Below are 288,358 nucleotides of genomic sequence, written 5' to 3'. Positions count from 1 at the left end.
TGGCCAAAACAACCTGCAGTTTCATAAGAGTTTATATTTAAAGCAGATGATTAAATGAGCAAATTAAATGAATTTGGATATGCAGAAGATATTCAAAAGTAAATTTCAAGAACCGCAGAAAGAGGGGGAAGGAAGTCAAGCTTCAAAATCTTAAAATGATCGTAAAATTAATGAAACGTATAAACCTGAGAAGCATAAATAAAAATAAATACACCGAAAAACACACCTATATTTCCAGGTGTGCATCTGAATGCCTCCCTTAAAATACTGACAGTCTGGAGACAACCTATATCTTAAATTCCAGAGAACGAGAGGGGTGGCGGTGGGGGCGGGGGCGGGGAGGAGAGCACCACTTCAAGAATCCATCTATTGAAACCACAAGTTTCCTCTTCTCCATATGGAACAGGTGACACCCCTAGACTCTCTACACAAGAAATCCAATTCCCCTGCTTTGATCACCTGCTCTGCCTTTTGCACTTTGATGGGGCTTGATCAGCCTGCCTGGCAACCCCTCACATCTCTCTGCTGCAACTGCCCCAATTTGGGGTTTTGGGTGCTTAGCAGAGCCTTTCATCTCTTTCCTTCCTTAATCAGAACGGCTGTTCTGTCGATCACACGCACAGAAATAAAAGAGAACAAAAGAGGAGCAGTAAAGCGAGCCCCGTCCTAAATGCCTGCTTCGAGTTGCCAACTATTCAACTAGCCTCTGCAGCTGTGCCTTGAGTACCAGCTTGATGTAACAGATCTCAGCTGGCAATAACGGCTACGGCATAGACTCTGCCGCAATGAGCTTTGCCTGCTGATTCCCACAGACCAAGCTGCCGTCAAAAGGCACAAGAGCACGCAGCGTGCTTTTCTGCTTTGTGGTCAGTTGGCAACGTTATGTCAGCAAGAGGACGGAAGCGCAGGCCCGTAGCAGTTCGAGTTACCGACTCTTGCTAATTTGCCGCATGGCAAATTCACTGAAACGTATGCAAATTTTCCTGTGGTTTTTTTAAAACCGCTCACCTTCTCCTAAAAACGAGACAGGCAAACCAGAGAGCGAAAACACCGCTATGCTGGCCACGCATCAAAAGAAAGGTCAAACCAATTTAACATTGGCCAGGTAACAATCATTAACTCCAATAGGAAGAGAAAGGGGGGGGGGGAGGCAGGCAGGAAGCGCTGCAGCCAAACAACCCAGCCGTTGTTAAATCAACAGCTTTTGCAAAATGCAAAAGGGGGCTCTGTGTGTTTGGGTAAGAGAGAATCACAAACAGGTGCCCGTCCATGCAAAATCTGGATGCAGTTATCCTGGACCTGCTACCTTATTGTAAACAGATTCCGGAGAACATACAAATGTGTGTTTCCTTCCAAAGCACGTCTCCCATCTGCTGAACTAGCTGCGTCTCTTGATGCAAATGGAGCTGTACCTCTGCACCGAAGGCCACTGTCTACCAAAGTGAACCATTGCTTCGAAGGAGACCTAGGTTGGGCCATGGGAATCTGTGCTTTTCAATAGGTGCACAGCAGTCTTCAACAGGGGCTCACCCAGTGCCGTAGTGTAGGGGGCCTGGGGGGGCCATGACCCCGGGTGCAAATTTCTGAGGAGGTGCAACCGGGCATCCCCGCGGCAGGGTCCCTCAATGAGGCCAGAGTCACAGGGAGGCAAGCTGCGCCAGGGCCGGGTTTTTGAACCTGCGGTTGTGGCAGCACCTCTTTCTCCTCCTGGCCAGTAAAGGGACATCTGGGCCATCTGTTGCCCACTAAGGAGGGAGGGAGGAAGAGGAAGGTGGGAAAGCACTGCCGGAGGCACATGCGTGGCTTTGTGTTTCTCTGCCTTATCTCTGCTCCTAGGTTGGGGCCAGCTTGCAAAGTGCTATAAGAAAAACTGCTCCCTTTCCCTTATGGGGTATTCCAGAGCCCATATAGAGTCCTTAGCAGTAGGAGAAAGTAACAGGCCAACCAGAGTATACAGTGGTAGAAGAGTTTGGATTTGATATCCTGCTTTATCACAACCCGAAGGAGTCTCAAAGCGGCTAACATTCTCCTTTCCCTTCCTCCCCCACAACAAATACTGTGAGGTGAGTGGGGCTGAGAGACTTCAAGAAAGTGTGACTAGCCCAAGGTCACCCAGCAGCTGCAGGTGGAGGCGCAGAGACGCGAACCCGGTTCCCCAGATTACGAGTCCACCACTCTTAACCACTACACCACATTGGCTCTCACTGGTACCTTGGGTTAAGTACTTAACTCGTTCCGGAGGTCCGTTCTTAACCTGAAACTGTTCTTAACCTGAAGCACCACTTTAGCTAATGGGGCCTCCCACTGCTGCCGTGTCACTGGAGCCCGATTTCTGTTCTCATCCTGAAGCAAAGTTCTTAACCCGAGGTACTATTTTTGGGTTAGCAAAGTCTGTAACCTGAAGCATATGTAACCCGAGGTACCACGGTATTGAGAAGCAAAGCGGCTAGTAAGCCTGATCTTTATTCAAGGAACTGTTGCCACAGGGTCCCCACTCACCGCATGCAGGAGGGAGGAGAACCCTGAACAATGGTGCGTATGCCCTTATATAGACTTTGCCCACCCTGTAGCCCAAGACAACCCCCCAAAACATCATACATACAGTGGTACCTTGGCTTACAGACGCTTCAGGTTACAGACTCCGCTAACACAGAAATAGTACCTCGGGTTAAGAACTTTGCTTCAGGATGAGAACAGAAATTGTGTGGCAGCAGCGCGGTGGCAGTGGGAGGCCCCATTAGCTAAAGTGGTACCTCAGGTTAAGAACAGTTTCAGGTTAAGAACGGACCTCCGGAACAAATTAAGTTCTTCACCTGAGGTACCACTGTACATCACAGAAGGAGGCGGTCTACAGCAGAAGTCCTGTCTGCCAGGATACCTGACAATGGTCGCTGATTGCATTACCCGGGCAGCCTGGCCATTCTTTTGTGATGGTTAATACTTTAGTTCCTGAATCCAGGTCACAGGCTCACCCTATTCATACACAAATACGCCCTTAAGACAGGATTTTCAAGCAAAAAGACAATGGGAAGGCTCTCCTCATATGCCTCCCTTATTGCAGAGGAATATTTGAAGTAATTAGGAGAGTCAAAATGGCTTCTTGATTGCTCTCCCATACTATTTCAGACACATGGTTCATATATTTAGAAATGTGTGCATTTATGAATATTTATCCTATATTTGAGACCTTAAAATTCTTATAACAAAGGAGAGACTTCCCTGATTAGATGCTGGCTGGCGAAGGGACTGATCACTGCCCAGTCCACCGGGCGCCGGCAACCCATGCTATGTCCCTGGGCACAGCACAATCAAACATGGCACAACATAAGCCAGAAATATAAAATATTGGGGTCCAGGAGGATGTCTTTGGGCAGGCCAGGAACTTGTCCACCTTCCCCATTTTTTTCCAATTCGGGCTGTTAGTGGCTTCCTGGGATCTGAGACAGAGGAAGATCTTTCCCATAACCTGCTCCTCAACCCTTTAGCTGGAGAGGCCAAGGCTTGAACCTAGGAATTTCTGGATGCCTAGCATGTGCCCCTCCTCCACTGTCCTACAGCCCTTCCCCAGGAAAACAGCTGTTAAGGGTCCAGAGGGCCACGCTGGGAGGAGTCAAGTGGGATGGGAACGAGTCTTTCTCCCCATGTTGCAAATGCAAGACCTGCTTCCAGGTCTCTTCCATTTGCACCTAAAACTCCACACCATTCTCAATATCATGAGGGTGGGTTGGGAGAATTTGTGGGAAAAGGGAATCAAATTTACAGCTTGTAATGTATTAAGAGGTGGCTGGAGGATGGATGGTGGCTAATGGACTGAGGTTGAATCCTGACAAGACAGAAATACTGTTTTGGGGGGGACAGGGGGCGGGCTGGTGTGGAGGACTCCCTGGTCCTGAATGGGGTAACTGTGCCCATGAAGGACCAGGTGCACAGCCTGGGAGTCATTTTGGACTCACAGCTGTGCATGGAGGCACAGGTCAAATCCATGTCCAGGGCAGCTGTCTACCAGCTCCATCTGGTACGCAGGCTGAGACCCTACCTGCCCGCGGACTGTCTCACCAGAGTGGTGCATGCTCTAGTTATCTCCCGCTTGGACTACTGCAATGTGCTCTACATGGGGCTACCTTTGAAGATGACCTGGAAACTACAACTAATCCAGAATGCGGCAGCTAGACTGGTGACTGGGAGTGGATGCCGAGACCACATAACACTGGTCTTGAAAGACCTACATTGGCTCCCAGTACGTTTCCAAGCACAATTCAAAGTGTTGGTGTTGACCTTTAATTTTTTTTTTTTTTTAATAATTTTTATTAACCGGCCAATCAAATCAAATTAAATCACATCACATAAATTCCGGATTACAAAACCGAATTTTAAATTTTTAAATTTTTAAATTTTTGTTGAAAGACCTACATTGGCTCCCAGTACGTTTCCAAGCACAATTCAAACTGTTGGTGTTGACCTTTAAAGCCCTAAACGGCCTCGGCCCAGTATACCTGAAGGAGCGTCTCCACCCCCGTCCTTCTGCCCGGACACTGAGGTCCAGCGCCGAGGGCCTTCTGGGGGTTCCCTCATTGCGAGAAGCAAAGCTACAGGGAACCAGGCAGAGGGCCTTCTCGGTAGTGGTGCCCGCCCTGTGGAACGCCCTCCGATCGGATGTCAAAGAGATAAACAACTACCTGACATTCAGAAGACATCTGAAGGCAGCCCTGTTCAGGGAAGTTTTTAATGTGTGACATTTTAGTGTATTTTTGGTCTTTGTGGAAGCCGCCCAGAGTGGCTGGGGAAACCCAGCCAGATGGGCAGGGTACAAATAATAAATTATTATTATTATTAAGAGAAAAATTGATGAAAATGATGTACAGATGATATTTAACACCAGTGAAGTTAGCAAAAATGTATCATACTCATGATAATAAATGCTGGAATTGTAGAGAAAAAGAAGGAACCTTTTACCACATGTGGTGAACGTGCCCCAAGGTAAAAGACTTCTGGGAAAGGATTTATAATGAATTGAAAAAAGTGTTGAAAAACACATTTATTAAAAAACCAGAAGCCTTTTTACTTGGTATAGTGGGGGGTGAAATCCCCAAAAACAATGTTACTTTTTTTCTGTATGCCACAACAGCTGCGAGAATATTGTTAGCGAAGAATTGGAAGAAACAGGATTTACCAACTATCGAAGAATGGCAGATGAAGATGATGGACTATATGGAACTTGCAGAACTGACCGGAAGACTCCGAGACCAGAGAGAAGAGATGGTGGAGGAAGACTGGAAGAAGTTTAAGGAATATTTGAAAAAATATGTTAATATTTAAATCTTAGAATAGCTTTGGAAGTGGATATAGGCTGTAGGGTTAGAAGTAGAAGATAGGGTATTTTAAAATAGTATTACTTGTAAGTGATAAAATGTGAAGTTATTTTAAGTGTGATTTTAAAAAGAAGACGGTTAGAAATTATGATATATGTAAACTGCTAAAGATGAAGTAAAATGAAAATCAGATAGATGGGACTTGGGGAAGCCCACTTAACAATGTTTAGAAAAAATAAGGATATGACAAGAATTTGTTTGTATTGTTTGTCTTTTCTGTTTATGTTTTTTATTTGTGTTATAAAATGAATTTAAAAAATTTGGGGGGGGGGGGAAGACTCCACACCATTCTTAGCCCCCCACCTCCTTTGGTACTAGACAACCTGATGCAGAAATCTTCTTCGGTGCTCCATCGTCCCCCATCGCCCCTCTGTGGAATATTAGTCGATTAATTAATTAATCTCGTGCCAGCTGCGTGGCCTCCACTTGCTCCTGCCGGGGGGAAATGAGGCTCCAGCCTCCAGTCCCAGTTGCAGCAGCTGCTTCCAGTGGGTCCTGCCAGCCTTGGCCATCTGGGAAATCAAGCGGCCCCTCTTTCCTGAGGTGTAATTGCATTTCCTCGCCTTGTGCGCGGCTGCGGCGTTGACATGCTGTTTAATTGGTGTTGCTCTAATTTGCCGCCGGCCACGCTAATTGATGGTAGCAGTAAAAAACTGTGCTGACAGGAGGAAACAGGGCAAGAAAACACTGTCGAGATGCAACGGCAGGGTTCCCCACGACCTGTGTCTGAAAGAGCTGTTTGTCTGCGGCCTTTTTCAGAACCACCTTGGCTGGCTCTAGATCTGGGTTCTTCAACCTCACCTATATTGCCGGACTACAACTCCCATCATCCCCCCAACCATTGGCAAAACTGTCTGGGGGGTGATGGGAGGTGTAGCCCAACAACATTGAGGACCCCATGGCTGACGGATCCCGATCGGGAGGTTAAAGGTAAAGGTACCCCTGCCCGTACAGGCCAGTCTTGCCAGACTCTAGGGTTGTGCGCCCATCTCACTCAAGAGGCCGGGAGCCAGCGCTGTCCGGAGACACTTCCGGGTCACGTGGCCAGCGTGACAAACTGCATCTGGCGAGCCAGCGCAGCACACGGAACACCGTTTACCTTCCCGCTAGTAAGTGGTCCCTGTTTATCTACTTGCACCCGGGGGTGCTTTCGAACTGCTAGGTTGGCAGGCGCTGGGACCGAACAACGGGAGCGCACCCCGCTGCGGGGATTCGAACCGCCGACCATGCGATCGGCAAGTCCTAGGCGCTGAGGTTTTACCCACAGCGCCACCCGCGTCCCACAATCGGGAGGTTGGGTGCTCACAAATAGCTACCATTTATCAAGAGTTGGCTCTAGTTATCTCCTGCTTGGACTATTGCAATGCGCTCTACGTGGGGCTACCTTTAAAGGTGACCTGGAAACTACAACTAATCCAGAATGCGGCAGCTAGACTGGTGACTGGGAGCGGCCACCGAGACCACATGAGCCAGTGTGGTGTAGTGGTTAAGAGCGGTGGACTCGTAATCTGGTGAACCGGGTTCGCTTCCCCACTCCTCCACATGCAGCTGCTGGGTGACCTTGGGCTAGTCACACTTCTCTGAAGTCTCTCAGCCTCACTCACCTCACAGAGTGTTTGTTGTGGGGGAAGAAGGGAAAGGAGAATGTTAGCCGCTTTGAGACTCCTTCGGGTAGTGATAAAGCGGGATATCAAATCCAAAACTCTTCACAGACCTACTTGAAAGACCTACATTGGCTCCCAGTACGTTTCCAAGCACAATTCAAACTGTTGGTGCTGACCTTTAAAGCCCTAACCGGCCTCGGCCCAGTATATCTGAAGGAGCGTCTCCACCCCCACTGAGGTCCAGCTCCGAGGGCCTCCTGTCGGTTCCCTCACTGCAAGAAATGAGATTACAGGGAACCAGGCAGAGGGCCTTCTTGGTAATGGCAGCCGCCCTCCCATCAGATGTCAAGGAAATAAACAACTATCTGACTTTCAGAAGACATCTGAAGGCAGCCCTGTATCGGGAAATTTTTAATGTTTGATATTTTATTGTGTTTTTAATATTCTGTTGGGAACCGCCCAGAGTGGTGAGGTATAAATAACAAAAATTGTTGTTGTTGTTGTCATTATCATTATATCAGAAGCCAGGATGGCTTTCATAATTCCGTGACTGTACTTGGAAAAACAGGAGACTTGGAGTGTATAATTATTGTAAGCCGCACAATGGGACTACTGATGCATTCGTCCCGAAGTCACAAATCCCTTTGCGTTTCCCAAAAGCGACTCTTTGACCTATGGTGGTTGTTATGAGGAACTGTTAGAAGTGAACACAAAAACACACTGCTTTTTGGAAAAGGGGAGACATCTTTGCGGTAACATCTTGCTCCTGAAGTGAAATCTCTTTTCCCCCCTTTGCCTCGTCTGCTACCGCTATCATCCACACACACAAAAATCCAAAGCAGTGCCTCAGGCAGCATAAACAGATTTGTGGGGAATAAAAGGTGACAGAGCAATTATGGGGCTGCTGGAGGCAAGGAATTCATAAAGCAAAGATTTGAGGATCCTGGTCCAAATCAGGCTCTGGTCTCAAGGCCACATGGCAAGGAAACACTTCTGTGATGAGTGAAACATTTTTGGAAGGGTTATAGCTCAGCGGAAGAGCATGTTGCTTTGCATACAAAAAGTCCAGAGATCAGACTTTGTCACTTTCAAGTGTGGCGGGGGCAAACTCCTGCCAGAAACTTTGGAGAGCCGCCACTATGTCTCTGTGGGGCACATGGTACCCTGCAGATGCTCTCAACCTGGTGCCCTTCAGATGTTTGATTATTTGCCGATTTAAACATTTATAACCCACACTTCCCTAAACTATATCAAGACAGCTTACAACATACAATAAAATCAGTCTAGGGCTATCCATAGAACGCAATTTTAAAGCATAAATAAAACATCAGAAGATACTGGGTGGTTAAAAATAGAAATTGGTATTGTGATGCCTGGGAGGGACAGCAATTGCAGTTTGACATAGTGGCTAGAAAAACTGTTTTAAACTTTTTTAAAAAAAATAAGTGTCTAATTGCATACCCTGCAGGTGTCCCAGAAAAAACAGGACATCCTGTGAGAGTACGGCGGTCATTTTTGTGGCCATGATTTTGCATGATTTCATGCTGATATCTTGCCCTGAAAAAAGCACTTTTGGGGGGCCTGTGATCTCACTCAGCACCGAAAAATGCATTTTTGGGTCTGCATGAAGGCACGCCCCCCCCCCAAAAAAAGTGAGTCTTTTTAACTCTGTGACCTTGCAAGTGTCACATGACTTGCGCAGAAGCATGTATGGGAAGATGCATGCCCCAGTTTTTGGACTCAACATGTTGTTCCTGTTGTTGTTGTTGCTGCTCCTGCTGCTGCTGCTGCTAGATTTGTATACCACCCTTCATCAAAAGATCTCAGGGCAGTTGGTATATAACTCTGGCAATAACTCACTCCACCTCACCCAGACCGCCTCACTCTGCAGAAGGATCCCCTTGATCAGGCATCCCCAACCTTTGGCCCTCCAGATGTTTTGGACTACAATTCCCATCATCCCTGACCACTGGTCCTGTTAGCTAGGGATCATGGGAGTTGTAGGCCAAAACATCTGGAAGACCGCAGGTTGGGGATGGCTGCCCTTGACCCTTCCTAATAGCAAGGTGAGTCTGGGAGGAGCAACACAAGGGGGCAGTAAAGAGCATTGGCTGGGGGTGGGGTGGCCAACCAGGCAGCCAAGCTAATAATGAGGCAAAGGTGGGGGGAATTCTGCATCCCTGCAGTTGCCACCTAACACAAGTGTCTTGTTCTCCCTCATTCTTGGGCTGCCCTGACACGATTTTTATGCATGCTACGTTTCTTTTTTTTTAAGGGACGTGGGTGGCGCTGTGGGTTAAACCACAGAGCCTAGGACTTGCCGATCAGAAGGTCGGCGGTTCGATTCCCCGCGACGGGGTGAGCTCCCGTTGATCGGTCCCTGCTCCTGCCAACCTAGCAGTTCGAAAGCACATCAAAGTGCAAGTAGATAAATAGGTACCGCTCCGGCGGGAAGGTAAACGGCATTTCCGTGCGCTGCTCTGGTTCGCCAGAAGCGGCTTAGTCATGCTGGCCACATGACCCGGAAGCTGTACGCCGGCTCCCTCAGCCAATAAAGTGAGATGAGCCCCACAACCCCAGAGTCGGTCACGAGTCAGGGGTCCCTTTACCCTTTACCTACCCGCTGGCCCTGAAAAAAAATCTCCCTAAATGGCAAAACAGGTGGCGATGCTTAAAAAAACAGGGACAGCCAGGAACATTCTTCTCCCATATGTTCCTGGCTGTCCCTGTTTTTTTAAGCAGACATGGGAAGGGTGGAAAGAGGTTGTGGGGATGGCAAAAGTGTGGTTCACCAGGGGACTGGCAGGAAAAAAATAATGCTGCTCTGAGCGGCACAGGTTTCTCTCTTGAGATGCAATTGGCCTTTGCTCTCTGCAGCCCGTGCTTTGTCACCTCCAGCGCTGCAGTATTTAATTACTGACACAGCCACCCTCTCATGAAATCCAGTCCTCAGGGCAAGCTGGCATTTAATGGTGCTCAGGCCGCTCCATACATGTGATGAGGCTGGGGAGAGTAGGAGAAAGTGGCCCGTCCTTCCCAGAGGGACCAAGCCGTGAAAGAGATCATTTATTCTAATGAATTGCACTTACTTGAGACCAGCTTGAATAATTCACCAGCGCTGTGCAGCCCCAAGCTTGGAAGGCAGTCATGTTCGCTGGGTTAGGGCCCTCTGGCCTTCTTCCTTCATTCCTCTCTCAATCGCTCACGTGCGCACACACACCTTGCCTCATAAACAGTGGCCTCCGGTCCCGTCCCCTGCTTTTCCTCAAATGTACTCTGCTCCACATTTCTGCTGTTGAATGCATCGTGGAGTTGCACTGTTGCTCAGAGGGCCTGGGCTTGGTCCAAGGTTTTGGCTTCACAGATGCTGGACAATGCAACCCACTTCACTGGATTTCTAATGCCAAAGGAGCTCACTGGAAGGACAGATCCTGAAGCTGAGGCTCCAATACTTTGGCCACCTCACGAGAAGAGAAGACTACCTGGAAAAGAACCTGATGTTGGGAAAGATGGAGGGCACAAGGAGAAGGGGACAACAGAGGGTGAGATGGTTGGACAGTGTTCTTGAAGCTACCAGCATGAGTTTGACCAAACTGCGGGAGGCAGTGGAAGACAGGAGTGCCTGGCGTGCTCTGGTCCATGGGGTCACGAAGAGTCGGACACAACTAAACGACTAAACAACAACAATGCGAAAGGAAACTCCAGCAAAGCTGCACTAATGGCCCGCTTGCTGGGGAAAACAGGATTTGATTCTTCATCGTGCGCTTGAGAAACTATATTCCATACACTACTCCACACAGTAACATAGTTAGGGCAGCACAACTCTTTCCACCACACTGGACACTGAGCCTAGGGGGCGCCGCAAGACCTTGCAACTATTATAGTGAATTGAGCAGAACAGAAGGCAAGAGGCGGGGGCGTTACATGGGGCGCCACTGAAATCTGAAAAACCCAAGTCCACCCCTGTTTCTAGTGGTTTCCACAAGGCTATGTTGAAGCAAGAGTAGCGAAAATGCAGCTAAGAAGCTCAAACCATATACAGTGGTACCTCGGGTTACATATACTTCAGGTTACATACGCTTCAGGTTACACACTCCGCTAACCCAGAAATAGTGCTTCAGGTTAAGAACTTTGCTTCAGGATAAGAACAGAAATTGGGCTCCGGCGGTGTGATGGCAGCAGGAGGCCCCATTAGCTAAAGTGGTGCTTCAGGTTAAGAACAGTTTCAGGTTAAGTACGGACCTCCGGAACGAATTAAGTACTTAACCCAAGGTACCACTGTATATGACCGACAGCCTTCTTTGGAAATCAAACCAATGTCTTGGCATTTAACATTCAAAAACTTTGCATGCAGAAACTCATAGTTATAGATGAATTAAAACATAATATTTACAGGAACATGCTTATCTCTTCTTCTAACTTCCAAATAACTGTATTTTCCTCCCTTTCCAGAGCTCATCACTCAGCCTTCTGTATCTCAATGAGGCCATGCCTTGCAGCTCCCATGAGAGATTTCCTCTTTTGCCTTCTCCTGCAGCTTTGCTCTCTTTCTCCCAAGTGGAGAAGCAGCACTCCGACACTCGATTCAACTTAGCAGTGTTCACAGTGGATTCTAAAACACAGCCATCTTGCTTCACATAAAATGAGGTCTCTCCTTCACTAGATACCTCCCATGTGACCAAAGTTAGCCAATCCCATGAGAGCTGCTAGAGAACTCTCTAAAATTCAGTTGGCAACCAATCAACATAGTAATGCATACAAGCACTAATAATAATAATAATAATAATAATAATAATAATAATAATAATTTTTATTTATACCCCACCCACCCCAGCCAAGACCGGGCTCAGGGCAGCTAACACCAGGTATAAAAACAATTGATTAAAATACAACTTAAAAACAAGATTAAAATACAACATTAAAATGCAGCCTCATTTCAGTAGAAGCTCAAATCAAAAACTTTTTTGGGGATGAAAAGGTCAAATCTTCACCAAGGCCAACTATCCAGATTGGTCCTACATGGGCCAGAAAAAAGCCAGGGAAGTCCCCAAAGAGGAGTTCCATCACAGAAGGAGAAAGGAAAAAGGAAAGAGGGGGACGGGATCAAGTTGATTCCAAGCCAAAGGCCCTGCGGAAAGAAATCAGATCCTGCAGGGCCCTGGTCTCATGAGACACAGCGTTCCACCAGGCCGGAGCCAGTGTTGAACAGGCCCTGGCTCTGGTTGAGGCTAATCTAACTTCCTTAGGGCCCGGGACCGCTAGGGTGTTGCTATTTATGGACCTTAAGGTCCTCCATGGGGCATATCGGGAGAGGCGGTCCCGTAGGTATGAGGGTCCTAGGCCTACAATTTTAGTGAATTATAAAGCCTCAACAGGCTGGAGGTGATGACTTAGAGGCCAGCCCAAAACACTGGTCAGCCATGGTAGGGCTTGGTGGAGCGACTGGTGCTTCTGTAGTCCAGGCCTTCAGGGGCTCCCTGTGGTTCTTCACCAACCACAGACATGCCTGGATGGCAAAACACATCCAAACCTTCTCCAGCACTGGAGCTTGGATTGCTCTGTAATCCATAATTATTGGGATCCATCCCTTGAGGTTTTATTCCACTTCGGCAGAGGTTACGTGTACCTCATTGCTGACATGAACGTCAGTCACCCGAAAAGGTCTGCCTCCTTTTATAGATGGCCTATTGTAATTAATCCAGGAAAAGGCTGCTTTCTGCCACATTTGCCTCTGCAGAGTTAGCTAGTTCCCTTTTTATTAGGTCCTTCGGTATCATACGACACTTAAGTCCAACTGCCATAAACCTACAGCAGGCTTTATTAAGGAAATTGTGTCAGGATTGCGTGAGAATAGCCTAGAGGAAATATTGGCTATGCAGAGACAGCGGGAGGAGATGGAGTTTTCGAGCCAGACGTTCACCATGTCTAAAATCCTGTCCTGGTGTCTGGGATGCAAAATTCAGGCTATGTTGCGCAGTTGAAATGTTCAGCTTCGATGGGCTGTAAGTTGTGAAAGCCTCTATAGCTCAGGAGCTGGGAAGAGATGCGATGCCTGGGAGGTCTTCCCCATTGATCACATATCACACCATTCTTCTAAAGGGCTCAGGGCGGTGTACCTGGGAATTGCTGCGTATCATCCTTGCAACAACTCTGTAAGATGGATGGAGGTGGCAAGGTAAGGATTGGCCTGAAACCCACCAATAAGATTCATGGCTGAGCCAAGATCTGAAATCTGCCACCCACCCAATGAATTACAGCTTGCCGGGTACTTGACGGTCCCCCTGTTATTGCAGACCTGGAACAAATAGCCAAATCAGGAAGTTTATGGAGCCCTCTAGTGGGCTGTCAACAGGGATGGGGGGGATAAATGCGATTCAGTTTGCATTTAAAGACAAATCTGTCCAATTTCACACTTCCTGAAACATGAGGACCAAAGCACAGCCATCTCTTGAAATTAGCAATTCTGTGATTCAGTTCTAACTGACTGAACAGTGTTTACAAAAATGCATATAATTGCATGAATATAAATATATTAGAGGAAATAGCATACAAAAGGCATTGCAGGAAATTGCTTGCTTGGAATGCGTGCATTAGCCAAAACTGAATTTAAGCATGTTTATTGGGAGAAAGTCACACTGAAATGTGATGACTTTCCATGGGGATCTTTTTAAAAAAATGCAAATTGGTGCAGAACTGAATTTAAAATTTAAAACAGGGTAAATGGAGAGAACTAAAACGGACAGATCCTTGCCATCCTCAGCTGGTGGAATATGTTCGGCTTCTGGGATTCTGAGTAGTGCAGGCCTCCTGCAAAGAAAAACATGGGCAGGGTCAGCAAAATATTTGGAAGCGATTCAGTCCTTGCCAACACCTTTAGTTAAAAGGATCAGGTGACAGGTGCAGACCCTCCAAGTGTCCCTATTTTCCAGGGACAGTCCCAGATTTACAGAGAAAAGCCACCCTGGTTTCTGATTTGATCCTGGAATGTCCCACCTTTTCCTTAAAGGTAAAGGTAAAGGGACCCCTGACCATTAGGTCCAGTCGTGGCCGACTCTGGGGTTGCAGCGCTCATCTCGCTTTACTGGCCAAGGGAGCTGGCGTACAGCTTCCGGGTCATGTGGCCAGCAGGACTAAGCCACTTCTGGCGAACCAGAGCAGCGCGTGGAAACGCCGTTTACCTTCCCGCCAGAACGGTACCTATTGATCTACTTGCACTTTGACGTGCTTTCGAACTGCTTGGTTGGCAGGAGCAGGGACCGAGCAACGGGAGCTCACCCCGTCGCAGGGATTCGAACCACTGACCTTCTGATTGGGAAGCCTTAGGCTCTGTGGTTTGTCCAACAGCGCCACCCGCGTCCCTACTTTTTCCTTAGGATGTCCCTATTTTCTTTGGAGAAATGGTGGAGGGTATGGAGTTATGCAACCCTGGGCCTAAGCGAAGGAGATAAGTAACTATATAACCTTTACATCTGAAGACATCCCTGTATATGGAAGTTTTCTAATGTTTAATGTTTTATCATCATTTTATGTGTGTTGGAAGCCATCCAGAGTGGCTGTGGCAACCCAGTCAGATAGGTGGGATATTATTATTATTGAATAGGACATCCCTATTTTCATCAGAGAAATGTGTGTGTGCGCACACACACAGATTATTTCCCGATTTAACCTAAATTCTGTGCTGAGAAATCCTGGCCTTTGTGCATTGTGTAAATCATGTACATTTGCATATATTTGCTTGCTTTGCGTCACTGATCCTGCTAAACATGGGAAGGAACAAGATACTGAGCAGGGGCTGAAAGCCACCGCTCCTCCACCCATATCTTATTGAATTCTCCAGCCTGCTGCTGCCCACACAATTCAAGCCTATCCTCATCGCCGATGCTGTGTACAAGCTATGCATATCCATAGATGCTGCCAGCCCTAATAAGCTACTGCATTTAAAATCACAATCTGAAAAGGACACTGGCTGGTTGGCAGAAGTACAGCCACAGCATTGTCACTTTCAGTTTTTCTGAGACATTTCCGGCTAAAAGTCCCCTTTTTGCAAAGGTGCACAGCTCCTGCTTTACAGAATGGAGGAAAATGAGCAAAAAATGACAACTTTCCTGAGCAACTAGAGGTTGGATCGTTTCGGTGTAATATTTAAGTCACCTCATAAAGGGCTAAGTGTAACCTCTGTGGGGTTCAGAGTTCAGCTACAACCTGGCAATTAATAATAATAATAATAATAATAATAATAATAATAATAGTAATAGTAATAATTATCGGATGGGTTTCCCCAGCCACTCTGGGAAGCTCCCAAAAGAACACTAAAAACAGAATAAAACATCAAACATTAAAAATTTCCCAATACAGGGCTGCCTTCAGATGTCTTCTAAAAGTCAGATCATTGTTTATTTCCTTGACATCTGATGGGAGCGTGTTCCACAGGGCGGGCGCCACTACCGAGAAGGCCCTCTGCCTGGTTCCCTGTAACCTCACTTCTCGCAGGGAGGGAACTGCCAGAAGGCCCTCAGAGCTGGACCTCCGTCTCCGAGCTGAACGATGGTGGTGGAGATGCTCCTTCAGGTATACTAGGCCGAGGCCGTTTAGGGCTTTATACTTCCCTGGGCAACCAGCTGGGAGCTGCTTACAGCCTCTTGACACCATCACATGTGTCATGCCTGGCAGTTTGGGCATCTTTCCGCAGGGCCTGCAAGATGGAGCTGTTCCACAAGGCCTTTGGCCAAGGCACAGCCTGACCCCCTCCTTTGGTAATCCTCACAGAACTCTAGCCCAATGGTTGCCATTAATTTGATTTAAACTGATTTTATAATGAATTGATTTTAGAATGCTGTATTATTTTACTGTTGTTAGCCACTCTGAGCCCAGCTTCGGCTGGGGAGGGCGGGATATAAATAAAATATTATTACTATTATTGTTGTTGTTGTTGTTATTGTTATCTTTGCCCCGCTCTCATTTTCTGCAGAAAACAATCCAACAAACAGCACTGGAACATCAGTGGTTGTACAGGAGATATATGCACTCAAGATGCTGGGATCTCTGCATTAACCACAGCACATGTCTGCAGGCTTGGGAAGTGTGTGTGTGTGAGAGAGAAAACTATAGGTGGGCCCTGATGGATAAAGTCAACTGGAGATTCCCAAAACTCCAGTGATACCCAGACATAGGACTGCAGCATGAAACAATCAGGCATTTAGGTTCTCCCCTTTGGTGATTGAAGTCCAAACATTTCTCTCTCTCTCTCTCTCCTTGGTGCTGAATCCTGGCACAGGATTGCTGGTCTAGCAGTGGGTCCTCTTCCTCCCCCCCCCCCCACGCACCCATCCATCCATACGGTTAATGCATCTGCTATTGCTTTATTATGCACTATTATTTAATATCAGCGCTCCAACAGGGGCTTGAAATCCCTTTATAGCTTGTGTAAATATTTTATACTTGTTACTGTAAATAGAAGAAGCTTAAGAAGTGGCACAGAGGAGGGGACGGGGGAGCCGGGCTCCAGGATTTCAGCGTGAAGAGCACATCCAGAGGATGCTGATAATTCAATCCGCTTGCTCCAGCTGCTTAATGCTCCCACTACAGGGGAGGAGAAGGAAGCGGGTGTCGCCGGCAGATCCCTCCTGCCAGGTGCCGAGATGAGAGGTGAGGAGGAAGAGGACGGAACCATCGCATTTGCCCAAAGGGAAGCATTAAATATATTGCATTCAAAAAACAAAAAACCAGCAATCCACCAACATTTCATCCAGGAAAGCATCCATTCTCCAATTTAAACTACACAACAATCCTGCGAGGTAGGTTAGGCTGAGCGATGCTGACTTGCTCAGTGTCACCTGTGAGCCTCATGGCAGAGTGGGGATTGGAACCTTCGTCTGCACAGTCTAAATCAGGGATGGGGAATCCTGTGGCCTTCCACATGTTTTTCGGACTGCATCTGCTGGCTGGATGTCAGGCTTCTGGCAGTAAATAAGCAGATCAAACGAAAGGAGCATTCTTACCAGATACTGTATTTTTCGCTCTATAAGATGCACCAGACCACAAGACGCACTTAGTTTTTGGAGGAGGAAAACAAGACAAAAAATATTCTGAATCCCAGAAGACAGAACAGCAAGAGGGATCGCTGCACAGCGAAAGCAGCGATCCCTCTTGCTGTTCTGGCTTCTGGGATAGCTGTGCAGCCTGCAATAGCTCCATAAGACGCACACACATTTCCCCTTACTTTTTAGGAGGGAAAAAGTGAGTCTTATAGAGCAAAAAATACGGTACGTTCTTTAATTATCACAGCGAGAGACATATCTCTCTAAAAAATGGTGTCGCTCCCAAAAAAAGGTTTACCCCCTCCGTCCCCATTAATCTACATCACTCCTAGGTCAGGTAATCTGAGTTTATTGCCGCTGTGCTCTCTGTTCTATCACTTTCCAAGCCCATCTAATCTTAGGCGAAAGGGGGGGTCAGGAGTGCTGTCCAAGGACACTGAATTACCAGCTCTCTCTCTCCTGGTGTTTCCTCTTCTAGCTGTTCCTCACCCAGTATTTCCCAGCTTTCCCCCTCTGGGCTATGCCCCTCTGCAAACCACTGTTCTGAATCAATACTGTCCTCCTGCCCTTGGGAAGGTTCAGGGAGTGCAGCTCACACCATTCCTCCTCAGTCCAGCCCCTGAAACTGGACTTGGGAGTCCAGCAGCATCAGGAGAGACACAAGTCATAGCAACCAACTTTTCCCTTTTCTTGTGAGGAATTCTATTCAGAATAAGGGAATTTCCCTTAAAAAGGGGGAAACGTTGACAGCTATGACACAGGCTCCCCACTCCACAATCTGTATTCATTATACCGCTCTGAAATCTCCCCCTTTTTCTCCACTACAAATATGCATCAGCCTATAGAGATGCATGGGACGCGGGTGGCGCTGTGGTCTAAACCACTGAGCCTCTTGGACTTGCCAATCAGAAGGTCAGCGGTTTGAGTCCCCGCAACGGGGTGAGCTCCCGTTGCTCGGTCCCAGCTCCTGCCAACCTAGCAGTTCAAAAGCACACCAGTGCAAGTAGATAAATAGGTACCGCTCCGGCGGGAAGGTAAAGTGCGCCAGAAGCGGCTTAGTCATGCTGGACACATGACCCGGAAAAACTGTCTGCAGACAAACGCCGGCTCCCTCGGCCTGTAAAGTGAGATGAGCGCCGCAACCCCAGAGTCATCTGCGACTGGACGTAACTGTCAGGGGTCCTTTACCTTTACCTTTTTATACAGATGCATAAGCTGTTGCTGCCTACTAGCTAGGTAAGGTCAGCATCCAAGGTACAGGTGTATGCATTTATCTATTTAAGGTGTTTACATCCTGCTTTTCCTCCAGGGTGCTCAAAGTGGCATGCATGGTTTTCTCCCCACCCACCCATTTAATTATCACAACAACCCTGCAAAATAGATTAGGGACTCAGCTATATTAGTAAAGAAACAGCATTTTGAATGCGTTATAAACCTGCAACACCAGATGGAGCTGGAGAGTAAGAAAAAATTTCCCCAGGATTTTCCATAGCGGTTTTTTTCTTTTGTTATAACGATTTAATTTCTAGTGTTGTTTTCCTGTGTGTAGATCCACCCTATATTGAGCGGTAGTAACTAGTCCAAAGTCACTCAGTGAGCTTCATGGCTAAGTGACATTTTTTTTAAAAAAAATTTAAAATAATTTTTATTGAATGATTTTATGTTACAAAAAACAATACAGCCATACTACCACTAAATATAATTAAGAAATAAAAATTACATACATCAATATTTAGTTTGTTATTTGTTATTTACCGTCTTATTTCCTCCCAAACATTGCATACAACAACACACATATGTGCAGACACCCGGACACAAAATGATAATAATGAAAGTAAATATTTCCCCTCCCCTTTTATCTTCCAAAATCTTTTCTTCAACTTTGACTTCCTGTCAAGTCCCTTTGCATATATTTTCTCTTACATTTGAATGTACACAAAACAATAAACCTTTCTATATAATTTTTCCAATACATTCTGAAAACATAATAAATCCTTAATCATTGTCCACCTTCTTTTAGTTCCTTTATCACTCGAATGCTAGCACGGAGTCAAAACTATTGCCGCTGATTGCTCTCGGATGCTCATCTCGGGAGTTCCGAGGGGTGAGCACTCACCGAAGGGGTGAAAGAGGGGGTTGCTGGACTTCACAACCCCCAAAAGCGGAAGTCCCCGGCTAAGTGACAATTTTAATGTGGATCTCCTCCAGTCCTAATCTTACCATTACACTACATTGGCTCTATCGCTGGGGTATTCCGAGTTGACCCCATGTCTAATGCAAAGTCTAGATTCCCATTCAGCTTCTCCTATCCCAAGCGCAGCGGTGCTCAGGAAATGTCCTTAAAATGAGCAAAGCCTTCGGTGAAAGGAAACCCAAATCCACAAATTGTACAAATCAACACAGCGAGCGGATGCAATTATTTTTTGCATTCCCGTTACCGGAGGTTTTGCAGAAAAATTGGAGTGCTGGATAAACGAGAGAAGGGCAGGAGGATCAAATTGGTAGGGGAATATGAGTAGAAAAAGATACAGAAGCAATTGCTTTTCCAAGAATGCTGCTTTGTGAGGTGAGTGTCTGCCGAAAGGCTGCCGACTATCCATCACCATAAAAACACACAAAAAGTTCTATTTTCACAGACGTCACTTTTTCCAGATGTCTTTTGCTTCTCGATCAGCGATGGAGGGGCCAGGTCAGAGGGCGCTTCTCCTTATGGGCCTGAGTTTCGCATCAAGGCCTCTGGTTACTGGCTCTGACCGACCACAGACCTTAGAAAACATTGTCAGAAAACATTGTTACATACAGCCGTACCTTGGTTGACAAACACCTTGAGACTCGAACGTTTTGGCACTCACGCAGAAGTGAGTGTTTCGGTTTGCAAACGTTCTTTGGAACCTGAACGTCTGACACGACTTCTGATTGGTTCACTGTCCCTCAGACCTTGGGGGGGCAGACTATATTGGGGGGGGATGAACAAATTCCTATGCCCCACAATTAACCCAGAGATGCATTTTAAATAAAAGGACACATCTACTCATGTAAAAACATGCTGATTCCCAGACTGTCCGCGGACCGGATTGAGAAGGCGATTGGGCCGTATTCGGCCCACAGGCCTTAGGTTGCCTACCCTTGGGCTAGAAACCTGTAAGGAAAGCAAATACAGTGGTACCTCAGGTTACATACGCTTCAGGTTACATACGCTTCAGTTTACAGACTCCGCTAACCCAGAAATAGTGCTTCAGGTTAAGAACTTTGCTTCAGGATGAGAATGGAAATCGTGCGCGTCGGCAACAGGAGGCCCCATTAGCTAAAGTGGTGCTTCAGGTTAAGAACAGTTTCAGGTTAAGAACAGACCTCCGGAACGAATTAAGTACTTAACCTGAGGTACCACTGTATGTAATAAAAGGGAGGGAGAAAGCAGATTTGAAAGCAGCAACAGTCATGCAAACTGTGTCCTAGACACCATATTGCAAGGGGGAAATTCTTCATGTGTAATTGTTTTTGTGTTCAGTTCAATCAATCAATTTATTAACAATTTGACAGTCTGTCTGAGAAGCGAGTTGTTCCTTGGCCTTGATTTGGAAGCATGAAGGAGAGATTCCCACCCCCTCCCCAACCAGCCCCTTGTGCCAATGGGTAATCGCTTATTGTTGCTAAAAATTATGCCTTGCTTCCCTTCTGAATTCGCCTCGCCGGCGCCCCGAATGAGTACATGCGAGTGGCAGCCCTTTCCGTCTTTTGCGTGGGAACTGGGGCCGTGAAGTGGAGGGGAAAACCTCATCACACAGCACAAGCAAACATTCGGCCCCAGGGCCCTATTATGCGTATGTTTGCAAAGCGGAGTAGGCTGTGTCGCTGCCGGGGTCTTTAGCATATTAAACACCCGACTTCACGGCCTATAAACAAGAGCAGGGATTTTGTGCGTGCGCAAGTGTGGGATGACAGTGGTGGCTGCTGAAATCCTGCAAATGAGATCAAGCCCACAGCTGAGGCTCCAAAAATGTCTCCTTCCCCACACACGTACGCAGCCTAGTTGGCAAGGAATGAAAGCACGGGAAACTTAGCATTCTGGGAGACAGATGGCATCTTTTGAAAAGGGCATGTGCCGCTCTTCCTCCTCCCACAAAGCAAGAATGGGACAGGTTCACCTGCAAGGATGGAGCTGGTCTCAGACTGCCAACGGCCCACTTAACCACAAAACGAAACATGCCCCTCTTCTGTGCCCTTTCAAAGCAGCTTGAAATATGGAACTCTTTTCATAGCTTACAGAGAAAAAGTGGTGCAGAAAGCATCTACTGTTCCATTTGTATTTTCTTCCAAACAGAATCACAGAATTGCAGACCTTCCAAGTGTACCTTTTTCCCAGACAGATCCCGGATTTACAGAAGCCATCCTGGTTTTGGATTTGATCCCGGAATGTCCCGCTTTTCCTTCGGACGTCCCTACGTTCATCGGAGAAATGTTGGAGGGTGGGGAGTTATGTGAGCCCTGAGGCAAGGAGATAAGTCTACTAAAGAACCTTTAGAAGACACCTGAAGGCAGCCCTGTATAGGGAAGGTTTTTTTTAATGTTTAATGTTTTATTATGTTTTCATATATGTTGGGAGCCACCCAGAGTGGACAACCCAGTCTGACGGACGGGTTACAAATAATATTGTTGTTGCTGTTGTTGTTATGAGAATTATAAGGTCTCAGATATAAAATAAATGTACCAAGCAAACAAATACACACACACACACACATACACATATATATATATATATGAGAAACAGTACAGGGGAAAAGTCCTGAAACCATTTTGTCTCTCCCAAATTGACCTCAAATGTTTCTCTGCAAATAGGGAAGAAATGGGGGAAACCTCCCCATTGTCTCTTTGCTCACAAATCCTGCCTTAAGGGCATATATAAGATATGAATAGGGTGAGCCTGTGACCTGGACTCAAGAATTAAGTATTTATCATCACAAAAGAATGACCAGGCTCTCCAGGTAAACCCATTAACAGCCAGGTAAACCCATCAATGGGACACGGGTGGCGCTGTGGGTAAAACCTCAGTGCCTAGGACTTGCCGATCGTATGGTCGGCGGTTCGAATCCCCGCGGCGGGGTGAGCTCCCATCGTTCGGTCCCAGCTCCTGCCCACCTAGCAGTTCGAAAGCACTCTTAAGTGCAAGTAGATAAATAGGGACCGCTTTATAGCGGGAAGGTAAACGGCGTTTCCGTGTGCTGCGCTGGTGCTGGCTCGCCAGAGCAGCTTCGTCACGCTGGCCACGTGACCCAGAAGTGTCTTCTGACGGCGCCGGCTCACGGCCTCTAGAGCGAGATGAGCACGCAACCCTAGAGTCGGACACGACTGGCCCGTACGGGCAGGGGTACCTTTACCTTTAAACCCATCAACAAGTTTCCTGCCAGACAGGATTCTGTTGTAGACTGCCCCTTCTGTGATGTATGTATGCTATATTGGGGGGGTGGTCTTGGGCTACACAGAGGGACGCTGGTGGCACTGTGGTCTAAACCACAAAGCCTAGGGCTTGCCGATCAGAAGGTCGGCGGTTCGAATCCCCGCGACGGGGTGAGCTCCCGTTGCTCAGTCCCAGCTCCTCCCAACCTAGCAGTTCGAAAGCACGTCAAAGTGCAAGTAGATAAATAGATACCGCTCCGGCGGTAAGGTAAATGGTGTTTCCGTGTGCTGCTCTGGTTCTCCAGAAGCGGCTTAGTCATGTTGGCACATGACCCGGAAGCTGTACGCCGGCTCCCTTGGCCAATAAAGCAAGATGAGCGCCACAACCCCAGAGTCGTCCGTGACTGGACCTAATGGTCAGGGGTCCCTTTACCTTGGGCTACACAACTTCTGTGGTCTATGTATGATGTATTGGGGGGTGGTCTTAGGCTGCAGGGTGGCAATTTATAGTCTATATAAGGCCTTACACACCATTGTTCAGGGTTCTCCTCCCTCCTACATGTGGTGAGTGGGGATCCTGTTGCAACAGTTTAATAAAGATCAGTCTTGCTAGCTGCTTTTCTTCTCAATATTCTCTGGTTGGTCTCCTACTGAACCTACAAAAGGACTCTATATTTGCTCTTGGGTACCCCATAAGGGAAAAGGAGCAGTTTTTTTCTTATAACAGTTGTTGAATAGGATGTCCCTCTTTTCATCAGAGAAATGTTGGAGGGTATGGAATTGTAGAGTTGGGACCCTGAGGATCATCTAACCCAGTGTTTCCCAAACTTGGGTCTCCAGCTGTTTGGGGACTACAATTCCCATCATCCCTGACCACTGCTAGCTAAGGATGAAGGGAACTGTAGTCCAAAAACAGCTGGCGCAATTCGGAGCATGCTGATGTTGCGTGCAAATGCCCCATGGTTTGCCTGCATAGCCGCCATAGAATTTTGAGGGGGGCCACCCCCCTCCTTGAAAAATCGGGGGGCCCTCAGCCCCCCCACCCCCTAAATGGTGCACCTGCTAGTAGCCATTGATAGGCTTCTCATCCATGAATCTTCTTTTAAAGATATCCTGGTTGGTGGCCATTGCTGTCTCCTGTGTCAAGGAGTTCCATAGTTTAACTGTGTGAAGGCGTGCTTTCTCTTATTTCCCTTTTCATCTGCTTCACGCTGTGGCCTTACTTCGCGTACCGAACTTACTCAGAGCGCAGGCTCTGAGTATCTATAATGCTTCCTAGGCACTCCCATCCCCCTCTCTGAGTTTATGAGATTTAACCAACCATGCTGCGAAATAGCCATTGTCTCCAGGCCATTAGAGCAGAAGCTGCTTTCATGTAATTGAGTTTATTTCTGTAAATTAATACAATCTTAAGTGTGGCTGGTAAACTCTCTGATCCCACAGGCTTTGGAGGCCAGTTTCTCTGAGGAAAGGGGGGGGGCGAAGAGGGATGTAATCTTGATGCATCAAAATGCAGCTGATTGCAGGTTGGCGTGTATATAAATGAGGCTCCATCCAGGCAGAATTAAAAATATCTTTCACCATATCGCATCTGACGTATTCACAAAGAGCAGAGAAGTCTTTGCCTCCTATCCAATTTAGCCTCCTTCTTACTAAACAGTATATGCAATGAAGGCTGCAGTCCTGTGCACACCTGGCAGTCTTCAGGTTACCTCTGAATACACACCTGAGTTGGATCATGACACAAGTCCCTCTGCGGTTTATGGAAATGACTTTGCCTGACGCCACCACTTCCCAGCGTATTTTGATTATTTTTATTCCAGGCCTGGTCTGGTCTGGTATGCCCTTTCAATAGGATACAAAGCAGGGAGCCTTTAGAGGTGTGCTGTTCTGTGGAATATTCTTATTCTTATTCTTATTCTTATTCTTATTCTTATTCTTATTCTTATTCTTATTGCATTGCATTATGATATGCAAAATGAACCATGGAAAGAGAAGAAGGGAAGTCATTTATATCTTAAGGATGCAAAACGAGCATCTTAAATTGTAAAACAGAAAACTTAATAAAAATTATATACAGTGGTACCTCAGGTTACATACGCTTCAGGTTATAGACTCCATTAACCCAGAAATATTACCGTATTTTTTGCTCTATAAGACTCACTTTTTCCCTCCTTAAAAGTAAGGGGAAATATGTGTGTGTCTTATGGAGCGAATGCAGGCTGCACAGCTATCCCAGAAGCCAGAACAGCAAGAGGGATTGCTGCTTTCACTGGGCAGCGATCCCTCTTGCTGTTCTGGCTTCTGGGATTCAGAATTTTTTTTCTTGTTTTCCTTCTCCAAAAACTAGGTGCGTCTTATGGTCTGGTGCATCTTATAGAGCGAAAAATACGGTGCCTTGCATTAAGAACTTTGCTTCAGGATGAGAACAGAAATCATGCAGCGGCGGCGCAGCAGCAGCAGGAGGCCCCATTAGCTAAAGTGGTGCTTCAGGTTAAGAACAGTTTCAGATTAAGTATGGACCTCCGGAATGAATTAAGTACTTAACCCGAGGTACCACTGTACAAAAGAAAGAAAGAAAGAAAGAAAGAAAGAAAGAAAGAAAGAAAGAAAGAAAGAAAGAAACCAGGACGGCTACTGTATACCTGGGACTGTCCCTGGAAAATCGGGACACTTTTGAGGGGCTGGGATTCCTATCTCCTTGTGTTCAGAGGATGCTTTGTAGTAAGAGAGGAATTTCGAAGAGGAGAGAGTGGGAGCGCTGTTGGAGAGAGAAGGGACCCAGTTTTTTTACAGTGCCACAAAGAATAAAAATAAAAAAATAAAAGAGCAAGCACAGTGCAAGGATAAGAGAGAAATCCAAGCAAAGTTATAGCCCCTCGCAAAGAATCTATCAAAGTCAGGAATACAAGTGATGGGATCAATGTTGGTTTGCGTGTCGGAAGCCATGGGCTGTAAACTGCCAGCCGATTGCAAATACTGAACCCGTTTTACAGCAGAGGAGGCCCCACTGGCTGCAATCCGAAAATGACCACTCCATAGAAAAGCCAGGATTGGAGCCATAAAATTATGACAGCCTTGTAATGCCTATTGCAGCGAGGCCCGTGGGGGCTCTTTTTAATGCACATAGCTTTTCATAATAAATTCCACTTCGGGGCATCACTGACCCGAGTGATTCTCACCCATCATGTCTCCAGCCTGTGGAGCTTCCTGGCTCGCTCTCGCTTAAATGTTAAATAAATAACTAGCCTTAAGCTCTAATCACAGGGACTGTTTAGCATTTAGATGGCAAGGAAGTGGCTGAACGCTCAGGGCACCAAACGGCCAGGAGAGGAGACATCTGAGAGGTTGTAGGCTCGCACAGCTCTGGAGACAGCCATCCTAACTCAATAGTCAGAAAACAGGAGCCACGTCCCAGGAAACAAGGCAGAAAAGGGGTCGCTAGTGGAGCCCTAAGTTTATCGGCTTTCTCATTGCTCCTGTGACTGTCTTTTGTTTTAAACTGTCCCATATTCCAATTGAAATAAAAAATTTAAGGTCATATGTGTGTGTGTGTGTGTGTGTGTGTGTGTGTGTATGTACCATATTTTTCGCTCTATAAGATGCACCAGACCACAAGACGCACCTAGTTTTAGGAGGAGGAAAACAAGGGAAAAAATATTCTGAATCTCAGAAGCCAGAACAGCAAGAGGGATCGCTGTGCAGTGAAAGCAGCAATCCCTCTTGCTGTTCTGGCTTCTGGGATAGCTGTGCAGCCTGCATTCGCTCCATAAGACGCACAAACATTTCCCCTTACTTTTTAGGAGGGAAAAAGTGAGTCTTATAGAGCAAAAAATACGGTATATGTATATATATATATATATATATATATATATATATATATGTGTGTGTGTGTGTGTGTGTGTGTGTATATATACACACAGTGGTACCTCGGGTTACATACGCTTCAAGTTACATACGCTTCAGGTTACAGACTCTGCTAACCCAGAAATAGTGCTTCAGGTTAAGAACTTTGCTTCAGGATGAGAACAGAAATCGTGCTCCGGCGGCACAGCAGCAGCAGGAGGCCCCATTAGCTAACGTGGTGCTTCAGGTTAAGAACAGCTTCAGGTTAAGAACGGACCTCCGGAACGAATTAAGTACTTAACCCGAGGTACCACTGTGTATATATACACACAGTGGTACCTCGGGATCCAAACAGGATCCATTCTGGAGCCCCATTCGCATCCTGAACAGAACGTAAGACACGACAGCACGTCTGCGCAAGCGCGGGTCACATTTTGATGCAATAGCGCATGCGCATGACATCATTTTGACCATCTGCGCATGCGCGAGCGGCAAAACCTGGAAGTAACGTGCTCTGTTACTTCCAGGTCGCTGCGGTGCGCAACCCAAAAATACTTATCCTGAAGCGTATTTATCCCGAGATATGACTGTATAAAAGATAAATGTTCATAACTGCATATATAAACCACATGTCTGAATCCCCACAGAAAAAGTCCTGAAACCATTTTGTCCCTCCCACATTGACGTCAAATATTTCTCTGCAAGGTCGAAGGGAATTGGAGAAGCGTCCCCCATTGCCTTTTTGTTCACAAATCCTGTCTTAAGGGTATGTCTGTGCATGATTGGGTGAGCCTGTGACCTGGCTCAGAACAAAAACTGGCCAGGCTCCCCAGGGTATCCAATCAAGTGACCATTAACAGGTAAACTGCCAGACAGGAGATAAACAACGCACTCAGATTTCTGTTGTAAGCATACAAACATACATTTCATACAATCCTTAAAAGTGTTCAAACATACCTACACTCAATCCCACAGATTACTCTTACTTTCTTGAGCTCCATGATCACTGCAGATGGTGACAGCAGCCATGAAATTAAAAGACACCTGCTTCTTGGGAGAAAAGCATTGACAAACCTAGACAGCATCTTAAAAAGCAGAGACATCACCTTGCCAACAAAGGTCCGTATAGCTAAAGCTATGGTTTTCCCAGTAGTGATGTATGGAAGTGAGAGCTGGACCATAAAGAAGGCTGATCGCCGAAGAATGGATGCTTTTGAATTATAGTGCTGGAGGAGACTCTTGAGAGTCCCATGGACTGCAAGAAGATCAAACCTCTCCATTCTTAAGGAAATCAGCCCTGAGTGCTCACTGGAAGGACAGATCCTGAAGCTGAGGCTCCAGTACTTTGGCCACCTCATGAGAAGAGAAGACTTCCTGGAAAAGACCCTGGTGTTGGGAAAGATGGAGGGCACAAGGAGAAGGGGATGGCAGAGGATGAGATGGTTGGACAGTGTTCTTGAAGCTACCAGCATGAGTTTGACCAAACTGCGGGAGGCAGTGGAAGACAGGAGTGCCTGGCATGCTCTGCTCCATGGGGTCACAGAGAGTCAGACACGACTAAACGACTAAACAACAACAACAACAAGGATGGCCTTTGAATATCAAGATGCGTTTGCCAGGCTGTGGGAAAATATGCTATTAGAATTTAATATTTCAAGAAGACTTGGGTGGAGCATGCTACCAGATCCACTGAAAACTGTCATTTGAGATTTGCTTCCTGCTACCCAAGGAGCCACTTTCCCCCTTCAGTTTTGCCTTTGCTTTGAAAATGGGTGGAAGGTGTGGGTTACCCAGAACCCCAAAGGGCACTGGAGAGATCCCAGCACTGTCTTCCTGCTGTCAACACAGCCACCCTCTTTTCCCAATGAGGCATGTGAACCCTTCCTCCCCTGGAACGAAGCGAAGAAATCATACTTGGCCTCCAGGCTGCTCCATCCCAGCAGCTTCAGAATCTTGCGCTTGTCACAGCAATTGGTGGGATGATCTGTGACCACGGAAAGAGCCTTGACTGCAACGGCAGAGAGAAAGCAAAAAAGAGGCATGTACGCATGATACTCACATATGTAACCACAGTGGCTGGTACTGTGATATGTGACCAAAACACACACAGAGAGGGAGGGAGGGAGTGCAACATACATAAAGGTAAAGGACCCCTGACAATTAAGTCCAGTCGCAAACGACTCTGGGGTTGCGGCGCTCATCTCGCTTTACTGGCCGAGGGAGCCAGCGTACAGCTTCCAGGTCATGTGGCTAGCATGACTAAGCCGCTTCTGGCAAAATCAGAGCAGTGCACGGAAACGCCATTTGCCTTCCCGCCAGAGTGGTACCTATTTATCTACTTGCAGTTTGATGTGCTTTCGAACTGATAGGTTGGCAGAAGCAGGGACCGAGCAACGGGAGCTCACCCCGTCATGGGGATTCAAACCACCAACCTTCTGATTGGCAAGCCCAAGAGGCTCAGTGGCTTAGACCACAGCACCACCCACATCCCATGCATCTCTAAAGGCTGGTGCATATTTGTAGTGGGGGGAAAGGGGGAGATTTCAGAGCGGTTTGTCCGCAGACAGTTTTTCTGGGTCATGTGGCCAGCATGACTAATCCGCTTCAGGCAAAATCAGAACAGTGCACGGAAACGCCATTTACCTTCCTGCCAGAGTGGTACCTATTTATCTACTTGCAGTTTGACATGCTTTCAAACTGCTAGGCTAACAGGAGCAGGGACCGAGCAACGGGTGCTCACCCCGTTGTGGGAATTCAAACAGCCGACCTTCCTATTGGCAAGCCCAGAGGCTCAGTGGTTTACACCACAGTGCCACCCGCCACATACATACATCACAGCAATGTCTGATAACAGACCCTCCAAGTGTCCCTCTTTTCCAGGGACATCCCAGATTTACAGAAGCCATCCCAGATTTTTATTTTATCCCGGAAAGTAAATATGCAACCTTTCGAAGACATTTGAAGGCAGCCCTGTATAGTTTTACTATGTTTTTTATATGTGTTAGAAACCACCCAGAGTGGCTGGGGCAACAAAGTCAGATGGGTATGGTGTAAATAGTATTATTATTATTATTATTATTATTATTATTATTGAATAGGATGCCCCCATTTTCATCAGAGAAATGTTGGAGGATATGTGATGAATGTATTTGAATGTGGTTTTTGGAGAGATCCAGAGTATCCTTAAGAAAAAGGGTGAAATCCTGGAAAAAGAAGAGATCACAACAACAAGCTTTTTATAAAATAATGGAAATGGTTTCTTGAATATGCATAAATAAAATGTAAACAGATAAGGACATTGGCAGGATCATTGTAATAACCTGCAGTTTCATAAGAGTAAATAGTTAAAGTAGATTCATAAAAGAATAAATTAAGCTAATTCAGAATATGCAGGAAATGATAAATTTAAATTTAAGGAACCGCAGAAAGAGGAAGAAGGAAGTCGAGTTTTGAAATGTTAAAATGACTGTAGAACTATTGAAATGTATATAACTGAAAATTACATTTTTTTTAAGGGCCCGTCCAGACATCCTTTTTATTGTACATTGACGGTCATTTGTGTTCATGTTGATATTGGGGCATTTATTCTCAATCCTGCTTTCAAAATCCTGCCTGTCTGCAAATGTTTTGGGGCGGTCATACCGCTTTGTTTCTAATTGGTGTATGTCCAGTAACTTCCTGCTGAAATCCTATAATTTTTGCACTGCAAATGTTCCAGTGTGTGTGTGCGTGTGCAGGAGGGGGCAGTTCTCCCACTTCCGTTGCACTATAGTGGAAAAGGGCCTTCTAGGTGGCAATAATGTGACAACACCGGGGAAGCATTGCAGAACAACTACTAAAGCAGAATGATGCGCAGACAGTCCTGTATAAACCCAGCACGAATGCACTTGTATTGCATCAATGGTATATAGAAGAATACACCCCTCCACACACATACAAAAACAGTTTGGAGGGACCCCAATTTAGAGGAGGTGCAAATGGGGTCCAGCCTCTCTCTTTGCAAGATTCACAAAAGGACAGAGGGCACAGTTTCTCTCCTGATACAAGTGGACCAAACTTGGAGCCATAGAGTGCATCAGGATGGCGACTATTTAATTCAGACTCCAGACAGGTACTGGTAAATCTTCCCCCCCCCCCAACCTATCCCCACCCCGCATTTCATTCTCATAAAATAAAATAACACAACTTCTCTATTTAAAAAAAGATGGGAGGAAAGCATTAATTAACCTCCCCCGCCCCTGCGGGAACAGAAACTGACAATAAGATGCAATTAAGAGACTCTGCAAAGGGCAATTGACTTCAGGAATCATGCTGAGCACAAGGAGAAGCAATGAAAGGGGCACAGCCTGTGAGCAAGAAGCTTTTAATTAACACTAGGAAGGGTCTAGCAACTTACGTCTGAGTAAACATGACAGCCAAAGTGGGAAGGGCATTCCTGGATAATATAGGACTGTATTAAGAGCTGTGTGGACCTCCCAGTGCTTGAATTACGGAGGGGAGAGGCAAGGGGTAAAATGAAATCTGTAAGTCCCACTCTTCTGACTCTCCAAATTTAATCAAAGCATGCCTTCTAAAAACAGTAGCTAAAGGTAAGGTGGACCACCTCTGGGCTTCCTATAATTTGCTTCTAATTTACTCTTGCTTTCAGCTAATTGCCAAAAAGCAATATCTGCAAGGCACTGAAGGGCTCTTATGTGGAGCAACCCTAGACTTGACTCACAAGTCGCCATTCTCTTCTAATCCTATTGGGCTCCTTTCCCAAAATCAAAATCCTTCCTCTCTCTGTCTTTCCCCAAAGAGGTGTTAACATTCTCAGAAGTTAAGCAAAGCATCAGACGTACTATGCAGGGTAATCGATCTCCTTTTCCATCAGTCTAGAAAGAACTTTGCCACTTTCAACAGGAAGCATTCATCTCAAAACATGGGACCCACCTCACCTATCAAACAGAATAGTAACCCGTTGTCATTCTAACTAGGTAAACGAAGATATTAAAGTGGGTGCAGGTAGCCATGCCTACATCATAGCTGTCAACTTTCCCCTTTTCTTGCGAGGAATCCTATTCAGAATAAGGGAATTTCCCTTTCAAAAAGGGAAACGTTGACAGCTATGGCCTAAATCCTTCCAGATTACATTTCGAGCAGCAGTCCTTCTTGCAGGTAGGGCACATGCCGCCCAGCCGCACACATGTGCAGGCGGACCCACACACTATATTTTGTTTCCAAAAGACACACAATGTGTACTTGTCATAGAGGGCAGTGCTTTGGTCTGCCATCACTCAGAAGCTGGATTATGTAGAAAGGAGAGAGCGAGAAAGAGAATCAGGGCAGTAGGAAACTTGAAGATTCTCCCACACCTCCATACACAGTGAGTCATATACATGCAGATTATAGATATAGATATAGATATAGATATAGATATAGATATAGATATAGATATAGATATAGATATAGATATAGAGTGGTACCTCAGGTTAAGTACTTAATTCGTTCCGGAGGTCCGTACTTAACCTGAAACTGTTCTTAACCTGAAGCACCACTTTAGCTAATGGGGCCTCCCGCTGCTGCCACACCGCCAGAGCACGATTTCTGTTCTCATCCTGAAGCAAGGTTCTTAACATGAAGCACTATTTATGGGTTAGTGGAGTCTGTAACCTGAAGCGTATGTAACCCGAGGTACCACTGTATAGATATAGATATGATATTGTTTAGTAAAGGTAAAGGGACCCCTGACCATTAGGTCCAGTCGCGGACAACTCTGAGGTTGCGGCGCTCATCTTGCTTTATTGGCTGAGCATGTGGCCAGCATGAGTAAGCTGCTTCTGGCGAACCAGAGCAGCACATGGAAACGCTGTTTACCTTCCCACCAGAGTGGTACCTATTTATCTGCTTGCACTTTGACGTGCTTTCGAACTGCTAGGTTGGCAGGAGCAGGGACCGAGCAACGGGGGCTCACCCCGTCGCAGGGATTCAAACCACCGACCTTCTGAGCGGCAAGTCCTAGGCTCTGTGGTTTAACCCACAGCGCCACCCGCGTCCCATGGTATTGTTTATATATACATAAACAGAGATTTCCCACACCAGCTTTCATCCTTACTGCTTTCTGCAGTAATAAACTACATGCTTGCTCTAACATTTATTTGCCATTTGCTCTGACATTTATTTGCCCAAATTTGCCATTTAGCCTCATGAAAAATTCCTTTGGAGGGTTGTCACTGATAATGCTTTACCATCATGGAGTGACCCTTACATTATCATCATCATCATCGTCACCACCACCACCACCATCATCATCATATATTTATACCCCGCCCATCTGGCTGGATTTCCCCAGCCACTCTGTGCGGCTTCCAACTGAATATTAAAAACATAATACAGCATCAAACATTAAAAACTTCCCTAAACAGGGCCGCCGTCAGATGTCTTTTAAAAGTAAGGTAGTTGCTTATTGCCTTGACATCTGCTGGGAGGACGTTCCACAGGGCAGGAGCCACTACCGAGAAGGCCCTCTGCCTGGTTCTCTGTAACCTCACTTCTTGCAATGAGGGAACTGCCAGAAAGCCCTCGGCGCTGGACCTCAGTGTCCCTCCTCCCCGAACTAGAAGGAGAAATCACTACTGAAGCTGTTAGGCTGATGCTGTAAACATAGCCTAATCCTTCACTTCTAATCTATAACATTTTAAAAATCACTGGACCAATATTCCAGAGACTAGACATTGCGTTTCAAGCCTCTGTCTTCAACATTTTCTGTACGGACCTGCCCAGTTACTAAGGTTATCGTTGCAAGGCTGCCCACACCTGAGATAAGCAAGGAAAGGAATGGGAAATTCATGGTGGTAGCAGCATAGCAATAGATTGCTTTCTCCTGCTCCGTTCTTCTAATGCTGAGTCTATTGACACTTAGGCACCAGGTAAGAAGAATAAGATTTTGTCTTCCTAAGTTTTTAATAGCTTTTAAGTGGTGTCTTGTGACTAGCTCTTGAGAGGGCTCCGTTGCTGCTGTCATTCAGGGTTTATTTAAGGGGGAAAATCTGCTTTGTTTTATTGTTAGATATTTAAAACTTTGCAGTGGAAGCTTTCTTGGAACTGTTATAGGAAAAGGCTGGAAATAAATTGTTGTTGTTGTTGTTTAGTCATTTAGTCGTGTCCGACTCTTCGTGACCCCCTGGACCAGAGCACGCCAGGCACTCCTGTCTTCCACTGCCTCCCGCAATTTGGTCAAACTCATGCTGGTAGCTTCAAGAACACTGTCCAACCATCTCGTCCTCTGTCGTCCCCTTCTCCTTGTGCCCTCCATCTTTCCCGACATCAGGGTCTTTTCCAGGGAGTCTTCTCTTCTCATGATGTGGCCAAAGTATTGGAGCCTCAGCTTCAGGATCTGTCCTTCCAGTGAGCACTCAGGGCTGATTTCCTTCAGAATGGATAGGTTTGATCTTCTTGCAGTCCATGGGACTCTCAAGAGTCTCCTCCAGCACCATAATTCAAAAGCATCAATTCTTTGGCGATCGGCCTTCTTTATAGTCCAGCTTTCACTTCCATACATCACTACCGGGAAAACCAGAGCTTTTACTATAGGGACCTTTGTTGGCAAGGTGATGTCTCTACTTTTGAAGATGCTGTCTAGGTTTGTCATTGCTTTTCTCCCAAGAAATAAATACTAAACTACAAAATACTAAACTACAAAATAAATACTAAACTACAAAATCTTAAAAGTCATTGGACTGAACTGTTTTCAGATAACTGGGGGATGGGGCCTCCTTGCACCCCTTGTATTGCCTTTAAAGACAGCCTCTTTATCTATTGTTTTATAAAGGGCAGTGGAGGACATGATTTGACTATAATGCAGGAGGAGGGTGTCATGGGGCTGTTGTGGATTTCATTAAGAACCTCCTGCATAACCCATAATTTGAACACAGGGTCTGTATGAAATGGCCCCGGTGGGTCTTAATTTCCAGAGGAATAGTGTTGTCATAGAAAAGCACTAGTTTCCTGCTATACACAACAGGAAATGAAGTGCTTTTCTATGAGAAGCTATCCCTCTGGAAATTAAGATGAGAGAGTTGGGATGACTGCCCTTTGCATTGAGGAAACAAGTCATTTGTATTGCAACTTCCCCGCCCATCCCTTCATTCTCCCACATCAAGGGCCCATTGCTCACCTCCAACAGAATAATTATCCAACTTTGTGCTGGGGAGATCAGGGGGAGGGAAACAGCCCTTGCAATGGCAAAGTCCCCACCCATTCCAAGGCTCCCCATCTTGGCATGATTTAGAGCTCCAGCCATGCCTCCTTCCATTCGACCTCTTCCAGGGATTCATAACTCTGCTCCATCTCTGCATTGGGCAGAACTGGGTGATTCAATCATTCCTGATGCCGAAACACAGCTCCATTGTCTGCTTTCAGAGGAGGGTGCTTATTGTGTCTCTATGTCAGTCAGATCTCTGGGCTTCCTTCCTTCCAAACAGCCACCAGCAGCAGCAGAAACCTTCTCAGCAGATGTGACCTGATCATGGTAATGACACCGGCCTTGAACAATAGCCAAGGCTCAAAGATGGAGGAAGAGAACTCTGTCAAGTTCACCATTGCAGCTAGGTTCCTGATATCAAAACTGTGGCTGGTGGTTATGAACCCACAGACCCTAAACAAGGACCCTCATGGATGTACCTCCTTCTCCACAGCTCCTGATCAACACCAAGTGGAGAAGCCACTGCGAAGAGACGCAGCTGCCTCCAAAACAAGGAAATGACCATTTAGGAAGCCACACTCCCCAGCATAAGTGGGATTATCTGAACTGAGAGTGTTCCAAATCCACAGTCAACTTCCAGCTTTTGTCGGAGCAAGTACTGGGAGCTGTCCAAGGTGATAAACAATCATTCAGTCTCTCCTGATGCAGAGAAAAGGCTGCCAATAGGGTATCTATGTGAGTAAATGCTCTGAGCTGGCCTCATTCCAATGAGTAGATATATCTATAGGTCTGTGATTCATGCAGAAGCACCTGGGACAGGCTCCTCGGAAGGTGGATATTCCTCATTCTTAAACCGCTTTTGGGGATAAGAGGTAATAGTACAAGTGTGTGTTCCACTTTTAATTTGGAGAAAAGTCTCCTAGCTATAAGGTGTTTAAGAAGTGCTGCTCCAATCCATTGGAAGAATCTTTTCCTCGCAGGGGTGTATTAGGGGCTGAAAATAATGATTATTCAAAAGCTGTAATGGGGTAAAGCTTGCAGACAATTAGCAACTCCCCAAACCTGTAAGTGGGAGGATCAGGAGGCACCTCAGCTGGACCAGAGAAATACACACAGTCGTCTTCTTCTTCTTTGGAGATCACTCGTAGTCGAGTAAGATTGTCTTCCATAAACACGGTCTTCACAGTGATCCCGTAAGTGACTGTGGAGGTCAATTCTGGATCCACACCTCCTTCCACAATGGTGACATAGGTTTCCAGGCAGGAGTTGATCACAGCAAGGGTTTGCCAAGCATGTCTTCCTCTTAGCATGTTTCTCCCTTTCGTCCTGAGTTTGAGCGTCTTCAAAGCCCATGACACCTTTGGTAAAGGCTGTTCTCCAATTGGAACGCTCACAAGCCAGTGTTTATACTACTTATTTTTTAAAGATTTGCCTTGAGAGAGTCTTTGAACCTCTTTTGTTGACCACCAGCATTACGCTTTCCACTTTTAAGTTTGGAATAGAGTAGTCACTTCGGAAGACAGTAATCAGGCGTCCGCACAACATGACCAGTCCAACGAAGTTGATGTTGAAGAATCGTTGCTTCGACACTGGTGATCTTTGCTTCTTCCAGGACACTGGCATTAGTTCGCCTGTCTTCCCAAGTGATGTATAAACAACACACAGGTAGTTAAATGATGATTGGACACTTTATTTACTAGTCAGAGTGATAACTAAATTCTTTCCTGCCCTGTCAGGCAGAAGGAGGATTATATTCACAAGATTTTAAGCAAAGTAGAAAGGTTTATTCTCCACATATGAAAGGCTCTGTGGTCTACAAGAGTGGCAGGGAGTCTGCTTTGATGTTTCAAAAGTGGCCCTCATCTCAGGGTGCTTGACCTCTTAATACCCTCATTATCACACCAAATATCATCACTGCTACTTATATTAACTGGATTGACTCAGCAATTTCTCCCACCCCCGGCCACATCATGAATTCTACTCATTTCTGATAAGAATGCAGTTATTTGCCTTGTGCCTTTGCACACCGATCTTAATCAGTCAGCCAGACATTCTGTGGCTTTTCTTGGCCACAGGTCTCACTCAAACCAGTTGACTTCTCCCTTTCAGACCACGGGTGTCTAGACCGCTGGCCTTTTGTCATACTCTGTGACTTCTGTTATAGTAAATGTTTGCTGCTTTCTGCCTTTTTACAGTAATATGCCACCTGAGGCCTTAATGAGGTTACGGATCCTGAAGCAAAGTGCTTAAAACAGAGGTTTTAAGACTGAAAACAGGCTCTATAGCCACTAGAAGTCTATTGCCAATATATGTGCATATGTTGAAGCAGATTTCCACAAAATTGGTAAATTTAAAACTCAAAATTGGTAAATTTAAAACAGATGGTCTTAGCTCCCAGTGGCCTTAATGAATTACTTCATAATAAATAATAGTAAGGATTTTATTATTTGTACCCAGCCCATCTGACTGGGTTGCCCTAGCCACTCTGGGCAGCTTCCAACATATACAAAAACATAACAAAACATAAAACATTAAAAACGTCCCTTTATGGGACTGCCTTCAGATGTCTTCTAAAAGTTGTATAGTTACTTACAGTGGTGCCTCGCAAGACGAAATTAATCCGTTCCGCGAGAGTCTTCGTCTAGTGGTTTTTTCGTCTTGCGAAGCAACCCTATTAGCGGCTTAACGGATTAGCGCTATTAGCGGTTTAGCGGCTATTAAAGGCTTAAAGGCTTAGGGGATTAGCTGCTAAAAGGCTATTAAAGGCTATTAAAGGCTTAGCAGATTAGATAAAGGGGGGGAAAGCGAAAAAAAAATCTCTAGACTCGCAAGACATTTTCGTCTTGCGAAGCAAGCCCATAGGGAAATTCGTCCTGCGAAGCAACTCAAAAACGGAAAACCCTTTCGTCTAGCGGGTTTTCCGTCTTGCGAGGCATTCGTCTTGCGGGGCACCACTGTATCTCCTTGACATCTTTATATATTTAGATTGATATATACATACATATATACAGTTTTTTAAATCTCCAAAGATATTTCAAAACACTTATCATTCTGACATACATAACTTCTTCTTGACTTCCCACCACTCGTTTCCTGATGTTTATTTTTATTACTCCTTTTTATTAGCTATTTTAAAACACATACGTTTTTATTACCTAAGCCTTAATATCATTAATTATTTCAATAACCTGCTGCTTATATTTCAAATCCTGACTGCGACTTGATGTATGAGTGATAGTTTGATAGACAATCCATCAAAGGTTTGCATTCTTCCTTAGTTGTATAGTTACTTATCTCCTTGACATCTGATGGGAGGGTGTTCCACAGGGCCACTACCGAGAAGGCCCTCTGCCTGGTTCCCTGTATCTTCACGTCTCACAGTGAACAAACTGCCAGAAGACACTCAATGCTGGATCTCAGTGTCCGGGCTGAGTGATGGGGTTGGAGACACTCCTTCAAGTATACTGGACCGAGGCCGTTTAGGGCTTTAAAGGTCAGCACCAACACTGAATTGTGCTGGGAAATGTACTGGGAGCTTCCTGCAGTTGAACTTTCTTTCTTTCACCAAATCATTTTTATTGATTTCCCAAATTTTAACAAATCAACCGCAAATTAAAGCTACTTTAATACAGTTTCCCCCAAAATTGGTTTCCCACACTCCATTCTTGATGTGTCCATGGCTTCCACTTGTTGTCTCATAGTTTTCCCAGTTATTTCTTATTCACATTCCATTCCTTGCAATTAACCACAATACAATAATTTTCTTTGTTTCTGACTTATTATCCTTAACCGTCAGCTACCCACTTGCCAGTTCCTGCACGTATAATATTTTGACATTTCCAATATCTACAAGTGAGATGCAGTTGGACTTTCTCAGATCATGGCAAGAGTGAAGCGTGAGAGAATTTTCCCCCAAAAAAATCTTATTTGAAGCCTTTGGACCTAGTGAATTTGGCCTGTAGGCAATACTGAGCTAAATGGACCAATGATCTAACAGAGGAGGAGAGTCCACCACTGTCTAAGGCAGTCTCTTCCACTAATGAACAGCTTACATCATCGGGAAGTTTTTCCTACTGTTTAGTTGAAATCATAGAATTGTGGAGCTGGAAGGGACCACAAGGATTATTGAAATATACTCAGAGTCAAGTGTGGATTTCATGCTCTTTATTCAGCTCATAGTAGTGAGGAATGGATGTTCCCCCGAAATGTCTGCTTTATATACATTATTTACACAATGGGCCCCACGTGATTGGCTAATTCAGGGATTCTCCTGTAGGCCAATCAGGTTGCGGATTCACTTCCTTTTTATATATATATATTATATTTTTATTAGTTTTCAAATACAAAAACAAATTTATACATTCCATACATCTTAATTACATCATACTTCTCTTTTTTGACTTCCCTCAATTTGTCTGCCATTCCTTCCTATTGTTACTTTTTACACATTTCTGCCCTTTTAACCCTTTCCCCTCACAGAGCTTCCTTAAAGTTTACAAACGTAATTTTATTATCACTCAGTTTTTGCATATATTGGATAAACTTTTCCCAATCTTCTGTAAATCTTTGATCTCGTCGATTCCGGATCCTTCCTGTCATTCTGTCCAGTTCTGCATAATCCATCATTTTAGTTCTCCATTCGTCTATCGTAGGTAATTCCTCCTGTTTCCATTTCTGGGCCATCAATATTCTTGCTGCTGTCACTGCATATAAAAATAACTTCTTTTCTTTCTTATTTATCTCATTACCTGTAATGCCAAGTAAAAATGCTTCTGGTTTCTTAACAAATGTATATTTCAACATTTTCTTCAATTCATTATAAATCATCTCCCAAAAGCATTTTACCTTTTTACATTCCCACCACATATGAAAAAAGGTACCTTCTTTTTCTTTACATTTCCAACATTTGTTACTTATCTTCGGATTCACTTCCACCTGGAGTTGGATTGGGTGGCTCCTGTGGACCAATCAGACTGCTGCATTCTATATCTTATTGTTCTAGGACCAATCAGACTGCTGCATTCTGAATCCTATTGTTCTAGGACCAATCAGACTGCTGCATTTTGGATCCTATTCAACTCAGTACATAACAGTTATCTAGTCTAACACCCTGCAATCTTTCACCCAATGTGGGGCTCGAACCCACAACTCTGAGATTAAGAGTCTCATGCTCTACCAACTGAGCTATCTGACTCAGTAGAAAGCTTCTGTCAGGCAGCAGAGGAACCAACCCCCACGGCAGGTAGCCAGGAACATATAAGACAAGGAAAAGTCCTTATCATCTCCTTTTTATTCAATATTTACAGAGAGAGGCTTGGGAATGCAGCCTCTAGGAATAATGGTGTTGTACCGCGTAAATCTCCACGCCCCTTCTCTCCCACTTCCTCATTCATCAACAGCAACATCACCCATACGGTTGCTGCTCAGGGCCATCTGTCTCCAAGCTTTTTGCTCTCCTACTTTTAGGGCTCGCCGGGTTCTGGAATGCTTTCTAGTGAAAATGTGTCAGCCAGCTGCTCCTGCTCTGCCGCCTCCTCTCCCATTATGTCCCAACTTTCCCCCTCATCTTCCTCTGAGCTGTGACCTCCCTCAACCCCCTGTTGTAATTCTGAACTCTCTTCTTCTCTGGAAGGGTCAGGCTGGGGAGACGGTCTCCCCAGGGGTTGGCAAGGCTTACCGTGCATGGACTGGATCACTCCCATGGAGATTCTCCGTGGGCCGAGCCGGCGCAGCGCAACACCGGAAATCACATCTGCGCATGTCTGTGGCGCAGGAAATCGCTTCTGCGCATGCCCAGATGACGAAAATCACGCCTGCGCAGACACAATTTCTGGCATCTGGGCATGCGCAGAAGCTATTTCCGGTGCCGCGGAAGAGAGTCCCCGCGCCACGCTGTGCCGGTTTAGCACAGTGCGCAGGGACTCGCCAAGCGGGTGGCTCAGTTGGGGGGCGGCTCGTGGGCCAGTTAAATGGCCTCCGTGGGCCACCTCTGGCCCATGGGCCTTAGGTTGCCAACCCCTGGTCTCCGCCATTCCTCCTCTGCCCAGTCCCTGACAGCTGCTTCCTAGGTTCCTATGTTCCTATGCCTATATAAGTCTTTGGTTTGCTCCAGCAGGGCTCTACTTGGGTCCTTCTGGTTCATATGCCACAAAGGCTGTGCATCTGTCCCCACAGCCACTGAACAGCAAAGACCTGCCTTGCCTGCTGCTGAGCTGCTGTTTAAGTGCCTCCCTTTCCCCCCACCTCCTCCTGCATCCTCCCCATCTGGCCTCAGGTGATCATCGGGGTCAGGCGATTTACGGGACACTTCAGAAAGCGTCTCAGGCTGTTAACATGGAAAACAGCACCGTAAAAATGAGAGCTATTCCCATTTCCCAAGGACTGGCGCAGCCACATGGCGCGGCGTCACCCAAGCACCTCCAGCGACTGCAGCGCTTAATAGACCCATACGAATTAAATTGCCTCCCATACAACAGATGGACTGTGGCTCCAGATAAAGAAGCAATTTGCAAGCAGGGGGCTGCACATTCGGAGAGAATGATCAAAGGGGAATAAAGAAGAAAAAGGAGTGCGAGACTTAGAGGCTGCGAGGAAAAACTTTGCCTCCCCTCTGGGACAAGGAGTGGGTGCTTTTCAGCCACCAAGTCTTCCTCATTTGGACTGGGCACATGCAGTATGGTGTCATAGGGCCAGGACCGGCCCTGACATTGGGCATGGTGAAGCAGCTAGTTTCAGGTGTTATGGAAAGGCAGCAAATTGCTAGTTATTATTATTATTACTATTGATAATAATAATAATAGTAATAATAATAATAATAATAATAATAATATAAAATTTTATTTATATCCCGCCCTCCCCAGCCAAAACCAGGCTCAGAGCGGCTAACAACAGTAAAAATAGCACAATTTACATAAAATCACAGAATTGATTTACATAAATTTACATAAAATCACAGAATTGAAATACATTCTAAAATCAGTTCAGAATCAAATTAATGGCATCCATTGGGCTAGCGTGCTATGGAGATTACAGAAAGAGAGAGAGGGTCAGGCTGTGCCTTGGCCAAAGGCCTGGTGGAACAGCTCTGTCTTGCAGGACCTGCAGAAAGATGTCAAGTCCCACAGGGCCCTAGTCTCTTTTGATAGAGCGTTCCACCAGATCAGGGCCATGACCAAAAAAGCCCTGGCTCTGGTTGAGGCCAGCCTAACCTCCCTGTGGCCCGGGATCTCCAAGATGTTTTTATTTGAAGACTGTAAGGTCCTCCGTGGGACATACCAGGAGAGGCAGTCCCGTAGGTATTATTATTTACATTTTTACTGGCAGGGAGGGAGAGAGGTGCTTGCGGGATTTCCTGCTTCCGGTCGTCGAAATAATTTGGCTGCCTTGGACTTGATGGGACTTGAGGGAAGGTGTGACATTTTCTGCTTTGCCTCAAGCAGCATAACGGCTTAGGTCAGCGCAGGGCTAGGCTGGCCTTGCAGTGTTATGGGGCTGCTTTCTAGAAAGGCAGAGGAATCCCGATTAAAACTGAAACAGAGCAAACCATAATGGGGGAGTCGAGAAGGCGGAGAGGGAGGGGACTCCTCTGCTCTCTGTACAAAGGGAGGCTGATGGGTCCAGGCTTTCAAAGGTCAGTGCCTCTGTGTGAGGGGCTATTAAAAGGAACATATTCCTGGCTGTCTTACAAAGACTTCGTATGAGGAGACTTGTATATCTCCTCTTAAAATGGCCGGGAAGATTTCCATTCAGATGACGTTATCGCAGACCAGCGATTATTATTTTACACACATATGTATCTTGTTTTCTCTATAGCCTAGGACTGGAATGATGGTGAAAAAGACGGTTCTGGTTAATGGTTTCTTAGGGACAGTGGCTGGCAGATTTGAGGGGCCATTAAAGGGCAGTGATAATCAATTATATTAATTTATTGTAATAACTTTTAGAGCACAGAGGTGTCACTTTCAATTTTCTGCCTCAGGTGCCAACATTTCTTGAGCCAGCTGTTTGTACAGTTTGAGTGTGGCCAGAAGAAAAGGAAGAAAATTGTAGGAAGGGGGTGGTTTTGATATTTGGAGCTGGCGTAGAAAAGATCTGCTAAAACATAAAACAAGATTGTCTTTCTGGGTCAAACCAATGGCACATGTAGACTGGAAACCTGTTTCCAACAGTGACCAGCCAAGATATCTCTGCAAGGTGGTAACTAACATCCGGGCATGAGGACGTCGGCCATTTCCTGTTGTTTATGCCAGTCAGAGCGAGAGGTTGCAGACTGGCCAAGCCATTTTGTGGGGTAATGGCATCATACTGCTGAGGGACTAGGCACCAGCCAATGTTCCCTCTTGCATGACACTTGTTCAACTTGTATACAGTGGTACCTCGGGTTACATACGCTTCAGGTTACATACGCTTCAGGTTACAGAATCCGCTAACCCAGAAATATTACCTCAGGTTAAGAACTTTGCTTCAGGATGAGAGCAGAAATCGTGCTCCGGCAGCGCGGCAGCAGCAGGAGTCCCCATTAGCTAAAGTGGTGCTTCAGGTTAAGAACAGTTTCAAGTTAAGAACAGACCTCCAGAATGAATTAAGTTCTTAACCTGAGGTACCACTGTATTGGTAAATGAATTAACACAGTGGTACCTCGGGTTATATATGCTTCAGGTTACATACGCTTCAGGTTACAGACTCCGCTAACCCAGAAATAGTACCTCAGGTTAAGAACTTTGCTTCAGGATGAGAACAGAAATCGTGCTCTGGTGGCGTGGCAGCAGCAGGAGGCCCCATTAGCTAAAGTGGTGCTTCAGGTTAAGAACAGTTTCAGGTTAAGAACGGACCTCCGGAATGAATTAAGTACTTAACCCGAGGTACCCCTGTATTACAGAACACTGTTTACATCTGTGACATTTTTTATTTCTGCTCCGGTTCTGTTGCTCTGGGAACTGGGGAGAAGGCAATAATAAATGTTCTCCTAAGGCATGGGAGTGTCAGGGACCATGCTGAGGAGGTTTGCACTGAGGAAGAATGGTGGGAGGCACCCCCTCCCCACATCCTGATCCTGAATCTTCCCAGGAGCAGGAGGACAGTATAGATTTGGAACAGTGGTTTGCAGAGGGGCATTGACTACTCCCATGTGGCTCTCCCTGCCTAGAGAGGAACCTACTGTCTCCTTTTATCTCCTCCATGGTCTGCTTAAGACCTCTGTGCCACAACCAAACCACAGTGGTGTAAACAGGCTGAGTCAAGACCTTCCACCTCTCCTGCCCTGTCATTGGGCCACCCATTGAGCGGTGCTGCATTAAAAATAAAAAACAATGTCTATCCAAGGGATAATGGTGATTGTTCAATGGTTCCAAGTTCTCTAGGGATGCCCAGATAATCTTCACATATGTTGATGAGTCTGATTGCCCTGACAGGCTGTCGGTTCAGTTGGCCCTGAAAGCTCTTCTTCCTCTTCACTTCACCCCCAACCTCACTTCTCAGTCTCCCCCTCACTCCCTGACAGCTTCCTTCTGGTCTGGCTCTTGCTATTTCCTTCTCTGTTTCCATCCCACACCCACAGTGTTGGCCTTAGCAGGAGTCAAGCGGGAACATAGCTGTCAACCGTCCCTTATTTGGCGGGAAACTCCCTTATCCCAGCGCCGTGTCCCGCTGCTGTCCCTTATTGATGATGTCCCTTAAATTTTCCGGGTTTCAAAGGAAGCAGCTCCTCTCCCTCCCTCCCTGCCGGCCAGGGAGGAGGGAGGCTCCAACTGTGTTGCTTGGCTGCGTTGCTCACCCAATAAGGAGTCTAAGAACGACTAGGGAGTGGAGCTTGTGCCGATCAAATTGGCCGCGTTGCCTGGGGACTCGCCTTTGCTCAACGCTTCCCAGCGGAGAGATGACGGTGGTTTTCCTTGCTGCATCCCCTTTGCTGGGTTGCTGCACTGTGGGAACCACCGCTTGAGGCTTCGTTTGGCTGCTGGCTGGGCTTTCTGCCTTTGGCTCGGAGGGGCTCAGAAGTTGAACATACCTGTGCTTGGAAAATCCCTTATTTTGGCTGCTGATCCCTTATTTTCGAGACTTCTGGTCCCTTTTTTTCAAATCTGTAAGTTGACAGCTATGAGTGGGAAGCAATATCTTCTGGCATTGGATGCCAAAGGAAAACCATTAAGTTGATGCTAACAGTTGCCAGGTGGAGCATTTGTAAAGGCAAGGATGTGATTAAGTCCTCACTCCAGGCCAGCTCTATCATTAGGCAGAGTGATAGAAACATTAATACTAGGAATATAGGATGAGGATAAGTTTTTACTGCTAAAGAGGAAAAGTTACTTGCAGGATTTTCTACTGAAGGAACTTGGTAGGACTTGCGTCCTATGCACTGGGACTTGTGGTAGGAGAGTCATAGAATCGTAGAATTGTAGAGTTGGAAATTTCCAACCCCATGCAATTCAGGTATCTCAACTAAAGCATCCATGACAGATGGCCAACCAACCTCTGCTTAAAAACCTCCATGGAAGGAGAGTCCACCACCTCTTGTGGGAATTCCTTCCACTGTCACACAGCACTTACTGGCAGAAAGTTCTTCCTGGTGTTTACTTGAAATCTCCTTCCGTTTAACTTGAATCCATTGGTTTGGGTCCTCCTAGCCTCCAGAGCAGAAAACAAGCTTGCTCCATCTTCCATGAGACAGCCCTTTAGATATCTGAAGGTGGCTATCATAGCTCCTCTTTTCTAGGCTAAACATACCCAACTGCTTCAACCATTCCTCATAAGGCTGAGTTTCCAGACCCTTGATCATCTTGGTTGCCCTCCTCTGTGCACATTCCAGCTTGTCAACCTCCTTCTTAAACTATGGTGCCCAGAATCGGACACAGTATTCCAGGTGTCAACTGACCAAGGCAGAATAGTGTGTTACTATTACCTGATCTGAACACTTTACTTCTGTTGACGCAGCCTAGTACAGCATCAGACTCTTAGATCCTTTCCCCGTGTACTATGGCAAGCCAGGTGTCCCCCATCTTATATTTGTGCAGCTGGTTCTTCCTGCTGAAGTGTAGAAGTTGACATTTGCCCCTATTGAAATTTATTTCGTTAGTTTTGGCCCAATTCTCCAATCTGTTAAGGTCATCATTAATCCCGATTCTGTCTTCAGCAGAATTGGCTACCCTTCCCAGTCATTTGCTGCACTGCCTCAGGCAGCAATATGAATTGGACCAGCCCTGGTCCAACTGAGGCGATATTCTGAAGCAGTGCAGGAGACTCTGGTAGGAATCTATTGAGAAGCAATGGAAAAGAGGAGACTGAGAGGAGATATGATTGCCATCTTCAAATATCTCAAGGGCTGTCACATGGAAGAGGGAACAAGCTTGTTTTCTCCTGCCCTGGACTCGAACCAATGGTTTCAAGTTACAGCACAGGAGATTCAATTTCGGACTAAACATCAGGAAGTACTTTCTGACAACAGGAGCTGTTTGACAGTGGAACGGTCTCCGACAGGAGGTGGTGGACTCTCCTTCCCTGGAGGTTTTTAAGCAGAGGTTCGATGGTCATCTGCCATGGATGCTTTAGCTGAGATTCCTGCATTGCAGGGGGTTGGACTAGATGACCCTCAGGGTCCCTTCCAACTCACAATGCCCAACCATGTAATTATTATTATTATTATTATTATTATTATTAATAATACCCTGCCCACCTGGCTGGGTTTCCCCAGAATATTTAAAATGTGATAAAACAATTGGCTTGATGATGACGATGATCACAACAACAACAACAACAAAGCCAGTGAATTAATTCATCTGGGATGGGAAACCTGTGGCCTCCAACTATTATTTATTTATTTATTTATACCCCGCCCATCTGGCTGGGTTTCCCCAGCCACTCTGGGCGGCTCCCAACAGAATATTAAAAGCATGATAAAACCTCAAACATGAATATTAAAAGCATGATAAAACACCTACAGAGGTGTGCCTGCCTTCTTCAATATACATCTTTTGGTAAATGTTGAAGACACACCTCTTTACCCGATTCTTGTGTCTGTGTTAATATAATAATGATAATGATACTAATGTATTATTTATACCCCGCCCATCTGGCTTGGTATCCCAGTCACTCTGGGTGGCCCCTAACAGAATATTAAAAGCACGATAAAACACCAAACATTAAAAAATTCCCTAAACAGGGCTGCCTTAAGATGTCTTCTAAAAGTCAAATAGTTGTTTATTTCCATGACATCTGATGGGAGGGCGTTCCCCAGGGAGGGCGCCACCACCGAGAAGGCCCTCTGCCTGGTTAAACAGGCAATGTGGTGTAGTGATTAGATCACTGGATCAGGCAGTGCTGTGCAGTGATTAGATCAGGCAACCCAGGTTTAAATCCCTACGTGATTCAAACCACCACCTTTTACAACTATTTGTTTTTTAAAAAATAAATAAATTACCTTCTCAATCTCTCCTGCCTTCCCAGTGCATCTCAGTTGCTGTTCTCTCCCTTCCTCTCCCTCTCCCAACTACTTATCCCACAATCCTCCCCACCCTTGACCCTAATGCAAACAGACTGTTGCTGAATGAACTGGACATGGTGAGCCTCTGCAGGCCCCTCCAACACCTCCCTAAGGAAACCTCTCTCCCATGTTGGCAGCACATCTGGACAGCTTGCTTGCATTGCTACCCGGCAGGGCTGAGATGCTATGCTGCAGGGCCAAAGGATCTGTGAACTTCCTGCCCAGTCCTGGTCCTGCCTCTAACTGTTTGGAAACTGAAACCACCAGGGAGGGCATTTTGGACTGACGCTCTGGACTTGAGACATCTTTTTAAAAAAAAAAATAGTATTTATTAAAGTTTTAAGTTCACAGAAAGACAAAAGAAATAACACCAAATTAAACAATAACAAAACCAACACATCACAATAAAAAACAGAAAAATAGAGACAATTAAAAACAAAAGAAAAAAGAAAAAAACAAAAAAAAAACAAATCGAACCTTCCCATAACTTATATTTCATTTGCTTGTTTCCCTGACCTCCTCACACCTCCCTTTTTTGTATTCTAAGTCAATTATCCATTTCAGCAAATCCTTTCCCTCTCTTCAAAATTTTTATCCTGAAAATTTATCTTGATCTTGATATAAGTTTACTTTCCCTCTTTTCACCAATTAACAGTCTATTTTTCTTAAATTTTTGATACATTTTTGCTAAAATCACCTAGATTCATTCCAACATCATTCTAACATTCATTAATTTTACAATGTTTCTGTAAATAGTCTTTAAATTTCTTCCAATCTTCCTCCACCAACTCTTCTCCCTGGTCTCAGATTCTGCCAGTCAAAAAGAGACATCTAGGCTGCTTTAAACCACAGAGCTAGTCTCAAAGTTCAGGGAAAGAAGCCATTAGATGTTCACCTATTGCATGAAGTGCCCTGGCTACAGGCTTGGGAGAACAGGGTATTCCCCAGTTCCTATAGTGGGTAACTCACTCCTGCTTCCAGTATGTTTCATTTCTGAAACCAATGGAGTCCAGATTCAACGGCTGAATTCAATATTTCCTGTACCTGCATGTTGAGGAACAACATTGTATCATGGCACCACTACTATAAAAGCCCTATACGGCCTAGGACCCTCGTACCTACGGGACCGCCTCTCCTGGTATGTCCCACGGAGGACCTTACGGTCTTCAAACAAAAACATCTTGGAGGTCCCGGGCCACAGGAAGGTTAGGCTGGCCTCAACTAGAGCCAGGGCTTTTCAGCCGTGGCCCCGATCTTGTGGAACGCTCTGTCACAAGAGACTAGGGCCCTGCAGGACTTGACACCTTTCCGCAGGGCCTGCAAGACAGAGCTGTTCCACCAGGCCTTTGGCCAAGGCACAGAGTCCTTTGGTAATCCTCACAGAACTCTAGCCCAATGGTTGCCATTAATTTGATTTGAACTGATTTTATAATGAACTGATTTTAGAATGCTGTATTATTTTACTGTTGTTAGCCGCTCTGAGCCTGGCTTCAGCTGGGGAGGGTGGGATATAAATAAAAAATTTTTATTATTATTATTATTACTACTGTTTCTGCCACCTTTTGGCATCTATCTGTCTCGAGAGACAATGGAGTACACATCCAAGGAGGTGAAGTCAAACCATTGCGTTAGCAACACCAAAGTGACCTCCCCAGGACACAGATCTGGGCAGTGTGTATGGAGATCCTGGGCTGCCCCTTCTCTTGGCCTTGCTGACATGGTCCAAAGGAGAGCAGAGCAACACATTTGGCCCCAGCTTGGCTGCAGGAGTTGCCGGAAGGAGGCTCACAAGGCTCCATCCAACCGTCTTAGGGACCCTACTCTGGATTTGTATAGGGTTTATTCCTTAGCTTCTTCTCTCCCTGAAGATATCCTGCAACGCAGAGGAGGTTCGGCGTTTTCCTTCTCCCTTCCCAGGTTGACGAGCCCCATCTGCCCCTCTCTTCCATCTGCAGCAAAGTTTCCCAAACTTAGGTCTTCAGCTATTTTTGGACTACAGTTCCTATCATTCCTGACCACTGGTCCTGCTAGATAGGGATGATGGGAGTTGTAGTACCAAAACAGCTGGAGACCCAAGTTTGGGAAACTAATCTGTAGCATGTGCAGAAACTACCTTCTTGACCGTTAGACCTTGTATGGGTCTCGTCTGCTCAATCTGCCAGAGTCTGCTACCATTACTACTAATAATATCATAATTATCTACCTACCCACCTACTTATTGTTGCATTTGTAGCCCACCTTCCCTCCAAGAAGCTCAATGTGACTTTCATGGTTCTCTCCATCAGGATTTATCCACATAGCAACCCTGTGAGGTAGGTTCGGCTGATAGGCAGCAACTGGTGCAAGGGTCACCCAATGTGCTTCAGTGCTGAGCCGGGACTTGAACTCAGGTCTCCCAAATCCTAGTCCAACTCTCTAGCCACTACACCACACTGGCTTTCATCATCACCACCACCACTATTCTGATTGATATTTTAAACATTTCACACTAGGTTGTATTAGATCCACTGAAAAACATACATATTTTAGAAGGGAGGGGAAATGGGACAACATACAGGAAATTGGCAGTACATTGTAGTTGTTCATCTGTTTATTTATCTATCAAAGATATGTACACACTGCTCTTCATCAAAAATTGATTCCAGGGTGGTTCGCAATAAAAATGCAATTAAGACTACGGTCCCAATAAAATCAAAGCACAGAGATGAAAGCTCACCAGTATGTCTTACTTACAATTCCTGTAAATACACCAGTAAGGTACTTGCAGTTGCAACACTCCTAGAACAACCTGGAAAATAAAACTGAAGATTAGAGGGGAAATGCAACACACACACACACACAGAGAGAGAGAGAGAGAGAGAGAGAGAGAGAGAGAGAGAGAATGTGGCCATCCAAAGATCTGATCTCAATGGCAGGATTCCCCAGGAATGTTTGAGTAGAGGCAGGTCTTAAATTATTTCACACTTCACACTTCCCAGGCCTGCAGTAGAGAGTTCTTGCAGCAGTGTTTTACAGCGTCAGTTTCCGTGTGAGGACAGAATGCCAGAGACTTACAGTTCCTTTTGCAATGCAATGTTTAGTTACAAAAGTACACATGTGAGCATGGACGAGCAGACAGAGCGTGCTAAATTCCAAAGCAAAAGCATAACACTGGAGACCCTCAAGGCTCCTGCTTGCCAGGTAACTTGCAAAATTCAGGCTACGTTGGTAGAATGGTGGTACAAACCTGCTTCTGGATGGCCCCACTTTGGATGACTGGTGGGAGAATCGCCAAGGTTGAATCGAAAGCTTCCCAAGAAAAAGAAAATCCCCACACATACAAAGCGAGCATAACAGGGAGAAAGAGGGGTTAGTATACGTAAGGTAAAAAGGTAAAGGACCCCTGGACAGTTAAGCCCAGTCAAAGGAGACTATGGGACAGAGCAATGGGAGCTCACCTGGGTGGCGCTGTGGTCTAAACCACTGAGCCTCTTGGGCTTGCCGATCGGAAGGTTGGCGGTTTGAATCCCAGAAATGGGGTGAGCTCCCGTTGCTCTGTCCCAACTCCTGCCAACCTAGCAGTTTGAAAGCACACCAGTACAAGTAGATAAATAGGTACCGCTGCAATGGGAAGGTAAATGGTGTTTCCGTGCGCTCTGGTTTCCATCACAGTGTTCTGTGGTGCCAGAAGCGGTTTAGCCATGCTGGCCACATGACCCAGAAAGCTATCTGTGGACAAACTCAAGCTCCCTCGGCCTGAAAACGAGATGAGTGCCACAACCCCATAGTCGCCTTTGGCTGGACTTAACCATCCAGGGGTCATTTACCTTTACCTAGTACACATCTCAGAGACATTGAGTTTTTCATGTCCAGGGAGTATTCTTCATGGAGAATCATTTGATCATGTGATTCCTGACCTGGCCCACAGTCAAAGTCATACAGACCAGAAACAGATTTGTACCACCTCCATCTGCCAGTAGCTACCATCCATCAAAGGCCATTAAACAAGCACCTTCAAGCAATGAAGTATTCAGAATCATCGAGGACAGGTCATTTTGTATATCCAACAAGGACACATGCAACAGTGTGTCACACAGAAGCAGGAAAAGAAGCAGAGACAAGGGAGATTTGTGCTTGTGTGGCAGTGTGGCATGGGACTCACCAGTGATGGCTTGAAACCAATGGAGCTGCTGCGACTGTGGACAGCTAATGGGAGGCGGAGCCAGGGGTCACCGAAGGCGGAGTCATCTTACTCTGGTTTCCCCAACCTGCATGCGAGAATGCAGTGGGTTTTTAGGCAGTTCTCTGACACAAGAAAAGTTGGACAACAGTTCTAGCAGCTGACATCAAATACAGTGGTACCTTGGTTTACGAACTTAATCCGTTCCGGAAGTCCGTTCTTAAACCAAAGTGTTCTTAAACCAAGGTGCGCTTTCCCATAGCAGTGGGGGACTCAATTTACAAATGGAACACACTCAACAGGAAGCGGAACATGTTCTCCTTCCAAGGCAAAGTTCACAAATCAAAACACCTACTTCTGGGTTTGCAGCTTCTTAATCCAAATTGTTCATGAACTAAGCTGTTCTTAAACCAAGGTACCACTGTCCCTAAGTGTACCTGTGGTTTTTCAGTTTATACCAAGAGAGAAGAATAGAAAAAACTCCAAGGAGTCTCTGAATGTCAAGAAATGTATGAAAATGGCTCTGCAGAATGCTGGACTGCTGCGTTCTAGCACTGTATTTTAGGGTACAGAAAAATAATAATGGTAGATCTCTGCCCTATCTTCCTTAGTGACCAGCCTCCCCTTTGCATGTGACTCAGACATCAACAAAGAAGCAGCGCTGGGTCAGTTCCAGAGGACTGCAGAGTCAGATATTTGCATCCTATCCCAACACGCTGAAACTGGCAAAGAGCAGCCCCTCCAAGTGCCCCTATTTTCCAGGGACAGTCCCAGATTCACAGAAGCCATCCTGGTTTCTGATTTGATCCTGGAATGTCCCACTTTCCCTTAGGAAGTCCCTGTTTTCATCAGAGAAATGTTGGAGGGTATGGCGTTATGCAGCCCCCAAGCCAAGGAGATAAGTTAACTATACAACCTTTAGAAGACCTCTGAAGGCAGCCCTGTACAGGGAGGTTTTTTTAAACGTTAAATGTTTTTTAATGTTTTTATAAACGTATGTTGGAAGCTGCCCAGAGCGGCTAGGGCAACCCAGTCAGATGGGTGGGGTATAAATAGAAAACCATTCTGAAGATGGAATAAAGGTAAAGGTAAAGGTAAAGGTACCCCTGCCCGTACGGGCCAGTCATGACCGACTCTGGGGTTGCGTGCTCATCTCGCTTAAGAGGCCGGGAGCCAGCGCTGTCCGAAGACACTTCCGGGTCACGTGGCCAGCGTGACGAAGCTGCTCTGGCGAGCCAGCACCAGCGCAGCGCACAGAAATGCCATTTACCTTCCCGCTATAAAGTGGTACCTATTTATCTACTTGCACTTAAGGGTGCTTTCGAACTGCTAGGTGGGCAGGAGCTGGGACCGAAAGACGGGAGCTCACCCCACCGCGGGGATTCGAACCGCCAACCATACGATTGACAAGTCCTAGGTGCTGAGGTTTTACCCACAGCGCCACCCGCGTCCCTTGATGATGGAATAGGATGTCCCTATTGTCATCGAGGAATGTTGGAGGGTAGGAAAGAGTAATCCTGCAATTCTCCATTATATAGAGTTCAAACAGGGGTCAGCAACCTTTTTCAGCCATGGGCCGGTCCACCGTCCCTCAGACCATGTGGTGGGCCGGACTATATTTTTTTGGGGGGGGGGGATGAATGAATTCCTACGACCCACAAATAACCCAGCAATGCATCTGAAATAAAAGCACACATTCTACTCATGTAAAAACACCAGGCAGGCCCCACAAATAACCCAGATATGCATTTTAAATAAAAGGGAACATTCTATTCATGTAAAAACATGCTGATTCCCGGACCGTCCGTGGGCCGGATTTAGAAGGCGATTGGGCAGCATCCAGCCCCTGGGCCTTAGGTTGCCTACCCCTGGTTCAAAGGGCGGCACAATTCCCATTTTGCATATCTCACTTCTTTCAGACTAAGGGGACCCACAAAGGATGCTTCACCCAGGGCTTCCTGAAACTGGCACTGACAACATGGATGGGCATCTTGCACCCAGAGTATTGGAACCCTGTCTCCTGAGATGAACAGACCCTGGTGTAAGAGAACCTTAATCAAACACACAATGGCGCTTACAAAATAAATAAATATGCTTAGAATCGGGGTCCCAGAAGTCACCTTGTCCTCCCCGCTGCTAGGCTAGGATACTGGTTCCAGCCTAACCCATCTTTGTTCTTTTCCCATTGTCTATAAGAGCAGAACAGGAGAGCTTGGACCTCACTTCGTCAAAGGGCCTTCGCTTCGCCTTGTCTCTTTTGCAGAGCTGTTCTTGGCTCGTTCCCACCTTGGCTTGTTCCCAGAATGAAAGAGGCCGAACAGGATGGGAAGAGCGGAGGCTGCAAGACGCCACTTCCAGGGAGTCCATTTGCCAGTTCCTTAATGCCTCGCCTTTGGTCTATAAATCTACAGCCTGAATGCCAGGCGGTGCTGACCATAAAAGAAAACCCACCCTTTTCTTCTTCAAATGTCTCTAATCAACAAGCTGGCAGTGACAGGTCTTGGCAAATGAGGCTCATTAAGTGCATCATTTGTGGGAAGTGTTTATACTTTTGTTCCTGAAAGCAAAATTAAAACAAAACAAAACACCAAAAACACCAGAGCCAGCACTTTAGCAGTGATAGAAGTTGGATGACGGACACTGGGGAGGTGGAGATGATTGGCAGACTGCAACTGCGTACACATACCCTCCAGCGTTTCTCTGATGAAAAATAGGGACGCCCCATTCCATAATGATAATTTTACTATTTATACCCCACACGTCTCACTGGGTTGCCCCAGCCACACTGGACAGCTTCCAACATATATAAAAACATAATAAAACATTTTAAACAAAACTTCACTATACAAGATTGCCTTCAGACGGCTCAGGGGTCGGATAACTCCATATCCTCCAACATTTCTCCAGGGACATCCTAAGGAAAAGTGGGACATTCTGGGATCAAATAATAAACCGGGACGGCTTCTCAAAATCAGGGACGTCCCTGGAAATTAGGTACACTTGGAGGGTCTGCGTACACCAAATATTTAAATCGCTTTCAAATCACCACACCGAAAAAGGGATCTTGTAAGTCGTAGTTTGTTAAGGGTACTATGAAGGCTGAACTAAAATTCTCATGACTCCTTTGTGGGGGGACGTGCTTTAAACGTACAGGGTGGTATTCAACTAAGTTCTACTCAGGCTGGACCCATTGAAATGAACGGGCCTAACTTAGCGTATAAGCTAAACAAGCTATAGCTTAGGGCCCCGCTCTCTTGGGGGGCCCAAAAAAAAAAATTAAAGGGAAAAAAACAACTGGATGTACATTTCCCAAATATAAGATAAAAAACAAATAAAAGAAAACCTACATATAGCAACAGTGTTTTGTGTTCTGTAGGCTCCTATGATGTAAATAATGGGCCCCGCCTGCTAGCCTGCTCCCTAAAATATCGCTGGTTAGAGACCTATTAGGTCCATAAATTACCATATAGCATATATTCAAAACAAAAAACAGCAACAATTTGTTGTGGACAAAGGATAGCTGCACATATAAAGGGCCCCATTACCTTCAGTAGCTTAGGGCCTCATCAAACCTAAATCCGGCCCTGGTTGGAATCCTTGTTCCAGCATGAACTCGCTAAGCATCCCTGTGGAAATGGTGTCGTCCTCATCCCAGGCAATGGAATTCCCTCCCCACAGAAGCCCACCAGGAACCTTCACTGTACAGCTCTCCTTGTATGCTAAAGGTGCCCCTCTTTTGACCCACACCTGATGTAGACCTACCCGAACCTTCTGAATGTAAATTGCTTTGGCGAATTGTAACCTAGCATAGTATTGTAAACCGCCTTGGGACTTTATGGGGAACAGCAGGTAAAAAGTCCAATAAATAATTATCAGCAGCAAGGAAACACGTGCAGAGCTGGTGGAATGGGCACGTTGCTTGCTAAAGGAGCTTCAAATTCTGAGCCAATTCCATGCCAATAAAAGCCACCAAGTGGAAGATGATGGACTACATGGAACTTGCCGAACTGACCGGGAGACTCCGAGACCAGAGAGAAGAGACAGCGGAAGAAGATTGGAAGAAGTTTAAGGAATATTTGAAAAAATATGTTCATATTTAAATCTTAGAATAGCTTTGGAAGTGGATATAGGCTGTAGGGTTAGAAACAGAAGATAGGGTATTTTAAAATAGTATTATTTGTAAGTGATAAACTGTGAAGTTATTTTAAGTGTGATTAAAAAAATATGGTTAGAAATTATGATATATGTAAACTGCTAAAGATGAAGTAAAATGAAAATCAGATAGGTGGGCCTTGGGGAAGCCCCCTTAACAATGTTTAGAAAAATAAGGATATGACAAGAATTTGTTCGTATTGTTTGTCTTTTCTGTTTGTGTTTTTTATTTGTGTTATAAAATTAATTGAAAAAATTGAAAAAAGAAAGAAAAAAAGAAAAACCACCAAGTCAGCAGGTTCTGCGAATTAAACACATCCAAACCAAGTTGCTTGTTTTGTATCACTCATTGGCTTCTGATGGTCATAGGAAGGTGCAGAGAAAGATCATAGATGCTAAGCAGTTTGTGCCTTGACTTCTCTGGCTATCCTAGGATCTGCTTAGCCCTCTGTCACCAGCTGTGAAGAGTTTGCCAGGACATTTCCTACAGGAATTCAAGCTTAAGAGCTACTTGATGGCATCTGTCTCAAGAGACAATGGAGGGCACCAGCAGAGGAGCAAGCCTAGCCAGTGGGTATGGAGGTCCTGGGCTGCCCAGACGATGAGACCCCCCCTCTTGGCCTCGCTGATGTGGTCCAAAGGAAAGCAGAGCAATACGTTTGGCACCAGCTTGGGCTGCTGGAGTTGCCGGAAGGAGGCGTACAAGGCACCATCCAACCATCTTAGGGACTCCACTAAGAATCCCTAAGAGCTAGTAACATTAACAATGAATGCTTAAATGCATAGGATACTGGCTCCTGGGCATGATGTCAGATTTGGAGCTATTTCCACAGTGCGGTCAGGGAATGACAAGACATACGCAGTGCTGTGTAAGCATGACCGGGGTTTGGCGTATAGTCAGTTTAGAATGTAGGGTCCCAGTAGCGAGAGATTTGGGGCAAGCAAATCAGTGCGTAGTTAGCATGTGGAATTCACTGCCACTGTCAGGATGCTGTCAGCAGCTCCCGGCTGGTCGCCCAGGAAAGTATAAAGACAAGGAAAAGTTGCTTACAGTCCTTTTTCATTTCAGTCTTTACAGAGGAGGAGGAGGAGGAGGAGGAGAAGAAGAAGAAGAGGAGGAGGAGGAGGAGGAGGAGGAGGAGAAGGAGGAGTTTGGATTTGATATCCCGCTTTATCACTACCCAAAGGAGTCTCAAAGCGGCTAACATTCTCCTTTCTCTTCCTCCCCCACAACAAACACTCTGTGAGGTGAGTGGGGCTGAGAGACTTCAAGGAAGTGTGACCAGCCCAAGGTCACCCAGCAGCTGCATGTGGAGGAGCGGAGACACGAACCCGGTTCCCCAGATTACGAGTCCACCACTCTTAACCACTAAAGCCAGCCTCTTGGAGAATGGCGTTGTCCCAAGTGAATCTCCACGCCCCGTCTCTCCCCACTTCCTCGTTCACTACTTCTACAGGTGCTGCTACATGCTCTCTGTCTTTGAGCTCTTTGCTCTCCTACTTTCAAGGCTCGCTGGGTTCTGGGAGATGGAGGGTCTGGAATGGTTTCTAATGGTGTCTGATGGGTATTGTTCTGGCTCTCCCATGAGTTCCCAACTTTTCTCCTTATCTGCCTCTGAGCTGCAACCTCCCTCATACTCCTATTGTAAATCTGTACTGTCTTCCTCTTCCTCCTCCCTGGAAGGGTCAGGATGGGGAGGCGGTCTCCACCATTCCTCCTCTGTCCAGTCCCTGACAGCCACAAGATGTGGTGATGGTCACTAGTTTAGGGGTCTTTAAAACCGGATTAGACAAATTCAGGAAGGATAGATCAATCGACGGCTGCTACTCCTGATGGCTGAATGCTACCTTCACTCTGAATACTATTGGGAGAAGGCCATTGGTCCCATAGCCTCCTTGTGGCCTCTCCAGATGTACCTGGATAGTCAGTGGGTGGGACATGATGCTAGGCTAGAAAAGCCTTTGGTATGATCCAGCACGACTCTTATGCTTTTATAGCTTCCCAGTATAGCAATCTTTTTGTAGCTTGATGACTACTGCAGTCTTAGGGTCCTTTTTAGGACTGGGCAATATATCAAGATATTGTCCCAAACTGGTTTGAAGAATATATTTGTGATATCAGTTTCATAGCCTTTGACCTGGCAATATATCACAAATCATGATGTGTGTTAGGGCTGGGCGATATGTCGTCCAAAACTGGTTTCAAGTCCATCTCATGATATTGGTTTCATAATTTTTGACCTGGCAATATATTGCGAATCATGGTGTGTGTGTGTGCACGCACACTATGCAAAAATCACAATGTGGGGAAAATTTTGAAGCCAACCAATGCCTCTACATAGCTCCATTCTTATTTCAGACATTGTGATATATCACAATGTTGAAAACCAGATATCGCCCAGCCCTACTGTTTGCCTCTACATAGTTCCATCCTTATTTCGGACATTGTGATATATTGGTACATCACAATGTTTAGCCGGTGATATATCACAATGTTGAAAACCAGATATCGCCCAACCCTAGTGCTTTTACACCAAGCTGGCCAGCATGTTTGACACAGGATTTTTTGGGGTCTGAAGTACCCATTTCAGCTAGGATCACTTTACACTTCCTCAGTTATGCAGCCACGTTTCAGCCAATCAAAACATTTGGGAGGTGTGACAACCTGACAGTTCATCAGGCTTTTGACGCGCCCAGGGCTTTCTTCCATTCAGCCGATCATCTGTAGTCTGAAGATGACAGAGGTGATTGCTCCAAGCACCTCTTTAGCACTGAGTGCTCTGGTTTCGCAATGCCTGCTCTGATCAGCTGTTTGGCGCTGACAGTTTCAATCAGCCGTTCAGGACCAAACAGCTCCTATCACTTGCCTTCCATTTAACAGTCCTGTTTTACAGTAACTGCTGATCAGGCCCGAAACAGTTAGCCCCACGAAATCAGGGTCCACATGCTTTTTTTGGGGGGGGGGTCAACAGCAACAGAGGTTCATGATTCTGCTTTGCAACCTGCCAGCGATGATCTGTTCTGGCCCTCCGCCATCCATCTCTGTGTTGTCACTGTCTGCCACACTCACATAATTTTAGCCAAGTTTACGATGCTGCAGGAGGACCCAGCAACTGCAGTTTCTTGCAGCTTGTCTGCTTCCATCATTTCCTACACTGCACTAAGGCTCCTAGGCACCCCTGCTTAGGCAAACTGGCTTTAGATGATAAACTGGGATATTCCCCCACCCTCAAAAAAAGAAAGTATGGGAAGCAAGAAGAGCAAGTGAATTTTAGTGGACAACTATTTTGGAGAGGGAGGGAGGGAGGGAGGGAGGGAGGGAGGGAATCTTTGAAAATTGCACAGAGAAGGAACATCTTCTTGACTTATTCTTTCCATCCCTTGAAAGATTTGTTTTTAAAAAGGAAGTTCAAGTTCCAAAAGTCCAAAGTTCTAGTTCTTGTTTGTCTCTTTGCAGAACGAGCCAGTTCAGCTCATGTTCAGTTCACAGTTCAAGTTCATTCAAACGATCCTCATAGTTCTTCCCCCCCCCTTCAGAATGTTACAAACTGCTGTGCTGCAGTATAAAACATACCGTACTTTTTGCTCTATAAGACTCACTTTTTCCCTCCTAAAAAGTAAGGGGAAATGTGTGTGTGTCTTATGGAGCGATGCAGGCTGTGCAGCTATCCCAGAAGCCAGAACAGCAAGAGGGATTGCTGCTTTCACTGCGCAGCGATCCCTCTTGCTGTTCTGGCTTTTGAGATTCAGAATTTTTTTTTTCTTGTTTTCCTCCTCCAAAAACTAGGTGCGTCTTGTGGTCTGGTGCGTCTTATAGAGCGAAAAATACGGTACTTAAGAAGACTAAGGAAACATAGAGAGCAAAACACATTGTGGAATGAGAATTGTTTTGTTTATTTTTCCTAACGATTATGAACTTTAAGCTGAAAGCCCCAAAGAGTCTAAAGAATAAAAAAAAGAAAAACATGTAGGAGAATGAACTTGCAAGATGAACTAGAAATTATCCCAGCAATGATGGGAATTACTTTCTGGTGTAGTTCAGAGATTTTTGAACAAATTCAGCAAATTTCATTAAACTGAACTAGCTCATTCCAACCACTGATTGTTTTCGGTTTCGAAGTGTCTAAGGACAGCTCTGAGAACATTATAATGGAGTTAATAGTGAGAGTTGATGGACTTTCATTGCCTACACAACCCTCTGTTCTAACATTTCCCACGTCCTCCCTTATCATCCAAGTACCCAGGAATCTGTAATGTCATCGTATTTTGTTTAAAAATCACCAAAGGGTGTAGATTAAGCATGCCCGGTCTGCACAATGTTCTCCAGATGCAATAACCAATTCTTCAGATTATGAGTTTTCTAAATCTTTCATAAATCTGTTCTAAACACAACCAATACCTTACATTTAATCCTTGTCTACATATTTCCATTGATTAGAATATTTGTGTGAGATTGTATAGGAAAAATACGGAATAACAGATACAATCTTGCTTAAAATGTATATAGGAAGTGCAGTGTAAGTGATGGAAGTCAATCAATAAAGTTTTATTATTATTTGCATATTGGGATATTTGTAGAATAAACTTGGAAGAAATTCTTCCAACTTTTCTTCTTCTTCTTTTCTCTTTATTTTTTCTTCTTCTTTTTTCTTTTCTTCTCTTTTGTTCCTTTTTTCATATATATGTGCTTATTTGAAATATGTATGTATGTATGTATGTATTTGCAATATTTTGCAATGATTATGTTAAATAAATTAAAAATTAAATAAAAAAATTCTTCAGGTTATGGAATATGCCATTTTTACACATAGAACGTATGTTGAGAGCCAGTGTGGTGTAGTGGTTAAGAACGGTAGTCTCGTAATCTGGGGAACCGGGTTCGCGTCTCCGCTCCTCCACATGCAGCTGCTGGGTGGCCTTGGGCTAGTCACACTTCTCTGAAGTCTCTCAGCCTCACTCACCTCACAGAGTGTTTGTTGTGGGGGAGGAAGGGAAAGGAGAATGTTAGCCGCTTTGAGACTACTGAAGGGGAGTGAAAGGCGGGATATCAAATCCAAACTCTTCTTCTTCTGCTGCTTCCTGGTTTCTGGGTGATTGTCCACGTAGCATGAAGGACCACCACCAGAAGTACATGGAGATGTCAGTTGTGCAACCATGATATTTTTCTTTACGGTGCTGCGACCATGAAAATTATGCAAGCCTCGTATCCATCCTCCCTTAGATGTTTGTGAAGGGAGTGGTAATTAACCCACAGGAACATAGTTTATACTGCTAGATCAATTAAGCTAATGTACTGAGATAGTTCACAATGTTTCCCAAGTTTAGCATAGCTGGCGAGTCATGCAGGAGTCGTCGCTGCAAGACAAGGATCTGCTGGAATTATCTGTTGTTGTTTTGCTGTTTTAAGAAAAATTCATTGGGTTTTCAAGAATAAGTAAATACATAAGTAGGGGAAGTTATCTGCTCATTAAAGCAAGTTGAGACAATTGCATCACACCATTATGCTTCCCTCACTCAGTAAACAAATGTCCACAGAACCAATATAACAAAACCAATTGAAACAAAACTGTATCTCCTCCCCACCACCCGCCAACCAACTAACCCTTTGGTTTCAACTTGTTTCGTAAGAATAAAGAATGCCTCATTACTCTTCAGCAGGTAAATGTAGCAAAAGAAACCATTTATTTGCAAATCACAATACAGTCATACCCCGGGATAAATACACTTCAGGATAAGTATTTTCGGGTTGCGCTCCGTGGCGACGGTCAAAATGACATCATGCGCATGCGGGCAAGCGGCAAAACGCAACCCGCACACGCGCAGGCGTGTCTTACGTTCTGTTCAGGATGCAAACAGGGCTCCGGAACAGATCCCATTCTCATCATGAGGTACCACTGTACATGCCAAAATATATTAAATTTCTCAAGAAAGCAGTTCACTTCAGGACATCCAAACACTCATGTAACATGAAGGAGAAGATAAATCATTAGTTTTATAATTCGTGAAGGTTTTTTGGAGTTACCTGTTGACTCTCATGGTGCTTCCTCTCTCCTTCCTTGGAGGTTTTTAAGCAGAGACTGGAACTGGATGCTTTAGCTGAGATTCCTGCATTTCAGGGGCTTGGACCAGATGGGCCTTGGGTCCTTTCCAAATCTGCAATTCTATGATTCTGTGAAGGGTGGTGTGAACACAACTACTTGAAAGTGTAGAGACAGATCCTCATCTCAGCCATAGTGATGCTTGCATCATTCCACAATAAGTGATTGACTAAGCTAGCTAAGGGATGCGGGTGGTGCTGTGGGTTAAACCACAGAGCCTAGGACTTGCCGATCAGAAGGTCAGCAGTTCGAATCCCCGCAACAGGGTGAGCTCCTGTTGCTTGCTCCCTGTTCCTGCCAACCTAGCAGTTCGAAAGCACCTCAAAGTGCAAGTAGATAAATAGGTACCGCTCTGGTGGGAAGGTAAACGGCGTTTCCGTGCGCTGCTCTGGTTCGACAGAAGCGGCTTAGTCATGCTGGCCACATGACCCGGAAGCTGTCTGTGGACAAACGCCGGCTCCCTCGGCCTATAGAGCAAGATGAGCGCTGCAACCCCAGAGTCGTCTGCGACTGGACCTAACGGTGCCCCATTCACACCCAATCAGATGTCATGGTAACTAGTCTTTTACGTTGCCTGCACGACACCCTCTTTGGCATTGAAAGAGATTTCAGAAAGTATCTGCATCAAACTGGGCATTAAACTTTAAAGGAGTTCCAAAACAAATAGCATGTGTCCCTGCCCTATCCGTATCTGTGGATGGTGGATATACACAGAGGTCAAGGTTGGCAAACTCTGCCCCCAATCTGCATGTGCTAATTCTGTACAGATATATAGATATATAATTTTTCTGTTTTAGAATTTAGAATATTCATTTAAACAACCTTAAAATATCTGCTAAAGAAGGAGGTGGACCTGCCCTGCCAGACCTTTAAACTTCGTGTGAATCATCTGCCTTTTGCTGGTTGAGAGAATGGTTGCTTCTTGAAAACACCGAAGTGTTGGATAATGGTAGACGAAGTAGATGGACTATAGGGAATTAGTGGAAATGACTGGCAAGATCTGAGACCAGGGTGAAGAGTCGGTGGAAGAAGATTGGAAAAAGTTTAAAGACTATTTATAGAAATACTGTAAATTTAAGGATTGTTAGAAAAATGTTGGAATGAAATTACATGGCTTTAGTTGAAATGTCATAAGGAATTAAGTATAAATAGATTAATAGAAAATGAAAGAAAAAGTATGGCAAGAATGTGTTAAGATAATTATAGAACAGAAAACAGAGTAAGATGGAAAGGAATTACTGAAACAAATAATAGAAGTAGAATACAAAAAGGGAGGTGTGAGGAAGTCGCTGGAAATAAGTGAATGAAATATAAGATATTGAAAACGTTTGAGGCGTTTTTAAATTGTTTTTGTTTGTCTTTGCTTGATTTGATATTTGTATTGTTTTTTCTTTCGTTTTTCCTTTTCTTTGTGTTTGTTGCTGTGTTGGAAATTTTGAAAAAGTAATAAATATCATTTTAAAAAATAAATAAATAAACAACCTTAAAATATCAAAGACTTCTCTTCTTCTCTTTCCATGGTTCATTTTGCATAACAAAAATCCCTGCATATTTTATATAAACTAAACCATTCAGTATTCCACTATTACATCCACCAGAACTTATTTACACTGTTGAATTTATCTGAAGGCTGCCAACGTTTTCAGGTGTACAAAATTTCCCTCCATATATTCAATAAACATTTTGCAATCTTCTTTAAATGTATGTTCTTGTTCTCTTATTCTTTATGTTAAATCTGCAAGCTGTGCATGTTCCATCAGTTTAACTTGCCATTCTTCTTTAGCTGGGACCTCGCTCCTTTTCCATTTTTGGACTAACAAAACACGGACCGCAGTAGTGGCATACATAAATAACCTTTTTTTTTCTTTTCTTTTTTTGACACCTGGGAATTTCCATCTGAATTATCCCCAACAAAAAGGACTCCTGGTTTTGTTTTGTTTTGTTTTGAAAAGTGCCCTTTTTTTAAAAAAAATTATTGATACAGCAAAAGAAGAAGAAAAAAGCAAAAACACAGATACATAATTACACACAGGAATAAGAATAAACACAAATTTTTCTTCACAAACAATAAAACATAAGTTGGTCTTAACACTATAGACCCAACCTCTCGTCTATTCCTTTTTTCCAATTTCATATTACTTATTGCCAATACACACTTTTATCATCATTTAACTTTTTCCAGATGGGGCTCACTAGCTCTGGGAGGAGATGGGTGATTGCTCTGCTGGAGGAGCCTCAGAACAGGTCCAGCCCAGCTGCTGCCAGACTTTTGACACTTCTTCTGTTGAAACCTTTGAATCGCCATTGTGAGACTGACCTTTGACGCCTATCTTGAACACGTGGCTTGACGTTCTGCGCCACTAGTCTGTTACATTGTATATATGAAGTCTAATAGACTTTATTTCTACTTTTTGAATGATATCATTATTCTATTATATATGCTCTAACAATTATTAGCCTACGTGTTGTGTCTACATTTCTGTGATTGGTTCTCATTGCAACGCAGGGGTCTGCTTTTGGCAGGTGCTGCCATCAGCAAATAAAAACAAAAGGGGGCAGAGCTGAGGTGCTGTTTCTGCTCGCTGATGGGCCTTAACTCGGATGTTCCTGGATATCTGCAGGACTTGTGCTTTGGTTTGGACTTTGGACGTGTGGATTGACCCTGGACTGGAGACTTGACAATCCGACTTGCTACCAGGTAGGCCAAAGGTTCAGGACACTGTGTGCTTTAAATGAATGATTTGTATACGCAGACTCGCACAGCACCAAGCGAGAACAGGGGCGTGTAAAGGAAGCAGCTGGAGTTTTCCATGTGATCTGAAGAAGCGCCGGTGAGAGGGAGGGATTTAAGAGATCTGAAGAAGGGAGGAGAGAGGCTCTGTTATGAACTGAGTTGAATAGGACCCAAAATGCAGCAGTCTGATTGGTCCTAGAACAATAGGCTTCAGAATGCAGCAGTCTGATTGGTCCTAGAACAATAGGATCCAGAATGCAGCAGTCTGATTGGTCCACAGGAGCCACCCAATCCAGCTCCAGGTGGAAGTGAATCCGCAACCTGATTGGCCTACAGGTGAATTCCGGAATTAGCCAATCACGTGGGGCCCATTGTGTAAATAATGTATATAAAGCAGACATTCTGGGGGCACTTCCATTCCTCCTCACCACTAGGAGCTGAATAAAGAGCATGAAATCCACTCTCAACTCTGAGTATATTTCAGGCTCCATGGGGCCAATGGGCATTTTCATAAGGCAGTGATACCCACAGCCTGATCAGACTACAGTCTCCACGGCGGCCCACCCGGGATTCTCAAACACGTTCACAAGAGAGCCATTAGAGCAAATCACTCTCCCCGGCTCCCAGTTCATTTCCTTGGCTCCATTGATTTCTGCAAGAAACAGAACGAAATTCATAAAAGGAATAGTGTGTACAGTTGCCTCCCGAAATAGATTCATTTTAGCCCGGGCTCCCCAAGCTCACGCAGCAGCCATTTCCTCCAACATGCTCCCACCTCCCGGCAACTGCCTATTCAGTGGTTGCCAGGATATCGATGTGTGTACTGCTGATGTCAGAAAAAAATTAACTGTCCGACATAAAGGAAGAAGACAGAGTCGTGTAGTGGTTAGAGTGTTGGACTAGGACCTGGGAAATGGGAATTCAAATCCCTGCTCGGTCATGAAGCTTGCTGGGTAGGCTTGGCCTCTCACCCTATCCTACCTCACTGGGTTCTTGTGAGGATTAAATAGAGACCAATGTGGGATATCAGTGAAATAAATAGATTAATAGCCGAGAGGGCTGGGGAGAATGGAGACTACAGTGGTACCTCGGGTTAAGTACTTAATTCGTTCCGGAGGTCTGTTCTAAACCTGAAACTGTTCTCTGTTCTCGTCCTGAAGCAAAGTTCTTAACCCGAGGTACTATTTCTGGGTTAGCGGAATCTGTAACCTGAAGCGTATGTAACCCAAGGTACCACTGTACAACGCTTCCTCTCTCTGGGTGGGTTCGGCTCCACCATTCAAATTGGAATGAGCAGGGCTTAATGGTTAAGATGGGATGCGGGTGGCGCTGTGGGTTAAACCACAGAGCCTAGGACTTGCTGATCAGAAGGTTGCGGTTCAAATCCCCGCAACAGGATGAGCTCCCGTTGCTCGGTCCCAGCTCCTGCCAACCTAGCAGTTCGAAAGCACATCAAAGTGCAAGTAGATAAATAGGTACCGCTCTGGCGGGAAGGTAAACAGTGTTTCCGTGCGCTGCTCTGGTTTGCCAGAAGCGGCTTAGTCATGCTGGCCACATGACCCAGAAGCTGTACACTGGCTCCCTCGGCCAATAAAGCGAGATGAGCATCGCAACCCCAGAGTCGGTCACGACTGGACCTAAGGGTCAGGTGTCCCTTTACCCTTTACCTTTAATGGTAATGTGGGGGAGGAAGGGAAAGGAGAATGTTAGCCGCTTTGAGACTCCTTAAAGGGAGTGAAAGGCGGGATATCAAATCCAAACTCTTCTTCTTCTTCTTAAGATGGTAGGGGATAGTTAGGACTCCTAGGTCCTAGTCCCAGTTTTGAATCCCAGGAATATTTGCAAAATCCCTTCCCTATATCTGAGAATTGCAAGCCCTCATCTTCCTGAAACTGAGACGCAGTCTCCAGCAGCAGCAGCAGCAGCTGGAGCAGGAGGAGGACTAACCTTGGGACGACTCTGGCTGGTTCTGTCAAAACACAAGGAGCCAGTCAGGATGCCTCTGACTGGGTCAGAGTAAGAAGATAGGCACAAACAGTGTGCGGCTTTTAAAGTTACAGCACAGAGACTGTGTGGCACAGCAAGCACAGATGTTCCCTTCCCCACCCAGCCTGTACATAATTGTTGTATGTTTAACTGGGCAGCTGCATTCACTGAGGGGAAGTGGCGTGTGGGGAGAGCAGGGATTCCCGGCGCCTGATTTTCACAGGAGTGCATGCAAAAAGAAAAGCTGCGCTTTTTGCATTCTCCACGATAATATGCATCTTGGATCTGCACAGGAGTTAGAAACTGTGGACGCAGCAGTGTGCTGATAAAGTCATGCTTTGTGCTTTTACAGGTATAACCTGCGAAGCATAATATCCCACGTACGGGCTGGAAAATCAGATTCTCCACCCACCCCCTGCAAAAAGAAAAAAAGAAAAAGAAAGATTGACTGGAAATATCTGTATATCCCATCCTGAGTTTCTTTCCTAGACCCGGATCCTGCACTCTTCATTCTGATTCCCGCCTTCCTCCCAATCTGTTGATTCTATTGGACCGGGAAAAGACTTGCGGTGGTGGTTTGTTGCAATGAATGGCAGCTCTGGTTCAGTTCCAGGAAAGAATGTGAAGTTAATCAAGTGCTCTCAAGGGTCTAAGGCAGTGTTTGTCTTCCACTGAACTGCTGACCATGGCTGATTGGGTCCGTAGCACATGACCTAGCCACCTGCTGACGCGAGGGAAGCTCTCCTTCCTCCAGCAGCAAATAGAGCCCAAACCAGACAGCAGCAAGATCACAGCAAAGAGTGCTTTTTGCTGCTAGATGAGAACTCACCAGGGACTGGCTGTTTGGTTTCGGCTTTTACTCCTGAGGGAGGTGAGCTTGTCAGTATCGCAGGAAAGTGGTTGTTGAGCAAAGCTGAACCATCCTGCCAGCCTTTGAATTCCACAGCTGGATGAAACAGTGATGGGAAACCTGTGGCCCTTCAGAGCTTCATAGAATCATAGAACTGAAGAGTTGGAAGGGACCTCAATGGCCATCTCGTCCAATGCAGGAATCTCAACTAAAGCATCCATGGCAGATGGCCATCAAACCTCTGCATGCAAACCTTCAGGGAAGGAGAGTCCACAACCTCTTGTGGCAGCCTGTTCCACTGCTAAACAGCTCTCAGAAAGCTCTTCCTGAAGTTTAGTCACTATCTCTTTTCTTGTAACTTGAAGCCATTGGTCTAGGTACTACTCTCCAGAGCAGGAGAAAACAAGATTGCTCCATCTTCCAGGTGACAGCCCTTTAGATACTTGAAGATAGATTTGGCTATCATAGCTCCTCTCATTCTCCTCTTTTCCAAGCTAAACATACTCAACTACTTCAACCATTCCTCATACGGCTTGGATTCCAGGCCCTTTATCATCTTGGTCACCCTCCTCTGCACATGTTCTAGCTTGTCAATATTCTTCAAAAACTGAACTGGCCACAATACTTTGGGTGTTGTCTGACCTAGGCAGAAAAGAGCAGGGACACTATATTTCTGTTGATGCAGTCTAGAATAGCATTAGCTTTTTTTTAAGCTTATGGCCTACTAAGACCTCCAGATCCTTTTCACATATATTATTGGCAAGCCAGGTGTTCCCCATTTTATATCTGTGCAGCTGGTTCTTCCTGCTTAAGTGTAGAACCTTACATTTGTTCCTACTGAAATTTATTTTGGTAGTTTGGGCCCAATTCTCCAATCTGTTAAAGTAATATGGAATCGATTCTGTCTTCTGCAGCATTGGTTACCCCTCCTAATCTAGTGTCATCTGCAGATTTGATGAGCTTCCCCTCAATCCCTTCATCCAAGTCATTTTAAAGATGTTGAACAACAGAACCAGGACAGACCCCTGCAGACCCCACTTGTCACAATATCATGGGCGACTTTGTCGAAATCCTTATTTTGAAAACAAGATACACTATGTCCACAGCATTCCCCTGATCCACCAAACTTGTAACTCTACCAGAAAACCCATGCTGTGTCTTCGTGATCACAGCATCCTTTTCTAAGTGCTCACAGACTGGCTGTTTAATGATCTATTCTAGGACCTTTTGTGGTACTGACATCAAGCTGATCGTTTGGTGGATACCTGGGTCTTTTCTCTCTCCACCCCCCTTACTGAAGATGGGAGCAACATTTGCCTGCTTCCAATCTGCACAGTCCCCCAAAATTCTCAAAGATTACAGACAAAGGCTCTGGGATTACAAGTGCAAGCTCCTTTAGTATCCTTGCATGGCCAATAGTTAAGGATGGTGGTAACTGGAGTCCAGCAACATCTAGAGGACAACAAGATGGCTACCTCTGGTCTAGTACAATAAGCACCTGCATCTGGGTGATGTTCCTGATCATGGCTTAATTTCTGGATTTTGTCCAAGGAGAATCCAGGGCAGTGTGCATGCCATACATTTAAAACTCAATTAAAGCACACACCCCCACAAGGAATCCAGGGGATTGAAGCTACCCCTTCACAGTACTACAAATCCCAAAACCCTTCACAAGATACAGTTCCCAGGATTGGGGTGTGTGCGCGCTTTAAGACAAGAAGCTGCCATGTAATGATTCAGACAATTGTCCAGTCTAGTTGAGTAGTGGCAACAAAGGTCCGTATAGTTAAAGCTATGGTTTTCCCAGTAGTGATGTATGGAAGTGAGAGCTGGACCATAAAGAAGGCTGATCGCCGAAGAATTGATGCTTTTGAATTATGGTGCTAGAGGAGACACTTGAGAGTCCCATGGACTGCAAGAAGTTCAAACCTCTCCATTGTGAAGGAAATCAGCCCTGAGTGCTCACTGGAAGGACAGATCCTGAAGCTGAGGCTCCAATACTTTGGCCACCTCATGAGAAGAGAAGACTCCCTGGAAAAGACCCTGATGTTGGGAAAGATGGAGGGCACAAGGAGATGACAGAGGACGAGATGGTTGGATAGTGTTCTCGAAGCTACCAGCATGAGTTGACCAAACTGCGGGAGGCAGTGGAAGACAGGAGTGCCTGGCGTGCTCTGGTCCATGGGGTCACGAAGAGTCGGACACGACTAAACGACTAAACAACAAAAGTTGAGTAGTGTCTACTCTGGCTGGCAGGAGCTCTCCATGATTCTAGACAAGGGTCACTCCCAGTCTGCTAGGAAATGTTGGGGATCCAACAAGGGACTCTACCCTGACCTAAGCCCTTCCCTTCATTTCAATGGGCATTGAGCACTACAGCAAATACCATCCCTTCTTACTGAGGGTGGGAGGGAGAAGATGAAAAGAGCCACTTGTGCAAGCCCAGGGACCTCTTGGCCTATTACATATTTAGGTATACACCATAGGAGCCCCTCCTAGGGGCCGAGGCACCTCCCCCCCCCCCAGTTGATGGGCATTGCCATTCAAATGGTGCCTGCGCACCAATTTGTGTGTGATCAATTATGAGGGGTGAGGCTTACCTGGGCCCCCACCCCAAAATTTTATTCAAGTTGGCACCCCTGGGGTTTTTGTTTTTTGGATAAACCTGAAACCTTGGAGTGAGAACGTCAGAATGCAACACCCAGCCTGCTCTGTGCGTGTACATGGAGTATTGTATAGGCACACTATTCAAGATAAAGCAGCATGGTATAATATACTTAGTAGCAAGCCCTGCATCATGGGTGTAAATCGGACCTTTCCTGGGGATGCAGTGAACGGACATTTGGACCTGGCTAACTCAGCTGGATGGGATGCGGGTGGCACTGTGGGTTAAACCACTGAGCCTAGGACTTGCCGATCAGAAGGTCGGCGGTTCGAACCCCCCCCGATGGGGTGAGTTCCCGTTGCTTGGTCCCTGCTCCTGCTCACCTAGCAGTTCGAAAGCAAGTAGATAAATAGGTACCGCTCCTGCAGGAAGGTAAATAGTGTTTCCGTGCACTGCTCTGTTTCGCCAGAAGCGGCTTAGTCATGCTGGCCACATGACCTGGAAGCTGTACGCCAACTCCCTCGGCCAATAAAGCGAGATGAGCGCCGCAACCCCAGAGTCGGCCACGACTGGACATAATGGTCAGGGGTCCCTTTACCTTTACCTTAACTCAGCTGGATAGAGCATGGTGCTGATAACGCCAAGGTCGCAGGTTCGATCCCCGTATGGGACAGCTGCATATTCCTGCATTGCAGGGGGTTGGACTAGATGATCCTCGGGGTCACGCACCTACAATTCTATGTGCCCCAGGGTTGTGGGGCGGGGAAACACCATTTAACAATATGCCCGGCGTTGGGCGAACCGTCAGCTCGTGTGAGCTCCCGAAGCGCAATGAATGATGGCGTGAATAGGTCTCTGAATGCTCTGCGGGAGGGAGGGAGGCCGACGACGCGGGACTTCGGCATCAGTTCAGAGAAAAAAGCAAAACGTGAATGGGAGGCCGCTGCGGGAGCGGGGAAGACTCTGATTTTCTCTCGCTCTCTCTAGCACACACATGTCCCCGGCCTCAGCTTGCAACAGCTCCTGCTGCCGGCGCGCACACCCTACGCCGCCCCCTGCAATCCCAGATTGGGCACCTCCAAGCGCGGCGAGCCGCTCTCCTCCTCCTCCTCCTCCTCGCGCACAGGCGCGCGCACTCACACTCGCACGACGCCCAAGCCTCGCCGCTGCTGCCGCCACCCGGCGATCTCTCGCAGGGGCTCCCGGCTCGGCCAGCCAGCCCTGCCAGCCCACTTGGGCCCTGACTCCCGTGGGGGACGCGGCGAATTCCTGCGGATCCTCCTCCTCCTGCCTCGGAGCCCGGCGCGATTCCCTCCCTCGGCCGCCCCGCCCCGAGGAGCAGCCGCCGCGCTCGCCACCAGGGGAGAGGATGCCTGGCTTTGGCACCGCGACACGCGCCGCCGCCGCCGCTGCTGCTTAGTCGCGCTCAGCTGCCTGCTTTCCGGCCCCGATCGCCTTTCTTTGATTCCAGCCAGGAAGGGAGAAGGAGGAGGATCCTCTCCGCCGCCACCACCACCTCCTCCTCCTCCCCGCCGCCGCCAGGTGCCGCCTGGGCTCGGGTACCCTTGGTGCTCTCGCCGTGCGCCTTTGCGCTTCGCAGCCTCTCCAAAAGCCCCGCACGGCCAGCCCAGCCGGCGAGCATTCCATCCCTCGGAGCGCGAGCTCCCGGCTGCCGACGCTGGCCCTGCTTCCAGGTTTGCATGCTCGGCGCGTAAAGCGGGACCGCGCGGGGTGGGGAGGGGAATTGTTGGGGTAGGAATGGGGGGGGGGGATTCCCACACACCAGAGCCGTGGCTACGCTGGGGAGATGGGGGCGGAGTAGGGGGCTAGCCCTAGGTTTGTTTGCCCCTGGTGAAGCCTCCAGAGGGGCGCCACAAATACGCAGGGAGGGAGGTGGTGGCCAAAGTGGATTATGGAGCCGGGGGTGAAATAAAGCCCCAGCACGCGCGCGCACACACACACACCCCGGGTTAAAGGGGCAGCCGGGAGAAGGGGTGCTCTCCGGGAACCGGGAAGAGCCAGAGAGGAAGGGGAGGGCGCCTCGGCGTCGATCTCGTCCTCTCCCCCAGACGACGGCTTGGCTTGGGAGGCGGGGAAGGGGAGGTGGCGGGGTTCGCTCTCTTCCCGAGCAGGTGTGGAGGGATCCGAAGAGGGCAGGCGCTCACCCGGCGTCGCCGCTTTCCTCTCGTCTCTCCCCACAGATCTGCTTCTCCTTCCCTGTCCCAGGCCTGACCATGATGGACCTGAAGGTGGACGAAGAGGAGGTGGAGAATGGGCAGCCGGTGAGCATCGAGGCGTTCGCCAGCAATTCCACGCTGCACGGCCTGTCGCACATCTTCTCGTACGAGCGCTTCTTTGCCAAGCGCGTCTTCTGGACCCTTTGCTTCCTGGGCTCCTTGGCCATGCTGGTCTTCGAGTGCAACGAAAGGATCCAGTACTACTTCCTCTACCCGCACGTCACCAAGCTGGACGAAGTGGCCGCTTCCCACATGACCTTCCCGGCCGTCACCTTCTGCAACCTCAACGAGTTCCGCTTCAGCCGGGTGACCAAGAATGACCTGTACCACGCTGGTGAGCTGCTGGCCCTCCTCAATAGTCGGTAGGTCCCAGTGCGGCGGTTGGGCGATGGCGCAGGGCTCCGTGCCCGCTGAGCGGGGTACCCAAGTGCACATCGCTGCGGGTTGGCGTTCAACAGTTAGGGCACCTGTGGCCCTCGCACGGTGTGCACCCGATGTGTAGGGGTGTGTGTGTGTGTTGGGAGACTTTGTGCACCAAAGTGTGTTCTATGGACACTGTTCCCGGACTGGTGCATAAATGGGGAGTTGCCTGTAATCGGAATTTGCTAGCTTGACACCTTTTAAGATGTGCATTTTTGTATGCCCGGCCACTTGCATGGGCTACACCGCAGGCCCAGAAACACCCTACGTCAGGCTAGATCCAGTGGCATGCGCTGGGCATGCTGCACATGTGGCTCCTTGCAAGTGCTTCACATGCGGGTGAAACACCCCTGGCAACGTGGCACCAGGCACCCCTTTTTTCAGTCATGTTCCTTTAAGACTCTTCAAAACTGATTTATTCCCCTACTGTGGATACAGCTGTGAGCACTGCTTGCACTTCTGATTGCTTCCTTCCTTCAATGCAGCTTTTCACGCTTTTGTGTCTGAAGCCTCATCACACACACACACACACACACACACTTCCCGGTACTTAACAGAGCTGGTCCCTATGGGAACAGGGTAACGTTTACGACCAATTGGACAGGCCCTGAAGAAGGCCCCACCCTGGCATTTTACAGGCACGATCCCTTACAATTCTCTGCAGGTGTGTTCAAGGAGATCCAGGGATAAGGCCATTAAAACTCACACCTGTGTGTAGCTCTTGCGAGAGGGCAAGAGACCCTTTGGGTTTTCTGGAAGGCTGGCTGGCACAGGAGTTATGCAGCAGGAGTTTCTTTGCCTTGTCTCTGTAGCAGAGCTGTGCTGCAGCCGCGCTCTGCTTGTTTTAGTGACTGCTCTTAAGTGCTCCGGAGCACGAACCCTAAGGAAGAACCCCCATGTGGATTTCACCGCATCTCATCCAGGCACCTCTCTGCCCTCTGCTGGAGAGAATCGCAACTCCTTGGCAGTGCATCGTGGTCCAATTATATTCCCAACTGCTGAGGGAGGGAGGAAAGTCTTGTTGCTAAGTTTGCATGGGTTTCTAAGTCAGGATGGCCCAGAATTCAGCTCGCTCAAATGCTCTCACATCCCTCTGACTCAACGGGGATGTTGTAAATCCATTCTGTTTGGCAGAATCTTGTCCTACATGGTGCCTGATTTTTTGATTTGTTGTTGACCAGAATCTTGGGCTGTATAAAAAGGCAGTGTTGTGCAGAATGGTCCATTTTGAATGGGGCTTCCTTTTTTTTAAAGCCTGCTCCTTATTTCAAAGGCCCCTGTGCCATAACATCTGGGCAGATGGCCTCTTGTTTCAGAGCATAAGAAACATGAAGATCCCAGCTGGATTGGACAAGAAGTCCTAGTCCAGAGTTCCTTTTCCATCCATGGCCAGCCAGAAGCTTCTGGGAAACTTACAAGGCAGCAGCCCATCCCTGGTATCAATGTCCCAAAATTTTGGTATTAATGAAGTGACATAACTGCAGCTGAACATGGAGGGTCTGTTTAGCCGCCAGAGCTAATAGCTGTGATAGACATCTCCTCTGTGCATTTGTCTAATAACTCTTCTCTTTCCTCACCCCGAGCTGTCTAAGCTATTTGCTGTTTCTACATCTTGTGCCAGCACAACCCATAAGTTAAAATGGAGCATTTTGTAGGCAACAGCTGCCCAGGGTCAGGCCGATGGTCTGATCCATCCTACTTCCAGCAGTGGCCAAATCAAAATGGACCAGCAAGCTAAAAGAATGCTGTTCCTCCTGACTTGTCTCTCTAGATGTTCATGGTCTCTGGAACAGAAGTCCACAGTTTTTGACTGGGCTTGGCAGCTGTTGTCTCAAGTAGTGGGGCTCAGCTTTCTGGCTTCCTGGTCTATGAAAGTAACATAAGCAATGCCCTTCTTTTTGTGATCATCTCTTGGCAAGGGGGTTTTAGCAAGGAAGAAGCAGCAGGCTGTGTGTGCACATGTTTGAAGCGATGGTTCTCTAATGCAGTTCTCTATGTGCAAAATGTGCCATCTGGTGATGAATCTGGATTTCTGAGAATTGTAGTAAAGTGATATTGTGGGTGGGGGTGGAGCCACATCTCTCCATCCAGCCTTAATGATCGTGAGGTCTCGTGAAAAGCCGGCAATGTGAAGTCCCAAGGCCTGTGATAATTGCTGGTCTCGCTCTGCCTACTCCCGCGGGTTCCAGTTATATTCCTTCAGCCATGCAACTTGCCTGCTGCATCTTTCTCCCAATGCACAGTTCCATGCAAAAATATTTCAAATTACGATCCAATGTGTGATGCAGAACACTGCACACAATTAATCACATTTATGCAAAGTAAGCAAAATGTACACATGCCTTGTCAAATTTGCTTGATTTGAGATTTTGTGTTGGAGAACTGGGTTTATTTTATTTTGCGTAACATCTGAGTAGTTTTGTGGCTGGCCCTAGCCATCTCTGAAAGTGGTATCTTTTATTTCTATCAGGCGCTGCGGGACAGATTCTGATTCCCTGGTCCTTGAACCACTAGGGCCACTGGTAGGAGGAGGAGCTTATTGCAGGCAGCTTGAGACTCTGTCATCATAACCTAGAAACCTCCTGGTCCTTGGAATCGGGTCAGCAAGTCAGCCAGCCCTGTACTGCTGGCTGATAAAAACTTCCGAGATCAGCTGCACTCTCTGAATAAATGGACAACTCGTTCTAGGTAACGGTGGGATGGATTTGAAGGTGCAAAAGCCTAGGACCCCACTGAGCAGAAGGAGCAGGAGGGTTCCCCAGTGCAGCAGGACTGACTTGCCAGAGTTTGCAATAAGTTTAGTACCATCCAAAACGGGGGTTGCCAACCTTTTGGAGCCCTCAGGCACCTTTGCAAACTGGAGAACTGTTGTGGGCAGCGCGCACACACACACACACACACACACACACACACACAACAACCACCAAGCACAGCCTGCACTCTGCAATATTGCCTACAATGGAATATTTCTTTCAAGTCTAATTTCCTTTCCCCCCCTTTATTTATTTATTTTTTAAAAATTTTATTGATACAGCAAGAAAAAAGAAAAAACACAAATACCAAATTACACACAGGAATAACCATAGACACATAATTTTCTTAACAAACAATAATACATATATTGGTCTTGACACTAAAGACCCAACCTCCCGTCTATTCCATATTTCGATTTCATATTACTTATTGCCAATACACACTTTTATCATAATTAAACTTTTTCTTAATATATCTAATTTCAACGGGAGGAGGGCAGGAGGCCTTGTGGGCACCAGGGAAGGCCTCTGTGGACACATGTACAATCACAGGGCGCATGTTGGCAACCTGTGGCCTAAAGAGAGGCCATCCCATAAGATCCTTTTTTGTCCAGGATCTAAAGTTTCCCAGTTGCCCCACTGCCTCCAGGCTATTCCTCTGTGCCTGTCTGCTCCAGGAACTTCCCAGTCTTCTGGCATATCATTTATTTTTATTGACTACTATTTTATTATTTGTTAAATTTATGTACCGCCCTTCTTCAAGAGATCTTGGGGCAGTTCACAGAATAAGACACAACATGAAACACAGTAAATAATTAAACCCAAACAACAAAACAATAACCCCCTCCCCTTTCCACATCTGCATTTAAAAGGCTGTGGAATATTGATCAGCCAAAGGCCTGGCTGAAGAAGAATGTTTTATTTTTTAAAAGATGCATTTAAGTTTTGAAACACAACAACACACAAGGGAAGTGGAGAGCAACAACTGTGTGGAGCACATTATTGCCGTTGGAATAAAATAAACAGAAGGTTACCTGTACTTTTGCAGACATGTTAATAAAACAGATTCTGCAAAGGGACATTTTGGATGTAAGAGCCAGATATCAATAAAGTAGCCTTGACATATCATTTATTTTTTTAAAAAACCAACCCAAAACATTCACCGCTTTCCACAAAGAAAGAAAGAAATGACTTTTACACACGGGTTAGCAACAAGAAAAATAGCAACCACCACATTCCAGGGACAAGCCATGCTTAGTGGACTTCAACATCTGAGATGTTGGCACAGTCCTGAGTCTGGCTCTTCCAGGGATTGTGTGAGAATAACAATAGAAGCCAAATTATGTGTCGTCATTCACATAGGCTCCTTAAAGGTAAAGGGACCCCTGACCATTAGGTCCAGTCGTGACCGACTCTGGGGTTGCGGCACTCATCTTGTTTTATCGGCTGAGGGAGCCGGTGTACAGCTTCCAGGTCATGTGGCCAGCATGACTAAGCCGCTTCTGGCGAACCAGAGCAGCGCACGGAAACGCCATTTACCTTCTGCCGGAGCAGTACCTATTTATCTACTTGCACTTTGACGTGCTTTCGAACTGCTAGGTTGGCAGGAGCAGGGACCGAGCAACGGGAGCTCACCCCGTCACGGGGATTCGAACTGCCGACCTTCTGATCGGCAAGTCCTAGGCTCTGTGGTTTCACCCACAGCGCCACCATATAGGCTCCTTAGGCCAATCCATATGCTACATTTGCAGATGTCACTGGCCCCACCCACTACTGAATTCCTCCGTTACGTGCCCTACTGACATCGTAGTTGTCCATAAGGAAGCGGCTCATCCCATACCACAAAGGGGATGCTTGAATTCTCCCACAGATTTCATGTGCCAGAAATGAACCTGAGCTCTGGGCAGATGCGCCCATGTTAGGGAAAGCGAAAGGTGTGAAATACTTAGAGTCCTCAGGCAGAGCGGTAGAGATGGGTGAATCTGTCAATTTTGGATTCTTATTTTTCCAATCTTAAGTTTGGTTCTCCACATCTCTGCCTTAGTTTGCGAAGTCTTCGCAAAAGTCAGTTAGCAGTCTAGTTCACTTTTCTCCAAAATAACATCTTTTTGCAAGCCATTTCCCTAAAGATAACGTATTGTTTGCATGTTTTCATGAATATATGCATTTTTATGCACACAGTCACCTGATGTATGCATCTTTGTAATAATATGTTTTTTATATATACCCTGCTTGGTTTCCCCAGCCACTCTGGGCAGTTTACAGCATATATAAAACATAGTAAAAAATCAAACCTTAAAAACACATTTTGTTGTTGCTGCTCCTGGAGAACCACACTGCAAAAGTTGGAGAAGTGTGAAGGTCAGAGGATGACTGCATTTTGGTTCCCAAACTGTTTCAAGAAGTGCAAATTGCCAAGCCAAATTTCTTTCTGATCCATATGCCATTTAGTTGGTTTGCAATTAATAATAATTTTAAAAAACCTAAACCAAAATAACCCAAATTTTCCATCAGGCGCAGAAAATTCCACAGCTGGCACAGATTTAAGCAAACATGCATATATTGTACAGTGGTACCTCGGGTTACATACGCTTCAGGTTACAGACTCCGCTAACCCAGAAATAGTGCTTCAGGTTAAGAACTTTGCTTCAGGATAAGAACAGAAATCGTGCTCCGGTGGCGTGGCGGCAGCAGGAGGCCCCATTAGCTTAAGTAGTGCTTCAGGTTAAGAACAGTTTCAGGTTAAGAACGGACCTCCGAAACGAATTAAGTACTTAACCCGAGGTACCACTGTATTATAAAAAAAGCTCTAACTAAAAAAGAAAGAAAGAAAATAAATGTTTGGGGGAAGGAGAAAGAAAACCGCACCACATTTTTTGCCTTCATTCCTGTTACTCATGTAAAAAAACCAACCCACCCAGATGTTATACCTTTGCAAGTTGCAGTTGCAGTTTTTAAAGAGAAAAGTAACAGCATAGTCTTGAGAATGCCAGACTGCTCTTGGAAGGAATTGAGACCCGTTGCATATTATCTCAGAGGTAACACGGTGCTTTAATTACACCATGCTTTAATTGCACATATGTCTGTGTGCTGCAAGCTTCTCACAGTCGATTGCCTATAATGGCAATGTCCCAGAATACTTCAGACCCTACCCTTCCACGTTGCAGCGCTCCTAGACTGCCCTCTGTCTGGTCCTCTCTTGCACAGGGACACCAGAGGGCATGTGGCTCCCTGTGGACATAGCAAACAACCCAGCAAACGGGGAGACTCGAATGGACCCATTTCTCCCCTTGGAACTGAGCTGTGCGTTTTCCTTCAGGTACGAAATCCCAGACACCCAAATGGCTGACGAGAAGCAGCTGGAGATCCTCCAGGAGAAGGCCAATTTCCGCAACTTCAAGCCGAAACCCTTCAACATGCGGGAATTCTCCGACCGAGCCGGCCACGACATCCAGGAAATGCTGCTTGCCTGCACGTTCCGTGGGACGCCGTGTGACCCCAGTGACTTCAAAGTGGTGAGTCGCCGTTTCTCGGATCCAGTCTCTGGAAAGCGAAAGGCTTTGACTGCTGTGAAACTGCTGGTAGACATGGCTTGGTGCTCGTGTTGGGTGGGGAGGGAAAGTCTGTCCATGGCAGGTGAAATGAAACAGAGACCAAAATCTGTCAAGAGTAAGAGAGCGTGTATATACAACAAGCGTGTTATCTCTGATGGGCAGAGGGACACAAACCATGTACAAAGGACCGAAGTCAGTCAGGGCCTATAACAGATTTCCTCGTTCTTTTCGGCAGAGCTGAGACCTTGCTGGAGTCTTGGGATGCGTGCATTAAACCTGAGTTGATTGTGTCTGTGGCAATTGTGTGGACATATTGAAGCCTTGTGGTGGACATTTAAGATTTCTGAAGAGTTTGTTTGCGTGCTGATGCAGGGATTTCTGTCTTTGTGGATACCACAACAAGATTTAGAGATGCCTTGATTCTCCCCTCCCCAGTCCCAATAAGATGTTGGAGAAAAAGTCCTGTGAGGGAAACTGAGCATTGCTTGCCTTCTCTTCACTCGGCCTTGACATCATAAGGCCTGTGGGCAGAGGCTCGTTGCTACGAGCGCCTCTCCCAGCTGTAGATTTGTATATCTCTTGATATGGAATGGGGTTTGCACCATGCCTGTCTGTTCACCATCTGAATTATTTTGATGCTCGGTGCTATTGGATTGTTGTGGTGACTCATGTGAGCTTTTAGGCGGATGGGCTTGCGTTGCGTGCGATGCTTTATCAGATCTGGAAGACGGCTACCGGGCGGAGGATCTCGCAATGTGCCTCGGATGCGATTGGGGGGAAACGGAAGGGCAGCCAGCCCGATTTGTGGCTTCTTTTGCGTCAGACTGACAGGGCTTGTTTGCCTCAACCTAGAGGAAAGCAGCACAAAAACTATAGGGAGGCTTCTGTTGTTGTGAGTGTAGCCACCAAGTCACTTAAAACCTCCACCTCAAGATGGACAGTTGCAATAATGGCTCAAGCTCCCTAGCAAGGGAGTTTTGTTTTTAATGAGAGCAGGGGAAGAGGCAGAATTATGTGACTGCTAAAATATATTGCTACCCCCACAGGAGGACTACAGAGAGAAAAAATAAAGTCTGAAAGTGACAGGGATGTGGGCACCAGCATCCTCAAGCAGCATACTCAGCCCATTGATCATCCATTTGATCCAATCAGATGCACAAACTGGGTTAAGAGGAAGGGTTAGGATGCAAACCTTATAGCTTGTTGTTGTTTAGTCGTTTAGTCGTGTCTGACTCTTCGTGACCCCATGGACCAGAGCACGCCAGGCACTGCCTCCCAGTTTGGTCAAACTCATGTTTGTAGCTTCAAGAACACTGTCCAACCATCTCGTCCTCTGTTGTCCCCTTCTCTTTCCCAACATCAGGGTCTTTTCCAGGGAGTTTTCTCTTCTCATGAGGTGGCCAAAGTATTGGAGCCTCAGCTTCAGGATCTGTCATTCCAGTGAGCACTCAGGGCTGATTTCCTTCAGAATGGAGAGGTTTGATCTTCTTGCAGTCCATGGGACTCTCAAGAGTCTCCTCCAGCACCATAATTCAAAAGCATCAATTCTTCAGCGATCAGCCTTCTTTATGGTCCATATGGTCCACATGGTCTATATGGTATAGCTAGGGGTGTCTAAACTCTGCACTAAAAGTAACCAATGGTTTATACTGGGTCGTAGCTCCATGGTGTGACATTTTTATGCAGAAGGTCCCGGCTTCAGTCGCTGGCACCTTCAAGAAGGACAAGGAGAGACTTGGCAGGAGGTTGGACTCGATGGCCCTTGTGGTCTCTTCCAACTCTATGATTCTATGATTCTATGACTCCAATCTTGAAACCCTGGAGAGCTACTTCCAGCAACTGTTGACAATACTGGGCTGGATGTGCTAACTCAGTAGGAGATGTCTTCACAGAATCTTAGAACTGTAGAGTTGGAAGGGACCATGAGGGACATCTAGTCTACCCCCCAATGCAGGAATCCCCAACGTGGGGCTCGAACACACAACCCTGAGATTAAGTGTCTCATGATATTCGATTCCTAATTTCTGGCTGGTTGCAGGTGGGTTTTCCAGATAGCTTTTTGCCACCAAGGGCTTGCCTGGGATTCCATTTGCCATAATGGAGCTGGAAGTATGTAAATTGAACAAAGTTGTCTGCGTTTGTTTGTTTGTTTGTTTGTTTGGCAATAATTGTTTTGCAATGAGAGAGAGGGAGACTGGGCTTCAGGGCCAGCTCACCTGTGAGGCAAGCTGACGCGGCTGCCTCAGGCAGCAAGATCAACAGGGACAGCAGATCCCGATGTGGACCTTTATTCCTCCCTTGTTCCTGATGTAGATCCTCAGTCACCCCTTCTTCCCTGGCAGGGAGGACGCCATTTTGTGGTTCACCTCAGGTGGCAAAATGTCTTGGGCCGCCCCTGCTGGGCTGTCAGTGTGTGTGGTACCTTTCAGGATTATATAGGCAACACCGTGGCATTGCTTTTTTTTAAGCAGGAACTCAGGTGGGTGCTATTGCCATTCTAAGAGAATGAGAGAGGTGTTCATGGTGAGTTCTGGCACCTCTTTTTCTAGAAAATAGTACTGGGCAACAGAGATGGGTATCTGTTTATAGAGCTTATAGACTAAAACTTACAGATACAGTGGTACCTTGGTTCTAAAACTTAATACGTTCCATAAGTCCGTTCCAAAACCAAAGCATTCCAAAACCAAGGCGGACTTTCCCATAGAAAGTAATGCAAAACGAATTAATCCGTTCCAGACTTTTAAAAACAACCCCTAAAACAGCAATTTAACATGAATTTTACTATCTAATGAGCCCATTGATCCATAAAATGAAAGCAATTATCAATGTACTGTACTATAAAATAAATAAGACGGTATCGTAGATGATAAAAACTAAAAATAATTGTTTTTCTTACCTGCACTGATGATAGTCATTGTTTGGATGGGGGACTTTTATCCATTTCCGCAGTCACACAATCAATCAGTAGCTGAACTGGGTTCCACACAGTCACAAAAATTAATTGAAAAAGCCTCAAAAACAAAAACACAAAATAAATAGCAAAAACAAAAGTGCCAAACTTAATCAGTTCCGGAAGTCCATTTGACTTCTGAAATGTTCAGTAACCAAGGCACAGCTTCTGATTGGTGCAGGTGCCCCGGAAACAATAGCTGACAGCCGCATTGAATGTTCAGCTTCCAAAAAACGTTCGAAAACTGGAACTTACTTCCAGGTTTTCGGAGTTTGAGAACCAAGGCGTTTGAGAACCGAGGTAGTTGGAAACAATACAGGGAGGGAAAGAGAAACGTGAGCTGTTGTTACCTGAACCTTGTTTATAACTGGGAATGGAGATGAAGAGGATAAGTCAAAGGCCGTGTGGGGGAAGTGGGGTTTGAGGAGGATGGATCTGAAGGAAGGGAGAGCGGTGGTGCCATGTACACATCACAGAGAGGCAGCTGCGCATGTAAGGAGCAGCAAGGGGGAACAGGCAGAGATCATTTGAGAGAGCGGGAAGAGACCTTCAGTAGGCGGAGAAGGTGAGAGAGCTGGAGGAGAGACGTAAAGAGAATATAAAGGAGCAGGAATATAAAGAGGGAAAACAAAAGAGGCAGAAGGGAAGCAAGGTGGGGCAAGGCCACGGATCTCTTTAAATGTAAGGACAAGGACCCCAAAGGGGATGGGAAGCCAACAAAAGGCACCAAAAGGAACATCACATGCTCTGAGTGACAACAGAGGTAAATATTTTTGACAGCAGAGGTTTGGAATAGAAGCGAGATGACGGAGGGAACGAGGAAGTCTGAAGTTGAGGTTGCTGCAACAGTCAAGGTGGGAGATGACTACTTGGGCATGGACCAGAATTTGACCCGGGGCAGAGAAATATTTTTTTTGGGGGGTGTTACGTTGTGCAGGCACTGTCCTACCACTGGGGTGATGGATCTCCTTGCTGGCTTTCAAGATTTCCCCAGCAATCAAGCCTGCTTTTATTTCCCTAAGGGCTTCTTAAAAAAAATAAATAGAAAAGGAAAAGACATGTATGATCTGTTTTCTCTTTCTGGTTACTGAGTGCTGAGTGCAGTCTTGATCTCTGCACTAATGTGGTGCAATAGCAGAAATGTGCCTTCTTCCTTGTGGCTTGAGGAATTAGATGCCCAGATTTAGGGAGAATATACCCTGAAGGAGCAAAAGTCTTCTGTGCTCAGAAAGTGGCACAAGGCAGAATACCACACCGGTTATATGCTTGCATGCGGAAAAGTGGACAAGAGATCCCATACTTCCAGTGTCCTGAGTGGTTAGATCACACTTGCTGTACAGCTGCTACCACCGGCTTCCCCTGGCTGTGATTACATTCAGCAGTAGCATGGTGCTGGCTGTCTACAAAGCAGTGGGGCTGAGACTTTTTCACAATGAACCTCCATGTGCAGCCATGGAAGGACTGTTGGTGGTAAACACGCCTATACTGATGATGATGATAATAATAATAATAATAATAATAATAATAATAATAATAATTCATTATTTATACCCCGCCCATCTGGCTGGGCTTCCCCAGCCACTCTGGGCGGCTTCCAAAAAAGTATTAAAATACTGTAATACATCAAACATTAAAAGCTTCCCTAAACAGGGCTGCCTTCAGATGTCTTCTAAAAGTCTGGTAGTTGTTGTTCTCTTTGACATCTGGTGGGAGGGCGTTCCACAGGGAGGGCGCCACCACCGAGAAGGCCCTCTGCCTGGTTCCCTGTAACTTGGCTTCTCGCAGTGAGGGAACCGCCAGAAGGCCCTCGGTGCTGGACCTCAGTGTCCGGGTAGAATGATGGGGGTGGAGACGCTCCTTCAGATATACTGGACCAAGGCCGTTTAGGGCTTTAAAGGTCAGCACCAACACTTTGAATTGTGCTGGGAGCCAATGTAGGTCTTTCAAGACCAGTGTTATATGGTCTCGGCAGCTGCTCCCAGTCACCAGTCTGGCTGCCGCGTTCTGGATTAGTTGTAGTTCCCAGGTCACCTTCAAAGGTAGCCTCACGTAGAGCGCATTGCAGTAGTCCAAGCGGGAGATAACCAGAGCATGCACCACTCTGGCAAGGCAGTGGGACCAGAGTCCCCCTGGCATGGGACCAGGATGTTTGGAGGGCAGTTTCTTCTAGGGTTGGGCGATAAATCGATTTGAAGTCTATACAGTGGTTCCCTGGTTCTTGAACTTAATCTGTTCCGGGAGTCCATTTGACTCCCGAAACCATTCAAAAACCAAGGCACGGCTTCCAATTGGCTGCAGGAGCTTCCTGCACTCAAGCGGAAGCCGTGTCGGATGTTCGGCTTCCCAAAAAAGTTCGCAAACCAGAACACTTACTTCCAGGTTTGCATCGTTCGGGAGCTAAGCCGTTCGAGTACCAAGGTACCAGTGTATTGTGATACTGGTTTCATAATTTTTGACCTGGCAATATGCAGTGGTACCTTGGTTTTCAAATGTCTCCGTTGACGAACATTTCGGTTTACGAACGCCATAAACCTGGAAGTAAGTGTTTCGGTTTTTGAACACACCTCGGAAGTCGAACATGCCACCTGGCTTCTGCTGAGTGCGAGATCCTGAGGCCTAGCTGTCGGTTGTTGAGTTTTCGGTTTTCGAACATTTCAGAACTTGAATGGTCTTCTGGAACGGATTACGTTCAAAAATCAAGGTACAATGTACAGTCATATCTCGGGTTAAATATGCTTCAGGTTGAGCATTTTCAGGTTGCATTCCGTGGCGACCCAGAAGTAATGGAACAGGTTACTTCCGGGTTTCGCTGCTCGTGCATGCGCAGACGCTCAAAATGACGTCATGTGCATGCGCAGAAGCGGTGAATTGCGACATGCACAGACGCGGGTTGCGTTCTGCTCAGAATGCGAACGGGGCTCTGGAACGGATCCCATTCTCATCCAGAGGTACCACTGTTTTGCGAATCATGATGTGTTTGTTTGTGTGTGTGTGTGTGCTATGCGGAAATCACAATGTGGGGAAAACCGTGAAGCCAGCCAATGCGTCTCTCGATTCCTGCAGCCCCTGTTAACTCTGCCTGCTCAGCAATCCCTTCCCTCCTGCAGGAGGCAGCGAGTCCCAAGAGCAGGCACCAGCAAAAATCACGATGCGGGGAAAACCGTGAAGCCAGCCAGTGCCTCTGCATAGCTCCATCCTTATTTCAGGCATTGTGATATATTGGTATATCGTGATGTTCAGGCTGGTGATAGATCGCAGTGTTGAAAACCAGATATTGCCCTGCTCTAGCCTCTTCCCATTCAAATCATGCTCCCTCTCTGCACTGAACATCGGAGACCCTGCAATGTGTTCCATTCCTCTTCAGAGGCACAAGGCAGGGCCTTTTCAGTTGTGGCACCCAGGTTGTGGAACTCCCCCCTCTAGAAGGGCTCAGTTGGCCCCCACCCTGCTAAGACTCGGAGGAGGACTGTAGCTCAGTGGCAAAGCATTTCCTTTCCATGCAAAAGATTCCAGGTAGGGCTGGGAAGGACTCCTGCCCCAAACCCTGGAAGGTTTCTGCCATTCATTTCAGCAACAGTACAGAACTAGATAAACCGATGTTCTGACTCTGTATCAGGCAGCTCCTTGCATTTTTAAAAAATTGCTTTTTGTTTCAGTTTGAAGTTTAATCTCCCTGTGTTGATTATGCTTTGTTTTGTTCTGCTCCTGGCTTTTATTCTGTTTAATTGATGTCATTGTGTGCCGTTTGCTTTGTCGCAAGCTGCTTTGAGGCACCGTTTTAAGGAGAAACGGCAGCATCTCGACTTATTTTACAAAATGAAAGAGCGATGGGAATGTCTTAGCCGAGAGGAAGAGCAGAACCAGAAGCTGTTGGTAGCTATGGGGTCAGATCAGTAGGAGCAAGTGCCCCAAACTCCTTCCCCTAAATGTGAGCCAGGAGCTTTTGCAATTCTCTCTTAACCATTTCAGAGCAGGGAGAGAGCCCCGCTGAATAGGGATCGACGTTTTGGCTGCCTCCCCAAATTAAACCATTAGCTAATGCGACTGTAGGACAGAATGGAGAGAAGGAGATAGGATCAAGCAGACGTTTGTCCCTTTGCTGAGCAGCTGCATCTCCTAGCCATAGGAAGGTTCACATCTAAGCACACCCAGTTTATAAACCATGGTCCTCACTGTGCACACGTAAAACCCTCCCAGGAAAGCAGCAATCGTATTGATCATCCATGGGGCTAAATGCCGTCCTTCCAGCCCTCCGAACAGCTGACAGGCCCCGTGGCTGCTTGTCTAGGGGGAGGGATGCCAAGTGTGCAGCCCTGACAGCAGGATCGGGGGAGAAACTGAATGCACAGCACCCATTTGTACGGTAATCCACAGGACAGGGGACTACGCCTGGTCCATAATCCCAATTACCAGCTTTCCTGGGAGAAGGAGATGCATTCTCGTTGAGAGGTTCCTCAAACTGGAAGTCTTTCCAGTTGGCCACCAGAAAACATTCTGCACATTCTCTGAAGCACCCGGCCTTAAGCATATTATGATTTCACATATTCTATGCCAGTGCTTAGACTTTCAAAACAAGTTCCAGGGCTCTCTTTTGAAACCCAGCCCTGATCAAATCAAGCTGTATTAGCTCTTGGCTGTTCCTCCAGATTCTGATGTTTTGAAAAATCCTCAGCCACACCTGAGTGTATCACTCAGTGCATCATGATATTTGTGTTTTATGTTTTTACGTTCTGATTTTTATCCTGTGAACCGCCCTAAGACTTGCGGGTATAAGGCGGTATACAAATTTTAATAATAATATAGAGAAGGAGGAATGGCCACACTTTGCCAGCAGATCCCGGGACTGGATACAACAATTTAAAATTCAGAGCTAGAAACAGTTAAAACAGATTACAGATGGCGGCTGACAGATTGAGGTTGAATTCTGACAAGAAGTACTGTTTTGGGGGGACTCCCTGGTCCTGAATGGGGTAACTGTGCCCCTGAAGGACCAGGTGCGCAGCCTGGGAGTCATTTTGGACTCGCAGCTGTGCATGGAGGCGCAAGTCAATTCTGTGTCCATGGCAGCTGTCTACCAGCTCCACCTGGTACGCATGCTAAGACCCTACCTGCCCGCTGACTGTCTTGCCAGAGTGGTGCATGCTCTGGTTATCTCCCGCTTGGACTACTGCAATGCGCTCTATGTGGGGCTACCTTTGAAGGTAACTCAGAAACTGCAATTAATCCAGAATGCAGAAGCTAGACTGGTGACTGGGCGTGGCCACTGAGACCATATAACACGGGTCCTGACAGACCTACATTGGCTCCCAGTACGTTTCCAAGCACAATTCAAAGTGTTGGTGCTGACTTTTAAAGCCCTAAATGGCCTCGGACCAGTATACCTGAAGGAGCGTCTCCACCCCCATCATTCAGCCCAGACACTGAGGTCCAGCTCCGAGGGCCTTCTGGCGGTTTCCTCACTGCAAGGTTACAGGGAACCGGGCAGAAGGCCTTCTCAGTAGTGGCGCCTGCCCTGTGGAAAGCACCCTCCCATCAGATGTCAAGGAAATAAACAACTATCTGACTTTTAAAAGATATCTGAAGGCAGCCCTGTTTAGGGAAGTTTTCAATGTTTGATGTTTTATTGTGCTTTTAATATACTGTTTGTGCTGCCCAGAGTTGACTGGGGATACCCAGCCAGATGGGCAGGGTATAAATAATACATTATCATTATCATTATTATATTGATACAGTCACAAGAATTGGGTAAAGAGGTGTGTCTTCAACATTTACCAAAAACTGTATATTGAAGAAGGCAGACACACTTCCGTAGGGAGGGAATTCCACAGCTGAGGGGCTGCCACAGAGAATGCCCCCTCTCAGGCCACCACCAACCCAAACCTCTGAGGGGATAGAACTACCAAGAGGGCCCTCTTTAAAAATATTCCCACCCACCCCCAAAGGCAAGCTGATCTCCTTCTTGAGGTGTCCACCTAGGTTCTAGTAACCTCCGGTGAGGGAATAGGACATAAAAACTCTGGTTAAATCCTAAACTGAGCAGCGGCATCATTGCTAGGCCTGGCATCAGTGCCTGGCGCTCTTTGGCAACGGCCGATGCCTGTCATTGCCTTCTGCCTTGGGTGGCCATGAATGGGAATGGGCCCTTTTTAATTCTCAGCGCTGTCTGGAGTGGCAGAACATGGGTGAGGTGGCGTGGAGAGACCTTTGGGACACCATGTGAAAATGTTAATGGTGCTTCTCTTCTGCCACCACCGAGTAAGCCGGTGGCACTTGAGAAACAGAAGAGGAGTTTGGATTTGATATCCCGCTTTATCACTACCCGAAGGAGTCTCAAAGCGGCAACAATCTCCCACAACAAACACTCTGTGAGGTGAGTGAGGCTGAGAGACTTCAGAGAAGTGTGACTAGCCCAAGGTCACCCAGCAGCTGCATGTGAAGGAGCAGAGACGCGAACCCGGTTCACCAGATTACGAGACTACCGCTCTTAACCACTACACCACACTGGCTCTCTTGAGGCCAGCACCGGCCAGGCACACTCCCAAGCCCAGAGCATCGCCAAGCATTTTGGAGCCTAACTAGTTAACCAAGGTGCTTGGCACCTGCTGAAGGGGGAGTCGGGCTCATCCTTCTGCAGTAGAGCATAGCAGCACAAACATCTCAAGGCAACGCGGAAAGAGCTTTATCTCCCGTTGCAGAGGCTGGGCACTAAGGCATATCAATTGCTTGGCTGCTACTTCTGGCCAGAGGGCGGGGAGAAAACTTACTGGCGAGTTCCTTCTCTTCCATGCATCAAATCTCTTCCTATCTCTGTCCTTCTATCTGCCCTGTCCAGCACTCCAATCTTGGCTCACAGTCTCCACCGCCACCATGCTTTTCTCAGTGTCTGGTGTTTGTGACCTTTTCTATATACCAGTCCTCCCCACCCCTTTTGCATACCCTCCACCATTTCACCAATGAAAATAGGGGCATCCTATTCCACCATCAGCAGCATCACTTTACTATTTGTATATCACCCATCTGACTGGGTTGCCCCAGCCACTCTGGGCAGCTTCCAACATACAGTGGTACCTCGGGTTAAGTACTTAATTCGTTCCGGAGGTCTGTTCTTAACCTGAAACTGTTCTTAACCTGAAGCACCACTTTAGCTAATGGGGCCTCCTGCTGCTGCTGCGCCGCCGGAGCACAATTTCTTTTCTCATCCTGAAGCAAAGTTCTTAACCTGAAGCAATATTTCTGGGTTAGCGGAGTATGTAACCTGAAGTGTATGTAACCCGAGGTACCACTGTATATAAAAACATAATGAAACATCAAACATTTAAAAAAAAAACCTTCCCTATACAGGGCTGCCTTCAGATGTCTTCTGAAGGTTGTATAGTTACTTATCTCCTTGGCTCAGGGGTTGCGTAACTCCATACCCTCTCCGATGAAAACAGGGACATCCTAAGGAAAAGCAGAAAAGGGATGTGGGTGGCCCTGTGGGTTAAACCACAGAGCCTAGGACTTGCCGATCAGAAGGTTGGCGGTTTGAATCCCCGCGACGGTGTGAGCTCCCATTGCTCGGTGCCAGCTCCTGCCTACCTAGCAGTTAAAAAGCATGTCAAAGTGCAAGTAGATAAATAGGTACCACTCTGGCGGGAAGGTAAATAGTGTTTCCGTGTGCTGCTCTGGTTCGCCAGAAGCAGCTTAGTCTGCAGACAAACGCCGGCTCCCTCGGCCAGTAAAGTGAGATGAGCGCTGCAACCCCAGAGACGGCCACGACTGGACCTAATGGTCAGGGTTCCCTTTATTCCACCATCAGCAGCATCGTTTTACTATTTGTACCCCACCCATCTGATTGGATTGCCCCAGCCACTCTGGGCAGCTTCCAACGTATATAAAAACATAATGAAACATCAAACATTTAAAAAAACCTTCCCTATACAGGGCTGCCTTCAGATGTCTTCTGAAGGTTGTGTAGTTACTTATCTCCTTGGCTCGGGTTGCGTAACTCCATACCCTCTCTGATGAAAATAGGGACGTCCTAAGGAAAAGCGGGACATTCCGGGATCAGATCAGAAACCGGGACGGCTTCTGTAAATCCGGGACTGTCCCTGGAAAATAGGGACACTTGGAGGGTCTGCTTTCCCTGGAAATGTGCTCTAATGATAGTCAGGTCTCCTTGCAAAAGGCCTGCAAAGGCAGCAGAGATATGGGGGGGGGGGAGAAGCGGAGCACAAGAGGGCTCCCCTCTTTTTCATCTCCGCCGCCTCCTTCTCCCAGAGTGGTGCTATAATGAGATGTCATCCCCTGAAAATCCAGCCAGAGTGAGCGAGACAAACGACAAGACAGAGAAACATAAATAGGCACGCAGGAGCTTGGCGTATCAGTGGAATACAATTTCCAGTCTCTCACTGGCGCTTTGTCACCCGCCGCCTCCGTTCCCCTCACCCGGTGCACCCTTGCCCCTCCCTGGGCCAGCGTTTGTTTCGTGCCGCCGCCGACACACGAGAGCCGGCGCACGATAGGCTCGGTGTTGCTCCCTGTCTCGCTAGGTTCAGCTGGAAAATTATATGGTAATGGTGCTGCGCTGCAGGAAAGTTGGCTGATAAACGCCACGGAGAGAGATGGTGTCGCTTACAAGAGATCAGTCCTCTCCGCTGCTCCAGGTAGGAGGCACAACGTCGCCTCTTCCCTTCTGCTTTGTGGTCCTCATTGTTTCCCGTGAACACACACACACACACAAGTGGAGGCATGGAGCAGAGTACAACCAGCCACCTCTCTCTGTGATCAGTGCTCAAACAGCAAACAAATCTGGCAGAGACACAACTGCAAAGCATTCGCAGCCGATGTGAGATGCAACACTTCTGGATCAAAGGACTAGCTTCCTGTGTCTTTGGTGGTTGGGCTCAGGTGTACAGTGAGCCCGGCACAGTTTGTTTGTGTGTGGGCTTTTTTAAGGAGATAGGAAGATGAATAAAGCCCATCTGGGCTCTTCGTATAAATCCTAGTTGGTATTAAAGGGAAAGGGTAAAGGGACCCCTGGCCATTAGGTCCAGTCGTGACCGACTCTGGGGTTGCGACGCTCATATCACTTTATTGGCCGAGGGAGCCTGCGTACAGCTTCCGGGTCATGTGGCCAGCATGACAAAGCCGCTTCTGGCGAACCAGAGCAGCGCACGGAAACTCCGTTTACCTTCCCACTGAAGTGGTACCTATTTATCTACTTGCACTTTGACGTGCTTTCGAACTGCTAGGTTGACAGGAGCAGGGACCAAGCAGAGGGAGCTCACCCTGTCGCAGGGATTCGAACCGCTGACCTTCTGATCGGCAAGTTCTAGGCTTTGTGGTTTAACCCACAGCACCACCCTCCCAATTGTTTTTCTTTTTTAAAAAATCTGTTAGTACGGCAACCCTGTGTGTGTCTATTAGGTTCAAGTGCAGAGAGTCTTGCTCCCAAGTAAGCGTGTCTAGGATCGCAGCTCCAATCTGCATACATTTGCATACGAGGGGGACGGGAAGCACTTGCTCCAGTTCAGTGGTAAAGCAACACACTTTGCGTACAAAAGGTTCCGGGTTCAACTCCTGGCATCTCCAGGTAGGGCTGGGAGAAGCTCGCTGCCTGAAACCCTGGAGAGGGCTTGCCAGCTGCTGTGGATGGTGCTGAGCTACCAACTGGATCATAGAATGGTAGAGTCAAAAGGGACACAAGGATCATCTACTCCAGCCCGCTGCAATGCATGGATCAATTGGTCTGACTCAGTAGAAGGCCGTTTCCTATGTTCTGAAGTGGGGGGGAGGTACTTATTTTTCCAGATCGAGGGATGGCAACCTTTTTGACCCTAAAAGCCATATGTTGTGGTGGTTGGGTGGTCAGGTATTGGTAGGTGTGGCTGGAGCTGTCAGTAGGTGGGACATGATGTCAGGAGCCAGAGTCAGTAGTAGGTCAGAAATAAACCACCCAGTGAAGTTAACTCTTTATCCAAAGAAACCAAAGCAGTGCAAGCCTAGTGATCACTGCAACTCTTCCCTGTAGGTCTTGCCCCAATGAGGACTGAAGGTCCCTGCCTTCCCACCACTTTCTAAGGTTCCTCCCCAGTTCCTTTCCCAGCAGCCTAAGATTCCATCGTCTTGTCTCTTCTTGCGCTGTCACCTTCGTACCTCTGTGGGTTCTGGGCGACTACTGGGGAGGGGAGCTGGACGCAGCAGGAGTGAGAGAACCCCTGGATTCTTCAGCAGCCTGCCTCATCTCTGCCTCTTGACCTCCACTGTCCTCCAGCCTCCACTTCTGCCCCAGATTCTGGACTGCTCTCTGCCACAGCCTCTTCCTGCTCACTAAATTTTGTTTCCTCTTCAGCTTCCGACACCTCCTCCTCCCAGACCACTGCTTCTTCCTCTGACCACTCGTTGGTCCATCACCAATCCCCAGGCTCTGAGCCTTTCCCCCCTGGGGGTTCCTTTGGGGATTCCCCTGAGGGTTCCCCAGCCACCCCCACCTATGTCTCGGTGAGTATTACCTTCCATGAGACACTCTCCCTTCTTTCTCTCTTTAACAGGAGGGGGCGCCACTTCTGATAAGGTGTTTGCCACCTTTCGTTGTTTTCTTTCTTTTCTTTTTTTAATATAACGACTTGTGCAGTGGAACCTTGGTTCTCGAACGGCTCAGTTGACGAACAAATCGGCTCCCGAAAGCCGAAAACCCAGAAGTAAGTGTTCTGGTTTGTGAACGTTTTTCGGAAGCTGAACGTCCGACGCTGCTTCTGCTTGAGTGCAGGAAGCTCCTACAGCCAATCGAAAGCAACGCCTTGGTTTTTGAACGGTTTCGGGAGTCGAACAGACATCTGGAATGGATTGAGTTCGAGAACCAAGGTATCACTGTACAGTGGTAACTCGGGTTAAGTACTTAATTCATTCCAGAGGTCCGTACTTAACCTGAAACTGTTCTTAACCTGAAGCACCACTTTAGCTAATGGGGCCTCCCGCTGCCGCCGCGCCGCCGGAGCACAGTTTCTGTTCTCATCCTGAAGCAAAGTTCTTAACCTGAAGCACTATTTCTGGGTTAGTGGAGTCTGTAACCTGAAGCGTATGTAACCCTAGGTACCACTGTATTTGAAATCTCTCTCTGTGTGTGTAAAATCACCTGCCTTGGTTAATCAGGAGACATTTTTAGCCATCTCTCAAAACATTCACAATTGATGGATTTTATCATTTCAGTAAGCAGCCGCATCAGATTCTAACTTGTTATCGTCTCGTGCTCGGGGATTAAGTCCTAAAAAGAAAAGCAACCCAGAGAGCTGCTGAGGAGGCAGCCCCCTGGAGCCCATGACTGCAAACTGGACCTGTGACTAAGCCCTGGGGAGCACTGGCTCAAATTAAGCCTGGGGGATAAAGCAGTGGTTCCAGCATCAGCAAATGCTGGCTGCTACTGCGAGACCATTTCCATTGCGGACGGAGGCTCCAGTCTTTATCAGCTACAGCGAGGTCGGCAAAGGCTCAAAAGGCTGGCAGCACCCCCTCCAGCCAAAGGAAAACAATAGCTACAATTCGATCCAGAAATGGCTGCCTTGATGGAGCCTGTTCCTGTTGCTTCACAATTTACGTAACAGCTGGATTCTATCAGCAGGGCTGGGCCTGCTATTAGGCAGAGTGAACTGACCGCCTCCGATTGCAGATTCTGGGGGATATGGGGCAGGGAGAGGAGAAATAGGGCCACGTCTTAAAGGGCAGTGTTGTGTGTGTTACGTGGCCTGCCCTTTGCCTCTGACGCTAGCTACCCTCGGTTGGGGTAAAGAATGCTATCCTATTTCACCGGGGTTGAAAGAAGATGCAGTTGGCAGTCCAGTCCGGTAGGCTTTAAATAATCTTGTCCTTTGCCTTGGGCAGGAGAAAAGTCTAGGGCCAGGCCTCTCTATGAGTATCCCACTCAATGTTTGTAGCGATAAACCCATGAAGTTTGAAAGGAAAATACATCTTGCCAAATATACAGGAACTGTGTCATATTGGACCATAAAGCCCCTTTAAGCAGTGGTTGGTGGAGTCACAGGGGTGGTTGCTCTGGGCGGAAAATTATTAGGAGCGCAAAATTTCAAAATAGCATACCCTTCCCCTCTGTCTGTGCCTCTCTAGAGAGGCGGGGGGGGGCTCAAATCCCACCGACCCTGGTCCCACAATTGCACTCCCACGATCTCTTTCCCCTCCTAAATCCTTTGCTTCTTCCATCAGGTGACAGGTACATATTTTGTTGTGCTGTTTATATTAATGTTGTTGTTGTCGTTATTTTGGCTGCGATCCACGTTGAACTGAAGGTGGAAAGGGAGAAATGGGTGGTAGGGACCGTTCAAGAAGGTGGGGGGGCTGCAGTTGCCATGCCGGTGCTGTCACAGGTTAGAGGGCGCAATACTTGTCTTGCCCCAGGCACTGGCAACCCACGCTAGGCCACTGCCCTGGAGTCCAGCATTCTGTTTACTTTCAGTCGCCTGTGAGAAGCCTCTGGGAAGTTCCTAAGCAGGATATGAAGGCATTAGCTGCCCCTGGAGGTTTTATTTAACAGTTTATCTTTAAAGGCATTGTAAGGGAACTGCCATCAGCTCAGAGGCGAGAGGTGGAAGGGCAGTTGGGTTACAGGGAGCCTCTAAAGATCCTGCGAAGCAGCTCTTCCTCTGGCGAGGAGGGAAGCCCCGCCTCCAGTGGGGAAGGGATGCAGGGCTCGGAAGATGCTAGAGAGAGTCGCAACACCGGGCCTGAGCAAAGCGGGGGGGGGGGAGGCAGGTCCCCCTTTGCCCACGCCCTCTCTGCGCAGTTGATTTATGCGCAGAGAGGGGAGGCGTAGGATGGGGGTCAAAAGACTGCCATGCTGGGGAAAGTTTAAGGACCGCCCACTCCCAGATTCTGCTAGCGACTGAGCAGACATGGACTTGAGACTCTCTGCACTGTAAATGTTTTGTACAGATAATAAAGCCCTGAAAAGACCAGTGGGAGTCTTGCCTGTTTGCTCTCGAGCAACCACACCTGCACACACACATAACAGGCATGTTTTATTTTTAAAAAATCTAAAGAAAACATAAATAATTGCAAACAAGGAGGAAAAGAAATTTTTGAACTGCTTTTTGTGAAACATTTGCCTCTTTAAAGGCCCACAGATTTATTTCTACCTTTAAAGTTGTTTGCTACAGCAGACTTGCTAGTGTAACCTAGAAATATGGAACCACTGGAAGCATGAAGTGGCACAAGGTGAGAGTTCTTATCTCTCTTTATATAAACAGTGGAAAGGTTTTGGGAACATTTAAAGGGGCTTCTCAGCAGTGATGGGAAGTGGTGAGGTGAAGGTTTGCTGTTGGCGTTAGCAGCCCAGACTGGAGTCCGACCGTGGTGACGAGGCAGTCTGGGTTTTTCTGTACCTATTCCTAGATTCCTCACTAACCCTAAAGTGGGGCTTTAATTAACTCTCCCCTGTTTACCATTGAGAAGCCACTCAAGATGCATATAGATTTAATTACACTTGTCAATAGCAACATACTGACCCTGTGTTTAGTAAAAGAAACAACCTCATGGCCTGAGAAACTGAAGCACAACCAGGACATAAGATGCACTGAGCGGTTCATAACACACCCTCCAAGTGTCCCTATTTTCCAGGGACAGTCCCGAATTTACAGAAGCTGTAAATTTTGATTTGATCCCGGAATGTCCCACTTTTCCTTAGGACGTCCCTATTTTCATCAGAGAGGGTATGGAGTTATGCAACCCCTGAGCCAAGGAGATAAGTAACTATGCAACCTTTAGAAGACATCTGAAGGGAAGCTTTTTTAATGTTTAATGTTTTATTATGTTTGTATGTACAGTGGTACCTCGGGTTAAGTACTTAATTCGTTCCGGAGGTCCGTTCTTAACCTGAAACTGTACTTAACCTGAAGCACCATTTTAGTTAATGGGGCTTCCCACTGCTGCCGTGCCGCCGTGCCTCCGGAGCATGATTTTTGTTCTCATCCTGAAGCAAAGTTTTTAACCCGAGGTAATATTACTGGGTTAGCAGAGTCTGTAACCTGAAGTGTATGTAACCTGAAGCGTATTTAACCCGAGGTACCACTGCACAGTGGTACCTCCGGTTGTGAACGGGATCTGTTCCGGAGGCCCGTTCACAACATGAAAAGAGTGCAACCTGCAGCAGCACATCTGCGCATGCGCGGGTTGCAATTCACTGCTTCTGCGCATGCGCGCGACATCATTTTGCACTTCTGCGCATGTGCGAGCGGCAAAACCTGGAAGTAACCCTTTCCGGTACTTCCGGGTCGCCGCGGGACGTAACCTGAAAGAAAGTACAGTGGTACCTCGGGTTACATATGGTTCAGGTTACATACGCTTCAGGTTACAGACTCCACTAACCCAGAAATAGTACCTCAGATTAAGAACTTTGCTTCAGGATGAGAAAAGGAATTGTGCTCCGGCAGCGCGGCAGCAGCAGGAGGCTCCATTAGCTAAAGTGGTGCTTCAGGTTAAGAACAGTTTCAGGTTAAGAACAGACCTCCGGAACGAATTAAGTACTTAACCCGAGATACCACTGTATGTTGGAAGCTGCCCAGAGTGGCTGGGGCAACCCAGTCAGATGGGTGATATACAAATAGTAAAATGCTTCTGCTGATGGTGGAATAGGATGCCCCTATTTTCATCGGTGAAATGGCGGAGGGTATGCAAAAGGGGTGGGGAGGACTGGTATATAGAAAAAGTCACAAACACCAGACACCGAGCAAAGCATGGTGGCGGTGGAGACTGCAAGCCAAGATTGGAGTGTTAAGAACAGTTTCAGGTTAAGAACGGACCTCTGGAACAAATTAAGTACTTAACCCAAGGTACCACTGTAACATGAAGTGGACGTAACATGAAGTATGACTGTATGTTGGAAGCTGCCCAGATTGGCTGGGGCAACCCAGGCCAATGGGCAGGGTATCATCATCATCATCATCATCATTAAACAAGACGTCCCTATTTTCATTGGAGTAATGTTGGAGGGTATGTTATAAGAGCATTTTTCTAAATGCCTAACCAGGAAGCTCAGTCATCAACTCATCTCTGTTCACTGGGTCTACCAGCAGTTGCTTAGCAGGATAGATTTGGGGAAGGGGAGCAAGGAGGTACATGCATGTTTACTACTGGAAGCCCCATCGGTCCTCAGCTCTACACCAAGGCCACAGAAGTAGCTGGTCCTTAACCAAGGGTCCCTGTCGCTCTGAGTCGTAGCAGGTGGCAAGAGCCTGCAGGGGGACAGAGGGAGCAGTGTCTCTGTCTCAAAGCTGGCCTATGCAAAAGAGCGGGATAAACACAGGGTGTTTAAATACATGGTGAACTTTCAGGCTGTCCTACGGCCTTGGGCTCACAGAGCCATAAAAAGGCCAGATTCTTCAGCCGGAAAAATCCAATTTATGCAAAATGCAACGGGTGGCTCTGGGTGTCGGAAGGGAGGGGGGAATTCATCAAGGGGTCGCGTGGATTCTGTATAGGTAGGGAACTGCCTCTCCAGCATTTGTGTGAGGCTCCTGGGTGTATCAGAGCCAGTTTCTGTGAGATATTTTATTTATCAAGAGATAAATACCTTCCCAGGGACGCGGGTGGCGCTATGGGTTAAACCACAGAGCCTAGGACTTGCTGATCAGAAGGTCGGCGCGACGGGGTGAGCTCCCATTGCTCGGTCCCTGCTCCTGCCAACCTAGCAGTTTGAAAGCGTGTCAAAGTGCAAGTAGATAAATAGGTACCGCTCCGGCGGGAAAGTAAACGGCGTTTCCATGCGCTGCTCTGGTTCGCCAGAAGCGGCTTAGTCATGCTGGCCACATGACCCGGAAGCTGTACGCCGGCTCCCTCGGCCAATAAAGCGAGATGAGCACCGCAACCCCAGAGTTGGCCACGACTGGACTTAATGGTCAGGGGTCCCTTTACCTTTACCTAAATACCTTCCCATACTTCTTGGGGTTGGGGGGGGGTTTCTTTTCCCCCAGCTCACCTAAGCCACTTCCCACTTTCTTCAGTGAGTTGAAAAAATAGTGATCCTCAACAAAGCAAAGGGGAACTTGTGACCCTCCAGATATGGTTGGACTCCAAGACCCATCAGCCCCAGCCAGCGAGGCCATTGATCAGGGTTGGTGGAAGTTGTAGTCCAACAACATCTGGAGAGCCATGTTTCTCACCACTTCCCTAAGAGATTTGTGGGTTTCCATACTCCCACCGCCTGCACCCAGAAGCACTGGAAGAATTTTCCTGAAATAGGGCTCGTCCACACTTCCTCTTGCCCTGGCTCCCCCCCCCCCCAAGAAAACCCACTGTTTACCGCTGAATCATAGCAAACATCAACTGGGTTTTCTCCGGATTGACATGTGCTCCAATTTAGTGCTAAAGAGCGGCTTTTCCAGGGGGAAGCAGAGGGGTAAAGGGCAAAACGACTCAGCCCTGTGCCTAGATAGCATGGGGCAATCAGAAAACCGCTCAGACCCGTGCTTCCTAGGCGTAGGACAAGCAGAAGTGTGGCCGAGCCTGAGATAATATCTCAGAACACATGGGGAACCAACCGCTTGCAAAACTGTGCTTCCTTTTGGTAGTTTTGGCATCTATATCTGGTTGTGTGCGTTTGTGTTAGTCTCTCAATTACGTGACTGCTTCTTATTCACCTAGTATCAGTGGCATAGCGTGGGTTGCCAGCGCTCGGGGCAAGGCAAGTATTGCACCCCTTAATCCGTGGTTCCTGTTAGGGCCAGGCAGCAGTGGCAAAGCTGGTAGCGAAGGGTCTCCCCATCAGGGAGAGGAAAACTGGGGAGGAGACAGTGCCAGCAGTCCTTTCTTATATTATTACAATTCATTTCATAATTTTTTATGCTACTTAATACATTTAAAAAACCACCACCACCCTCCAAACGGGGGGTTGTTGTTTTTGAAATTTTGCACTCCCCATTTTTATTTTGCGCCTGGGGCAACGGCCCCTCTGCTCGCTACGTCGCTGTGTGGGAACCTGGAAGATAAGAGGCAGAATCAATCTGTACTGCATCGTACCTGCTCAGACACTGTGCATGAGGACTTACAAAGGATGCTGGGAGAATACAGGGATGGAGGGGTTAGCAATTTGGGGGAGGCGGCTAAACACGTTGTCATGTAATACTATACCCTGGAGGACTTTTGATCCTCTCTGTCCATTCACAAAAGCTCCTCTAGGCTTCAGTCCTGTGCACTGGGAGCAAACCCTGTAGAACACAGAGGTACTTACTCCCAAGTAACCATGCATGGGGCTATGCTGCAAGGGATTCTTTTGCCTGGCTCCCTCCCTTCTCCCCTACTGCCCCATCTGCCACCCAAAAATTAAAAAATTCAGCCTTGTAGCCAGTTGCAAAGCATTTGAATTTCTAGCCCTAATAAACATGCTTGGGATTACAGATTACTTACTCAAAGGTCAATCCCAGTGAGTTCAGTAGGCCTTTCTTACAAATAAGCATGCATGGGGATTGTAATCTTAGAGTGAATAATTTACTTTGGTTGGCATTTTAGATTTTAACAAGCTTTGGAATATTCTCAAGACGTGAGTGAGGAAGGGAAGCAATAGACGGAAGAAGCATATGAACAAGGAGCCCTGGGGGAAACAGGCAGAGTTACGTGGTCCACGTGAAGCTCTGATTAACAACTCCTTAGCTTTTAAGCTTGGCTCCGAAACTTCATGTATTAATTTAAAAAACCCTGTACATCCATGAGGTCTAGAAACTTGGGAGGGGCTGGTTGCTCTAAAGTTAGAGATTTCTGTGTCACTTCTTCTTTTGACATGTAACTACTGCCCTGATTGGTTTGTTCCGGTTGCCTCTTATACTGAAATCACATTTGCATTTTAAGTGCATTAATCATCATTTGGAGAGTGCAGAAGGAAGGAGAGAAGGAAATACTGTATCAGCCAGGTAGCTTTTAGAGTCATCAACAGAACACTTCTTTTGTGTTCTGTTGACGTCAGAAGTATGTTTAGCTGGGTCCATGGGTAGGGCCTTCTTGGTAGCGGCCCCTCCTTTAATTGCATTTTACTGCTTGGTAAAAAGCCTTCCTTTTTAGGAGGACTTTTGGGCCACTAGCTGTCTTAATCTTGCTCATATTTTCTCTCTGCTGTGGGCTTTAAAATGCAGCATTTGTCCTGCGTTAGAATGAGGCCATTTTGATGTAATTTCAGTTTGTTCGGCTGCTTTCGTTCCTGTATTGACATTTTTTTATACAGTTACTTTACTCTTTTATGACTGTTAGCGCCCCTTGAAGATTTTAGGAAAGGCAGGATAGAGATCTTTTAAAGAAGCAAGAGAGAAGGAGATCCGCACTGGTGGAAATGACAACCTTCCTCACGCAGACGCTGCAAAAAACACTTTCCTACGGGGAGATGAGGTTAACGTGAGGAATAAGCCCGTTCCCAAACGTGTGCAGCTGTACGGAAAGGGGACTAGAAGCGCATTTCAAACAGAACATGCCAGACACACGCATAAAATAAACTGCAGGGAGGTTGTAAATTCACCTTCCAGCACAGCCATCAATTGATTAATGCCCCCCACCTGATAGGAGCACATCTAAAATGGTGCTTGTCTTTCGCACACCAGCGACAAGGGAGAGAGGCTCCCCAGTGTTTGAAATCTGTACTGAGTCTTAAAATGCCTAATAGAATATCCAATCAACAGAAGCAAGGGGGTTTTTTTGTGGGGGGGGGGGAGAGATCTGCTCTGGATGGACTGAAACTTGTGTGTTGCAGGAGTCACGACGGGCGAGGAAGCCTCATCACTGACTGTGCGCACACGTTACCGGCTTAGTTAAAACGCAGCCTGGTCCTTCTTTTTCTCAGTTTGGATTGACGCTGGTTCTTGAATGCCTCCTGTGCCAAAATGACAGAATAGATCTGTGTTGTGGCTACCATCATGTGAACACGATTGGGCGGGGGGGGGGTGGCGGCTATTGGGTTGTTGCTTTTATTTCCGTTATGTATTTTGTGGTTTTATATCTTGATTTTATTCTGTGGACCGCCCTGAGACGCCCGGGTGTAGGGCAGTATATAAATTCAATTAATAATAATAATAATAATAATAATAATAACAACAACAACAACATTGCTTCCCAAGCCGGCGTCAGGAGGCAGAGTCCACACAGGAGTGTATTTGTGTGTGTGTTTGTGTGTGTGTGAACGCACATCCCTTGCCTCCTTCCTATGGCTCTTTGTTCTTGCTGCTTGGCTTCACCCTCACCAGCAGATTGGGGATGATTTAATGGATTTGATTAGAAAAAGCTGGCTCTCTCTGAGCTATATTTATGCTTCTCTCTGGGTTTCCCCCTTGCAGCCTCACGCAGGCGCCTGGGTTGTGCGGGCGCTCGCAAACACCCCCCCCCACACACACACCCCCACTCACAAACACACAATGTGCTTCAGAAAAGCCTTCGCCCCTGGTTGCATATGAACGCATTTTCTGCCCCCACCCCTTCCTGGATTTGCCCGCAGGGCTGGGGTGTGTTCATGTGCCACTGCTGTCCGTTTGAGGCAAGAGGCGATCGCTCCACATGCCTGCCCCCCCATAGCTGAACCCCTTACATTTCCCTCTCATTCATTCTCACAGATAACTCCCCCTCCCCCTTACTCATGCCTGAGCCAATTCCTGGGAAGGGAGATGGCGGGGGGGGGGGTGTTTGCCCACAGCACTGCTGGGGAACACAAGCCGGGCAGCGGGGTAACCCTACGCACCCCTTTCTCTCTTTGGGGGCAGGAGTGCTCCCCCTGCCCCTGTTCCTTAGAGCCAATCGGCCACATTGTTATTCATACAGCCTAATATTTCAGAATGAGCCCCTGGGCTAACATTTCCAGGAGGATCACATCAAGCTTTGCCTTGAATATTAAGCTTTCCAAACCTTGCAAGGCAAGGAAGGAAAACCCGCTTTCGATTGCGTGACCTCATGATGCGCACGCACACATACACACAATGCGCTCCCCTCCACAACGCGAGAGGCAGGGGAAGACGTGTGTGTGTGTTTTTGTTTTAATCTTAAGTGGAAGATGGCAAAACCAGCCAGAGGCTTTTAGACAGTTTTTTTGGGGTTTTTTAAAAGGGGGGAAAAAACCCTTAAAGGTTAATTTCGACTGCCTTCTCGCCGCTTGGATGACTTCCATTAGTGCTGTGCCTCATCAGGTTCGGTGTGCCACAAGCATCACGCTGTAGAGCGTCAGCCACTACCACATTGGGAGGAAAAGGGGAGCAACCAAAGGAACTATTAAATCCCACCCCCACCCCCAGTGAGATTTGGCAGCCACCAATTTGGGGGGGCCTGAAGCTTGACCTGTTATGGGGACCCCCTTTGCGACCAGCAATGAGGTCTGGGTTACCATGGGGTTCTTCCATGACAGATCACCGCAATTAATATTATTTTCTCAGATTTTGAATAAAATTGCTGGGCTGAATTATTTCACACGCCAAAGTCACTAGCGTGAACAAAAATTTCCCGTGCCTTATAGTTTTTGAGTTACGGCGGCATGATGCATCATAGAATGATCTGAGTTGTGTCCCTCAAATGGGGTTCTACTAGACCCCAAAATTTTAAGTTGCTTTTGGAGCCTCTCTGGGATTAGGGCGCCCTGAAGCTTAAACTCAGTACAGTGGTAAGGTAAAGGTAAAAGGACCCCTGACCATTAGGTCCAGTCGTGGCCGACTCTGGGGTTGCGGCGCTCATCTCGCTTTATTGGCCGAGGGAGCCGGCGTACAGCTTCCGGGTCATGTGGCCAGCATGACTAAGCCGCTTCTGGCGAACCAGAGCAGCGCACAGAAACGCCGTTTACCTTCCCGCCGGAGCGGTACCTATTTATCTACTTGCACTTTGTGCTTTCGAACTGCTAGGTTGGCAGGAGCAGGGACCGAGCAACGGGAGCTCACCCCATCGCGGGGATTCGAGCCGCCGACCTTCTGATTGGCAAGTCCTAGACTCTGTGGTTTAACCCACAGCGCCACCCATGTCCCTACACGTGGTACCTCGGGTTAAGTACTTAATTTGTTCAGGAGGTCCGTTCTTAACCTGAAACTGTTCTTAACCTGAAGCACCACTTTAGCTAATGGGGCCTCCTGCTGCTGCCGCACTGCCGGAGCACAATTTCTGTTCTCATCCTGAAGCAAAGTTCTTAACCTGAGGTAATATTTCTGGGTTAGCGGAGTCTGTAACCTCAAGCGTATGTAACCCGAGGTACCACGGTAGTTTCCTAGTAGATTAGCCCCTGCAGTTAACCAGTCACCCTCCAAGTTGAGACTGAAAAAGTGACAACCTGCAAGTCATCGGTGTCAAACAGCGTCCTCTCTCTCTCTCTCTCTGCCATTTGCTCCTCTCCTGGCTCAGATCCCCTCTGTGTTTATAATGGTTGGCCTGGCACATAGAAATATAGCCTGTGGGACGCTTTTCCTGTTCCTTACCTCTGTGGTGCAAGACGCTTTGCCTGGCAAATTCCTGTCTCAGACTGCTGTTAAAGTCATGACAGCAGAGCCAGCGAATGCGAGACGATCATGGAATAGCTCTTTGACCTCATCATAGCTCTAGATCTTGATTCCACTACACCAGGTTTGAAAACCTGGGAACCTCCGGAGGGACTGGTACCCTGAAGAACTACAGCTCTTGCCATCCTTGGCCATCAAGCCATGCTTGCAAAGGCTGATGGGAGTTATAGTTCAGGAACATATGGAAGGTCAAAGGGTCCCCACACTACACACACACACACCACGAAGATACATATACATAATGCACACAAACACTGCAAATGCTTCATGGGCCCTGTGATGTTGTTTGTTGATAGTTATGGCCAATGCTATGTGTTTAGAAAAAGAAGGGTCAGAAATCACATGAATGCCTGCCTTGTTCTCTTACAATGGCAATGGCACCAACCTGAGTGGTGCCAGAATTGAATTCTGTTAAATTCGGGCTGAAAAAAAGCTCTGGTGTTGGCTCTCCCTTGCATCACTTTTGTCACAACCTGTGGAAACGCACTCTGGTCAGTGACCAAAATACATCAATTCATTCATTCAGGTTGCGGAAATTCAGATATACAGTGGTACCTCAGGTTACATACGCTTCAGGTTACATACAGACTCCACTAACCCAGAAATAGTGCTTCAGGTTAAGAACTTTGCTTCAGGATGAGAACAGAAATTGTGCTCCGGCGGCGCAGCAGCAGCAGGAGGCCCCATTAGCTAAAGTGGTGCTTCAGGTTAAGAACAGTTTCAGCTTAAGTACGGACCTCCAGAACGAATTAAGTACTTAACCTGAGGTACCACTATATAAGCTAGGTGCCAAATGGCTCCTTAAATCAGGGTTACAATCACCAAAGCAGAATGCCTAGTTCGCATTTGGGGGACAGACAGCTCCAAAGTCAAATTTTTCAAGAGAACTTTTTGTTCCTGAAATCCACTCTGATTGTGCAGATAAAATGTAATGGATTGGATGTGTTGCTAGAGTGTGAAAACAGTCCAGATCCAAGGATCCCCAGCCATGCACCTCTAGATGGTGGAGACGTCAGGTGCCATCCTTGCGCCCGGGCATCTTCGCTTGGTTGCAAGTGGCCGGCAGCCAGGTGCAAAAAAATGCACCTGGTGAATTTCAAACGCTGATATGAAAGCACAGAGGAAGTACATTAGAAGTGCAAAGTGGGCACCTTTGATTTTGCACTTCAGAGTCGTGGACCTGGTAGCCACTCAGACAGATTTTACAGATGTTGCTAAAGGTAAAGGGACCCCTGACCATTAGGTCCAGTCGTGGCCAACTCTGGGGTTGCAGCGCTCATCTCGCTTTCTTGGCCAAGGGAGCCAGCGTACAGCTTCGGGGTCATGTGGCCAGCATGACTAAGCCGCTTCTGGCGAACCAGAGCAGCGCACGGAAACACCGTTTACCTTCCCGCCGGAGCGGTACCTATTTATCTACATGCACTTTGACATGCTTTTGAACTGCTAGGTTGGCAGGAGCAGAGACCGTGCAACGGGAGCTCACCCCATCGCGGGGATTCGAACTGCCGACCTTCTGATCAGCAAGTCCTAGGCTCTGTGGTTTAATGCACAGCGCCACCCATGTCCCTGTACAGATGTTGCTACACCTGGCCATTTGCCTTTTGTGGCATGGATAAGCTTGCCAGCTTTCCCCCAGCAATTTTCCTCCTGTGTGTCTAATAACAAAATGGCCTGTGAAGATTAAACAGGTGAAGTAGCTCTGTAGAAAAACAGCAGGAAAAATATGTCCACCTGCTGAATTTCCAGCTGTTGCTTTTAAAGACACAGCAGCCTGGCTAGTTAAAAAAGAAAAGTTGGCAACTCTACTTTTTCCGAGAGGCGAGCACAGATCCCTGGGGGTGTTTGCATGCCTTGTCCACCAGCCTTCTGACGGAGATACAGAGACTCTTGATTATCTGCCAAAACAGAAACAATATTTAAAAATTGTGCTGGATGCTGACACCGAATCTGTTACAGAAACCCGATGCAACCACTCTTTATTTTCTGGCTTTGCTCCATGGGGAAAAAAATGTCCTTAATTGACTGAATCAAAAGGTGTCCGGCCTAGAAATAGAACAAAGAAAGCATTCGGTAAGAAGGCACAAAGGTGAATGTAGTGTTAAGTCATTATGCCCAAGATGTTTCTACTTCATGCAGTTCACCTGAAAAGGAAAATCTCAGAAATGGATAATAAAGAATGATACTTCATCACAACTGGGCTACCGAAAGAAAAAGAGTTAACAATAAGGTTGCTGTCGTCTAAATGCTTATCTGGGAGTCTGCCCCTTTGAACTCAGTGGTGTTAACTTATGAGAAAACACATAGAAGATCATGCTGTGATAAATATACCAGATACAAAAATGAATAATAGAAATGACTAATGCAGGGATGGAGAATCTCTGACACTTCAGATTGTTGGACTCCAACTCCCATCAGACCCAGCTAGCATAGCCAATGGTCAGGGATGATGGGAGATGGAGTCCTACTATATCCAGAAGGTACCCGGTTCCTTAATGCTTAGATAATGCTTTGGTGCCAAAACCTTAGCAGACCAATCAAACCAATCTCTTAAAATTAACCTATTTTTTGTTATTGGTTTATATGTTCCTAAGGATAAATACCTAGTTTTTTGTTTTGTTTTGGCTTCTGTTACACAATGGGGCCATCATTATCATCAAAATCAATTCTTAAACTCAACAGTTTGAGTGCCTCTCAGTAGCCGAATCTCTGCTATGCTGCATTTGGCAAATCAAGTGTTTATTATCAGGACATAAGCATTATAGCCTTTCAAAAGGACTGCTAAGAAAATGTATTCTAACCTTGGTTCTGTTCCACAAGTTGCCTTGTTCTAACTCACTACTATTCACTCCCTTTCAAGAGCTTATGTTCGAAGGAGGGCTCACCACACCTGCAGTCTTATGTTCGGTGCTTAGGTACTGAGGGAATAATCCAGACCCTCTAAATGTCCCGGTTTTCCAAGGACAGTCCCGGGTTTACAGAAGCCGTCCCAGTTTCTGATTTGATCCCGGAATGTCCAGCTTTTCCATAAGCTATCCCTATTTTCATCAGAGAAATGTGGAGGGGATGTCTCTGTTTTCACTGGAGAAGTGTTGGGCAGTGTGGTCATTGTGGCTGTAAATGTGAGCAGTGTGTTTGCCTCAGTACTAACCACAGTCAGACACAGTATATCCAGGATTTGGGGGGGGGGGATTGAAGAGCAAAAGGGGGCACAAAAGGGAGGGGCACTGAGTCTTCCCTCCTCACCCATGATTTCCCTCAATCTCCTGACCCATAAGAGCCACCTCTTAGGGGCTGAGGTTCCTTTGGCCCCCAATAACATATTTGAGGGGGCTGCTGCCCCTCAAAATTGATGAGCATTTCCATTCAAATGGTGTGTGCATGCCGTGTCATGTGATCGATAATGTGTGGTGGGGCTTACCTTCTCCCCCCAATATTTTATTCAAGTTTGCACCCCTTTCCTGACTGTTAGAATTCCTGCTCCATGGTTGCAGTCATGGGATTTTTGTCTATCACATGACGGTGTATGTTTTGACTCCACAAAGTGGGAAGTGACTGAGACAGGATGTTTGTGCTACTGTGTTCCGTGAAGTGGGACTATTGTCCTTTGTTCTTTTTCTCTTTGCTGTCTGATGCTAGAGAGAGAGGGAGCCATGTTGCGGTGCTCCGTGTGTGTTTATATGTAAATGAAGTAGATTAGCCAAAATGCTGAGTTACTGAGGTCTGTTACGCATCATGCACAAACTCTGCGAATCCCTAAGTGTGCTGATGTCTGTTGCTATCGGTCGCTGTGATGTTCAGGCTGAAGAAAGCTTTTGAAGCTCCCAAACGATCAACCAGGAGGGAGAGAACATGCCAGTTGGGCATGTGTCTCTGCCAGGGTCCTACTCGAGTGTAGGCTGAACTCCTGACACTGACTTCCCCCAGCCCGATAGTGCAGATAAGCAGTAGACACGGGGAAAGTTTAGTGCCTCTTACTCTAAAAATGTCAACCCATCTGCCTTGATTCTACAAATCCACACTGCAGTTGGGGGCAGGAAACTAGGCTGGAAGGGTCTGGGGGGTGTCATCTGGTTCAACCCCCTGCAATTCAGGAATCATTTTGCCCGATGTGGGACTTGAACCTATAACCTTGAGATTAAGAGTCCCATGCTCTACCGACTGAGCTATCCTGCCGGCTGGGGCAGGGCGTTGGGGATTTAATGAGTCAGACCTACCAATCATCGGATCTAGTCTTTCAAGGGTCTTTTCCAGGCAATGGGTTTATAGCACAAACAGATGAGCCGTTGTTTGAGATCCAGATGCTTCCCCTCAAGGAAGCTCTTACTTTCTGAGGTGCGCTGCACGTGTGTCAGGCGTTCAAACTGTGTAGTGCATTGTCGCTGCGAGGAAACGCGGCTCTCGCCCTAGCTTGCCTCGCTAGCGGAGCTGCTGCAATTTGTCATGCCATCTGGTCTGTGGCTGCAGACAGCGGCCACAGACATCTCATGGGTGCTGCCAGTGACATTGCCTATGACACAGCCCCCGCTGTCCCGAAAACGAACGCCTGAGCCCCACTGTGCCTGTCTCGCTAGCGCTCAGCTTGTGCCGGCGAGGCAAAGGAAACCGGAAACTGCCTTTTTGCGAGGTTTATTTGCCCTTCCTCTGAGTGGAAGGAGCTGTCCTCTTCAGGATCTCACCCAGAGGTTCCATACTGTTTGAAAAACAGCCTCCAAAACTGGGGTTCTGTATGTGCAAAAATGGAAGGAAGAAGTTACAAGCAAAAAAGAATGGATAAGCAAGATAATGAACTGTGCAGAAGTGCTCAAATTAATAGCAAAATTAAGAGACTGAGTGCTTTATGGAAGAATGGGTGCCTTTTTCAGACTATTTAAAGAAATATTATAGTGTGATGGACTCGAGAGCAGGATTTGAACAATGAGCAACAGAAGTAATTATATTCTAATATTGTGATTACGATTTTTTTAGGGATGCCTTATGTCGTCTTTTTCCAAGACAAGTCCTCTTTTTCGTGGGTATGTAAACCGAGAGTCGTCATAGTGATCCGTAGTTAAAAGTAGAAGATGGCAAATGTTTCCTCTTTTTTGCTCTTCAAAATATGGCAACCCAGTTAGGGTGCGGCAGAAGGGGAGAAACAACAACATGCAGAAAGAAGTGGGAAGTCGACAAAAATAAGAGAAAAGGCGAAATTGTGTTTTGATTGTATTTGTTAAAAGTGTTGAAACTTAATAAAATATAATTGGGGGGGAGCCACAAAACTGGAGATGGCCAGGATCGAATACAAGACCTTGAGGGGTAATTGGCAAGAGATTCTCTAGATCAGAGATGATGATGATAATAATAATAATAATAATAATAATAATAATTTATTATTTATACCCCGCCCATCTGGCTGGGTTTCCCCAGCCGCTCTGGGCAGCTCCCAACCGAATATTAAAAACACAGTACAGCATTAAACATTCAAAACTTCCCTAAACAGGGCTGCCTTCAGATGGAGACCAATGTTATCCAGCCCATGAGCCACATTGCCCTGTTTGCAGCTCCTCCTGGGATGTGGCCAACCAAGTCCAGAGCACACATACCGTATTTTCCGCTCCATAAGACGCACCTAGATTTTAGAGGGGGAATGCAAGGGGGAAAAATATTCTTTAAAGGGAGCACTGAGCAGAGCCTTATGCATCCCAGGCTCTGCTCAGCACTCCCTTTCATGAGCCACGTGGAGCGCGTGTGTGGCACTTGCAGGCTTTTCCCCGAGGAGGGAGAAGGGCAGCCCGTCACTGATGGGCTGCCCTTCTCCCTCCTCGGGGAAAAGCCCCCAAGAGCTGCACACACGCTCCGCGCAGCTCGTTAGAGGGAGCGCGGCTCTTGTGGGTTTTTCCGGGAGGTGGGGGAAGGGACAGAGGGGCTAAGCCAGAAGCTAGAACAGCAAAAGGGAGCGCTGCGTAGTGATCCCTCTTGCTGTTCTGGCTTCTGGGATAGCCGTGCAGCCTGCATTCGCTCCATAAGATGCACACACATTTCCCCTTACTTTTTAGGAGGGAAAAAGTGTTTCTTATAGAGCGAAAAATACGGTACATCACAACACATGCACATCATAACACACCCTGTTTCCTCAGCTGATCTGTGCATGTAACAGTTCTTTTCCTGCCCGGCACTGTGACAGAAGAGGAAAACCATGCCCTCTCTGCTTTTTAGATAATCAGTGTGAGAAGCAGAGATAGTGCAAATTCCCACCCCATCATAGGGCTGGGTAGAGAGCTTCTCCTGCCTTGGCTCGAAGGAAGCACTACAAAATTTGCTTTGGGGCCAGATTTAGCCTATGTGCTTGCCACCCTTACTCTATTTTTATTTTATTTTTGAAATAATTTTTATTTGGCTTTACAAATATAAAATTATAGTAATACCACAACACACATTCACAATTAAAAAATTCCTCCGAATCTCTGGACTTCCCACCTTCCCCTCCATGGATTCTGTTGTTAAACCTTTTCTACTGCATCTTTTTCAGTAATCCATCTTTTTTATAACTCCATTGTCTCCATTGTTCTCATTACATTACATTACATTACATTACATTACAAGAGTTATTGCAATCCTGCTAATGTTTTCAACCTTTTACAGTGGTCTCTAAGATAAATTATAAAAAAATAATAATCCATGCCTTACTGAAGTTTTGGTTTTCTTGGTTCCTGAGCTTTCCAGTCAGTTTTGCCATTTCGGCATAGTCTAACAGTTTAATTTGCCATTCTTCTCTTGTAGGGACTTTATCTTTTTTCCATCTCTGGGCTAACAGCATCCATGCAACAGTCATTGCATACATAAAAAGTCTTTTCTGCTCCCTTGGAATATCAGCACCTACAATTCCTAATAGAAAAGCCTCTGGGTTTTTTTAAAATAAAAGTTATTTTAAACATATTTATTTCAATTCTTTATACGGTGGTACCTCGGGTTACAGGTGCTTCAGGTTACAGACTCTGCTAACCCAGAAATAGTACCTCAGGTTAAGAACTTTGCTTCAGGATGAGAACAGAAATTCATTCTGGAGGTCCGTTCTTAACCTGAAACTGTTCTTAACCTGTTCTTAACCTAAGGTACCACTTTAGCTAATGGGGCCTCCCACTGCATGATTTCTGTTCTCATTCTGAAGCAAAGTTCTTAATCCGAGGTACTGTTTCTGGGTTAGCGGAGTCTGTAACCTGAAGCGTTTGTAACCCGAGGTAGCACTGTATATTATTTCCCAGAATTCTTTTATTACCTTGCAAGACCACCACATATGATAAAAGGTGCCTTTTTTTTCTTTACATTTCCAGCAGATATTTTCCACCCTTACTCTAGATCAGGTACTTCCAAGAGACTGGGATCTACTCCCTTTATAAAAAAAATCTGGCAGTGATCTACCCATTTGATTGACCAGAGTTGTTGAGTTTGGGGGGGGGAGGAGGAGCCAAAGTTTTGGGGGGGACGGCGATCAGGATCCCAGGATTGACCAGGGACACACCACGATTGGCTGGTAGATCCCGATTGACTGGTTGGACATGCCTGCTCTAGAACATGCCCAAAATGGATCCATTGCCATTTCTGGGCAAGTCCCTTGTTTAGAATCTAAACAGCACCCACCCACCCAAATGCAGCAACCCATTGCATGCATACTGGGTACCAGGTCTCATAGAGTGATGTTGCATTTTTTTACGGAAATTACGGGGGTGGGGCACATCTTTAAAGTTAAATATTACAAATATTATGCCTGAATATATCCTTACAACCTGACAGCTCAGGGAAGTCACCTAGCTTTAAAAAATAATATAAAATCATCTCCTTTCCCAGTTCCCCCCATTCCAAAGCTATTTTCCCCTTGCAAAAGGACTCCAGGAAGTTCTCAGAGGTGACAATTGCTGGGCTCATTGTTAGCCAAAGGAAGCCAAATCTCATCACCCGGCTCGCCTCAGGCTCCAGACATGCCAAGGAACTTCTATTGTACTTTTGGGTGGTGGGTATTTAAGACATATTTGTCTATGCTAATCTTATACCTGAGTCTTGCCCTGCCATGTCTGCTTATGCTAATCTTTTACCAAGGACTTGTCTGGACATGTTTGCCAAGGTTAACCCCTCCCCTTCGAACTGTATTCTGGGATGTGGTGGGAAAGTTTTAAAAGTCTTTGTCACCCCATCCTCGGGGTTCAAATTTGCTTTTGAACCTATTGCGCAATAAACTTTGGTCTACAGCTATTTGCTCCAGTTGGCTGGACTCCTTCCTTTATTCCGCAGGGACCCGCGGGCTCTGCCCGACGAGCTAGGTGACTGAGCAGCCTCACACCTAGATTTTTTCCATAACAATTTGTTAAAATGCAACAGGGGCGATGCTACGAAGCTGGGGTTTTCATAACAGACGAGGGAATTTAGCTCCCAAACTTGCTTGTCCTCACCCCGCGCTCCTCATTTCCCCCCTCTGATGTTGGAGAAAAGGTCTCAGGAGTCCAAACCTTGCTAAATGTGTTTTCTGACACTGTGCTGTTTCCCTTTGCTCTCTTTCAACGGGCGCGCACACACATTCTCTTCATTTACTTTTTCTCCTGCCCAGATGCTTTGATGAGTCTCTCCCCTGAGCTCCTTCTGCTGACTCAGCCCATCAGAATTAACAGGCAAGCAACCTCAGCAACTGCAGTGGCCCCAAGGTTGGGAGGGGGGAAGGGGAGAGAGGGAGGGAGGGAAGAAAGGAGCTTGCAAGGGAGTCTCCTTCGCTGGAAGCTTGGCAACAGCAAAGTGTAGGGGTGCTGCAGTTTGGGGTGGTTTCAAATACAACAATTGCTACCCACCCTCTCCCCAAAAAATTCATCGAAATAATTGAGAGCCATGTCGCAATATCCTTAAAGCCGTATTTAGACAACAAAGCAGATGAGAACAGCTCAGGATTGCAACCAGGATTTGTAGATGGAAGCTCTTAGAAATCCTGCGTTGTGATAGATTTAGAACAAGAGCTGGGAAGGAGCCCCCTTCCACTCTGAGGTGCGGAGACAGGGAAGACCCACTTAATAATAATCATAATAATCATAATAATATTTATTTATACCCCGCCCTCCCTGGCCAGAGCTGGGAGTAAAATTACAATAAAAAATAAAATAAATAAATAAACCAATTTAAAATAGAGGTTAAAATATAACTTAAAATGCAGTCTCGTTTTAATAATAGCCCATAGATCAAAACCATAAGGGGAGGGAAAACATAAGGGTCAGACTGAGTCCAAACCAAAGGCCAGGCGGAACAGCTCTGTCTTGCAGGCCCTGTGGAAAGATGTCAAGTCCCGCAGGGCCCTAGTCTCTTGTGACAGAGCGTTCCACCAAGTCGGGGCCAGTACTGAAAAGGCCTAACCCTAACCCTAACCCTAACCCTGGCCCGAGTTGAGACCAATCTAAAGGCCACTTTTGCTGGTAGATGTTCTTGGGGCTCCCGGACTGAGAGTCTCCGCCTTCAGAGCAAAAGGAGAGCCACTCTCAAAGAATCAGAATAAAAACTGGAGTGAGGTTTTTTCCCACGCAATGAGACTTCAAGATGCCTCATGGCACTCAGATGCCATACCCTCCAACATTTCTCCAATGAAAATAGGGATGCCCTATTCCTTCTTCTTCTTACCATATTTTTTCGTGTATAAGACAAGATTTCCCCCCAATTTTTTAAAGTTTAAAATTGGGGGTTGTCTTATACATGGAATGCTGCAATTAAATATGTAAGTAAATACATGCCGCCATCCATATTCTTTTTTAAATATATTTTTATTAATTTTTACTTGAAATTTCCAAAAAAAACCAACATACAACATATTTTCTCATCTTATTCAGTGTTTTGGACTTTCATCAACCACATCTGAAGATTTTTCAATCTTTATCATTTAATCTGTGTTTCATTAATTTCACTATTACTTGTAGTAGTCCTTCACTAATAGTTCTCTTCATACTTTTCTCTGCAATATTTCACATAGTCCTCCTTACAAAACTTCTTGCAAGCCGCCATCCATATTCCCCCCCCCCCCGCCCTCCCCTCACTACTGACCTCACGACAAACCCTGATCTGGTACTCTCCCCCCCCCCCCAGCAGCCCAACTCTGGACATGGTCCCTTCCACCCAGTTCCCGTATTGGCCTGAATATAAGCCTCACTTTTTTTCCAAATTCGACCGTGAAAAGTTAAAGTGCGGCTTAAATTTGCAACCTTACAAAAACTGGTTGTTACTATATTGTTGCTGAAAAAGACAATACGGCAAAACAGAATGGGTGTGAGTGCCAGCGGAATTTTAAGGGAGCGGCTTATATTCGGGTATTGTATTTTTTTATTTTTTCCTCTTGAATTTTCAAGGTGCAGCTTATATTCGGGTGTGGCTTATATTCAGGCCAATACAGTATTATTATTATTATTATTATTATTATTATTATTATACCCCGCCTAGCTGACTGGCTTATCCCAGCCACTCTGGGTGGCTTCCAGCACATATAAAAACATTAAACATTAAAAAAAATCTTTCCCATACAGGGCTGCCTTCAGATGTCTTCTAAATGTTGTACAGTGGTACCTCGGGTTAAGAACTTAATTCGTTCTGGAGGTCCGTTCTCAACCTGAAACTGTTCTTAACCTGAGGTACCACTTTAGCTAATGGGGCCTCCTGCTGCCACCGCTGCACAATTTCTGTTCTCATCCTGAAGCAAAGTTCTTAACCTGAGGTACTATTTCTGGGTTAGCGGAGTCTGTAACCTGAAGCATCTGTAACCTGAAGCGCCTGTAACCCGAGGTACCACTGTATAGTTATCTCCTTGGCTCGGGGGTCGCATAACTCCATACCCTCCAACATTTCTCCGATGAAAATAGGGACATCCGAAGGAAAAGCGGGACATTCTGAGATCAAATAAAAAACCAGGACAGCTTCTGTAAATCCAGGAATGTCCCTGGAAAATAGGGATGCAGTGGTACCTCGGGTTAAGAACTTAATTCGTTCTGGAGGTCCATTCTTAACCTGAAACTGTTCTTAACCTGAAGCACCACTTTAGCTAATGGGGCTTCCCGCCGCCGCCACACTATTTCTGTTCTCATCCTGAAGCAAAGTTCTTAACCCGAGGTACTATTTCTGGGTTAGCAGAGTCTGTAACCTGAAGCGTCTGTAACCTGAAGCGTCTAACCTGAGGTACCACTGTACTTGATCTTAAGAGGAAACAGGCGGTTTGTTCCTTTCTCTGCAAAGGCAGACAGCTGCTGCCCCTTCCAGCTGCTGGCTGCATTGAGCTAACAGGGATCCTGTTGCTCAGTATTGCAAACTGCTGTAAATCTGCCTGCAGTTTTGTTTATATCCCTTCCCTCGGCTTTTTTCGGTTATTTCAGAGACTTCCAAAGAAATGAAGGAGGGAGGTGTGTGCTGGGGTATGTCCTCACATCCTAACCAGCACAGTATAAATGCATTTGACCCATTCAGCTTGCACATAGCCTCCCAACCCCACAAGTGGGGGGGGTGTAATTGTTCTGGTGTTTAAAATAGCACCGGGAGAGAGAAGAGGCTGCAGCGGAGGAGTTGCGATTTCTAATGATGCTCGCATTGCACAGTACTAATAGCACTATCAGGATCCGAACCACAACCCACCACGTTATGTAAGTTCCCTTCTGGCATTTCGCCAGCTTTTTTGCAGGTACACACACATACACATTATTTATTATTATAAATAATAATAGTCTGGGAAATCTGATAGGCTCACCTGCATAGTGCAACAGGGTGAAAGCCTGTATAGTGTTATGACCGGTGAACATTTCCAGGACACATTTCAAAGTGTTTCTTGCTGACCTTTAAAGCCCTAAACAGCCTTGGCCCTATAAACCTGAAGGAACATCTCCACCCACATTGTTCAGCATTGTTCGGCTTAGACTCACTCTGACCCCTTATGTGGGATTTGGTATATAATTTTTCCCTTGGCTTTTATGCTGGCCCATGTTGGACCAGCATGGACAGCTGGCTCGGGTGAATATCTGATGTTTCCTCCCTTTATGGTCTTGATTTATGGGCTACTACTAAAATGAAGCTGCATTTTAAGCCGTATTTTAATTACAATGGTACCTCGGGTTAAGAACTTAATTCGTTCCGGAGGTCTGTTCTTAACCTGAAACTGTTCTTAACCTGAAGACCACTTCAGCTAATGGGGCCTCCTGCTGCTGCCGCGCCGCCGCTGCACGATTTCTGTTCTCATCCTGAAGCAAAGTTCTTTACCCAAGGTAATATTTCTGGGTTAGCAGAGTCTGTAACCTGAAGCGTGTGTAACCTGAGGTACCACTGTAACTAGTTTTTTTTTCTATTACATTGTATTTTAATTCATATTTGGTATTAGCCGCCCTGAGCCCGGCCCTGGCCAGGTAGGGCAGGGTATAAATAAATTTTTATTATTATTATTATTATTATTATTATTATTATTATTATTGGACATGGAGGTTCAGCTCCGAGGGCCGTCTGGCAGTTCCCTCACTGCGAGATGTGGAGCTATAAGAAACTGGGCAGAGGGCCTTCTCGGTAGTGGCCCCAGCCCTGTGGAATGCTGTCCTGGCAGATGTCAACCGTGGCCAGCCAGCGCTGCTGGCCATCGCAACCTTGCTGCCCCCACCTTTGCATTAGCGTCCAGGTTGCTGTGTGTTGTTGACATCATGACATCAGCATGTTCGGAAGTACCCTGAGGTTAGAATGTGGGCCGTGAAAACTTGATGGGGATTCTGCCTCACTGCTCTTTCCCCCCATCTGGGAAGCAGATGCCATCTGTTATTATAGCCCGGTATTCTGAACACAGGACGCGGGTGACGCTGTGGGTTAAACCACAGAGCCGAGGACTTGCCGATCAGAAGGTCGGCGGTTCGAATCCCCGCGGCGGGGTGAGCTCCCGTTGCTCGGTCCCTGCTCCTGCCAACCTAGCAGTTTGAAAGCACGTCAAAGCGCAAGTAGATAAATAGGCACCGCTCCAGCGGGAAGGTAAACGGCGTTTCCGTGCGCTGCTCTGGTTTGCCAGAAGCGGCTTAGTCATGCTGGCCACATGACCTGGAAGCTGTACGCCGGCTCCCTCGGCCAGTAAAGCGAGATGAGCGCCGCAACCCCAGAGTCGGCCACGACTGGACCTAATGGTCAGGGGTCCCTTTACCTTTATTCTGAACACGGAAAGAAGCCGTTGGGCTATCGCCAGCCCCATGTTGGCCAGTGGGGTCTCAGGCAAGCCTTGGTGACGAAAGGCAGCTGGAAAGCCCCTCTGTGTCTAGCCAGGAATCTGGAACATGGGGGTTCTACTGAGTCAGATCACCGGTCCAATTTGGTTTAGTACTGTCTACATAGGCTGGTAAAAGGGACATGGGTGGCACTGTGGGTTAAACCACAGAGCCGAGGACTTGCCGATCAGAAGGTCAGCGGTTCGAATCCCCGTGACGGGGTGAGCTCCCGTTGCTCGGTCCCTGCTCCTGCCAACCTAGCAGTTCAAAAGCACGTCAAAGTGCAAGTAGATAAATAGGTACCACTCCGGCGGGAAGGTAAACGGCGTTTCCGTGCGCTGCTCTGGTTCGCCAGAAGCAGCTTAGTCATGCTGGCCACATGACCCGGAAGCTGTACGCCGGCTCCCTCGGCCAATAAAGCGAGATGAGCACCGCAACCCCAGAGTCGGCCACGACTGGACCTAATGGTCAGGGGTCCCTTTACCTTTATATAGGCCGGCAGTGGCTCTGCAGGATTTGTTACAGAGAAGAGTTTTTCTCAGCTCTGCTTGGCGATGCTGGGGATTGAACCAGTGACCTTCTGCATGCATAGCAGATGCTCTGCCATGGAGCTACGGCCCTTCCCCTGTTCTGAGAGTGGTTGCTGTGGCAACAGGACTCTGGCTTAAAACAACAACACCTAACGGTCCCCTCTTTTCTGCCGTGCTCCCAGAGGAAGGGCCCTAGCAGGTTCACAAGGGTCTCAAGTGGGAGATGGAGCTGATGCCATATGCTAATGGCTTCCTGGCGCAGGTCTCTGAAGTTCAGCCCTTGCATGTGTACATCAACGTGCCATCATCTTCTCTTGCCTGTCACTTTCAGCGGGAGAGAGGAGGAGTTTAGATTTTAGATTTGATATCCCGCTTTATCACTACCCGAAGGAGTCTCAAAGCGGCTAACATTCTCCTTTCCCTTCCTCCCCCACAACAAACACTCTGTGAGGTGAGTGGGGCTGAGAGACTTCAGAGAAGTGTGACTGGCCCAAGGTCACCCAGCAGCTGCATGTGGAGGAGCGGAGACGCGAACCCGGTTCACCAGATTACAAGTCCATCGCTCTTAACCACTACACCACACTGGCTAGAGACGGGAAAAGCATTGTCATGGCAGCCAGGGGAGCTGATATGGCAAGTCTGTACAACTTGCCAGCTGCCCTACTGAATGGTGCCCCCTAGGGGGTCAATAGCCCCCCCCCCCGCCCGTTGGTTCCTGCCTGTCTAAGGACTGCAAAATTGTACGGACCTAGTGAATGGCTTTGCGAGTGGCAAACAAGTACTTCAAACAAGGAAAAGAAAGAGACTCTGGAATCTTAAGACTGCATCTGGGAAGTTGCTAGGTTGCATGCCCTGGATGGGTTTGCACTCTCCCTGAATGAGAACTAACCTCATCCCGAGCTCCATAGGGCCTTATATGTTAGCAGCAGAGATGTGAATTTGGCCTTGTAGCAGATTGGAAGCATGCAAACAAGGTAGTTTGCCCCCCCCCCCCCCGCCGTAAGCAGCCAAGCTGTTGTGTTCTGCACTAGCTGCTGCCTCTAGATCAATCTCTCATACCCAACATTTCTCCAAAGAAAATAGGGACATCCTATTATTATTATTATTATTATTATTATTATTATTATTATTATTTTATTTATACCCTGCCCATCTTACTGGGTTGCCACCCAGCTACTCCAGGTGGCTTCCAATGTAAAGGTACCCCTGCCCGTACAGGCCAGTAGTGTCCGACTCTAGGGTTGTGCGGCCATCTCACTTAAAGAGGCCGGGGGCCAGCGCTGTCCGGAGACACTTCCGGGTCACGTGGCCAGAGTGACAAAGCTGCTCTGGCACCAGCGCAGCACACGGAAACGCCGTTTACCTTCCCGCTGTAAAGCGGTACCTATTTATCTACTTGCACTTAAGGGTGCTTTCGAACTGCTAGGTGGGCAGGAGCTGGGACCAAAAGACGGGAGCTCACCCCGCCGCGGGGATTCGAACTGCCGACCATGCGATCGGCAAGCCCTAGGCACTGAGGTTTTACCCACAGCGCCACCCGCGTCCCACGGCTTCCAATGTACAGTGGTGCCTCGCAAGACGAAATTAATCCATTCCGCGAGTCTCTTCGTCTTGCGGTTTTTTCGTCTTGCGAAGCACGGCTATTAGCGGCTATTAGCGGCTTAGCGGCTATTAACGGCTTAGCGGCTATTAACGGCTTAGCGGCTTTAAGAAAAAGGAAACAAACTCGCAAGAACTTGCAAGACGTTTCGTCTTGCGAAGCAAGCCCATAGGGAAATTCGTCTTGCGGAACGACTCAAAAAACGGAAAACCCTTTCGTCTAGCGAGTTTTTCGTCTTGCGAGGCATTCGTCTTGCGGGGCACCACTGTATATAAATACAAAGCATTAAACTTTTAAAAACCTCCCTATACAGGGCTGCCTTCGGATGTCTTCTAAAGGTAGTATACAGTCAAACTTCGGTTGTCAGACGTAATCTACTCTGGAAGCCCATTCGACTTCCAAAATGTTTGACAACCAATGCGCAGCTTCCAACTGGTTGCAGGAGCTTCCTGCACTCAAATGGAAGCCACGTCGGAGGTTTGGCTTCCCAAAAAATTCAAAAACTGGAACACTTACTTCCAGGTTTTCGGCTTTTGGGAGCCGAAACCTTCTAAAACGAAGGCATTCAGGAGCCAAGGTTTGACTGTACAGTGGTACCTCGGGTTAAGAACTTAATTCATTCCAGAGGTCCGTTCTTAACCTGAAACTGTTCTTAACCTGAAGCACCTCTTTAGCTAATGGGGCCTCCTGCTGCTGCCGCACCACCAGAGCACGATTTCTGTTCTCATCCTGAAGCAAAGTTCTTAACCCGAGGTACTATTTCTGGGTTAGCGGAGTCTGTAAGCTGAAACGTCTGTAACCTGAAGCGTCTGTAACCCGAGGTACCACTGTAGTTACTTATCTCATTGGCTCATGGGGGGTTGCATAACTCCATGCAACATTTTTCTGATGGCTATAGGGACATACTAAGGAAAAGCGGGACATTCTGGGATCAAATCAGAAACCAGGATGGCTTCTTTAAATCCGAGACTGTCCCTGGAAAATAGGGACACTTGGAGGGTCTGTTTTTATGGTATCTGCTGCCACACAATAAAGCAATGACCACTGGCACAGATGGTTGTCCTTTTCTTTCCTAAAGGATTGGGCAAGTTCCTTTTGAATAGGCCAATTGGGAACTCTTAGCTGTGATAGCTAATTGGACCCCCCATGTCCAAAGGAAGCCTACCTCTGAAAATGCAATGCTCCGTATAGGCAACTGAAAGGAGTTGCCTTCATGTCGTTCTTAAGAACTTACCATGCACACCTAGAGGGCCACTGAAGAGGCAGACCTTTAATCCAGTCTAGCAGACTTTCTTATTTTCTTACCGTATGCACAGGCCCATGATAAGGCAACAGCATCTCTGGCCACCTGGGGAGCAAGAAACTTCACCATAACTTTGTGCAGCCAGCAGTGTGGTTCACAAGCGATAAAACGACGCAGAGACAGTCGCAGAGCTCCACATTGAGAGCACGCCATTCATGCTTTTATTAGTTGCATCCATGCGCCGCTGCCACTGCCCTAGCCCTGCAGAGACAGCACCATCTGTACTGTGAACCACAGGCCTTAATACAGCAGCATTCAGTCTGATGTCTCACCACACTGTACCATAGTCCAAGTGCCAGGCAGCTGCTCTGTCTGGGGTATTCAGTCCAGTACAGCTATAATAGCTGGCACAAATACTGCAATATCTCTGCTCTGCACCATTTGTGGTTTTTCTGGGGCCCCAAGTCAGAGTCAGATATCGCAGACCCTGAGCTGTGACGTTATCTCCTCCAGATCTTCAGATATGAAGCCTGCTGCTTTCTTATCAGTTTTGAAGAGATACAGGTGAAACTTGGAAAATTAGAATATTGTGGAAAAGTTCATTTATTACAGTAATTCAACTTAAAAGGTGAAACTAATATCTGAGATAGACTCATGACATGCAAAGTGAGATATGTCAAGCCTTTATTTGTTATAATTGTGATGATCAGCTGATGAAAACCCCAAATTAACAATCTCAGAAAATTAGAATATTAAATGAAATCAGCAAAACAAGGATTGCAAATAGAGCAATATTGGACCTCTGAGAAGTAGAAGCATGCATATGTACTCAGTACTTGGTTTGGGCCCCTTTTGCATCAGTTACTGCCTCAATGCGGTGTGGCATGGATGCTATCAGCCTGTGGCACTGCTGAGGTGTTATGGAAGACCAGGATGCTTCAATAGCAGCCTTTAGCTCTTCTGCATTGCTCGGTCTCATGTCTCTCATCTGTCTCTTGGCAATGGCCCATAGATTCTCTATGGGGTTCAGGTCAGGGGAGTTTGCTGGCCAGTCAAGCACAGTAACCCCATGGGCATTGAACCAGGTTTTGGTATACTTTTGGCAGTTTGGGCAGGTGCCAAAGTCCTGCTGGAAAATGAAATAAGCATCCCCATAAAGCTCATCTGCGGAAGGAAGCATGAAGTGCTCCAAAATCTCCTGGTAGACGGCTGCATTAACCCTGGACTTAATGAAGCACAGTGGACCAACACCAGCTGATGACATTGCTCCCCAAATCAACACAGACTGTGGAAACTTCACACTGGACTTCAAGCATCTGGCATTGTGTGCCTCCCCATTCTTCCTCCAGACTCTGGGTCCTTGGTTTCCAAATGAGATGCAAAAGCTGCTCTCATCAGAAAAGAGATTTTGGGAGCCATGTCATCAGCTGGTGCTGGTCTTACTGGACTTACTGAAATAAATGAACTTTTCCACGATATTCTGATTTTCTGAGTTTCACCTGTATGTACCATTCTTCGTGGTTTGACTTGCACAAGACTGATCTGACCTGCTGATCCCGCCAAGGATAAGGATACAGCTGGCCTAATAGGTGTCACTTAGGAAGTGTGGCCTTCTGGAAGACCATCTCCTTTCCTACAGACCCTCCTGAGTGTTAAGATCAGCAGAGGGAGCCTTCTTGGTAGTTCTGTCGAGGCTGCTCAAAATGGAAGGGGAAGTTCAGAAGGACTTCAAGGAGAAACGTCTGTAGCGCCATGCATAACTCTTCGGCCACCCACAACCACGATCAGAAGCAGACTATGTTATGCAAAAGTAGCCAGTTTGTTTTTTTCATTTGGCCAATCTGCATAATTCATACAGGCTGCAGAATTCAGCCTTTTCTTGGCACAATTTTCCGTGGCGCATAATTAATACAAACAGCTCTGGGCAACCCTTTCCTCTATCTGCTCCATCTTTGCTTCTCCATTACCAAGTCCTTATCTCTACGGTCACCTCTGTCCTGTCTCCTGGGCAGGGACCACTTGACTTCTGTGTTCAGTTCAGCACCTAGCACAGCCTTAGTTAGGTATTTCATAAATATTGCATCGGCGTTGTTATAACGAGACTTTCTGGAACAAAGGCCTCTGTTAGATCTCTAGTCCAGACACTGTCTGTTTTCTTCTGGCTGAGACTGCCATTCACATCAGCCATCTCTGGATGCTGAGCTGAGCCCTTTTCTCACAGCCCTGAGGCAGCTGAAGAAGAGCCATTGCTGAGCTGGATTCAGGAGAAGCAAAAGGGTGCTCTGCTGTATTATTATTATTATTATTATTATTATTATTATTATGCGGGTGGAGCTGTGGTCTAAACCACTGAGCCTCTTGGGCTTGCCAATCAGAAGGTCGGCTGTTCGAATCCCCGCAACAGAGTGAGCTCCCATTGCTCTGTCCCAGCTCCTGCCAACCTAGCAGTTCAAAAGCACAACAGTGCAAGTAGATAAATAGGCACCGCTGCGGCGGGAAGGTAAACGGCGTTTCCATGCACTCTGGCACTCATCACGGTGTTCTGTTGCACCAGAAGCGGTTTAGTCAGGCTGGCCACATGACCTGGAAAGCTATCTGTGAAAAGCGAGATGAGCGCCGCACCCCATAGTCACCTTTGAGTCGACTTAACAATCCAGGGGTCCTTTACCTTTACGTTAAACTGTAGCTCTCAGAATTCTTTGAGGGGAAGCTATTTGTTTAAATGCATCGTGCGGTTATGCTGCTTTGTTTTGGATAGCTCAGTCTATCAGTTCCAGCAGGTAAGAGGGAAGAAGAGTCTGTGGCTTGGCACTGGTTGGACTAATTTAGTGTCGCAACATGGAAACCTCCAAGAAAGATACTATGATCAATGGTATTGAAAGCTGATGAGAGATCGAGTGGAACTAATAGGGATGCACACTTCTCTTAGCACCATCGCCTCATCCAACTCCCAGCACAGATCTTCCACTAAGATGACAAAAGCTGTTTTCTCTCACAAAAGCATCCCTGAAAACTGAACAGATTGGGGAGATGGGGTGTGTGTGTGTGTGTTTTATCCAGATAACCCCCTTCATCCAGAAAGACTTGGACTTGCGCCTCGTTCCAAACTGGGAAATTAGATCCTCACAATAAATTATCCAACTTGGTAGGTTCTGGTGAGCAGTGGCGTAGCAGGCAGAGGAGCCACGGGGCGGTTGCCCCAAAGGCAAAATTGTTAGGGGCGCAAAATGTCAACACATCCGCACCATGCAGTCAAAACACCTGGCTTCCCTCTAATGCAGTGTTTCCCAAAGTGGCAACAACGCCCCCTGGGGGGGCGCTAGAAGCCTTGGGTGCAATTGGGGGGGGCGCTGAATAAAAATAAGGCAGCAGTGGCAGCATAAAAAAGAAGAGAAGAAAAAATGGAAAAAAACATTCATACATGTTTCTTCCATTGTGTAATGATGCTTATCGCTAGGTTGGGCACCATTGCAAGATGGCAACAGCACCTTCCAACGGCAGGTGGACTGCTCCACCATCCCAACACCTTCACCCTAAAGAAGGCAGATTTCCAGGTGGGTGCTGAGTTTTGTTTTGTTTTGTTTTCCTGAAAGCGAGGCCACCTAAGTTTGGAAACCTGATCTAAAGAATCCTAAAGGATGCTGGGAATTATAGCTCAGTGAAGGGCAAACTGTAGCTCCCAGGGGACGTGGGTGGCTCTGTGGTCTAAACCACTGAGCCTCTGGGGCTCACCGATCAAAAGGTCAGCGGTTCGAATCCGCTTGACGGGGTGAGCTCCTGTCGTTCTGCCCCAGCTTCTGCCAATCTGGCAGTTCAAAAGCATACTGGTCCAAGTAGATAAACCACTGCGGCGGGAAGGTAGACAGCATTTCTGTGTGCTCTGCTTTCTGTTATCGTCCTTTGTGCGTCAGTAGCAATTTAGCCATGCTGGCCACATGACCTGGAAAGCTGTTTGTTGACAAATGCCGGCTCCCTTGGCCTGAAAAGGGAGATGAGCGCCGCAACCCCATAGTTGCCTTTGACTGGACTTCACCGTCCAGGGGTCCTTTAAGAAGGTAAAGGTACCCCTGCCCGTACGGGCCAGTCGTGTCCGACTCTGGGGTTGCGCGCCCATCTCGCTTAAGAGGCCGGGAGCCAGCGCTGTCCGCAGACACTTCCGGGTCACATGGCCAGCGTGACTAAGCTGCTCTGGCGAGCCAGTGCAGCACACGGAAACGCCGTTTACCTTCCCGCTATAAAGCGGTACCTAGTTATCTACTTGCACCCGGGGGTGCTTTCGAACTGCTAGGTTGGCAGGCGCTGGGACCGAGCAACGGGAGCGCACCCCGCCGCGGGGATTCGAACCGCCGACCTGACGATTGGCAAGTCCTAGGCGCTGAGGTTTTACCCACAGCACCACCCGCGTCCCAATGCAGGGGTCCTTTACCTTTACCTTAAACTGTAACTCTCAGGGTTCTTTGAAGGGAAGCTATTTGCTTTAAATGAATGGTGCGGTTGTGAACTAGTGATTCCCACCGGCCAGCAGCGTACCTAACTGCTCGGGTGCATGGTGCAGGGGTGTGTCCTGCACCCAGGGGTGGGGCAAGCCACCCATGGGGGCGGGGCGATCCACCCGTGGGGGCGGGGCAAGCCTCTACGACGCTTGGAGCCTCTACGATGCCTCCCCCTCAGCTGTAGGGCAGTTGAGGGAGAGGCAGTAGGCAGACGCAAGTCCCACACTGCCGTTTCAGGTAGCGCAAAACCTGCAGGCGCCTAAGCCACCACGTCACTCCTAAAAAGTTTCGTGAGCCCAATTTTTTACAGTGGCACGACTGGTTGCGAACGGGATCCATTCTAGAGGCTTGTTCACAACATGAAAATCCCGCAACCTGAAGCGTCATATCTGCGCAGGTGCGCGGTGCAATTTGGCACTTGTGCACATGCGCAAAGTGCGATATAGTGCTTCTGAACATGTGCAAGCGGCGAAACCCAGAAGTAACCCTTTCCGGTACTTCCAGATCGCTGCCAGACGCAACCTGAAAAAATATATCATGAAGCAAACGTAACATGAGGTATGACTGTACAGCCATACCTCGGGATAAATACGCTTTGGGTTGAGCACTTTTGGGTTGCCAGAAGTAACGGAGCACGTTACTTCTGGGTTTCGCTGCTCACGCATGCGCAGACAGTCAAAATGACGTCACACGCATGTGCGGAAGTGGTGACATGCGCAGACGCGTCTTATGTTCCGTTCGGGATGCGAACGGGGCTTCAGAACAGATCCCGTTCGCATCCCAAAGTACCACTGTACTTTATTTTTAAACTCACTTTATTAACCCCCCCCCCCATTGATGACACCCGGGGCAGACCACATCCCCCGCAACCCCTTCCTCCGCTACTGCCACTGGCCGGTGGCAGCACACTTCGATTCTGGCCCCATTTTCCAGGCCAGGGTAGGAGGTGATATCAATGACAGGAAGCAGTGGCAAGGAAGGAGTGTCGTCATTCTCGCACGAGCAGGGAAGCATGTGCTGAGCTTCACTCGCACTGACTGATGTCCAGGGGTCTCCTCTCCCTCCCCCTCCCGCCTCTTCCCTCCCCAACCCCTGGCTGGACAGTAGTTACTCTTCAGAGATCTTTGTGTCTTGGCTGCGAGAGATGAAGTTCTTTCCTGATGCTATCTGACGTCTCAGCCGTTTTCAGTTGCAGATTAATGACTCTCCAAACGCAAGCGGAGGGGGGAAGTGCCCCTGGAGAGCAGGCCGGGAGTAAACGTCAGCCTGGTGCTCTCACAACATTCACCAGTTTGGCCCCCGCCTGTTACTGAAAGGGCATGGGCCACTGGTCAAAAGAGGCGTAAGGGACCCTGGGCTGGAAAATGGGACAATGAGGGTATGGCAGCCGGCAGGAGAGCTAGGAAGTTGTGGGAATGTTGCCAACTTTTTCCCCTAGCAGTGCTCCTCTGCCCCTAACCGAATGGCTGAAATTCAACAGCTGGCAAAAGTTTCACTCGCTGGTTTTTCCCCCTTTATTTTTAGGTATTTTATTTTTGTTTTCTTTTGCCTGTGTTTAAGGCATAGTAAGTCTAACTGGGGGGGGGGAGAGAAAATGACTGTGTTGCGTTATAATGGAAATGTATAAATGCAAGGATTAGGCATAAATGCAGTTGCTAGGTTTGGCGGTTTTGTACTGGTTTTGCTCTGTACATAAATTTTGCAGGGGAAGCAAATGTCCTGGGAGAAATAAGTAAATTTCAGCTGTCTTGGGAATCACATAAAGTGATAGGAAGATTTTCATCTGCATCATTTCTGCACATGTCAATATGTGGAGCAGAATGGTTTAATCCACAGTTAAAGCTGAAGATTCAACCATTTCCATTTTCAGGGCAACAATAGAGCTTTTGGGGAGGGTCTTGAAGTATTTCCAGCATGGCACACCACTTTTCACCTTTTATCCAAGCCTGCTTGCTGCCACAGTTCCCCATCTCAGTTGCTGCTTTGCTGCCATTTTGTTACAGTTCAGGCTTCGTTCCGGTTCTTAAAGTGGTCCCAGCCAATCAGCGAACAGGAGATGAATGTGTTGGCATTAGGAACCAATCAGATTGGAGAATGTCACTGAGGGCAAACAAAGCCAACTGAGAGTGAGGACGATGCTTCCCGCACTAGTTGCATAGACAACCTACAGTCTTTAGGAGAACCAGTTGCCCTTGCTCTGCATGGGTGAACTTTATCAAAATCCTGGGAGGGAGGGGATACCAAAAAGTGGTTTTCCCCCTTTTCATCCAGTCATGTCCACAAAAGTAGAACCTGAGGCTACCTTGGAAAACTCTGGGTTGACAACAGGTGATGGAGCTTTATAGTTGCTGTGCATATAGACCACGCCAAAACATCTGGCAAGTCTCTGTTGGTGGACATGATGCTCAGATACATGAGCCACTGGTGTGTGTGTGTGTAAAAAATGGATACTGAGTCTATGGATGGGACCAGCTACCATTCAGGGGAAGGTTTTAGTTGTGTGAAGAACCCTTCCTGCAGGATCCAGGCAGCCTGCTAAATCATACCTCCCAACATTTCTGCAATGAAAATAATAATGTTGTTGTTGTTAAGTCGTTTAGTCGTGTCCAACTCTTCGTGACCCATGGACCAGAGCATGCCGGGCACTTCTGTCTTCCACTGCCTCCCGCAGTTTGGTCAAACTCATGCTGGTAGCTTCAAGAACACTGTCCAACCATCTTGTCCTCTGTCGTCCCCTTCTTCTTGTGCCCTCCATCTTTCCCAACATCAGGGTCTTTTCCAGGGAGTCTTCCCTTCTCATGAGGTGGCCAAAGTATTGGAGCCTCAGCTTCAGGATCTGTCCTCCCAGTGAGCCCTCAGGGCTGATTTCCTTCAGAATGGATCGGTCTGATCTTCTTGCAGTCCATGGGACTCTCAAGGGTCTCCTCCAGCACCATAATTCAAAAGCATCAATTCTTCGGCGATCAGCCTTCTTTATGGTCCAGCTCTCACTTCCATACATCACTACTGGGAAAACCATGGCTTTAACTATACGGACCTTTGTTGGCAAAATAATAATAATAATAATAATAATAATAATAATAATAATAATTTTTTTAAAAAATATCTATACCCCGCCCGTCTGGCTGGGTTTCCCCAGCCACTCTGGGCGGCTTCCAACAGAATATTAAAATACAATAATCTATTAAACATTAAAAGCTTCCCAAAACAGAGCTGCCTTCAGATGTCTGGTAGTTGTTTTTCTCTTTGACATCTGGTGGAAGGGCTTTCCACAGGGAAGGTGCCACTACCGAGAAAGCCCTCTGCCTGGTTCCCTGTAACTTGGCTTGTCACAGTGAGGGAACCGCCAGAAGGCCCTCGGCGCTGGACCTCAGTGTCCGGGTAGAACAATGGGGGTGGAGACGCTCCTTCAGGTATACTGGACCAAAGTCATTTAGGGCTTTAAAGGTCAGCACCAGCACTTTGAATTGGAGGAGGAGGAGTTTGGATTTGATATCCCGCTTTATCACTACCCAAAGGAGTCTTAAAGTGGCTAACATTCTCCTTTCCCTTCCTCCCCCACAACAAGCATTCTGTGAGGTGAGTGAGGCTGAGAAACTTCAGAGAAGTGTGACTGGCCCAAGGTCACCCAGCAGCTGCATGTGGAGGAGTGGGGAATCAAACCCAGTTCACCAGAGTACGAGTCCACCGCTCTGAACCACTACACCACACTGGCTCTCCAGTGCGCTCGGAAACGTACTGGGAGCCAGTGTGCTCTCCAGTGTGCTTAGAAACGTACTGGGAGCCAATGTAGGTCTTTCAAGACTGGAGTTATGTGGTTTCAGCGGCCACTGCCAGTCACCAGTCTAGCTGCTGCATTCTGGATTAGTTGTAGTTTCCGGGTCACCTTCAAAGGTAGCCCCACATAGAGCGCATTTCAGTAGTCCAAGCGGGAGATAAACAGAGCATGACATCCAGAGTAGGGACATCTATTCCATTATTATTATTATTATTATTATTTTACTATTTATACCCCGCCCATCTGACTGGGTTGCCCCAGCCACTCTGGGCAGCTTCCAACGCATATAAGAACATAATTAAACATTTAAAAAATCTTCCCTATGCAGGGCTGCCTTCGGATGTCTTCTAAATGTTGTGTAGTTATCTCCTTGGCTCGGTGGGGTCGCATGACTCCCTCCAACTTTTCTCCGATGAAAATCAGGACATCCCTAGGCAAAAGCAGGACAGAAGGCCTCTGTAAATCCAGGGCTGTCCCTGGAAAATGGGAACACTTGGAGGGTTTGGGTATGTGAAGCCATCCTACAGATGTCTTGAGGGTGGGGGCTGCAAGCCGCTTCCGACGCCTCTGGCAATCCTTGGCTCGCAGCTCAGGCCCTGCTGCCCCGTTGCTCCCTTTTCTTTCTCCTTCTCTCCTCTAACCGTCTCCCCCTTCCCCTTCTCCACCCCTGCCATGCCCGTCTCCCCTTCTCCCTCATGCTGACAGTTCCCTTACCAGGTCCGATCAATGGCTCTTGCTTTCAGGCTCCTTCATTATGCATGAGCCGGACTCCTGACTGTTTTGCTGAAGGTAACCCAAGACGGAGCTCTGCGGTGCTGCAGCCACCCTGGGGATGAGTGGATAAAGCGCTGAGGTGGAGAGCTTAAAAAAAAGAAAAAGTAAATAATAAAAATAAAAAGGATTTGAGCATAGAGCTGTTCGATGGGGTTGGACAGGAGGAGGGGAAAGTTTCCTGCCAGTTGCCCACCAGGGAAGTCGAAGTCAGAAAGGGAAATTGCAGAGTCCAGGTTTCCAACCTCCTGCCTGAACTCTTTTCATTCCACTTCCAAAAGGCATTGATGGCCAGCTCCCCGGGCAAGCGCCTAAATCGCCTCTCTTGCTTTCAGAAACAACAGAAGCAAAAGACTCCTCCTTGCACCTCTCTTTGCTTCTCCAACTCATTTGATATCCTTTTCTCCCTTCCTCCTTTCCCCCCCAACTTCTGGTTTCTGAGGTTGCCAGGGAGAAGCAAAAATGCCTCGTTGGGTCGCATGTGAAGATCTGGTTTGTATTAGCTCAGTCGGTTAGAGTGCGGTACTGACAACGCCAAGGTTGCAGGTTCGATCCCCGTGTGGGACAGCTGCATATTCCTCCCCCCCCCCCGTAGATTTTTATTATTTTATTTAAAGATTCTTTTTCCAACAATCCTTATTATAACCATATTTTCCCTTTGACTCTGCCGAGTCTTGACTTCCTCCCCCACCCCGCAATTGGTATATTTATCACATTCTTATTGCATACATTATTCTTATATCATTACTGTTTTACACTGAAGGTATTATTCCAGTCCTGCTAGTGTCTTTACGTTTTTACAGTTCTCCTTTAAGTATTTAATAAATTTACTCCAATTATTCTTGTATCTCTGGTCTTCTTGGTCCCGGATCCTGCCTGTCAATTTGGCAAGTTCTGCGAAATCTGTCGTCTTCACCTGCCACTCCTGGATGGTTGGTATATCTTGTGTTTTCCATTTTGGGGCCAGTAGGGTTCTTGCGGCGGTTGTGGCATGCATAAACAAGTTCTGATCTTTTGCTTTAATCTCCCTTCACATTATGGGAAGGGACAGCTGCATATTCCTGCATTGCAGGGGTTGGACTAGATCAGGCATGGCCAAACTTGGCCCTCCAGCTGTTTTGGGACTAGGACTCCCACCATCCCTTGCTAACAGGACCAGTGGTCAGGGATGATGGGAATTGTAGTCCCAAAACAGCTGGAAGGCCAAGTTTGGCCATGCCTGGACTAGATGATCCAACTCTACGATTCTACGCATCTATGCGTTCCGATGGGCAGCACAATTGCCACGGGTCTGTGGCATGAATGTGCTGGGTGGAGATGATGGTCACACCAAGACTTTATCCTTACTAGGTTGATTTATTTCCATGAGGCTGCTGCTGGTCTAAGGCTTCTTATTGTGAAGCAACCATACTTTGATGGGTATCTGATTCTGGCTTGTGATGAATAGCATCAATTGATTCTGTGTTTTAATTTCTTATATGGCTTGTTTGGTAATGAATTTATAATGCTAGCATTATTGAAATGTTTATTGGGATTGATGTAATGCGTTTTGAAACAAATTGGTACTAGGCTGCTCATAGCAACGATGCAATGATATGTAGTCTTGCATTACTGTTTGTGCGCTGTGAACAGCTGTGGGCCCATTTTTTTGTGGGAAAGCAGCATACAAATTTAATAATAATAATAATAAAGCTTGAGTGGGGATTGAGGGCATATGGAAGCCCAGAGTTCTGATGGAAGGAAGGCTTCAGAATCTGCCCCTTGTAGCAGGAGTGTAGCCTTCAGATGTTTATAGCTTGCATTTCTCCCAAGGAGCTCAGTGTAGCATCTATTACTTGCCCTCTTCTAAGTTCATGTTCACAGCAACCCAGTGAGGTAGGTTAAGCTGAGAGAGAGTGGCTGGCCCAAGATCACCCAGTGAACTTCATAACTGAGCGGGGATTCGAACCCTGGTCTCCCAGGACCTAGTCCCATAATGCTCTTACCACCGCAACCTCTCCCACTGTCCTTTTCTAGTTCTAAAGGCAACCGCGTGCAAGACTAGTGGCCCTCATTGTGTTCTTTGGCCCTAAGATTCTGCAGAGATATGCCGCAGCAGAGAAGCAGTCGAGGAGCTACGTTTGAAAATTGTAGAAGCGTTTTTCCAAATCTGCCGTGTGCACGCCGACGAAATGCAAAAGCTAATTTCGCTCTTTTTCTGCCAAGGGCAAAGGATATTTAAATATCTGTAAGGAAAACCCTGGGACGCGGGTGGCGCTGTGGGATACACCACAGAGCCTAGAACTTGCCGATCAGAAGGTCGGCGGTTCGAATCCCCACAACGGGGTGAGTTCCCGTTCCTCAGTCCCAGCTCCTGCCAACCTAGCAGTTCAAAGCACCTCAAAGTGCAAGTAGATAAATAGGTACCGCTCTGGCGGGAAGGTAAACGGCGCTTCCTGCTCTGGTTCACCAGAAGCGGCTTAGTCATGCTGGCCACATGACCCGGAAGCTGTACGCCGGCTTCCTCGGCCAATAAAGCGAGATGAGCGCTGGAACCCCAGAGTTGCCCACGACTGGACTTCATGGTCAGGGGTCCCTTAAGGAGAACCCTGTAGGATCAGGCCAAAGGTCCGTCATCTGTTTTCGCTCAGTAACCAACCAGTTGCCTACAGGATGCCTAGAAGCAGGATACGAGTTCAGCAGCCTGCTCTCCTGCTATTGCCCACCAAAGACTTCTAGTCGGAGACATGCTGCTTCAACGAATGCTTTGGAACTGGTAATAATAATAATAATAATAATAATAATAATAATAATAATTTATTATTTGTACCCTGCCCATTTGGCTGGGTTTCCCCAGCCACTCTGGGCGGCTTCCACAGAGACCAAAAATACCATAAAAGTGTCACACATTAAAAACTTCCCTGAACAGGGCTGCCTTAAGATGTCTTCTGAATGTCAGGTAGTTGTTTATTGCTTTGACATCTGATGGGAGGGTGTTCCACAGGGCGGGCGCCACTACCGAGAAGGCCCTCTGCCTGGTTCCCTGTAGCTTTGCTTCTCGCAATGAGGGAACCACCAGAAGGCCCTCGGCGCTGGACCTCAGCGTCCGGGCAGAACGATGGGGGTGGAGACGCTCCTTCAGATATACTGGGCTGAGGCCGTTTAGGGCTTTAAAGGTCAACACCAACACTTTGAATTGTGCTCGGAAACGTACTGGGAGCCAATGTAGGTCTTTCAAGACCGGTGTTATGTGGTCTCGGAGGCTGCCCCCAGTCACCAGTCTAGCTGCCGCATTCTGGATTAGTTGTAGTTTCCGAGTCACCTTCAAAGGTAGCCCCATGTAGAGCGCATTGCAGTAGTCCAAGCGGGAGATAACTAGAGCATGCATCACTCTGGCAAGACAGTCCGCTAGCAGGTAGGGTCTCAGCCTGCGTACCAGGTGGAGCTGGTAGACAGCTGCCCTGGATACAGAATTGACCTGCACCTCCATGGACAGCTGTGAGTCCAAAATGACTCCCAGGTAAGTCATAGTTGTCTCCTGTCCTTCATTCTTCAGCATCCAAGCCAGTGTAATGCTTAGCGTTTCACCTTAGAAAGCTATGCAGTCCAAGCTTTTGGGGGTTGGGGTGGTAGCAGGATAACATGGGTGACAATCTGCCACTCAATTCTGCATGGCAATGCCAATTAGTGCCATTGCCTTCCGTTAAGTGTTTGGGTGTAATCCTTGATGCCTCCCTCTCCATGGAGGCGCAGGTTACAACAACAGCTAAGGCGACATTTTTCCACCTTCGCCGCATCAAGCAGTTGGTCTCTTACCTTTCCCGCCCCGACCTGGCCACAGTGATCCATGCAACGGTCACCTCCAGGCTTGACTACTGCAATTCGCTCTACGTGGGGCTGCCCTTGAAGCTGTCCCAGAAACTCCAGCCGGTGCAGAATGCTGCAGCGAGGCTCCTCACGGGGTCTCTGCCATGGGAGCATATTCACCCAGTGCTTTTCCAGCTGCACTGGCTCCTGGTGGAGTGCAGGGTCAGATTTAAGGTGCTGGTTTTGACCTTTAAGGCCCTTCACGACCTAGGACCCTCATACCTACGGGACCGCCTCTCCTGGTATGCCCCACGGAGGACCTTAAGGTCCATATATAGCAGCACCCTAGTGGTCCCGGGCCCTAAGGAAGTTAGATTAGCCTCAACCAGAGCCAGGGCCTTCTCAACACTGGCTCTGGCCTGGTGGAACGCTCTGTCTCATGAGACTAGGGCCCTGTGGGATCTGATTTCTTTCCGCAGGGCCTGTAAGACAGAGTTGTTCCACCTGGCCTTTGGCTTAGAATCAGTTTGATTCCCTCCCCCTCTTTCTTTTTCCTTTCTCCTCCTGTGAAGAGGCTGCATCCTAATGTTTTAATGTTGTATCTTAATCTTTTAAATTGTATTTTAATCAACTTGTTTTTATTATTGGTTGTTAGCCGCCCTGAGCCCAGTCTTGGCTAGGGAGGGCGGGGTATAAATAGAAATTTATTATTATTATTATTATTATTATTATTATTAGCGTCCAGGGAAATGGTCACCAGTTGTGCAAGAGCACAACTTTCCTCTTGCCTGGCTCACGTTCAAGTTGAACGAGGCAAGATGGGTCGAATCGTCTGGATACACGGGTGCGCATCTCATCTTTTTCACGGGGGTGGGAACTTTAGAAAGGAGTTCGACTGCAAGCGGAGGGCATCAGGAGAAAGGAGCAACAGCCTCGACAGTTTATGAGTTGTGCCTGGCATTAGTACGAGCACTAATGAGCCTAGCCCTATTGTGCTAATTGGGCCAATTTGTCTGAGATTGCTAGGGTTGGTGATCCATGCAAGGGATGATGAAAGGATGGGTTAATGAAATCGATCCAGGGCAATTGAATTTGAGAATAAAAGGTTCTGTTTGCCTGGTGTCCTTTCCCCAGGGGATTCCCTTGGCCTGACTGGGCCCAGCAGCTTCTTGCAGCTATCTAAATGGGAACCTCTAGGCTGCAGTGTTGGAACTGACTCGAAACCAAATAGCTGTATTAGTGATGGTGATGGCCGTGTGGGGCAGGGGAAGGGTAGGGTGTTCCCATTATGCAACAGCTACAGGGGAAGACTGCTCGAACCATCAAGGGACAGGTTTTGGCACCTGCTGTGCCCCACTCTTCTTCCAGGAACCCTTATAAGGAGGGATTGCTGTCTACAGTGGTACCTTGGGTTACATACGCTTAAGGTTACAGACTCCGCTAACTCAGAAATAGTGTTTCAGGTTAAGAACTTTGCTTCAGGATGAGAACAGAAATCGTGCTCTGGCAGCGTGGCAGCAGCAGGAGGCCCTATTAGCTAAAGTGGTGCTTCAGGTTAAGAACAGTTTCAAGTTAAGTACGGACCTCTGGAACGAATTAAGTACTTAAGCCAAGGTACCACTGTATAAGTATTTACAGAAGTGTAGAGTTGGAAGGAGGGACACAGGTGGCGCTGTGGTCTAAACCACAGAGCCTAGGACTTGCCGATCAGAAGGTCGGCGGTTCGAATCCCCGTAACGGGGTGAGCTCCCGTTGCTCGTTCCCTGCTCCTGCCAACCTAGCAGTTCGAAAGCACCTCAAAGTGCAAGTAGATAAATAGGGACTGCTCCGCCGGGAAGGTAAACGGCGTTTCCGTGCGCTGCTCTGGTTCGCCAGAAGCGGCTTAGTCATGCTGGCCACATGACCCGGAAGCTGTACGCCAGCTCCCTCGGCCAGTAAAGCGAGATGGGCGGGGTATAAATAAATTTTTTATTATTATTATTATTAAAAGTTGGAGGCCACAGGTTTCCCATCCTAGGTGAATTAATTCACTGGCATTATTATTATTATTATTATTATTATTATCATTATCATCATCATCATCATCATCATCATCATCAACATCAAGCCAATTGGCCCCCTAGTCCTCTGATCTCGCAGTGGCCAACCAGATACATATGGGAAGTCCGTAAGCAGGTAAGCGCAATCTCCCTTCCTGCAGTTTCCAGGAACTGGTATTCAGAAGTATTGCAGCCCCCGACAATGGATGGAGAGCATGGCCGTTGTAGCTAGCAGCCATTGACAGTAGAAAGCAGCTCCCAACCCCAGTGGCCAACTTGTCAACCAGCCACTATAATTATATGCGTTTTTGGGTTGCTTTTGTTTGTATTTTGATTATGTATTTTTGTATTATAATTTTTTTTCTTGTGAACCACCCTGAAACCTGCAGGTATAGGGTGGTATACTAATAATAATAATAATAATAATAAATAATAATAATAATAATAAATAATATTTATTAATTCCTGTAACAGCAGCAGGATATGTGCCGGGATTCTCAGATGATGGTGTTTGTCTTCATACTGTGAAATGTTTCAGCAGCTATGTCTCATAAATCAAGTTGATGTTAAAAGCCCAGGCTGTTTTCTGTCCGGTCAGTTCTCATACCTACTCAACATTGTGGGTTACTCTGATTTAGCCCTAACATTTATTACAAAGCAAGAGTGCTGGCATCCATTGCGAAGCCTACACATTCCATTTTTTATTTAGTACGGCAGACTTTCTCAGTTTCCCTCCTTGGGAATTTCATATCCAACTTGCGTGGTTCAAAGTAATGTAAGAGCTCACTTTGCTGGCTTGTGCTTTAGAGAACCCCAGGGCGAAAAAGGTAATTTTAAACAAAGAAAAGGGTTCATTCAGGAAAAGCAGATCTCTGTGTATGTGAAAGTGTGTGTGTGTGTGTGTGTGTATGTGCGTGCCCAAAATAGCATGCTAACTTAACTGGAATATGGTAATTGCTTTTGTCAGGGCAAGATACCCCAAACAGAGCGTTTTTAAGTGTCAGAATGCTGAATCTAGAATTGCCAAATTTTTATGGCAGGGTTATTATGCCTTTAATGGCTGTGTGATGATGGGAAATACAGCAAGCAGAGATATACCTAGCAGGCAGACGCAGCGATGGGGAAAGTTTTACCTGCGATTATGCCACTGTTAGAGGAAGAGGAGCACTGCCACAAAAAGTGATTAGCCATCTTAGTTGACTCCGCCTACCTGACACCCCATAACGAGCTGGGAACGCTTCCTGATAGTGCTTGCTGCTAATACAAGGCTGTATATAGACACTGTAATTTTTCAAAGATTCAGTGTTATAGTAGAGCTATTGGTATTATAGCAGAGTTGCTTGCGGCACACACGTTCATTCTGACGTCCCTGCGTTGAACTAGGTAAGTCAGCCAGTCCTGGTAAAACTAACTTTTCAAGGGGGTGGGGGGTGGAGTACCAAAAAGCTGAAAATAGACCCAGTGATTCAGCCAGCACTGCTGCCCTGCTGTCAGTGGAACCTATTGGATAGTGGTGATATTGCCACTAAGAACAAAAGGAGTGCTCTGCTGGCTCAGACCAAAGACATATACCATATGAACCTAGCCGGACCCTGAGATCATCTTCTTCATGTGACTCCTCCACTAGAGGTACAGAGGGGGACAACACAAGAATGGGCCTTTTCTGCAATGGCTCCCCATGTGTGGAATGTTCTCCCCAGGGAGCTTCACCTGGCCCCTTCATTATACACCTTTAGACTAGGGTTGTCGTATCTTGAAGAGTCATTTTGGACTCACAGCTGTCCATGGAGGTGCAGGTCAATTCTGTGCCCAGGGCAGCTGTCTACCAGCTCCACCTGGTACGCAGGCTGAGACCCTGTCTGCCCATGGACTGTCTCACCAGAGTGGTGCATGCTCTAGTTATCTTCCGCTTGGACTACTGCAATGCACTCTATGTGGGGCTACCTTTGAAGGTGACCCGGAAACTACAACTAATCCAGAATGCGGCAGCTAGACTGGTGACTGGGAGTGGCTGCTGAGACCCCATAACACCAGTCCTGAAAGACCTACATTGGCTCCCAGTATGTTTCCGAGCACAATTCAAAGTGTTGGTGCTGACCTTTAAAGCCCTAAACGGCCTTGGCCCAGCATATCTGAAGGAGCGTCTCCACCCCCTTCGTTCCGCCCAAACACGGAGGTCCAGCGCTGAGTGCCTTCTGGTAGTGCCCTCCCTGCGAGAAGTGAGGTTACAGGGAACCAGGCAGAGGGCCTTCTCGGTAGTGGCACCCGCCCTGTGGAACACCCTCCCATCAGATGTTAAGGAAATAAACAACTATCTGACTTTTAGAAGACACCTGAAGGCAGCCCTGTTTAGGGAAGGTTTTAATGTTTGATGTTTTATTGTGTTTTTAATATTCTGTTGGGAGCTGACCAGAGTGGCTGGGCAAACCCAGGCAGATGGGCAGGGTATAAATATTATTATTATTATTATTATTATTATTATTGGGGGAAAGAGGACAGCCTGAGTCGCTGCCAGACCAAGCCGGGGAGAGAGGCACACGGGCGTAGGTAGCGTCTGCAGCATGCAGAGCGTCCACCTGCCTCTTTTCCTGGCTCGGGCTGGCAGCAGCCGCAGCGTGCAGAGAAGCCTGAACCCAAGCCCTTGCTGCCTGAGCCCCAGCAGCCCAAGCTACTGCCAGCCCAAGCAGAGAAAAGACCCCAGCTCCTACCTGATTCTTCCGCTGCAGTGCTTCCGCTTCCAGGGCACAATGCCCGCATGAGCATGTTCGTGCCTGCCCCCCAAAAAACCAAAAAATTAATCACCCAAGACATTTCCTTTGAAATATAAAAATCCCCCCGGATGGGCATGTTGGCCCCCCAAAAGAGGACATGTACTGGTTTTCCCGGACGTATGGCAACCTTACTTTAGACACCAGGCAAAAACGTTCCTCTTTAACCAGGCCTTTGGTGGGTTAACCAGGCCGATGCAGGTGGCGCTGTGAGTTAAACCACAGAGCCTAGGCTTGCCGATCGGAAGGTCGGCGGTTCGATTCCCCGTGAAGGGGTGAGCTCCCGTTGCTCAGTCCCAGCTCCTGCCAACCTAGCAGTTCGAAAGCACGCCAAAAAAACCAAAGTGCAAGTAGATAAATAGGTCTACTTTCCGGTGGGAAGGTAAACGGCGTTTCCGTCGCTGCTCTGGTTCACCAGAAGCGGCTTAGTCATGCTGGCCACATGACCTGGAAGCTGTACGCCGGCTCCCTCAGCCAGTAAAGCGAGATGAGCGCCGCAACCTCAGAGTCGTCCGCAACTGGACCTAATGGCCAGGGGTCCCTTTACCTTTACCTTGGCCAATGGACACCCAATGCCCTTTTAAAATGTGTTGAGGTGGGTTGTTGTTGTCTCTTTTGTGCGTTTTGTGTTTTCACATTGTGTTTTTATGTAGCGGACTGCCCTGGGACCTGCGGGTATAGGGCGGCATGCATGCAAATTTTAACAACAACAACATCTAGTCAGCTATCCTGTTTTCGCACAGTGACCATCCAAGATTCCTTTAGGAAGCCCACACGAAGAGCACATGCCATGGCGTGCTCTCCCACGGTTGCCTCCCAGCTGCTGGTTTTCAGAAGCATGTTGCTTCTGATCTTGGAGGGAGCATGTGGGCTTTGATAGTCTCCATGGTAGCTTTGTCTCCCAGGTAGCCTTTGATAGCCATTAGTTGCTGTTGATTGGCTTATACTCCACAAATTCATCTAATTCCCTTTCAAAGCCACCTAAGCCAGTGAGAAATACAGACCCTCCAAGCGTCCCTATTTTCCAGGGACATCCCTGACTTAGAGAAGCCGTCCCAGTTTCTGATCTGATCCCAGAATGTCCCACTTTTTCTTAGGATGTCCCTGTTTTCATTGGAGAAATGAGGGAGGGGGTATACAGTATTCAACACTACATCTTGGGGCAACAAATCCTGTAAATTAATGTTGTTGTTATTTTATTTCATTTATGAATCGCTTCCCACGAGGCACCGCAAAGTGATTTTAAAAATATAACAGATACGAAACAAATGGGTATAGAAACACTGTCGAAGCAGCTGCATATATAAAATCATTTTCAAAGGAAAGAAAACACAATTTGAAATACAAAACCTGCTTAAAACAGCACCTGCATAAAAATCAATTCAAATCCAAGACAGATACCAACTAGGATAATGATTTCAGAAGGCATGTTGAAAGGACTCTAGATGTGTGCGTATTGACACAAGGTTGTACTTTCCCTTCCCGCAAATAGTTGTGTGCATCTGCGTTTGAGTGAAATTCTTATGCCTCTGCCCGTGTCCTGATGTTCCTTTAGCTTCTCAGCCATTTAATTACTGCCCCTCTCATCTGAAGCCAGCAAATTCATTACAGTTTATGGCCACAGAGGGACTTGCATTTTTGCAGCAATCAAATGATTGCAATTAAAGGCCTAGAGTTAAAGTGGAAAGCAGCGGGTTGGGGAGAGAGAGAGAGAACCATCGAACCTGTTATAGCTCTCTTTGCACTACACGCACAGGACTGAAATGTGTTCTGGACACACGGTATACTCTCCATCTGCCCATTTGCTGTGGAACAACCCTCCAGAACTCCCTTCTAGCCAGCATCAAACATTATGCTTTGGCGACATTGCAGAACTATCTTTACCAATCTAACCTCTCTTTGCAAGTCTCAGGCCCGTTCCTAAGCTCCTGGTTTTTTGTTTTTCTGTGCTTTTTTTTCTTTGCTATCGGCTTTGCTTCGAGGGCTGACTCAATTTAACTCCGGCAAATATAGATTTGGCACTGGGAGGATGCTATTAGAGCTGCCACTGCTTTTCTTGCTGTCCGTACACCTGTACTTTTCACAGCAGCCTTACACACAAACATTTAGCAGGCAAAGTTCCTTGACGTGGATATAAGTGATGGAAAAATCTTCACCCACAAGATGTCTATGTGGCAGGCTGGAGTTAGTGGCACAGGGCCAGTGGGGGGAGTGGATGGCATTGCAACCCTAAATGATACATGTTCGATGTGGCATCTGTGGTGCATCTTGCAGCAGCAAGCTGCCATTCTTGTAACATGTTACTTCTTTTGTTTTTTAAAGGTGATTTTACATCTCTTGGGTCTAGTAACAGGTGAGCACAAATATTTAGAATGAGAGCATAACAGTGCAACCTTATATTGCTCTACTCAGAAGTAATGAAATAACTCCAAATGTGGTTTACAAAAATTCATTAACAGTAATGCACTAAAATTCAACACCTTCTAATACTTAAGAGTCTTAAATGAGATTTACTATGCCAAAATAATAATGACATATACAACTCAATATCTCAAAGCCAAACGGTCCAAATATTCCTGCAGCAAGTCCAAGAAAATAACTCTCTATGTGTATACTTGTTTCTGGTGTGATTCCAACGGAACTCCAACAATGAGATAATGGGATCTTCTTCTCGTCGGCCCGAAAAAGAACTATGGAATGGCAATTCAATGCTCAATCAGAGAGGTCATTTCCAGCCTTAGAAAGGCACTTCGTTCTTTTTGAAAAGGCTCAGAAGTAAGCCCTATTGGATTCAATGGGACCAAGGTAAGTAAGAATAGGATTGTAGTCTTAGGGGTGTATATATATATTTTTAGTGGCCCATTTTAGCACAAGGACTTCCTCTTCTTCTTCTCTCAACATGTACCCCCAATCCCCCAAATCTGTGGAGCAGTTGCGGGTATGGAGAGAAGAGAGGGAGTTCCATTGCACAGGTAGAAAGTCTTGCACTAATGGCTTGATTTCATTTGATACAACCCTAATGGTATTATAGGTAAAGGGAACCCTGACCGTTAGGTCCAGTCGTGACCGACTCTGGTGTTGCGGTGCTCATCTCGCTTTATTGGCTGAGGGAGCCGGCGTACAGCTTCTGGGTCATGTGGCCAGCATGATTAAGCCGCTTCTGGCGAACCAGAGCAGCGCACGGAAACGCCGTTTACCTTCCCGCCGGAGTGGTACCTATTGAGCTACTTGCACTTTGACATGCTTTCAAACTGCTAGGTTGGCAGGAGCTGGGACCGAGCAACAGGAGCTCACCCCATCACAGGGATTCAAACCACTGACCTTCTGATTGGCAAGTCCTAGGCTCTGTGGTTTAACCCACAGCGCCACCCGCGTCCCTAATGGTATTATAGAAGGGAACAAAAAAGGAAATCAGGTCCAACACTCTCCCATTTCAAAGTAGATTAGTTGGACATTAACCATACCCATAAACCAACCCACACAATCTGGATTGTGTTATGGCACAAGGAGAGAGCAGGTGCACAACAGTAAGGTCCCTGCAGAGAAATGGAGTCAAGGGGACACAAGAAAGCGAACCAAGCCGCACATCACCAAGAAAAGACAGAAGGACACAAGCACACCTCAAAGCTTACTAGCAAAAGTGAGCATTTGAGTTCGAAATATGGCAGTGACTAAGATGCCGAGCTTTAGTATTTCGCATTGTCTAAGTGAGCCATTGATGCAGAGTAAGGCTTGATGGCAGTGGCGGTGGGACGTGGGTGGCGCTGTAGGTTAAACCACAGAGCCTAGGACTTGCCGATCAGAAGGTAGGTAGTTCAAATCCCCGCGACGGGGTGAGCTCCCGTTGCTCGGTCCCTGCTCCTGCCAACCTAGCAGTTCGAAAGCACGTCAAAGTGCAAGTAGATAAATAGGTACCACTCCGGTGGGAAGGTAAACGGCGTTTCCGTGCACTGCTCTGGTTCGCCAGAAGCGGCTTGGTCATGCTGGCCACATGACCTGGAAGCTGTACGCCGGCTCCCTCGGCCAATAAAGCGAGATGAGCGCCGCAACTCCAGAGTCGGCCACGGCTGGACCTAATGGTCAGGGGTCCCTTTACCTTAAGGCTTGACAGCAAAAGAAAGGCATACATGTTTGCTTGATTTTAAATCATGTGTTCTGTAATGAAAATGACAGGGGGCAGCTTTATATACTGTCACAAATGAAGTGAGTAATGACAGCAACACTGTTTCCAAATGTTGGCCTTGCTCCCCTGCTTCCACACATGCAACAAGGCAGTCCATGAGTTCCGTGTTGACGTACTCTTACGGCCTACTTGGTGTGAAAAGTTGGACCGCCCTGATATGCTGCCTGCCTCTGTGATTTCATTTTCAAATAATATGATAAAGTGATCAGAAGGAAAGCATTGTCGCGGAGATGTTTCCCTGCAGATGTTTCCCTGCTAGAAGTTCCTTTTAAAAGCCGAGAGTCTCAGAAGGTTGAATTCGATGCAAGATAGAAAGAAAAAAGAACTTACGCTTAATGGGGAAGGGAAATTACATGTGGAATACACACAGCCCTGACTATTTCTTGTTGTGCTTTCAAGAAGAGAAAGATCTCATTTCCTTGCGCATTTTCACTCCTTTTTTCTAGAGCAGCAAAATTGCATTGCAAGTGAGAAGCTGCTTCTTCCCATTGCACTCAAAAGTTGAGAGTCACCTCATTGACAGAATCTATCACCCCTTTTTAATATTGTGGTGAGGCATTTGTAGTAGCAATTCTAATAAATAAGCAGTGGTATTTCCACTAGAAGCGTTTGCAACTTGAAATTGACCTCCCATGCTAGATATATATCACTGGAGTGGATTTGAATTTGATTATGAAGTGGGTGTGACTTTACAGCATCAGGGATTTTATTCTGATTTTAAGCTAGGGGATTCACTTTATGATTCATTTCTAAACAATTCCAGTTCTATCTTTTTTCCACTGTATAAACTCAGATCTCCTGTAAAGTCTGTTTTTCCTTATTTGTTCAAAACAAGACAAGTCTATAGTTTTTGTTTTTAAGAATAGTGGTTCTGGCATATTGCAGCATGGAGAAAACTGACCCCAGATAACACTGAATCTAAATCTATTCCAGGCACATGCACACCTAATAGAATAGTCTGTGGCGGATGCTTTGTACATTTGGGGTCCATTCAAGGACACAGGAGGCCATGGGATGCCAAACTGTGTTTGGTCACACCATGACAGGCAGAGGCAGCCTCGTAAACTTCTTCATAAATTCAGTGGGATTTGGAATGAGCTTGAGAAGTGTGGTTTTGTGTTCAGCTTTTTTAAAAAAAACTTTGAAACAAGGTTGTACTTAGAACATCACAGTTGTGGGATAATCAGCATCATATAACCAGCATGCTTAAGTCTAATCAATGCATGAAGGGGTTAAAACCATAGAGTAAGCTGTCCTGCCAGGCTTAGCTCACTTTGGAAGGGGCTAGGTAACCAAGCCTTAGTTGCCCTTCAGTCTACCTTGGAAGCTCCACTTGGGTTGCTGCAGCTCAGACCACATGGCTCTTAAAAGTCACTCTTGAGTTCCTATACCAATAATTTAGGAGCGGCCACCACTTTGTAACGAAGCCATGTATTACTACTGCCTGCACAACTTTCTGAAGCACGTGAAACTGACCTTTGACGAGTTTTTAAGTAAACCATTTTTAATTTACCAGACAAGAGGGAAGTTTTGGAACTCACAAGGGCATAGTTTAAAGATCTAACAATCTATATTTCCATGTGTTACATTGATGCATATTTTGTGATTTTAAAAATCTCTGCTGGGGTTCTGTCACCAAAGAGTACTTGCCTCAAGAAAGGCATATGTGATGAACAGATAACGTTTGTTGGTTTTCAAGAGACTCTGTGAAAAATAGAGAAATATTGTAAAAAAAGAGAATAATAGGAGGGAAGGAGATATCTAAAGGCAATACTAAGTTAAGAGATGCGTTAATAATATAGATGTAAACAAAAGATCGGCGGAGGAGCTGAGGGAAGTCAAAAAAGAGATGAATGTGTGATAAAATGTGAATTGATTGTATAAAAAACGAATGAAAATGAATGGAATGAAAAATGAATGGAAAATGAATAAAAAATATTATTATTGCATCGATTAAAAAAAAAAAGAGTACTAGCCTCAAACTCAGATCTTTGCGTTCAGGAATTCTCCCTTTATACCTTTTTTCCCCTTGAACCAACAACTACCTCTCTTGATGATAATATTAGGGCTTGAATATTACTACAGTACCAAAGATGCCACAGATTAATTTGAAAACCCAGTGGTGATTTTTACCTAGGAGTCTGGAGATCCTCAGCTATAAATCTGAAAATTTTATAGTGTTCCTTTCGAGGAGAAAGGAGTGGAGAGGTATCTGTGGTTTCCTAGCCATTCCTGTCATCCCAGCAGGTGCCAGCCATACTGTATTTGTAGTAATAACTACTTTTGGACTTCCTGGCTAGTAGTCCCATTACCAGAGCTAATTATTTTTCTTTTTAAAGTGATAAATACCTCAGCTGGCGACTTTACTACCTCAGTTTCACCTGAGGAGCCATTTGTCTGGAAATCACCCTCATGTGAAGATCAGTAAAGGGCTCACACTGTGGGAAATAAGCGGCCCCTCGTAAGAAACTGAGACAGTTCGACTGAAGTCGCCGCATGAGGACTTAAATGCCTCACAAATGACTGTGTATGAATCTGCACTTATGAAGTGAGTTTGGCCACGGCAGCGAGTGGGTCTAGAACGCTGAGGCAAGAGTTGGCTTTCGGGTGGAACTTAGCTCCAAACGGCAGCCAAAACAGTGATGGGATAGCGGGATGGGGTCATAAGATTCTTTACTGGACTGCCCACCCAATTTGTAATTTAATCCACTTTTACCACTTTCTTCTTTGGCAATCACTCATAGCCAAGTAAGATTGTCTTTCAGGAACATGTCTTTCAGTTCTGGATCCACATGTCCTTCCACAGTGGGGACATAGGTTTCCAGATGGGAGTTGATCGTGGTGAGGGTTTGCCATGCGTGCCTTCCTCTTAGCACGTTTCTCCCTTTTGTCCTGAGTTCGAGTGTCTTCAAAGCACGTGACACCTTTGGTAAAGGCTGTTCTCCAATTGGAGCCCTCTCAGGCCAGTGTTTCCCAGGTGTCGGTGTTTATACTACATTTTCAAGCCTTGAGAGAGTCTTTAAACCTCTTTTGCTGACCACCAGCATTACGCTTTCCATTTTTAAGTTCGGAATACAGTAGTTGCTTTGGAAGACAGTTATCAGGCATCTGCTCAACATAACCAGTCCAACGAAGTTGTTGTTGAAGAATCATTGCTTTGACACTGGTGATCTTTGCTTCTTCCAGCACACCGGCATTAGTTCACCTGTCTTCCCAAGTGATGTGTAAAAATTTTCAGAGACACCATTGGTGGAATCTTTCAAGGAGTTGGAGATGGCGTTGATAAGTTGTCCATGTTTCACAAGCATACAGTAAGGTTGGTAGTACGATAGCTTTGTAAACAAGCCTTTTGGTTTCCCTGCGAAACCGGGCTCCCACACGTCTGTGAAAGTGTGTTGCAAACGCTATACAGTACAGTACAGAGGTCGGCCTCTGGAGAAGCAATCACAAAGCTGTGTTTTCGTTCAAGAAGGGCTGGGGTGGATTCCCACTATGCTGTGGCCCTCTGGGGCAGGAATGGAGCCCATGCCAGGGGGAGAGGACGATGAAAAGTGAGAGAAGGGAGCTAGTAGACTAAGCAGTGCTCATATTACAGGGGCAGAGGGAGCCCAGCTCCCTTACCTTTTCTGATGGCACCCTTCCTTGCTCTTTCAGAAGGTTCCAGGGGAGTCGTGATTTGCCTACAGCTTGTGGGTCCCCTTACTTTTCCAACCAGGATTTGAGCCCCAGCAGTGACAACCCAACCATTGGACAGAGTGAGGTGGCTGCTTCAGGCAGTGAATGCTGGGGGCCTAGGAGCCAATTCCTAGAGGCCGAGGTTCCTTTCTTCCTACTCAATAAAATATTTGAGCCCCCCGCTCCAGGTTGATGGACATTGTCATTAAAATGGTGTGTGTGTGTGTGTTGGCCGAGTCTTGTGATCACTTCTGTGGGGTGGGACTTACCTGCCCCTCCCCCATATTTTATTGACGTTGGCACCCCTGGCTGGGGGTTTGGGGGTAGGAAGGCAGCCCACCCACCCTCTGCTCCTATTATAGAGGATGGAGCAATATGGGCCACACAGCCTGTGCTGGGCCACCTCAATTAATCTGTTGCCCTGAAGTGTAGCTGTATATTGGAAGCTGTTTTATACCAAGTTAGACCATTGGTCCATCTAGTTCAGTATTGTCTACACTGACTGGCAGCTGCTTTCCAGGTTTCCATTCAGGTAGTCTACTTGGAGATGTTGGAGATGGAACCTGGGACTTTTTGCATGCAATCCCATTTCCCAATCATCTCAGTTGCCAGAACAGTTGACCTCTGTATTTTATCCTTTGCCCAGTCAACAAAATGTATTTACTTGAGTCACCTGAGCCATGGGGCCAAGTCAAAGGATAAGCTATGGAGGGAGCAGCAGCTCAGACGTGGAGGTGGCAAGTAGCAGTGTCTTAACAGAAGTGGGCCCTGCAAGAGGGAAGCATAAGGCCTTTGGCAGCTCAGAATCAAACATTCCCCCGGCCAGAAAAAAAGCAATTACAGTTGTCACAGCAGTAAAGGCCAACTTGAGAGTGAAAGTTGGAGAGCTAACAACAACAACAACAACAACAGGAAGGAGGAGGGAGAGGCCAAACAGCACGGATCTCATGAGCTTTGTTCAAAGTAAGCCTGGAGGCAAGAAGGCCAGATTGCAAGTGTCTGGAGACCCCACCCTTCCCTCCTTCTGAGGTCTTGGACAACCATTTAGGATAGGCTGGAAGGAAAGAACCCCACAGCCTGACCCACAGACATGTGTTTCTGCCCAGGTCCATTCCAACCAGGGCTTTTTTCCCAGCTGCAACTTGCCGGAACTCAGTTCCAACACCTTTCAGGTAGGCACCATTGTCATTTTTGTTGTTGTTGTTTAGTCGTTTAGTCGTGTCCGACTCTTCGTGACCCCATGGACCAGAGCAAGGCACTCCTGTCTTCCACTGCCTCCTGTAGTTTGGTCAAACTCATGCTGGAAGCTTCGAGAACACTGTCCAACCATCTCGTCCTCTGTCGTCCCCTTCTCCTTGTGCCCTCCATCTTTCCCAACATCAGGCTCTTTTCCAGGGAGTCTTCTCTTCTCATGAGGTGGCCAAAGTACTGGAGCCTCAGCTTCAGGATCTGTCCTTCTAGTGAGCTCTCAGGGCTGATTTCCTTAAGAAATCAGCCATTGTCATTATAAGAAAATAAAGGAGGCGTTCACGGTGAGTTCCTGCACCTCTTTTTCTAGAAAAATAGCACTGATTCCAACCTGTTCATGTGACTAGGAGTTGAAATGGCTCTCAGTATACGGAGTGAGATGAAATGAGTGAAGCAGTCAAGTCCTGCAAGTAAACAGAGTGTTAAAGAGAGAGAGAGATTATTCCGCACTGTCACTGTGCAACTTTTTAAAACTTCTGCTGCTGAACTTGCCGCCAGTTCAGCGCCTGCTGTCATGCGCTGGCTGGATCCTTCTACCACTTGCGGTGCACATGGGTCAGAGCACACGGTGAGCACGCGCTACACAGCTGCAGCAACTTAGATCTAATGTCTTATCCGGCATCAGAATCACGTCCGGACACCAGGGGCCTCTCCTGCCTTTAAGCTTCCAACAAGAATGTTGAGACGAGGGCTCATAGATCAGCAACTCAACAAGGCTGTCTTGGGGGAAAGACTACATAGCAAGACGGTTTGGCTTCTCGCTGAGCATTTTGCAAAATCACGTCTATTTCTCCCCACCAAATTAAGCGGATGCTTAATTTGTTTATTCCTTTAGTGGCCGTGTAGGGAGGCATTAATACATTCTTGTAGCCTGTAGTCTGGACACCAAATCACTGTTTCCGTTTCACAATGGAAGGGAGGTAATTAGGACTAGATTCTGCCCAATGGCTTCGTTCTCCTTGTGGACAAGTTGAGGGGGAGGGGAGGGACCTGTAAATAATTATTTGGTAGCATGCCAGGTTAAGGAAGTATGCTTCTCATATCCCCTGGAATGGGTTTATCATTCCTGGCAGCTGTGGCAAGGAGCCCAAGACAGGAGCAATGGCTGTGACTACGGCTGCAGGGAAATTTTTTAGAATATCCGTAATTTAGGATGAAGCATTGCTCATCTAAGCAAGGCCAGCCCTAAAGCAAATGGTCCCCAGGCTAGGAGTGTTTTCAGTGCCTGCCTGCACTGGTTTCTCTTTTGAATAACTTTTAAAAAATGTGCTTCTGAGGCCCATGGTTTTGATGTGTTTGTGGTTTAGCCCCGTCCTTTGAGACTATCGAGTGAATGGGTGCTGCCGCTATACTTTATTTCTGCAAATAATAATAAAGTGGAGAATGCAGGGCCCCACTGGTGGTGTGAGAAAGCAAGTATATCTAGGTACAGTGGTACCTTGGGTTAAGAACTTACAGTTACGTATTTAATTCGTTCCGGAGGTCCGCTCTTAACCTGAAACTGTTCTTAACCTGAGGTACCACTTTAGCTAATGGGGCCTCCCGCTGCTGCCATGCGGCTGCCACGCCGCTGCCACACAATTTCTGTTCTCATCCTGAAGTAAAGTTCTTAACCCGAGGTACTATTTCTGGGATAGCGGAGTCTGTAACCTGAAGCGTATGTAACCTGAGATACCACTGTAATTCGTTCTGGAGGTCCGTTCTTAACCTGAAACTGTTCTTAACCCGAGGTACCACTTTAGCTAATGGGGCCTCCCGCTGCTGCCATGCCACTGCCGCGCAATTTCTGTTCTCATCCTGAAGTAAAGTTCTTAACCCGAGGTACTATTTCTGGGTTAGCAGAGTCTGTAACCTGAAGTGTATGTAACCTGAAGCGTCTGTAACCTGAGGTACCACTGTATATACGTATGATAGGTCTGTTTGTTAGAGCGTGGTACTTTGAATGCCAAGGTTGCAGGTTCGATCCCCGTATGACAGGTTTTTCAACCTTTTTGTGTTCATGGCTCCCTTGACCAACTACCCTCTTTCTGTGACACCCCTGTGCGGCTCAGGGGCCTAGTTATGTCACCCCTTGCTTGTAGAGCTGGCAGCCTCTCACCCTTTTTCAAATACCCTCCCTTGCGGAGTATTCCCCCAGCCTCCTCTTCTCCCCTTCCCTCTCCTTGGGAGTCCTCCAGGCAGCATCCCTGGTCTCTGAGCTGCCCCCTTCCACCCCAAAGAGTTGCCTCCTCACCCTGCCCCACAGGAACCTGGGAAGAGGATGCCCCGTGCCTTAGTGGCCCAACAGAGACTGGTCAAAAGTAAGCATGAGGCCAGCAGCTTACCTTCGGAGGCAGAGACGTGAGAGGGCATTAGAGGAGGGAAGGAAGGAAAGAGGGACAGAGGCCAGTGTTGCCTGTGGCACCCCTGACCATCCTTCAAGGCACCCCAGGGTGCCATGGCACACTGGTTGAAAACCACTGCCATATGAGACAGCTGCATATTCCTGCACTGCAGGGAGTTGGACTAGATCATGGGTAGGCAGACTAAGGCCCAGGGGCCAGATCCTGCCCAATCGCCTTCTAAATCCGGCCCACGGACGGTCCGGGAATCAGCATGTTTTTACATGAGTAGAATGTGTCCTTTTATTTAAAATGCATCTCTGGGTTATTTGTGGGGCATAGGAATTCGTTCATTTCCCCCCAAAAAAATATAGTCCGGCCCCCAACAAGGTCTGAGGGACAGTGGACCGGCCCCCTGCTGAAAAAAATTTGCTGACCCCTGGACTAGATGATCCTCAGGGTCCCTTTCAAGTCTACAATTCTCTGATTCAGTGTGCGAATTGGCGTGTATAGACTGCAGAATGAGGAACCTGTGGCTTTCCAGGTGTTAGCCTCCTACTCTCACCAGCTAAAGCCAATATGGCCAGTTATGAGGGACAATGGTAGATGTAACCCAGCAACATCACGGTTCTCTGTCCAGGCTATGCATACTCTGCAAGACCGACTTCTACTTATATCTGCGTAGAGCATTGTGCTGTTAGCGGCTTGTCGATGAATGTCTGAGCTACATCCAATTTAAAGGATTTGTTCGTTGTTGGGTGGTACGAAAGCTCTGTCTGTGGTAGGGGTGGCTATTTTTCATATGCACAAGTCATCACTGTTGCAATTAGAAAGTGAGTCAGGTAGGTGTGTGCATTTTGTGGCAGGCAAAACATCTACAGTGGTACCTCGGTTTTCGAACGTCTCAGAAGTCGAATGTTTCAGTTATCGAATGCTGAAAACCCAGAAGTAAATGCTTCGGTTTTCAAACACGCCTCGAAGATGCCGTGTGGCTTCTGCTGAGTGCAAGATCTGGAAGTGTAACTGTTGGCTATTGAGTTTTCAGTTTTTGAATGTTTCGGAACTCGAATAGTCTTCCAGAACGGATTATGTTAAAAAACCGAGGTACCACTGTACAGGAAGGCAGGGCCCCAAATGCTCATTAGTCCCTTTTGTCTCTATGATTCTGCAAACATAGAGGGACCCAGTTCTTCATTGCACTACAAGGGGTGAATCTGCACTCTTGGTTTTTATCATTAGGGAAGGATTAAGGAATGGTTTGAGGGACGTGGGTGGCGCTGTGGGTTAAACCACAGAGCCTAGGACTTGCCGATCAGAACGTCGGCGGTTCAAATCCCCGCGACGGGGTGAGCTCCCGTTGCTCGGTCCCGTCTCCTGCCAACCTAGCAGTTCGAAAACACGTCAAAGTGCAAGTAGTTAAATAGGTGCCACTCTGGCGGGAAGGTAAACGGCGTTTCCGTGCGCTGCTCTGGTTCGCCAGAAGCGGCGTTGTCATGCTGGCCACATGACCTGGAAGCTGTACACCAGCTCCCTCGGCCAATAAAGCAAGATGAGCGCCACAACCCCAGAGTCGGTCACAACTGGACCTAATGGTCAGGGGTCCCTTTACCTTTACCTTTAAGGAATGATTTGGATAGCATAGATGGACACATGACGCCCTACTTTTTTACATTCATAATGTGTTATTACCTTGTCTTTTTTATCAATTCATTTTTAATCATTTCATGCTGCTATGTCGGTAAAACACTGCTCATATGTCCCTATGTAGCTTTTCCTCTTTTTTTTACTGCATTCAAACTCTGACCCACCTCGAATGGTATTCAAGCGGCAGATAACAAAGGACAAGGTGGGAGGGAAGGAGGGAGGGAGGAAAGAAGGAAGAATTAAAATGACACCGGGGGGGGGGGCAGACTAACAACAGGGAAAGAAACAGCGTTTTGGAAAATGGGTGTGGCTGGGTTTAACTTTCATTCGTCGAGGGGGAAAAACCAAGGTAAAAAAAGTTTTAATTTACAAATATGCCCTGTGATGTTTTAGAACAACATATCTAATGCCATTCTAATAGGGGGAAATAACCTGAAACAGGTCTGTGCAGACCCAGACCCAGTCTACCCTGGGCAACATATTTTTACATACACACACAGAACTGAATCACACATTGTAATGATCTGCACTGAGCACACACAGCCCTATACAAATCTCATGTGCATAAGCACTGGGTTCCTTCCTTATTTCCCTGCCTGGAAACCCAGAGAGCAACATACCGTTTCCAGCACCTGTCCAGGCAACCTTTATCGCTCACATAGACTCCCTTCCATTCTCTCGTCTTCCCTCTTATCTCTCCTTTCAGGCAGTCCCCCTCCTCCCCACTCCGATGCTCACTCGCAAACTTGTGAAATCCTTTTAGCTGAAACGCTCTCTCCATGTGAAAGGGGAGACCCCATATCTTCAGGAAAGTGACACCGCACAGACCCAGAATGTCTACCCTGTTTAGAAGGTAAAGCGCCTCTGAATGTTGCCAGCTCCTGCCAAGCTGCCAGGAGTCGATCCTTGGCAGCCAGACGCCCTGGGAACCCAAGCCCCTGTGGTGAAGGCTTGGTGGATAATGACAGAGCAGGAGCGAGGAAATAGCGCTTGGGTGGAGGGGAGAGGGCAGGCTTGGAATTGACTGCACTTGGAAAATTTACTGTATAGAATAGATCAATAATCCATGTCTAGAATAGGTTCATCAGCCTAGGGACAGAACCACTATGCGGCGTTTGCCCTCCTAGGTGACATCATGCTGGGTCATAAGGAAAGGGTTAAATGAGTGTGAAGTAATTGGCCAGCCGGAACCCATGGGGAGGAGTTAGAGTTAGAGTTGTTGAGAGTCAGTCTGTGTTAGAGAAGGGAGAGTGAGGATAGTCTGTGGGTTGGGATAGTTTGATGTGAGAGAATCTGTTACGAGGAGTCAGATAGACAGTTGAGATAATTAGTTAGAAGTTATTAGGAAGGTATAGGCCGGTAAGAACCTAAGATTAAGAAACTGACAAGAAAAATTATCTGAAACCATAAACTTGTTAAGGCTTATGAAATAAACTTGTTTATTTGGTTTAATGTTAACAACTGTCTGGACTCTGTGTGTACCCGAGAGAAATGGGTTGGTGGCAGCAGGGAAGCAATCACAGTGGTGGCACAGGGATCAATAGACCGTCCGGGGACCCTGTGTGATCGCCACAAAACTGATATGGGCTGTGAGCACCCAGGCAATCAAAGTTGGGCTGAGCTGGCTGGGGGGGGGTATCAGGGTGCAATTGTGCACATAGTGTGACACGCTAGACACGACCCTAGAGTTTGAGCCAGGAGCATTGTGCGCCTATCTTAAAGGCATGGTCATGTATATGCTGCATGGGGCTTCAGATCTATCTATTGAGCAGCAACGTTGGGTTGCCAGCCTTTGAAAGAACATGGACCTCAGGCAGTGGCAGAGCAATGGATCAAGCCAAGGCCAGCAGCAAAAACTCTGCCTCTTGCCTAACAGGACCCGGGAGAGCTCTCAAATAGGGCCAGGACTTGAACGGGGGGCTGAGCTCAGCTGAGCACTAAAATAGCAAAGCAGCCCTATGGAGTGCCCTGAATAAAGAGGACTCAAGTTCCTTTTTGGTCTTGATTATGGACTCTCAAGCACAGAGCCTCAACACTTTCCGTTGAGGCTGCAGCTGCCACTCACACCCTCTCATTCACTCACTGCAAGCCCCAGCCTCAGATTGCAGATAGCATGTCTGAAAGCCACTCAGAGAGACTTTACCCCTTTAATATTCTTTCAGCGCACAATGGAGGGGAAAGGCTTCAGTAGTCATCAGGCCCGCTTTGATACTTAAGGCTCGATTAAGTGCTTACTTTCCTGAGAGTCATTACAGGGCTTCCGAATTTGCCTCTGGACTGCCTGGATCCTGCAAAACAATTCATCCCCCATCTTGTTGCTTAGGGGGGCTGCCCCAGCAAATCCACTGACCTCAGTCAAAGGTGGAATTGATCTCCGATGTCCTGTAAAGGGTATGGAGTCTGTGGATGCGGGACGCGAATGGCGCAGTGGTGTAAACCCCTGAGCCTTGGGCTTGCCAATCAGAAGATCGGCGGTTCGAATCCCCGCAACGGGGTGAGCTGCCGTTGCTTGGTCCCTGCTCCTGCCAACCTAGCAGTTCAAAAGCACCTCAAAGTGCAAGTAGATAAATAGGTACCACTCCAGCAGGAAGGTAAATGGCGTTTCTGTGCGCTGCTCTGGTTTCACCAGAAGCGGCTTAGTCATGCTGGCCACATGACCCGGAAAAACTGTCTGTGGACAAACGCCGGCTCCCTTGGCCAGTAAAGCGAGATGAGCGCCGCAACCCCAGAGTCGTTCGCGACTGGACTTAACTCTCAGGGGTCCTTTACCTTTACCTTTTTACCTGTGGATGCACTGTGCCAACTTTTGCATGCTCCTAAATTCTGTGCCGGGGTGAACTGAATTCTGCAACCTGTGTAAATCAAGAAGCATAAGCAAATCTGCAACATTTGTGTAATTTTGCACAGTTCCATTTTGCTCCTGCAAGTTAATGGGGAGGGGATAGAACTCTGCAGAGTCTTCAAATCTTAAGCACCTGAATACCTGCTCTGTTACCTCTCTGGCATCCGGTTCTCCCCGCCCAAGCCTCTTTCCTTCATTTTTAGCTGTTGCTGAAATATGTTCTCCCCCTCCCCCAAAGATGCAGAATTCTGCACTCAAAACCAGGGTGGTGTCTCTGCAGCACCTTACTTAGTACAGTGGTACCTTGGTTCTCGAATGGCTTTGCTTCTGAACAAATCGGCTCCCAAACGCTGCAAACTCAGAAGTGAGTGTTCCGGTTTGCAAACGTTTTTTGGAAGCCAAACTGTGGCTTCTGAATGAGTGCAGGAAGCTCCTGCAGCCAATCAGAAGCTGCGCCTTGGTTTTCGAACGGTTCTGGAAGTCGAACGGACTCCCGGAACGGATTAAGTTTGACAACCAAGGTACCACTGTAATGGCAAAATTGCAGACCTTGCACAGTCCTGACTACAGGTAGCCCACTTTCTGGTTCCATGTTAAGTCTGATTGCTTACAGCCTTGTCCTTCACACCAACTTCCTCAACTCACTGCCAGAATGCCACCATCTCTATTAGCAGGAGTAGGGTGAAGATGCTCTTTGGACATTGAGCCAGTTCCTACCAGTTCAGAAGGGGATGTACCACTCTACCCGAAACAGCTGGATTTTGTGCTCTGTGGTGCAACCTGTGACTTATGGTGGAATATTCAGATGTATTCTTCCAGAGTGTTTGTTGCAAGGAACAAGAAGGTGGGGGGACTCATTAAAGACTAATAGATGTATATTATGGCATAGACTTATGTCAACGAGAGTCCATTTCATCAGATGTATGAAGTCCTCGCCTCAGTTGGCAAGTGCTTGTGTGTGTTTCTAATAGATATTGGGGAAATTTCAAAACAGCTGGGGTCAGATGACAATGAAATGCAGAAAGGGAGTCTGTGACAAAGCGCGAATGCATTCAAATGCATCACAACAGCAGTAATGGGTAACAACACAATCGTTCAAGATTTGCTATGTTAATTAAAACCTGTAGCAGGATAGGAAGCCATTGTCTCTTTTATCTTTCAATATTTATGAGAGTCCCCCCCCCCACTTCAAAACAGTACAAGAACTGTGTAGAATAGGGATGGAGGAGAAATTCGATTCAGTTAGCATCTGAAGCCAGATCAATCAAATCTGCTTTTTCCTAAACAATATGAGAACTGAAACACAGCCATTATTCAAAATCTGAATTTTTCAATGCACTTCTCCAAACAAACAGTGTTTTCAAACATGTGTATATTAGAGGAAAGTGTGCAGAAAAGTGAAGATATTAGTGAAAACAACATACAAGCATGCATTATATGGGGAGGTTGCTTGCAAAAGCATGTACATTAGTAAAAATAGCATATTAAAATATATTTATTAGGCAAATGAAATGGTGGTTTTTCTTTCCCGTGAAGTGTATTATTCATTCCAAATCAATAGCAGCTGCATTGTCCAGAATGTCTCCCCAATCACAGGCCATGTTTTTTAAGAAAATAATAATAATGAGTGGGTGTGGAAACCACATAAAAGCACACTAGAACAAGGGAACTTTGATCTGAAGATCCTGGGTTATGTGAATGCAGCCTGAGTGAGGTGCTTACGGTCAGCCAGGGGAACAATAAGAGCAGGAAACTGAAACCAATGACTCATCTACACAGCTGCTAATAGAACGTTTTAAATGTGTTGTAAATTGCAATATACAAATGTGTCACTAGATGGTGTAAGCAAGCTATGCAAAATTCAATGTGTTTTCCAAAACGTTTTTTTTAAAAAAGCATTTTCACAGTGTTTTTTATATGTATGTAGATTCTACCCAAGTCTCCTCCGGTCCCCATTTAGAACCGTCAGAGCATTTCAAATTTACCTGTCGCATAGATTGGGCCTGGTCTTTTGTCCAGGAAAAGAGTGTGGAATGGTGGTTTTGCAACAGATCCTCCTTCATCCTCTGCCTTGAGGTCTCCACCCACAGGGATTTTTAACCTAGTTTGAAAGCAATGTAAAAGGTCCTTCCTGGCGGATGGTGATCAGGGGAGTTTGTCTGCATGGGGATTTTTAATGTGTTTGTTCATTGCGCTTCATACCTCTACAAGCCACAAGGTATGTGTGAGTAGGGTTGGTTCCCCAGCGCCTGCCTGTGCCACATCGTTCACATTCCCCCCACTCCCCTCCAACCACTGCCTAAGTTAATTTGCAGCACAAGGACTATGAGAGCCCCATGCCTTACTAGGCTTAGTGCATGGGTTGACAACCTAAGGCCCATGGACCACAAGTGGCCCATGGGGGTCATTTAACCGGCCCATGGACCCCTGCTGCCCACTCGGTGGGCTCCCATGTGCCGCGCGAAACCGACGCGGAGCAGAGCGGGGACTGCCTTCCGCAACACTGGCCGGCTTCCCATTGGCTACGGGAAGCTCCTCCAGCCAATGGGAAGCTGCGCACGCCTCCTCCGCGTCGGAAATAGCGTTTGCGCATGCACTCTAGCCCACCGCGGCGTCTGCGGGACTGTGAACCGGCCCAAGCCACACAAAAATTGCCGACCGCTGGCTTAGTGCCACCTGGATTTGCTGTACCACTGGGCAGAACAGAATGCAGTGGTACCTCGGGTTAAGTACTTAATTTGTTCCGGAGGTCCGTTCTTAACCTGAAACTGTTCATAACCTGAAGCACCACTTTAGCTAATGGGGCCTCCTGCTGCTGCTGCTGCTGCGCCGCCGGAGCACGATTTCTGTTCTCATCCTGAAGCAAAGTTCTTAACCCGAGGTACTATTTCTGGGTTAGCGGAGTCTGTAACCTGAAGCGTATGTAACCTGAAGCGTATGTAACCCGAGGTACCACTGTAATTCCCTCCAAAACAGAACCTGCCCGTGTGTTCTTAGAAACAGGTTCATCCTGACCATGTCTGACTCAGCCCATATTGTTTTCTTCTACGGCTCATCCTGTGTGTACATGTGCGAGTGGCCGGGAGGAGGGAAGAGAGAAGGCGGAAGACACCTAAAGGGATGATGTGCTAATTAATAACACTCCGGCTCTCAAGGTTTTGATTAATCAGACTCGCTTCCCAGGATGCATCAGGAGTTGTTTTGGGAGCACTCACCTCTCCTTGTCCTCATACAATCATGCTAATCGGCAAAGTGTCTGCGGCGTCTCGTCAGTGTCTGGCAACTGCTGGACAGCATGTGCATTGTGTACATGTATACATATTAAGCCCGATCAGTCTCTCTCTCTCTCTTGAACAAACACGTTCACCTCCAGCCTAGTCTTTCCTCTGCTTCACAGTGTTTATATGATTAGACTTCCTTCATCTCCGCCATCAGAGGTCCTTGCTAGGTGGTGATCTCTGGACCCTTTCCCTTCCCACTTGTTCAAAGGATTCATTTATCCTGACCAACAGTGGGGACAAATTCAAAATAAATAAATTTAATAAAAACAGACGCTTCAGGTTACAGACTCCACTCACCCAGAAATAGTACCTCGGGTTAAGAACTTTGCTTCAGGATGAGAACGGAAATTGTGCTGTGGCAGTGCGGCGGCAGCAGGAGGCCCCATTAGCTAAAGTGGTCTTCAGGTTAAGAACAGTTTCAGGTTAAGAACGGACCTCCGGAACGAATTAAGTTCTTAACCCGAGGTACCACTGTAGTCTTTTCCACCGATATTAACAAAAGGGCACCCAGCAGTGTTTGATTAAAACCCAGTGGGCTGTTCAATGGTGGAACAATCTCCCTTGGGAGGTTATGGACTCTCCTTGCCCAGAGGTTTTTAAGAAGATGTTGGATGGCCATCTGTCGTGGATGCTTTAGCTGCGGTTCCTGCATTGCAGGGTGTTGGACTAGATCAGCCTTTCTCAACCTTGGGTTTGTTGTACTACAACTCCCATCACCCATATCTAGCAGGACCAGTGGTCAGGGATGATGGGAGTTGTAGTCCAACAACTTCTGGGGACCCAGAAAGGCTGGACTAGATGACTCTTGGGGTCCCTTCCAACTCTATGATTCTCTGATTCTGTGACTAAGAGGCCATTGATTCTCATTTCCTGACTCCTTCCAGTTTCCCAGTGGTGTAGCGTGTATACTTTCCAACAACTCTCTGTTTCAAAGGTCACCCTTCAGCAAGGGTCGAACCACTACATTGGAAGCTGCCTAAAAGCAAGGTCAGGCTAAGTGTCCATCTTGGTCTTCTCTGACCAGCAGAAGCTCTCTAGAGTCTCAGGCTGAGAGAGGCTTTTCCAGTCACCTGCTACTTGATCCTTTTAACTGGAGATTCAGCCAGGGGTTAAGAAGCAACCCTTTACAGGCAAAACATACAATCTACTACCCATCAATGGTCCACCCCTGGTGGCTCTCCCATGCCACAAGGAATATCCCATATTAACTCTTGCATCGAGAAAGCGGTACCTCTGAAAAGGGTACTCTGGTCTTCCATCCAATGTCTCCCCATGCAGTCTGTTGCAAGCGTCTTGCGGGAGTAATTTAGCAAACCACGGCTGGCCAACCAGGGAGGGGGGGAGCGTTAAAAATTAGTACAGCAGGAAGCTGCAAATAGGAACGCACCCTATGCCGACACACCCTCCTATCCATCCATGCACCGTCGCCATGGCAACAGACAGACCTTCCCAGCAGGCTGAGAAACTCAGTGAGCATCCCATCTGCGCTGTGACTGCCACCATCAGGAACTGTTTGCCACGCCCCTAAGTCACCTTGCGCACCAGCCTTGAACTCCTGGAAGAGTGTCTCTCCTCTGCAGTCATCCTGCCACACTTTGGAGATGAGATGGGGGGTTCCTGTCTTGTGCTATTTCTTTCTGCTTCAAAGTGTGCTGCATTGATTCCCATTTTCTTTTCCTGATCGTGCGGATACCACTCAGCTGAACACCTCCAGGTGGAAATTGGGGGAGTGGCAGGGCTGGTGGGCTGGCTGGCTGGCAGCAGAAAAACCAAGCAATAACCGAGACAGCAAATGAGCCAATATATGAGCCACTCGCTTCTAAGAAGGGACATGCAAGTGTCAAGTTGTGAATTCTAGCAGTAACCTCGTAAGCAAGGCAAACTCTCCAGATAGGGGGCAGTTGCACTTACGCAGTTAAAAATCCATTATTTCCCAGGTTGGTTTATTCTTCCGATAATATATAATTGCACATTAGACATTAAAAGCGGGGAAAAGCAACCATCCAAAATGTCACCAGGATGAAGCTAGTGGTGTTTGGGGGAGGTTGTCGACGGCAGCTGCAGTTGGATAACTGCAGGAGAGGGAGAAACTGAAGTTTATCATGCATTAAGCAGTTGGTCCCTTACCTTTCCCACCCTGATCTGGCCACAGTGATCTATGCGGCGGTCACCTCCAGGCTTGACTACTGTAACTCGCTCTACACGGGGCTGCCCTTGAAACTGTCCCAGAAACTCCTGCGGGTGCAGAATGCTGCAGCGAGGCTCCTCATGGGGTCTCCACCATGGGAGCATATTCACCCAGTGCTTTTCTAGCTGCACTGGCTCCCGGTGGAGTATTGGGTCAGGTTTAAGGTGCTGGTTTTGACCTTTAAAGCCCTTTGTGGCTTAGGGCCCTCGTATTTACGGGCCTGCCTCTCCTGGTATGCCCCGCAGAGGACCTTAAGGTCCATGAATAATCATAGTTTAGAGGTCCCGGGCCCTAAGGAAGTTAGATTATCCTCCACCAGGGCCAGGGCCTTCTCAGCGATGGCTCCGACCTGGTGGAATGCTCTGTCCCAAGAGACCAGGGCCCTGCAGGATTCCTTCCGCAGGGCCTGTAAGACAGAGCTATTCTGCCTGGCTTTCAATTTGAACTTAGCCTGATCTTTTATTTCCCTTCCTTCCCTCCCCCTCCCCTTTTTATGAAGATTACCCGCTCTGGGATCCCACAGCTAATTCTCCCCTGGTCTCCATGCTGGCCTAAATAGGACTAATTTAACCAACTAGCCCTGGTGATCATCTAATGTTTATTGGATGGATTTCCCCCCTAAATTGATTTTTGAATTCTGAATTTATTGTTATTCATGTTTTATGCTGTATTTTATGCTGTTTTTTGTTGCATCAATTAAGTGTTTTAAATTTGTTGTTAGCCGCCCTGAGCCCGGGAAGGGCGAGGTATAAATAAAAAAATAATAATATTATTATTATTATTATTATTATTATTATTATTATTATTAGGGGTTAGAGGGAATGGGGACATTCTGCCTTTCCTGCTGTAGCTCTCCCATCTGTAAGAAAGGTCACAGTTCAATGAGGGAGCAGGTGCATTGAAGAAAAGGTCCCACAATCAGTCCCTCACAGCTCCTGTTAAAAGGGTTCTCAAGTAACAGATCTGAGAAAGATCTGCTGCTTGAGATCCTAGAGCGACTTTGCTGCCAAGCAAAGTAGATACTCTTAGGCTTAATGGACTAATGCAGTATAATACCGCTTCACACTTTCACCTCTGCTTCTGATTGTACACCACAAGCTGCATTTGGGACTTTTTAGCCTAGAGAAAAAAGCAACTATGAGGTAACTTGATAGAAGCTGATAAAATTATGCATTGCATGGAGAAGTTGGACGGGGAAAAGTTTTCTCTCCCTCCTTCTTTCGTAAGACAAGAACTCGTGCATACCCAAGGAAGCTGAATGCCGGGCAAATAGAGGAAAGTGCTTATTCTTACAGTGAATATTAAAACTATGGAACTTGGATGGCTGTAAAAGAGGAGTGGGCAAATTCAGGCCTTCAACGGCTGCAAGCCGTAATAGTTATTATGGAGTTACCATGGAGGCAGAAATGCAAACCCTCCAACATTTCTCTGATGAAAATAAGGATGTCCTATATTATTATTATTATTATTATTATTATTATTATTATACCCCCGCCCATCTAACTGGGTTGCCCCAGCCACTCAGAGCGGCTTCCAACATATATTAAAACAGTAAAAAGCATTAAGCATTAAAGAAAAACCTCCCTATACAAGGCTGCCTCCAGATGGCTTAAGGGTTGGATCACTCTAGACCCATGGTTCCCAACGTGGGGCACACACCCCACAGGGGGGCAATTTGATTTTTAAGCGGGGCAATTCAAGAATGAGTTATTAACAGTTAATGGCCTTATAGGCTTCCTCCACATGAATAGGAGTTCAATTTTTGAATAATAAGAATTACATGTCACAGGAGGAGGGGGGATCAGAATTTTAGAGATGCTTAGGTGGAGCATGGCCAAAAAAATGTTGGGAACCACTGCTCTAGACCCTCCAAAATTGAAAACAGGGACATCCTAAGGAAAAGCTTAGGACATTCCATTATCAAATCAGAAACCGGGATGGCTTCTGTAAATCTGGGCAGTGGCGTAGCAAAGTCAGGTGGAACCCGGTGCGGAAAAATTCTTGTCACACCCAACACAAATTGAAATCTAGTTGGGCTCCCAAGGACTGTGATTTACTCACAGTAAGGTAAAGGTAAAGGTACCGCTGACCGTTAGGTTCAGTCGCGGACGACTCTGGGGTTGCGGCACTCATCTCGCTCTATAGGCTGAGGGAGCCGGCTAAATCTCCCAGGTCATGTGGCCAGCATGACTAAGCCGCTTCTGGCGAACCAGCGCAGCACACGGAAACGCCGTTTACCTTCCCGCCAGAGTGGTACCTATTTATCTACTTGCACTTTGATGTGCTTTCGAACTGCTAGGTTGGCAGGAGCAGGGACTGAGCAGCGGGAGCTCACCCCGTCACAGGGATTCGAACCGCCGACCTTCTGATCGGCAAGCCGTAGGCTCAGTGGTTTAGACCACAGTATTACAGTATAAAAAGACTGGCTGTTTTTTAGGGAAGGATTGACCAAAGTTGTTGAGCTTTTTGGGGGGTTGCAGGGTTTGGGTCCTGAGTTGAGAGAGCTTCTGCTTCTTTCCTTCCCTCCACCCTCTGCTTGTTTGCTCGCCTGCCTCCTTCCCATCCTCTGCCTGCCTGCCTGCCTCCTCCAGCAGACCAGAAGCATGGGGCTGTCAAAACAAAGCAGCAAAAAGCGGCGCAACTAACCCCCTTCCCCTGACGGCTCAGGGTAGGCAGGAGTCGCAGGCGGTGCGCCAAATGTCACCCTCCTTGGTGATGACACTTGGGGTGGCCTTCAGCCACCGCACCCACCTTGCTCTGATCCTGGATTCCGGGACTTGGAAAATAGGAGCACTTGGAGGGTCTGGAAATGCTTATGAATACTTGTTGCTGGAAGCCACAGAAGAGGAGGGTGCTGTTGTAAAGGGTAAAGGGACCCCTGACCGTTAGGTCCAGTCATGGCCGACTCTGGGATTGCGGCGCTCATCTCGCTTTACTGGCCGAGGGAGCCGGCGTACAGCTTCCGGGTCATGTGGCCAGCATGACTAAGCCGCTTCTGGCGAACCAGAGCAGCGCACGGAAACGCCGTTTACCTTCCCGCCGGAGCGGTGCCTATTTGTCTACTTGCACTTTGACGTGCTTTTGAACTGCTAGGTGGGCAGGAGCAGGGACTGAGCAACAGGAGCTCACTCCGTCAAGGGGATTCGAACCGCCGACCTTCTGATCGGCAAGCCCTAGGCTCAGTGGTTTAACCCACAGCGCCACCCGCATCCCTGGTGCTGTTGTACTCATGCCCTATTTACCAGTTTCCCCCAGGCAACTGGTTGGCCACTGTGAAAATGGGATGCTGGACTCGACGGGCCATTGGTCTGATCCAGCAAAGCCCTTCTTGTATTGTTAAGACCATGAACTTGGACACAGACTGAACACGAGCTGCAAGGCTTGGCAGTATTCCACACACACTGTAACATTAAATTACTGCAAATGAAGGGATTTGGAGTCTGCCCTATACATCCTACTGTGTGGGCAGCAGCATCTAGCTTGGCTTTTTTCTCACCCACAAGGAAAGCATCTGGAGCAGCATGAATTGACACACCATGGCGTCCTGGGATTCCAGATCGAGTGATCTCCCTGCCAAATGTGGAAGCTGCCAGCTGCAGCGGTCTCCTCTGGGATCACCCAGTCCCACAGCACGGGAGCAGCATTACAGAGAATTTCCTGGCCCAGCTGGGTATTCTCGGCTCCTCGCTGAGCTTCGTTACCCGTAATGAGTCATTAATCAGGGAAGGTTTAATAACAACACTTGGCTCATCAATAGTGTCTTCTGTCTGACAGTTCTTTGCTCCCAACTGGAGACTGGCTACGCCCCCAAAACAGGCTGTCTTCGGGTGCTGCTGCTGCATCAGGGTCACTCTCCCCTTGTAAGGACACAGGAATAGAGCCATGATTCACAGCGCAGAGCTCTATCAACAAGACATCACTTTTGCTTCCTGGAACAGTAATTCCCAAACTGTGTGCATGTCTGTGTGTCAATGGTTTATGTCAGTGTGCGCCACTAGAAGTAATGAAATAAGTGTGCGCGGGCACACACACACATACCATATATCTCAGAAGGCTCCTTACTTCTCTGTATTGTGGATTATTATTATTATTACCGTATTTGTGTCCCCTCCCCAATTCAAGTTGAGCTCCCCACATTTCCACATCAGTCTGCTTTTTATTTTTTTAAGTACAGTGGTACCTCTAGATACGAATGGGATCCGGGATACAGTGGTACCTCTAGATACGAATGGGATCCGGGATACAGTGGTACCTCTAGATACGAACGGCGTCTTCCCGCTGTCCCCGGACCTGGTCTGCAGGCAGGCGGCAGGGAGAAGAGCGCTTCTCCCCGCTGCCTGCCCCGCAAGCGTCTGGGGGGGAAATAATTTTTTTCCCTTTATTTCCCCCCAAAAAAACTTGGTGCGTCCTATGGGCCGGTGTGTCCTATGGGACGAAAAGTACGGTAACTAGCGATGGCACATCTGCACGCGTCGCTTTTCGCTGCTTCTGCGCATGCGCATGATGTCATTTTGAGCTTCTGAGCATGCGCAAGTGGCGAAACCCGGAAGTAACGCGCTCCGTTACTTCCGGGTTGCCGAGGAGTGCAACTCTAACGCGCTCAACTCAAAGCATATTTAACCCGAGGTATGACTGTACTATTGAAAATTCTCCAGTGTTTTAGTGTGGATTTTTCCTAATGTATACTTATTGTATCTGTATGCAGTTTTGCCTTATTCACATTTTGTTTCTGCAAGCAATAACTAAATACAATTTTAGATGTTGTTTTAAGTCCTTTACACTTGCATTTCTGTGCACACTTTGCCCTATATTTGCAGTTTGTACACATTTCTGTATACATTATGTGGCTTGCCTATCGTTTCAAACACAGACCAAACCAAACTCCTCTGCTTCCCACATCCCAAGGGAGGACAGAGACTCTTACTCCTATAAACTTGAAATACAAAGCTTTTGGGGGGGTGTAAGAGTGAAGCTTGCCTCAGACCTTAATCCAGAAAAGAGTGGGTTCCAGAAGTTTGGGGAACAACTGGTCTTAGAGCTGGAAGCCACCTTGACTTCCGCTGCAAGAACCTTTCCTGCGCCCTGAACATGGGCAGTCCTCCAAGCTATCACGAGCAACAGCTTTTTCTCTGTCTGAGCATCTGAAATTCTGCCCCAGATCCTTCAAACAGTGAGTGGCTGCTCTTGAAATGAAGCCAGATTTCTCACCCAAATGCTTCACCACCCACTCAAGAAATGCAACTCCTCACTCTCACCACCACATAATAAACACATACATATTTGTTCTGGTACAGCCGCACACAAAAGCACTTCTTACATAATGGTGCAGAAGCAGATTATTTATTGGTAGCGGCTATAAAGGCAGCAGAGAGGTCCAGTGGCGAAGCATGGGGGGGACCATTGGGGCCGTTGCCCTGGGCACAAAATTGTTAGTAAAGGTAAAGGGACCCCTGACCATTAGGTTCAGTCGTGGACGACTCTGGGGCCGCGGCGCTCATCTCGCTTTATTGGCCGAGGGAGCCGGCGTACAGCTTCCGGGTCATGTGGCCAGCATGACTAAGCTGCTTCTGGCGAACCAGAGCAGCGCACGGAAACGTCGTTTACCTTCCCGCCGGAGCGGTACCTATTTATCTACTTGCACTTTGGCGTGCTTTTGAACTGCTAGGTTGGCAGGAGCAGGGACCGAGCAACGGGAGCTCACCCCGTCGCGGGAATTCGAACCGCCGACCTTCTGATCGGCAAGTCCTAGGCTCTGTGGTTTAGCCCACAGCACCACCCGCGTCCCTAACAAAATGGTTAGGGGGTGCAAAATTTAAACGGTGCTGCCTCAATTCAGCTGCGTGCTTCTATCACTGGACTCCGTTGAAAACAGCTTCTCCATGCGAACCAGGAAGTGACTTTTCCAGACAATGGAATGATTCTTCTTTCCTTATCTCTGTGGCTGTGATCTCCTGGATAACACAGAGCCATTAGGCAGTTGAATGCACGTGCGAACTCCCGTCTTATTTCCCTCCCTTCCACCCATTCCTTCTATGCGGCCCCGGGCACTGGCAACCCACGCCACGCCACTGGTGAGGTCATTGCTATGTACTAGGATAGCTGTGAAGTCCGTGCACCATGGCTCCAGGTCTCTAGTCAGGTCCATGGCTGCTGAGGCCCCTAATCAAGGCCATGTCGGGATTAACTTTTTACTAGCCAGTGGATGTTCCAAATTATTTCTGGATTGGATAATGGGGACTTCTCCCTTCCCTGAATTCCTTTGATATGGTCCTGAGACTTATAATAAAGAACACACTAACATGGACAAACTGCCGTATACCGAGGTCCATCTAGTTCAGTCTTGTCTACCTAGACTGGCAGCAGCGTTTCAGCAATTCAGGGGGGGGGGGAATATTCCCAGCCCTACCCAGAGATGCCTAGAGGTTGAAGCAGGGGCTACAATTCTTCCCCCAAAGTTCCCCTCATTTACCATTAGAGGTTTAGTTTCTCGTCCTTATTGGTTACTAGGGCCGAAAGAAAAATGCCCTCCTAGTTTTGCCAGGTGGCAAATTTGTGAGTCATTCCAGAAATTATCGGTGAGGGGCAAAATTTGCACAAAAGTCAAGAGGGAGATTTTAGTGGGAGGGCGACCAGAAAAAGTGTGATTCTTCGTTTTTGCATCATTTGTTACTACTACCACTGCAATGGAGGCAAAAGGTAAAGGTAAAGGACCCCTGACAGTTAAGTCCAGTTGCGAATGACTCTGGGGTTGCGGCGCTCATCTCGCTTTACTGGCCAAGGGAGCCGGCGTTTGTCCACAGACAGTTTTTCCGGGTATTGCAGCCAGCATGACTAAGCCGCTTCTGGCGAAACCAGAGCAGCGCACGGAAACACCGTTTACCTTCCCACCGGAGCGGTACCTATTTATCTACTTGCAGTTTGACGTGCTTTCGAACTGCTAGGTTGGCAGGAGCAGGGACCGAGCAGCGGGAGCTCACCCCGTTGCAGGGATTCGAACTGCCGACCTTCTGATCGGCAAGTCCTAGGCTCTGTGATTTAACCCACAGTGCCACCAGCAGTGGCCAGTTAAACTAATATAAAAGTTTAAATAATGAAAGCTAACCAGTATCACCCCCCTTGTCACAAAGAAGTGTCGTTGTAGCAGGGCTGGGGGCAGGATAATGGCCAATGGGAGGTGACTGCTGAGAGGCAAAATGAAGCTGGGGGGGGGGAGTCATCAGAACTTGGGGGAGCTGATTAAAGCAGCCGATTGCAAGTATTCATTTATTCATTTTATTTATTATAAAATTTGCAGACCGCCCTAAACCCTCGGGGCGGTTGCAACATCAAATCACAGTATAAAAACACGGAATACTTAATAAAAATAAAAGCAGAAGCAACCCAATAAACTTTCTCTTCCCCAAATGAGATTGATATGGCACATTTTGTTTCATGTAAACAACAGGCACGCGTGGCAAGCGGAGAAGATGTATCCAAGGCTGTCCCATCACATCTAGTTTGGCGCCTGACTCTAGCAGGGTAGAAATGGACATTTCAACGGGCAGACATTTTCCGCCTCTCGCAGCCCTGTGCTGCGAGAAGCTGTGTCTGCTGAAATTCCCTCTCCTGTGCGACTGATTAAGATAGCCTGAGTGTTACCTGACCTCTTTCTTCTGCAGCTGCCCACGGTGCCCTTCAGAGTGACATGCCCATTTCCCCGCTATCACCCCTGCCACCACAGTGAGAGGTGCCCTCTGGCCTTAAAACTGGTTCTCAGGCATCAAGGAGGGCTCAGAACCGAGCCTGACAAACTTTGCCTTTCACGCCTTTGCGCAGAACTGTCCACAAGACCAGGATATCCACAAGACGGGCCTTTGGGGAGTGAAAATGTCACTGCCAAAATTCACCTTGCAAAGGAAAACCTGTCTGAATCCTCTGCTCTACTGTCAGTTTCTCTCTCTCTCTCTTCCTTCATACACATACACATTCTTTTATTCCCCCTCTCTCCCCCTCTTTTTTTCCCCTTCAGCCTCTCCATCCCTCAAGCTGATAAGGCCGAATATAAAGCTACTCAATTGGTTCCTTCTTAATCTTCTTCCCATGTGTGTTATCTCCCATCCGAGGCTGTGGCTGTGGACCAAACAGGGAGACACAGAAGAAGGTGCTTTTCCTCTTGCTCAGAACCCGTACACAGGAAATGGAGTTTCTTATATCACACACACACTCTCTCTCTCTCTCTCTGTTTCTTCCCCTCTCCACCCCCATTCTCCCGAGATTGCATTTGGGAACAAACAGGATTGCTCAGATGGGAAGCCGGGAAATTAATAGTCGGGAGGCCTTTTGCTTGAAGTTTAATTTACCCAGCTTTTAATAGACTCACGTCTCCGCTTTATTGCTCTCGGAGTCCGAGCAGCCAGCAACGAGAGCCTTTGAAATGCCAATGTCATCACAATTTCTGGAACAATCGTGTACCCAGATGCTGCTCCGGGTTGGGGCTGGGCGAAATCCCTATTTACATCTCGCCTCCAATGTTCAGCTGCTCCAGCCATCTTTTCCTCAATGCTGCTGCTGCCATGCTTCAGGGCTGGCTCAGCCTGGCCTTTGCTTACGCAGTTGGCTTGGCACTAATGGGAAGCGATTGGCCATAGCATTTCCCTGCTCTCTGAATGAAGGCCATGAAGTTCTCTCACTCCAGTGGCGGCGTGTTCTAAATCAGTCATCCTCAACCTTTTCTGACCCTGGGCCCATCTTTAAGCCAAACATGCCTGTGAGGACCCACCGTTTCATTCTGTTTTTTTTTGTGCAATGTATTTGCAGACCCTCCCAAGTCTCCCTATTTTCCAGGGACAGTCCCAGATTTACAGAAGCCATCCCGGTTTCTTTTTTTTTTTTTTATAAGATATTTATTGAAATTTTCAAGATATTACAAAACACACAAAAAAAAGAAAATACAAAATAAAAATATTTAAAAACAATTCATTCCTTCCATTACTTAACCTTCATTTGCTTAGTTCCAGGACCTCCTCACACCTCCCTTTTTTGTATTCCAGTTCAATTATTTCATTCAGCAAATCCCTCCCCTCTTTACGTATCCTAATCATTAATCATAAAGTATTATATTTTTGGATTTTTTCATATTAATAATCCATTTTATCATATTCCTTGTAGCCTTTCCGCTAAAGTTTGCTTAGTTTCTATCCAACATCATTCTAACATTCATTAATTTTACAATATTTCTGTAGATAGTCTTTAATCTTTTTCCAGTCTTCCTCCATCGACTCTTCTCCCTGGTCTCGGATTCTGCCAGTCATTTCTGCCAGTTCCATATAGTCCATCACCTTCATCTGCCATTCTTCCAGGGTGGGTAGATCTTGTGTCTTCCAATACTTTGCAATGAGTATTCTTGCTGCTGTTGTGGCATACATAAAGAAAGTTCTATCCCTCTTTGGCACCAATTGGCCGACTATGCCCAAGAGAAAGGCCTCTGGTTTCTTCAAGAAAGTATATTTAAATACCTTTTTCAATTCATTATATATCATCTCCCAGAAAGCCTTAATCTTTGGGCACGTCCACCAAAGGTGAAAGAAAGTACCTTCATTCTCTTTACATTTCCAACATTTATTATCGGGCGCATGGTAAATTTTTGCAAGCTTGACTGGTGTCATGTACCACCTGTATATCATTTTCATAATATTCTCTCTTAGGGCATTACATGCTGTAAATTTCATGCCTGTGGTCCACAACTGTTCCCAGTCAGCAAACATAATGTTATATCCTAGATCTTGTGCCCATTTAATCATAGCAGATTTCATGGTTTCATCCTGAGTATTCCATTTCAGCAACAAGTTATACATTTTTGACAAAATCTTAGTATTGGGTTCTAACAATTCTGTTTCCAATTTTGATTTTTCCACCTGGAAGCCAATTTTCTTATCCAAATTATATGCCTCCATTATCTGATAGTAGTGAAGCCAGTCTCGCACTTTATCTTTTAATTTTTCAAAACTCTGCAATTTCAATTTGTCTCCTTCTTGTTCCAGAATTTCCCAATATTTCCGCCATTTGGCCTCCATATTGAGCCTTTTCTGAGCCTTTGCTTCCATCGGTGACAGCCACCTAGGGGTTTTGTTTTCCAATAAGTCCTTATATCTTATCCAGACATTTAACAATGCTTTCCTAACATCCCGGTTTCTGATTTGATCCCGGAATGTCCCGCTTTTCCTTCGGACGTCCCTGTTTTCATCGGAGAAATGTTGGAGGGTAGGAAGGTATGGGGTCCCTGACACAAGGAGATAAGTAGCTATACAACCTTTAGAAAACATCTGAAGGCAGCCCTATATCGGGAAGTTTTTGAATGTTTTTATATACAGTTGTACCTTGGAAGCCGAACGGAAGCTGTTCCGGAAGTCCGTTCTACTTCCAAAACGTTCAGAAGCCATAGAAGCTACGCCAGATATTCGGGTTCCAAAGAACGTTTGCAAACCAGAACACTCACTTCTGGGCTTGGGCCTTCGGGAGCCAAAACGTCTGAGTACCAAGGCGTTCAGGATCCAAGGTATGACTGTATGTTGGAAGCCACCCAGCATGGCTGGGGCAACCCAGTCAGATAACCAGGTATTATTATTATTATTATTATTATTATTATTATTATTGACTAGGACATCCCTATTTTCATTGGAGAAATGTTGGAGGGTATGTATCTGTAAGGTGATAGTGCTGCTCTTGCAACCCACCTTAGATCAGGCCGCAACCTGGCAATGGGTCCCAACCTATAAGTTGAAGACCAGTGTTCAAAACAGGTGAAAGAAAATGTTGCTGGGGCAGTACACAGACTCTAGGACCTCCTGCTTCGTAGGTTTGGTGCGGGTCAACAATTTTAGTACACTTTCAAGGGTGTTTTGCTACTGCTTTCAACAAGGATGTTGACAAATTGGGAACGGCTCCAGGGAGAGCCGTGAGAATGATGAAAGGTCTAGCCGGCAGCTTAAAGAATGTAATGTGTTTTAATATAAGAGAAAAGCAGATTTAAGGGAGAGTATGTCGACTGTTTTAGAATATTTAAAAGGCTGCAAAAAAAGAGGGAGGGAGAGAGAAGGAAATTGTCCTATCCCCAATGAAGACCGCACAAGTAGCAGGGTTTCCGTTGTAAGCAGATAGATTTAGGCTAATGTTAGGCAACATTCCTTAACTTCCTGTCACTTCATCACTGGAAGAAGCTTGATGAAGAAACTCAAGAATCTCCATTACAGTGGAACCTCGGGTTGCGAACGTGATCCGTGCGGGAGGCACGTTCGCAACCCGCAGCGCCGTGTCTGCTCACGAGCGGGTCACGATTCGACGCTTCTGCGCATGCACAAAGCCCAATTTAGTGTTTCTCTGCATGCGCGAGCGCCGAAACCCGGAACTAACCCATTAAGGTACTTCCAGGTTTGGCACGGTGCGCAACCCGAAATCACGTAAACTGAAGCGTCTGTAACCCGAGGTACCACTGTATTAGTTTCCTTTGAAAGGCTGATTAGCTATCTGTCACAAATCCTTTAAGTAGCTATTTGCAAGGGGTTTCCCCCGAGTTCAGGACATATGCTGGACCAACCCTACCATTAGGAAGGGTGAGGTGACATTTCACGGGGGTCATTCCATCCTCCAGGCCCTGGACATTACTATGTTTCTAGTTTTTGTAGCCTCCTGCTTCCCTGTTCATTGCAACACACATTCAGGGCAACATGCAGGAAGACTGGGAATAATGGGAAACTGTATTTCCTATGGTTCCTGGTGAACTTAGAATAGATCATGGGTAGGCAAACTAAGGCCCGGGGACCACATCTGGCCTTCTAAATCCGGCCCTTGGACGGTCCAGGAATCAGCGTGTTTTTACATGAGTAGAATGCGTCCTTTTATTTAAAATGCATATCTGGGTTTTTTGTGGGGTATAGGAATTTGTGTATACACACACACAGAGTGGTACCTCGGGTTACATACATTTCAGGTTACATACACTTCAGGTTACAGACTCCACTAACCCAGAAATATTACCTCAGGTTAAGAACTTTGCTTCAGGATGAGAACAGAAATCGCACAGCGACGGCACGGCGACAGCGGGAGGCCCCATTAGCTAAAGTGGTGCTTCAGGTTAAGAACAGTTTCAGGTTAAGAACAGGCCTCCGGAACGAAGTAAGTACTTAACCCGAGGTACCACTGTATATTATATATTCTCAAAATATAGTCCAGCCCCCCACAAGGTCTGAAGGACAGTGGACCAGCCCCCTGCTTAAAAAGTTTGCTCACCCCCGCCTTAGATGGTGCTGCACATTGTCCTTGCAGTAGTCATGGCCTCACGAAGACACTATTGTCGTATCTTTGCCAGGAGCCCAGCACCAGCACCACCAACCCTCCTTGCCAGTCCATTCCCCCATTTCTTGATGGGTTATGGGGAAATGGGCAGTGGTAGTAATGGTAAGGGCTCCTGGCAGGGTGCTTCAGTAAGTCCTAAAGCCCCTAGGCCCTAAAGTGCAAGTCGGGGCCACAAAACCTCAACAACTGCCTCTCCCCATGTGAACCAAACTGGACCCTGCGATCATCACCTGAGACCCTCCAAGCGTGGTCAGAAAGGTAGCAACAAGAGAACGGGCCTTTTCTGTGGTGGCTCCCCATTTGTGGAATGCTCTTCCTAGGGAGACTTGCCTGGCACCATCATTGTATATCTTCAGGTTTTAATGTATCTTTCCCCCTTGGTTCTAATGTATCTGTAAGGGGTTTTTCTTTTTCGTTGCTGGCTGGTTGGTTGTAAGTGTTTCAAATTCAATCCGAGATCAGGCTGTTTTTGCTGAATGTCCTCCAAAATAATCCATTTTCTCCAGAATATTTATGGGATGTATTCAGGTGGATTTGCCCATCAATAATAGTTTACTACAACAGTTTTTTAAAAAAAATACAACCCAAAAAACCAAACAAACATGGTATTTTAAGGCTTAAAAGCTGCCTAGGGTGAAGCTTTAGAATCACCAAGCCAAAACAATAGATTCTTGATCACTTTGTATTTATTAAGAAACTAAATAGCAGGAACAAACCAGGGACCGGAAATAAAAGAACACAAATGTGTGTTAGCTGAATGCCAAACTTAGATTTAGCCTTCGGCGGAAGAAGCTCAGCCAAGGCAAAAGAACTTGGTTAGCACTTCAGAAAAGTTACATGTTTATAGTTTCAAGAGTTTGAAAAGTCCAGGTCAGAAGCAGAGTTGTGCATCTGAACCTGATCAATCCAGAGCACAATATGGATGGTCAGTGACAAGCAGACAAAAGACGAAAACATGTCATCAGAATACAGTGGTGGTTGTTGTTGTTTAGTTGTGTCTGACTCTTCGTGACCCCCTGGACCAGAGCACGCCAGGCACTTCTGTCTTCCACTGCCTCCCGCAATTTGGTCAAACTCATGTTTGTAGCTTTGAGAATACTGTCCAACCATCTCGTCCTCTGTCGTTCTCTACTCCTTGTGCCCTCCATCTTTCCCAACATTAGGGTCTTTTCCACAAGGTATTGGAGCCTCAGCTTCAGGATCTGTCATTCCAGTGAACACTCAGGGCTGATTTCCTTCAGAATGGAGAGGTTTGATCTTCTTGCAGTCCGTGGGACTCTCAAGAGTCTCCTCCAGCACCATAATTCAAAAGCATCAATTCTTCGGCGATCAGCCTTCTTTATGGTCCAGCTGATACAGTGGTACCTTGGGTTAAGTACTTAATTCGTTCCGGAGGTCCGTTCTTAACCTGAAACTGTTCTTAACCTGAAGCACCTCTTTAGCTAATGGGGCCTCCTGGTGCCACCGCACCGCCGGAGCACAATTTCTGCTCTCACCCTGAAGCAAAGTTCTTAACCAGAGGTACTATTTCTGGGTTAGCAGAGTCTGTAACCTGAAGCGTATGTAACCTGAAGCGTATGTAACCCGAGGTACCACTGTATCACCTTTTCGCCAGTCTGTGTAGCCGCCCCAAATGATGTCTCCCAGAAATAAATAGATAAGTATTTGTGACATCATTGCCTCAAGGTGGCTTCAGCCAATCCCCATCATTCTCTGCCGGGTCAATTAAGAATGTACATTTCAGATATGTAGGACAGAGGCTACCCTCCTTAGTATAAGATACTTGCATCCCGGCCGCTGTGAACAAAACGAGACGTTTGCTCTGCCTGAGATGTCAAAGGCAGGTTTCTGGATTCTGTGAGTCTTTCATTAGGCAAATGGACATTCAGATGTATGCGATGGAAGGGACCACTTTAGCTTAGCCAGGCGCAAAGATTAAAAGGGAGAAGCTCTCGCAAATGAAGAGTTACCTTCAAAGGCTTCTGCCAATCAGTGGCTATTGGATTTGAATCCGTATATACTCAGGTGCCGGAAGCAATATGTGGTTGTCACCTTTTAAGTTGAACCTTGGCAGTTCAAAGGTGGGCTGGTGGTAGGCTTGTGCTCACAGTCCACAACAAATTGATTCCCCCCCCCTCCCCATATCAGTTGCAGCATTCAATTGATACCTAGCAAGCAGCAGTAAGATTTCCCCTTGCCCTGCAACAATGCCTCATTATTTGGGAGTCTTTTACCCGGGGTGGATAAAAATCAATGATTAAAAAAAAATATTAATCAAAAAAATCAGATTTTTTTATTTATTTAAATCAGATTTTTAAAATTTAAATTGGATTTTTAAAATAAAATGCTTTTGGAGTAAAAACATTTCTTAAAGATAGTTTTCTATTTAAGTTACATTATAGTCCAAAGGCTATTCATCAGGAAATAAGAATTTGTTTTAAGTTTTTCATGTGTGCTAAAACTCAGTCTAAGTTGTTGTTTTTAAGAAAAAAACAATTTAGCAACCACATCAGTTAACAAACATGGATACATATGCTATAATGTTATTGTTTTAGTTAAATAAATTGTTTAAATTGTTATTAAGGAAATGATTATTTTTCTCCTTCCAGTAAAGTACAGCAGAAAAGTTGTCCAAATATAAACAGTTAAGTTATTAAACCTCACAACAATTTCATAATTATCTGTCTATGTATTTCTAATAGTATAACCAAATCAGTAATTTTTGATATAACTGTAAAAACTACTCTGAAAATTTATTATTCCAGAAATGAAACCTTCATCTGGTTGTAAATATTAATATTATACCAGCAAGAATGAGTCTTTCTGTAAAAAAATGATTTAAATCAGGTCTTACTGACTAGTGATTTAAATCAATTTGATGTAAATCAAATCCACCCTGCTTTTACCTGTTCTCTTATCCTTTAATTGGTTTCTATGATGTGCATTCCCGCCCCCCCAATGGTGCTTGAGCACATATCCACTTTTTCTAAAAGGGGGCAGGTAGGGAATGAGATCAGGCCTTTCCTTCACAACAGGCTATTTTGCTCTTCCGATAAGAGAGCACCTGCCATTATCTATTATGATTATGCTGATCAGACTTGTCAGACTTCACCATATTGTCTTTGATGAAAGTTCTTCTCAGTCTGGGGGCTGTAAAGTCCGATCGGCAATGTAATGTAGAAACTTATTTAGTAGGTCTCTAAGGGGCGCGGGTGGCGCTGTGGGTTAAACCACAGAGCCTAGGACTTGCGATCAGAAGGTCGGCGGTTCGAATCCCCGCAACGGGGTGAGCTCCCGTTGCTCGGTCCCTGCTCCTGCCAACCTAGCAGTTCGAAAGCACATCAAAGTGCAAGTAGATAAATAGGTACCGCTCCAGCGGGAAGGTAAACGGCGTTTCCGTGTGCTGCTCTGGTTCGCCAGAAGCGGCTTAGTCAAGCTGGCCACATGACCCGGAATCTGTACGCTGGCTCCCTCGGCCAGTAAAGCGAGATGAGCGCCACAACCCCAAAGTCAGCCACAACTGGACCTAATGGTCAGGGGTCCCTTTACCTTTTTATTTCAAGGTATATATGTAAAGTATATATGTATCAATTGGTTATCTGTGTATTTTAATGGTGTGTCAATGTATATTTTGTACAGCAGGCATAGAATATTTTTATTTCCCTTTTGGTTGAAATTGCCAGGATAGTTGCAACAACAAATAAACTTTGATATTGTGAATATGCATCAAATGGCTCACTGCCTTTGTTGCATGGGACTACGTACTGCTCTAGCGCTGAGAGGTTCTTGTGACTTTTCCTCTCATCGGATAGCTTTCTGGGTGGTTTTTCTCAAAAGCCTTTCTTGAAAATTCAAGTATACTCTGGCAACATACATCAAAAACCAGTGTGATATCTCTTCAAACAGCCATGGCTTCCTCCAAAGTATTATGGAAGCTACAGTCCATTAAGAGTGCAGAAATTTGTTAGGATATTCCAGTTCCCTTCGAGTTCTCTAAGCTGCCAGGGATTTGATTGTTAAACCACTCTGGGAATTGTAGCTCCTTTGATGAGGTGGTTGATTTTAAGAATAAATTACTGTATTTTTCGCCCCATAGGGCGCACCGGCCCATAGGGCGCACCTAGTTTTTTGGGGGGGAAATAAACCAAAAAAAAATGTATTCCCCCCCAAGGCGCGGGGCTGGGGCAGGGGAAGCCCGAGTTTCCCCTGACCCCAGCCCCCAGAACAGGCTGCTATCCGCAAGCCGCGAAGTCGCACAGCTCTCCCACGGCTTGCGGACAGCTTCCTGAAGCCTGGAGAGCCAGAGGGGTCGGTGCGCACCGACCCCTCTCGCTCTCCAGGCTTCAGCGAAAGCCTGCATTCGCCCCATAGGATGCACACACATTTCCCCTTCATTTTTGGAGGGGGAAAAGTGCGTCCTATAGGGCGAAAAATATGGTACAGATTTTACTTAATATTCCAACTCCAGAGCCATTATCCAGTATTTGACATCTTAAGAGAATTCTAAATGATGTTCTTTGTGACCATTACACAACACTATCAAACCGATAGTTAAGTAAATTCAACTAACAAATATACCCACAACGTAACTGGCTGTGTTTAACTATATAACTTCTTTATACATCATACTCTTTTCACATTATCTAGTTGAGTACTCTACCACTCCTACAGATTATGAAAATTCTAGTCCATCTAGTATTAGTGGATCAGATGATGATAGAGATCTTAGGCTCAGATCCGATCACGCTTACCACTCTTTTTCCAAACAGCGCACCAGGCGCCCATACCAGAGGAAGTAGTATCAGATACTCACAGTTCTACTTTAGTGGTCAATTTATCTAACAGAATACTTAAATCAGACGAACTTCGAGTATTGAATTTAGGTTTGAGCTTTGTCCCTACACCAAAATATTCAGCATTCCAAACAACAAGGATTGATTGATTTAAACTAATTCGGCAGATTAAATTAAGAGATTTTTTTGGCAATAGACCTTGGTTACCAGAACGTTTTAAACGCAAATCTACTTTTATTCCGGTTTCTCACAACCACCTCATTAGAACATTTCAACATTTGGTACGTCGTGACCTAAGCATTAGAGAAAAGAAGAAGAGTCGTATACAACACAATTTAAGTAAGGAAGATGTAGTAATCCTGAACGGATTTACTGCTGACAAATTCTCTTGTGCTTGGTAAACTTGGCTAGACGTGCCTCCATCTTACAACCTTGTGTCCATATGGAGACTTCTCCTCTTCTTTCAGACTAAGCTTTGGTGAACCTTGGTTCCCCTGTAGGAACGGGGAGTCTGTGGTGGCACTGTTGCCATGGCAGCAAGAGTCCAAGATGCCCAGAAGGCTTTGTAGCGTAACACGAGGCACGGCTTAAGTGCCAACGCATGTTCAGGTGGGTGAAAGGAAGCAGCCTTCGCAGCTCTGACAGTGACGAAGCAAGGTCCCTCGCAAGGTAGTCGGGGCAGGAGGAAATCGGGCCGAAATGGAAGTTACGAGAAGGTGACACAGCTATGTCTGCAACAGAGAAATGTCCCTGACAGGGAAAAAATAAGTATTGCTGCTGTGGAGTGCTGAGGTGGAGCAGCAGTTGTTGTGGCTGAGGCAGTTGTCAGGCTCACGTGGCCGAGCAGAAGAAGGGAAAGGACACCTTTTACCATACCTTCCGACATTTCTCTGCTGAAAAGGGGGACATTATAGTGGTACCTCGGGTTAAGAACTTAATTCGTTCTGGAGGTCCATTCTTAACCTGAAACTGTTATTAACCTGAGGTAGCACTTCAGCTAATGAGCCCTCCTGCTGCTGCCGTGCCGCCGCTGCGCGATATTTGTTCTCATTCTGAGGTAAAGTTCTTAACCTGAGGTACTATTTCTGGGTTAGCAGAGTCTGTAACCTGAAGCATTTGTAACCTGAAGTGTCTGTAACCCGAGGTACCCATGTACATCCTATTCCATAAGAAGAAGAAGATTTTTATTATTTATATACCCCGACGATCTGACTGGTTTGCCCCAAACACTCTGGGCGGCTTCACATATAAAGAAAAAATCATAATAAAACATTATCATAGAATCATAGAATTGTAGAGTTGGAAGGGACCCCAATGGTCATCTAGTCCAACCCCCTGCAATACAGGAATCTCACCTAAAGTATCCATGACAGATGGCCATCCAAGCTCTGCTTAAAAACCCCCAAGGAAGGAGAGTGTACAACCTCCCAAGGGAGATCGTTCCACTGTTGAACAGCTTTATTTATTTAATTTTTTAACAAAATTAAAACTTCACTGTACAGATGTCTTCTACAGATTGTATAGTTCCTTATCTCCTTGGCTCAGCGGTCGCATAACTCCATACCCGCCAGTGTTTCTCTGATGAAAATAGGGATTTCTTACCTTTGCCTCCAATATTTATTCAATGGAAATAGGGACATCTTAAGGAAAAGGGAGGGACGTGGGTGGTGCTGTGGGTTAAACCACAGAGCCTAGGGCTTGCCGATCAGAAGGTTGACGGTTCGAATCCCCATGACAGGGTAAGCTCCCGTTGCTCGGTCCCTGCTCCTGCCAACCTAGCAGTTCGAAAGCATGTCAAAGTGCAAGTAGATAAATAGGTACCGCTCCGGCGGGAAGGTAAATGGCGTTTCTGTGCGCTGCTCTGGTTCGCCAGAAGCGGCTTAGTCATGCTGGCCACATGACCCAGAAGCTGTACGCCGGCTCCCTCGGCCAATAAAGCGAGATGAGCGCCGCAACCCCAGAGTCGGCCACGACTGGACCTAATGGTCAGGGGTCCCTTTACCTTTACCCTTTAAGAAAAAGGGGGTCATTCCACGATCAAATCAGAAATCAAATCTGTAAAGTGTCCCTGGAAAAGAGGGGCACTTGGATGGTCTGAGTTTACTAGCACACTATGTTGAGGCCTTCAGAGAAACCCCTTGCTTATTATTGTGGCTCAGACTGACAAGAGGGGCAGCTGGGACTGTGGATGTATCTGCCGCAGTGACACAAGCCAGCCACTCACTTGCACGGAACTCCCTGTTGATGGGAGAAATGCCTTGTAAACAAAGAATTGCAGCTGAGCCACGCAACCTGCCAGCACCATCATGGTGATGGATGGCTCTTAATCTCAGTCGTGATGATGGTGGCAGCTGCTGCTGCTGCTGCTTCTGCTGCTGAAGCATCCTGTGTAGCAGCCCTCACTGCTTCTGCTGCTGAAGCATCCTGTGTAGCAGCCCTCATGCAGGAGCCAGGAAATGGCAGGCATGGTCTCATCATCCGTAAATGCGGACCTTGGGATTGGTTTCTGTGGCCAGAGAAGCCGCTGGAAGTTGAGGGGCAGGAGACTGTGTTAGGGACAAAGTTGGACCATGAAGTGTGAATAGATTTGGGCAGCAAGGTTAAGGGTAAAGTAAAGGACCCTGAGTTGAGTCAAAGGTGACTATGGTCCGCTTATGGAGCTGGCGTTTGTCCACAGACAGCTTTTCCAGGTCGTGGCCAGCATGACTAAACTGCTTCTGGTGCAACGGGACACCGTGGCAAGTGCCAGAGTGCACGAAAACGCCTTTTCCCTTCCCGCCGCAGTGGTACCTATTTATCTACTTGCGCTGTGTGCAGGTTGGCAGGTGCTGGGACAGAGCAACAGGAGCTCGCCTCCGTCGTGCGGATTGAACTGCCGACCTTCCAGTCGGCAAGCCCCAGTGGCTCGGTGGTTTAGACCACAGCGCCACCCATGTCCCTATTTGGGCAGGGCACTAATTAGTCTAATGTAGTATGATAATAATCCAGACTAGGAAAGGCAAAAGGAGATGGGGTTTTGCGCTTCTTGGCGTCGCCTAGGAAGTGTTTGAGGCATTCGGGGGGGGGGGGAGCGAGAGTCGTTTGCAGAGCTTGCAGGCAGAGCTGCTCAGCATGGGAGATAAAACCTGCCACCTGGCTCTGTTTGATAATAGCATCAGTGTTGTGAGAGATAGTCAGGTAGGGGGTTGTGGAGGAGTAGAAAGAGCCTGCACAGAGCTTGCTTTGAGCAGGGAATGCTAATAGGAGGAGGACGAACAGCATTTGGGTGCAGAAGGGGGATTAAATCCTGGCCTGGTGTGGGGAAGATTCCCAGGGCATCACCCACCCAAGGATAACGTGAAGACTTAGGTTTAGAGGCTGAAGATTTGCCTCTCATCTCTGTTCCCCCTTTCCTCTAACATTGGGACAAGGAACGGTGGGAGAGCAACATCTTTAGTAGTCACAGCCTGGTCCCGTGAAACAAAGGAACTAGAGGCCGTCCTTTTGGTGCTACAGTTTGGAGTGTGTTTGTGCATGCACCGGGGCACTTGCACATGTGCACGTTTTTGATTGTCTGGAGCAACAGGTAGTGAAGGCAAGACCGATACAATCTAATGTTACTGGAGGGAGTGACAACTCACACAGGGGCACAGACAGGATGGAGTGCCAGCCAAGAACCTTAGGCTGCATGCAGACGGCACTTTATTCCATTTCCCCAAGCTGTTAATTTCCATATTATACTTGACATAAAAGCCACTTCCCCAAAATACAGGAGGACCTAGTGCAAATTTAGCTCTCATTTCTGTGTTATTTGGCAAGCGCCTTTTTTCTGGAAGCAAGTAACACAGAAATGAGCACTGTGCTTGCTTTATATTTTGCTATAAGGGGACACGCGTGGTGCTGTGATCTAAACCACTGAGCCTCTTGGGCTTGCCGATCGGAAGGTCGGCGGTTCGAGTCCCCACAACGGAGGTGAGCTCCAGTTGCTATGTCCCAGCTCCTGCCAACCTAGTAGTTTGAAAGCACACCAGCACAAGTAGATAAATAGGTATCACTGCAGCGGGAAGGTAAACGGCGTTTCCATGTGTTCTGGCTTCCGTCACGGTGCCCCTTTGCACCAGAAGCAGTTTAGCCATGCTGGCCACATGACCCAGAATCTGTCTGTGGACAAACGCCAGCTCCCACGGCCTGAAAGCGAGATGAGCACTGCAACCCCTTGGTCGCCTTTGACTGGACTTAACTGTCCAGTGGTCCTTTACCTTTACCTTTACCTTACTGTGCTATATTTCTGGAAGTGGCTTTTACATCATGTGAAAGCTCAACTACAGCGTGGAAATGAGCAGTTGGGGAAACAGAACAAACACACACACCCCACTCCTAACAGCAAGGGCAGGTGGGTACTGCTTTGCAAAACAAGCTCAGTAACAGCCAGTGGGTAATCTTGCAGCACTGAAGTCTCTAAAGAGAGAGGCTGAGAAGACACTGCTGTGGAAAAGTGTTAGCCCTGGCACCTCTAAATAGTCAAGTAGAGCACACTGCACAAGAGAGTTCATGCAGGCGTTGGCAGGGCACCGCTCCAAATGTGCCCTTGTTGCTGGTGTTGTGAACACAGCCTGAGTTTGCAAAGCCTGTTGCAGAGTTTCTCCTATTCCTAGCGGTCAATTCCTGCCTTAGGGCATTCATAAAAACCAAACTTTGGGAAAGGCCGTCTGGACCATGCATGGTGGGTGGGGTGGGAATCCAAAGCTCATGGAGACTCATAGAGCTGATTTTGAAAGGACTGGCTGCAGAGAGGAGCAAGTAGGCGAGGCAACTTGGGGAAACTGTTGATCTTTTCCAAGGTACAAAACTCCCAAGCCAATGTGTGCATGTGGTTCCATTGACATTTAGAAGTGTTACCAAATCCATTGGTCCAGAGAGACATTACTGCGGGACTCTGCAACTCCTCCCTGAGAACAGCAAACGTATCTTCACATGCTGAAGTGGGTGGCAAGATTGCCTTCTGCCAGCTTGTAGTGGAGAAGCTTAAATTCGTTCTGGGGTCCCCTTTCCCCCTGTTTCAGGAAAGACTGTGTTTTCCTTAGGAAGACCAGCCAATGTGGGACTGGATCCTTGGTGTGGGTGCTTAGCATAGTGCCACCAGCCAGAGATACAACGTTTTGGCAGATTACACCTTGCCAGTTCAAATAAAGACGGCCCAACTATCTGGCCTTTTTTTTATTCCATCTCTTGTACATTTGGTGTGACACCCAATGAACAGGAGACGAGGGGGGGATAATATCACACAGAGCCCTCTCTACCAATTGTATTTCTATGGTTGGGGTATCTGCCTATCAGCAATACAGCTCTGTGGTATTAGCCCCTTCTCATGCTAACTAGCAAGAATATGCATTTGTTAGATTTGGCTGCTCATTTCCCACATTCTTCACTCTGCAGTAAGTACTTCTGTTGTCATATTCTGGGACGGGAGCCTGACATGAAGGAGATAGTGCCAACCAGAACCAGTGGTTTGTTTGTTTGTTTGTTTGTTTGTTTGTTTGTTTGTTTGTTTGTTTGATAAATTTCTATACCTCCTTTCGTTCGAAGCTCACAGGGCGGTTTACAATATAAAAACACAAAAATACATTCCATAATAACAAAGAAAAACAATAACCCCTTCCCCGATACACAATTTAAAAGGCCGTAGATTGTTTACTTAAGTGAAGGGTAAAGGGACCCCTGACCATTAGGTCCAGTCGTGGCCGACTCTGGGGTTGCGGCGCTCTTCTCGCTTTATTGGCCGAGGGAGCCGGTGTACAGCTTCCGGGTCATGTGGCCAGCATGACTAAGCCGCTTCTGGTGAACCAGAGCAGCGCACAGAAACGGCGTTTACCTTCCCGCCGGAGTGGTACCTATTTATCTACTTGCACTTTGACGTGCTTTCGAACTGCTAGGTTGGCAGGAGCTGGGACCGAGCAACGGGAGTTCACCCCGTCGTGGGGATTCGAACCGCCAACCTTCTGATCGGCAAGTCCTAGGCTCTGTGGTTTAACCCACAGCACCACCCGCATCCCTAGATTGTTTACTTAGCCAAAGGCTAATCAAACCCCACCCCCACCCCATGCTTTAGTGTGTATCAATATCCTTATAAGAGTGCAAGCCCTTTGAAAGGTAAGGATTGCCACTTGGTTTCACACATCACAGCGTTAACGCAGGCAAGGACCCATTTAACAAGGAACTATGGCTGCTTCTGGCTCCCTAAAGCCTGTATCTCTCTGCAGGGTGCATGTTTGCATGTGTGTTGCATGACATCTAAAACAACTTAGGACCGCACCTGCAAAAATATAAAAGTGTGAAATGTCCCACTCCTCTTCAGTAGGGATGCTGCTATTCAGGAGAAAGCTTGCAGAAAATGTCACATGCAACAGCTGGTTGAATCCTCCACTAGCAGCTCATAATGCCGCACACACATGGGTAGTCCACGCCCCATTTTTACCAATGGTGCTATGCTCTGGCGCAAGGATCAAAGCGTGGCAAAGGAGGCTTGATGCTGTGCCGTGCTAGAGATTGGAAGACGGCCACCGCTGCTGTGTATATTCTAAATGTCTAGGTGAGATGAGATTAGATTATATTAGATAGGAGAAGCAGGAAGGGTGCAGAACAAGCTCTGGCGAGCCCAGCCAGAAAGCAAGCTGCAAATGTTCTGCTCGTCAGACCACTGCCTTGCATCTTGTCCGCACACAAACCCAGGGAACAATTGCAAATAGTGCTGGTGAAAGAGGAATAAAATCCACAGCAATCACATCTCTTCTGTGGGTATTTCAGTTATAATAATAATAATAATAATAATAATAATAATAATAATAATAATAGAGTCAGGTGTTTGGATAAATGTACTGGTGTGGAATAATCACACCAGGTCAGGAATTATCAGTTCCAAACTGTTGGTTATCCTACCTCTGCTACCCAGGCTTGGCTCTTAGGTTGTGGAGCGGGGGGGAGGTTGTGCCTGACACAGCCCTAGCTGAGTGCCCCCACCCCCCTCCCCATCCTTCCCCATCTGCTTTGTGCATGAATCCCTCCCGAAACCTCTCTGCATTACAAACGGTTTCAATTACAGCAGCGTAAATAGGTTCATGGCAAGAAGGATAATGTAGTTATAGAAACTGTCACATCAAACACGCCGTGCAAGAAGCAGAATCGGGCTGCAGTGCCCCAGCCCCACCCGAACCCAATCTGCCTCCTTGCCAATGAGATGCTCTTAGGTAAGACAAGAGCCAATCGCGGCAGAAATGATACTGGTGGGGGGGAAGGAGGGGGAAGAAGCAGGGGCATCAGCGCCTGAACAAATTGTGGTTTCTCACGAGAAAAAGAGCTGATTGCCAATGTCTAGGGTGGGGGGGGGGGTGAGTGGAGGTGGCTCGATAATGCAAGACTCTCTTATGGTAGTAGTTACTGATCAAAGCGAAGCCTGGTACACACCCTTCTGTCACTACATAGCGAATCAATTGTCACATTGTATTTCGAGTTTTGTGCTCTGAAGATTGCAAGAGGCCATGAAGGCTGCTGTGCTGTTTTTGTTCTCCCCTTGTCCCCCCCCCTCCCCCGGTAGGATCATTTTATTCCAGATCCTAATCTAATTTTCTTTCGGGCACTCAGACCCATTTGCATGTATTTATTTGGCTTAGGAGAGAATAACACCCCACAGAAAGAGCGGGGGGGGGGAGAGAGAGAGAAAGACTCGTTGCTAAACAAAGAGAAGTCGTGGTTCATAGTAGATGAAGAAGTTCTCCAGGTCTATCTTTGGCTAAGCTGATCTCAGGAAGCGAGCCTGGAAGGAGAGATCTGTACCTGAGACCTTGCTGGATTTCTGCCAACCAGAATAAGCAGTACTGAGGCAGGTGTGAGGTACAGCCACATGTGAAAAAGGAAGCAGCGTGGACTCAAGAGGCATTTGAGATATGTTACCAGATTTTTTTCAATGAATCCGGGGACTTTTTGTTTTGTTTTGTTTTGTTTTGTTTTGTTTTGTTTTGAAGCTCAGTAGCAACAGGGAGGGGCGCGGGTGGCGCTGTGGGTTAAACCACAGAGCCTAGAGCTTGCCGATCAGAAGGTCAGCGGTTCGAATCCCCGTGATGGGGTGAGCTCCCATTGCTCGGTCCCTGCTCCCGCCAACCTAGCCGTTCAAAAGCACGTCAAAGTGCAAGTAGATAAATAGGTACCACTGCAGCAGGAAGGTAAACGGTGTTTCCGTGCGCTGCTCTTGTTCGCCAGAAGCGGCTTAGTCATGCTGGCCACATGACCTGTACGCCGGCTCCCTCGGCCAATAAAGCGAGATGAGCGCCGCAACCCCAGAGTTGGCCACGACTGGACTTAATGGTCAGGGGTCCCTTTACCTTTACCTTTAGCAACAGGGAGTCAGTAGTGGGGATGGTGAGACAAAAGACCCTGGGCCCAAGCACACATGCATATTGTATAAAGGTTTCAAAGCCCTTCTTTCGCATCCTGTGAAACATAAATGCACAGAGTTTTTAAAATCTGGGCAACGGCCGCCCGCCCGCAACTCCCGAGCCTCTCCCGATCAGTCAAAACAAAGGGGGAAGGGGGCAGGAGATCGCACAAGAAACACCCTATGCGCACAAGACACATCATACGGGGACTTCCGGCAAGGAAAAATGGAGGGCGCCGCGGCAGCAAGTAGCTCCTGAAGCCAGCCAGAGCCAACTGCGCTACCAGGCTGGCTCCGGGCTGCTGAGGCTGCCTGCCATGTTTTCCGGGGACAGAATTTGTCCGGGGACAGATTTGCAAATCCAGGGAGTGTCCCCGGGAACCGGGGACATCTGGTAACCCTAATTTGGGGTGTTTCCCCCAAGTCTAGAGAAAAGAATGAGATGGTTTAAACCCCTTCTGCGAGTGATCTTTCTCCTTCTTTTGCAGAAATGGCGTAAATATGTCTACACCACCATGCATTACTTATCGCAGAAGCATCTATTTTAGAATCTCTCTCTCTAGCTAGCTAGATCTTTAGAAAACTTATTAGCTTTGTCTCCTTGCCCTGTCCAGCACCCTTTCTGCAAGTCCACTTCTGACCCTTTCCGTGAATTCAGATCTATTCTTTTGCTTGCCTTCAGGAGAGGTGTGGTTTTCTTTCAGTTTCCTTGGTGGAACTACACAGGAGAAATGGGAAACAGAGAGAACCTTGAGAGGAGTTTGTGTCCTCCCCAAACCCGACCTCCCCCCCTTGGCCTTTTGCACATTCCCATAGCACAAGTACCGCTGCATTCTCCTGGAACGTATACGCAGAGTGACCAAACGCTGCCAATTCGAGGAGCAGCTGGGGAGGGAGATTCCTGCTAACGAGATCCAGATTCCCTTGCTGTTTCATAGGCAGAGTCACTTCACAGAAGCCTCTTATCCTGCCTCTGCCTACAGGTACTCTTTGCCATCAGCGACAAGGGCCCTCATCCTCTACCCGTCTCTCTCCAGCCTGCTGGGATTCTGTGCCATGTGAAACCCCAGGGGCTGCCTCTTCCTTCCTGAATCACATCCATCACCTCCGGTGTTCTGCTCCCTGTTGTAGCAGCATCCCATCCCTGTGGTTCATGTGCCATCTCCCATCCAGGAACCATAGGGACCATTCCAGTCCTTGCTTAGTGATAGCTTTTGCTTTTTTACAGAGATTTAAGTGGGTGCTGCTGCTGCTGCAAGGAGGGGAGAGTTCCCTGATATATTTCATAGGAATTCAGCAATTCCCACCCACCAAGTACCCTTACATTCTCAAAGCACACTTCCAGCATGCTGCTTAATCCCACCCTTAAGCCCTGCTTTTACTAGGAGCTGGGGAACTCCCCCGAAATTCTTTCCCCTCCTAGCATGTAGGCTGACTGCTTTTGTTTTCCCGGAGTCTCTCCAGCATATGCACGTGCAGGATGAAGCCTTGGAGGCACTCCTTGCTAATGTCTCTGTTGCAGGTGAGCACCCACCCAGCCATAGCCGAGAGGCACAGTGGGTGATGTTTATCATGCCTGACAGGTGGGCAGGGAAGAAAGTGCAAATTTAATTGTCTTCCTCTGCCTTGGCTGAACTTGCCAGCCTTTTTATGCTGTGTCCATTTGAGCAACAGTAGCAACGGAGACTCTTAATTTAATGGCACAGGGCCAGGTTCATTCTGGCGCTAAAGGAAGACCATGTTGGTTCAGGAGTATGGTCCAGTTAAGAAAGGCTTAGCTACATATCCGTTCTAAAATGGCCTACAAACCATTTTTAATTTTTGCAAAGCAATAGTATCAAGTATTTGGTGGGTCTTGATGGACCGCAAGCTTAACATGACTCCACGGTGTGATGCTGCAGCAGCTACAAAAAGCTTATGCTATTCTAGGCTGCATCAACAGAAGTGCAGTCGTACCTTGGAAGTCAAACGGAATCCGTTCCGGAACCCTGTTCAACTTCCAAAACGTTTGGAAGCCAAAGTGCAGCTTCTGATTGGCTGCAGGAAGCTCTTGCAGCCAGTTGGAAGACGAGGAAGCCCCATTGGACGTTTGGGTTCCAAAAAAGTTCACAAAGTGGAACACCCACTTTCAGGTTTGCGGCATTCAGGAGCCAAAACGTCTGAGTACCAAGGCGTTCAAGATCCAAGGTATGACTGTATAGTGTCCAGATAAAGGGAAGTAATAGTACCACTCTATTCTGCCTTGGTCAAACCACACTTGGAATACTGTGTCTGGTTCTGGGCATCACAATTTAGGAAGGATATTGACAAACTGGAACGTGTTCAGAGGAGGGCTACTTTTGCAGTTTGAATAACGAGACTACACATGAATCACATGCTAGCTGAGCTGTGAGACTTCCCGGCAATACTTTTAACACCCCTCCATTGTAAGGACTGTTCATATATTCTTGCTCTGTGCTTCCTCTTACTCCTCTCTCCCAGTAAGCACAGCTACGTGCTTACGATGGCCACCCCTGCCTCTTATCTTGCCATTAATCAATAAACACACAAGACGTAACCGGCTGTACTTTTGAATAAATAAGGTATACTATTCATTGTATCAATTTGTAGATTTCAGAAGAAGTCTCATAAAGTTCAACGAAGAAAGCAGAAGACCCAGTGGATTGATTCATTCTCTAGTCAGTTCATGCATAAGGTCCATACATGTATAAGTACTGTATTTTCTGGCATATAAGACTACTTTTTAACCCAGGAAAATCTTCTCAAAAGTCAGGGGTCATCTTACACTCCGGCTACAGCAGCAGCTCCTGCAGCAACTCCCCACCAAAGGACAAAACGACAGCAAATTAAATCAGAGGACATCAAGCTCTCTAGATGAAGCAGAAATACGCTTGAAAATTGGCCCCAGAAGCCCCCCCCCCCCCAAATCACCAGCAACAGAACGACCCTAACTGCTCCCGGTAGTAGACCACTAGCAAATTCCACGAGAGCGGCTCAACAAAAGCAGTAAAAAATCCCCCCAAAATGCTTCAGCAGGTCCGACAAAAGCAATAACCAAGCGAAGTTCAGCGACGTCCTAGCGATTGAGGAAGCAATCCAAAGACGAAGCCCTCCAGCTCACTCCTCTGTTTAAACAGACCCGGCCACGCCCATGCCCCCCCCCCCGGCCACTGGGAAGTGGAGCAGATTTGCGAGCCGGACTGGAGACTGGTTTTTAAAATTTTTATTTGGTGTGTGTTGGAAGAGGGGCAGTCTTATACGGCGAGTATATCCCAAACTCTATATTTTAACTGGAAAAGTTGGGGGTTGTCTTATACACCCAGTCGTCTTATACGTCAGAAAATACGGTATCTATCCCACCTGTCTGTTCAGAGAGTCCAATAATCCACATGAAGGGTTGTTACGGTGCCACAGAATCCTTTCACAGAGTCTAAGACAGACAAGGATTTCCAGAACATTAGCCTTGTTTTGCCATCCTAGGCTTCATCAGTAGAACAGGCTCATATATACAGGATAGTGGATCTTATAGCATAGTAGTGGTTGCAGTTGTTTTGCGAATCTTATCCTGCCATAGCTCAGCTTACTCAGGAGTCTTTAGTGAGGGACCTTTGATCAAAAGCTCTTGAAAGTCCAAGGGCACAATGTTGTTTGGGATCAAACCCAGCCCTCTTGTTTATTGACACTGTCAGAGGTTCGCTAGACAAAGATTTACCAGAAGCCATATTGATCCTTCTTCCGCACGTTTTGGCTGGCAACAAGTGGCAGGGGGCTAGCAGCAGACTTACTGCACAAAAGCAGCGTATGCATTGGGGGAGTTCCCGGCACTTGTAACAGCTTTATGTGGTGACAGCAACCTTGTGCAAGGGTTATGTAAGAGGGGAGGATTTGAGTTTTAATTACTGCATTTGCATCCTACCTTTCCTCCAAGGAACTCATTTACTTTTATTTGTTTCAGATGTCTCTTCCCTTTCAGGGACCTATCAGCACACCCAGAATGAGGTGGGTTAGGCTGAGCAATCGTGAGCATGCTCTCCAACATTACTGTGGTGAAAATAGGGGTGTCCTATTCTATTATTAAGGGATGCGGGTGGCGCTGTGGGTTAAACCACAGAGCCTAGGACTTGCCGATCAGAGGTCGGCGGTTCGAATCCCCGCGACGGGGTGAGCTCCCGTTGCTCGGTCCCTGCTCCTGCCAACCTAGCAATTCGAAAGCACGTCAAAGTGCAAGTAGATAAATAGGTACCACTCTGGTGGGAAGGTAAACGGCATTTCCGTGCGCTGCTCTGGTTCGCCAGAAGCGGCTTAGTCATGCTGGCCACATGACCCGGAAGCTGTACACCGGCTCCCTCAGCCAATAAAGTGAGATGAGTGCCGCAACCCCAGAGTTGGCCACGACTGGACCTAATGGTCAGGGGTCCCTTTACCTTTACCTATTCTTTTATTATTATTATTATTACTACTACTACTCCACCCAAATGGCTGGGTTGCCCCAGCCACTCTGGGCAGCTTCCAGTATATATAAAAGCATAATAAGGCATTAAACATTTTTTAAAATGTACAGAGCAGCCTTCCAGTGTCTTCTAAAGGTTCTATAGTTACTCATCTCCTTGGCTTGGGGGTCACATGACTCCATATCCTCCAACATTTCTCTGATGAAAATAGGGATGTCCTAAGGAAAATTGGCACATTCAGGGATCAAATCAGAAACTGGGGCGGCTTCTGTAAATCTGGGGCTGTCCCTGGAGAATAGGGACACTTGGAGGGTCTGGTAGTGAATAGCCGAGGTGTTTTCCAGGGAGCCCTACTAGCTGAATAGCAATTTGCATAGTGGAGCCCCTTTTGACACCCTAGCCACCCTGTTATACCACACAGACTCTGTTCTCTCTGTGTCTCTGATCAAGCCAGTGCTCATGTATCTGCACATTGAGACTGTGCACTATAAAGCACAGAACCGTCCCATTTCCAGGAGCCTAGATTCCCTTTTGCAATTGCTTCCTGCCCATGTTGTTTGCCCGATCTGAGGCGGGGGCTGTTCACCAGAACCTTCGCTGCCTCAAGTTTCTCCTGCACATCTACTTATTATTCCCCAACACCAGCAGGATTCCCATTGAACATTGCAGGGAATTTGCTCCTAGGGAGTTTAACAAAGGCCTGGAGCAGTGAGTGATTTTTAGCTCAGGAAGCTGCAGACGACAGATAACATGGTATTAGTGCTGCAGTGCTGGGGCGACTCAGGTTTGCCACAGTATTGCTCTTCTCCTCATGGTCCCTAGCATTCCTCATTAAGATCCTTGACTTTGGTTCTGGCTTTCTGGCTTTTTTGCACCACTTATAAGAAATCCTCTCTTGGCTCGTGGTCCTCAATTCATTTCAGTGATTGATAGGCATGGAGTGTAGATCTTTATTGCAGAGACTGCACTATGCATCTCAAGAGTGGAGTCTTGTTTTCCTGTGTCCAAATCTTGAATTTCAACTTGGCTTTAAAAAAAAAACAAAAAACCCTAGTCCTCATGATTTTGGATCAAAACGGAAAGGGTCAAATCACAGTGAGGAGGGAAAGAATTTCTTGTGCTCAGAGGCCAGAATTTGGTTTCCTCTATGTGCAGTCCTCTGTGTGCTTTTACATTGCACAACAACTGCTCCCGGATAAATAAACGCATCCCTTTCTTTCCACCTTTCCAGCCTAGCCTCCTCCTTTGCAAATAGCAAATCCAGTTTCTGAAAAAGGCAGTCTGAAGGTTTTACGCAAATGGGCTTGTTTGATCCGTGCACCCTTTTCTGGTAGCAGAATTAGGTTGGTGTTTTTCACAGCATAGTGGAGATGGGCAGACGACATTTATATACCATGTTTATGTAACAACGTTTTGACAGTCTTAATTTTCACAGTTTTATGGGTGGGGAAGCGAGACTAAGAGGTGGAGGCATACGGCTGAGTGAATGGGAGCTTGAGTCCAGGATACAAAACTCCAGGCACTTGACGATGGTGGCAGCTTGACATTTTTTACTTCCTTGGCGTGGTCGGCTGCAGCTGCTATGGCTTCTCTGTGGGGTGAATTTGGCAAGGCCCAGCTGTTTCTAATGGATCCTTTGCCAGTAGCCTTTGTTGACTCTCCTTCCCACCTTTTCCCCCCCAACACCTTACAGAAAGCAGGCATTAGATAGTGGCACCAGCAGCACACTGGTCTGCCAGCATTTCCCCTCCTGCTTTCTCCACCAAAGACCAGCTGCCCTTCTGCATCAGGTTTTGCAAGTGGGGAACACGGTTGCAAGGTGCTACATTGCAAGGTGCCACAGGTAGCAGGCCTGTTGGGGATCTCTTGCAGTGGTGTCCAAACTTTTTTCAAAGAGAAATTAATGAATGTTAGAATGATGTTGGAATGAAGTTAGGTGGTTTAAGCAGTAATGCTATAAAGGTGTATGTAAAAAAGGATTGTTAATAGATGAAAATTTAAAGGTATAGTATATTAAGTTAAAGGATCATGAGAAAACAAAGAGGGAAAGAAATTGCTGACTTAACTAATTGAACTGGAATACAAAAAAGGGAGGTATGAGGAGGTCAGGGAAACAAGGATATGAATGTAAGCTATAGAAAGATTGACCCATTTTTCTTTTTTCTCTTTTTAAGTGTCTTTTATTCTTTTATTCTGTATTTTGTATTTTTCTTGTATTTTTACTTTTTGTTTTTCTGTATTTCTTTTTTTCTCTGAAATTTTAATAAATATCATTTTAAAAAAAAAAACTTTTTTCAAAGAGGGCCAGATTTGATGAAGTGAAGGGCCATAGGGGCCAACCAAAGGACCGACCAAAATTGCGTTTTTTAGGGTTGGAGTTGTTGAGCTTCTTTTAGGGTTGGAGTTGTTGATGTTTTTTTAGGATTTTACCCAGGAAAATAAACTGCCACAGGGGCTGGATTAAACCGACCAGTGGGCCAGATTAGGCCCTCGAAACGGACTTTGGACATGCCTGTAAGGTGTAGGAGGCTAAGAGCTGGGCCTCCCTTGGCCCATGGTGGAGCCAAGTCTTCCTTTGCTTGCAGCTGCCAGTTGCCAGGCAACAGTTCCCACTGAGGACTTTGGCTCTGGAGCGAGGGATTATATGGGGATAATAGTCTTGGCCTCCCATGCAGGGTTGTTGTGAACATGACTGAGGCAAATGCAGTTGTGATCTGAACTCTAGTGATGCACTCTATACATTCTGCCCCGTCTGTTAAGTTGTGGGTGATATCAGACGACACAGCAATTCAGCAATTCATATCAGACGACACAGCAATTCTTCAAACAGCTCTTGTTTATTCACAGGCCAGAACAGAACTGAAATGAAAGGTTTAGCCAGCCTGCTTATATAGAGCTCCACTACAACGCAACAGTAACAACTTTCTGTAACTATCCAATCACTGAACGTCACTTTCAATTCCTTATTTGCATATGTGGACCTGAGCGAAAACTATCTACAGTATCCCCCTGCTGGCCCAGGGTGAGAACTTCAGTACATAACACCATCAGAATGCATGTGGAAGCAGTATATGTCTGAAAGATGAATGAATATCATGAATATGAATATCTGTCGTATGTAGTTGGTCGTCTTCCTTAAACAACCTGGAGCAATGTGAGAAAGCAAATTGTGCTTCATTACTTCATCGCCATTGCATAAGAAGCTTCTGTGGTTGGCATTTAAGGGGCAGTGCTAGTAATTAAGGGGCACAGATGGGCAGCCCAGCCTTGTGCCAGAGGGCTGGAGCCTGGACCCCCTATGTTGGTTTCTTCCAGGTGTCAGAGTGGTCTTCCACTTCTGCGTCCCCTCAGCATACAGATTTCCACTTGTGCAACAGGACATTTCCCCCTCTCTGACCCTTGCAGGTGTCCCACACCTTCCCCAGATCTACTCCAGAGGGGTGAGGGAACCTGCACATGGATTTGAGTGAGTGGCAAGGGGAACAACATTGCATGGAACAAGGATTTATCCTTGTGCTGAAGGAACACTCGCCTTAGGGCTGCATCAAATTCCACTCAATGTTTCTATTCTTAAGGCTTATGTGGGTGCTCTGTTCAAGGTAAAAAGGTAAAGGACTCCCGGACGGCTTATTATTATTATTATTATTATTATTATTATTATTATTATTTACTATTTGTACCCCGCCCATCTGGCTGGGGTTCCCCAGCCACTCTGGGCGGCTTCCAACAAAGATTAAAAATACATCAAAATGTCACACATTATAAACTTCCCTGAACAGGGCTGCCTTCAGATGTTTTCTAAATGTCAGGTAGTTGTTTATCTCTTTGACATCTAATGGGAGGACGTTCCACAGGGCAGGCGCCACTCCGAGAAGGCCCTCTGCCTGGTTCCATGTAGCTTTGCTTCTCTCAGTGAGGGAACCGCCAGAAGGCCCTCGGCACTGGACCTCAGCGTCTGGGCAGAATGATGGGGGTGGAGATGCTTCTTCAGGTATACAGGACCGAGGCCGTTTAGGGCTTTAAAGGCTAAGTCTAGTCAAAGGTGACTATGGGGTTGCGATGCTCATCTTGCTTTCAGGCTGAGGGAGCCGGCATTTGTCTACAGACAGCTTTCTGGGTCATGTGGCCAGCATGACTAAACCGCTTCTGGCATTACAGAAGACCAGAGCGCACGGAAACGCTGTTTACCTTCCTGCCACAGTGGTACCTATTTATCTACTTGCACTGGCGTGCTTTCAAACTGCTAGGTTGGCAGGAGCAGGGACAGAGCAATGGGCGCTCACCACCGTCGCGGGGATTCAAACCGCCAACCTTCCGATCAGCAAGCCCAAGAGGCTTAGTGGTTTAGACCACAGTGCCACCCACCTCTACATTACACACATGTGGTGCTCAGTGCATCTAGTGATCTAGTTCCAAAATCTACCTAATTCAGGAAACAATGGAATGGAGTTTGAGGGGAGGGATGTGTTTTTAAGATTTCACCAAGGTGCCAAAATGCCTCGCGTCGTCCCCAACTCCACAGAAAGCTCAATAAATAAATAAATGGGTCATTGCTATGTTGCTGTTGTTGTTGGTGGTGGTGGTGGTGTTTTGCTAGAGTCACACAATTCAGGAATCCTGGTTGATGTGCTTGCTGCTGTGACAAAGAGTCTCAGGCATCATCCCCCCCCCCGCCCGTCCTTTTTTATGTGCGCCACAACACAATAGGAGAGCACAAAGGGAGGCAGGGCGGAAGAGGGCGAGGAGCCTGGGCAGAGCCAAAGGGAGCAACAGAAGAAGAATCTGAAAGATGAATGGGGCTTAAATGGAAGCATTCTGAGTGGAGATAAGGCCGCTCTGATATGAAATAATCTAGAACAATGGGGAAGCGCGCATCTCGTAATGAAGTCCACTTAGTGCATTACTCACTTTAATGGGCCTTTTATTAAAGTCTGTAGCAATGGATGGCAGGCGCTGGGCCGATAAACCGACCGGGGCTAAGCTGTGTAGCAAGTGGAGCTGCTTTGTCTCTCAGTTGCAGACCATGCATCCTTTTCGCATAATTCAGGTCCCAGATCAAAGGAGCCACATGCTGTTGCTTTTGAATTGGAAAAAAAATAAACGTTGAGCATGATGCTAAGTATTCTATAGTCAAGGGCTATTGCAGACCCTCCAAGTGTCCCTGTTTTCCAAGGACACGGCTGGTTTTACAGAAGATGTCCCAGTTTCTGATTTGATCCCAGAATGTCCTGCTTTTTCTTAGGATGTCCCTATTTTCACTTGGGAAAATTGGAGGTTATGGAGTTATGCAACCCCCGAGCCAAGGAGATAAGTAACTTTAGAACGTTTAGAAGACATCTGAAAACAGTCCTGTATAGGGAAATGTGTTTTGTTTTTTTAATGTTTCGTTTTGGTTTTATTTTTGTTGGAAGCTGCAACCCAGTCAGAAGGGTGGGGGAATGATGATGATGATGATGATGATGATGACGCTAATAAATAAATAAATAAATAGTAAAGGTAAAGGGACCCCTGACCATTAGGTCCAGTCGTGACCGACTCTGGGGTTGCGACGCTCATCTCGCTTTATTGGCCGAGGGAGCTGGCCTTTGTCCGCAGACAGCTTCCAGGTCATGTGGCCAGCATGACTAAGCCGCTTCTGGCCAACCAGAGCATCGCACAGAAATGCTGTTTACCTTCCCGCCAGAGCGGTACCTATTTATCTACTTGCACTTTGACCCACGTACCAATAATAGAATAGGACATCCCTATTTCCATCAGAGAAATGTTGGAGGGTATTCCATCTGAATGAATAAGACAGGTGTGCTTGGCTAATAAATATGGCTGCCGAGGTGAGCTCACTGTGAAAGTGTACTGACAGCATTTTGTTCAGATGAATGGACACTTAAGGGTTGGCACCAGTGGGAAGTGAACTTTTATGGATTGCAGTCAAAGCTTCCCGTGACCAATGCTAGCTGGCTGGCTTCTTTTGACATCAAGAGTTCACTCTACCCATTGTAGCGATTCAACTTTGCAGGGTGGGGAAGATTGAACTTGTTTCTGTGCGTTTAAATAAGGTGGAGAAGAAACTTCGATTGAATGAAGATACACTACATGCTGCACTTAAATTTTTGTTCAAAGGAAGACAGCAACCCCAAAGCAAGGAGGGAAAGGCAACACGACTGATTGAGTTAGTGTTAAATTTGCTAGTAGGAGTCGATGAATCTGTCGATTTCTGTTTCTCTCGGTTTCTCGTTTCCAGTCTTAAGTTCACCACATTTCTAGATCAGTTTGTGGTGGTTTTGTGTGTGTCTTTTTAAAAGACCTCAAGTTTTCCCCGCAACTGTCTGGCAACAAATTGGTAGGCTTCTGCCATCTCTCTCTGGGTGTAGCATACTAAAATCAGAAAGGAATTGCTTTCAGTTGCTTTCCATAACATTAGCTGTGTCGAACCATTGTACCATGAGCCAGTCAGTCTCTCTCAGTCTAGCTTTGCCTAACAGGGGTTATGGTGAGAATCAGATCAATTGACTCCAAGTATGAGGGACGCAGGTGGCGCTGTGGGTTAAACCACAGAGTCTAGGACTTGCTGATCAGAAGGTCGGCGGTTCGAATCCCCGCGATGGGGTGAGCTCCCATTGCTCGGTCCCTGCTCCTGCCAACCTAGCAGTTTGAAAGCACGTCAAAGTGCAAGTAGATAAATAGGTACCGCTCTGGCGGGAAGGTAAACGGTGTTTCCATGCGCTGCTCTGGTTCGTCAGAAGTGGCTTAGTCATGCTGGCCACATGACCCAGAAGCTGTACGCCGGCTCCCTTGGCCAATAAAGCGAGATGAGCGCCGCAACCCCAGAGTCGGTCACGACTGGACCTAACGGTCAGGGTTCCCTTTACCTTTACCTATGGTGCTCTGAGCTCTTTGCAAGGAGATGCAAACATGGTTCAAAACAATAACAGCCTGAATTTCAGCTTCTTTTTAAAGCTGCCAAGTTTGCACATCTTAAACGAATGAGAATGTGCAAACTTGAGCAGAGGAAGACATGTGCTGCTGTTGTTTGTGGTGCTCTTGAAAAATGGGGTGGTCCCGATGGAAAGGCTGGATGTGGGGAAATTGTGTTGTAACAGAAAGGTGCACAAGAGCTACAGCGTAGCGAGGAGAGCAAGAACCAGAGACCAGGGTTGAATCAACCTTACTGAATCATTGGCAGGTGCAGCCATGCTTTTGGTGCTGACCTTATTAAAATGTTCCGGTCTCAGGGCAGAGCTTTTAGGATTAGCCAAGCGTGAAAGGCAGATAGCAACATGGGGGGGGGGGTTGGGGGGTTGATTTTTGTGTGTGTGTGTGCAAGGTGGGGTGGGGGAGAGGACAGAGAGGATGAAACAAGGAGGAGAAACAAACTGATCCATACAGTTATGGGTCAGAGAGCTCTGCCTCCGCTGCTGCCCAGCATTCCAAGGGCAACCTCAAATCTCACAAGCAGGTCCTTTATTCAGCATGGTCTTCTGTCTTGGCACCATGCCATGCATGCACCAGGGATGGGAAACCTTAAATCCTGTGGCTCATGCCTGGTCCACTGAACTCTCCCTGGGCCACACACTTAAATGGGCCTGATTCTACACCCTGAGTGTCCTTCCCTGGCTGGGAGAGAATTGTGTGGGATGTGATCCATGAGAGGCAGTCAAGGACAACATTCCTTGTAATTGCTAGAGAAGACATGCGAGGGAATGTTTGATCCAGCCAGTCGAAACTTCCTGTTCCTCCTGGCTAGAGCATCCCTCCTTTTGCATGTGATAGAAGGTGGGCATGACCTAACCTGTCCAGGTAACAAAAAGATGAGTCACACAGCACACCCTCTCTTTTTGACTGCTTTCTTCGTTTGAACAGCTTCTAGCTAGGACTGCTCTGCTAGCTGAGAGCTAGCAGAAGCACTGAGATTATTCCCCCATATGGGGTAGATCCGCATGTACATATTTGTAACTACTGTAAGTCTGCCTTCAGGAATCCAACTGTGAACTGATGTGAGTAAACTTCTTTTATTGACTTTGAATAAGATTGCCGTGTCTTCCTTCTTTTAAGAGGGATTAAAGGGAATTTACCAGGAATGTACCATTCAATCTGAGACAGATTAAATTGTATAATAGCAAGAGGCTCACACGAGCCTGCAACCAGCTATCTGCTATGTAGGTAAAAGGGGGAATGTAACTCTGCTAAGTAAAGGAACTTGCTAGCTCAAGTTAGGAAGGATATTAATAAATAATATATCCTTGCCTCCCACCCTGAACATTCCCACAAATCATAGAGTTGGAAGGGACCCCAAGGGCCATCTAGTCCAACCCCTTGCAATGCAGAAATCTCAGCATCCATGACAGGTGGCCATCCATCCTCGGCTTAAAAACCTCCAAGGAAGGAGAGTCCACAACCATTCGAGGGAGACCGTTCCACCATTGATCAGCTATTAGTTGTCAGAAAGTTCTTCCTTTTTAAAAAAAAATATTTTTATTATTTTTCCAGATTGTTACAAATCAAACCAAATTTCTTTAATTTAATACAATTTCTTTTTTTAAAAAATCAGGTTTCCCTCTCCTGTTGCAAACATATGTCCATCATTTCCTCCTGTAGCCACAACATCTTATCTTTAATATCCATTTCATCCTTTACTTGTTGTCAAACAACAAGAAAGTTCTTCCTGATGTTTAGTTGGAATCTCCTTCCTTGTGACTTGAAGTCATTGGTTCGGACTCTCTTAGAAAGCCTCTCTTTGCAACTGGGAACCCTGAAAAATCTGGGATTCCCATTCAAAAATGGATTTCAAAGCATCTTCAGTTGGATGTGGTAAAAAAAAATATTCCCTTTCAGGGCTTCATGCTAATTGCACAAAAATGTGAAGAGTAACCCATCTGTCCTGGGGACATCAGGAACAAGACTTGGGTGCGTTGCCTCTGCCACTGGTTTTACACCTTCCGTGTTCAAGCGAATGCCTGAATACAACTTTGTGGTGAATTATAGAATTGCAGAGTTGGGAGGGACCTGAGGGTCATCTAGTCCAACCCCCAGTATGGAGCTCAAGCCCACGACCCTGAGCTTAAGAGTCTCAATCTTTACCAGCTGAGCTATCCCAGCTCACAAAGACTTTTTGTCCTTCCAAAATTTCTCACCAATCAGCTTCATTGGGCGATTCTGAGCTCTACTAGTATTTTGAGATAGAGCGAGATCATTTAATCCACTTTGACTGAAAAGGAAATCCCTTCTTCTTCCTACTTCTTCCTAGTTCCATTCAGCCTATAGCAAATAATATGATTATACAATGGTACCTTGGGTTACATACGCTTCAGGTTACAGACTCTGCCAACCCAGAAATAGTACCTCAGGTTAAGAACTTTACTTCAGGATGAGAACAGAAAGTGCGCGGCGGCAGCAGCGGGAGGCCCCATTAGCTAAAGTGGTTCCTCAGGTTAAGAACAGTTTCAGGTTAAGAACAGACCTCCAGAACGAATTAAGTTCTTAACCCGAGGTACCACTGTATGAGGTTTCATTGGGTCCGGTGGTTAGATTTTACAGCTTGCTTCCTTCATGATATCAAGAGAGAGAGAGAGAGAGAGAGAGAGAGAGAGAGAGAGAGAGAGGCAGGCACATCTATAATACCCAAGCTGTTATAGTCACAGCCCTGTGCTCTTTCCCACCAAAATACAACAGACCGCCCAAGTGCCCCTGTTTTCCAGGGACGTCCCTAATTTAGAGAAGCCATCCTGGTTTCTGATTGGATCCTGGAATGTCCCACTTTTCCTTAGGACATCCCTATTTTCACTGGAGAAATGTTGGAGGGTATGGAATTATCCGACTCCTGAGCTGTCTGAAGGCAATCCTGTATGGGGAAGTTTCTCCTTTAATGAATAATGTTTTATTATGTTTTAATGTATGTTAGAAGCCTCCCAGAGTGGCTGGGACAACCCAGTAAGATGTGTGTGGGGTATAAATAGCAATATTGTCATTCTGGGACGGGACGTCCCTATTTTCATCGGAGGAATGTTGAAGGGTAATGAATACAACAGAGTACAGTCTATTATTATCCAGGTTGTCAGAATGTTTTTCATGTTCCCTCTGAAAGCCTGGTGCTTTGGCACATCTTCTCAGCTGCTGCCCCTATCCCCAAGTCCCCTTGCCTTTTTCTCGAACACCTACACCTCCTGTTTGCCCATCCCAGATGCGCTGCTCGGATTATTAACTCCATTCTCCGAGAGAGAGAGAGAGAGAGAGAGAGAGAGAGAGAGAGAGAGATTTGCTCAAGGGAAGCAAAAGCAGTGGATTCGCTGCTCTTTTAATCATCCGTCCCTTTGCATTAGAATGAAAAGGCGCTAATCCGCCAGCAAGCACCTAATCTGCAGGATAAAGGGCTGGATAACACTGGGCACTCTCTGCAGCAGTGGCTGGCTCAGGGAGGAATCACAAGGTGGCAACATCTGATAAAGGGGCACCGGCAGATTAGTGCCTAAACCTGCGGGGAGAGGCGGCGGCAGCAGCTAGGGGGAACAGCATCTGCCCCGAAAGAGGAATGGCAAGGGTTGTGGGGGCGTTGCGAAGGCAGCAGATAAACTCTGTCAACACTGCTGTGCTTCACAGCCATATCTGCTGTGTTTCGTAGCCGTATCCAGAACCTGTTCTGCATTGGCCTTGTTCCTTTCATGTAACGTTATTACCCAGTTCTGGGGATGTGGGTGGTGCTGTGGTCTAAACCACTGAGCCTCTAGGGCTTGCCCATCAGAAGGTCAGAGGTTCGAATCCCCGCGACGGCGTGAGCTCCCGATGCTCTGTCCCAGCTCCTGCCAACCTAGCAGCTTGAAAGCACACCAGCGTAAGTAGAAAAATAGGTACCGCTGCGGTGGGAAGGTAAACGGCGTTTCCATTCGCTCTGGTTTCCATCAGGGTGTCCCGTTGTGCCAGAAGCATTTTAGTCCTGCTGGCCACATGACCCAGAAAGCTGTCTCTGGACAAACGCCGGCTCCCTCTGCCTGAAAGTGAGATGAGCGCCGCAACCCCATAGTCGCCTTTGACTGGACTTAACCGTCCAGGGGTCCTTTACCTTTACCTTTTACCTTTATTATCCAGTTCTGTATAGGATCCTTTCCCTCCCCCCTCCCCCCCCCGTCCCAACACACACCATTTTTAGAACAATGAAAAGTGAATGGGAATAATAATAATAATAATAATAATATATGCAGTGAGTGGGAATTATAGGAACATGCGATGAACATCGATTTTAGGGGGACATTGCAGGTAATTTGGCCACATTTGTTCTGGCAAAATACAGATAGTGTGGAATGGGGTGGTTGGGTGCATATCCCCCCCCCCCCAAAAAAAAAAATCTGGTGCAGAAGAGACTTCAAAGCAATCCATTACAGCCTCACCGGATGGCCCCTCTGGAATTTGTCATGCGCACTCGCGCACACACACACACACAAACATGAATTTGTAAATCTGTCAGTGTTTGGCTACCCACAGCTTAAATACATGACCTTTGACACACCCTTTTAAACGCATTTGGAGAGGATCTCTTGGCAGAGAGAGAGAGAGAGAGAGAAGACCTGAAATACAGGACAAAACCGTAGTAAAACAAGACGTAATCTTTTACATTGAAATATGAGACAATCCTGTATTATACAGGACAGGCGGCAACAGGGACAGAGAGAGATGCAACCGGGGGGGGGGGGGGAGACAGAGCACCCTCAAAATTTCTCTTGCTCCAAAGGACCTATGAAACTAGGAAGAGATCTGCTGCATCAGTCAAATGCCTTATCAACAACCAGTTCTCGCAGTGGCCAAGCAGAGGCCCATGGAAACCAGGACCCATGGAAACAAATGAGAGCTGAGGAAGGGGGCAGCGCTCTGGAAGAGCTCTTGTTCTTTATACAGCCGAACTTCTCAATGTTTGTCCCATGTCACGGGTTAATCAACCAGTGGGAATACTGTTTTCCCACCTAAGGCATGAAAATGCTTTGAGGCAGTTCTCCCTTCCCACAGGAAAAAGCTTCTCCCCCCCCCCCCCGTTAGCGTTAGTCAAAGTATCAGAACACAGCTAAATAACAGCAGTCAAATCAAACACTTAGCTCGTACAGATGGGCCTTTATTGTGACTGAAAATGTACTTGCGTGTGAAAAATGCAGCGGAATGTAATGGAGAGGAAAAACAGAAGCACACCCTAGGAACAGATCAGAGCAACGGGTTCTGAGAAGGAGAATTTCCATCTAGGCACAATTTCACTATAAGATGTTGTGGGGGGTGGGGATTATGAAAGGAAACCAGCTATTTAACACCATTCTTTCCCACTCTATGGGAAGCAAAAGTTGACTAATTAAGGGGCAATTTAGCGCTAATTCCCTAGCCAGCAGAACAGGAAGCAATAGTAGTAGTAGCAAATGCTACAAGGAGGAAGCTTCTAATTAACACTGCAGGTGATCTTTGTAGAAGAGGACTGACTTGTGAGTAAACATTATAAAAGCTTCTTGGCCATTGGATAACTATTGATGGAATGTAGCAGTATAGTAGGTGTTGTGTAGAGCCTCTTGTTTTAATTCTATTTCCGGGAGATTGCAGGGAACCATGCCTTAGTGCTGTAGGACTGTAGCGTGGAAACAACTTGGATTTGTTACGCTGCTGTTGAGCAAACTGAATAGCTCAGTTGGTTAGAGGGTGATGCTGATAATGCCAAGGTTGCAGGTTCGATCCCTGTATGGGGCAGCTGCATATTCCTGCATTGAATATGGTCAGATGATCCTAATGTCCGTTCCAACTCTACAGTTATAGGATTCTAAGAACCTTAGCAGTCATACAGACCAAAAATTCAGAATTGGTGAAAGATTATTATTAATAATAATTTTGTTTCTAGACCGCCTTATATTTTTAAGGGGGAAACAACTCAAAGTGGTTTTCAACACATTAAAACAGGGGTCAGCAAACTTTTTCAGGAGGGGGCTAGACCACTGTCCCTCAGACCTTGTGAGGGGCCAGACTATATTTTGGAGGGGGGGAATGAATGAATTCCTATGCCCCACAAATAACCCAGAGATGCATTTTAAATAAAAGCACACATTCTACTCAGGTAAAGGTAAAGGTAAAGGGACCCCTGACCATTAGATCCAGCTGTGACCGACTCTGGGGTTGCAGCACTCATCTCGCTTTATTGGCTGTGGGAGCCGGCGTACAGCTTCTGGGTCATGTGGCCAGCATAGCTAAGCTGCTTCTGGCGAACCAGAGCAGTGCACGGAAGCGCCGTTTATCTTCCCACCGGAGTGGTACCTATTTATCTACTTGCACTTTGACGTGCTTTTGAACTGCTAGGTTGGCAGGAGCAGGGACCGAGCAACGGGAGCTCACCCCGTCGCGGGGATTTGAACTGCCGACCTTCTGATCGGCAAGTCCTAGGCTCTGTGGTTTAACCCACAGCGCCACCCGCGTCCTCTACTCATGTAAAAACACGCTAATTCCAGGACCGTTCATGGGCCGGATTTAGAAGGCGATTGGGCCAGATCTGGCCCCCGGGCCTTAGTTTGCCTACCCATGCATTAAAACATCAAATGAAACAATCCACAACAAAACATTACTGAAGAAATGCAAATATAAAGTATACATTCAAAGCAACGTAATTAACTCAATTGTTATCTTAAAGACTTCAAAATAAAACATCGCAAAAGAGATCAACTACAGAATGCACATTTAATGCAAGCAAAGTTAACTGGGGGGGGGGGACTTAAACATTTCAAAAGAAAACATCACTAAAGGAAGTCAAATATAAAATGCACATTTTAAACAGCATAATTAGCAAGAGAATAAAATATTATCTTAAGCATAGAACGTATCTGCTGCTGCCAGTGCTAATTCATGGTGGGCAGTGGCTGTGGATGCTCAGACTCAATGACCTGGGTCTGCGCTAAGAAACAGCCAAGATCGTCTCTGGCCTCTTTGGCAACCTCAGCTTTTTGTAGCTGGAGTCAGTCAGGGTCCCGCTCTCCCAGGCTAGATGGGAAATTTTGGTCTTCCGGGATTTGCAGCCAAGAATACCAGTTGTGATTATCAATGTTCCAAAGAAATGACACAAAAGTCTTCCTCGAACTGGATGTGCAAATATTTTGGGGGGGGGGGTTCTGAGGCCAAGCGTAATGTCGTTTCCAAACCATAGCTGTCAACCTTCCCTTTTTTTTGCGGGAAATTCCCTTATTCCAGCGCCGTTTCCCACTGCTTCCTGCTGCTATCCCGGATTCTTAGACATCCCGTAGACTGTCCCCGGGACAGGTGAGGCTGCTGATCCCTTATTTTCAAATCTGAAAGTTGACAGCTATGTTCCAAACACACACCCCTCCCTCCACCAGTCTTAAAATGGAAAGGAGGAAGTATTTGATAACTTGGGGCATAACTTTCCAGGACCTTCTCCTTGAAGAAGTCACATTGAAATGAATGTGAAACTGCAAAAGATAACAGAAGTAAGTAACAGCTCACAGCTTCTCTTAGGAAGCTTCCTTAGACCAGGTCAGGCTATTTGCCCATCTAGCCCAATACAGTGCTACCTCGGGTTACATACGCTTCAGGTTACAGATGCTTCAGGTTACAAACTCCACAAACCCAGAAATATTACCTCGGGTTAAGAAGAACTTTGCTTCAGGATGAGAACAGAAATCACGCAGCGACGGCACAGTGGCAGCGGTAGGCCCCATTAGCTAAAGTGGTACCTCAGGTTAAGAACAGTTTCAGGTTAAGAACAGACCTCCAGAACGAATTAAGTTCTCAACCTGAGGTACCACTGTATCATCTGCTCTGACTGGCAATGACCCTCCAGGGTCTCAGAAAGAAAGAGAGATTTTTCCATCGCCTGCCATGCAATCCTTTTCCTTTTTTTAAACTAGAGATGTGAAGGATTGATGCTGAGACCTTTTTTTATGGCAAGCGTGTGTACTGCCAGTGAGCTATGATCCTTCCTTCGTTCTTTTCATCTGAGCTTGCACAGGAGACTGAACTCCTAATAATTAGGTTAAAGCGAGACTCTGTGCTTAAGGTACACAAAGTCCTCCTGGAATAAAGTAATAGATAATCTGGTTATACTTGAAAATGTAAATACCAGTAGTAAGTCATGTCTTGGAAGAGCGGCTTGCAAGGCACTTCTCCCTTTCCATCTTTCAGATGAACAGAAATGCCTCTGAGGTCCCGTAGGTCTCTGCCAAAGTGTCGGAGGATGTATTGTGCATTATTTCTCAAGGTTAAATCCTCGGGTGTAGGGCCATAGACATGTGGCGCTGCTGGTGTGGAGTTGTTGTTTAGTCGTTTAGTTGTGTCCGACTCTTCGTGACCCCATGGACCAGAGCACGCCAGGCACTCCTGTCTTCCACTGCCTCCCGCAGTTTGGTCAAAATCATGCTGGTAGCTTCGAGAACACTGTCCAGCCATCTGGTCCTCTGTCGTCCCCTTCTCCTTGTGCCCTCCATCTTTCCCAACATCAGGGTCTTTTCCAGGGAGTCTTCTCTTCTCATGAGGTGGCCAAAGTATTGGAGCCTCAGCTTCAGGATCTGTCCTTCCAGTGAGCACTCAGGGCTGATTTCCTTCAGAATGGGTAGGTTTGATCTTCTTGAAGTCCATGGGACTCTGAAGAGTCTCCTCCAGCACCAGAATTCAAAAGCATCAATTCTTCAGCAATCAGCCTTCTTTATGGTCCAGCTCTCACTTCCATACATCACTACTGGGAAAACCATAGCTTTAGTTATACGGACCTTTGTTGGCAAGGTGATGTCTCTGCTTTTTAGGATGCTGTCTAGGTTTGTCATTGCTTTTCTCCCAAGAAGCAGGCGTCTTTTAATTTCGTGGCTGCTGTCACCATCTGCAGTGAGCTGGTGTGGTAGAAACAGGAAAAAGTGTTGGTAACACAGCCATCCCCTCTGCCTCTGTTTATTGACCAACCTAGGTGCATATAAACAATACAGATTATGACATTGGAAGATCCCTATCTCAGCGACAGAACATCTGCTTTGCATGCCGAAGGTCCCATATTCAATCGGCAGCATCTCCAGGAAGCAATGGGAAGGGTGTGGTGTAGTGGTTAAGAGCGGTAGTCTCATAATCTGGGGAACCGGGTTTGCGTCTGCTCCTCCACATGCAGCTGCTGGGTGACCTTGGGCCAGTCACACTTCTCTGAAGTCTCTCAGCCCCACTCACCTCACAGAGTGTTTGTTGTGGGGGAAGAAGGGAAAGGAGAATGTTAGCCGCTTTGAGATTCCTTCAGGTAGTGATAAAGCGGGATATCAAATCCAAACTCTGAGACCCTGGGCATTCGCTGGCCGTCAGAGAAGACGGTTCTGAGCTATATGGATCAGTTGTCTGAACCAGTACAAGGGGTTTCCTCTGTAGTATTATTATTATTATTACAGTGGTACCTCGGGTTACATATGCTTCAGGTTACATACGCTTCAGGTTACAGACTCCGCTAACCCAGAAATAGTGCTTCAGGTTAAGAACTTTGCTTCAGGATGAGAACAGAAATTGTGCTCCGGCGGCACGGCAGCAGCAGGAGGCCCCATTAGCTAAAGTGGTGCTTCAGGTTAAGAACAGTTTCAGGTTAAGTACGGACCTCCGGAATGAATTAAGTACTTAACCTGAGGTACCACTGTATTATTATTATTATTATTATTATTATTATTATTACTATTATTACCCCACCCATCTGATTGGGTTCCTTGCAGCACTTACTATGCTGCTATATTCTGTCAATAGTTGTCCAATGGCTAAGACGCTTAAACAGTCAACGTTTGCTTCCCATGGAGGCAATTTAGCACTAATTCCCTAGCCAGCAGAACAGGAAGCAATAGCAGTAGCAAATGCTGCAAGGAGGAAGCTTCTAATTAACCCTGCAGGTGATCTTTGTTGAAGGGGACTGACTTGTGAGTAAACATGGTAAAAGAGGAAGGTGGTGTAAATGCCAGAACGGAGAGAAACAACTGTTAAGATTTAAGGTTGTATATTTTTATTGCGTACAAGCAGGATTCAAGCTTGCATTCCCTGAGGTCTGTAAGAAGTTCCAAAGATGTTGGAAGCCTGGAGCCGCCCTTTTCCTGTGGAGCACAATATGACAAGTTTCCACTATCTGCACTTTCCAGAAACAACTGAAGATGTCTGTGTGTTGATTGATTGATTGATTGGTTGGTTGGTTGGTTGGTTGGTTGATTGATTGAAGCCTGGGAGACAAGGGTTCAAATCATTTCTTGGCCATGAGGCTCACTGCGTGACCTTGGGCAGGTCTTTTAGCTTAACCTACTTTACAGGGTTGTTGTGAGAATAAAATGGGGAGGAGACTATGTGCAGTTTGAAAAGCCGCAGCTTGCATCTCTAGCTGATCCTAATAAAAGCTCGGTGTTACTTCATCTGCTCTTTGAGCGCAGGTCATATATCTGTTTCGGTTGCCAAGCTTTATTCATTAGGGCAGACAGAGAGACAGCCCAGCTAGTTCACACCTATGTGTGTGGCATCGCACTTGATCACGTGCCGTGGTTTCTAGGATCTGTTGTAGCTTTCCAGCACACTCAGTTCTTGCAAACAAGACCTTCCACTTCAGACTACTCTTCCTCAACCAGCCCGTGATGATCAATGGCAGGAGCAGAGCATAGTCTGCATGCATGGCTTCCTTTCCACATTCGGGGTGGTTGTGTGGTTAATGTCCGGGAGCAAGGCTGGGTGAGGAAGAAGAGCATGTTGTGTGTTTCCTCCTCCACTAGTTGTGGCTGCAATCCCAATCAGACATTTCAGAAGCTGCCATCTGGTCAGATCCAATTTAGTCCATCCAGCTGCTAGGGATCTGTGGTGAGATCTAGAATCATAGAATTGTAGAGTTGGAAGGGACCCGAGGGTCATCTAGTCCAACCCCCTGCAATGTGGGAATCTCAACATAGAAATCATAGGCCAGAATCACAGAAATAGCCAGGTTCGGCTCCTGCTGTTGTCATGCACTCATCATAGGGACTCTTCAAACCCTACAGTTCTATGATTCCATGACAGCCTCCCCGACCCAAAATTAAAAATGCCTTTTATACATAGTTGGTAATTGTTTCAGGATATTTATTTGAATTTTTTTAAGTCAAATCTAAAACTATTTAATTTTATTTAATGGTGGCTATTGAGTCTTTTATATGTTTTATGTGTTTAATATGTCTGGGTTGCCAATGTTTTGTGGGTGGTTTATTGTTGTTGTTTTTTCTCTTATGATTTTTATTGTCTAAATTATGCCAATAAAGGCCACATGAATGAAATAGTTGGCAATAGTATCCACCACGCTTACTGCTCTCTGGCAGCAAATCAGAGACTAAGCGTGCTTCTGGATTACCTGTTCACTGAACGTTCAGATTCTGCTTTGCTTGCAAGGAGATTCTTCTTCTTCTTCTTCTTCTTCTTCTTCTTCTTCTTCTTCTTCTTCTTCTTCTTCTTCTTTGGTGATCACTCATAGCCGAGTAAGATTGTCTTCCATAAGCAATCTTTAACAGTGAGTTTTAACAGTGAGTCCATAAGTGACTGTGGAGGCCAATTCTGGATCCACACGTCCTTCCACAGTGGGGACATAGGTTTCCGGGCGGGAGTTCATTATGGTGAGGGTTTGCCTTCCTCTTAGCATGTTTCTCCCTTTTTGTCCTTCAAAGCCCATGACACCTTTGGTAAAGGCTGTCCTCCAATTGGAGCACTCGCAGGCCAGTGTTTTTCAGGTGTCAGTGCTTATACTACCTTTTTAAAGATTTTCCTTGTGAGAGTCTTTAAACCTCTTTGGTTGACCACCAGCATTACGCTTTTTTTAAGTTCGGAATAGAGGAGTTGCTTTGGAAGACGATCATCAGGCATCCGCGCAACATGACCAGTCCAACGAAGTTGATGTTGAAGAATCATTGCTTCAATACTGGTGATCTTTGCTTCTTCCAGTACACTGAGATTAGACAACGTTGGCTATATAATGAGCAGTTGTTCTGACATGTTTGGGGGAAAATTAGATGCCGTTGTGTCAAAGCAAGTGTTCTCCCATCCCGTCCATTGCATTTTCCTTATCTCAAAAAAGTCCAATCTATTGGGCAAGCGGTTTTGATTGCGCAACCCACATAATTGCCAGTATGTGATTGAATCCCGCCTGAAAACAGTGGCAGTCTGGAAGTGCCTAGAGCCATCTTCTGGCCCCTGTGCGCCATTTCCCCCAGGCTCCATCAGAAGTAGAGGGAGCTGCTCCCACCTTTCTCTGCATTACAAATAGCCTATTCCTGTGACCCATGCTGATGCAACATAGAAAGCTATCTTGCAGCGAATCAGACAGACCACCAGTCCAATATGGTCTACACAGAGTAGCAGTGGCTCTTTGGGGTTTCAGGTAAGGTTCTCTCCCAGCCCTATCCAGAGATGACTGAACTTCCCGCATGTAACACAAATGCCACACCAATGAGTACAGCAGGTCCGACTCTGAACAGATTGTCGTTTCCATCCAGTTGGTTATTTTTGTGAATCAAAGAGACTTTGCCAGCATCACAGAGACAATGTGTGTTTCATCACCAGACCCCCTATACACGCTGGCAGAAATATTAATACTTTTGTGGCTACTGATGCCATACACCACCTCTCTTCATTTCATTACTTTTCAACACTGTTTGTCAAAATACTGCACAAACCTTATTCATTCACTCTTTGAGCATTTGGCATGGGGAAAAGAGCCACAGAAGATAATCATGCATGTCATCTGCACTTGAGCATACAAAATGAGATAGCAGCATGTATACATAAGTGTGTTTGCATGTGTGGATATATGTATGTTTATTTGAGAGAGAGAGAGAGAGAGAGAGTATTAGATGCATATAATGTGTGAACTGTATAAGGATGTCTTATGGGGAAAACCATTGCCTAGCTGGTCACAGGGAGACATTGCCATCTTGTGGAGGCTGAAAGGAGCTCAGAACAAAGACATTCCTTAAAACGAAAATTGTGCCTGTCTCTTGAACCCTCTGGCTCTTGGTCCCCATTCCCTTGCCTGGTTTCGATCATCATGGGTGCCCGATTCATTGCTCTTCCTACCTCATCAGTCAGATCAGAGTTTGATATTATTCTGGTTTTGATTCTGCCAGCGTTATTCTGTCTATTGGATTAGTCTTCTTCTTTGGCTGCTGTAGTTCCCATCTATTGATTTGTAGACCGGTTTTTGTAGTTTGATGTTTATGCTTTCATCTGTTTTGGCATCTGTCACTTAAAGAGATAAAGTGGGGTATAAAATGTTGAAATGAAAATCAAACGCTGTCTTAGCATGCCTCCCCCACCCCACCCCCATGAAGTGAAATTGCCTACTGCATCACAGAGCACACCCGAAGCCACTCTTAAGATCGGCCTTGGAAATGACCCTTATAAGATTTGCCTTTTTTGAAGGGAGCCATTTGGAGATAGGCAATTGGACTTACCTGCCCAGACACAGTTGACTTCTCCACCAGATTTTAAAGAGGAATATCAGGATGACAGGCCCATCTGCACACCACAAAATCGGCATGTTCCGCAGGGCTTAATTTTTTTAACCTCTCCAGAACCAGCCTCAAATCCTATTGTCCATGCTGCCACTGAGACCTGGAGCACAGGAAGGAAATAAACATAGTGCAGAACATTCCTCTGAGCATGTGCAGAACAATTTCCCACCAGGGCCAACGAACAAGCACAGTCCCTGGAGCACTGGTCAGACTTGTGTCTTCCACCAGGCAAGTTTGAACCCCAGTGTTAGGGATTTTTAAAATGTCCCTGCTACTCCTATTTTCCTGGTATTGAGACATCCCAGGAGATTCGCAGCATAGGCTGCCTGACCCTGTCTGGCGGGGGGGGGGGAGATGGGGACAACTCTGAGCTGCTTCTACGACACTGCCTGCCCTGTCAGATATCCATCACCAGATTGGATTTCTAATGACTCCGGATAGCTGCTTGCTCACACCCAAATCGATAGAGGCTCCTGAGGGGAAGCAGGAGAGATACCAGCTGCTCCTTAGCACAGATTAGAGCCTAGCCAGCTCACAGCATGCTGGTGGCAAGCCAGAAAATTAATACCTTTCCTGAGTTCAGGCTTCGCAAGGAAAACGGCCCTGTGTTTTTCCTGCACCCCCTACCCGCTTGTAGTTGGCTGGGGGTGGAGAAGGGACTGGGAGAGCTGTTGCAGGTGCTCAGGATGTTCTCAGGTGTGACCCTCTCCTCAGGCTGGTTTTAAACGGGGGCCGTTTGCAGAGAGATGCGTATTCTGTCTCTTCCGAGTTCTCTCTGCGCCAGCCATGACCGAAAACTGCCAAGACCACCGAGAATAAGGCTGTCCTGGCTATTTATTTCTCACGCTTGCTATAGGCTTCCCATGTAGCAGTGAGGAGACAGAGAGTTCCCCCGGGTAAGGCAGCTCATACAACAAAACTGTCCTGCCGTGGGGGTCTGGTGATAAGAGCAGTGGTCTGAGAACTGGGAATGACAAGACCTGCGTTTTCTACAGATGAATGTGCCACTTTCATTGCTCTCAGCTGGGTGCTAATTCTTTTTCAGCCCATATCAGGGCTGACACATTGTTTTTTCCCCCACCTGACCAGGCCTCTATGTCTTTAGATCTGTGCAGCCAGAAGTCCAACAGATGAAGTGTTTTCTTTACCTGTTGAATTTCTTCCTGTATCTGTTTGAAAGGTCAGGCTCTCTGGTAGAAAGGCAGGTGGCAACCAAAGGATTCCCCTACCTTTCCCACCCCTCCCTCAGAAAGCAGGCATAGTGATTGGCACCCTGCGGCTCTGAGCAGGTCTGTTATGTGCTGACTCGAGCATTTCATTGCAAATTTTGGCTGCTTCTGCAGCTGAGTTGAACACACTGGCTCAATCTGTGTCTCTATATTTAGCATTTCCCTCCTTCCTCTGAGCCCAAAAATAATAATGCTGTCGTACCTGAATGAGGGCAAAAATAGCCCATAATAAGGGGGAAGCTGGAGCGAGCTTGGGAACCAGATTGAATTCTTGAGTCCTTTTCTGAGCACCAAAACACTTTGCGTTACTCACTGTGATTCACTGTGTTGTACGTCTGAATGAGCTTTGCCAGCCTAGCAGAACAGCAAATGTAAATGGCGCTCCTGCTCACAACGACTAAATCCTCCACATACACAGCTAAGAAATGGGCACAAGAGATCCGCTTGTGGATGGAAGTGGTGAGCTAAAGTCCCTCAGGCCCAGGGGAAGTCCGTATTGGCACTGCTTGGTATACAAGTTGAGCTGCTTGCCACACACTAGTGGCCAATGCCAACTATACAGGGATTCGCCAGAGGTATTGCAGTGTTCCAATCTACATTTGCAAAGAGTCATGGTGGCCAACAATGGCTTTGAGTTTAGCGCCACAAGTTTGTGGCTGTGTGTCACTTTAGCCTTTCTTGTAGGGCGTGCAGCCCTATGGGCCGTGGGTCTGACTTTGATCCTGACCTTCAGCAAGATGCAGACGAGTGGCGGGAGGCAGCCCTAAGGGAAGAAGGCTCAGAGCCAGGGGATGGGTGGTGGGACGACGATGAGTTGTCCGAGGGAGAAGACCGGGAGGAGGAGGTGTCAGAAACTGAAGAAGCAAGAGGGTTTAGTGAGCAGGAAGAGGCTGTGGCAGAGAGCAGTCCAGAATCAGGGGTAGAAATAGAAGCTGGAGGAGAGCGGGGTCAGAGATGAGGCAGGCTGCTGAAGAAGCCAGGAGGTCTCCCCCTCCTGCTGCAACCAGCTCCCCTCCCCAGTGGTCGCCCAGAACCCACAGAGAAATGAAGATGGCAAAGCAGAGACAAGCAAGACAAAGGAGCCTAAGATTGCTTGGGAGAGGAGGAGACTTAGGGAGCTGTGAGAAGACAGGGACCTTCAGTCCTCACAGCTGCCTCATTGGGGCAAGACCTACTGGGAAGAGTCTGTGTGCTCCCTAGATCTGAGCTGTTTTGTTTCTTTGAATAAAGAGTTAACTTTGTTGACACCTAGTGAGTTATTGCTGAGCTGTTCCTGACTCCCACCTTGGCAGTGGGCCACAAATGGGAAACCTGTGGCCCTGCAGATGTTGTTGGATTCCAGCTCCCATTAACCCCAGCCAGCATGGCCAACAGGCAGGGATGATTGAAGTTGGGTGTCCAACAACATCTGGAGGGCCAAAAGTTCCACATACCTGATGGAGGTTTTTTAGGGACACTACTTAGTGCAGGTGGGTGGGCAAACTCTGGCACTCCATATGTTGTCGCATGTGTTGCAGAATGTGTCGGGTTTACTCCCTGGTATCTCCAGTGCAGTGCTAGGAACGTCCCTTGCCTCAGTCCCTGGACAGCCACTGCCTGTCAGTATAGACAAGGTGTGGAGAACGTTTGGCTCTCCATCTGTAGCTGAACTACAACTCCCATCAGCCCCTGCAAACACAGCAAATGGCCAGGAAGGATGGGAGTTGTGGTTCAGCACCATCTGAAGGGCCAGAAGTTCCCATACCTGAAAGAACATCTCCACCCTGATTGTTCAGCCCGAACACTGAGGTCCAGCTCCGAGGGCCTGGTGGCGGTTAACTCACTGTGAGAAGTGAGGTTACAGGGAACCAGGCAGAGGGCCTTCTCGGGAATGGTGCCCTTCCTGTGGAACGCCCTCCCATCAGATGTCAAGGAAATAAACAACTGTCTTACTTTTAGAAGCCATTTGAAGGCAGCCCTGTTTAGGGAAGTTTTAAATGTTTGATGTTTTACCGCTTTTTTATTTTCATTTGGGAGCCATCCAGAGTGCCTGGGGAAACCCAGCCAGATGGGTAGGGTATAAATTTTATTATTATTATTATTATTATTATTATTATTATTATTATCATTATTATTATTATTATTAGTGCCTTGGAGGCTGCATTTGAGCTCTTCCAAAGGGCATTATGTGCTGTGCTTTATTTGCAAATTTAGCACCGGAGCAACATTAATGCTGTGAAATGCACTGTTGACCAATGGTCCTTCTTTATTAAATTACCTTTAGAGGATCCTGGAGCAGAACACAACTACGTGCATATTTCTGAGCAGAAGTAGTTAGGCAGACTTCTCTTTTCAGAGTGCCTCTTTGCTCAGTGAAAAGCAACGCCAAACATGCGCGGATATTATTCACAGTCTAGCGGGAGAGCAGAGGGGGAGCAGCACTCTCTTAAACAGTGTCTCTTCAGTGATTGTACAAACGGCACCGGAGTGCTTTGCAGCTGAAGTTAACACATCTGTAAATTACTGCGGTTTGGAAGGAGCCAGTGTAAATGCATCCAGTCAGTCAAGGAAGGAACAATAATCCACTAACCTCCTTCCATCACCTGAAAGGCCAGCATTGCCTAAGAGATAGGCAGGGTCTAGACTGGGCACTGTCTGGGGGTCAATCAGACAGAGCTTGCGCCTTGAACTAGACCAATAAGGTAACAGGAAGCCAGTGCAGCCTGCAAAGGACTGGCTGTTATTGTCTTCCGGCCATACTCAGCAAGCAGACAGCTTCAAAGCTGGTGCTTCCCAACCATTTTTAGATGATGATGATTTGCATGCCACCCTTCATCCTTTTTAACATCTACATGAAGCTGCTGGGAGAGATCATCAGGTGGTTTGGACTGGGTGTCCATCAATATGCAGATGATACCCAGCTCTACCTCTCTTTCAAATCGGTGAAGGCAGTGAATGTTATGTGTGAGTGTCTGGAGGCGGTCGGAGGATGGATGGCGGATAATGGATTGAGGTTGAATCCTGACAAGACAGAAGTACTGTTCTTGGGGGACAGGGGGCAGACTGGTGTGGAGGACTCCCTGGTCCTGAATGGGGTAACTGTGCAACTGAAGGACCAGGTGCGCAGCCTGGGAGTCATTTTGGACTTGCAGCTGACCATGGAGGCACAGGTCAATTCTGTATCCAGGGCAGCTGTCTACCAGCTCCACCTGGTATGCAGGCTGAGACCCTACCTGCCCACGGACTGTCTCGCCAGAGTGGTGCATGCTCTAGTTATCTCACGCTTGGACTACTGCAATGCGCTCTACGTGGGGCTACCTTTGAAGGTGACTCGGAAACTACAACTAATTCAGAGTGCGGCAGCTAGACTGGTGACTGGGGGCAGCCACCGAGACCACATAACACCGGTCTTGAAAGACCTACATTGGCTCCCAGTACGTTTCCGAGCACAGTTCAAAGTGTTGGTGTTGACCTTGAAAGCCCTAAATGACCTCGGGCCAGTATACCTGAAGGAGTGTCTCTACCCCCATCGTTCTGCCCGGACGCTGGGGTCCATTGCCGAGGGCCTTATGGCGGTTCCCTCCCTGTGAGAAGTGAGGTTACAAAGAACCAGGCAGAGGGCCTTCTTGGTAGTGGCGCCCACCTCGTGGAACGCCCTCCCATCAGATGTCAAAGAGATAAACAACTACCTGACATTTAGAAGACATCTGAAGGCAGCCCTGTTTAGGGAAGTTTTTATTGTGTGACATTTTAATATATTTTTAATCTTTATTGGAAGCCGCCCAGAGTGCGTGGGGAAACCCAGCCAGATGGGCGGGGTACAACAAATAAATTATTATTATTATTATTATTATTCTATAGATCTCAGGGCAGTTCACAGCGTAAAAACACATAATGCGTAAAAAATAATAAAACAAAAACAACAGGGAAGGGCAGCTGAAGTCTGACTTGGGAGAGGGAGGCAGTGATTTGTAGGGACCTGTACCGGCCAGAAGGCAAGAGTCAGAGGCAGGTGGAGAACAGGATGGGTTGGAAGAAGAGGAGAAAGAGGCAGATCAGTCAAATGAGGAGCTGCGGGCTTCGCCACCTTCTCCTGCACCTCTTGTCTCACAGAACCAGGAGGGGATTGAAGAGGGATGAGCTGAGGCAACTTTCACGCAGGCTCAGTCTCTGGCTGTGTGCACACAGCCCGTCGCGGGAAGGGACCTAAATTGGTGGAGGGGGAGAGACTGAAGGAGCGTCTCCACCTCCATCGTTCTGCCCGGACACTGGGGTCTAGCGCCGAGGGCCTTCTGGCAATTCCCTCGCTACGAGAAGCCATGTCACAGGGAACCAGGCAAAGGGCCTTCTCAGTAGTGGCACCTCCCACCAGATGTCAAAGAGAAAAATAACTACCAAACTTTTAGAAGACATCTAAAGGCAGCCCTGTTTAGGAAAGCTTTTAATGTTTAATAGGTTATTGTATTTTAGTGTTTTGTTGGAAGCCGCCCAGAGTGGCTGGGGAAACCCAGCCACATGGGCGGGGTATGAATAATAAATTATTATTATTACTCCTGTTGCTGCAACTGCTCCATAGAGCACAGACCTGGGAACAGCAGCCTAGACACTAGACTGGTGTGCGTGGGTACCTTAAAGAGCGAGGAATAAAGCGTGTTCATGCTGTGCAATGTGAGCACCTTCAGGGATCACCATCCTCATTTCAAATAAGGTGAGCAGGAGGAGCTCCAAATACTTTTCTAGTTTGGACTAAAATGAAAGCCCAAGGAGGATGGATGCTTATCCACGTCTCTGACCTCTCCCCTAACGTGCTTCTGTTTCAGCCCTGCTTCCTGGCTGATCTAATGAGGATGGCACCAGCCCCGCCCTGGTCCTTGTTACTGCATTTGCTAGGGAACACCAAGGCCTTTTTTTCTTGGTGTGCTGTAGTGCACCTTTAACTGGGATAAAGGGAGGCAGGAGAGAGGGGGGAAAACCTCCTGTCCTCCCCTCTCCCTGCAGCCACAGCACCCAGTCTTCTGCTGATGCCAGTCTGGCTGATGAGTGACATTTGAAAAGAAGGGGAGGTGAAGATGGGAGTTCTTGACAAAGGGATTTGAGGCTTTATAGGTCATAGAATTGTAGAGTTGCAAGGGACTCCAGCGGTCATCTAGTCCAACCCCATGCATTGCAATGGGTGGGAAGGTTCAAGAAATGAACCAAGCTATTATTATTATTATTATTATTATTATTATTATTATTATTATTAAGCTCTGCTTTGCTTATCTCCAAGCCAATCTGCTGCAAATGGTGAGGAACTCACCTAGAGCATAGGTAGGCAAACTAAGGCCTGGGGGCCGGATCCGGCCCAATCGCCTTCTCAATCTGGCGGCCCTCGGTCGATCCAGGAATCAGTGTGTTTTTACATGAGTAGAATGTGTCCTTTTATTTAAAATGCATTTCTGGGTTATTTGTGGGGCATAGGAATTCGTTCATTTCCCCCCAAAAAAAGATAGTCCGGCCCCCCACAAGGTCTGAGGGACAGTAGATTTGCTGACCCCTGACCTAGAGCATTTTACATTCATTGTTGGATTCGACAATAATGCTGCCTGGTTGTTGTCATACTATCCTTACTGCTTACACACACACACAACCACACAAACGATTTGCCAGTGGTGGCGGTAGAATATTGTTGTTTGTATAAGGTCCAACAGAAGACCTGAACCTTTATCGAATAGTAAAAGCAAATGACAGGCCTCGTCCCCGAGGAGCTTCCAGTCCAAATTTTGACAGGGGGCAGTAAATACAGCAGTGGGGTGGGGGGAGAGAGACAGAAAGGCCAGACCCGCTATTTAGAAGATGGCTTTGACTTGCTTTCCGGTGCCCTTTGCCCTGCTGAGCCCAGCACCAATTAGCTGCGAAAGGTGTCACAAAGAGCTGCCAGCCTCTCGCTGACCCTGACCTGACTCATTAACACAAATAGATGCTAATTGCCAAATACCACTGGCAGCAAGGCCAGGCCAGGCTTTGCAGGGTCACCTTAGCCCAGTTCCCACAGGAAGGACAGCTCCAGTGTCAACACCACTGCTAGCTGGAGTAATCGGAGCTACTGTCTCAGAGGCAGTTCTGTGTGGGGATGTCAGAGAGAAAGAGAGAGAGAGTGCTGCTAGGTCACTTTTTAGATGCCAAACTTAATGGCCTTATGGGGCAGGGAGGCTGCTTAGATCATGATGTACATTAGGAAGAACCTAGATAGCGGCTGCATAGGCAGTGTTGCCTACCGAGCGGAGTCTGCGAGGGGCTGTGCACAAGGGGATTAGGCCACATATCTGTGAAATTAAAATGGTCACTCAGGTATCTCCCTGGGTTTTCATGGGAAGGGGATGGCTGGCTGCCTTGCAACCTGGTAGGGCGGAAGGAGGAGAATGGCCGGACTGTAGGGAATGGCTGGCAAGGAAGAATACCGCGTTGGCTGGCTTGCTCTGCTTCCTTGAGCTTTCCACGGCTCCCTGGTCTGCTGCTCTTGCCAAGCCCAACCTAAGAGTCATTCTCATACCTGCTCCCCATCTGTTCACTATTATCACGCTTAAAAAGGTAAAGGGACCCCTGGCTATTAGGTCCAGTCATGACTCTGGGGTTGCAGCGCTCATCTCGCTTTATTGGCCGAGGGAGCCGGCGTACAGCTTCAGGGTCATGTGGCCAGCATGACTAAGCTGCTTCTGGCAAACCAGAGCAGCGCACGGAAATGCCGTTACCTTCCCGCCGGAGCGGTACCTATTTATCTACTTGCACTTTGACGTGCTTTCGAACTGCTAGGTTGGCAGGAGCAGGGACTGAGCAACAGGAGCTCACCCCGTCGCGGGGATTTGAACTGCCAGCTTTCTGATCGGCAAGTCCTAGGCTCTGTGGTTTAACCCACAGCGCCACCCACATCCCTTTTATCACGCTTACTCGGAAGTAATTGTAATTTATTATTATGTGACCCACTTGTTTGATTTGGGCTTTCTTGCACCCACAACCATGTGTACATTCAGAGGGCAGATGACAGGCAGGTGCCACCAAGGGCTCAACTTTCTGTTGTTAACTGGTCACATAGCCATCCTTCACTGTGACCCAGATTCCCCATTCCCAGGTACATGCTCCTCTAGGCAGCTGGGAACAGGCAGGTAGGTTCTCTGCCTGCCTGCCTGCCTGCCTGCCTGCCTATCTCCCCTCGCCCCATGTAGGCTGTGTGGTGACCCCCTCTCCTGGGTCACTCTCCTGGCCCCCTACCTCTGCAACACACCCTTCAGGAGCCCTGCCACTTCCCAAATTACGCACCTTTATCTGTTGATTTGTGCTTGCATGACATAGCTGTCGGCAATGTTGTTCAAGATTTGCATGGGGTTCCTTGTGAAGATAGCCTCGCGTGGTTGCAGGAGACTTGCATGCTCAGACAGCAGCCATTTGCCTTTGACGGAATTAGCCAACTGGGTGTTCTCCAAATATCATTGGCCTCCCAACTTCCATAAGTGCCAGCCAGTGTGGCCAACGATCAGGGAGGATGAGATGGGTAGACCAACAACATCAGGAGAGGACCACTGCGAGGAACAGACCTTTGCACCACCAAACTCTGATCACAGGCCTCTGTTGATCCTAGGGGGGGGGCAGCCTCCAGGCCGTGCCCAGCTGACAACGTTTTGTCTGCCACAACAGCTGGCAGCCCTCTCTATCAAAAGGGACAGCTGCTCGTCCCGCGCACCCGAGGAGGAGAGGCTGAGGACTGACAGGTTTGAGCAACAGGAAGAGAGGTTTGGCTTGCGCACTCAAGGACAAATCATGTACAGTGGTACCTCGGGTTAAGAACTTACCCTATTTTTCGCTCTATAAGACGACCAGACCATAAGACGCACCTAGTTTTTGGAGGAGGAAAACAAGAAAAAAAATATTCTGAATCCCAGAAGCCAGAGCAGCAAGAGGGATCTGGCTTCTGGGATAGCCTCTTGCTGTCCTGGCTTATGGGATAGCCGCACGCAGCCTCTCCCAGGCAGCGGGATGAAGGCTCCCCCAAGAGCCGCACTCCCTTTAAAGAGCGTGCAGAGTGTGTGTGCGGCTCTTGGGGGCTTTTCCCCAAGGAAGAAGAAGGGCAGCCCTTCTCCCTCCTCGGGGAAAAGCCCCCAAGAGCCGCACACACGCTCCATGCGGCTCTTTAAAGGGAGCACTGAGCAGAGCCTCCCGCCTGCATTTGCTCCATAAGACGCACACACATTTCCCCTTACTTTTTAGGAGGGGGAAAGTGCGTCTTATAGAGCGAAAAATACGGTTATTCGTTCTGGAGGTCTGTTCTTAACCTGAAACTGTTCTTAACCTGAGGTACCACTTTAGCTAATGGGGCCTCCTGCTGCCGCCAGGCCACCAGAGCACGATTTCTGTTCTCATCCTGAAGCAAAGTTCTTAACCCGAGGTACTACTATTTCTGTAACCTGAAGTGTCTGTAACCTGAAGCGTCTGTAACCCGAGGTACCACTGTATACGTTAACTGGGAGAGAGCAGCCTCAGAGCTACAACGGTTAGCCGAGAAAGAGGGTACGAAATCCATCTCCGCTCTCGTAAGCCTGCCTCCTCAGCCCAGACGCGAAGTGCTGGAAGCAAGCAGTAACTCTCTGCGGCGGCTGCGTGAGCCAAGCCATGTGTCAGGCTGCTTTGCCTGCCTGTGATGGAGTGTTCTCATTACAGCAGTGCCCTCCCCGGCCTCTAAAGACTGCCCCCCCCCCCAACTTCAATTACTTAAAGGTACTCCCGTTCCAGACATTGGTTCCCTCCGCCTCCTGGAGCACATTTGGCTTAATGCAATGCTCACTAGCAAATGCACCATTAAGGTGGCCCCGAGGTGCTCACCTTAATGCGTCAGTGGGGCCTGCGGTACTGGAAGCAGCAGGCACCGGGGATGGAACTGGAACAAAAGCATTCTCAGGAGCTGCTGAACGCAGGCTTCCTTATTTCTCTCTTGCTCTAAGAACGCGAGGCGGGCAAAGGCAGAGAGATTCCAACACTGAGGAGAGAGAGAATTTAGCCCGTCTCCCCAGCTGTTAGTTGGCGGCAGGTAGGAGTGGAGGTGAGGCAGGAGCTCAGTTCTCTTCCAAGGCACATCGTCTTCATACCAAGCGAAATTCACATTGATAAAAGGAGACAGATTCCCCCCAAGATCATCTCTTAGGCAGAGTCAGCTTTTCTTCTCCATAAGTCTAGGCAGCTGTCCAAGAAGGAGTATTGCCTACACCGGAGGGGGCTGGGGGGCATATTTCAGACCAGCGTTCTGCATTCCTAGTCAGAGGATGCATGCTGGCGATGGGCAGGGCCAGGGGCAGAAAATGGGCGGGGACAGAAGCAAAAGTGGGAGGGGCAATGGATGCCGCGCTTACCATTGTACAGTCGGTTACATTTCAGCTGTGCAAAAGCCAGAAATTTCTTCCCACACAACAAGTAAAGGTAAAGGGACCCCTGACCATTAGGTCCAGTCACGGACGACTCTGGGGCCGCGGCGCTCATCTCGCTTTATTGGCCGAGGGAGCCGGCGTACAGCTTCCGGGTCATGTGGCCAGCAGGACTAAGCCGCTTCTGGTGTACTAGAGCAGCGCATGGAAATGCCGTTTACCTTCCCGCCGGAGCGGTACCTATTTATCTACTTGCACTTTGACGTGCTTTCAAAGTGCTAGGTGGGCAGGAGCAGGGACCGAGCAATGGGAGCTCACCCCGTTGCGGGGATTCAAACCACCAACCTTCCGATCAGCAAGTCCTAGGCTCTGTGGTTTAACACACAGTGCCACCTGCGTCCCCACACAACAAGTACAGCTGGTTTTAAAAATAAAATCATACCCCAATGACTGTTAAGAGAACAGTCTTTTTGCTGGGTTTTCAGATGGTTTAGAGAGATAATGCACTTGTTATCAATTTTTTGAGTCCATGGCTCCCTCGACCAACCCTGTTCTTTCTGTGGTTCCCCTGTGAGAGCCACTGGGGTTCCGTTAGAGGACATGCATAAGTGAGGGTTTTCCGGTTCTAGTCCCGCCGTTCTCCATTCTGCCCCACTGGTTCCCCAGAATCTTTCTGGGAGAGGGGAGAGAGATGATGCAGGAAGATAAGGGCTGCAGGGTAATGAAAGTATGCCCCCAGGGCTCCCCTGAATGTTCCTCAGGTCTCCCTAGGGTGACCCAGTGCACTGATGATGACGACAACAACAACAACAACAATTTATTATTTATAACCCACCCATCTAGCTGGGTTTCCCCAGGCACTCTGGGCGGCTCCCAACAGAATATTAAAAACATGATAAAAGATCAAACATTAAAAACTTCCCTAAACTGGGCTGCTTTCAGATGTCTTCCAAAAGTCAGACAGTTGTTTATTTCCTTGACATCTGATGGGAGGGCATTCCACAGGGTGGGTGCCACTACCGAGAAGGCCCTCTGTCTGGTTCCCTGTAACCTCACTTCTCGCAATGAGGGAACCGCCAGAAGGCCTGTGGCACTGGACCTCAGTGTCCGGGCTGAACGATGGGGGTAGAGACCCTCCTTCAGGTATACAGGACCGAGGCCATTTAGGGCTTTCAAGGTCAGCACCAACACTTTGAATTGTGCTGAGAAACATACTGGGAGCCAATGTAGGTTTTTCAGGACCGGTGTTATATAGTCTCGGCAGCCATATACAGTAGCACCTCAGCTTACATTACCTTCGGGTAATGTAAACTTTGGGTTGTGAAAGTGGCAAACCTATAAGTGTTTCGCCGCGCTTGCATGTGCAGAAGCGGTTTACCGCTCCAGTTGCGAAAACCTCAGGATCCAGCCGGACCTCCAGAACAGATCCCATTCACAACCGGAGGTAACCAATGAGATAACCCGTTCATTAGATTAGCAAGGAGGTTTTCGGTAACATTTCAAATTCGTGTTGGTGCTTTGACTCAGCTATTGTTATTGTTGTTGGGGTTTTTCCATGAGCTTTTTATTTGTTGTAGCCCACCTTGCACCATGTGGAAAAGCAATGTAGATAGAAATGTGTTGATAAAGATAAGCATGTACGCATCAGGCCTTCTCAAGCAGCAGCATCCCCTCTGCCTTGTCTGGATGTACCACCCAGAGGATGCAGCAACTGAGCCGGACTTGAGCCCTCACATAAAAAAATTACAAACCATCACTACCAGTGTCAACCTTCCCCTACCTCCTGATGTTTGGGACTATGACTGCCATCAGCCCCAGTCAGTCTGGAGGGCACTGAGTTGGGGAAGATGGACTCTTGGGATCTTTGGGGCTTATCAGTTGGTCCCTTACCTTTCCCGCCCCGACCCAGCCACAGTGATCCATGCGACGGTCATCTCCAGGCTTGACTACTGTAATTCGCTCTACGCGGGGCTGCCCTTGAAGCTGTCCCAGAAACTCCAGCGGGTGCAGAATGCTGCAGCGAGGCTCCTCTCGGGGTCTCTGCCATGGGAGCATATTCACCCAGTGCTTTTCCAGCTGCACTGGCTCCCGGTGGAGTACAGGGTCAGATTTAAGGTGCTGGTTTTGACCTTTAAAGCCCTTCACGGCCTAGGACCCTCGTACCTACGGGACCGCCTCTCCCGGTATGCCCCACGGAAGACCTTAAGGTCCATAAATAGCAACACCCTAGTGGTCCCGGGCCCTAAGGAAGTTAGATTAGCTTCAACCAGAGCCAGGGCCTTTTCAACACTGGCTCCAGCCTGGTGGAACGCTCTGTCTCATGAGACCAGGGCCCTGCAGGATCTGATTTCTTTCCTCAGGGCCTGTAAGACAGAGTTGTTCCGCCTGGCCTTTGGCTTGGAGCCAATTTGATTCCCTCCCCCTCTTTCTTTTTTCTTTTCCTTTCTCCTCCTGCGATGAGGCTACCTTTTAATATTTTAATGTTGTATTTTAATTTTGTTTTTAAGTTGTATTCATTCAACTTGTTTTTATTATTGCTTGTTAGCCGCCCTGAGCCCAGCCTTGGCTAGGGAGAGCGGGGTATAAATAACAAATTATTATTATTATCATTATCATCATCATCAAAGCTACAGAAGCCAGATTTATCCTTGTGCCACACCCTCAGCTGAAAAAATTTGAGGGAGAGTTTCCCCATTCAGGTGGCAAAGTCATAGATTCACCAGAGTTGTAAGGGATCCTAAGCATCATCTAGTCCAACCCTCTGCAATGCAGGAATATGCAGCTGTCCTATAGGGGGATCGAACTTGCAACCTTGGCATTACCACCACTGTGCTTTAACTAACTGAGCTATTGAGGTCACATGGCTCTCTGCCTCCTTTGCTAAGCCCATCGGGAACTAGCCCTAGCATCACCAACTTTTTGCTCCTGCTGCCTGAGATTCTGTGGGACTGGGATCTCAGCTGTGAGCTTTCTCCTCAGCCCTTCCACTTCTATCAGCAGCTTGACCTGCAGGCAGTAATCCCACTTTCATGTCAGAAAAGGACCACCCGTTGTTTTGTGTACATTGTGCTGCTGCTAAAGGCAGAAGAACAGGCCAGGCCATTTTTCTCCTGGTCAGTTGGCAACCCTAACTAAGGTCCTGATAACTAGCATTCTTCCTAGCTCCTTTCCTTCAAACCCTACTTGGTTTCCAGTGCCCTTTGTAACCTTCCTGAGCCCTAACAATGGATTCTCAGATTCACTCCTTCCTTCAAAGAAGAGTGGTTTTTGCTGCAGGAGGACTGAACTTGCTATCGCATACCTTTCAAACAGGTATAGAATAATCAGGCACTACGTCTCAAGGTCTGAGCAACCCATCTGACTGCAAGACATGGAAGATGATTGATCTATTGTATTTATTCAAGAAATCTCAATTTTTTCCCCTGCCCTTAGGCCAAAGGAGGTTGATGATCATCAGTGGCTCTTGAAAGCCAGCAGGCAATAAAAGAAGGAGCAGAAGCCTTTGGATGGCATTTCCTTAGTGCAAGGCTCACAATCAGGCACCAATTCAAACTGCGAGGGGAGTAAAGCACTGGAACAGAGGCTCATCTTCTCAGTGCAGTTTCTATGGATGTGTTTGCGCCGGGCTTTCGGGTGCTTTGATTTAGAGAGCTTCAATATGTCCTATTGAAACTGGTGAGGGCAGGGACCCAAACTCTTCCGCTTCTGGAAGTGGCTTATATCACAGAGACAATTTCTCATTCCCTAATAATAATAATAATAATAATAATAATAATATTTTTATTATTTGTACCCTGCCCATCTGGCTGAGTTTCCCCAGCTACTCTGGGCGGCTTCCAACAAGGATTAAAAATACATTAAAATGTCACACATTAAAAACCTCCTTTCAGATGTCTTCTAAATGTCAGGTAGTTGTTTATCTCTTTGACATCTGATGGGAGGGCGAGCGCCACTACTGAGAAGGCCCTGTAGCTTTGCTTCTCGCAGTGAGGGAACCGCCAGAAGACCCTCGGTGCTGGACCTCAGTGTCCGGGCAGAAAGATGGGGGTGGAGATGCTCCTTCAGGTATACTGGGCTGAGGCCGTTTAGGGCTTTAAAGGTCAACACCATCATAGAGTTGGAAGGGACCCAAGAGTCATCTAGTCATCTAGTCCAGCCTCATGCAATGGCAGAATATGCAGCTGTCCCATACACAAGGATCGAACCTGCAACCTTGACATTATCAGCACCACACTCTAACCAACTGAGCCATCCAGGCACAATAATTACAGTCGTACCTTGGAAGTTGAACAGAATTCGTTCCGGAAGTCCGTTCAACTTCCAAAACATTTAGAATCCAAAGTGCGGCTTCTGGTTGGCTGCAGGAAACTCCTGCTTCCGGGTTTGCGGTGTTCAGGAGCCAAAAACTTTGACTTGCAAGACGTTTGGGATCCTAGGTACGACTGTATAATAATGTTACTTTAATCTAGACTTTGCATATCCATAACATTTGCTTCTTTTAGGTCAAAGAAAATGGGCAGGGCAGCCCATCATAGCTCCTGGCATGGTCCAAAGATGGGTCATCATGGATCAAACCTACCAACTGAAGACAAGTGCTCAAAACCACCACGCATGCCCTGACTAAATGAGAATGCATTCATTCACGTTTTACAGGGACAGGGAAACCAGTGCCCCATCCTGGATATTGCTGGACTCCGGCACATATCAGCCCTCGCCAGAATCGCCAATGTTCAGGGGTGATGCAGTCAAATAAACAGCCTCAGCCCAGTATACCTGAAGGAGTGTCTCCACCCCCATTGTTCAGCCCGGACCCTGAGATTTCTGGCAGTTCCCTCACTGTGAGAAGTGAGGTTACAGGGAACCAGGCAGAGGGCCTTCTCGGTAGTGGTGCCCTCCCTGTGGAACGCCCTCCCATCAGATGTCAAGGAAATAAACAACTATCTGACTTTTAGAAGACATCTGAAGGCAGCCCTGTTTAGGGAAGTTTTGAATGTTTGATGTTTTATCATGTTTTTAATATTCTGTTGGGAGCCGCCCAGAGTGGTTGGGGAAACCCAGCTAGATGGGTGGGGTATAAACTATTATTATTATTATTATTATTATTATTATTATTATCATCATCATCATCATCATCAGTGCACTGGGTCACCCTCGGGAGACTTGGGGAACATTCAGGGGAGCCCTGGGGGGCATTTATTATTATTATTATTATTATTATTATTATTATTATTAACAGTTGGAGGCCACAGGTTTCCCATCCTAGATGGATTAATTCACTGGCTTTACTTCCTTCCTCCTTTCCTGCAGTGGTGAAGGGGGTTGATATCAGCCATGGGGCTTAATCCAAGCCGGGATTCTGTTTTTCAGCAGGTGGCATGCTGTTAATAGCTGCTTCGAAATTTGCTGGTCCCTTCCTTCTCTCACCCCAGTCCCCTGTTTCATCCTTCTTTATAGAAAAGAACCCTCTACTTGAAGGCAGTGGATTCCTGTTTGCAGAAGCTTAAAAACACCAGGGAGGTGCCCATCAACTGTGGCAAGACACAGGTCACCTCGTTACAGTCTTCCCCACTATGGGAAGAAGTATTTCTATTCAAATGTTCAATTTGGATTTGGAAGAGTTTGGATTTGATATCCCGCCTTTCACTCCCTTTAAGGAGTCTCAAAGCGGCTAACATTCTCCTTTCCCTTCCTCCCCCACAACAAACACTCTGTGAGGTGAGTGAGGCTGAGAGACTTCAAAGAAGTGTGACTAGCCCAAGGTCACCCAGCAGCTGCATGTGGAGGAGCGGAGACGCGAACCCGGTTCCCCAGATTACGAGACTACCGCTCTTAACCACTACACCACACTGGCTCTCTATTTCTATTCAAATTTCTAAGTTTCTGAATTTGCATTTGTACATATCAATTCTCACATGTACATTTTATTTCATCTTTCCTCTTTTAGCCATGTGTGTGTGTGTGTGTTGCATTTCTTCATTTTTTGGCAATTCACAAACAGCCACCCTGTTGAAAGCCAATGTTTGCAGAGTGTATGCAGGAAACATCTGCGAGTGTCGCACACTTAAATGAAGCACTGATAAGGAGGAAGCAGCCAGTTTGTGCTAAACAGAGCTGAAGTATTGATGTTTTTTGTCTTTCCAGTGTAAGACATGGAAAAGACTGGCTTTCCTAAGGGACCGAGTTTCTATCTCTCTATCTCTTTCTATGTGCCTCTGAGTGGATGAACCTTCCACGTGAAGGTTTTTGAGAGGTCAGTTAAAATGGTCCCTGCATGATTTTTCAACCAAAATTTAGCTAGCCTGAACCACTGGTCCCATTGGCTTAGTACAGTAAACCTCAACCAACAGCAGAAGTTAAGCCCAGAGTTTGAGAAGCATGTCTTTCCTATCCAGCCCTGAACTTGTATCAGACTCCCTGACTATGAGAATGGTGCTGTACAGTCAATATATTATTATTTATTGCATTTACATCTCACCTTTTTCTCCAAGGAGAAAACCATGTCCATGGTTCTGTTGTTGTTTAGTCATTTAGTCGTGTCTGACTCTTCATGACCCCCTGGACCAGAGCACGCCAGGCACTCCTGTCTTCCACTGCCTCCCGCAGTTTGGTCAAAATCATGCTGGTAGCTCTGAGAACACTATCCAACCATCTCGTCCTCTGTCGTCCCCTTCTCCATGTGCCCTCCATCTTTCCCAACATCAGGGTCTTTTCCAGGGAATCTTCTTTTCTCATGAGGTGGCCAAAGTATTGGAGCCTCAGCTTCACGATCTGTCCTTCCAGTGAGCATTCAGGGCTGATTTCCTGATTTCCATGGTTCTACGCCTCCTCAATTAATCCCCACAATAACCCCGTGAGGTAGGTTAGGCTGAGAGGCAGTAACAGGCCCAAGGCCACCCAGTGAGCTACATGGCAAAGCGGGAGATTTGAATCCAGGTCTCCCAGCTCCTAGTCTGACACACTAGCCACTACACCACAGGGCTCTCCCTTGGAATTACAGTCCCTTGTCTTTGCTCTACTTAAGCAACAGCTGGGGTAAAGCATATATCTATATCTACATATCTGTATTCATACAATTATAGAGTTGGAAGGGACCATGAGGGTCATCTAGTCCAACCCCCTGCAGTGCAGAAATGTGCAGATGGCTTGTATGGGTATCAAACCCACAACCTTGGTGTTACCAACACCGTACTGAGCTAACTGAGTCCATGTCACATTGAGACAAATCATTGGCCTATTGAGGTTAATATTGCATTTTTATTTATTTATTTATTGAATTTATCTACCCCCCTCTACCCGGAGGTCTCAGGACAGTTCACAGAAAAGATCACAATATATAAAATAAAAATAAAAACAATAACCTAAGAACACCCCCCCCCCCAAAAAAGAGCCACATTTTAAGAGTATAGAATGTCAATCAGATCAGAATGTTTTTGCCTGGTGCCTAAAGGTGTATAATGAAGGCGCCAGGCAAAATTCCCTGGGGAGAGCATCCCACAGATGGGGAGCCACTACAGAGAAGGCCCTGTTCTCATGTTGCCACCCTCCGGACCTCTTGAGGAGGCGGCACACAAAGAAGGGCCTCAGAAGATGATCTCAGGGTCTGGGTAGGTTCATATGGAAAGAGGCAGTCCTTGAGGTATTGCAGTCCTGAGCTGTCATAAAATTATAGAATTCTAGAGTTGGAAGGGACCCTGAAAAGCAACCCCCTGCGATACAGAAATATGCAGGTGGCCTGTATGGGGATCAAACCAGCAACCTTGGTGTTATCAACACCATGCTGATCTAACTGAGTCCATGTCACATTGAGTCAAATCATTGGCCCATTGAACTCAATATTGTCTACACTGATAGGCTCCCTAGCATCTCAGACTGAGAACCCAGTACATTTCCGAGCACAATTCAAAATGTTGGTGCTGACCTTTAAAGCCCTAAACGGCCTCGGCTCAGTATACCTGAAGGAGCATCTCGACCCCCATCGATCAGCCCAGACACGGAGGTCCAACTCCGAGGGCCTTCTGGCGGTTCCCTCACTGCGAGAAGCCAAGTTACAGGGAACCAGGCAGAGCGCCTTCTCGGTAGTGGCACCTGCCCTGTGGAACGCCCTCCCATCAGATGTCAAGGACATATACAACTATCTGACTTTTAGAAGACATCTGAAGGCAGCCCTGTTTAGGGAAGTTTTTGATGTTTGATGGTTTATTGTGCTTTTACTATTCTGCTGGGAGCTGCCCAGAGTGGTTCGGGAAACCCAGCCAGATGAGCGGGTTAATAATAATAATAATGATAATCATCATCATCATCATCATCATCACCATTACTACTACTACTACTACTACTACAACACTCTGGAGCTTGAAGTTATTTATTTGTTTGTTTGTTTGTTTGTTTGTTTGTTTAATTGAGGATGCCAGAGACTAAACTGAGGTTGTGCAAGCTATCCCTGAAAATTGTATGCTGTGCCACTGAGCTCTGCCTCCAAAAGGTCCTAGAGGTCAACAGAGAGGCAGTGGCTTGGTGGCAGAGCACCTTTGTTGCATGCAAAAGGCACCAGGTCAAATCCAGGTAAAACTGAGACCGTCTCCTGCCTGAAACCAGGGAGAGCCGCTCCCAATTGATGCAGACAATACAGTGGTACCTCGGGTTAAGTACTTAATTCGTTCCGGAAGTCCATTCTTAACCTGAAACTTCTTAACCTGAAGCACCACTTTCGCTAATGGGGCCTCCCACTGCTGCCGCCAGAGCACAATTTCTGTTCTCATCCTGAAGCAAAATTCTTAACCCGAGGTATTATGGAAGTGAGAGCTGGACCATAAAGAAGGCTGATCGCCGAAGAATTGATGCTTTTGAATTATGGTGTTGGAGGAGACTCTTGAGAGTGCCATGGACTGCAAGAAGATCAAACCTATCCATTCTGAAGGAAATCAGCCCTGAGTGCTCACTGGAAGGACAGATCCTGAAGCTGAGACTCCAGTACTTTGGCCACCTCATGAGAAGAGAAGACTCCCTGGAAAAGACCCTGATGTTGGGAAAGATGGAGGGCACAAGGAGAAGGGGACAACAGAGGACCAGATGGCTGGACAGTGTTCTCGAAGCTACCAGCATGAGTTTGACCAAACTGCGGGAGGCAGTGGAAGACAGGAGTGCCTGGCGTGCTCTGGTCCATGGGGTCTCGAAGAGTCGGACACGACTAAACGACTAAACAACAACTATTTCTGGGTTAGCGCAGTCTGTAACCTGAAGCGTATGTAACCCGAAGTACCACTGTACTGAGCTTGATCATGGACCAATGTGGTGGTATAAGGGGCAGCTTCCAGGGTAGCACCCTCAAATTCCCATGCCTTCATATCCAGCAGATGGCAATCAAGAGCCAACCATGGACTAGGCAGGGAGATAGCTCACAAACAGTTAAGCCAACAGGGTGCAGTGAGGTCATCTTATGCTGAGCTGGCAGTGGCCAAAAAAGTCAATTTCCTGAGCGCTTTCCCCCTGGCCCAAAAGTGCTGCCCGGTTTGCCCTCTTCTCATTCCCCTCCCACTTCCCACACTTGGGCTGGGCAGCAGCAGTGACCAAGCTGCTAGAAATTGCTTTGTGGCCACTGCTAATGGGCTCCCAAATGCAGGGAAAGGAAACCACAGGGCAGGGAGGAAGGGAAGGCTGCAGCGTCAGGGGAGCGATGGAGCTGCTTCCTTTGCAAAGCTGCGTGCAACTTGCAGCTTCTTTCTACTTTCTTGCCCTCACTCGTGAATCTGCAAAATCCAACTGTTTGCATGGATAGGGTCCCTGGATATCCCTTTGTTTGAAGGCAGTGGGGGGGGCTGGATCTGTCCCCCAAGATGGATGAGCAGGGGCTGCCCCCTGTCAATCACCTGATGTTACAATGAGGACCACCTGACAGTCAAGGCTGGCAAAGTGTTGTGCCCAAACCGCCTTTGGCCCACCCTTATCTTTCACCGCCCCATATCAGGTGTTAGAGCAAGTGAACACAACTTGGGCAAAATAGCTTCATGGGGTGGACATTCACCACCAGTGGGGGTATTGAGTGATAATTCTCATTGTCAGGAATGGTTCCTTTCCTCACTGTTGCTCCTGTATACCTGAAGGAGCATCTCCACCCCCATCGTTCAGCCCGGACGCTGAGGTCCAGCGCCAAGGGCCTTCTGGCGGTTCCCTCACTGCGAGAAGCAAAGCTACAGGGAACTAGACAGAGGGCCTTCTCGGTAGTGGCGCCCACCCTGTGGAACACCCTCCCTTCAGAAGTGAATGAAATAAGTAGCTATCCGATTTTTAAAAGACATCTGAAGGCAGCCCTGTTTTGGGAAGTTTTTAATATTTAACGCTGTATTGTTTTTAATACTTGATTGGGAGCCGCCGCCCAGAGTGGCTGGGGAAACTCAGCCAGATTGGCGGGGTATAAATAATAAATTATTATTATTATTATTATTATTATTATTATTATTATTATTATTGCACTTAATGGGCACCCCATATTTCAGAACCTCACAGATCCATACAACTTCCATTAAACCAGGGGTTCCCAAACTTGGGGTCTCTAGCTGTTTTTGGACTACAACTCCCATCATCCCTAACTAGCAGGACCAGTAGTCAGGGATGATGGGAATTGTAGTCCAAAAGCAGCTGGAGACCCAAGTTTGGGAAACTCTGCATTAAACAAATAACCATAATCTGAACCACCACTTCCCGCTCTAAATTTTGAGCTAGCAATTCGGCAGTTTGCCTTGTTGCTATCAGTCCTACAGATTTCATGGACACTTGCTTTTCCTTGTCCTTTCTCTGCTGATCCTTCTTAGCTAGGGTTGCCAACTTCTTCACAGCCCCTGCTCCTCTGCCTCTAATCTGCAGGTGTTAACATGAGCAGGCCAGACCATTTTTTTCTTCTTGTCACTTGATAACCCTAACTCAAGGCTTCGATATTTGAATGAGCGGCTTTCCCTACTTGTCACTAAGAAGATCCATGTAGCCAACTCTTTTCTTGGCAGAGGCTCCTTTGTCTTTATTGGCTGGGTGTTAGCCTCGAGTTCGGCAGAAGCAGGGTTTTCCTGCAACCGTAACACCATGAAAGTCACACCGGTTGAATACCATGCCACTGTTAAAAGTTTAAAATGCAGAGCCTTGCTTAGAAAAGGGGCAGGCAGTGCTAAAACTAGCACGTTGACAAAGAGGCTTGACCAGCTGAGATTCGAAGGATAATTCATTTATCCTATTAGTCAAAGTTGAGCAGAGACAGGGCAACTACAAGCGTCTGCAGTGCTGTAGAGAGGGGTCTGATGGGCAATAGCGAACGCCCCATACGTTGTCCTGCTCTTGCTAGTTTCCCGAGTGATCCGGAAACTTGCTAGCAGCAGCAAAAGTGTAAGCAAAAGTGGCATCCAGGATCTGTGTAATCGGAGCACAAAACAGAGATCAGACAATAGACAAGCGCAGATCAGTCTGGAATCACGTTCAGGTCCACTTTTGGGCAAACCAAGTTGGGTAGAGACTGGTCAGCAGCTTAGCTTAAAGTCAAAGCACAATGCATGTAACAGCGATGTTGTTCCAGCAGTTTTTCCAGCCAAACACTGAGGTTGTTGTGCTGCAGCTGCTGGAAGCGAACCCTTAATCCCAGTGATTCCTATCAGCTGGCCGCATCCAGAGGTCTCTTCCAGAGAAGGGTCTTATTCCTGATAGGGACGCGGGTGGTGCTATGGACTAAACCACTGAGCCTCCTGGGCTTCCTGATCAAAAGGTCGGCGGTTTCGAATCCCCGCAACAGGGTGAGCTCCCGTTGATCTGTCCCAGCTCCTGCCAACCTAGCAGTTCGAAAGCACACCAGTGCAAGTAGATAAATAGGTACTGCTGTGGCGGGAAGGTAAACGGCGTTTCTGTCTCGGTGTTCCATTGCACCAGAAGCGGTTTAGTCCTGCTGGCCACATGACCCGGAAAGCTGTCTGTGGACAAACGCCAGCTCCCTTGGCCTGAAAACAAGATGAGCACCGTAACCCCATAGTTGCCTTTGCCTGGACTTAACTGCCCAGGGGTCCTTTACTTTTAACCTTACTCCTGATGAGATCTGATGAGTTCTGGACAAGATGGGCCCTTGGTCTGATCCAGCAGGGCTCTTATGCTTGGTTCTTATGTATTACCCATGTTGGCAACAGTGGTAGAGAAATGGGCAGCACAACAGGAACTGTTCCATTAAAATGCAATTTTGTACCACCAGGATACTTAGGAAGGTCTGTTCACCATGAAGCGGATCAGAAGCTCGGTGGCCTTTGCTGGTCCTGGCTGTCTCTGGGCTTTGTGAGGGTCTGGTTCTCTTAATCACCTGCTGATGAATTGGTGTGGAAGCAAATGTGCTTGATGGACGGAGGGATGCCTTCTTTCCTTTCGCAGACACAAAGCCCAGGCGCTTGGGGTTGAGGAGGGTTTGGGATGCTGCATGTCCGCATCCCAGTACAAACCCACAAACTCACAGCCCAGTTTAAGAATCCACAGAACTCTGCCTTCCCTCTGAGTCAATGGACAGGCAGGAGAGCAGATAACCCCACCTTGGCTGGAGAAAAACCCAAGACCCAAAGCCGAGTGCAGTTGTGGGGGCGTGCTTATGATCTCTCCTGAAAGCCATCAGCACTGGTGTGATGGCCTGGGATTCGGACTCAGAGGCTGAACCTGAGGAATCCCAGCCTGCACAGGAGTCCCCGCCTCCAGAACCAGCTGAGCCGGGGCTGGGGCTTGAGCCTGAAGGGTCCTCACCTGTGCTGGATCCTCAGGTGCAGGCACCAGCTGAGTCTGCTCTGGCTCCTGAGGTGATGGAGGACCCATTGCCTGCAGGTGCTCCACTCTCAGCCCCGTCAGAGGAAGCTGAGGTTGCCTCTGGGTCTGGTAACCCTCCAGCCTCTCCTGAGCTGCAGAGACTCAGGGCAGAGAGGCGGAGGGAACTAAGTTCCCGCAGGAGGAGTGCTCGCCTCCAGGCCAGGAGAGGCGAGTCACCTGTGGACCGGGGCTGCCCTATGCCTCGGGGTAGATAAAAGCCAGCCAGCCCCAGTCCCAGGTTGCAGGAGCAACATTGTCGGTAGCCTGTTCCTGCCTGCACCCTGTCCTGCTCTTCTGCCACAGTTCCTGACCTCACCCGACTCCCTGCCTTGGACCCTGCTTCAACTTGGATGGACTGCCTCCCTACTGCACCCTTGGACTGGACTCGGACCTCGCCTCATGGTTAACCCTCGGAACCAGAACAACTGGGCTTTCGAGAGCCCCATGTACTACAATTTTAAACCCAAAGGCCAGTTTTGTTTTGAGGCTACGGCTTCCAGAGGCACATGGGAGCAGCTGCGAGAGGCTGGAGCAGGCGGTGACACGCTGGGTGCAGGAAATAATCTGGCACTGGCGTGGCTTCTGGGTGTGCATGTGTTTGGGGGCGGGCGGGAGAAGAGTGGCTTGTCCTTCCCTTGGCACCTCCCAACCCCAACACAGATACCAAGGAAGCTGTTGAATTATTAAGCAGGCCCTGTCCTAGGCATCTGAGTCTGACTTCTGCGCTGCTGTAGCCTGTATAAGAGGAACACATCCCCAGCCAGCACCAGCCAGGGAAACCGCTCGCTCTGTTCGGCGCAGCCATAAACTCCCAACTTTGGAGCAGAGTGTCAGAGGACGGAAGCATTTGGAGCCAGGGATCAGCTTTTGATTCTGGATGCCGGATTTGAAGGAAGGAGGCAGCTCATCCTCTCATTTCTTTCTGCCACACTCCTCCTTTTCTCTCTCCTCCCCCGTCCCCAATTTCCCTCACTTCTGATTCCATCTTATTTTCTTGCCGTTTCTGTCCCATTTCTCCTTTGGGGTCTTCTTTCCCTCTGTGTCTGCTTCTGTTCCCAACCTTTCTCTTCCCCCTCTCCTTCTGACACCACCCACCTCCGTTCTGTCCATCCTCTCCTTCTCTCTCCTCTCTTTGGCAACCCCTCCTCGTTCTCCAGCCCCAGAAGAAGTCTTTCCGAAGCCCCCCTCAAAATACAACAGCCAACAGGCGAGAGGAGAGCTGCTCAAAGGGGGCCCCTGTAGGATGCCCATCCAGATATTTTGCACCATCTCCTTCTCTTCGAACAAAGAGAAGCACGCCGCGGTCAAGTGTGCGACAGAGAGCAATGGTGACAAACCCCCCTACGAACAGCAAGAGCCAGAAGCCATGGAGCAAGCCTATGAGGATGGAGAGGAACCGGAGGAGGAGGAGGAGAAGGAGAAGGACGAAGATGAAGAAGGAAGCGCTCCAAACCTGGTGGACTTTGCCAACAGCTGCACTTTGCACGGCGTCAACCATATCTTCGTAGAAGGCAGCTTTGGCGTGCGCCAGGCCCTCTGGATGTGCGCGTTCCTGATCTCCCTCTCCATCTTCTTGTCCCAGGTAGCTGGGCGGATTTTCTACTACCTGGAATATCATCACGTGACGCAGCTGGACGAAATGGAGAGCGCCGAGATGGTCTTCCCCGCCATCACGCTCTGCAACATCAACCGCATCCGGGGCTCCCAGCTCACCTTCGACGACCTGTCCTATATCTCTCCGCTCGTGGGCTACGACCCCGGCGCCTACCTGGAAGCGGGCTTCCCGTTGGCCTTGCCTGACCTGGAGGGCCCCGAGGAGCCTCTCAACCTGTACAGCTTTTACGACCGCCATGGCCACGAACTTGAGGACATGATGCTGGCCTGTAAATACCGTGGTAAGGACTGCGGTCCCAGTGACTTCACCGTGGTGAGTGGCTTGCGCATCAGCCCCTAGTGCCTGTGGGGCTGGTTTGGGGGTGGGTGGGCTTGATTAAGGTGCTGAGTTGGAGTAAGGGGGGGAACTACTTATGGCTGAGGTCTGTGGGCTTGCTTACAGTAAAATTTGTAATGCCTTTATTAGAATCAAAGTAGTTTTTGAGCTCCCTGGATCTATTGTACAGACTGGATATTAACTAAAGCAATAGCAGGGGTGTGGTTGTCGTGTTGGGGAAGCCCCCGTAGTCTGCAGGTTGTAACAGTGTTTTAAGATTGAGCACAGGCTGAGCAGTGCAATCCTAAATATGTTTAACCTGGAGGAAGCCCCACACAAGTTAAAGGGGCTTACTCCTAATTCGGGGTTGCTTAAGGCTGCAGACTTCATTGGGTTAGGCTTGTGCTAAATTGTAAACAGAAGGGCTACTCTGGGACAAAGAAACAACAACAGCTCTTCCTCCATTATTATTATTATTTTGAAAATGATTTGGAGTTCTGGAGCCATCTCTAGGACTGGTCGGAACACACAGGTTCCTTTTGAGTTAGGGAGCTGGAATGAAGAGGAAATGGGCTAGCCCTAATGTTAGCAAAGGTGGAGATTAGGGAGGTATGGACTGGTTGGACGCAGAGGAATGGTGGAAAGAACCAGCTGGGGAACCTCCGAGGGAATGAGGTTCAGAGTCTGCAGATTGGTGGTGGGATGGCAATGAGTGGCCAGAGGGAGAAAAGGGAAAAGACTGAGAGAAGGAGGTGTCGGAAGCGGAAGAGGTAACAGGGCTTAGTGAGCTGGGAGGGTCTGTGGCAGTGAGAAGTCCAGAATCAGAGGCAGAAGCTGAAGCAGATGGAGAGGGAGGCCAAGAGTCAAAGATGAGCCGTGCGGGTGAAGAGTCACAGGTATCTTCCCCTCCTGCCGCAGCAAGCTCCCCTTCCCTCCTGACTCCCAGTACCAGAAGAGGCATGAAAAGGGCGAAGGGGAGGTTGGCTGCATGCAGGTGCAGCCTCTGATTGCTTAGGGGAAGCGCTGGAGAGGAAGGGACTTAGACAGCTGTGAGACGGTGGGGACTTTCAGTCTTGGCAACTGATGTCCATGAAGGATGACCACTGGGAATGAGCCAAGTCTGTGGAGGAAGAGTTAACTCCATCTTTGAACCATGTGGTTACTGACTGGCACAACCCTGTGCCAGTCAGTCGAGACTCATCCATTAGGATGAATGGAGCACAGCTTCACCAACCTCAGTCTGCCCTCAACTAGTCCCCAACTGCCTGCTTCCTTGTTTGCAACCAGGCAGGGGGTGGTTCCATCTGTCATTGGTTCTGGCCTCACCTACTGTTGGTCTCCCTGCCTTCTGTCCCAATGGGCAGCAGCCACCATTGGGCAGGGCCAGCAGAAGCCTGATTGGGTGGTCTTGCAAGTGGTTAAGGGCATCTTCTTCAGCTGAGTTTCCTAAACTGCAAGTTGTTCTTGTTGTCTCGCAAAGAGAGAAGGTTGGGGTGACAGACTATAGCAGTGTTTCCCAAACTTGGGTCTCCAGCTGTTTTGAACTACAATTCCCATGATCCCTGGCCACTGGTCCTGCTAGCTAGGGATGATGGGAGTTGTAGTCCAAAAACAGCTGGTTTGGGAAACACTGGGCTATAGCCTCAGTGTCTCTGTTAGGAGCAGAAATAACTAGTATTCAGATAACTGGCCGCCATGCCATGCCTGTCTGCTCAGAAGTAAGACCTATTGAGTTCAGTGGGACTTACTCCTAAGTCAGGGTGTGTGCAGGATTACATCCTAACACTCAGAGTTTTGCAGCTGGATTCAGCTAAGGGTTCATCAAGGCTTCCACTTGTCCCACCTCTTTCCCCAGGAAAACCTTCTCTTTAGTGCTGATTCAGAGCAAACGTCAGGTAGGTTTTCCACAAATTGATGTTTGCTCCGATTCAGCTCTAAAGAGCAGGTTTCCCTAGAAAGCATGGAACAAGCAGAAAACCTCCCAAGTCCGTACTTTCTAGGCATTGAATAAGCGCGGACAAGCCCTAACTGGCCTCTCCAGCAGAAGGCTGTACAAGAACTTTCACTAGTTTTTCTCTCTTTTCCTCCCCTCGCTTGCCCCCCACCCAATTGGTTCGGGTAGGGGAGAGAATCTCCAGAATGGCACATGGGGCGGGGGGGAGAAGAGAACAGACCGTTCCATCAGGCGAGCAAAAACGCTTGTGCTGACAAAGCAATCTGCTTAGCGCTGCTTCAAATTCCCCTCTATATTTTATACCAGCAGCTAATGCCAGCCTTCAGCAATTAGGGGATAGATATAGATATATAAGCACACAAACACGCATGGTCATAATATTTAGTAGCCAGGCGCGGCCCAAGACAGTATTTGTGCTGGAGGGGGGCGGAATCCAAATGATCCCCTGCTCATAAAAAATATTATAATAGTAAGTAAATAATTGATGCGCCGCTTTTAATGCTACCTTAAAATCTGCTGAATAAAAGGGACTGATTTCTCCTGCTGAACTGTAAGCAGTGGCATAGGGTGGGGAACAGGGGGGCCATGGCCCTGGGTGCAAATTTCGGGGGGGGCACAACCAGACACCCCCACAACAGTTTCCCTCATCAAGGCTGGAGCTACAGGGAGCCAAGCCATGCCTGGTCTGGGCCTTTGGGGTTGGGGGTGCACCTCCTTCTCCTTATGGCTGGTACACCCCTGAGAAGGGAGGGAGGAAGAGGGAGGCAGGAAAGCACTGCTGGAGCTACATGCATTGCTCAGAGCATCTCTCTGCAAGGAGAGGAGAATGAGGCGACTCAGCAGCGTTCCTCACTTTGCGTTTCTGTCTTATCTCTGCTCCCAGGTTGGGGCTAGTTTGCGAGGAAAGACTCCCTTGATTAGACGCTGGCTGGTGAAGTTACTGCTCAGTCCACCAGGGGGCGCAACACTTGCCCTGGCCCAGGTGCTCGCAACCCACGCTATGCTCCTGGTTGTTAGAGTGTCTTAACATCAGAAGTCTGCAGCCAACACTCTCCTTCCTAACCCTCATTGGGTTATGTGAGACCCTCTCTAGTGAAACTCACAAGGGATTGCCGCCTTCTCCCTAGGCAGTTTGTCATTCCTTCACAAACGGTCTTGATCCGACATGGAAAGCATTAGCCAATGAATCTGTGCGATTGATCCATTCATTTATTCTCCACAAAAGAGTTCAAAAAGCAAGCTACCTGGTGCCATCACTTGTAAAACATGACTCAGCCCCTTCAAATACAATTGGCGTGAAACATCTGTGTACATCTTCTGATTCCAGTTTAGGCATAACGTGTTGGAGGAGGATTTTACTTATAATGAATTATTTGTGTTGCCTTGTAAAGGGAAACCCACAATCTTTATTGAACAGGAGGAGGCTCATACCATCAACCAGTGCTGGAGAAAATGTAATATGGTACAGTGGACGCTCGGGTTGCGAACGTGATCCGTGTGGGAGGCACGTTTGCAACCCGCAGCACCGCGTCTGTGCACACACGGGTTGCAATTCGGCGCTTCTGCGCATGCGCAAAGTGCTATTTAGCACTTCTGCGCATGCACAACCGCTGAAACCCAGAAGTAACCCATTCCAGTACTTCCAGGTTTCGGTGCATCCGTAACCCAAAAAAACGCAACCTGAAGCGTGTGGAACCCGAGGTATGACTGTAATCAGTTAAGAGCAAGAGAGTTAATAGGTTAAAAAAAAAATACTTTAAACAGTTGACAGGCCAAGTTATTTCTACTGAGTTTTGCAGCTGGGAGTTTGCTGTTGAAAGTGCACAAGCTAAGGAGGTGGGGGGAAGTGGAGCAAATTCAAGAGCATTTTGCATTTATCACAACTGTTAACACACCAGAGCGATCCGAAAACAAAAAAGCTAGAAAACCTCCCTCCAGGTTCATTGGAACCGGATAGAGACATTAATTGCATATATGCATGGGGTTTTTTGTTATGTAAATAGCACTCCTGATGGGCAGTATCTAGGCCATGGTAGAGTGGGAGTTTAACCCGCCTGGGGCCACCGCCAGCTCCGGGTCCAGGAGCCACCCTCAGGAACGTTGGCTTGTGATGTGTGCAATCGAAACTTAAAACCAGTTTGGGGCGATGTTTCGATTACATCACCCAGTCCTACTCCCAAATATGAGGGACGTGGGTGGCACTGTGGTCTAAACCACTGAGCCTCTTGGACTTGCTGATCGGAAGGTCTGAATCCCCAGGGTGGAGTGAGTTCCCATTGCTCTGTCCCAGCTCCTGCCAACCTAGCAGTTCGAAAGCACACCAGCATGAGTAGATAAATAGGTACAGCTGCGGCGGGAAGGTAAACGGTGTTTCCGTGCACTCTGGTTTCCATTACGGTGTCCCGTTGCTCCAGAAGCGGTTTAGTACTGCTAGCCACATGACCCGGAAAGCTGTCTGTGGACAAATGCCGGCTCTCTTGGCCTGAAATCAAGATGTGCCACAACCCCATAGTCGTCGTTGACTGGACTTAACCGTCCAGGGGTCCTTTACCTACCTTTAGCTTACTCCCAAATAGTAAGACCCAAGTGGCAGCACCGCAGTGCTGTTGTGCATCAGCTGGGCAAGGAAAGGGGTGGGGAAGGGTCTCCTAGGCAACCCCTTCGGCACACTAGCTTCCTCACCAGGTTGCCAAAACCCACCCTTCTGATATGACCTGTTGTAGCAAAGTGAGGAAATGGAGGCAGCTTAATCCCTGCTCTTCAGGGAGCGATGAGATCTTACTCTTGCCTCCTTTCCCACAGCTCTGTCCTTCTGTGGAGTTGACCATTCCCAGCTGCTTACTGTCATTAAAGCTCCCTGTGCGCAGCGGGAACAGGAATTGCAATAGCAGCCACCTGAAACATCAAACAGCCACAGAGAGGAGAGGGAGAGAAAGGAGCCCAGGTCTTTTTAAACAGCAGAGGCGGCAGTACCTTTTGAAAGGAAGCAGACACATTTGCTTGGTTGGTCTTGTCTGGAGGTGGGGGGAGAGGAAAAGGAAGCCTTGATGGGAGATATTCATGCTAGCAAATGATGAGATCTCCTACCAAGGGTGCTAGAAGATTGTTCCACCAGCCAATCTCCCCTAAAGGCCCAGTGCACTAGCAGAAGTCACTATACAGGCTTCTGCTCGTGGAACCAGTTGGTTGAATCCAGCCTGTTGTGTCTGATCCCAGGAAACAAGGATACCAGTAAAAGTGGCCGTTGTTTTGTTTTTAAATACTAGGTAAAGGTAAAGGGACCCCTGACCGTTAGGTCCAGTCGTGGATGACTGAGGTAAAGCTCATCTCGCTTTATTGGCCGAGGGAGCCAGCGTACAGCTTCTGGGTCATGTGGCCAGCATGACTAAGCCGCTTCTGGCGAACCAGAGCAGCGCACGGAAACGCCGTTTACCTTCCCGCCTATTTATCTACTTGCACTTTGACGTGCTTTCGAACTGCTAGGTTGGCAGGAGCAGGGACCGAGCAACGGGAGCTCACCCCATTGTGGGGGTTCGAACCACCTAAAAAGTAAGAGATGGATAATTGCTGTGGATTGCAATCCTATTCATGCTTACATAGAACTAAGGGTGGAAGTTTAGGATTGCAGCCTTAGGCTATGGTAGGGGAGAAGTAAGTCTCATTGTCTGGTTTCAGTGGCTGCATTTGAACCTTGCTTGTCCTCCTACTACCTGCAGAGGTGGGGCAGGTTGTAGTTTGTAAGTAAAGATGCCCTACACCAGGTACCACTAATGAGGCAGGAAGAAGCCCATTGAGAGTTTGATACTTCCGTCTCACTAGCACTCTAGGCATTTGCAGAGCTTTCACTCTTGATTTGTTTGCAAGGAGGCTAGGCAATGGTTGTGTAGACACTATACATTTGAAGCTCATTCTTGCCCTCAAAGAATTCTGGGCACTGTAATTTGTTGCTAGGAATTGTAACTTTGCAAGGGGTGAACTACAGGGCCCAGAATTCCTGGAAGGAAAGACTGTGCTTTGAAGTGCTTTGAATATATATTGTGTACCCGGCCAATGTTTCATCAAAGCCATTGTTATCCCACACTTTCCAGTGCGTTTTCCTGTCACTTTCCTTACTGCAAAAAGTCCAGTCTTTGCAGGAAAGCGTGTCTGTTGCACAAGACCTCACAATCAACTGCAGTTGCGTAACCTGAGTTTGCTGGTTTGTGATTGAATCCCCACCCGGATATAGTGACAGGTTGAGATCACCCTCTGTGGATGTGCTGAAGACCTACAGAATAGATACGTCTTTCAGGACAGTGTGGGGGGAAACGGGAAAAGTAAAGGAGATCCTATTACAAGGAATGAGCTAATCCTACATGATGAGTGCTTGAGCCTGTCTGGGTGTGTTTTTTGTATGTCTAGGACAGACATGAGTCCTTCCTTACAGAGGACAGTCCTCTGTGTGCACAGCTGTCCGGCCCAAGCGCACTTCAAAAACAAATTAAATTGAAAGGAGAGCAAGGGTGACTCTGAAGTTGCCTTTCAGTGCCATCACCCAGACAGCAGACTGATCAGCTGGACGCACTATGGGGAGCTGGGATTGTATTTCTATTCCTATTGTTGTTGTTAATTCTAAATTTGCATCTATGCACATGAATTAACCTATACAGATTTTATGCACATCTGCCTACTTTTGTCCTCTTCTTTTTTAAGTTTAGTTGGCTGGATAGCTCAGTTGCTTAGAGCATGGTGCTGATAATGTCAAGGTTGCAGGTTCAATCCCCATATGGGACAGTGGCATATTCCTGCAGTGTTGGACTAGAAAGATACTCAGGGGCCCTTCCAGCTCTACAATTCTAATAATAATAATAATAATAATAATAATAATAATAATAATAATGTTATTACTTATACCCCACCCACCTGGCTGGGTTTCCCCAACCACTCTGGGCGGCTCCCAACCAGATATTAAAAACATGATACAGCATTAAACATTAAAAGCTTCCCTAAACAGGGCTGCCTTCAGATGTCTTCTAAAAGTCAGAGAGTTTTTTATTTCCCTGACATCTGATGGGAGGGCGTTCCACAGTGCAGGCATCACTACCGAGAAGGCCCTCTGCCTGGTTTCCTGTAACCTCTCTTCTCACAGTGAGGGAACCACCAGAAGGCCCTCGGAGCTGGACCTCAGTGTCCGGGCTGGATGATGGGGGTGGAGATGATACTTCAGGTATACTGGGCCAAAGCCTATTTCATCACAGATATGAATGGGCCGAGAAAGTGATAGGCAGCTGTCAGTCAGGCTAAGGGTTGTATCCAAGTATAATCGGGGTTGCCAACCTTTGTGGACCAGGTATCACATTTTGAATTTTGAAAGTGTGCTGGTGGTATCAGTCACAATATGGATGCCAGGGGAGTTATGGCATAACACAAAATTAGAGTGCTCCCCCACTTACGTGGGGGTTACATTCTGGCCCTAAGTGAAATTGTGTAAAGTGTGGAGCACCCCACTTTAATAGGGAGGGCACACAGGGAGGAGAGAGAGAGAGAGAGAGAGAGAGAGAGAGAGAGAGAAGGACTCGTGTGTGCTGCAGTGACCCTGAGCAAGGGAAGTCCAATCAATTTATTTATTTAATTCGCAACGACCCTTGTAAATGCAATCGCACACAAGTGGAATGTACATAAGGGGGCTGCCAGTACAATCGTCGTGAAGCTTTCCCCCACGGTTGTGTTTCCTTATGAGAAAATGCTTAACCTGTTGAATTTCTGTCTGGAAAATAAGAAGCAGGAAAAGCGTTTTGACAAGGCGGGGATGGTGGAAAACAACAGGCAGAAGCAACAGGCAATGCTCATTTCACAGATATTGTGCAGATAATTTGCACAGGGGTGCTGGGTTGGTGACCCCTTAACTAAGTCCTACACAGAGTAGACCCACTGGAATTAATGGACCTAACTTAGTTGTGCCCTTTAACTTCAGTGGATCTGCTCTTGAGTTGGACTAACGTCAGATACAACCCTATATTGCTACTGTCTGAAGATCGGAAATAGCCAATTTAATCTCCTACCTCTGGCCCCAGAGACACTGGCCCCCTACCTTGCCTACGGAGTGCTTATCCTGTGTCATAAGCACGCAAGCCTCCGTCTGATAGGTCAGGTCATTTTGGGGCCTCGTGGCCCCTTTAAGAAAGAGTTGCATGCTCACAGATGCAAAAACAGACACTTGAGCTGGCTGATCAATATCGCAAGAGTCCCCTTTCTGTGGGCAAGGACAGCAGAGGTGACTCTGAGATCCTCGCTGGGAACCCAGACAGAGTTCAAGGCTAAACTTTCCTCTAAATTTAAAACAATCTTTCTGCTGCTGCAGATCTCCTGTAGTATATTGTGTCCCCGTATAGCATATAAAGTGTGTCTTTTGGTTGCCTGGGGACCTTGGGCAAGGGAAGGGGGTTAATTAAGAACATAGGGATATAGACTCATATAGGAAAGCTTTTAATGTTTAATAGACTATTGTATTTTAATATTCTGTTGGAAGCCTCCCAGAGTGGCTGGGGTGGGGAAACCCAGCCAGATGGGCGGGGTATAAATAATAAATTATTACTATTATTATTATTATTACTACTATTATTATTATTATAGAATTGTCAAGTTGGAAGCTGTTGGATCATCCATTCCAACCCCCTGCAATACAGGAATATGCAGCTGTCCCTTACGGGGATTGAACCTGCAGGTTCCAACCGATGGTTTTGGTTTTATAACAAAACATTAAACATAAAAAAACTCCTCCCTATACAGGCCTGCCTTAAGATGTCTTCTTAAGGCTGCACAGTTACTTACCTCCTTGGCTCAAGGGTCGCATAACTCCATACCCTCCAACATTTCTCCGATGAAAATAGGGACGTCCTAAGGAAAAGTGGGGCATTCTGGGATCAAATCAGAAACCGGGACGGCTTCTGTAAATCTGGGATTGTCCCTGGAAAACAGGGACACTTGGAGGGTCTGACAAAGGGAACTTAATATTCTCATGCTCAGGAGTGTGACACGCACACATATCCCTGGTGTGCATATAGATTTGCCACCCTCTCTGATGGCTCATGCATTCTGTATTTTGCGCCTTCCTTCTGAGTTCTTAAAGCCCCTTGTTCCATCGTGTGGACTTTCAGAAACTTCTCGTTTCCTGCTGGTATAATCCCCTCTGGTGGCCATAATTGGCAAGTGCATGCCATACCCCTCCTGGACCCATCGAATTTACTGCATTTGCTGCCGAGATGAACCTTGAATATTGCTCAAGTGTTTAAGAGCCACTATCATCAGCAAAACAACCTAGTTAAATAACTCGCTGGCAATAAGCCATAATTGCTGTGCCTTTGCTATTAGGTGTGGTTAATGTTTGAGTAAGTAAAGGCTGTAAAATATGACCTTACAAGGGAGGACATGCAGTAATTGCAGATAACAGGGAAGCAGCGGCAGGGTGGATATGCCAATATCATAGGTGCCAACTTCCCGGGGCCCTGAGTGCCCGAGCACCAACAAATTTCAGTGCCAGGGCCATGCACGCTGCATAGCACCCACGGCCCCGGGCATCCACGGTTGTGTACCAGGCCTCCACCCACCACAAATTATGTGCACAAATTGAAGTTTGCTGGTTTGTACATATAAATGTGCTGTACATGCATAGATATGCATACCTTGTTAATGGCGCCAGATTTACGTATAAGATAAACAAGCTATAGCTTAGGGTCCCACTTTCTTTGGGGGCCCACCAAAAATGTAAAGGGGAAAAAACTGGATGTATAAAAATAAAAAACAAATAAAATAAAACCTACATACAGCAGCAGTGTTTTGTGTTGTGTAGGCTCCTATGATGTAAGTAACGGGCCCCACCTGCTAGCCTGCTCCCTGAAATACCACTGGTTTGCTCATTTCTATATATAGGGTGCCTACATTCTGCATGGCCTGGTTGCATGGCAACATGTGCAAATGGCTTTAGATACCTATTAGGTCCATAAATTAGCATACAGCATATATTCAACACAAAAATCAGCGACATTTTGTTGTTGACAAATGTTAAATGGATTGTAAAATCAGTGAAGTGTATAAATTTGAAATGTATAAATACAAAATTTGGAAAAAAAGAAGATTGCAATTCATATCCCACCCCAATAGACTCTCGACTTTGTTGTATACATCGGAAATAGAATTCTTGCACCAATTGAACCTTTGGCAAAATTTCACAACTGGAATAGGACTTTCTGGACATTTTCAAATTTCACTTTTGACATTTAACTTACGCCAGCTCAGGTTTCCATTGTTGGTTCTCCTTGTTGGGTCAGTATTTGGTTCTACAAGAACCCTTGGTCCTCCTAAGGGGGGGGGTGAAGATTTCCTCACCTCCACCTTCCCCATTCCTAACCTCCCAAATCCCTAAATATTGCCCACTGCATCCCTTTTGTATGTGGGAAGATCTCTGACTTCACTTATTCTTTGGTGGCATAAACTACTGTATATATACATTCAGTAGTCACTAGGTGGCATCATCACCCTGCAAAAAGCTAGGACTACTGAGAAGGAAAGGAGCGCTATGCTTTTTGTTGAAGAAGGAAAAGTTAAGTCCCGGCTGGACAGCAGTGCCTTTATAGCAGCCCTGTTTAGGGAAGCTTTTAATGTTTGATGTATTACAGTATTTTAATATTTTTTTGGAAGCCGCACAAAGTGGCTGGGGAAGCCCAGCCAGATGGGCGGGGTATAAATAAATTATTACTACTACTACTATTATTATTATGGGACTCCGTCAACACCCAGGAGAAGGAAAATGTCCTCAAAGCAAGGAGCAACCTTAAGTGTTTGTTAGATTTGTAGCCCACCTTTCAGAAGGGTTGTTGAAATTAACAAACTTAACTGAGATGGCGAGATTCACCTGCTTAATCAGAGAAAAGTCCTTGTTGACATTTACTAAAGACTGGAAAACTCTCCTGGACTCTTTGCATGAAAAAGAAATAGTGACATTTGAATTTGAGGATTGAAGACAATGTTTGTTTATAGAAAGTGGCTGTTGAGTGTTGTATTTAAGTGGATGGAGTGAATATTGTAGACAGACAAAGAATCGGAAGTTCTTTAGTTTCTGAACTTTATTTTTCTTTCTCTCTCTTTTAATCCCTTTTCTATTTCTTTTTCTGGATCTCTTTCTCTCCCCCCCCCCCCTTCTCTCTGTTTTTATCTTATTTAGATTAATGTTTTAGTTTGGACAAGATATTTGATATTAAGCTTCATCTTCCTCTTTATAAACTCTAATAAAATCATATATATATATATATATATATATATATATATATATATAATGATTTGTATCCCACTTTTCCACCACACTGTGACCAAGGCGGGTCAGTGCTGTCACAATAATCTACCAGAGTTCTTTGAGAGTGACAACAATCATATTAATACAGATGATCTGGTTGATAAAGTGTACTTGGTCTATCAAAAGCCTGTTGACAACGCACCTCGCCAAAGACTCCTGAGTAAGCTTAGCAGTCATGGAATCAGAAGAGAGGTCCTCTTGTGGATTGGTTAAGTCGCAGGAAGTAGGGATAATTGGACAGTTCTCCCAATGGAGGGGCCTAGAGTCCCACAAGGATCACTATTAGGACCTGTGCTTTTTAACTTGTTCATAAATGATCTTGACTCAGGGGTGAGCATCGAGGTGGTCGAGAGGGTTGATGGTTCAGTGTTGATGAAACAAGAAGAGATTGTGAAGAGCTCCAAAAGAGTTGTCCTCAACTGGTAGATATATACATACATGGGTACGGAGCAGAGATGGGAGGGGCTGAATAAACATGCACAGGATTGTGCCAGGAGACTGCCTTTCTGAGCCCCTTGATTTCCAGTTGCAGTGAATAGAAAACAAACCCCGCGTCATCTAAATTAAGTGTATGATCCTCTTGATATTCCCTGATCATGTAAGGTAAAGGTAAAGGGACCCCTGACCGTTAGGTCCAGTCGTGACTGACTCTGGGGTTGCGGCACTCATCTCGCTTTATTGGCCGAGGGAGCCGGCGTACAGCTTCCGAGTCATGTGGCCAGCATGACTAAGCCACGTCTGGCGAACTAGAGCAGAGCACGGAAATGCCGTTTACCTTCCCACCGGAGTGGTACCTATTTATCTACTTGCACTTTGACGTGCTTTAGAACTGCTAGGTTGGCAGGAGCAGGGACCGAGCAACAGGAGCTCACCGTGTCACGGGGATTCAAACCGCCGACCTTCTGATTGGCAAGTCCTAGGCTCTGTGGTTTAACCCACAGCGCCACCTGCGTCCCCCCTAATCATGTAACTATGTGTAAATAGCACTCCTGCCAATATCTGGGATCCCTGCCACAAATACAAGGGAGCTCACCTTCCACTCTGCACCTGCTGCACTGTGCCTGTCCCAGCTTGTGGGTGCACATAGAGGGGGAGCCAGTGCAGTAGTTGTAGAGACTGACCAGTGCATGGCATGCTGACGAGAGGGGGGCCATGAGTGGATGTTGTCACAGGGGTGGGGAGGTGGTTGCTGCAGACGGCTGCAGCCAAAGAGTTTAAGGGCATTTGTTGCTAGCTGAGAAGAAGCTCTTCAGTCGATTGAGCTGACAGCAGGGGGGCAGGGCTGCACTTGGACTTATCTTGCTGACTCTCAGGCGCCATTTCCTCCCAAACCACATACATGCTCTCTCTGTGTGTGTCCCTCTCTCTCTATCTCTCTGCCTCTCTCTCCCTCTGCATTGTTCCCTCCTCCAGCACCCTAATATCTGTGTCTTTTCCCTCCTTGTCAACACTTCCCATCCCAAGCTCCCGCCTCTCTCTCTTGTCTCTCTGTCTCTCTCTCTCCTTTGCTATTGCATCTCCCTGGATCTCCCCTCCTTGCCGCTCTCTCCCTGCCTCTGGCATGCTCTAGGTGGCTCTTCCGATGCCTGAGCCAAACAGCTCCCCCCTAGGCACAGCCGCCTCTTTTGGAACCCGTAGATGCTGTGAGCAGCTCCTGCCCAAGGAAGCTGCAGGCAGACACACTCCGCATCTCCCAGCTTGGCTTCCCTCTGACAGTCGAAGTTGAGCGAGAGATCATTAGGAAAGAAGCAGGGAGATGAGCTGATGTGGCGAGGAGTGCGGACGGGAGACAAGCTCAAGGGAGCTCCTCTTCAAGCCTCTTCTTGTCAACATGGAAGGCGGCTGGTCTGGTTGTGCGACCCACTCGCCCCTCTTCTATCTCCTGGAGCAAACGAAGTTCCACGGGCTCCGCCATGTCCTCTCGGGACACCGGTCATGCCCTCGCCGGGCCTTCTGGCTCCTGGCGTTCCTAGGCTCTGTGGCCTTGCTAGCCACCTGGTCCTCCAACCGCATCCGCTACCTGCTCTCCTGGCCTGTCCACACCAAGGTCCACCTCCTCTACGCCCGCCAGCTGACCTTTCCGGCTGTGACCCTCTGCAACAACAACTTGCTCCTCCTGCGCCGCATGAGCCGGGCAGACCTCCACCTGAGCGGCTACTGGCTGGGGCTCCTCAACAAGGATCTGCAGCCCGTGCCAGCTGTGGGGGCCATGATCCGGGACCCCCGCTGGCTCTGGCTGGGGAACCTGCTCAACTTCTCCCACTACCTGCCGCCTTTGCCACCGCAGGAGCAGTCCACGCAGCGCTTACTCGACAGGCTGGGCCACCAGCTGGAGGAGATGCTCCTCTCCTGCCGCTTCCAGGGCGAGCGCTGCGGCCCCCACAACTTCACAACTGTGAGTCAGGGCAGGGGAAGGGGGGCCTTGGGGGGAGGGCAGCTGCCCCACCGGAGCAGGGGGTGAGGAAGGGCAGAGCGTTATAGGTGGGGTGGGCCTTAGAGATGCGCCGTGTACCGTGCAATTGCAGAATGGCTGTTTCAACATGGTAAAGGGCCCTCGAATTTTGCCATGTCCCCAGAAGGTGCGAGTATCTCCTTGGCAGCCCGGAATGAGAGGTCGGCGCTAAATGCATTAGGAATTGTTGAGGAATAAAAGGTTTGCTTCTTTGCAGAGCTGTGGCAGTCTTTTCATGCTAACGTGTGTGTGTGTGTGTGTGTGTGTGTGTGTGTGTGTAACAATAAGTTAAGACTGTGTTCTGCCCGTACATAGTTTGCAAACATATAACTTGGCAATGTGTGGTGCACCATTTACTGTTTTGGGAATTTCAGCAAGTTTCTGGCTCTTTTGAATGTTAATAGCATGCAACCAGAAGTGGGGGCTCAGTGGGCCTTTGTGATTAGAACAGGAGGACATATTTCACATCTCCCAGCCCTACCTTTCCCCCCAAGAATTCCACATTATTTCAAAGCTCCAAACCTGAAAGCAGAACATATTATGCAAAAATAACCACAGGTATGAATATTTGTTGAATTCCATAATTTAATCTTGTTTGCAAACTGGAGCAGAGTTAGTCCAACTCTAGACTAAGGAGGTGGCTGTCTAACTACTTAATGAGACGAGAGAAAGCGAAGGGAAAGGAGCAGAGTATAGGTAAAGTAACCAGGATTCAACCCAGAGATTTGCCCCTTGTACTTCCGAGTCTGCTGCCAAAATCAGGTGAGGCAGCTATGACTCCTCCCAACTGATTTTTTCCCTCTCCTTTTATTGGCTCCTCACACCTGCCAGCTGTGTTGCTGTGGATCCTGCTCACTACAGGGGAGGGGATGGATGGAAAGGAAGGGGGCAGGTGTCAGAAGCTGCATTTTCTAATTCAGGCAGATTTCAAGGCACAAGAAGAATTTCTGGATTATAACCTGCCACCACTAAGTATGGGATGATATGATGAATAGTTGGAAGGATAGTATTGTAGCAAGTGTGTTGATAGAGGACTATCAGAAATGCTACGCCCACAGACCTTAAATGATGAGTTGCAGATTGCAGCCTGCGGGCGCTGAAAACAAGGAGTTGTTAAAGTATGGCTGCTCAGCCAGAATTCATAAATAAGAGTTCTCAGTGTCCCTGGCATCTGTTCTGCTGTTAAGGGGCCAAGGGTGTTCTGAAACAAGAGGCACCCTTTATAATGTTCTTGGACAATTTAGGAATGTGGGTCACTCCCTTAAGGGGCACCAGGCAAATCTAAAACGATGGTAACCGAGAAGCAGCATTTGAAAATCAACAGCATCCCATTGATAAAGGTAAAGGGACCCCTGACCATTAGGTCCAGTCGTGGCCGACTCTGGGGTTGTGGCACTCATCTCGCTTTATTGGCCGAGGGAGCCGGTGTACAGCTTCCGGGTCATGTGGCCAGCATGACTAAGCCGCTTCTGGAGAACCAGAGAAGCACACGGAAACGCCGTTTACCTTCCCGCCGGAGCGGTACCTATTTATCTACTTGCACTTTGACGTGCTTTCAAACTGCTCAGTTGGCAGGAGCTGGGACTGAACAACGGGAGCTCACCCCGTCCCAGGGATTCGAACCGCCAACCTTCTGATCAGCAAGCTCTAGGCTCTGTGGTTTAACCCATAGCGCCACCCGCGTCCCTACATCCCCTTGATAGGTCTAGTTTAATTCCCATGTTAAGAATGGCTGAACTAGTTCTGCCTTGCTGTCCAGGGTTTCAGCACAGAACGTTTCGTGGCCTTCATCAAGGAGATTTAGAGATTGGCACTGGCAAGCGTGACAGGGGGCCTGACTCTTGAGGTCTGTTAAATGTTAATGTTAAATCATGGTTTCACATCACAGAAGCAAACCTATGTGAGCTTTGGCCTCTCATAATCCTCTTCCCACCCATGTGCTGCTTCTTCATAATCACTCGCCTGATTGTGCCAGGTGAATGATAGGTGGGTGTGTTAGGATATAGTTCCGTTCCACCTTAAAATGAACAGGCATGACTGTTGTGTGTCACATGCTTCTTTACTTTCAGCACAAGTCTGCTGGGAACTTCTGTTTGAATATTGCTTTTGCTATATTGCCGTGTGCTTGGACAAGAAGGGAAGCAGACATGTTTTTTCCTTTGTTCCTGAACTATGCTGAATAAACGCCTGTAAATAATCCTTACACATGTCTCTGTACGCCACTTCCGTTGTGAGAAGTTATTCACTTTGCTGACTAGAGCAGGCCAAGTCTCTAAAGGTATCTGAGGCTTGTGTCACTCTTTGATGCTGTTCTGAGAACTGGAGATCGCCCGGCTGCTGGCCAGTGGCTGGAGCCAGCTGGGGGACCTGCCAAATGCCCCCATTTCTCCGGATGCATCCCAACAGGGTGTTCTCGCCCACCTGTCAAAGTTGACGCTTGGGTGGGGAGGGAGTCTGTTTCTGCAGTATGTTTCCCCACAGGAAATGTACCCAAAGCAAAGCAGCACCCAGCAGGAAAGAACTCCCTGCTCCGCAGCGGATTAGCAGAGGGTTAAATCCTGCTCTTGGCTGGTGTCTGCTTTGCCAGTGTCTTCTTCCCTACAGGATTCTAAACTTTAGAACTAACTAACCAACTTTAAGACTAACAACGGTTCCCTGTGATTTCAGAATACAGGGAACCATGGCTTGCTGCGACCAGGCTAGCCAACAAGTCAGGACATCTGGCTAATTTGATCCTTGCTTACCACAGTTCAAATGACACAGGGAACTGTGGTTATTTCTAAAGTGAAAGCAGAATATTTCAGCCTTCTTCTTGCGTATGCAAAGGAGGAGAAAAGAGAAGGAGTGCGTGTCAGAGGCTTGCCTCAGCTCGTTCCTAAAACAGGAAACTATGGTTTAGCAGTATGTCTAAACTAGGCCTGAATCTTGTGGTAGACGGAAGCCATGAAACAAGAGGAGAGATGTGGAATTTCCACCAAAGGGAATCTGTGTGACATGGTCCCATTCCACCCTCCCCTGTATGATTTGCCGGTCTATGAGTGTATTTGCAATCATGACTCATCATAGATTGTTCATCTGAGTGTTTGTATTGTTTGGGTTTTAAAAATAAATGTATGAGTGTATTTATTTTCGCTCCGAACGATGGTCTAAATATACCGTACTGTTTTAGCCACCCCCTTTCTCTTCTCAAATCCCTTCTGCATGAAACGAAGCGCCATGCTCTCTAATAAAAAGCAAACCTGGAATCTGCCCCAGGCTGCTGTCTTTTACACTCGCTTCCTTGGCCGCACGCCCCAGTTCACTCAGTGTGACCTTGTTATGAATGAACATGAATGTAATCTGGCTGCACATCTTGCCGTGGGAGCTTTTTGTTCACTCCCGTTTAGCTGTGACCTGCAAGAGGCACGACACGTTCACCAGTAACTTGGAGGCAGGCTGCCTCTCTCCTGCAGAGCTGTTTCTGGTACTTGTGTGGGAAGATCTTTAAGCCTCTTCGTGATCTGCTAACATACTTCTGTTTCCAACCACGAGGTGGGCTTGTTCGCAGTAACAGATGGCAGGAACCCCAATTCCCATCCCTGATGGTTAAGGCAGAGGCAGAGCTAGGTGCTCTGGTCCCCAGGGTGGGGTGCACCCGGGGGGCAGGGCGAGTGGCCCCCCAGGTTGCCGTGTACGGTGAGCAGCGGCCGGGGGGGGTGCTGTGCATGGTGAGAGCCGGCCCGGGGGGGCTCAGGGATGGCCCGGGGGTGCCATGTGCGACAATCGGTGTCCCATGGGGTGTGCCATGAGCGGCATCCCACAGAGGGTGCCGTGCACAGTGAGCGGCAGCCATGGGGGGTGCCGTGAGCAGCGGCCCGGGGGGGCACAGCAAGGTCACCCCCCCCCCCTTCAGGGATGGCCTGGGGGTGCTGTGTGTGATGAGCGGTGTCCCACGGAGGGTGGCGGACAAGGTGAGCGGCAGCTCAGGGGGGGGTACCGCGAGCAGCGAGTGGCGGCCCAGGGAGGGCACGGCAATGTCATCCCCCCCCAGGGATGGCACCCAGGGTGGACCGCATCCACCGCACCCACCTTCCTTCGCCACTGGGTTAAGAGTCACTGCATGATTTGAACTTTGTGAAGCTTGTTTATGTGTGTGTGTGTGTGTGTCCGACACATTTTTTTCCTCCTGTGCTGACCCTGGCATGTGTATGTGTGTATCCAGAATGCTGCAGGGCTGGGGGTCAAAGAATTATAGAGTTGGAAGGGATCCTGAGGATCATGTGGCCCTACAACCTGCAGTGCAGGAATATGCAGCTGTCCCTTTCAGGGATCGAACCTGCAACCCGGGCATTATCAGCACTGCACTCTAACCAACTGAGCCACCCAGCATCATTAGTCTGATTCTGATTCTAGGTTTGCCAGTAGCTCCTGGAGACCATTTCAGTGCCCGCTAGAGAAGTACCTTCAGATGTCTGCAATCCAGGAGTCCCAGCTTGGGTGCCCAGGGCTCTGGGTGCCATGCAGCCTACATGGCCCTGGCACCAAAATTTGTGGGTGCCCAGCCCCTTCCTGGGGGATTTTTTGGGTTCTTGGGCACCTAGGGCACCAGAGAGTTGGCATCTATGCTGCCATCCTATCCTTTCTGGGCTGTGCAGGAATGGTTGGGAAGTGTATTATTTCAGACCCTTCCTTTGCATTAAATAGAGACCCTGGCTCCGTAAATAAATAGACGCTTCTAACTCCTACTTCTGCAAGATCCTTGTTTATATATTGATCGTATTTACCCCCCGCCCCACAATTTTCCTCCAGGCAAAACATGCCCAACTCCCTCTTGAAATGAACTGCATTCTCTTTGCAACTTAGGCAGCAGTCCTGAACGTCATGACTTGGACATATACTTTGTGCATTGCGTTGCACTGCAACAACTCAACCCTAAGCAAGTTCCAATAGAAGTACGTCTCACTGAGTTCAGTGATTGCAGCTTTCAGATTATCTGGGGCTTAATTTATTGACATGCTCGGGACTGCACTGTTAAGTTTGAATATATTATTGGCTACACCCTGCTCTTTTTTCTCTTATTAATAAATTTGAATTTGAGTAAATCCAAAAGCCCATCCTGTGCATCTTTCTCCCGGTACCAGAATTTATTTGCCCCTCCCAACGCATTCTGAAAGCCTTGCTGCTGAGCTCCTGCTGGCTTTGTAGATTTTGCCAGACATCGCCACGCGCTTTCAAGTCTATCTTCACAGCGATAAGAGTTCTTAAAGTATATTGGAAGCTGAGACTGTTAAAATGCTGGACTAATTGGGCAGCTTTTCCACCCTTTTAGTCAAGAGGCCTGAAGCATCTAGGCAGGGAAGCTGCACAAATGTACAAATGGCCATGGAAGCATCCTTGAAAACTGAAGGGTCTCTTCTCTTTCCCTTCCAGTGGTATTTCATGACATAGATGCCATGACTCTAATGATGCCCCCTTTTAAGTCTGGTGATATATTGATATAGCATCCAAAACCAGTTATATTATTATTATTATTATTATTATTATTATTATTATTTATTATTATTATTATTTCTACCCCGCCCATCTGGCTGGGCTTCCCCAGCCACTCTGGGCGGCTTCCAAAAAAACATTAAAATACTGTAATACATCAAACATTAAAAGCTTCCCTAAACAGGGCTGCCTTCAGGTGTCTTCTAAAAGTCTGGTAGTTGTTGTTCTCTTTGACATCTGGTGGGAGGGTGTTCCACAGGGAGGGCGCCACTACCAAGAAGGTCCTCTGCCTGGTTCCCTATAACTTGGCTTCTTGCAGTGAAGGAACTGCCAGAAGGCCCTCGGGGCTGGACCTCAGTGTCCGGGTAAAACGATGGGGGTGGAGTCGCTCCTTCAGATATACTGGACTGAGGCCATTTAGGGCTTTAAAGGTCAGCACCAACACTTTGAATTGTGCTCGGAAACATACTGGGAGCCAATGTAGGTCTTTCAAGACCGGTGTTATATGGTCTCGGCGGCCACTCCCAGTCACCAGTCTGGCTGCCGCGTTCTGGATTAGTTGTATTTTCCGGGTCACCTTCAAAGGTAGCCCCACGTAGAGCGCATTGCAGTAGTCCAAGCGGGAGATAACTAGAGCATGCACCACTCTGGCGAGACCATCTCTGGGCAGATAGTCTCAGCCTGCATACCAGATGGAGCTGGTAAACAGCTGCCCTGGACACAGAATTGACTTGCGCCTCCATGGACAGCTGCGAGTCCAAAATGACTCCCAGGCTGCGCACCTGGTCCTTCAGGGGCACAGTTACCCCATTCAGGACCAGGGAATCCTCCACACCTGCCTGCCCCTGTCCCCCAAAAACAGTACTTCTGTCTTGTCAGGATTCAATCTCAATCTGTTAGCCGCCATCCATCCTCCAAATGCCTCACACAGGACTTTCACCACCTTCACTGGTTCTGATTTGAAAGAGAGGTAGAGCTGGGTATCAGTTTCAGGTAGAGCCCGTACCAGTTTCATTATTTTTGTGGTGGCAATATATCGTGAATCATGATGTGCGTGTTTGTGTGCTATGCAAAAATCACAATGTGGGGGAAACCATGAAGCCAGCCAATGGTTCTCTGGATTCTTGCAGCAAATCGCAAGAGCAGGCACCAGCAAAAATCACAGTGCATGGTAAACCATGGAGCCAGCCAGTGCCTCTCTATAGTTCCATCTTTATTTCAGACATTGTGATACAGTCACACCTCGGAAGTCGAACGGAATCCCTTCCGGAAGTCCATTTGACTTCTGAAACATTCAGAAACCAAAGCGCAGCTTCTGATTGGCCGCAGGAAGTTCCTGCAGCCAATCAGAAGCCACGGAAGCCCTGTTGGACATTCGGCTTCTAAAAGAACGTTCAAAAACCGGAACACTCCCTTCCAGTTTTCAATCGTTCGGGAGCTGGAACGTTCGACTCCCAAGGCGTTCGGGAGCCGAGGTACGACTGTATAGCGGTATATCACAATGTTTAGCTGAAGATACATCACGACGTTGAAAACCAGTTATCATCCGGCCCTAGACCCTTGCTCCCATGCATTTTCTTTGCAAAGTAGGGATTTGTATCATTTAAACTACATGGGCATATGAGAACGAATAGAGCTTTCTGTATATCCGAGAGCTAAATTCAGGGATTCATTTTTCATAACAATGACTTGAATCCTTGCTCATGAGACCTGCGCACTTTGATGAAGACTGAACGACTTTTAATAATTCACCAGCCAGGCATACAAATTCATAATTCATCAGATGATTAACACCCCTTTGAACGGCTTACTCTCATTGACTTCCAACATCCCCAGGGTTGCAGGTTAGATGCCACAAAGACTTCACGCCATGGGTAGGATTCCCACTGATGTGAGTGGACTTAAGGAGATCAGACAACTTGGCAATGTAACACATGCAAGTATTCAGAGTCAATGCAGAAGTCTGCTTGAGTTCGGTGCCTTCGTTCTGCGATGTTTCATTTTTCATACAGTTCACAATGTTCATATAAGTTTAACTCTGAACGGACCTTTAAAAAGCAAACACTTTTTTTACCAATGATTTTTTTTATTAGTTTTCCAAATTTTAAACAAATTAACAACAAATTAATTCAAATTTAACACCAATTTAAAAATTAACTTTCCATCCCCCTTCCAAGATGCTTCTTTTTCCTCCCTCCTTTGCTGCTCACAGTAAAATACTTAATTTCTAATACTTTCCCATCCGTTCCTATTTCCATTGACTGCGCGTGTTCAGTTCCTGTTTAGACATTTACCCGACCATTTTTCCAATTAGTGAAATAGAATTAATCTTCCTTTATTGACGCATATGAATCATGAATCATAATTTTAAATCGTATTTCCTCCAACACAGCTTTATCATCCTGTCTTTATGCGTTTGCAAAAAAGCAAATGCTTTTATGTTCACTGGCTAGTCCACAAATAGAACCAAGAAATAAAACTAGTTCCTTGAAAAGAACTTGCATGCATCCAAGTTTAAATGCTTGACAAAGCATCAGTTCACATACAGAGAAGCTAGTACACACTTCCCCTCCTTTTATTACTAAAAGTAACGTTGTGACATGACTTCTCCTCACAAGCAAGTTTTCCTCCCTGCTTTTTTTTAAAAGGGGAAAAGAATTTTATTTCAGATTTGAGGAACACAGTCATCTTTATTTCAGTTATCAGAGACAGCATTTAGACTGTGCCTGTAAACTGGATCAGTAGACAGTCTGGTATAAAAATTGGTAATGCAATTAAATGCTCAGAGACAATTTCCAATTCTATCTAGTCACTGTCACATAAGAGGGATGGAATATTATTTATAATACCTGAAATTCAAACACACCACTGTACTGAGTAGAGCTATCAATATCCATTAGGTACTTTCCAAGGTAAAAAACAACAAGATTAGGCAAACATTTCTAGTAATGGAACAGAGAGTGGTTTGGCCAGTGGTTATAATAATCATAATATTTATTTTAAAAAAAAAAACACACAGCAAAATGGAAGAAAACCCAAAATGGTATAAGCCAATATTTGTTGGGGAATCCCAGTGTGTTTAAAGCACAAATCGATTCCTCAGGAAAGTAACTTGAACAGCTTTTATAATTTAAATAAATATGTTTCTCGTTGTTGTTTAGTCGTTTAGTCGTGACCGACTCTTCGTGACCCCCTGGACCAGAGCACGCCAGGCACTCCTGTCTTCCACTGCATCCCGCAGTTCGGTCAAACTCATGCTGGTAGCTTCGAGAACACTGTCCAGCCATCTGGTCCTCTGTTGTCCCCTTCTCCTTGTGCCCTCCATCTTTCCCAACATCAGGGTCTTTTCCAGGGAGTCTTCTCTTCTCATGAGGTGGCCAAAGTATTGGAGTCTCAGCTTCAGGATCTGTCCTTCCAGTGAGCACTCAGGGCTGATTTCCTTCAGAATGGATAGGTTTGATCTTCTTGCAGTCCATGGGACTCTCAAGAGTCTCCTCCAGCACCATAATTCAAAAGCATCAATTCTTCGGCAATCAGCCTTCTTTATGGTATATGTTTCTCAGACAGACATAATGATGAATGCATATACAATCAATTAAAAAATAATCAAAATCTACCCCAAATTCTATTGTTGCATGATCACAACTAATGCCCATATTACTTCCTCTTTAATATAACTAATAGAACAGATATATTCAAGACAGGAGTGCCTGGCGTGCTCTGGTCCATGGGGTCATGAAGAGTCGGACATGACTAAACGACTAAACAACAACATATTCAAACATCTATGCAACATTAAGGAAAAGGCTGCTTCTATCCTTTGTTTTACAAAAAGCTTTTTCTTCCCCATCCCTTCAAATTGCATTTTGTCTCCCAAAATTGACTGTGTTCATTGTAACATGAGCCTACTGTATAAAACAACGGCCACTTTATGTTCAGCTTAGTATTGATTTTCAAATCAAGGCTAGGCACCGGGATTTGTGTGAAATATACCCAACATGGAGCAAAGACAGGGGCAGGATGGAGCCTAGAAAGGACTTGGAACCCCATAGCATCAACCGTGGGAAGGGAGAAGAGTACACTGGGGAATTCACAAAATACTTTTATTGTGAGCCTCCTTAAATCAAGAAGAAAAAACCTCTGTGTCTTCTCAGGTGTAATGGACAAAACAAGGATGTTGGATCATATATTAGCACAAGGAGAAGGGATAATCCAGGACCACAAAGTCTTTGATGAGCTATAAAGGCTCGGCTCTGCAAGCTACAAATGGTTAGCTCTGTCATTATGAAAAGCGACATGACTTCAAATGAGCAAACACATCCACCGTGGGGGAATAGGAGCATGCAGCTACTGATATTGCGCTAATCGGAAAGCAATTCCAGCTACTGGAGCATGCAAGGCGCTCGGAAACTACACTGGAAGACAGAGAGAAACCTGCCTCATGCTTTTAAGGGATCCTGGAATTGGGGCAAGAAAACAAACCCAGAAGCTGTGATATGAGTATATCCCTGGTGTGATCACTTACTGTCACTGGGTGAACTCGTTCCCAGCCTGCGCCCCGTTTTTATCACCTAAGACTTTAGCTTAAACATATCCATTACATAAGCGCTGATGGGATGGACTTAACTCAGCTGGTATCTACAAAACACTTCAGTATTCCTTGGGTACCAGCTGCCAAATCTAACTTCTCAGCCTAAGCATCTTCAAATGAGTAATTACCCAGTAGAGTCTAAATACTAGCATAGCTGAAGTTATCCTTCTTCAGCAAGGTTTGGGGAGGGTGGGCAACTAATGAATATTTGCCTCTGGAACTTGAGTTGCTGACGTGGGGATCCAGGGCACAGTCCTTCCAATGGCTGCGCTCGTTTCTCTCTGGTCCGGGGACAGAGGGTGGCGCTTGGGGGGGAATTGTCATCGCGCCACTCCTTGGTGTGTGGAGTACCTCAGGGTGCAATACTCTCCCCGATGCTTTTCAACATCTTTATGCGCCCCCTCACCCAGCTTGTCCAGAGTTTTGGGCTGGGTTGCCATCAGTATGCCGATGACACCCAACTCTATCTGTTGATGGATGGCCATCCTGACTCGGCCCCAGACACACTGACCAGATGTTTGGAAGCTGTGGCTGGATGGTTACGTGGGAGCCGGTTGCAGCTAAATCCTTCGAAGACAGAGGTCCTGTGGCTGGGACGGGACGATATGGGATTGGGGGGGCAACTCCCATCTCTTGCGGGGGCGCAATTAGTGCCAGCACCGTCCGTTAAGAGTTTGGGTGTAATCTTCGACACCTCCCTTTCCATGGAGGCACAGATTGCAGCTATAACAAAGGCGGCATTTTTCCATCTCCGCCAAGCTAAGCAGTTGGCTCCTTATCTCTCTCGCCCTGACCTAGCCACTATGATCCACACGACGGTCACCTCCAGACTGGATTATTGTAACTCGCTCTACGTGGGGCTGCCCTTGAGACTGACCCAGAAACTCCAGCGGGTGCAGGATGCTGCAGCGAGACTCCTTACGGGGTCTTCGCTGCGAGATCACATTCACCTGGTGCTATACCAGCTGCACTGGCTCCCGGTGGAGTACAGGATCAGGTTTAAGGTGCTGGTTTTAACCTTTAAAGCCCTATACGGCCTAGGACCCTCGTACCTACGGGACCACCTCTCCTGGTATGCCCCACAGAGAAACTTACGGTCTTCAAATAAAAACATCTTGAAGGTCCCAGGCCACAGAGAAGTTAGGCTGGCCTCAACTAGAGCCAGGGCTTTTTCGGCTGTGGCTCCGATCTGGTGGAACACTCTGTCACAAGAGACTAGGGCCCTGCGGGACTTGACATCTTTCCGCAGGGCCTGCAAGACAGAGCTGTTCCACCAGGCCTTTGGCCAGGGCACAGCCTGACTCCCTCAGCAATCTTCGCGGAGCTCTGGCCCAATGGTTGCCACTGGCTTGATTTGAATTAATTTTATAATGAATGATTTTAGAGTGTTGTTTGTGCTGTACTTTTGTACTGTTTTATTGTTGTTAGCCGCCCTGAGCCCGGCTTCGGCTGGGGAGGGCGGGATATAAATAAAATTTATTATTATTATTATTATTATTATTATTATTATTATTATTATTATTGACTTCACTGTGTTGCCTTTGGTTCACATTCTCTCCAGGGCCATTGGTAAATGCATAACCCAAAACCTGAGTCGAAAAGGAAATTGCAGTAGAATGACAACGATCCAGTTCTGCTTCTGTCACACATTACAGCCCCACCACTCAAATCCAGTACATTCCACATTCCTTCCAGGCAATTCACTTGTACATGCCCAGTATCCCTATGGCTTCAAGGTCATTGAGAATGGGTTGTTATTAGGAAAGCTGCAAAACTCCAGATGGCCCGGAGCTGTCCCTGGTGCTGAAACCAAGTGCTGAAAGCACATCCTGGGAATCTTGCTTATTATGCCTACCTGCAGAGTGTGATGGAGCGATACGCCAGGCTTTCTCTTGACCATCAAGAGCTGGCAGGGACGCAGGGACTCCAAAGGAATATTCTATCTCCTTGTCTAATTTTTGTTCTTCCGTTCTCCTCCACAGGTGTACACACGCTATGGAAAGTGCTACACATTCAACTCGGGTCAGCCTGACAAGCCACCACGCATCACCAATAAGGGAGGAACGGGGAACGGCTTGGAGATCATGTTGGACATTCAGCAAGATGAGTATCTCCCTGTCTGGGGAGAGACAGGTAAGAGTTACTCCTGGCTTCCCTGACTCTACATTGACTCCTCCCTTATCTATATTTTCCTTTGTGCCACATGACGATTTCTCCTCTTCTGCTGCTGCCTCATCATCTCAGACCTCTGCCTCCCGCACCCCATCCCTCTTGATGCCTCCTCCCAGAAATACCCCACCCTTTGTTCCAGCTTCCCATTGATCACTCCACATTCTGCCTCCTTGCCCCATTCCTCAACCCAGTGGGTCTCTCTCTGCTTCGTTGCTTTTCTAGACCTGCGCCGACTCCTTAAACCCACACCGCACTTTCTCTCTTCCCTTCCTTTCAGTCACTCCCCCCCCATTTGTGTCCTATGTGTCTCACCATGGCAACCAGCTGATCATAGCTAGGGAAGGCGATGCCTCTTATCTACAAATAGCACATTGTTCTTTGTAGGGGGAATATGTTGTCAAGGCTACGGTGAGGCGGGGTGGGAAGTGAAGCCTGAATCCCAGGTCAAAGGTCACTGTGGATCCCAAGGGAGGAGCTTTCTAGGTCCCTGGCTGGGCCTTGATTTCAATAAAGCGGGGTGTTCGAACACAACCCTATCTGGGAATCTTTCCCTTTGACTTGGAAGACCTTTTCCCTAGCTAATGAATGGGTCGGTTCTAGGTGCAGCTAAGAAATGTTCTGGGAAGATTTACTTTTATCTGTATTACTTTATGCATTCCTGGACTCAGCCTTGCTTTTTTAAAAAAAATGAAGTGGGGAGGACTGATTTCTAGTTTAAGTCTCCAGATTATTCTGGCTCCGATCACATAAAGCTAAAAATGTACCGTATTTTTCGCTCTATAAAGGACACGCCGGACCATAGGACGCACCGGACCATAGGAGGGGGAGAACGGGGGGGGGGAATTCTCCCCCTCTCTGCTCAGCGCCCCTTCAGCGAAGCGGCAGGAGAAACGGAGCCCCTTCCATTTCTCCTCCTGCTTCGCTGAAGGGGCGCTGTGCAGAGAGGGAAAACTGTGCAGCGCCTCTCCAGCGAAGCAAAGCCTGGAGAGCAAGAGGGATCGGTGTGCACCAACCCCTCTCGCTCTCCAGGTTTCAGGCAGCTATCCGCAAGCCTCCGGAGCGCGGGGGGAGTTCTCCCTCTGCACTTCGGAGGCTTCGCGTTGCTATCGCTGAAGCCAAGGAGCCTGCATTCGCTCCATAAGACGCACACAAATTTCCCCATAATTTTTGAAGGGGGAAAAGTGCGTCTTATAGAGCGAAAAATACGGTAGTTGGTATTGATTGATGCAGGGGCTGGGCTGTGAATCAGACAGGGGGGTATTTTCCCTCTTTGGTCCCCATGTATCTCCCTATCGATGCAAGGTAAGGAGAAGGGCCTTCGCTTTCTGGCTCTGAGCTTGAGCCCTGCTGTGATCACCCGAACCCCCTTTTCTACTCTCCATCTCTCTGTTCTGCAGATGAGACCTCATTTGAAGCTGGGATTAAGGTGCAGATCCACAGCCAGGATGAGCCACCCTGCATTGACCAGCTGGGATTTGGGGTGGCACCTGGTTTTCAGACGTTTGTCTCCTGCCAGGAACAACGGGTAAGATGTGAACATTCCCTTCCCTTTCAGCCAGCCTCAGATATCTGTACTAGCACATCCTCAAGGTCTAGGCAGCAGGAGAGTAGAATCCCCTCTTCTTTTTCTTGCTGATGACAAATACAACAGCGGTATTGAATGGAAAGTTTAGAGCCAGAAAAACTCCGGAAAGTGAAATCTAGTACAGTCGTACCTTGGAAGTCGAACGGAATCCGTTCCGGAAGTCTGTTCGACTTCCAAAATGTTCAGAAAGCAAAGCGCGGCCCCGTTCAGCTTCCGAAAATAGCTCGCAAACCGGAACAATCACTTCTGGGTTTGCGGTGTTTGGGAGCCAAAACATTCGAGAACTACAGTAAGCTGTTCGAAAACCAAGGTACAACTGTACTCATTTCATTTATGAATTGCTCCTCATGCATCAGCCAAAAGCAATTTACAATATAATAAAAACATATAGAGAAGTAGTTACAATTGCAAATATAAAAATGTGCGCACGCACAAACAGAGAGCTTAGAATAACAATAGCACGTGCACAAAGTTAATTCACATCTAATACAGGTACCAAGTAGGAGAAATAGAATCATAGTGTTGAATAGAATTTGAAGTGTTGGTTCTGACCTTTAAAGCCCTAAACAGCCTCGGCCCAGTATACCTGAAGAAGCATCTCCACCCCCATTGCTCAGCCCAGACACTGAGGTTCAGCTCTGAGGGTCTTCTGGTGGTTCCCTCCCTGCGAGAAGTGAGGTTACAGGGAACCAGGCAGAGGGCCTTCTCGGTAGTGGTGCCCGCCCTGCGGAACGCCCTCCCATCAGATGTCAAGGAAATAAACAACTATCTGACTTTTAGAAGACATCTGAAGGCAGCCCTGTTTAGGGAAGTTTTGAATGTTTGATGTTTTGTCGTGATTTTACTAGTCTGCTGAGAACCTCCCGGAGTGGCTGGGGAAAATAATATAATAAAACATTTTTTTAATTATTATTATTATTATTATTATTAGAATTGAAGAGCTGGAAGGGACCCTAAGGATCATCTAGTCCAACCCCCTGCAATGCAGGAATATGCAGCTTGCCCCATATGGGGATTGAACCTGCAATCCTGGTGTTATCAGCACCACGCTCTAACCGACTGAGCTATCAAGCCTGGTCATGCCAAGTACTGGAAGTCCAAAAGGACTTTGGTGTCAAGGGAGTGCCAGCAAATGGTTAGTGCCAGTAAGCTGGTAGCAAGGACTTCTGACTTCTACCCTTCTCTGCATGGGAACATCCTCAGTATAAGCCTACATATTCATTGCTGTGTTTTATTATTGCCCCTGTGTGGTAAGGAAGCTGCTTTCAGAAGCACTTTTCTTGAGAAATGGGTATATAATTATTCTTTAAAATGCGTAACATAAATAAATAAACCATCCTTTTAACATCAAAGTTTGAGGAGGGGAAAGGCTCTAAAAGGATAGATTCTAAGCACTCTTCCACGGTCAAGTAGTGAATCACAATCATCAGCATGAATAGAGCAGATTTGGTGAGTTATTAATTTCAGCTGGAATATTTAATAACGAAAACTCAGCGGGAGATAATAGAAACTCGGAGGAAATAAGTGCTTGAAGACATGGTGGATGTCTTGGGGGGGAAATTGTGTGTGTGTGTTTAAAGCAAAACAAAGAATGCAGACAGACTTTTTTGAGAATGCAAACAGACTTTTTATTTACTTTTAAAAACGTTTTCCTGTACCACTTTTCCAGCCCTCTCCAAAGTGCTTGCAGCAATAAGTATTACAGTGGTACCTCGCAAGACGAATGCCTCACAAGACGAAAAACTCGCAAGACGAAAGAGTTTTTCATTTTTTGAGTTGCTTCGCAAGACGAATTTCCCTATGGGCTTGCTTCGCAAGACGAAAACGTCTTGCAAGTTTGTTTCCTTTTGGATTTTCAGTGCATTCCTATGGGAAACCGTGCTTCGCAAGATGAAAAACTCGCAAGACGAAAAAACTCGCAGAACGAATTAATTTTGTCTTGCAAGGCACCACTGTACAATGTTACACGACCAAATCCCTTCCAGTCTCCAAAAACCCAGTGCACAGGGGAATATGTCACATTAGGGAAGAGGCTAGAATAGAACCTTTCTCCCTGACACTTGCTTACTTGCAAGTACCGGTAAGTACAATACAGCCAATTGGTATAGCCACTAGAGCAGGGGTCAGCAAGGTTTACCTTGCCTGGGGTGGTTCACTCCAGCGGATCCCTCCGTGGGCCAGAGCGCGCACACCTGCAATTTCTGGCGTCTGCGCAGACGCAATTTCCAGCACTGTGGAAGTGAGTCCCCATACCGTGCTGCGCCAGTTTAGCGCAGCACGCGGGGACTCAACGAGCAGGCAGCTTGGTTTGGGGGCAACTCGTGGGCCACTTGAATGACCCCTGTGAGCCGCTTATGGAGGGTTCAGCTTGGACTCACCCGCAAAGTCTACCAGGTGACTTTGAGCAGATTGCTACCTCTCAGCCCAACTTCACAAGATAGTTGCACAAGATAAATAAATGGGGAGAGATCCATTTATGCTAACCTGAGTTCTTTGGGTGAAGAGCAGGATAAAGATGCCACCTGAATAAATAACACGAAAATGAAATATCTGTCCACTGCTTTTCAACCTGTCTGAACTAGCATTTCCACTTTCAAAGTGTTTGTGATCACGGGAGAGGATTCAAACATGAGATCTCCCTCCTGTAATCCTGTGTTACAGTAATAGGAGGGTTGTAACATGTGCCTTTTTGTTCTAGCTTGAATCAGCTCTGGCACAGTGTGATATCTTCTTGTGAGAGCAAGAGTTGTGATAGGCTGTAATTTCTGGCATCTGGCCTTCTGCTTGTTCACATGGCCTTTGCATTCAGCCCACACTGGTTTCCTGCCTGTCGACATTGCAGGCGCAATTGTGGAGCCAAGGCAGCAGATGCAGTCCTGTAAGGCAGTCTTACTAGGCAGATATTGTTGGAATACAAGTTCCATTGGCCCCAGCCACTAGGGCAGGCATGGCCAAATTTGGCCCTCCAGATGTTTTGGGACTACAACTCCCATCATCCCTAGATAACAGGACCAGTGGTCAGGGATGGTGGGAATTGTAGTTCCAAAACATCTGGAGGGCCAAGTTTGGCCATGCATGCACTAGGACAAATAGACCTGGGTGATGGGAACTGTAGACCATGTTGACCACTCTTCCTCTGTTTGTGAAAGTGGGAGAGGAAGGATGAGGTCTGATGAGGCCCTGCTTAAGCACTGTGGCCCAAACACAGCCCTTCTCCTTCTGTAGGAAAGGGTGATGAGATAGTGCCATTCTCAGCCCCTCTTCGCCCATTCTCCGTGCAGCTCATCTACCTTCCTCCACCTTGGGGTGACTGCAAGTCGGTGACCATGGAATCTGAATTCTACGATACCTACAGCATTGCAGCCTGCCGCATCGACTGTGAGACCCGCTACTTGGTGGAGAACTGCAACTGCCGCATGGTGCACATGCCTGGTAAGATGGAGCGATGAAGCCAGTGGCAGAGCAAAGGGTGGAGGCCACAACAATTGCACAGACAGAGAGATTTAAAACAAGCCTTTTGGAGGATACTTTGAAAGATCAGGAGTCCCCTGCTTACCTACAAGAGTATAGTTCCTCGTGAACAGGCACACTGGTCTGGTGGTGCTCTGGCATGCCATGTTGTGGTGATCACACAGGGCCCCCGGACGTTTGACGGTCTATTGACCCTGTGCCACCACTGTGATTGCTTTCTTCACTGCCACCACCCCGTTTCTCACGGGGACACACGGAGTCCAGACAATTGTTAACATTAACAAATAATCAAGTTTATTTTTAAATGCAGGAACAAGCTTATGGTTACAGTTAATTTTTCTTGGCAGTTTCTTAATCTTAGTTCCTAACAACTTCAAACTGATTCTTCCCAACTTTCTATCTGACTCCACCTAACAATTCCTCTCACTCTCTCACAATACAACTCTACCAACCCACACCTAATCCTCCCTCTTCCTTCTTCAACTCCCAAACCTCAACAAACTTTCAAAACCTCCCACTCTAACTTTTACTCCTCCCCTTGCATTCTAACTGGCCAATCACATCACACACTCATTTAACCCTTTCCTTATGACCCATCCTAGGAGGCAAACACCACACATGTGTACTTGTGAGTTAGCACAGTGGCGTAGCAGGGAGGGCACAGGGGCGGTGGCCCGGGGCGCAAAATTCTTAAGGGTGCCACCCACGCTACACCACTCGTCTGCAGCAGTCCTGAAAGTGCCGCAAAACTGGGAGGGAGGTGGCTCCCTTTCCTGGCCCTGTAATGCACGGAGCAAGCGTTTCCAAGCACAATTCAAAGTGTTGGTGCTGACCTTGAAAGCCCTAAACAGCCTCGGTCCAGTATACCTGAAGGAGCGTCCCCACCCCATCGTTCAACCCGGACACTGAAGTCCAACTGCAAGGGCCTTCTGGCGGTTCCTTCACTGCCAGAAGTGAGGGTATTGCTTCCTGAATTGTAGAATATTTTCAAGCCTTTCCAAAATCAAAGTTTTCGGGGCTGCTGAAAATGTTTATGAAAAGCCCCCCCCCCCCCTTTTGGTTCAAGCTTAATTATAACTATTATAGCTGTTCCCTAATTGCAGCCACTCCCATTCTGTATACTGAGTGCATCCTTTAACACAACCCAGCGCTCCCTCAACCAGCCCACCTTGGTCTGTATTCAATCTTTCCTGTTAAGCAGAAATCCTTGTCAAGGGATGCAATTAGCATAATAAATATGAATTAATTATTCCAGTCAGTTGCATCTCCCGGGGAGAAGAGGGCAGGCAGAATAATAGTGCAGATGTATGAGGAGAAAGAGAGGGAAGAGTTGTTGTTTTTTCCAAAGGCAGGCTGATCCTGTCAAATGGTATTCAGACTTCTGGAGAAGGAGATGGAATCAGGATTTGAGAGACAGCAGCAGAGACTTATATCCAGCTTTGCTTATGTAATGACTGCTTTGGTTTTTGTTTTGTTTTTTTAGTTTGTTTGTTTTTTCCTTTTTTTCCTTTATCAGGTCTCTGTCTTACAAGGTCTCTGAGAACCCTGAATGCAACTAGAGATACAAAGGAAATGTGCAGTCATACCTCGGGTTACAGCCGCTTCAGGTTGCGTTTTTTCGGGTTGCGGACTACCGAAACCCAGAAGTACCGGAACAGGTTACTTCCGGGTTTTGGCGGTCACGCATGTGCAGAAGCGCTAAATCTCAACCCGCGTGTGTGCAGACGCGCAGACGCAGGTTGCGAACATTGCGGGTTGCGAACATGCATCCCACATGGATCACGTTCGCAACCCGAGTGTCCACTGTCTCTTTTAGGACTATGTTTTCACTAACTGTACTGTGTTTTGCTTGCTACACGGCCCGATTCACACACAGCATGAAGCCAAACCTAGCCAGACAGAACAAACATGAGGATCCCCAGAGCGAAAATCATGGCTGCTTTGCTCCTCGGTTCTACTGCTGCCACTGCACAATCCAAGACCAAGCCAAGGTTTGGCTTAATATTACGTGCAAACCCAGACTCATGGTTTGTATCACTCCCAAGTCCCAACAAACCATGAGCTGTAACCAAGGTTTATTCTTGATTTCCCGCTTGTGGTTTGTTCACATATAGTGCTAAGCCAAACCATGACAAGCTCTGGGTAGTGAGGCAGCAACAGGACCATGGGAGGAGTGAAGTGGACTTAATTTTTGCTAAGGTGCCCACGCTCTTGGCTTGGCTTAGTGTTGATGTGAGAACAAGGCCACTCTGTGGCAGGGCTTAACAAAACCCGACCTGTTAACTCTCTGGGCAAGGCTTCGGCAGTTTTTACAGATATGATTCCTAGGGAATTCAGCTTTTGAATCTTTTCCCCAATGGAGAAAATCCCCTCTCCCCACACATAGAAAGCTAGCATGTCAAGGGAAAAGGCTCAGCCCCACCCTTCCTTTTGACTTGCTGTATTTCTATCAGCAGCGGATGATCTCCACACAGGAATTAGGAATGATACCAGCTTCTAACCACAAAAGATTACAGTCATACCTCATGCTACGTCCGCTTCATGTTACGTTCTTTCAGGTTACGTCCCGCAGTGACCCGGAAGTACCGGAAAGGGTTACTTCCGGGTTTCGCCGCTCGCGCATGCACAGAAGCACAAAGTGACGTCACGCGCATGCGCAGAAGCGATGAATCGCAACCCGTGCATGCCCAGACGCGCCGCTGCAGGTTGCGTTCTTTTCATGTTGTGAACAGGCCTCCGGAACGGATCCCGTTCACAACCAGAGGTCCCACTGTAATGAGGAATACAAGATGTTCCAGCTGACTCAGAGCTCAGCTTTTTAAGAGGGGGCAGGGAGCTGAAATGTCCTTCCCTTGCTGTGTAGGAGACACTGCTGCATCGAAAAGCCACTAGAGAAAACCATGGAGCTTATCTACCTTGCATGCAAAGGCATAACAAGGTTAATCATCTGGGCAGCTCAACCAGGGAAATGCCAGCTCTAAAAAGATGCCGTCGGCTTCCTTAGCAGTGAAAGTGGACAGAACAAAGGAGAGAGGTGGGGGACGCAGTATCTCTTGGAGTTTAAGGATCGCCTGGTGCAGAGAAGCCACAACCCCTTTATCACAAAACTGCAGCAATTTAAACATGAAGGTTGCCCCCTCCTCTTTCAGTTCACATTTAGGGGTAGAATGAGGAGTCCCACTTGCACTCATGCAAAGCAGAGAGATGTGTGGGCTTTGCAGAACATTGCAAATTCCCCTCCCTGGTTAAATTTCACTGCTTGTGAATGCAGGAGGTCAGAATAGAGTCTCACCGTGATATGTGACTTTGTGGTGTGATTTGCTTGCTTTTCTGTTTCCCTGCAGGTGATGCTCCCTACTGCACCCCTGAGCAATACAAGGAGTGTGCAGACCCCGCTCTTGGTAAGCAGATGGTCGGCATATAAATTATAAAAGATGATGATGGTGTCTCTGTGGACATAGACATAGGGTAACTGTGCCCCTGAAGGACCAGTGCACAGCCTGGGAGTCATTTTGGACTCACAGCTGTCCATGGAGGCGCAAGTCAATTCTGTGTCCAGGGCAGCTGTCTACCAGCTCCATCTGGTATGCAGGCTGAGACCCTATCTGCCTGCGGACTGTCTTGCCAGAGTGGTGCATGCTCTGGTTATCTCCCGCTTGGACTATTGCAATGCGCTCTATGTGGGGCTACCTTTGAAAGTGACTTGGAAACTACAACTAATCCAGAATGCAGCAGCTAGACTGGTGGCTGGGAGCAGCTGCCGAGACCACATAACACCTCTCCTAAAAGACCTACATTGGCTCCCAGTACGTTTTTCAGCACAATTCAAAGTGTTGGTGCTAACCTATAAAGCCCTAAACAGCCTCGGTCCTGTATACCTGAAGGAGCATCTCCACCCCCATCGTTCAGCCCGGAAACTATGGTCCAGCACTGAGGGCCTTCTGGTGGTTCCCTCCCTGTGAGAAGTGAGGTTACAGGGAACCAGGCAGAGGGCCTTCTGGATAGTGGTGCCTGCCCTGTGGAACGCCCTCCCATCAGATGTCAAGGAAATAAACAACTACCGGTATCTGACTTTTAGAAGACATCTGAAGGCAGCCCTGTTTAGGGAAGTTTTGAATGTTTGATGTTTTATCATGTTTTTAATATTCTGTTGGGAGCCACCCAGAGTGGTTGGGGAAATGAATGAATGAATGAATGAATAATACCTGTCCCTGGTTGGAAGACCCTTAGAGTCACATAGATGGACCCTTTCAGATTCTAAAGGAAGAGCTTAACGCAAGTGCAGTAATCCCTATCTCTTTCCCCAAATCACTCTTGTTTCAAACTGACATCTGCTTCTCCTTCCCTGTTCCCACAGACTTCTTGGTGGAGAAGGACAACGACTACTGTGTGTGTGAGATGCCTTGCAATGTCACCCGCTATGGCAAGGAGCTCTCCATGGTCAAGATTCCCAGTAAGGCATCAGCCAAGTACCTGGCCAAGAAATACAACAAGAGCGAGCAGTACATTGGGTGAGTGTTGCCGCCTGACGCAGCCTTGGACACCACCGCCTGTCGAATCCGCTTGCCATCATTATTTCTGCACCCTGCGCTCGAGCAAGGGAGGTCAAGCCCAAACAGCAAGCTTGGGGCATTGCTGAGTACTTAGGAGATATGGGGCACAGACCCATGATGCAAATTTCCTGGTGCAAACCTAGGTCTACGGGTGCAAATTTGGGTCTCTTCTCCAAAGTTACAAAGGTGGGAATCTCCAAAGCGCTGTGTTTTGCAGCATGCCCAAGAGCCCTGAAAGCAAAGTTTTGTTTGCCATGGAGGAATTTTTTAAAAGGCCATTTCAGTCAAGCCGCACCTAGTTCCCCAACATGTGTGGCATCAGATGAGGGGCAGGTGAAGATACAGCTCCCTGCCAAAATAAGGGTTTCCAGACAATAACCCTCCAAAGCATGGGTAGGCAAACTAAGGCCCGGGGGCCGGATCTGGCCCAATCGCCTTCTAAATCCAGCCCGCGGACGGTCCAGGAATCAGCATGTTTTTACATGAGTAGAATGTGCCCTTTTATTTAAAATCCATCTCTGGGTTGTTTGTGGGGCCTGCCTGGTGTTTTTACATGAGTAGAATGTGTCATTTTATTTAAAATGCATCTCTGGGTTATTTGTGGGGCATAGGAATTCGTTCATTTTTTTCCCCTTCAAAATATAATCCGGGCCCCCACAAGGTCTGAGGGACAGTGGACCAGCCCCCAGCTGAAAAAGTTTGCTGACCCTTGTTCCAAAGCCTCTCTGCCTTAGTCCTTACTGTCTAATTTCAATCTGTGTGCTGTTAAAATGGCCCAGGGCAGTGTTAGGGGGGAACCTAAAGATATGGTCCACCAGCTGGAAAGGTAATCCTATCCTGTCCTACAGAGGGTCTCTGTTTCTTGAAGGCTGAGCGCCTTAGGTTGGTACCAGCTACATCCCTAAATCTTGGGTCCAGGCAGGTAAGTGCCCATGCTGGTGCTAGGCATTATTTATAAGGCTGGTTGAGGGTAGATACTTTGGTCACTGCCAGGCAGATGCTTGTTTTAGAAGCTTGTAATCACTTCGCTTCCTCCCATATAGGGAGAACATCCTGGTACTGGACATTTTCTTTGAAGCTCTGAACTATGAGACCATTGAACAGAAAAAAGCATACGAAGTGGCTGGACTTCTGGGTGAGATTATCTTCTTCTTTTGAGGGTGGGGACAGCAACGGATGCACACCTCCTAATTTCTCTTACTCCTTTGGGGTGACTTTGGTGCCTGTCTATAGTCCTCAAAATGCACATGTAAGCGGAGCTTGCCATTCGACAGTTGTGCGGAAAACAACAACCCAAGGCCAGAATGCCAGAATGGGGGAATCCCAACGTTCCTTTCCCACCTCCAAGTAAATTTACAATGCTTAAGTCTGCTCCATTAATGGAGGCTGGTCCATTAGGGCAACTGGGCCCCACCAACCTCAATCTCCCCCCAGCCACCGCCACCCCACATACCTGTCTTTCTTACTTACAGACAGCCCAGAGAGTGGCATTGCCAGGGAGCTTCCTCCTCCTAAGTCTTGGTGTCGCCCCATTGTGGAACTCAACAGGGAGCAGGAGAGGACCAAACTAGAATTATTTTGTTCAGTCTGTCATGGGCTCAGACTCTGCCTACTGTCTGGGCTTCCCACTTTCCTCCCTACCAGGCTAGTGGGCACCAGCCACCCACATTTAAGGCTGCAAATATAGGTGTTAGCAATCGCCTGGTGACATCAGAAAGGAGCGGAGAAGGAGGGTGGCAAACTAGGATTGCCAAAGTGTGGTTTGAACAAGACTCGGCCGGTGGATGGAGCCAAGCATGGCTTTTGACTTTTTTAGCGAGTGGGGCCTTGCCATTTGGGGAAAAGCAGGAGAGGTTTGGACAAAAAGGAGGTTGGGGCACATGTTGGCATGTCAGAGAACAATCCAATGGACCAGGCTGGGGAGTTCAGCAGAAATATTTAAAACAGGCTCATTTGAGAGGAATGGCAGGAGATATACAGTCATACCTCAGGTTACAGATGCTTCAGGTTGCATTTTTTCAGGTTACAGACCACCGAAACCCGGAAGTACCGGAACGGGTTACTTCCAGGTTTCGGCGGTTGCACATGCGCAGAAGCACTAAATCGCGCTTTGTGCATGCACAGAAGTGCCAAATCACAACCCGTGCGTGCGCAGACGTGCAGCTGCGGGTTGCAAACATGCATTTGCAACCCGAGCATCCATCCAAACACCTGATTTATTCTGCAAAGTACCTGATAAATACCAATCCTAAGGCAGGCAAGTCAAGTAAAATGTCAAACAAATGGCATCCCTGTCTCCAGACCACAGTACTGTGGCCCATGTTTCATTAGCCCCAAAATGGAAAACGAGCCTAGTCCCATCTAAAGAAGAATGGAAATTTAAACTGATGGAATATGTGCTGCTTGCGGACCTAACATATAGAATAAGAGAACAAGAAGAACATACTTTTAAAGAAGAAGATTGGAAAATGTTTATTGAATATATGGGGGGAAATGTGTATATTTGAAAACATGGGTAGCATTAAGTTAAAATCAACAGTTTTGATGGATGTAATAATGGAATACTGAATAGTTTAGTTTATTTAAAATATGCGGGGATTTGTGTTATGCAAAAGGGACGCGGGTGGTGCTGTGGGTTAAACCACAGAGCCTAGGACTTGCCGATCAGAAGGTCAGCGGTTCAAGCTCCCTGCTCCTGCCAACCTAGCAGTTCGAAAGCACGTCAAAGTGCAAGTAGATAAATAGGTACCGCTCTGGCGGGAAGGTAAACGACCTTTCCGTGCACTGCTCTGGTTCGCCAGAAGCGGTTTAATCATGCTGGCCACATGACCCGGAAGCTGTACGCCGGTTCCCTCGGCCAATAAAGCGAGATGAGCGCTGCAACCACAGAGTCGGTCATGACTGGACCTAATGGTCAAGAGTCCCTTTACCTTTATGTTATGCAAAATGAACCATGGAAAGAGAAGAAGGGATGTCATTGATACTTTAAGGTTGTTTAAATGAATATTCTAAAATGTAAAACAGAAAATTTAATAAAAATTAGGGGGGGAGGGGAAATCCTCTCTCCAGACCACATTGGGCTTCTTAGAAGAGTTTGGATTTGATATCCCGCCTTTCACTCCCCTTCAGGAGTCTCAAAGCGGCTAACATTCTCCTTTCCCTTCCTCCCCCACAACAAACACTCTGTGAGGTGAGTGGGGCTGAGAGACTTCAAAGAAGTGTGACTGGCCCAAGGTCACCCAGCAGCTGCATGTGGAGGAGCGGAGACGCGAACCCGGTTCCCCAGATTACGAGACTACCGCTCTTAACCACTACACCACACTGGCTCTCAAACCACCATGTCCCTGCCGACCTCCCCTGCCAGCATAGATTGGACCAACCAAGTCTGGAGAGCTGAGTGTTGAGATTAGGGAACCAGAGAAATGTGCCCCAATCTCAGTACCTGATTATTGCTCCCCTCTCCTCTTGCCTGCAGGTGACATCGGGGGACAGATGGGGCTGTTCATTGGAGCCAGCCTGTTAACTGTGCTGGAGCTATTTGACTACGCCTACGAAGTGAGTTTGGCTCCCTGGAGCATGATGGGGAACGGGGTACAGATCTGCTTACCGTCTAGAGAATCTTTTCAAAGGCACACAAAGCCTTTCCACTGCTAGAACAAGGCCTGGATGGGAGACTATATGGGAGGTGCTCTGAGCTCTTAGGGAGGTGGAAAGTGGTCTAAATCTAATGATGTGTTGTGGCAGTAGGAAAATGCCCCTTCCTCACAGTTGCAAATGCATATTTATTTGGGGTTCTCAGCCGTCTAAGCTAAGGCAGTCTTGCAGGGCTACCTACACGTTGCAGCCTGAAAACCACATTCCCCCTTGGCAAATCCTTTGGGGACCAAATGCCACCAGTGGGCATGGTCAGAAATAGGTGTGGCCAGCCACGCACTCACACGCATGCTCACACACACACACACACACACAATTGAGCTAATGCATGCGGATCAGCTAAGGAGAGAGGATGATCAGCTTCCCTCCATACATCAAACAAGGAATCTGATGATCAGGGAGGAAGAAGAGTTTGAAGATTTTGGATTTGATATCCCGCTTTATCACTACCCGAAGGAGTCTCAAAGCTTCTAACATTCTCCTTTCCCTTCCTTCCCCACAACAAACACTCTGTGAGGTGAGTGAGGCTGAGAGACTTCAAAGAAGTGTGACTGGCCCGAGGTCACCCAGCAGCTGCATGTGGAGGAGCGGAGACGCAAACCCAGTTCCCCAGATTACGAATCTACCGCTCTTAACCACTACACCACACTGCTGATTTGCGTCTCCACCAGGGCCATAGGCTCTGCTCAATCCCATGCTGTATTTTAATGTTCCCCTGCTGAAATTAGTGGGGTCTTTGGAGGACAAAAAAAATGTGCAGGGCTAAATTGGACCGCTGAATTGAGGGTTAGCTACCGCTGCATTATAGCGTCTCCCACAAGGTTTTCCCAGCACCAAGATGCTGATGGTCCCAATCTTTGCCTCATTTACCGTTGTGCAGACATGCTCATAGCAGCTAACGGAGCACCCTCACCTTCCCTCCATTTTCCTCTCCGCTGCTCTGAGGCACCAGCCACAGTCTTAAGCGACAAAACGGCATGGCCGTTTTGCAAATGGTTTACATGAAACCGACAGCCTTCCTCCTCACTTCCATCTCTAGATTATCAAGTTCCGCTTCTTTCGCCGCGGCAAATGCCAGAAGAAACACAAAAGCAACAACAGCGACAAAGGGGTAGCCCTGAGTCTGGATGATGTGAAACGCCACGTGAGTGTCTAAGCTATTTGCCACATTGCGCCGTGCATTCTCATGTCGCGTGACATTGCTCCCCCTGCCCCCCTCCATTTGCACTAGCAATGTAACTGATTATAGCACGCTCATACCACTTTAACTATCCCAATTAACCGCAACAAATTTTGGGACTTGCAGTTTGGAGAAGCGCCTGCCACTTCTTTACAAAGGATCCCTTACCAGCACCACACATAGGGACGCGGGTGGGGCTGTGGGCTAAACCACTGAGCCTCTTGGGCTTGCCCATCAGAAGGTTGGTGGTTCAAATCCCAGCGACGGGGTGAGCTCCCATTGCTCTTTCCCAGCTCCTGCCAACCTAGCAGTCCGAAAGCACGCCAGTGCAAGTAGATAAATAGGTACCACTGTGGTGGGAAGGTAAACGGCATTTCCATGCGCCCTGGTTTCCGTCACGGTGTCCCGTTGCGCCAGTTTAGTCCTGCTGCCCGCATGACCCAGAAAGCTGTCTGTGGACAAATGCCGGCTCCCTTGGCCTGAAGCGAGATGAGCGCCACAACCGCATAGTCGCCTTTGACTGGACTTAACCGTCCAGGGGTCCTTTACCTTTACACACATATGCACAACTACAGCTCCCAAGATGCCCTGGCAAGAGGGAGTCACTGTTATTTACAACTGTAGGATTAAATAAGCTTTCTCCAGTCTGGTGCCCCCACCATGCCGACTGGGACTAATGGAACTTGTAGCCCCAAACATCTGGAAGACACCAGGATAGGTTAAGAATATAGCAAACTATTGTAATTCTATAGTATAATGCCAAATCACTGTTAAATTCGTTTTCAGCATAGAGATCCCCCAAGAGTGGATTCAGAAAAATGACCGGCAGCCATTTAAAAGCTTATCGCACAATGAAGTAGTCATTCTGTAGCCTCCAGTCTCATGGCACAATGCAACATAACCATCCCTTTGCACCGCCTTTGAAAATTTTGGAACCGAGAAAGTTTTGATACTAAGCATAGCTGTTGAGTCAAAGGTTACATATGATAGTCATCTCCCTATGCGGGTGCACACACCAAATGTGACCTTTTTCAGTGACTGTTCCCTGGATCCTGATCTTATGAAGTAGGTTAGGCTGAGAGACAGTGACTGGCCCAAGGTCACCCAGCGAGCTTCATGGTTCAGCGGGGATTCGAACCCTGGTCTCCCGGGTCACCGTCCAGCACTCAAACCTGGACGCCACACTGCTTGAAGGTCCCCAAATCCTGGAACTGCACACACCACCCCATTCATTATCATTTCATGTTTACAGTGCTAATTGCAATGCCCACTGTGTTCCTCTCTCCTCTCCCCCCGCTGCAAACCCAGAATCCGTGCGAGAGCATCCGAGGCCACCCAGCGGGCATGACGTACGCGGCCAACATCCTACCTCACCATCCGGCCCGGGGAACGTTTGAGGACTTTACTTGCTAACTGACCACTGGATGTACAACTAACACTACCAAAGGGAAGGACCTTCGCTGAGCAGCCCTGGCCCAGCCCACGAACCTGCCAACTGACTCGTCAGGGCCTCTATCTCAAGACTCCCAGGGGGAGGCAAGCTGGATCCGGCCTCTCCTCAACCCATCCGCCCCAGGCCAAGGCAGCGATACGCACACGGAGCAAACTGGACAGAGGGGTGGGGGGCGGGGTGGGGGTTATCTGTTCTACCAGGTCCACACCAGTTTCTGCTCTTGTCCCTGTGAGTGCCCTCGGACTCTTAACTCAACAGAAGAGCTGCCAAGTGGAGGAGAGGATACCGCCTTCTCCAGTCCACATGCGGAGAAGTCTTGACTGCCTATGTGCCCCCCCTTTGGCCTCCACGCTACCCCATGCCTTGTTGGTGTCAGCCACCTTGCGTGAAGGCCCTTTTTTTTTCTTTCAACGTCGATGCCAAGAAGAACCTACAGGAGTGCCAGCCAAACTGTTCCCCCGCAGCATTCGGTTTCGTAAGGGCCCCTTGCCGTATCCAAAGGAGGTGCTACATCAGTTCCATTCCCTCCCTACCACCGTCATCTGTATCACCACCTTGCTGTGTGTTGTGGGAGGCCACAGCTGAGGCTTTCCCTGTAGCAAGACCGTAACTGAACTGTGAGGGCCCACCTGAATATCACCTGTTGTCTTGCCCAACTACCTGATTCCCTTTTGCTCCAGCCTGGTCTGGGTCTCAGCCTTGTTCACCCCCCAAGAGAGGCAGAGGAATGATTGGCAGATGAGCTCTTCCAAAGTTCAAAACATTGGTGTTACTACAAGCTGCCCTGGGCCCCTTCTGTGCATGTTCTTAGGGGTTACGTGAAAAGTAAGGTTCAGAGAGAAGTCTGCCGTTTCTCAGTAGGGTACAATACTAGATTGCTTCCAAACGAGCCTCACTTGAGGGTTCTGCAGCTTCTGAAAGGAGAAGATGCAAGCAGCCTACCCTGCTGAATTTGACCCTGGGTTTCCTCTCCCCTACCTTCTACAGAGGCATGGCAACTTATAGCCCAGTCCTACAGGCAGAAAGGACACAGCATCATTTCTTTGGCTGTGCAGATGTGTAAGGGTGACCATTGCCAGTTCCTGCCTCAGCACCACACTACAAAAGGACAGAAAGGACCTGCCTGTAGGCTAGTGACAATGATAGCTCCGCTTTGGTGCAACGCAGAAAACCTGTTGCCCCTTAATTTCTACGGGCATTTGGCAGACATAACCCATCCTAACGTTCAGCCAAGAGTTTGCCAGCAGTGATGGGCAGAGGGACATACCACCATCAAAAACACATAGAGGGTCTCCAGGCAATTGCATGCTAATGGTGTAAAACGTTTTTATTTTGGTTTTGGGTTTTTTTAATGTTTGCTCTAACACATTGTCAGCATAGACAGGAATAAAAATCAGCTCAGGGGAGTGAAGATGACAGTCTTGTAAGTCTTAGCAAGCAAGGCCTCCTGGATTTACCCAGTGCAGGAGATTTGCAGAATCCCACCACCATGTCCTGTTTTGGAACAACTGTGTTACAACCACCTGATTGTACAACAGGGAGGTCACCAAGATCCTTTGGGAGGGAGCTTTCCCAAGCTGGGAGGATCAAGTACCATGCAGGGGGGGAGGGAAGGATTAGGCAGAGTGGTCTGGGCTTCCTTATATACTGATTCAGCTTCCCACGGAACCTGTTCACAGTGCCCATCCTGAGAAAACAAGAGCGGTGGTGGAAAACTATCAGGATGAAGAGGGGATGACCTCTTCACAAAAGGGGCTCCCACCTGCTCCTGATTCCTACTATAGCTCAGTGGCAGATCATCTGCTTGGCATGCAGAAGGCTCCAGGTTTAATTCCTGGCACCCCCCAAGTGCTCCTGGGAGAGCCCCTTGCCTGAAACCCTGGAAGAGTCCCTGTCATCCAGTTTTGACAATCCCATTGAAAACCACCTTCAGAAAAGCCCAGGTTTGTTATCCAGAGATTGCCCAATCAACTGCTCAGCCAAACAGAGGGATTGACATTGGTGGAGAGGCTTGGCCAGAATTTGGTTTTGCAGAAGGAATCTGGCAAGCTTGTCTGCCCAGCCTTGTCCTGAGAGAAGGTGCACGTGTGAATCACTCCTGGTCTCTTTGGGAGGAGAAAGGTCCATAAGAATTTTGCATTGAGCTGTACAGCTCGACAGGGCTGAAAACTAGAGGCCTTATCAGGCAGGGTTGAGGAGGGAGGGGTGACTTGGTCTTCCTCACCCTCCTTTTTGAGGGTCGCATTTGTTGATGCCTTCTCCTACTCCAGTGTTGGTGGTTCAACTGGGGTTTGCCCCCAGTCAACGGAGCTGTCCAAGTTATAAAGTACACCAGCTGAGATATAAACAGGCTGGAAGAACCAGCAGCCAGAATGCAAATCTGGATTATTCAAGTGCATCTCTGGTGTGTCTGTGTGTGTGAGGCAGAGTGGCACCGGATTAGGCCTCTGCTCCTCCTATGCCTTATGACCCGATGGGTTGAAGGGAAAAGCAAGGGTGGTGGTGGGGAGACAGAAGTTCTGATTATATTATGGGGATTGTTGGAAGGGCTGAAGAAGAAACCTGAAGGTGCCCCCAGATATCCACCTGCATCCCTACAAGAGCCACGGGTCCTGATGGCTACTAAAACTGCCTCTAGGGCTCTTTTTGCCTGCTTGTTTTGATGCCCTTCAGGGCCAGCTCTCAGATTTGGGAGGGGGGTGGAGAGGAGATATGCCGACATGGGTGGTTTTTCATTTTTAGAAGCAACTGGCTGACCTCTCCCAGCCTGGGTCTCCACAGCATCTCGTGCCTGCCATGGTCCAGCCTCTTCCCTCAACATTAACCAAGATTCGCTGCATGGGCAGCCTTCCCAGGTCCAAAGTTCTCCTTATCTTTAAGAGCTTTTGCAATAAAATCTCATCGTCGCTTTGGTTTTATTTGTTTTTTCCTTTCGAAAAAGCTTTGTTTTATTTCGATCCTGATTATTCCAGGGCTCGGCGGTCCAGACTTGCTTGTGAAAGGGGTGTTTGTTGTTTGTATTCAGCCTCCTGAATATATTGAGGCCCTTATTTCCCAAAGACGCTGCAACTCTGCCATGGCTGGACCTTTCTGGAAAGAAGCAGGGGGTCTCTGCATTGTGGGGGGGGGGGGTATGTTTACCTTTCTTTAGTTTTAATTTGGTTATTTCTACTTCTCTGCTTGGAAGCTTTTGAAGATAGGGCTCGAGTTTGACCTCTTTCCCCCCTTTTTAATTTGACCGTTTTTACTACTTCATGCTCATTTTATATTTCTTATGTATAAAATATACGATATATATTATTATAATATATATATATGTACATATATATATAGATAAATACGTACACACTTCTCTATATGCGCCATCTCAGTGTAGATATATCCATCCAGTAGCATCAAAAGCCTTGATATTGTGCCATTATAATTTCTTTTCCCCCCCAACTACCGATCTCTGAATGCCTTCAAGTGTATAAAGTGTTGAATTCTCTCTGGTATCTGTACTATGTACACATTTTCATAGGAAGCACAAGAAGATGACAAATGCATTGTATATCAAAAACGGCTCCTCTTTAACAATGATATAAAGGATGATATCAACCATGGAGACTCAGCCTTTTTCTCCTTAGCTTTTTCCCCACCGCAGAAATCCATCACAATTAACATCCTTCTTTTATCTTGCTTAACCACCGCGGCACCATAGTAACGCAGGGCTGGCAGCCATCACTCACACGGTGCAGAGGTGGACGCCGGCACCAGCTCCTTGGGGAAGAACAGCACATCAGGAAGAGTCAGGCAAGGGCTGTAGCTCGGTGGCAGAACATCTGCTTTTCCTGCAGGTACTGGATTCGAATCCCAGCATCTCCAGATAGGTCTGGGAATAGGGTTGCTCCCTGTCCTGTATAATACTGGATTGTCCCATAGTTCACTATAAAACACTACATCTTGTACTGATACAAGTGCCAGTGCCATAGCTACAGTGGGGCTAGCCAGGTTTTTTGCCCTGGGTGAAGCCTCCAGAGGGGTGCCATTGAGGCTCCCAGCCTGTGTGCGTGTGTACACAAATGGCCAAGGGTGGGTGTGTGGGTGTGTAAAACTGGGTCTTTGACCTGGGTGAAATAAAGCCCCTGGTTTTGTCCTGTATTTCAGGTCTTCTTTCTTTCTTTCTTTCTTTCTTTCTTTCTTTCTTTCTCTCGCTCTCAAAACAAAATTAAAAAATTCCTTCCATTAGCATTCCTTCCGGTACAGTGGTACCTCTGGATGCGAACAGGATCCGTTCCGGAGCCCGGTTTGCATCCTGAGTAGAACGTAACACACAACTGCGCATCTGCGTGTGCACGGGTCACATTTTGCCGCTTCTGCACATGCGCATGATGTCATTTTGAGCGTCTGCGCATGCGCGAGCGGTGAAACCCAGAAGTAACGTGTTCCGTTACTTCCGGGTCGCCGCGGAGCGCAACCCGAAAATACTTAACCTGAAGCTACTTCAACCCGAGGTATGACTGTACAGTGGTACCTTGGGTTAAGTACTTAATTCGTTCCGGAGGTCCGTTTTTAACCTGAAACTGTTCTTAACCTAAAGCACCATTTTAGCTAATGGGGTCTCCTGCTGCTGCTGTGCCGCTGCTGCACGATTTCTGTTCTCATCCTGAAGCAAAGTTCTTAACCCGAGGTACTATTTCTGGGTTAGCGGAGTCTGTAACCTGAAGCGTATGTAACCCGAGGTACCAACTGTACTCTCTCACACTCGCTCTCTCACTCGCTCTCTCTCTTCCAAGTCAGGGATCTTCTCCAAATGCATGTGATTGAAAGGGTATGTGAAAGATCATATATTTAAGCTCTGGGTAGCCAAGCACAGGCAAATTTACAAATTCTACTGTGTGAGACAAATTCTAGAAGGGACATCCTGTCAGGCTGCTATAAATCGTCATGGATTGCTTTGAAATCACTTCAGCAACAAATGGGGGGGGGAATCATCCCCCAACCGCAATACCCCACCCTGTATTTCACCAGAACACAGGTGGCAACCCGAACTGGAAATTTCCCCTGTCTGAAACCCTGGAGTGCTGTTGTCGGTCAACATACACCAATATGGTAACCTCCAGATGTTTTAGACTACAATTCTAAGTGCCTGGAGCTGATGAGAGTTGTAGTCCACAACCTCAGGAGGACTACTGCTGATGTAGACAATCAAAGTGAGGTGAACCAGTAGCCTGACTCAAATACAGTGGTACCTCAGGTTACAGACGCTTCAGGTTACAGACGCTTCAGGTTACAGACTCCGCTAACCCAGAAATAGTACCTTGGGTTTAGAACTTTGCTTCAGGATGAGAACAGAAATCGCCCAGCAGCGGCGCAGCAGCAGCGGGAGGCCCCATTAGCTAAAGTGGTGCTTCAGGTTAAGAACAGTTTCAGGTTAAGAACGGACCTCCGGAACGAATTAAATTCTTAACCTGAGGTACCACTGTATAAGGCAGCTCAAGCTTGCTGAGGCATCATTAATGGGAGAAGCCAGGCATATAGACACAAGATTAATTCAGAGCGCCTTCTTGGGACGCCCTGTGTGCAAACTGAGAATGCCAGTGCTGTTGGGGTGTGGGGACCCCAGCAAACCCTTGATCGTTCAGCCCTCTTGCGCCTACTCTGGCAGGTGAGCACCATGCTTGAATTTCTCCACATGTGGCTGGGGTAACCCGGTCAGATGGGTGGAATAATAATAATAATAATAATAATAATAATAATAATAATAATACTGACTGCATAGACGCAATCTGGTGTGGACTCACACACCTCTTCATCACAACAAGCTGCATCTGTGCATATTTCTGCAATTAAAGGTGTGATTGTTTATTTTATAAGGTGTTTTTTGATGATGAGAATAGGTCACAATTACACCTAAAATGACAGGGAGGCAGAGAGCTGATTCAAAGTAGACTGCAAGCAGGAGTTTGGGGGTATGCACAGATGCTCTCTGGGACGCGGGTGGTGCTGTGGGTTAAACCACAGAGCCTAGAACTTGCCAATTAGAAGGTCGGCGGTTCGAATCCCCGCAACGGGGTGAGCTCCTGTTGCTCGGTCCCAGCTCCTGCCAACCTAGCAGTTCTAAAGCACGTCAAAGTGCAAGTAGATAAATAGGTACCGCTCCGGCGGGAAGGTAAACGGCATTTCCGTGCGTTGCTCTGGTTCGCCAGAAGTGGCTTAGTCCTGCTGGCCAATAAAGCGAGATGAGCGCCGCAACCCCAGAGTCGGCCACGACTGGACCTAATGGGTCCCTTTACCTTTACAAATGCTCTCTGTATACTATTGTCAGCTGTATTAGGAACCAAAGATGCAAATTGTGGCCAGAAGCTTCCCAAACTAGTTTTTGAAAATCCATATTAAATGGAGGCGTATTTTGATATTCATATACAATTAAAGGTCCAGGCTTGGGCCCCGAGAGACTGTGCTTTTAATTCATGCACAGCTATGGACGTTTTGATGAGATTCTATCCATTTTCCCATCTGTAAAATGGGAACAGCAGCCTAACCCCGAAGGGTGGAGTGAGGATGAACCAAATAAGAATAACAACTAAAGGATTTGGCATATTAGCTTTCTACAGGAGGACACTGAGTTTGTTATGTTCCACCCTTCGTGGGCAAGGCTCTGGAAGTCTGGTAATATGGAAAACATGGAGCCAGTGCTTTGTTTTTAAAATGAGACACGTTATTCATCCTCACACCCAACCCCAGATTAGTGGAGGCTTGTTTTGCAAAAGACACTTTGGATGTGCTGAGGCACAGAGCCGATTCTTGGCAATTTAACTGCAAGGGATGCTTAAATTGCCTTCTGCATTTCTTACATCTCTAATTTAAATGTAAAGCTGATAGAAGTTTGGATGCCTTCCCTCAGGTGTGCATTGATTCCAAAAAGAACTCTCTTCTGTCTTCCACCACACATTAAAAAGTGACAAATTCCAGATGAAGGCATTGTTGGTACGATTGATGAAAACAGCTTGATTCTGTTCCTATTTACTGAGCCTGGCTTCTCCAGATGACCCATTTATTGAGCATTCATCCTGATTTGCTTGCACAAAGCTTACACAATGGTTAGACTATGTCTGGTCTTCACTGGGCATTCATTCTGATTTATGAGGCACTTATATGACAATGAAGGGGACGCGGGTGGCGCTGTGAGTTAAACCACAGAGTCTAGGACTTGCCGATCAGAAGGTCGGCGGTTCGAATCCCCGCCACGGGGTGAGCCCCCGTTGCTCGGTCCCTGCTCCTGCCAACCTAGCAGTTTGAAAGCACATCCAAGTGCAAGTAGATAAATAGGTACCGCTCTGGCGCGAAGGTAAACGGCGTTTCCATGCGCTGCTCTGGTTCGCCAGAAGTGGCTTAGTCCTGCTGGCTACATGACCCGGAAGCTGTACGCCGGCTCCCTCGGCCAATAAAGTGAGATGAGCACTGCAACCCCAGAGTCGGCCACGGCTGGACCTAATGGTCAGGGGTCACCTTTACCTTTTTATATGACAATGAGCATTCATCCTGCTTTAGTTGCACGTGCCACCAGCGCAGCCCAATGTGTCACAAGAGGCTTGGAATGGAATGGAACCATTGTGTTGGCTGCTTCCTCCATTCAATGTCCATTGAGGATGAGAAGCCCTGCAAATCTTGCAAATTTCACTCTTCTCAATATGTGAACCGTGCTATCATCTCAAGAAAGATACTAAGAATGCCTCCAATCTTAGTCTAGAAAAACAAAGGCTGGCAAGCTCTCCCACTTTGCAATCTCTTTCTTTTCATTGTTCTCAGAGGGGCAGTGACCAACAAAAACAGAAGTACACATTTATAGTGGGAAACCAGATAGATTCCCTCAAGGTTGCGGGATGGTCACATTCTTCCCAACACTCAAATTTCAACATTTCTTGCTGACAAAAAGGGAAATCCCCCACAGCTGGAATATTCATTGCCGTTTTGAGTACAGTGGTACCTTGGGTTACATACGCTTCAGGTTACAGACTTTGCTAACCCAGAAATAGTACCTCAGGTTAAGAACTTTGCTTCAGGATGAGAACAGAAATCGGGCTCCAGCGGCGCAGCGGCAGCGGGAGGCCCCATTAGCTAAAGTGGTGCTTCAGGTTAAGAACAGTTTCAGGTTAAGAAGAGACCTCTGGAACGAATTAAGTACTTAACCCGAGGTACCACTGTATCTGTGTTGTCTATGCTTGCCTGAGACTCGCAGGCACCTATTGAACAGTGCCTGTTACATCACTCGTGGTGAATGACATCACTTTCCCCTCTGTGTCTGCACCTTTTGTGATGCTGTTACAGGAAATGTATTTTAACAAGTTCATAGAATCATAGAGCTGGAAGAGACCACAAGGGCCATCGAGTCCAACCCCCTGCCAAGCAGGAAACACCATCAGAGCACTCCTGACATATGGTTGTCAAGCCTCTGCTTAAAGACCTCCAAAGAAGGAGACTCCACCACACTCCTTGGCAGCAAATTCCACTGTCGAACAGCTCTTACTGTAAGGAAGTTCTTCCTAATGTTTAGGTGGAATCTTCTTTCTTGTAGTTTGGATCCATTGCTCCGTGTCCGCTTCTCTGGAGCAGCAGAAAACAACCTTTCTCCCTCCTCTATGTGACATCCTTTTATATATTTGAACATGGCTATCATATCACCCCTTAACCTCCTCTTCTCCAGGCTAAACATGCCCAGCTCCCTTAGCCGTTCCTCATAAGGCATCGTTTCCAGGCCTTTGACCATTTTGGTTGCCCTCCTCTGGACACGTTCCAGTTTGTCAGTGTCCTTCTTGAACTGTGGTGCCCAGAACTGGACACAGTACTCCAGGTGAGGTCTGACCAGGGCAGAATACAGTGGCACTATTACTTCCCTTGATCTAGATGCTATACTCCTATTGATGAGGCCCAGAATTGCATTGGCTTTTTTAGCTGCCGCGTCACACTGTTGGCTCATGTCAAGTTTGTGGTCAACCAAGACTCCTAGATCCTTTTCACATGTACTGCTCTCAAGCCAGGTGTCACCCATCTTGTATTTGTGCCTCTCATTTTTTTTGCCCAAGTGCAATACTTTACATTTCTCCCTGTTAAAATTCATCTTGTTTCTTTTGGCCCAGTTCTCTAATCTGTCAAGGTCGTTTTGAAGTGTGATCCTGTCCTCTGGGGTGTTAGCCACCCCTCCCAGTTTGGTGTCATCTGCAAATTTGATCAGGATGCCCTTGAGTCCATCATCCAAGTCGTTGATAAAGATGTTGAATAAAGATGTTGAAAGTTCGTTAGACGTTAACTGTTTCCTTGGTGTACCTGCCAGCTGCAAAACTGTTTTTGAAAAAAACGCTTTCTAAATACATTTAGGCTACAACCATAAAACCATAAAACATGGGAGTAAACCCCAATGAATTTAATCAGCTTATTTCTGTGTACTGAGCCTCCTTTGGCTTCCCCTATAAAGTGAAGCATGGTCAAAAGGATTTCAAGTAATGCTATAGCTCATTACCCAGACTGAAGAAATTGGGGGGGGGGGGGGAGAGAATAAAATTCAGACCTGCACAAATAGGCAGTAACAAATTAATTGCTTTGAATCACTGACTTTATAGATAAAAGGCAAAATTATTAGTTGAAGATACTCTTAATTGATTAAGTGTACACTGGGGGGTGATTAGCGATTACATTTCTCTGTGAATTACTATTTGTTAGCCACCTTGAGTCTCTTCGGAGGTAGAGGTGGGATTTATCAAATAAATAAATGCAAGCAGCAAAGAAATAAACATCAAATAAGCCCTTTTCTTTTGCAGCAATAAGCAGCCATTTCGTGAAGGGGGGAAGTAAACCTTTTTATGAAGGCTGTGCAGCTTTTTGATATTTGTTTTAAAGTTACAAACAGGAGTACAGTTAATGCATTTGGCGGGCAGCGGTGTTCGTTGTCTAGAAAGCCCCCAAACAGAAGCCTCTATCATTGCCACATATCTCTTGAAAGGAAGGAGACCCTTGTATTCTACACAGACTGTGTTAAGTGATGAACCAAATGTGCCTTCCTTACATATTTTATATGTTGATTGTGTAACACACCATTTCCTAAAGAACAGCTAGAGACTGCCTGGCAGTGGCTCTCGCCTTCTGCATTATCTGGTGTCATTAATGACTTTACTTTGTCCTCTGAATCTCCATTTAACAGAGACATGTGGTGCTGGGAATTAATTGTCCTTCTTATTTAATGCATCATGGAGATGACTAATTCTGGCTGCAGGAGTACACAGGGATAATTAAAGCAGGAGCTGAATAAGGCTGAAGTTGACCTGTGGATATAATGATTGATGATAGTCCATCATCAGGGACTTGAAAATCCTCCTGTTTCTGCTGTTTGTCTCGATTGCAAAAACAGGGAAATTATCAAACACCTGGCAATCCGACATGAACTGCTCTCAGCTCAGTGCTTCGCAAAATACAGAGGGGGGGTCAATTCCAGATGACCTGTTTATTGAGCATTCGCCCCAATTCGTTGGCACTAAGTTTGCAGGGTTAGACCATGCCAGCTGTTGTTTTTTACTGAGCATTTGTTCAGATGTGTTTGCAAGGAGGTTGCGTGATGCTACATCAAGTCACCGCCATCCCACACCTTCCTGTACGTTTTCTTCATCGCTTTCCTTGCTACAAAACATCCAATTTGGAGAAGTGAGTTTCTTGCCCAAAAGCACCAAATTGCCTTTAATTGTGGAACCTGAATTTGGTGGTACAGTGGTACCTTGGGTTACGTACGCTTCAGGTTACAGACTCCACTAACCCAGAAATAGTACCTCGGGTTAAGAACTTTGCTTCAGGATGAGAACAGAAATTGTCCTCTGGCAGCGCGGCGGCAGCAGGAGGCCCCATTAACTAAAGTGGTGCTTCAGGTTAAGAACAGTTTCAGGTTAAGAACGGACCTCTGGAACGAATTAAGTACTTAAGCCAAGGTACCACTGTATCTGACTGAATCTCACCTCAAAATTGCAGCAGTCTGGAAGTGCTCAGTGACCGGAATTGTATGAGTTTCATCTGTGAGCTGACGAGTGTGTGAAAACTCATTATTTGCCTCTGGATATCCTTTCCAACTGCTATGATTCGGGAAGGCTTTTGCCATCTAAATTACTGTGCCACAAACTACTGTCTCATCATGGGTGAGTATGCCTGACCAGCAACCAATGCACATTATTGCACAACAAATGGGCTTTCTATATTGGGACGCCGATGGCGCTGTGGGTTAAACCACAGAGCCTAGGACTTGCCGATCCGAAGGTCGGCGGTTCGAATCCCCGCAGCGGGGTGAGCTCCCGTTGTTCGGTCCCAGCTCCTGCCCACCTAGCAGTTCAAAAGCACGTCAAAGTGCAAGTAGATAAATAGGTACCACTCCGGCGGGAAGGTAAACGGCGTTTCCGTGCGCTGCTCTGGTTCGCCAGAAACGGCTTAGTCATGCTGGCCACATGACCCGGAAGCTGTATGCCGGTTCCCTCGGGCAATAAAGCGAGATGAGAACTGCAACCCCAGAGTCGGTCACGACTGGACCTAATGGTCAGGGGTCCCTTTACCCTTTACCTTTTTATATATAAGGAAGTTGTTGCTGGCTTGCTGTTTTGTTTTTTAAAGCTCTTTGACAAGGCATACTCTTGGTCTCCAGGAATACTGGAGGTTTGTTCTCTACCATCACACATCTGCAGAGTTAACAGTGTGTATTTTTCAAAGCTGGGAGCAAATGGCACTGCTGTAGGCAGTTACCAGCCTAATATGCCCTTTGCGTTTGCTCTCTGTTTGCCTACATTATCAGTGTGGCATAAGAAACACCCATGCAGAAGTAGCAGCCAAACTGCTAAAGCAGGGCTGGAGAACCTGTGGCCTTCCCAGATGTTGCTGAATTGCAACCCCCCCATCCCTAACCATTGGCTCTACTGCCTTGGACTTATAGGAGGTCAGCTACATCTGGAAGGCCACCCTGGTCTATGTAGTAATTTGCAACATATGAAAAGCCAGGCTCCTGCCTTGACGGACTAGCCAACTGGAAATCAGCACAAAAACTACATTTCTAGAATAGCATTAGTTTCCAATCCACCCAGTGATAGGATTCAGATGCACAGTGGTCGACGGAGGAAGAGGGAGATAAATGGGGAACAGCAGAAAAGGAGAGCAGAATGTGTGGTTATTTCAATTCTGCTTCCCTCAACCTCATTGCACTCTGAGGTTATGCCA

General features: G+C 47.2%; 1 protein-coding gene across 5 annotated transcripts; it reads left to right on the top strand.

Moving 5' to 3' along the window:
• The first annotated feature begins 70,530 nt into the window (after positions 1-70,530).
• Positions 70,531-279,737, top strand: ASIC1 (acid sensing ion channel subunit 1). Of its 5 annotated transcripts, none has more exons than XM_080994688.1 (12): positions 70,531-71,185; positions 71,718-72,090; positions 78,221-78,416; positions 260,054-260,204; positions 261,641-261,768; positions 265,110-265,260; positions 268,644-268,700; positions 269,657-269,810; positions 270,896-270,987; positions 273,328-273,407; positions 274,546-274,650; positions 275,995-279,737. In XM_080994688.1, the coding sequence occupies exons 2-12, from the start codon at positions 71,726-71,728 to the stop codon at positions 276,097-276,099; spliced, it is 1,584 nt and encodes a 527-aa protein (XP_080850814.1). In that variant the 5' UTR covers positions 70,531-71,185; positions 71,718-71,725; the 3' UTR covers positions 276,100-279,737. The 5 variants fall into 5 exon arrangements, with proteins under 5 accessions (XP_080850814.1, XP_080850812.1, XP_080850813.1 ...); XM_080994686.1 differs by having other exon boundaries at positions 70,532-71,185; positions 71,693-72,090; XM_080994687.1 differs by lacking the exon at positions 70,531-71,185 and having other exon boundaries at positions 71,557-72,090.
• Positions 279,738-288,358: the final 8,621 nt, after the last annotated feature.

Source organism: Podarcis pityusensis, assembly GCF_964106645.2.
Source record: "Podarcis pityusensis genome assembly, chromosome: 2".
Classification (NCBI taxonomy): Eukaryota; Metazoa; Chordata; class Lepidosauria; order Squamata; family Lacertidae; genus Podarcis; species Podarcis pityusensis.
The sequence above is the reverse complement of the archived record's forward strand: the minus strand, read 5'-3'. Positions and strand labels throughout refer to the sequence as shown.

Bases quoted from the DNA above. Each gene is read 5' to 3' on its own strand.
- ASIC1 (XM_080994689.1), top strand. From the start codon at position 233,591: ATGCCCATCCAGATATTTTGCACCATCTCCTTCTCTTCGAACAAAGAG. The intron at 234,275-260,053 runs GTGAGTGGCTTG...TCTCCTCCACAG, and splicing joins GTCCCAGTGACTTCACCGTG to GTGTACACACGCTATGGAAA. The intron at 274,651-275,994 runs GTGAGTGTCTAA...CTGCAAACCCAG, and splicing joins TGGATGATGTGAAACGCCAC to AATCCGTGCGAGAGCATCCG.